General features: G+C 38.9%; 3 protein-coding genes and 2 long non-coding RNA genes across 7 annotated transcripts; 2 read left to right on the forward strand and 3 right to left on the reverse strand.

The window, feature by feature from the left end:
* The first annotated feature begins 18,566 nt into the window (after positions 1 to 18,566).
* On the forward strand, positions 18,567 to 21,098 carry LOC309478606. The gene is made up of 2 exons (XR_014199056.1): positions 18,567 to 20,309; positions 20,550 to 21,098. It is a non-coding gene; the product is annotated as an uncharacterized lncRNA (long non-coding RNA).
* A 948-nt stretch (positions 21,099 to 22,046) lies between these two features.
* qkia (QKI, KH domain containing, RNA binding a) lies at positions 22,047 to 93,206 on the reverse strand. Of its 3 annotated transcripts, none has more exons than XM_082142210.1 (8): positions 92,807 to 93,206; positions 70,276 to 70,418; positions 54,216 to 54,332; positions 46,879 to 47,022; positions 31,543 to 31,630; positions 29,564 to 29,962; positions 26,721 to 26,795; positions 22,047 to 25,727 (listed from the first exon to the last, which is right to left on the reverse strand). In XM_082142210.1, exons 1-8 carry the CDS (start codon positions 92,949 to 92,951, stop codon positions 25,711 to 25,713), a joined length of 1,128 nt encoding a protein of 375 aa, XP_081998336.1. In that variant the 5' UTR covers positions 92,952 to 93,206; the 3' UTR covers positions 22,047 to 25,710. The 3 variants fall into 3 exon arrangements, with proteins under 3 accessions (XP_081998336.1, XP_081998335.1, XP_081998337.1); XM_082142209.1 differs by having other exon boundaries at positions 29,564 to 29,986; positions 92,807 to 93,205; XM_082142211.1 differs by having other exon boundaries at positions 29,687 to 29,986; positions 92,807 to 93,204.
* LOC309478607 lies at positions 73,332 to 75,438 on the forward strand. Its single transcript, XR_014199057.1, has 2 exons — positions 73,332 to 74,315; positions 74,670 to 75,438. It is a non-coding gene; the product is annotated as an uncharacterized lncRNA (long non-coding RNA).
* Positions 93,207 to 99,850: 6,644 nt separating the features above from the next.
* pacrg (PARK2 co-regulated) lies at positions 99,851 to 218,919 on the reverse strand. The gene is made up of 5 exons (XM_082142545.1): positions 218,698 to 218,919; positions 189,570 to 189,704; positions 142,827 to 142,998; positions 139,769 to 139,918; positions 99,851 to 100,396 (listed from the first exon to the last, which is right to left on the reverse strand). The coding sequence occupies exons 1-5, from the start codon at positions 218,788 to 218,790 to the stop codon at positions 100,236 to 100,238; spliced, it is 711 nt and encodes a 236-aa protein (XP_081998671.1). The 5' UTR covers positions 218,791 to 218,919; the 3' UTR covers positions 99,851 to 100,235.
* Positions 218,920 to 282,499: 63,580 nt separating this feature from the next.
* Positions 282,500 to 286,841, reverse strand: ctsl.1 (cathepsin L.1). Its single transcript, XM_082142793.1, has 9 exons — positions 286,703 to 286,841; positions 286,427 to 286,527; positions 284,691 to 284,833; positions 284,394 to 284,591; positions 283,540 to 283,731; positions 283,276 to 283,441; positions 283,051 to 283,156; positions 282,846 to 282,948; positions 282,500 to 282,697 (listed from the first exon to the last, which is right to left on the reverse strand). The coding sequence occupies exons 2-8, from the start codon at positions 286,524 to 286,526 to the stop codon at positions 282,849 to 282,851; spliced, it is 1,005 nt and encodes a 334-aa protein (XP_081998919.1). The 5' UTR covers position 286,527; positions 286,703 to 286,841; the 3' UTR covers positions 282,500 to 282,697; positions 282,846 to 282,848.
* Positions 286,842 to 288,358: the final 1,517 nt, after the last annotated feature.

Here is a 288,358-nt window from a genome sequence, read left to right on the forward strand (position 1 = left end):
AATGGGAACCTGAGGATAAAAACTCCATCGGGCACTACTGCTTTTAATAGTGTAACAGACACGCATGGAAAAATTGGGGCAAGAAAAGTTCCTAAATTAGAGGAAATGTTTATTCACTGATTGTCCTCTGAAAATTCACCCTATTTTATAAATGCATGTTTTTGATCTTATTGATCCATGCGTGTTTCATTTAAAAAAAATTTTTTTTACCTCTATTAATTTTTCATCAAATTGATCAAACTCAACCCTTTCTTACAATCAACTGAAGTTCACACTCAGATCTGCCTCCATCCAATCAACAACAGATTCATTGAACCATTCATTGATGGATGTCCATCACAATCCAGAAGAAAGCATCTGTCACTACTTCTGTTACATCGTGACTTTTAAAATGACATGTCAGCATCATTGATGCCAAAACGGCATTGATTTTCTGTGTGTAGCAACCATCTGCAAAGCACCATTTTGAACACGGATGTAGGCTAGAGGGACAAGGTATCAGTGAATTACGACTTGCAGTAAATTTTATTCACCAAATGTATGGCTTCAAAAGACTTGGAAAATAAAGCATGATGTATAAAGCAACATTTTCTTTGCATTTTCTAGTGCTAATTTTGGGAAGACATTTGTGGAATGGATTTCAGTTCTAATTTCAGTTCAATTTTAGTTCACCCAAAAATGAAAATTCTGCCATCAGTTACTCACCCTCCTCCTGTTGTTCCCAAAATTGTTGGACTTTATTTCTTCAGTGAAACAAAAATATAGATGTTTTTTATTTGTTTTGTTTTGTTTTTTCGGTCAGTGAACACAATGGTACTCAATGGGCTCCAATGCTGTTAGGTTACCAACATCCTTTAAAATATTATTTTATGTTCCGCAAAAAAACACAGAAAAGCCATAAATGTTTGAAGCAAAATGAGGGTGAGTGGTTGATGGTTAATCAAACAAAAGAGAAAATAACTTACTGAATATCTTTACTAAATATGATCAGTGATCTGCATACTTGATCAAAATACTGCATATCTTCACTGTATGAATTAGATATACATTTCTTTTACAATTTGTGTACTATTTCTAACTACGTTAAATAGGCTTCATCTATTGTACCTAAAAAACTTAATTAGAATTTTTGTTATATTGTATTTGTCTTAATTGTTTTTAATTTGCTTCTTTGTTCTTATTTTTAATAACAAAAATCAAATAAAAATATATATCGTTATCGTGAAATAAAATTGTTCATAGCATGAAATTAGATTTTGGTCATATCACCTATATCTATGCAGATCTACAAATACAATTATGAAAATTAAATTTTAAAAAAACTACATTTGTGTTCCACTGTTTGGAATGGCAGGAGAGGGAATATTAACAAAACAGAATATACATTTTCTGGTGAACTATTTATTTAAATAACAGTCACAACTTCTATTATTTCCTCATCCACAAGTAAAACAATGACTGCATCAGAGACGGTTTGTCTATCAATATTTAATTAAGCATATTTCAATCTTTACTTTGCCAGTCCATAACTCTGCTTAATTATTAAGATGAATCAGAGAAGAGCGGGTATATTTTAGTACACACAACACTGGAGCGCTGGTTGTTTTTTCTTTCAGCTGAGACCAAAACTCATTTCCTCCTCCTCAGAGTGAGCGTCACTGACTCTTTCCTCCAGACTGATGTCATGACACTGTATTGATCATGTTCCACCCACTCTGCTTTTCTATTCCCACTTTTCATTAATATTTTTGCAGAAACAATCTGCTTCTTTTCTTCTCACTTCTCTCCCTCTCGCTCTCTTCACCTGTTCCATTGATATTTCTCACTGATACAGTTTTCTTTTTCTACATTCTCTCTTTTTCCTGGAGCCTGAGGGCACTGGCAGCAATTAGCTGGAGTTCTGTTGTTCTGGGTGAAAGCTTCCCTCATAGGCAAACAGATTTTCTCAAGACACTAAAACGAAAAAAGCCAAAGTGGAAAAACACACCAGCACTCACAGATGGAAACGCGCTACATAATGTACGGTTGATGATGGTTGTTTCTAAGTGCATAAGCATATGTGTGTGTTTGAGACTGCAGTCACTGAGTGCATCTTGGATCTGGATGCTTCAACTCTGTGAAGTAAAAAAAAAAGGATATACCGTGAAAAATGAGATTCCCCTTTGGTGCTGTACTGGCAGGAAACCAGTGTTGAATTCCAGTATCACGTTAACAAGCTCAGTGTCAACACCGGTCAGCAGTATGAATGGTAGTACTATGGATCATGTGCTGATAGTGAATATAAAAAAAAATAAAATAGAATTTCGATCATGGAGGACAGTCATTTGCTAATTCTTTATGAAATCTATAGTACAGCTGTAGGAAAAAGTACACTACTGTTTAAACATTTGGGTTCAGTAGGATTTTTTTAAAGGCCCACTGAAGTACCTTGAAAGGCGCAGCATTATTCAATGTTTTGACAATTTCAGCTGAAACAGGAAGACAGGGCTGGACATATCGAGCAGCTACCCCTTTTTTTTTTAAATAGCCAATAGCGTTTAGTTTATATCACAGCCCGGCCAGAGCCGTTGAGCTTGGTGAAGCCGCAGTGTCCTCCTAATCTCTAACCATTTCTCATCCTAATCTCTTCCATATCGCTTTAAAATGTAGCATTCTGTGCAGAATTCAACTGGGTCCGATATGTTTTCTGGTATGATCTACTCTGTGCTATCGTGTCTCTGGACTGGAGCAGACTGTGTGTGCACTGTGATTCCCTATCCCCTATATGGTGCACTATGTGCCATTCACCATGTAGAAAATTGTAATTGTGTGAACAAGTGACCGATTTCAGCCGCAGCTTCAGTGTCTATTTATAATGTAGGGGCGGGGCTTCAGATTCTACAGAGCATTTGATTGGACATAAAATCTAATGAGATGCTGAAGTGCAGACTGATGTCAAAAGAATCCTTGATCCATGTTGGCAGAAGAGAGAGATTTTAAGTTATGAATGCTTATATCTTCTAAATGTGAATTTTGTCTTTGTTTTGGAGCACACTAGCTTATAGATAACAGTAAGGCTAACATATTCATGCTAATAGCAACAAAACTTCAATTTTGATTTCATGCCAGTTTTTTTTTATACTCACCAAGGCTGCATTTATTTGACCAAAAATACAATAAAAATACATTTCAAAATTTCTGCAGTTTATTGTAATTGAATGTAATCTATGGCAAAGCTGAATTCTCAGCAGCCATTCCACTCCAGTCTTCAGTGATCCTTTCAAAATCCTTCAAATATGCTGATTTTGTGCTCAAGAAACATTTCTTATTATCATCAATGTTGAATGTATCATCAACAGTTGAGCTGCTTGACATTTTTGTGAAAACCATGATACATTTTGTCCTTGTTTCCTTGATTAATAGACACGTTAACACTTGTTATAGTATTATAAAAAACGTTAACACTTTACAATAAGGTTTCATTTGTTAACGTTAGTTATCTGCATTATTTCTTTTATTAAAAACTAGTGTGTCATCCTGGAATGGCCTATTTGGTATAGGGTATAAACAATCTGGTCCCATCGGTTTGAAAAGTGATAACCTTCTTCTCCCAACATTGGGGCTAAAACACATTGCTCACATCATATAATGATTTAACTAATTCTAACAAAAGAGACCTGATTGTAAAGTGTTACCAAAACATCTTCCTGACCCCAAACTTTTTAACTTGTGTATGTGAACCCTTGGATTTACCAAGATGTCTGCATAAATGTGTTGTTATATAATATTTAATCTGTTCTTTAATTATATCACAAAATAGATAAATAAAGTCAGCTTAAATAAATAACACAATCAGTGATACAATTTTGCTATTCACAAGAAACATTGCCTAATGTGAACCGTGCCTTAAACAAAAAGGACAGGGCAGTGTTAAAGTATTTCTGAAAGTCTTGATGTTCATTGGTCCATTTTAAGACAAATTGTCAGTAAATACAGTTCAGCACTGTTGCTTCTGTCCCTAAGAGTGGGCGTCCTGCAAACATGACTGCAAGAGCACAGCACAGAATGCTCAATGAATGCCAAGTGAAACTCAACTGAAGTCGGGTGAAGCAACAAGACAACGAACAAAGCATAGAAGTAATTCAATAACAGAACACCTTCAAACCGTTTCAGATGCTTCGGCATGACATTGAGAAAGCAATTCAGGTCAGACGTCGCCAGAATATTGACAGCAATGAAAGAGGAATGGTGCAAAATTTCCCCATTTCACAGTGTTGGTGCTCAAGTATAATTTTGATACATTTTTTTCCAGGATACTTTGATGGATATAAAGTTAAAAAGAACAGCATTTATTTGAAATAGAAATCTTTTGTAACACTTAAATGTATTTACCGTCACTTTTGATTAGTGTAATGCATCCTTGCTGAATAAAATAATTAATTTCATAACAAAACTCTTACTTTCTCTCATTTGCTGTCCAGGGCTGCATTTCTCAAAAGCACTGAAAGCCTAAGTAGACCGAACCATTGCCACCAATGGTCTCTACAATCAACTTAGCTCACAATGCTTTTGAGAAACGCAGCCCAGATAATTAATTGTATACTCAGAGATAATTCAGTGCTATCCAAAATGTGGCTGACCCATCAGGATTTGGCCAGAGTGATAGATGACTGAAGTCCAGTCATCAGCACATTTGCATTTAAAGACATTAATAATCAGCAAAAGTTTGAGCAGTTCATTCTCTGACTCTGAGTGACTAAAACACAACGCCCATGTGGAACATTAGCAGAATCTGTTTCCATACTGACAAATTCTTCTCTCTACTTCACACATAGCTCAGTTTTTGAGCAATTTTTTATCACTCCTACAGCATGCAGTGTATGTTGCACTAACGCGACATGTCGCAGCACAAAGCAGTCAGGCTTTGTATGAAGATGGAGGACTGAAGCGAAATACAAAAAAAAATTATAATATCATTTTATAGCAGTTTCAATGGTGTGCAGTGAGTTTTTATGGAAACATGTGCTTGTGTGGCATGAAATAACATGGCATTTCCGCTCGACTGACAAATTTTATTAAGAGTCTTTATATCTGGGGCCTTAAGCTGCCCTGATCAGCATAATCCCTGTCCAAACAACAGATAATGAATCTGCCTCTGAAACAGCAGGCGGCTGCAGGAAAACCCACTTCTGATCTGTAGAAGATGAGCACAAATTATTGGATTTAAACCAGCAGGAGAATTTCTAATGGGTTTGTGGTAAGACTCCCAATGTTCATCAAAAGTGTCCTCTAGTTCAGGACAGACAGAGAGAGAGAAGATTTTCATTTCACTGACACACAGATATGCACAAACTCAAGTGATTTATAGGTCACGAATAGCCAAAACACAACCAAAGGCTGACTTGAAATAACATTGCGGTTTACAAGTGGCAGAGAAAAGACTCGTCTACATTAAAATGTCTCTCTAGGATTAGGAAAACAATAGGGTGATACAACCAAATGCAAATCGTTCCGCCTAATGTTTCAGATTTCTTTTAACAATTTAATGTCTTTTATGATATCTCTACATGATATATGGTTATTTCTTCTCCTCAAATGCACAATCTGTCCTCTGTTATGCAGGGAAGCTTTCCCTGGTCTTTCTGGCTGACACACACAGCTCAATTCAAATCATTGCAGTCTGCTTTGGCCCAAACTGATCCAGTCAAACATGACACGGGCCATTGCAGCAACAGAGTAGAATGAATGAGGACAGCAGTTCATCTCTCTCCCTCTCTCCCTCTCTCTCTCCATCTCTTGGCATGCTCTGGTGGATCGCTTTTGAGATGGGGAAATGAATGCTTGTTGATGTAGAGACAGAGAGAGAGAGGCTGTCTTTCTGAAGTCTCTAAACATTTGCGATTTTGCGTGAGATCAGTTAAAGCAATTTTTATTTTATTTTTTAAGATAGTTTCAAATGTAATTTCTGATTAGAGGTTCCAATGGTCGTGTCGGGCCATCTTTTGCAGCACATGACACGGCGTTCTAAAAATGTAGCCCGTAAAAAGTTAAATGAAATTCCACTTTTAAAAAACACGCCTCTATAACTTGCGTTTTCTTCCACACGATTCCGTTCACAAACTATTCAGTTATTAACGAGAGTAACAACCGCATTTTATAACCGAAAAACCCTTCAATTTTCAAAATTCACAAACACATTTTCGGTAAACCTGCGGTGTATGAACAGAAGGTAAACTACTTGTCTCAAGAATGTTTCGTGTTTGGTTTCGGTAACTCACAGAGACGGACATAAATGCTGTGTGTAATCCGAAGATTTTAGATCCAGCTGTCTTCCACAGGAGCTTTGTAGTTAGAGTTTTATAGCCCGAGAGCAACCCAAATTCTGCGCTCCACAACAATACAAACATATTAACCCACATTGAAACTATTATTTTGAAATGCTGATAACTGGTTAAAATGGTATTATTCTGTTTCTAATCATTATTCATGAAACAAACAAAAAAAGTTGCTAACATGCTAGAGCTAGTGGCAATACATCAGGTGCATTTGAAATGCCATCCCTTCAAACCATGTGGTAAAAACACGTTTTAGTGTTCCATAGACGACACTTCTGTCTGAGTAGGTACATTTGAATTCTTAGGCTATGTTCACACTTAGCGTCTTTTTTCAAACTGCCAGCGTCTGTTCTACATTATAACCCTATGGAGTAAACCGTTTTTTCAAAAAAGTCCTGAGCGCTTTTTTAGACGCCACCGCCGGCGTCTTTTTCTGCAGCTCAGAGCGTCTTTTTAAGTTGAAAAAAGTTCAACTTTTCTGAAAAGAACGCCCTACGTCAAGCGCCTTTTTGACAGCTGACCAATGACAAGTGAGTAGCGAGACCTGTCGTTTCCATAACAACAAGAACAACTGTCTGTCGTGCACCCACAAACGTCTTTGTGAACCGACATTCTCCTCCCCGGTAACTTCAAAAGCCAACGCAAGAGCCAACTTTCTCTTTCTCGACATTTTTTGCATCACACAGCACTAGGCTACTGTTGCAGCTGTTGTTATAGCAGCAAAAGACGCGCTCGGCTGCTATTTGTAACCGAACGCTGCCAGCGTTTTTTTTTGCTAAAAAAACGCCGTTGTCAACTTTTTCTTGTCAAAAAAGATGCTAAGTGTGAACATAGCCTTACTTGTACTATATAGTGTATGAGTATGAGTAGTATGAATGAAATTCGGAAGTACACTCACCATGTTGCACCCAAGCGGCAACATTCTAATCTGAAAAATGAAGCCTACCCGGAAGTGCGAAAAACTGCAATACATCGAAAATCCGCTAGGGGGAGGTCCCAAAAGGGAGCAAATGTCCATAGACCCCCATGTTAAAATGTCCGTTTTCACAGCATAAATTCATGTTTTTACAGGTTGGTCCCATGGACTTTTATTGTATTTTTCGATAGGTTCGGAGTGCCTGACAACTGTGAGGGGGGTGAATTTTTTTCTAACTCGTTAGTTTAGATCGTATTTAGATATAAAATGTATGACAAATAAGGGCATATAAGGGCGATTGACAGCTTGATTGACAGCTGATAACGAGCATTGGCTGCGCCGAGTGGAATTCCTGAAATTTGACGTCTCGGCCATGATCTGACACAACACATCATACCACCTCTGTATCCTTTCTGAACATTTGTATTGAAATATCGTACAAGATGGCGCCGCCCATACCCCCCATAAACGGCCTCAAAACCGTTCTTCAGAAAGTCTATGGGTGACGTCACAGACGCTTTGTCCATATTTTTTACAGTCTCTGGTTGCGCCTCCCTTTGCCTCATGGTAAAGTGTTCATTGTATGCACACTTCAGAATCTCGCCAGAAGTAGTTGGTCATCCGGGTACTTTTCACCCAGGGCCGGCGCGTGCACTTCTGCCGCTCTAGGCGAAAAACATTTGTGCCGCCCCTAGGGCTGGTCCGAATACCATTTTTTGAGCTTCGAAGCTGCGGTAGTAATGAACATCGAATATTCAAAGCTTCGAGAGGGGGCTGAACATATTCTTCTCTCTAATAAAGGCAGGAATCTCTATGTGTCTGTATGTCCGTTTGCATTTTGATTATTTCGAGAACCGTTCATCCAATCAACTTCACAGGGGAGTGCAGTGTAACATTTGGTGGTGCAATATAGATGGACACGCGAGACACGACACGTTCAGAATTAATAAACTTTTAGTAAACTACAGAACACCGCAAGCGGGAAGGCGCACCTCAGGCGGGCAGGGCTTATATAGGCTACTTGACGCACGCTGCACTAGCAATATAAAACGCACACACACATGTCTGTTAAATTAAGCAATACTTTAAGGTAGTCTATATTTTTCTGACTAACAAATTACTGACACAGTAAAGGGTAGATTTAAATTAAGAAAAACTAAATTTCAATAAAGAAAAACAAAATTTAAATAAAGACAAAAACTAAATGTAAAATTTAAATAAAGAAAAAACGAAATTTAAATAAAGAAAAAAAAACATTTAAATAAAGAAAAAACAAAATTTAAAATTTAAATAAAGAAAAAACGAAATTTAAATAAAGAAAAACGAAATTTACATAAAGAAAAACGAAATTAAGTTAAATTAAAATCGAGATTAATTTAGATTGATAATAATGGGTAAAAAGGCTAATAGCCTATATTTTGTTTCTATTGTTATATTTTCCACAATGTCAAAGCAACGCAGCTTAACCCAAAACACAAGCTCAGGCATGCACTTCTGTCCATACAAACTCCGCTGTTCTGCACTCTAGCCAGAGAACACTCCCGTTGCAGGAACACTTTAGGCCAAGAGGAAGCAAATATATACATTTACTATATGCGTAGGTGGATGTGATCGGGGATTTTGGCTGTGTAACATTTAAAGCCACTTAAATTAACGAAATGACTCAAATAAAGATTCGTTCATTTTTATGAACGAGATCGAACAAGAGAGTCAGTAAAATTATCCGAACTTCCCATCACTCAGTCATGAGTCATGACTCGTGAGAGCAGGGGGCGGCGCAGGGCGGCGCAGCGGCAGCTCAGCAAATCATATAGCCTATTTTGTGAATTGTTCATTCCCGATTGGCACACATTTTGCCGCCCTTACAAAAGTGCCGCTCTAGGCAATTGCCTAGTTCGCCTATATGGACGCGCCGGCCCTGTTTTCACCTACTGTCTTTCGAAAACTATAGATTGAGACATAGCCTACAACTCTGCTGGCGTATTGTTTTTCGCATACTATAGTAAAGAAGTATTCGATTTCAAATGCAGCATAAAAGTACTCTGTCAAAAGGAAACTTATTTTTAATGCAAGAACTGGCGCTGCCATTTTTAACTTAGGCTTCATATCAGCCACTAGTTATTTTAGCTGTATAAAAATAATCCGTTATGCTACTTGTTATTAGAAACGGGTATTTGTTATTCATATTATAAATATCTTATTTTATTTTAATTTTTTATTTTAATTTTAAATCACAAACACATTGGTTCGTAGCACAAATATCATTTACTGCACTTAACTATAGCAGCTAATGAATCATGTTGAAAAATAAGGTGGATAAGTGCTCAAAGTTTAGTACATAATTTTGGACGTAACTCTAATAACCTACTGACTCCACTGACTGTGCCAGATTCTGTACCTGGAAGGATACGATGTGATAAGATGTGTCTAGAAAAACATCATTATTATTCTTTCAATTTTGTCAAATTAGTTGCGTTAAGTGCTGAGTGCATGCGTGTGTTTAATGATGTAGCTGACCATAGAACAGTGCAGTCTCAGCTTGTCTTCTGACCATCAAATCCAGAATCTACTCCATTATTACTGCCATGCGGTGCTGCTGTCTCAGCTCCTCATTAAGCTGATTGATATGAGGATGGAGGCGAAGATTATTCCGCGCACAATAAAATGACCATGACCATTTTATTTCTGTATTTTAGCATTTATTTGGAGCTTTGAATGTGGAGGCCTGCGGAGTGACAGCTGAAATAGAAAAACAAACAGAGTCAGTCTGAGTCCTCAGGCTAAAATGACTCAATGCACCCGCTGCTTTTATACTGTTACACAGAGCCATTAAAACCTGCAGGTCTACTGAAGCAGGACTCAAAGGGAGAGGAAAGATGGAAAGAGACAAAGACAGAAAGAAAAGAAAAGCGGGTCGGCAGGAAGAATAGGGGAAGAAAGGGAGAGGGGAAGAGAGAAAGAGAAAATCTGCCGCGTCCGACAAGAACCGACATGTACAAGCCCCACAGTGACTTCAGTGCTTGACTGGAATAACCCTTACCTTCAGCACACCGGCATGATAGCACTCTTACTCTCTCTCTCTCTCTCTCTCTCTCTCTCTCTCTCTCTCTCTCTCTCTCTCTCTCTCTACGCACACACACATTGTGCCTCAGGCTGGACTGGGTCAGAATCTCGGATAGAGAGTCTCTCCTGTACATTCTGACTCAGTTTGTTGAAGGTAGACGGGTATTTCTCTGCACGTTTCAAAAGGTCAAGTGGAAAACAAAGGCAGTAGTATTCACAGATGCTGCACTGTAGTTATGTAATAATGCAGTCAAATGAAGTCATAGAACAACATTTCTTGAACCAACCAAATTATAACATTAGAACAGTGTAATACCCACACATCATGACGGAATTTTATGATTATTCTGACATGATGTGAGCTCCATGTTATTAATGCTTGTTCAGACCGAGGACGATAACTAAAACAACAGCTATATTGGCGTTCACAACAATAGAACATAATGTTCTGGGCTGCATTTTCCGAAACCTTCTTAACGCTACGTCGTTCTTAAGTTACACCTTAAGCTGTACCTTATCGATAATAAGTGTTTCCCGAAACATTCTTAGTTAAGTACACCTTTTGTAAGTCATACGTTTGGAAGGTTGGTCTGGACCACTCTTAGCTTTACCTTATCACTGTTGCAGGTCTATACGAATATAATGTAGTATAGACAGTGTAGGCTAATTCAAGTGTTTTCATGCGAAGAATACAATTGTCATTGATTATTGTTAGATTTTTAATTAATTATTATATACATTATATTATTAATTTAATTAAAGAGCGCTTTTAAAGGCCAGTGAAAGCATAGGCTATTGTCAGTTAAGTCCTATTCGGACGCTAATTGTTTCTCATGGGCTCGTTTTTTAAACATTTACATGGGTAAGTCGATGATTTTAGTGCCGTCCGAATCCATAATATCAGTGTTTTTTCTCACCCAACCCGCGTAAAAATCCCTGGCCAAATTAGTACCTACTGTTTTTTGACAAACAGGTCGTGTGGTAATTTAATTGCGGCCTGAATCCACATCTCTGAGTTTACAAGAATAAATTCAAAACCCACTGTTTAAATCCTTTTTGATCACTGCCGAGCACCGTACGTAAGATGTACACTTTAATTACTGAAATGCAGTGAAGTATTTACAAGAACAATATTTCATCGCAGCTCCACCTCAGCGAACAAAAATGGGAAAGAGAAGAAAGCACGTAAAACATTGAAATGGTTATCATGGCAGTAATATATGCTACAATTTTAAAATATGTAGGCTAGGCTATTATTTTCTATTTTAGTTTGGATTATTTTTTATAATATCCCATGAGTCCTAATAAATGCAATTTCAACTATTTATAAAGTACTTCTTTTATAAAGAACACCGCTTTCTCACATAATGCAGTGAAACAGCCCCTGCACGAGAGAATAATTGATTATTATATTATAATATAATGACGTCGGCATTGATGATTGTCGGCAACATTTTTTTGATCATATTCAGTGAAATCGACACTATAATGCGACATAACTACATAAATAAGGTGGTTTTAGAAAAAAACCTGAGCTTCTAACTCCACCTGGAGCATGTTATTTGTTTTGCAAAAATCCACCGCTCCCGGATCATCGGGTCCAATCAGCGCAGGGGGGTGTGAGATCTGACTGTCAATCACAGGTCGTGCACACGCCACAGATCCCACTCCCCCCTCGCGCACGTTACAATCACATGCACACGCACGCCTGAAGTTCGCGCAGTAACGAAGAGTGATGGCAGAAAAGATTCCAATTCCTCGGTTAACCTCAAGAGCTAGGAGGTCAAAAACAACCCAGGAAAAGAGAACACCTGTTGAAAAGAAAGAAGTAAAGAAAGAAAGCGACCGTGCCCGTAATAAAACCAGGATCAACATCGGATCGGCATTTGAAAGGTGGAGAGATTTAACTGGGTTCAAGATGGATGCAGAGCTTGCAACATTTCTTCTCGACAGGTAATTGTGCTTTATCAACCATTTACTTTATTTCTTAGTGTTATGTTAGTAATCTAAGTATGTTTGCCCAAATGTGTACTCCATGGTGTTGATCGATGCTGATGAGACGGGCGCATTCACAGAAAATCTGGTGCACACGCACTGACGAGCACGAACTCGATGGGAGGGTATTCCTTGATAGTGGGGGAGGGGCATGAGAGTTGTAAACACAAAAAAATTTGGCTAAGTCCACTCAATCTTCCAGGGTTGCCGACGGCAGCTTTAAGACTTCCTAAGGTATGGTTCAGGAAACACGCCTAGAAATTGTATACCTTTAGTTAAGTTGTACCTTATAAGCAGTGCATTTATGTTGCCTGTCACTTTAAATGCTTGAGGTCTTTTAAGTCCTGTGGATTCTTATTGGATGTCAATGTTTAATTAGCCAAAAAAAATTTTTTATTTTATTTTAAAGTGATCAAAACAATATTGTTTTTATATGTTGTTATAGTTATAGCTGTGGTGTGGACTTCCTTATTAGTTATTGGCATTATTATAATTTTCATCATTGGTGTTAAACGGCCTTTAACTACACTTAACTCAAATAAAATACATGTTTCATTGCTCCAAAATCAATTAAATGGAAAATGGCCACAAAATTAGTTGAGTTGTAGTTTTGAATCATCATGACATACCTTGATACCAATAACCTAATTGCAATACCAATAGACTGTGCAAAGAAATGTAAAACCGTTAAACATTTTTAAATGATATCAGTTAGCACATTATCTTTGGAAGCCCTAAAATATAAAATAAATACATAAAATGAAACTAGTAAAGAGAAACTTTCTAAAAACTACTCCTAAAAGCAACTAATGCTCTGATTCTTTCTACAGTAATTAGTACTGGTCATTAAGATTTCATAATGTCCTCTACAATCAATTTAAATTGTGATGTCACAAAGTCCTCCTGAAATCAAATCAAGTGGGGAAAAATCATTTATCTGTGTAATTATTTCCCAATCATCTTTCCTCACTATCTCGGTGCTTTCAATCACGAGGAGGATGTGAGGCATACATTTGATGATTAGCTGGATGCCTTTCGTGCTGTTTGCTTTGTGTAGGTCACGGCTCACCTGTGGAGAGTAGCATGTAATCTGGACCGAAGCGCTACAGTGATTCTGGCTGAGAAATAGATGTGCCTGTCACATCGAATTAAATTTTCGAAGAGCTGGCCTGGACCTTGATGAAAAGGAGAGGCTTCTCTACACCAGAAAACAGAAAGAGAGGGAGGGAGGTGGAGTAGCCTACTGGAAAAAGAATGAAGGAAAAAGACAAGGTATGAAGGACAAACACACAGCATATCAACAGGTTAAAAAACAGTCTCACAGTCTGCCTCATAAATGGCATTAGTAGTGTTTTATCTGACTCGACAGCACACTAAATGCAGCAATGGTCCCTCTGGAGTAATTGGGCGGTCAGATGAGTGTCTTTGCTCAAGGGCACAGTGGCGATAGCGGATCTGTGTAACTCTCCAGTTCATAGGTCAATGTCATCTTGGTTTAAAACCATGAGCTTGTCAAGGCTTTTTCAAAACTAACCACACTCTTAAAAAAGGTTCCAAAAGTTTTTTTTTGTTTTTGTAATAGAGGAACCATTGTGGGGTATTCTACTGTATCTCTAAAAAGATACATTTTGTAAAAAGAATATAGCCTATTGATAATCTGAAGAACCTTTCCACTAGGCCTATGAAAAACATTTTGTGCAAAGGAAAGGTTCCATTGATGATAAAGGTTCTTTCATGGAGTGAGGCAACATGCGATTTCAATCCAGTCAGAAACATGTATGTGCGTGTGCATATGTGACCCTGGACCACAACAGTCACATGGGTATATTTGTGGCAATAGCCAACATTGTATGGGTCAAAATTATCGATTTTTCTTTTATGCCAAAAATCATTAGGATTTTAAGTAAAGATAATTTATCATCAAGATATTTTGTAAATTTCCCACCGTAAATACATAAAACATTTATTTTTGTTAGTGAATGCAGCACAGTCGTGAACATAAATGGACAACTTTTAAAGGCGATTTTCTCAATGTTTCGATTTTTTTGCACCCTCAGATTCCAGATTTTCAAATAGTTGTATCTCGGCTTTCGGATGATGTATAAATCTCGATTTCAAAAAATTGACCCATGTGACTGGTTTTGTGGTCCAGGGTCACATATATGGTTTCGTCATCATCTGTAATAACATCAGCGTGTACCTGTGTTTTCTGCATATCTCAACTAACACAGCGTGAGCCATGATGGCCGACTCTCAAGAAAATGACTCTATACTGAACCGGTTCATTTTAATGAGTCAGTGGAATAGAATCACGAAATAGCATCGAACCCATCCATTAGTTCGTTTTAGCTAACTTTAGATATATAATTGTGAGTGTTGCAAGCAGTTTTTGAGATTTCAGGATTCCTCCATTATAGTAGATGGACTTGGGCTGCGTCCAAAATCACATACTCTCTTGAATAGGTACTTATTTTGAATAAGTAATTACTTCACGACAGCTAAAAAAGTATGTTCCATATAGTATGAATGTGTGAAGTACGAATGTAATTTGGATGTACTACATCCGCCATGCTGTCCTACTGACCTACCAGTATCAGTTGCGTCGCTTCACTGCGTTTCTCAAATCCTCTCCCGTGGCCTCATGGGGTGGTAAAGTCAAGTCAAGTCAAGTCAAGTTTATTTGTATAGCGCTTTTCACAATACAGATTGTATCAAAGCAGCTTCACAGTATTAAAATAATACAACAAAGTTTGTTTCAAGAGGAATTTATTGATTGATAAAATTTAATTAAATATCCCCAAAATATCCCCAACTGAGCAAGCCAAAGGCAACAGTGTCCATCGTATGCACACTTCAGAATCTTGCCGGAAGTAGGTCATCCGGGTGCTTTTTACCTACTCTTTTATGAGTACTGTGAATTCGACATACATCTTTTGACACATACTGTTTTTTGCCCAATATATAGAAAGGGAAGTATGCGATTTCGGATGCAGCCTTGATCTTGGATGCCCGAAAAAGCTGCCAGGTGTAGCAAATATGGCTGGCGAGTGAACAGACTTTCCTATAAAGAAACTTTGTCGTTAGACTACTGAGTTTTTAGTTTGTGTCCGATTGTTTTTTACATTACAATATCCAAAAATATATAGCACAATGTTATATATTTTGTTATATATTTCCAAATATTTCCAACAATGTTTAAATCCAGAGAAATTCGCAGTTTTAACCAGTATGATTGTTTTGACCAAGTAAAACGGCTCTCCACAATTTTATTTCATCAAATTAAGTGACCTGTATGAGTAGTAATTCAGCACTCGAGGCTATTTTCATTAGAATGTTATAAAATAATGTACATTTAGGTGATCAAATGTAACTGTAAAATGTTAAACAGCAAATGTTAAACGTAACTTTAATTGCAATAGACATAAACAACATAACGAAAGGAGAGGCAGTGGCCAACTACGGCATAGGCATAATACAAAACAGCAACGTAAAATGTCCCAGGCCTGGTTCTCTCTCGCCATTTCTTTGAAATGGGATATTTCTGTATTACAAATGTAAGTAGTATTACTAGAGTGCATGACATCAATTTGGAGTAAATTTATTCTTAATACAACTAGTAGCATGATTTGGTTAAAAAGAATTAACATTTATGAGTTATCAGTTGCAATTAGTTTTATTTGAAGATTTTAAATGTTATTTAGAATCAGCTCTTTTGGAGATTTTGGTCTTTCCCATTCAAGTAGCTACTTACATAGAAAATAGCTACCCGGGATTTTACGCATGAGTGCCACATTTTTAAGATGCCATTACTCCATCTAGCAGCTCTCTTTTTTTCTTTCTTTTTTTTTTTATACAAGAGCGTGTCTTGTATGAATGGTCCTTTTGAACATCTAAGACCTTGTCTGCCCTCTGGGAACACTTTCTCTCCAGAACTCTCTGTACAGAAGCATCTTTGACAAGAGAGATTAATCTAAGATAGAGGAGTATGGAGTTTAATGTTTACACCCACCAAACAGATTAATTAGAGGAATAGAGGAAGCACACAGTCAGGGACAAAATGCTCATTTATCATGAAGGGAAATGATGGAGAGCGAGCGAGATGGAGGAAGAGAGAGGAGCAGATGTTAATGCGCAGTCCGTCTGCTTTACAGAGAGGAAGTCGACGTAGTGTGAATTGTAGCGAATCATATTACAGGCTTCTCAACCTCTGAAAACGAACACCATTCGGACCCTGAAAAATGACCGTTTGTAATTCACTTCTTCCCTGTGTGAAAAATTTGGCTTTTGACTTTGAATCCTCCCACAACAGCTTCTGTCAATCATTCAGTCATACTCTTCACAGACTGCTTCAAAAAGTCAATGTTAGCGAACATGTCGCTATAGTCAGCGAGTAGCCTATGTGAAAATGCTATACGAGCAGTAAGTTGTTGTTTTTTTGGTCAATATTTTGATTAATATGCACGAAATGATCAATTATGTGTGTGTGTGTAGGCTTATAGGTATAAAGGCCTCTGATGAATGAGTCAATTCTGTTTAAATTCCCTGTTATTTTATTAAAGCAAAATGAAGTGGAACCAGAACATGGAGCAAATTTATTAACCAAAAATGAAAGAAAAATTAAAATGCCGCCATTTACTCACCCAAACCTGCAACTTTCTCTCTTCAGTAGAACATAAAAGAAGATATTTAAAAGAATGTTGGTAAACAAACGTTTTTTGGTAAAGTTTTGTGTGAATCCAGCCCATGGCCTACAGAGAAACAAATGTAACAGTCCATATAAGATCAATGTTATTTTAGTATTATTTATATACTGATTTATATATGGATTTATTAATATAAATTTTCCCATTGTTTCATTTGACCGTGTTTTTGTAATTTTTATTAGGTTATTATTTCTTTTTAGCTTTAATTTATTTTTCAGTTTTAGTCTGAGCAATTTTAATTAAACTTATTTTATTTCAGTTCGCTGCCATGCCAAAACATCTAATTTCCATTTTAGTTTGTAATCTTTAAATGAACAAAAACAGTTTTAATAGTTTTAGTTGATATCTACACCGCGTCAGGTCACTGACAATAATTATCATGAATTCTCCAATAACCCCTCTAATCATTCTATTTAGAATATTTTGACCATTCCGATTCTGACAGACTATTATGAGGTGATCAGTGCATTAATGAAAATGCAGCAAAAGCTAATAGTACGTTCTTTCTCTCGATAAACAGGATTTTGGAATGGTAGAAAGTTTTTACACACCAGCTGGTCATTGAGACCTGAAGCACAAGACACTATTCATCAACCTCCAAGAGATGCCAAAAACACATAGAACAGAGTATCTCTCTCCTTCACACACAGAAATACACACACCACACACAGCTGTGTCCTGATGAATGCTCCTGATTTATTCTGCAGGAACTGGGGACATTTGTTACTTGCGACACCTCCCTCTCTTCCTCTTTGTTTCTTACTTTGATAAAGCTGCCAGCTGCTCCAGTTACAAACACTCTTTTGATCTCTCGACTTCTGCTGGCCAAAACGGACTTCCGTCTCCAAAAAAAAAAAAACTCTCACCCAGAGCAAGAGACAATGGGGTGCCAGAGCAGAGCCTATATAAGCCAATGGATTGAGAGAGACGTACTGTAGTGAGTAAGAAAGATAGTTTAAACTTCATTCTAATCTAAAGACCCATTTTTAATCATTCATGTGCCGTTACAGTAGGTCAGATCAGTGTGAAGCAAGGTTAAATTCTCTAGGGAGATATATTACATGAGGTGAATAAACCCAAAAGGTGCAAAAGTGTCATGTGAACAAAAACTTGAATGTCTAACATCTTATCAGTATATATAGAGTATAATAGACAGTTTTTCTCCAAAACACATTGGCCACAATTATAGCCACCCCTAGACATTATTATGATTAAAGTATCTCTGAAGTATTCCCATTCATATTTAAAAAATAATAATTTAGCACACCAGGCGGACTAGGAACATGAAATTGTCTAGCCATGATGTCTTGTTTCACAGAAATATAAATATGAGGAAACACAAAAGCCAAATTCCTTTAATCAACCATCACAATGAGTAAAACCAACGAATATAGTTCTGATGTGCAGAAAAATATTGTTGAGCTTTACAAAATAGAAAGTGGCTTAAGAAAATAGCTTAAGTATTGAAAATTAACATTTCCACCATTAGTGCAATAATTAAAAAGTTTAAATCAACTACAGATATTACGAATCTGCCTGGAAGAGGACGTGTGTCTATATCGTCCTAATGCTGGAGAATTGCAGAAAATAGTTGAGTCTTGGGGTCAGAAAGCCTAAACCCCAAGAGCACATTCATCACCACATGTTGTTTGAGAGGGTTTCCAAAAAAATCCTGTGCTCTCATCCAAAAACAAACTCCAGTATATTCAGTTGTCAGACACGACTGGACCTTCAAACAGGACTGGATTCTGTGGTCAGATTAAAAAAAAAGAAGAAAAGAAAATAGCTTTTTGGCAGCAAACCCACCTGATGGGTTTGGTGCACACAGAGATCAAAAGTACCCGTGCCCACGGTTAAATGTGCAGCTGGATCTTTAATGTTGTGGGCCTACTTTTTGTTCAGATACATGGTATCATGGATTCTATCAAATATCAACAGATAAAAAAAAAAAAAACTGGACAGCCTCTGCTAGAAATCTTATAATGGGCCATGGTTGGATCTTCCATCAGGACAATGATCCAAAACAAACATCAAAATCAACACAAAATGGGTCACTGAGCACAAAATTAAGGTTCTGCCATGGCCACCCCTGTCCCCAGGCCTGATAGAAGACTAAAGAGGAGAGTATAACAGTATATCAACATGGATCTGGAGAGATTCTGTATGGAGGAACGGTCTCTGATCTCTTGTCAGGTGTTCTCCAAACTCATCAGGCATTATAGGAGAAGACTCCGAGATGTTGTCTTGGCAAAAAGTATTGAATAAAAGTTTGTCATTTATTGTGGCAAAAGTGTATAAGAGAAAACATTTCATGTGATTTCACCCCATTTCCAATTGTTTGACTTCAATGAAAGGTTGGATTTTTTTAAAATAAAAGGTCAAAAAGATTAACAATGCAGATTTGCACATGCTTCTTTGTTCATATTTACCAAGGCAAGGGTGCCAATAATCCTGACCTGGACTGTAGATCATATTTAGATTGCATTTTAGAGTCTGCATCAAGTTCACAGTAAGCGCAAATAACATCCATCTGTTTCTGCCCTACAGGTCCGACTTCACAGAATCTGCTTCATTACACGGTACAGCAAATAATCCTGTGACATTTAAACTGGCTGCCGTTTCTTTAATTGAATGTAACTTACCTGAGCACAAGGCTACAAACTCAAAACTGCAGTGAGCTTGCTCTGATGTCCTCAGTGAAGAATGGTCGAAATAAAACTCATCTTACCAGCAATCAAACTGTACCATACGGGAAACAGCCCTTTATTTCACATATTACATGAAAAAAACAGGTTGTCTTCGGTTTCATCTCGTACTGTTTTTATACACAATGTAAAAACTATATGAATTTATGAAAATGTATATGAAAATTTGATACAATTTGATATATACTCATTGTTCATATTTCTGAAAAATACATTATAATTATCAATTCAATATATTCAATATATATTTATTATACACGCACGTTAGCAAAATGGACAAAAGTATTACTGAATAGCATTTCAGAAATAAATATCTGACAAACCATTTTGGAAAACCCGAATATCAAACAAACTGGAAACGTACTGTTTTTATACACAATGTAAAAACTATATGAATTTATGAAAACGTATATGAAAATTTGATACAATTTGATATATACTCATTGTTCATATTTCTGAAAAATACATTATAATTATCAATTCAATATATTCAATATATATTTATTATACACGCACGTTAGCAAAATGGACAAAAGTATTACTGAATAGCATTTCAGAAATAAATATCTGACAAACCATTTTGGAAAACCCGAATATCAAACAAACTGGAAACGTACTGTTTTTATACACAATGTAAAAACTATATGAATTTATGAAAACGTATATGAAAATTTGATACAATTTGATATATACTCATTGTTCATATTTCTGAAAAATACATTATAATTATCAATTCAATATATTCAATATATATTTATTATACACGCACGTTAGCAAAATGGACAAAAGTATTACTGAATAGCATTTCTGACAAACCATTTTGGAAAACCGGAATATCAAACAAACTGGAAAGTTTGCTGGGACATTTCAGCAATAAGTCTCTTTAAAAACAAAAGCAAACACTCTTGCACTGAAGATTTTTTTATTCATAAGGTTTTACTGCTAACAGGCCATTGAGAAACGTGCTACAGCACAGAAATCTCTACACAAACTCTTGTATATGCTCCTATAAACTACAAATACTTCAAATATCATCATTCAGTTTGTCTTAAAGTACAGGTGCAACAAAATCAGATGAATTATTAAAATAATTGTGTAATTAACCAATTAGAAGCTGGTGATTGTGACCTGTGAGGAAAAAGTCCCTGAGGGCATTTTTTTTTTTTTTTTTTGCTTGAGAAACCTTCCCTTTATTAATATAATAGTAAGGCTTAGTTGATTGCTCTTCAAAATGAAGATTAATACAAATTCAGTCAGTCAACATATAAAGCATGTTTTCCATTCTGAAGCTTCACTCAGTGGGATAAAAATGGTCTAAAAACACACTATTTATTTGTGCAGTTGAAATGCATTTCAAATAAGTAAAAAATTTAGGATGAGGACAAAAAAAAATAAAAAATAATCACATTAGTACATATTGTGCTTGGTTGTTTACAAAACATTTCCCAATAGAAAATGATGTATAAATAAAAAGAAAATTGAATTTCACTTTTCCTAAATATCCTTCAGTGAGGACAAGACCCAAGCAGTTCCTACAAGGGTTAGTACTTTTGTCCGCTTAGGTGTGAAAGCAAACAGCCAGCAGCCCCTCCAGACACAAGCTCACGCCTCCTCTGAGGTCAAACGACCTTCCAAAAACTCCATATGACCCGTTACACATGAAGTCTGATGGCCGAATGAGGGATCAGGATGTCGAGATAAGGTGCACTGACGGACATTAATTTGCACTGACATGGGAGCATTAGAAGTCACTCTAAAACAATACATTCGACAAGCGGCAGTAAATGCACTGATTCCTGATGCTCGCCACTGGACATTTACTTTTTCAAAAGAAAAACTAGTTCAGAGCCTACAAAACCAAATACTTCCAGTTATTGTCGGGTTTCGTAACAAAATTATCTGTTTTAACTTTACATAGATCTAAATCCCAATTACATCCAGTTCTGTTGAAAGCAGCATTTTTTTTTTCCCAAACAAAACAAAAAAAGGAAACACCAGTAGCACCAATAAACTGCGTGAACAGTGAGGCAGACAAGCTTGGGAAGATTTCTACAGCAACAAAGATGAGAGTGCAGGAGCGGAGTGAAGGACGGACTGCCTCGTGCACATTTACCTGTTAGACTGCGTGAAAGTGAGTGTGAGTGTGTGTGAACTGTAAATGTGTATGGACCTCTGAAAAATGCATTTGTTTGAGTGAGTGAGTGAGTTGTGTGTGTGAATATATGTGAGAAACTGTGAGGGTGTTCACACACCAGATTTAATCGTGTTAGTCCGTGAACCAGACCAAGGTAGTAGATTCATTAAACTGGTTAAAAAAAGAACACAACACAAAATAATATCAGCAAGTTAGTAAAATTCTTACTAAGAATGTTTTATTAAAATAAATGCCAAGGAGGTTAATAAGAAAAAAATAACAGCATACACCATAAAAACTAAATGCAAGCATGTAAAAATACCTATGACAAGAGGAACTAATAAGTTGCTAATGAGTTAAACAAGCTAAAGAATCAGCAAGAAAACAAAAATAACTGTAGGAAAAGGCAACGCTCCCAATGAGAGACATATCTGAGTAGAGTGGGCCGAGAGGGAGGGCAGAGGAGAAGAGAGGACATGAAAAAACAAACAAAAAACGTGTAGTGGGTTTCATCACAAAAGGAGATCAGAAAAAAATGACTTGTACATAGAAAATGAAGTTAGAAAAATACATTAGAAACCTGTAACAATGGCTGTAATTTACATTATTACACATGTAGTAGGCAGGCGGAAGAGAACACAAGAGATTTCTCCATACACCTGATGGACTAACCCAAGTCCAAAACATTAACAGCACGTAGTAACATGGCAGAGGGGATTTGTTTAATACTGTCCATTTCTCTGTAGTCATCTCTGCTCCTCTCTAAATATTGCATTTCATTATTTTAATGTTTAAAAAACATGTATCTAACACTGAGAAGAGAGAGCGAGAAAAAAAAGACATTGACCTTTTTTGTGTAACAAAAGTGAAGAACAAGACTAAACCAGAGCCTGCCAGGGTTACAGGACACAAAGTTGAGCGTGATCTTATTCAATCTGAGGAACACCTCCGGTTGTTTCAACGATTGAAAACTGCACAGGGGAGATTTGATCTTTAGATTGTGATTTGATACTGTGGCTCTTGTGTGACTGTTCACGGGTTTGGCACGAATGCGGCAGCAGACGGATATCCTTGTGACCTTCTCACAAATACTTTTAATAAATTGCTATATTTTCTCTCACCCTGCATTATTTCTTTTTCTCAAATCAGTGCACTGTAAAGCTACATATTTCAGTTGTGGAACACCCAAAAAGGCCATTCCAAAAGTGAGCTAAATACTTCTGTCCCTCTGCCCTTCTCTCTCCCGGTCTTTGAAAACAAAAAGCAAAAAAATTACTTCCTTGGCATAAAAATAAGTATATTTTGGCAAACATGATTGGGAAAAAAAGTTGAGGCAATGATTGAAAGTTTTCAGTTTGCAAGTCTTGAAACAAGAGGAGGTTTCAGGTGAAGTCCAATTAAATGATTTCTTTTAGAAATCTCCCTTCTAAAACCCCTGGCAGACTTCCACATCATGATTGGCAGTTGTTCTCGACAAAAATCACAGTAACCAAATACATAGACAGCATTGCTGATTTTGTCCTCATAATATAAGAATAATAATGCAATAAAATAAAGAGAAAAATAAAACACTTTGTTCAAATGGGGATTAAAGGGAAAACAACCAGACTTCAAACTTAATTTTGGGAAGACGAATCATGGCACATAGTTAGCTGGTCAAATGACTGCTATTCCTTTGCATAGAATAGATTCAGTGGCACAACACTGCAACAGCCTTGTGGTTTAACTCTTGGGGTGCTTCCTCTTCACAAACCCTCCCTCGCTCTGCGCTCTCCTAGTTGGTGCTGGATATTATTGAACAGAATGTAACACTCGGAAAAAGAAACGACCGTCGGTTAAGGCACTTATCTCTCTAACTGTACTCTTCTCCTCTCACGTCATGCAATTCCTCCAACATTCCAAGGTTTGACTATTTTGGTCTGCTTTTTTTCCCCCCTGGCCAATAGTATCCAAAGTCACACAACAATTCTTTACCACCTTTCGCTGTACTATTCTACAAACGTTTTTATATATATTTATTTTTGTATTACGTTTCATATTTTGTAACTGCAAGTTAAGTATAAAAAGCTAAAATTGCCAAAAATATATATTTCTCCAGCACCCTGTAAAAGTATCTAATTTTGATCTTTCTGTATTTTAATATGCAATGACATATCTACATTTGTATACATTTTATATATATATCATGTATGTATAAAGCAATTCGAACAGGCAGACATGGCTTTCACATCCTATGTTTTTTTTAAGGGGGTGTATAGAAATGAGAGAATGGGCTCAGTAAGCTGGGGTTGTGCAGGACACATTGCGGATGGGCTATCTGATACGGGCGTTTGAAACTAAATCGAAATAACTCAGTTGCTTCTCCTTCGTGAATTTAAGTTAATAAGGGCATTAACAAGAATACTTGCATTTTGTTTCAGCTCAGCTGACTAATTTTTGGAAGGTGGGAGTTTTTTTTTTCTATAGAATAAATCAGCAGAAACAAAAGAAAGAAAAGTGTGTACACACAGCAGTGAGGTAATGCCCTCCCCCGTTCTATCTACCTCATTCATCTTCCTTAGTGTTTTTTTTTGTACATCCTCAAGGAAATTAGCGTCTTGTGGTACAATTCATCACCATTTCATCCATTTTTGATTCATTATTATAACATAGATACAGGCATGGCACCAAACCTTTTCAAACCCTAGACTAGCATGACAGAACCCTTGGCGGTTAGATACATACTTGTGTGTATAATATATATATATATATATATATATATATATATATATATATATATGAAATTCATTAAATGGAAACCCTTTGGCTAAATGCGCACACGTAATACTTTGTGTTTTTTTTTTTGTCTTTTTTTTTGTCTTTTATCTCACAGCTCATTCAAAGAAAGATTTGTAGAAAGTTCAGGCACTGTATGTAAGGAGGGGTTGAGAGTTTTTGGGATGGCATAGTTCGGTAAACTGATTCCGGTTCATATCCCAGCTGTCCAACCCTGAATATCCTAGATTTAAAGACTCCAAAAACACTTCACCCCAATCTCTCCTGCTATTGCCCTGCCTGACTCTGCCTACTGCCTCCTACTGAGCTGGCACAGATACTGCAATGAGCAGCACATATAAATCTGCAAGTATTGCCAAACGCTAATAAGATACATGGAAACATAAGAAATAAAATAGGGAGAAGTAACAGAACAAAGAAATCAAAACAAGCTTTTTGCAATCTGTCATTGTAGCCATGCTCTAAGTCAGCTGGACAGGCACACCCAGAATGTGTCAGCACAGTAAAACTAATCAAATGAAAAACACAGGATTACATCAGAGAAGGACAGGAAATACACAAGTTGGTGTGAGTGCAGATTTCTTTCCTTCTTTTTCTTTTGTTGATTTATAGTGACAGTTTAAATGGGTGGGGTAGCGTATAGACATAATCTGGATCCTGACGCCCCGTTTAGCGTTATAACTGATAAAACTGGGGTCGTCATCATTTTATTTATTTTTTAACTGGAGTTTTGTGAGTATAAATGCATTTAAGGGCTGAATTAGCAGAAGACGCTTCTTTATTGCTTTTAAACTTCAGTGCAGATTTTTGGGTAACGCAACATCCCTGTTAACATCCACCCAGTCATTTGAGGTTTAAAAAGAAAAAGAAAGAAATAAAAAAACAACAAAATAATAAAGTATCATAGTTGTTATCGCTACACAACGTGTTGGTATGGAGGGTTGTTGTGTTTTATGTTGGTTTGTGTTAGGATCACTGCTCGGACAGGTGCCTCTCTCTCTGCGTCCACCAGGCTAGCAAAAGGCAATTACCAGTTAATCTGATCAGCAGGCAGGCTTGGGCGGCTCATCATTGGGTGAAGAGTTCAGAGTTCAGAGGTCATTTGTTAGTTGCCGGTGCCGGCTAGGTGGTTAGGAACAAAAACAACAAAAAGAAAAAAAAAAAAGGTAGAAAAGATATTAGTTAGCAAGAAGAGACCGGAATGACATCATTTTAACAGCAAAATGAATGCAATCTTTGTTTAACCCCCAAATCCATGGCCAAGAGACAAACACAGGCTAAACCTCGTTATGATCATGACACACTAACGGCATGATCAGAGTTCAATCAGAACGTTATTACATGTAATCAAAGCGCTAAAATGCCCCATGTTCCCACAAACAAAAGCAGAGAGGTATAACGTAGACAAACGAGAAACACAAAAAAACCCAAAAAAAACTAGTAACATTTTAGTGTCGAGTCGAAATGCGTGTTACGAACAGTGTAATTAGTTGTGAGGGGGAATCAGAGAGCTAGTGCTACGTTACGCAAATAAACAGATAAAGGTCGCAAAATATCACTGGATTTTTCTCTTTATTTTCAGTAAACGTAAACACAGGATTCAAAAATACATCTGCTATAAAAAAATACTCAAGAAATAGTACCTTTAGTAAAACTAAAAGATAACTGGGTGTGAAGTACATTTTACACTTAAAGAGATGAACAAACAAAATCTGATGAGATTAACCTGAGACATAAAAAAAAAATAGTGAGGTAATAACTTAAGCACTTAGACAATGGCTTTGCTGGCAACGGAAACTTATTCCAGTCCCTTCTTTGTATTTTAAAACGATTTAAACAAATCAGAAAAACAAAGCAACACAAAACAAATAATAAAATCTATTTTTTGGATCTAGATGTAGTTAAGGAACGCACTGATATATAAAACTTAAACAAATGACATTTAATTCAGTTACAGTCATGTTTCCATAAACCTGAGTGTTTCCAGAGGCATTTCATATGTAAACACATTTCCACAGTAAATATACGCAGTGTATATAAACGTATACAATCCCCCGTTCAGAGATAATGCAATACAAAGAATAAAAAAGGTAGAAGTATCTTTTTCTAACTAACCTCTGTCTGCGGTCACTATCCTTTGGTAAGGATGGACCCGTGAATCATGTCTCCGCACTTTAGTAGCCATTGCACCTAGATTACAACAGGTCCATAAGGTTAGAAATGTTTCAGCCCAGAAGAAAAACAGACATGTAAAGCCTGGGAGCACAGCTAGACCATGCAACCAGCCTCAAACGCTGCAGCAGAACTGTACAAACCAGAGAAATACAGAGCATTTTGACCTTTTATTTAAGAGATCCATTCAAAAAGAGGCTCAATTTGAGCAGGCTAGCTGTGAAACAGGCTTTACATGAATTCTCATCTATATTTAAATTTAAATTGTTTCTACATAGAATACATATTCACAATATGAACACATTGGGTAGACAATTCATAAAAAAATACAAGTGTACTAAATGCATACCAAAAAACCCCAGAATTTAATCAATGTATAACTTACAACTTAAAATTACATAGTAATTGGTTTAACTCGTAAGATTTGAGACGGGTGGGCAATGGGGAAAAAAACAAGGTGTGTTTTAGTAAAAAACTAATTACTACAGTGGAAGCAGCGTCATTTGATAGCAAATTGTAATCAAGTTTTGACACCCTGTGATTACTGTGTGACAGCACCTGGTTTTCTACATTTCAGCAAACCGGCTAAAATACAAACTGCTCTGCTCACAAGACTACATATGTAAAAAGACAAGATGACCAGTGAAAACCAAAATAGACGGAAAATTCTAAGCACGTTGATTATAAAATTAATTAATTTATATTATCTCCTTGTTCAATCTCAAAGGTAATGCACAGAACAAATCGATTTGAAACAACTGTTGATAGTGGAGTAGTAATTGCTTCCATGGTGAAGGTCAAAATTCTCTATAAATTGTGAAAAAGTGAAAATGCATTTTCACATATGAATGAAGTTGTTTTCCTTTACGTCATATGTTACTTGCTCTCTATAGTCAATCAATTATATATATATATATATATATATATATATATATAGATTTTTTTTTTTAAATTGTGCTTGGAATGGAATACCAGATAGATATGGAGCTGGCAGTTGTAAATATTGTTGGTCTCAGACTCAAAAGAACATAATATAAACACAGTGGTAACAGACAAAATGGACTTATTTCTAATACCTCAGTTATTATTATACTGTGCTATATTCCTATATCAATGCACAAAATGGAATAAAGCTTGCATTATCACCCGTATTATCTATTATCAGCTTTTAGAATGCAACCCAACTGATAAAACAAAATTCACTTAACGCGGTGTGACAATTTACAGGTTATTTAGTTATAAATTGAAAGGGTTGATGGGTTGTATTTTGCATTAAAGCAAGGGAATTTTGTAAAATCAGATGCGTTGATGTGACATTAAATTACCACAGTTTTGATTTGTTTCACTCTTGGCATGCACAGACATTGAGACAGATTGGTGAAGGAAGCTTTTTCAGTCTTATGATTATTGAGTGAGACCAGGAGAGGAATGACTGTCTGAAAGAATCTATTCACTGACTAGCCAAAGATTTAAAACTACAATAGGAAACTGTAGACTTATGTTTCCCTCATATCTTTTTTGGGGGGAAATCTTCATTATTGATTTAAGCATTAGTAATCCTGTATGACTCTGTGGATCTCCATGAGGTGTGATGACTACCAAATCACATCATGACATCACAGAATAGTTGCTAAGGACAAATGCTTTTAATTCTGGAAGCGCTATAATTTCCCTCGAACTGTGTGTATATACACCCACATGCTACAGCAGATGTCCAGCAAATCACTTCTGATTGCACAGAAGCCCAGAGAGAGAGAGAAGAGAGAGAAGAGAGAGAAGAGAGAGAGAGAGAGAGAGAGAGAGAGAGAGAGAGAGAGAGAGAGAGAGAGAGAGAGAGAGAGAGAGAGAGAGAGAGAGGGGGGTCTGGTTTGATGCTGGATCGATACTATAAGTAAATAAAAGGCTGCTAAGCTTGAAAGAGTTTAAGTTTAAAAGTGGAAACCCCGGCACTGTCAGAACAGCAGAAGACCCAAATGTGCCAACTGTACAACATCCAGTAAACTGAACTCAGAAAGCCCTCCATCGGATCAAAGAGGAAAACAAACCGAAGCTTTTCAAGCGTAACATTCAGTTGCTGGCACACGTGACTTCATCATGCTATTGATTGTCATGTCCACTTAAACAATTGATTTGTTAATGTTTACATTGCTTTGATGCATAGTGTCGAGTCTGAAAAAGAGGTTGTGATGTCGTAGTTATTATCTATCTTCTTTGCGAGTGCTTGCAGAAGCCCCTCGCTAGGCAGGGGAGTATGGGTAATTCTCTCTGAATAGGGTCGAGCACTCAAGTTCACAAGGGTAAAAATAAGACAATTGGATACAGTGAGAATAGTGGAAGAATTTAATGAACATCCCCAACGGGACTCTAGGCTCTTTCTCTCTCTCTGCCGCTCGGCACCGGTACCAAGGCCTGCTACAGCAGGGAAGAGAGAAATGATTTCAAAAGCCAGGAGAAATCCAAGGGGATCCACCAGTAGCCTGCCTGACAAAGCCTCCGGCAAGAAAGAGAGACGAAAAAAAAGATGTGTGCAAGCAAGCATGTCGCCACTGTCTGCGATAGCGAGTGTGTGCATGTGTCCTGAGAAAAGACTTCTTACACAGCAGCAAAAAAAATAAATAAATACAATTTGGAAAGAGGAACACACCTTGTTTTAGACACATTTAAGTGATCCCTTTCCCTGCCCGTCTCAGTGACATAAAATGTTTATTTTTGTGCCTAGGAAGCTATGTCTTTAAATCACCTGAATTACCCAGCCCGCTAGCATGAGCTAGTCATTACATATTTACCTTTGAGTGAGTCCTGAACGGGGCCGGGAGACGCCCCATCGAACATGCCCCCGTAAAACACCCCAGCAAAGCCCTCTTGCGGGGCACCAAAGGGTGAAGTGCCAAGCCCCCACGCCCGCTTACCTAGGACTCCGCTGTGCTCGATGGGATATTCCAGCAGAGACGTGGGTGCCAAGGCATAAGGGTAATCGTAGGGCGTGGTGTAGATAATGCCCCCGTCAGGCGTCGGGGGCACCAATGTAGGGGTGCCGTTGGGTAGCACGGTGGCCATCTGAGTGGGCCGAATGATGTTCATAATGGGGGTCCCTGCTGGAGTGGGGGGTCTGAGGGCAGACTGGGAGAGGACCTGACCCGAAGGGGATGCAATCAAACGCTGGCCTTGAGCAGCCGCTGCCGCTGCTGCAAGAGAGAACGCAAGGGTGGCTGCCGTAAACGAAAGAGTGAAAGACAGAAAGAGTGAAAAGAGTGAAAGAGACAGGATGACAGAGAAAAGTAATGGGAGAGATAGAGCCGTAGAAGGAGGTTTGGTGTGTGAACGTGTGTAAAATTTTCAGAGCAGAAGGGGGAAAAATAGAAATGGACAGAAGGCACAAAAACAGATGTGAGAAAAGCACAGGCAGGGAAAGGAAAACAGAAGTACATGAAAAGAGGAAAAAAGAGGGTGGGGGGAAAAATAAAGGAAAATTAGTCCATGCGATGGTCAATGAACAACAACAAAAAAGTCACATACTAAAGCAAACTAAAACAAACCCCACAACCAAAATCATTACAGAAAATTAAATCAAAACTAAAACACAAGGAGAAACTGATGATTGATCATAACAGGGCAAACCGATCATCAAAACACAGGCACTAATACACAACAGAGTAACTGATTTAAAGCAGCACATCTGAACTTACTGTCCTGTGTGGCATGCAGAGGAAGCACCACTTCATGAGCTAAAACATGATGCTATTTCTTAGGGTTGTAACTCTACAGTGGACTTTCTAGAATTGATTCAACTAACTTGCCATAAGCTTTCCCACATGAATCAAAAACCTCCACATGCCACTGGGACATTTAGTGCAGATGTTGAGAGGAAATAACCACAACAGGGCTGAACATTTAAATGCTTCTAAGCATTCTGCATTGAAGCCAAACAGAATCAAACAGGTGTGCTTCTTCCAAAGAAATGTCCCTGTCATATATATCCAAATATGCATGCACACAATCATAAAAACATATACCATATATAACAATCATGCAAATGTTACTTTAGAGAGCAGTATATACAAGCCCGAATCTCTCTATGTCAATGTGGATATGCATTGCAGTAATGGATATGTATGACATGGGCGGAGTTGTATGCAAATACCTTTGAGCAATAATACACATTTATGACTTGAAGACAACCTAAAAATCACAATCATGCAGCAAAATGATTCTGTACGCCACACCAAGATTACACAGGCTGTGATTGCATTTGGAACAGCTTTGAAAGGAAGTGGGAGAAAGAGAGAGGGAGGAAGAGAGAGGGAGGAAGAGAAAAAGAGAGAGAGACAGAGGCAGGGATAAAGAGAGACAGAAATACTAGACTGTGGGCAGATGATTAGATGTTTTCATGAGGAGTCTGCAGTGGTAAGGATTCTTTCTTGAATTAACACGAGCATCTTGTCTGATGAACTCTAAAGTGCTGTGCATTTTTAATGGCTCATTTATGGTCAGAATAAGACAGCACAAAAAAAAGTCTTCTATATGTCACTGCATGTGTGTGTTTGTGTGTTCATTTACACATGGATTAAGGATGGATATAAGAGATGGATTATGGCTAACACATTCAGGTGTGATTTTGCGTGTGTAAGTGTATTTGGTCACTGTGAACACAATCACAGCTGTTGTCTTCTGGGTGTGCTGATGTTTAAGTCATTTTATTCAGGAGTGTGTGTTTATACAAAGCTCCTTTAGTGTCTAAGCTGTTGGTGTAAATGTCTCTCCTTACGCGTTTTTATGTTGGTGTCTCTGTACGTTCCGTTCAGAATGGCCAGCTCCATCAGCTGCATCTTCTTTAGATTATCTTCTCCTTCCGCCTAAGAAAAGAAACAGACTCTCATTACTCACAATCAATCACCAACTAGCAATAATGCAAAATCAGGTTGGTATTTAAAGTGACAGTGAATATATAACAAAAGTGAAAATTATTCATAAAAAGCTAATAATAATGATAAATTATGTATAACTGTATAAAATTATATATATGTCCAAAATTCCTAGAATTTAAATGAACACACACTAACTAACTTACTAACTAAACGTTGGAGTAGAACGAAGTAAACATATCTACTCTCAGCAGGAACTAAAAGTCTAGTGCTTCTAGACAGTGAAGGATGCACACTTTTGGATACTAAGAAAGAGTAAAGAGTAAACCAAAAAAAGATCTCTCAACACAGAGCTACTAAAATTCCCCCAAAAATGCAAAGGGACTTGTATTTCCAACTGCAGAGAAGAGGAGGAGAAGAGAGAGAGAAAGACGGAGGAGCAACCAGCTGAATTCAGATTTACATATCAAGCTACAGACACACTGGAGGACTGGGATACCTTTAACTTTTCATGGTGTTTCAGAGTTAACTTAGGAGAGCACACATCAAAGGCCAAACTACTTTGACAGACACCATATTGGAGTGGTATTGTGAGAGTTGCCCTTAAGGGACTTTTGACTGCAGAAATAACTACTATAGATTAGTCAAAATCTACACATCCACATGACTCAAAGCTGAGAGAGACCCTGAGTAATTTCCTCAATCAGAGAGAAAAATAAAAACTGCACTGAAGCTACGGAATGCCCCCGCATGAATGACTCACCCATTCCTATGCACTTCAGTAATTCAACAGAGACACATTCTCTTATAGAAAGTGAAGCTTTTGTTTGAACCCTTCACAACCGAGGAGCTTATGGATAGCCATGTCACTCATGTGAAGACAGAACAAAGAAAACAGACCCAGGTTAAATCGAACATAGCGCAGAAAAGAAAGGAAAAATCTTAATTTTTCCACTTGACTACTTCTGAGCCAGACAAAACACTGATAAAAACAGTGTTCAGTGCCGTCCTTCACACATTTCACCTAGGATTAGTCCTGTAAATTTTGTGAGACCAGATCAAATCCTCCACCACGAGCCTATCATACACAGTGAAAATGAACAGACATGCACACATTGAAAGTTTCCAATGACCGAGCAGCATTCCTGTCACACATCCTTCCTCCGTCTTACAAATGATGTCTTTTCGCTCTTACACTGGCCAGCAGATCTCAGTTTCGGCACAGCTGCTCTAATACTGTCTGAACTGACAAAGAGTCTGCCATTCAACAAGGGCAAAGATCTGCTCCAGGGTTTCCTGTTCAAGCATACACACTGGTCCACAGCCAATGAGGGTGAACCACCACTACAGAGCCACACCGATAGATACGATAAGCGCCAAAAGTGTGTCATTTACTTGCCCTCATGTCATTCTAGACTTTCCACAAAAGAAGTTAATAGGCAGAATATCTAGGCTACTCTTTTTTCATTCAAAGTGAATGGACGATCACAATTTTTCAGTTTGAAGCTGACTTTAATGAGAAACCATCGCTATATAAACTATATACTATACTGAAAAAAATACTATAATGAAGGTAAAAAAAAAAAAAAACTCTTTGTATTATAATAGATTAAAGCAATGGGTCAGTGCAAAGAGGAAAATCAGGGTCTGGGGCAGCCGGGCCTATTTATCCCTCTAAGAGGGGTGAGGAAGAGAATAAACGAGTCAAAAAAGCCACAAAACACCATAAACAATCACGCTCTCATTTCTGCTGAAGCAGGACTTTGTGTTGTTGGCTCAGCTCTAAATCCAAATAACAACATCTCAGTGCTGACCGTAAAAGAAGATTGAGTCGATTTTCTCTCGTCCCACAAACTAAGACTTTGTTTCTGGCTCATTCTGCAGCGTATTTAATGAGACTGCAGTGCCTCTGGTCAGTAAGAGTAACTCCCCACAGGTCTGCGATGACAGGGGTTAGTGGAGCAGAGACTTCCTTCAAGGGCCAATGACGCAGTTCCTCAGAGTCACTGTAGAGTGGACATTTCTGTTTGAGGTCAGGTCAGATTTTTTCCTTCATTCTTTTTTATACCACCCTGTTTCTCTGATTCTTCCTCTCGAGATATAGGCATTCACAGGATGTTTGTAAAAAAAAGAAAAGAAAAAAAAAAGAAATGATTGCAGGCAAGAGAGAGGAGGGAGGAAGTAAAATAAAGGAAGTGTGCGTTCCAGAGAGCTGTGTGTCATCAGACGGGGGGAGGCTCTGGGGAGACATCCCTCTGATTTAAGCAACAAAAGCTGACACAGAGAGAACGTTTCCACACACACTCTGGGTGTGAGACATCAGGGAAGGGCACTCAATAATCCTGCTCTATCCACAGGAATCAGATTCAATCAATGGGGTCTATTTGTAAGGGCAGCGGAGTGAAGCGGCTCTCATTGGCTGTGGGGGAGGACAGGGAACGGTAGACTGTGAAAGCAGAGGTTGTGAGCACATCAATTTTGCTACACGCACAGAACTACAGCATTTCCTCTACATAATAAATCGTTTACAGCCATTTCTGAGGCCATTTGCTTTTTCACTGAGATTCAGTAGATCTGTGGTGTCCACCAGCAAGTGCTTACGTCCAGCAGAAAATCATGCATGCTTAAATTATATTGGAATGAAACTACGTATACAGAGCCAAGTCAGGTTTTTACGAGTGTTTCCTTTCAAGTTGCAATACAATTCAAGATCATCTTTTACTAAAACACAGACAACCAGATAAGAAAAGTGGACCAGAGAAACATTTAAGATAAAAAAAAATTGAGAAAACTCTAGGATTTTTAGCATTACCTTTGTCACTTCCAGCACTATCAAAGTTCCCTTTAATACAAAAATATCTTTCAACTCCACCCTCACCACCAAATATCCAACAATCTACATGATTCAGACAGTTTTATCCACCTCAGAAATAATTTCAAAAATCCTGACTGTGTTGTGAAAGCTTCAGCATGAGCTTCAGTATGAACTTCAGCAATCACCCAGTCAGTGAAGAGAGATTACTGTGCATGACAAGCAGTTACACCACCCTTCTGCTGTCAACTGCATGGAGGTAATGCCCTGCATACGCTCAGACAGTTAGTTTGAGTGGAACTAAACCTGAGCTCAAGACATTTTCAGAGTAAAACTACTAATGTTTTCCTTTTAGTTTGTTAATGGAACAGAGGGTTTCAAGTTTGGAAGAGTAAAGCACAGAAGTGTTCCTCGTTTGTAATGGTAATTGAACGGACTTCATTGGGAACTTTCACTGAAAAGCTAATAATCTATATCCTAAATGTACAGTGACAAAAAGTAAAATACATTTATAAATTATTTAAATATATAAATAAACAAAAATAAAAACTAAGGCTTTAATGCCTTTACTTTTATTCAGTGATCAATAATGCCTTATTCAGGAATTCAGATCCACACACACACAAGCAATGGATGGTGATTAAAATGCGAGGATTAAACAAACAAGCATTCTCACAGTGAACCTAATTGTATTACATATAGTCAGTTAAATATCTAGGCTGAAAATGCAAAAGGTTGCAAGTTTGATCTCTGAGCAGTCTTCCCCTAAAGCAAGACGCACATTGCTTTGAATATAAAGGTCTGTGAAATGACCACCATATGAAAATGTAGGCCAGGTTGGAGCGTGATAGCTGTATTTAAAATGCTGCACAGATGTTTACATGCACTGGACAAAGGCACCCATACGGGATTACGCTGGATTTCGCCAGAGAGGGCTGTGAGGAAAGAGATCAGAGTGAGCGAACAAACAAAATAAAGCACAACAGAAGATGAGGAGGGAGGGGTGCAAAAACAGAGGGAACATTAAAGTGATCCATGATTTCCATTGGTGCAACACATTGTAAAACCTTCAGCTGGCTCGCCCTCTCTCTCGCTTTCTAATTTTCCCTCCCCTCTTCCTATTTCTCTCTCACTCTCTCTCTCTCGCTGCCAGACGATGTTTTGTTCTGCTCCTATGATCCTTTAATGCCACCCAATCGAGCCGAGAATATCTTGAAAGGATTTGGGAAGGCTGATCTGGAGGTTTAAATACTGCCGGATTTGCATCAGATTCTGAGATTTGAGAGTCAAAGCTGATCCGCGTGCTCTGTGCCGCCTGGGCTGTCAGCTCTGGACTGTGACCCAACCTTGCCCGCTTTACAACCCCCTTAACCTTGTGTTCATCGGGGGCAAATGGGAGGAATGAATCAGCGGGGGGAAAAAGGCCTGAATAAATAAATCTGCAAATCCCAATAAAAGCAGCACTCGTATGACAGCCCCTTGAACATGCAGTGTGGACTGATGGACCATATTGAGGCTAATTTGAAAACAGTGCTTCCCCGACGTCCCAGAAGAGGTTACTTCACAGTCAAGGATAGCAGCTGCAAAGCGAATACACAATATTAAAAAGTGTTGGCCAGCGCAGTCAAGGTCTCAACTGTGATAGCCAAACTGCTCTGTGGGTCAGGGCCAATATATTAGCAAGCAGAAGGCACAGAGCCTAATATATCAATGCATGCTGCGTGAAAAGATGTTTTGCTTGAGCAAAATTGGAAAACATATTGCATTTGAAAGTAACTGAATCCACACACAATCTTGATGACGTGTTTCTGCTGACTTCAGGAGACACTGTGCACTGGCAATGGGGGATTACAAACGAAGAGTAATGGAGACATATTGGGCCAAATTGCAACCAAAAGCTTCTGGAGTAGGTCAGGATAAAAATAATAATAATAATAAAATAAAATAAATCTAAAACCAGACAAGCTACTTGTCCTGTGACCAAAGATAGGAGGGACAAAATGCTCAACATGAAACCAAATTTTGGTATTGTCTACAACTGCTAAAGTATGCCCCAACACAATCCTATTCGCCCCCCGAAAACAGTATGAGAAGATGAAAGGAATCATTCCTGGCTCTCTCCGTGACATTGGTTTGAGAGGATTCTCTAGATGCCAGGACTGATCCTACTGGTCCCTGGCCTCTTCTGACTCTGAATGAGCAGATAATTAGCCCAGACACCATGTAACAAGGGTGGGAGTGCAGATAGCCAAAGGGGGCACAAAAACATCCCCGTAACTAGGCTAGAGCGCAAACACTGGCATTTCAGTCTGCAGCTATTCTCCCCAAAGTAAAAGGATTAGTAGCTTGTTCAAAGGAAATGCAGTTGGACTGATATCCACAGGGGGTCTTTTATGGGAACCAGAAGAGATTACAGCCAACTGTTTTCAGAAGAGTCAGGGGCTGGACTAACCTCAAGAGGTGGGCTGCAAACTAAGAGGTTTATGTTATTTATCCAGATAGCTTGTTACAGGAAGGAGAGCTTGGGGATGGACTCCAACTTTTCAAAGTCACAAGCTGACTTTGGGCCTCTTTCTGGAACAAGTTATGGTTGCAACCAATACCCATCCAGATTCTTTGTCCAGGGTCATCTTAAGTTATCATCTCAGCAACCAACTAAAACAAATGCAGATGTCGTCAAACCTACAGCTCTTTATTGCTGAAATATCATCCTTCACTGTCAGAGGTCTGTCACACTGTATGGAAATGAAGACTATGACTGAAAAGGGTTGAGATGGCAGCATTAGGCTAATTAGGGATGCACCAATAACAAAATAAATTAACTTCTGACTCCAATAAGGCCATCCTTAAAAATATTCTTGTTTGCCGTAACCCGACCGACCGTCAATTTAGTACCGACCCAATTATTATAATTTTTTTCCTTTTAGTCCGACCGACTTGTCGGTTGTAAACTTGCGTTAAGACCGACCGATTTTTTTTAAACTCTTCAAACAACTAATACAAATGCAATAAAATCATATTAGTTATTAAGTATTGTGAATATAAATTGCCTAGACCTACATACAAACATAAGCTACGTTCTTTCTTTTAAATAAAAACCTGTGGCGCGTCATCTATGATTATACCATTGGTTTACGCATGTCACACTACGGCCTGTAGGCTAAGTTCGCTTTGTTTCATTCACTGTCAATGGTTCGTGCTTGGTAATGATGGCTGCGGCTTTACTCTAAAGATTATTTCATTTTTATATGTTGTTGAATATGGTTTATTAAAAAATAAACATGTGAGAGCGTGTTATAGGCTATATGTCATGTTTTAGTCAGATATGAAGACGCTACTGCAACACGCATCACCGCAGATGAGAAGCTGAGCATCAACGTGCTATCGCAAATCAAAGTGAAAGTAAGTCGCAGACGCTTAACACACAATCATCTTCATTAAATGTAAAGAAACGAAATGATCTTACCAGGGCTGTTTCCGCTTTCTCTTATTGCGGGCTTTGATTCAGACATTTTAGCTGATGATCAATAAAATAATATAGGCTATCTCATAACTGTTGCTTTCGGTGACGTGCACTCCATTAAATCTGCATATAGCGGGAATTGAAGATCGGATTTATATCCAAAAAAAAAAAAAAAACACATTTAGCTTATGTAACCAGGTGTATCAATCGTTTTGATAAATCAGATTGCAATCCGATCTGAGAAAACGCATGAAGTGGCCTGGTGTAAACAGCCCCTATACATCGGTGAAAAAATATATACTTTTTAATATATTTTTTTTATAGAAAAAGATATATAGACCTACCTACCGACCCTTATTTTCTTCTTTTTTTTGCTGTTACTGCAAACCAAAATATTTTTAAGGATGGCCTAAGCTGATAATTTTATTTCACATTATTGCTGACAACCGATAAAGGGTTGATATTAAAATTATATTATATATTGTATAAATATTAAAACTGCTGTAGAAAAACCTTTGCCTAACCATTCACAAGGGGTTGTACAAAAAAATAATTATCAGCATTTCTTCCTTTGCTCTGTATTTTGTCTCTTGGGCCTATTGTTTTTTTTGTTTTTTTCGGGGGAGGTACAGCTAATTTTCGGATGGAGTATTCAGACAGGCTAAAGGACTAGGTCATGCTAGCTGAAACCGAGTTGTTTGGTTCAGTATTTGCTTTGATGCAAATAGACTGAACTTTTTCTTTTAATCTAAATTTCCTTCTTAACTAAACCTGGGAGAACACTGAAAACTGTAGCACCACTTATCCCAGCTAAATTATGCGGTTGCACACTGCTATGCAGCACAGTGTACTCTGAAATGCATAGTTAGCCGATAACTGGGAGGCCCTCAGGGTCACTGTTGGAGCACTTTACAGGGCCATAGCAGTCTGTGAAGAGTGGGCAATTGAAATCCCAGAGAGAACAACAACTTAACGAGACCGCATGTTCACTAGCCGAGATAAGTGGCATTAACCCAAAAGCACAAAATGATGCCTGTCTTTGTAAATTATGCATCAGTATCATAAAAAGACGCTCTAATAGAACAGTCAAAAAACAGTTAAATAAAACGCTCCCTGCAGCATCAGTTTATCATTTCCACTTCAGAAAGGCGATTAACATTAGACTATTTTTCAACCACAAAACAGCTCAGCAGCAGACGAGAGCATCTAAAATAATGTGATGTGAAATGGGATTTTTTTTTTTTTTTTGACAGGAAATAAACGGCAGTATTCTTTCTATGCAACTACGGTCTCATTTGTAGTGACACTTGTTAAGCCAGGAAAATCACTTTAAAGCTGAAAATTAAAAGACAAATCCCATTGCACTGTGTGAAGTGGTTCACTTCGCACATCGCTGCTTGAATTTGTGCCTTTAAAATGGCAGGTGCTCAGGTGAAAATAGGCACACAGTAAATCCCAGTCTATTCTGGGTCTCCTGTTTTCCATTCTGTTCAGTGAGTCTGACGAACTGCCAGTCCAACGGAGCGTTTGAAAATGCTGCCAGCAAAGGACGGATTAGCATACAGACCCCAAGAGAAGCATTTTCCTGTTGCGGTTCTGGTGGTCAGTAAGCCCAGGGTGCAAACCATGGCTCCAACCAAGACCACGACACATAGAAGAGGACAGCTACTTTAGGGAAGAAGATAAAGAGGGAGTGCATACTATAAAGCAGGACTAGCACAGAAAGATAATCTCAACCTCTTGGGCCTCTAGTTGTGAAACGGTCCACACTGCCAGGACCAGCTACCATATCGACACCATCAGATATTGTAAAATTAAAAGTTTGCCAGCACTCCAAGAAAAAAAGGCTCTCGGGAATGTCCCATTTGGCTATATTCTCAAAATAACTAAGGACTAACACATGGTCAGTTATAAGAGGACACTGTAGTTTGCAAAGTGTACACTAAAAATAATATGACAATCTGGCCAAAGCAGATTACAATACTGATGTCATATAGTGATATACTGTAGATATAGTGTGATTTTTTCATTTCATGGCCAGTAAAATAGCTAAATAAATAACTCTACAAGTGAATTTAGAAAAATAAAACATAAGAAAAATAATAACCAAATAAATAAGAAAAATAAACGTTCGTTTTGAGATTTGGTAAATATGACATTTTACAGTTTTAAATCAAATGATTAGTGTTTTAAAGGTTAACTTTAAGTGATTGTTAGATGACCCAACTACAATCTGAATGTGAAAAAATAGCTAAATTAGCATACCCAATTACATATCCAATATCGGTCGATATATATCCAATATTGACCAACACAATTTTGACTAATACGATAAAATATAATTTCTAATAACAATGAAATAACTATTTTGTGAATCCCTAATTAAGAAGTTTATTCTACCCTTCTAAACTTCTCTGCATATGCAAAATACAACACTGTGCTTTGAGCATGTCTACAGTATCAAGTCCCTTGACCCTTTGTTCTGCTTGTAACAACACTTATGCAAGGAGAAGCAACGAGTGCTGATGTCTCTCCAGCTATCTACAAGCCACGTCACAGAGGCGGCGCACGGGGCTTTTACAAGCTCACGGCTGAGGATGTTCCCATTACCCATGATCCTACACTCTAGACCCTGGAGCTGGGGCATGAGACTGATCGGATGCGACACATGCTCTGAAAACAGGGACACAAGAGCACTCTCGGACGGGTTGCACTGACCTGCAGGGCAACTTGCACACATTTCGGGAGGCTGTCGTCACAGGTGGTTGCATTCACTATGATTTTTTCCTGTCTTTTGTACTCCAAGATCTTCAATGATCTCGGCCAAGGAAACCCAAGCCGTATTGAATCCAGTACAGTATGGTTACATTCCAGCCATTCTAAAGTCAAAAATGCAGCTGCATGCCTAAAGCGATAGTTCTCTCCAAAAAATTGGACCCCACTGACAAAGTCATACAGGTTTGGAACAACATGTAAATAAGGAAATTATCTTTTTTTTAGGGTATCTTTTTCTTATCCTTTACATTCAATGAAATCAGCACACCACTGCCATTATCAGATGCTCAAAAAACAGAGCAAAAATAAATTAATTTGAAATAAAAATGATCAGTAAATGAACATGCAATCTCACCACACATGCCAAAACCATGGCAAGCAGCCAGATTGCATTTTGTACTGGGTTGTCACATGGGTCTGATTGGAGGTGAGAGTGATTATGCATGCTCAGGAAAAGGTGTTTATTGATCACAAAGAGCTGGCTGCCCAGAACAGTTGTCGTGTCAGGCAGCGTACCACAAGATACGCAGCCCGCGAGCTGACGGCAAGAATTTGGCTGACGAGGACGTTACGCCCCACAGACCACGGCGCCTGTCGTATATTATACACCATCTGTCTCTCCCTCGCCTTTCCTCTGAGCCTAAGAGTGAGTGAGAGGTCTATAACCAGGTGTATGGTGTGAAATTAACTGCGTTCCTGAATTGGGAAAAGATTACAAATGCAAAGCACCCATGACAACTCAGAGAGGCTTGAAACCTCTCTAGATCAGGACTCATTGTGCTTGGCAGAGGCACTGAATGCTATGGTTATTGGAGTACACGGGATGAAAGATGTGCCAAGAGAGAGAGTGTGAGAGAGAGTGGTGTGTGTGTGTGTGAGAAAGGAAGAGACAAGAGAAGGGAACAGGGCTCCAGGCTACAGTGCAAACACTGCTAACCCAGTCACTTTGTTACAGGCAAGGACGAGACCATTCACAGAATGATGCTGGGAGCGTTGTGTGAGCAAAGCTCCCCATTCCTCTTCTCTCTCACCTCCCTCCCCCTTCCTTTGTGGCTTTTTAAGATATTGGAAGCATCATGGAGGACACGGGGAGCAGCAAGTTGGTTCTCTAGTCGATTTCTGCCTACAAGCGCAAGTAGAGTTAAAACGAAATGTTAAAAAAAGGAAAGTTATAAGAAAGGAAGGAATAAAGGAAAGGGCCAGACTGTTGGGCTACATCTACTACACACACCCACATAAAGTTTCAAAGCCACTGAGCTCTGGAGGCAAAACTGTTACTACAGATGTCACAATCTAGCAGGAAGTTCCTCCCTGACAAACACCGAACACAAAGAGATGCTACATGTTCCTTATAGCCAGGGGCAGCCATAAAATAAACTATTAGTAAACATTCACTTAGACGTATTTGAGAATTAGAATATCAGGAAGTTGATGACATGGCTTACAAGTTTCAAAATATTTTTAATAAAAAAAGGAAAAAACAAAAAAGCGATACAGCGCTATTGTGGCTGCGGGGTCCCATGACAAGGATTACGCGTTGCCATGGAAATAATAAGATGAGCCGTTCTTTAAAAAAAAAAAAGAAAAAAAAAATATTTTTAACTAAATGTCCGCTAGAGTATTTTAAATTTACGTGTGAAAGGGTTAAAACTTTAAACTTTTGCTCGCTCTTGTCGACCCAGCACGCTGACGCTAAAATAACCCAGAAAAATATTTTGACATGCCACTTTAATTAGCTGAGGCAAAGGGAATGGACACATAGTGGCCTAGATTCTTAATGAGATGTCATAGGTGTGAGCTTCTATTTCCCATCATTCCCTAGTGCACCAATACCAACTGGGAGCAGACATGCTAAAGAACGGTTCTGTGTATATAGCGCACGGTTCGCTGCGAGGGGCTATTTAGGGTGAATATCTCAGGCTAGCATTTTCCCAGAAGGTCTTTCACTGTTTTTTTTGAGCAGGATTAACACTGACCTTAAATACCAACACCGCTATTGTCAATGATAAGTGACTTTCTGCTGTCTGTTAGACAGATTCTCTCTCAAACACACACCTTGAGGGGAAATGAGCAATGTCACCTTGTAGGACAGAATCTCTCATGGTAACTTTGACACATTGCATCTTCTAAAAAGCTAAATCCACAACACCCATCACGGGCGGCTGCTCTCCTGGGTTTAGCACCCCTAAAGAGAAAACCAATTTGTCAGGATTTTAACACATTTGAGAGGCTAATTACTTCGTAGGAAGGAATCACACCATTTTATTCTCTCCGATCATCTCCAAATGGGCTGAAGTATAAACCAGTAAATTCAATTAACAGGGATCTGATATGTAGACATGTCCCTGGACTACAACGCATCTCTGTTTGTGGCATCTGCTCGTCATTGAATCTGCTCGAAATTAGAGCTGCTTTGCAAGCGCAGTTTCTATAATCCGTGCAGCTTTGCAAACTGGGAAAGTAAGCACCCAAGTCTGCAAATTTAGAGACAAACGATGACAAAAGACAAATTGGCATACAGGAAAGGGTGATGTTGCCTTATCTTGTTGGATACAAGTACATTAAAAGTACACACATGATAAGATCTACTCATACAACCAACACATTTAAATGGAAATTAGCAAAAGCAATTTGAGAGATAAGATCACTGATTCATTTTTAATCAATGCCATTCTCAGTTCCTTGTGGATTTAGCAAAGACATGGAGGTTGCACATTCTAACAGTAAATAAGTAATTAATTTGAGCATTTCATAATACTGTTTTAAGTCATATTTAATGCATGACCATAACAAGGATGTGCAAACGGTATTTTTACAATTGATTTTAATTGATCTTAAGGAAACTTTGAATAATTATAACAGACGTGTTTTTTAGGGACGTTCACATAGGAAATGAACTTGTTCAAAAATAGTTGGACAGAGAACAATGTAAAGGAACAAAACACAAAAAACACGATTTGAAACATGCAACTTAACTGAGGGGTTTACCTTACAAGCTACAGCTATCAGTGTTTAATCAGTGTCCATACTCCACACCTGCATTCGTCTCCACGTCCTCTATTTATGTTTAGAGTAGGGTACTAGCATCACTTAGCTTGCAGAGAGTGATTTGTTCCACGATTCTCACATCATAAATTTGAACAGTCATCTTAGAAAGAATCATCAGCCCTCCTACTCCTTGTGCTCTCATGTGAACCGCTTGTCTTCTAAAGTTAGATCATTTCCTGAGCTGTAAATGTACAAAACCGGATGAAACTGAATGTGTGAAGCGCTAAATCTTAAATTTTATGCTCCAAGTCAAACTCAAAAAGATTTGGATTTGTAGACCTATATTGCCCTGAATGTTTCATAGGTCACAGTTTTACAAGTCAACGTGTGTGTCAGCAGTTTCATGAACAAAGACAGGGTGTCCCTGTCAGAGGACAGTGGGTGTGAGAAATCGAGAGGGAGAGAAAAACTGTTTGACCCGCATCTGGTAACCCTTTTCAACCAATATGATGCTGATGTACCTAGATTTGCAAGCATAATTCGATAACAAAAATAAACTTCATTGCATTACAAGCGGATTTTGATGCAACAGTCATATATATTTCAATAAATAAATTATATAAATAAATGTGTACACAAGAATTAGAGATATTCAAATTCTGACTAATAACCACTAAATGACAGATATTCATTTAAAAAATATTGACAAAAATATTCTAAAATAAAAATACTAAAATAAAAAGAATTAAATAAAACACTAAACTACTATTAAATAATTTAAAATGTTGATAATACCAATATAAATATATAAAAAAAGAATAATAAAAAAAAGGACATTAACTGATATGGATAGCAACATATTGTGCACCCCTATGAATAAGATCCATCAATTTACAATATGATATATGTGGGAAGCGATCCGGATATAAAAGTGGCACAATCCTTATCTTTTTCCTTCCATTACGTTCCTGCCTTAATCCTCTCACTCGCTACTACCTTCATTATCAGCCCACCTTCGACTCAAATCTCTCTGTGTCTCTCCCTTCCTCTGTCTCTCGCTGGGAGTTGAAAAGTTCACAGGGCCTTTGAGCCGAATCTCTCAATCACCCCCCTTCTAACCCTGGCCTCTGAGGCTGTGTACGCGCATACCCGCCGTTCATTCACTCTCTCAGAGTCTGACGATCATTCAAATGCTGTGAGGAACTGATTCTTTAAGCAAGGCTGAAAATTTCAATTTGGGTCTCTGCGAGCAGGAACCGTTCGGCTGTGGCAACTCTTCAGGGCTCAAGCCAGGATTACAAATTCATGTGGTAATGTGCTAGCTGCCTCTCAAGGTAGGTAAAAATCAATATAGCAGATGTTTATAAAGCAGAGAGCCTCTCTATGAGAGCTCTGAAATGCTACTGCCCCCATTCTCTCTGCTCTAACCAATCAAATCATTTCCAAAATGACAAAACGAAGAGAGTCGAGGGGAAACAGACTGTGACCCAGTATGTTTTATGATGTATTTAATAAGGCAATTTCATGCCTCTAAATGAGCCAAAGATATCCTTCATTAAGACTGCATGGGCTGAGATGGACGGTTTGTCATTTAATCCAGTTTAGCTTGCCATGATAAAGGGCAATAGTCAATCTGCCACACAGAGAACCAGCAGAAAAAGCATGTTTAAGAAGAGCTTTATCTGTATGGACTGACAGATCACCCAAAAAATGAAAATTCTTCCATCATTTGCTTACCTTCATTACATGATCACATGGTCGTGACTACTGCAAGTCACGGTCATAATGCAGCAGGAAGTGTGTCACTTACAAAGACTAAAAATCATCATCTTACATTTACGCAAACTGCTTCAAACTTGTTTTACACTTCAAGACACAGCTGATGTAAAATTGCAAAAAGTATTCTTGATATCGTAAATGGTGTTGCCATGGTAACATCAAATTTTAACACTTATTTTGAGTATTTTTGAGGCTTTTAGAATTCATTAAAATTTAGCACACACATTCATAAAAAAGATATTTAGAATAATGTTCAAATGTTTTTGTTCACACAATTGAAGTCAGTGGGGCTCAAAACACTACTAAACCACATTGACTCATATGGTCAAAAAAGAGAAAAAAGTCCTACATGTATAGAACAACATGAGGGTGAGTAGTGATGACATTTCTCAGTTTTGGTTAGACTACCGCTTAAATTTTTTTAAAGATGAACAAATACAAATATGTACAGTATGTTAGATCTATGCTATAAAAATCTGTTCTAAAAGAAAAGATATTAGTTTTGTATAAAATACCAAGTGTTGTGTAACATTGAATGAAATACAGGAGTAGAGCAAATACAGTCCTCCAGAGACCCTGAGCATGGTTTGTGTGTGTTTATGGCAAAAGAGGGGTATAGACAGTGAAGATGACTTTGATCTCAGGGGTTCATAGGGTCGGTGCGAAAATTTGGAGAGCATGTTGCCATTTACTCATATCCCACCCACACACAGTACAGAATGACTCATACACATTCAGCCAGTCGTGTATGTTTGTTTTCTTCCCGACTAGCGTGTGTGTGTGAACTCATGTGCATGTGTGTGGAAGGTTTAAGGCCTCCCCGCTCAAACGGAACAAAAGAGATGAGGATAAAGGAGGAAAAAAATCCCCAAACAAGGGGCAAAATGTGGGGTTTCTGGCCAAGAGAGAGATGGAAGAAAAACCTGCAAAAAGAAACAGGAGACAGAGTGCCTGAGAGCAGTCAGAGAACGTCTAGGACTCTGTGTCCCGCTCTGAAATGAAGTGAGAAGCACATGGCTGGGTGGAACAGCACATGGCTTCTGGCCGTGTTTCAGCGGGTCAAAGCCTTTCCACCATGTTGCCTGATAGGGAACAGGCTCTTGCAGCTGTCCAGCCATTCTGTTCACTGCAGGCAAAACAGCCTGGAGCCAGAGACCCTGACTTAAGCACCCCCACCCCCTGCCGCAACCGTTGGAGGAGCGGAGAATAGAAAGGTGGAATGGGGCGGAAATATGTGGGAAGCAGGTTGCAGCGAGCCATTTGTTCTCTGTTGGGAGCCTGAGATAAAAATATCAAATCTAGCAGAAGAATGAAGCCAGGGTCAAGGGTGGGATAAAAATCCATCCCATATGCACAAAGGCGTCACACCCAGAACAGGAAGCACAAGTACGATCGGGAAGTATAAACGTGTTTGCAACTTACTGCAGGCACCAGTAGCTTCTTGACCTCTTCGACCGCTCTTCTCATCTTGATCTCGGCACGAGTCTGCGTGTCCTCCACTGTGATCAGCACATGCAGCTCTTCATTTAGGTGCTCCCAGTTCGGCTTCCCTCTGTTCTGCTCCTCCTGAGAGAGAGAGAGATAGAGAGAGAGAGAGATGTTAGCAGTAGTGATGACAGGATTTTTTTCTTTACAGGACATCAAACTGAGTCAGTGTGTGAGAGTGTGACACTTTCTTGCCATAGATGACAGCACGCACTCTAATGCAGCCTCACAGCGAGTTAGCTATTACCCCAGAGCACATTAACACGAGTTGGGAATCTGAGTAGAATATTTACCACCACATTCACAATTAGTCAGTTAACTGCCACATGCAATTTCACCAGAAAAATGACTGTAAAAATTCTGGTACCTAGTAGTCTTTCTACAAATTTTTAGTATGGTCATACGTTGTTCAGAACACACTAAGTTTTGTGGGCAGCGAAAAAAAAAACGCCTATTAAAATGTTCATTGTAAAATGTATATTTGTTGTGCTTATTTGATTCGCAATTAAAACAATATATAGCATTACTGTTGATTTCATCTGTGATATTACTTACCTGAAAAAAACAAACCAAAAAAACACTGACATTCAACAGAGAGCTTAATTATTATTTAAACAAAGCTTGAATGATCAGGATCGGCCAATCAATCCATAATCGTTATCGGCTGCAAAAACTCTGATCGGAGCATCCCTAAAGAATATGAATTAATCTCTGCATATCAGCCAAATTCAGTCTCTAAAATGTACAGGGTATACATAAAAAGCTAGTTTTTTTTGATCAGTGTAAGTCCATGCAGACTAACGCACTGATCTAAGTGGAGACCAAAAATATTTCAATTTTAAGCAGAATGGGCAAAGCAATGAGGCTCTTTGAGCACAATTCTCTCGGTGATCATTTACAATGGTCTGCAGTTGGTGTGCATGACCATTTGATTGGCCTGGGTTAACAGCTGCCTCAAAAGAAAGCCATTATGCTACAGTAGAGCTGTCTGAACAGTTGGAGGTGCTAAACTGTTCTAAAAAAAAACAAAAAAAAAACTTTAGGCTCTTGAGGGTGGCCCTATGTCAAAGCCAACAATTACCCAACACCCAAGCTTTCAACACCTCTCAAGAGCCTGACTGTTCATTTCAAAACAGTTGCACTGTTTTTGAACCTGGTCAAAATGATAAGCCCTCTTTTGAGGATTTTTTTTGAAAGAAATTGGGTAATATGGGACACCAAGCTATGGTATACATTTCAATCTTCATATCAAGCAAATCTACAGTAACATTACTGTAACATAGCAAAAACATATCTAAATAAATAAAATAAAAATATCCACTATAAAAAGTCAGATGGAGCAATGCTAAAAAAAAAAATATTTTAAAACCATATCCACTTCCCATTGCACACTTCTTATTCATGAAACGATCAGTAATACAAAGACAGAATTCCAAGGGAAGTCGTTTAAAGACCACTTGACCGGCCCTAAACGGCTCGTTCACATTGATTACAAGTACATTGTCGGCATCTGTCCCTCCCCCAATGTTTCCAATGATGCTTTCAGATCATTGCTCAGTCAGACACCTCAATTAGCATGCCCGCTTCACAAACGACCACGAGTGGTGGATCTCAGCGGGGAGGAGAAGGGTCCACCTGACACGCTTACTAATACACCGACTGAGACCCAGTCGAGTGCCTATGACACCGCTTTACCAGGCACTGCCATGGATACTGTTGCTATGGCAATGATCAATGTACAATACACTGTGAATGTGTGCATTAGGGCTGTCACAATATAAAAGTTTTACTACACAATTATCATGGCCAAAAGAATTCATGATAAAGATATTATTGAAATAAATATAAATATATTTATAGCAGCAATTATCGAGGTTCAACCGGTTTAAGGCCTTTATTACATGGGTGCTGATGGGATCAAGGCTGACTCAAAATTGAGGGATGTTTTTTGAGATAGGCCAATGTCATCATAGACAATCATGGCTTGGACCAAAACACTGGATGGAAATTGTCAAGTCAATCAGACTAATGGTTGCGTAGTTATAGCTGTTTTCATGTTGTTGTTTTTTCGTGTTATCAGGGCGATTGGGCACTTGGTGGCACTATATCGATTGAGCCCATACATGTGTACTGAGTTTGGTGAAAATATCTCATTCCGTTCAAGAGTTGTAGCCCTTTTAGTAAAAGTAGATGGTTAGCACATCGAACGGTTTGGCACCCCTTAGCGGCCGTGAATTTAAATTAGTACTCTTAAAGGGTAACTCAACCCCTGGTCAGAGCCTGACTCCACCCACTGGCAATATTAGAAAAATGCTGGAAAAGTGGGCAGAGCCCAGCGGAGTTAGAGGGGACGAACAGAGGGCGGGGCTCAGCGGGGGGGGCATGCACCTCTTCAATAGTGTGCGGTCTCTGTAGGCATGTTCACATAAGCAGATGAGTTGCCATGAGAACGACTGACATCTCTATCTTTTCATACAGATTACATAAACAGAATATTTGTTTTCATTTTGAATTAGATAATTGAACAGCAGAGACTTAAATGTTTATAAAGATATATTGCTCATGCCTGGGTGAATAGTATTCGCTGAGTTTTGTTTAAGTTTAGAGACGTGCTCCAGTTCACGGAGACAGAGAGGCAGAAAGCATACCCTGATTATTTTCTTTATTTTACAAAAGCAGAATGTATTGTTTTGATTGTAAGTGGACACATAAAAAAACTTGACATTTAACAGTTTATTTTTTCATATTTCTTAAGTCTGTATGACCATAAATGACAGAGTATTTGAAGTCTATTTTGCTGCTATGTGAAAAAATCCAGGAAACCGTGCCGGCGCGTTTGTCGACTCCAGAGGATTAACTTTAGTCTAATAGGAAAAAACAAATTGTGACTAAAAATATATGCTCACTCACATCAGGACGCCGCTGCAGTGATGGAGTCCATGCAGGAGCAGCAGCGTTTGGCACTGTGTCCCTTTTCAGCGCGAGCAGTGCTGTTGCAACTAACACCACAACACCTACGTCCCATCCTAACCACTGTACTAAATACAGATAACGCTAATGCTACAAATCAAAGCTAACTTGAAGCTATCCTAACTGATGCAATACTATGCTACAAACTAACTATGCTTCTAACAATACTACACTAACTGCGAATTAACTACCTAGGCTACATGAAATAATCGAAATAACTAAATAAATGCTATGCTAACTAGATGCATAGCATCTATATACGCTATCCTGATTGTTTTCAATACTCGGTACCTGCTTACGTCACAGGGTACCACAACTGCCAATAAGAAATTTCAACTGCAGTAGCCACCGTTCAACCTGGAGAGGGCAGCACTCAGACATTTTTACACCATATATTGTAGAATTAAAATCTACATCAATGAACAGCACTAATAAAGCCCCAGTCTTACAAATCATTAACTAAAAAAAAAAGTTGTTTTAGGGTTTAGTTACCCTTTAAAAGCAAAAGTTACTGCACTATTCTCAAAGTGAACACAAAATGCTTTGGGATCCATGTATGGAGATAGACCTTCAGCTCGGAGCAGAGCAAAGGCATGCCATGGACTGTAAACTACCCACCCACCCCCGCCCATCAGGGAGCAAGGTCAATACCATGTCCTCTAAAGGTGGGTGAGGGGCGGGTAGCGCAGGACAAGTAGAACAACCCGAAAGCCTCTGAAGAGATTCTGTTTACCGACATACGAAACCAGGGGAGGGGTGATACATGTGATAGGACACACATGTGATGACAGACCTATAAAAGTACAAGAATGAATCCAGAAACAGCTCGTCAGGAGATGCGAGTGGGTTTGTGAACCTTTAGCATGTGCATATGGTCCGAACTGTCACTCTGACTGTATGTGCATCAAAAACAAGAGAGCAAAATAAATTTCACCCTGCAAAGGCACTGGTTCGATTCCACTAGCAGTCGGTTGGCCTGGCTGGAAATAATCCCAGGACCCTATAAATACTGTTCATATCAACCAGAGCAGAACTCAAGCTACAGTCTTGAACAGCTGTCCCGGGAGGAGTAGTTTACAGGCACCTGTTCAACAGGAGTGGAAAATTGACTGGAAAAAAAAGCTCAAACTACCAACATGGGCAGGAGAGTGGCTCAAGAAATATCTTTTGAATGAACATGAGGAAGATTCTAACATTGTTCACATTAATTTTCTTGGCACATGCCGTTAGTGAAACAACTAAACTAACACAAGATATTCCTAAGAAATGGTTCTTCAGACAAATGCACACACACTAAAAGAAAATGCCAAAAGCCAAGTTTTTTTGGGGCAAATAAAAGGTTTAGTGCATCAAATGTTAATTATTAATAAAGTTTCGTTTTCGTTTAACTTTATCACATTAATGTAAATGCTTTAAATGTCACAAAACTTTGAAAACTTCTAAAAAAGTTGGCACGAAATAAATTCCGCCACATTATTTTCAAAATCCATCTTATTGTAAACAATTCATTCATGGATGCTTCATTTTTAATGAGCTCACAATTTTTAAATCAAAAGTTCTCAGATCATTTAGTTCGCATTAACCTCACAGATCTGCCTCAATACAATCAACACCCACAGGATAGAACTACATCTTTTTTGATAAACCGTTTAACAGATCTGCAAGTCATAATATTAAAAAAAAGAAGAAAAAAAAGGCTACTTTCGCGACTGTCACAATATTGCGACTTTAAGGAACTTATTTCCTATTATAAATTTGTGCTGTGATTCAGGTGTAAAAAAATAAAAAGAAATGAGACTCAATTTAACGAAGTTCAAAGAGTAAAAACTAAAAAGAGAGGAAGGACAGAGGAGGAAAAAAAAGCTTTAGAGAGACTATTTTGTTTCTCTGGAGAGGTTCTGTGATGCTCCGGTGAGGGTGGCTGTCTGTTACATTTGATCTATGCTGTGGTTTCTGAGAGTCCTCAATTTGAACAGCGTTTGATCAGAGGACAAGGCTACACAGAGGGACAGGTTATTATCCAGAGTTTGTCTGTCCTGTCCTCACCCATTACATCTGCTTGAGCTCAGCTTCAGTACGCACACACAACAAGCGCGAGGACGTAGTGTCTCTTGAGGCTGTGTGAACCGGTGTGTACGCAGTTCTTGAGAGGGTAAATGGGGTTAAACCACCTTTGGGGAGCTGCTAAATAAAATGTCAGTCTGATTTAAGGTTAACGAAGCGTTTTCTCCTGAGACTTCAGGTGATCCATGCCTTTACTTTTCAGAGCAAACATTAAACACATCACTAACAAACAACTCATTGCACTGTCGCATCCCCACAAATGATTTGGAACCAAACCTTGTGTTATGAGAAAGACTCCCACTGCACCTCTTCTCTGAATAAGTCACTCCTTTCTCTTTCCATCCATTTCTCTACATCTCCATTGCTCTTCTCTGTCCCCAGAGGCAGCAGCACTTAAATTATTGAGAGCACAAAAACAGCTTTTCTAATGGACGCTAAATAAACAACCCCCTCAGCCCAGACTTGTCTCCCTCTCAAGTCTCTCTTTAGATAAGTCCAACTATACTCGCAATTGTCAGTTCCGGTGTGCGTGTCTCTCGTTCACTACTGAAACATTAAAGCATGAAAACATACACAGGACAATAGCTGAAAAATGGCGATGATAGATCATATTTTTAGAACAGTATTTCTCTCTTCACCATCAAGGTTTATTTGACTATCTGGCCACTAAAACCGCAAAAGGTTGTTGAATTAAATTATTCTGGATGTTAAAGTTGTGATGAAATGGAACCAGCGACAGACCTTTTCTTCTGTATTGTGATCTACATCTTGATAAAAAAAAAAAAAAAAATGTAGGGCAGGACTTAGCAACCACTGATTGTTGAGTGTATAGAGGCAGATCTAAATGAGAGCTTGCAGTTGACTAAGGAAGGGATGATTGGAGGAGATTCACAGGTACCCCAGCCAAGAATAAGCATTACTTTGGTGGAAAAGGATATGACAGTCAGGGGACTATTCTGAGAAACTCTGGAAGGAAGCAGGAGAGCTCAATCTCTGTGTTGATTAGTCATCCAGACAACAGCATTCAGCAGGGCAAATAAAGACATAACCACTACAGAAATACTATAATAGAGGAGAAATACTATAATAGAGGAAATATAACTTCTTTCTAGGATTAAACCTTTTCTGCATCAAGCCCTTTAGTTCACACATGGCTTCTCCAGAGGGGAGCACAGCTGGGGCCCAGGTGTGTGTGTGTGTGTGGTAATGCTAATGTACAGTGATGGGGATTTCCTGATAAAACAGCTCCACTGGGACGCTGACAGGGATACAAAGAGAAAGACTAGACCAGACAAATGTTGCTGATTCCTGGCAAAAAGGTCTCTGTGGGTTGTTCAAGACTTTAGAATTAAATCAGCACAGTTGCTTACTACAGAATCAGCCATTTCTTCTGATTTCAGCATGTAGTGCTGAGCAGATACACGTACAAATTTTGCCCAACCCCTTGAAAAAGTCTCTAGAGCTGACAGGGCAGTACTGTTATGTCTCTGTGCAACATAACTCACACCTGAAGCCATAATTTTCCATCATTCAGGCTTTAGCTCTTCCTCTGCTGATCACACAGTGGGTCTCTTCTGAGACTGTAGGGGAAGATCTAGGTCCTACTTTCTAGTGTGTCTACTATGTGCTTTTGTTCTCTCTGACACCCACACCACAGCCAGGCCTGAAATAGAACTGGGCCTCAGCCGGAGTGCTGTGAGCTAACCATGAGTGTGTGTTGGAGAGAGAAAAAAAGACATTGGACAGAACAAATGAGCGAATTGGCTCATTAAGGACAAACTGGTTCCAAATGGCAAACGTCAGCAGAACGCTGTCTGTGAAGGAGGAAGAGGTGGTTGAGGAAGCTCCAAATTGTGACTAAGTGGTCACATTTGTCCATGCTTGTTCAACATGTCCTACTGGTGTGTCAATTTTGTCATGCTGGTGCCCCACCTTTTTGATTATGTGGTTATCTCAGAATGGCACAACCAAACTGAACCATGCAGCATGGAAAATGGCCCAATGGACAGTGCAGTTCAGAACAACATGCAACACAGGCAAATTTGAACAGTGCTGGTTGCTGCTGTGGGAACCACCTTGAAGCATCGGTCGATTCGTTTAAATTAGGGCACAGTACTATTTAAATGGGCCCAGTATAAATTAGGTGTTAGTTCACTTTTTACAGAAGTTCTTCTTGATAATATCAGTAAATGTACATCTGTATCTCATCTCAAAATCAAATGTTCTTATGTACATCTCACCTTCTTTCTGTCTCTCATGGAGCTCCTCCCTCTCACCATGATCTTGCAGCCAGTCTCTGCCTCCAGTTGCTTTGCCGTGAGTCCACGAGGACCAAGTATTCTCCCAACAAAATTGTACTGGAAAAACAAGAGTAAGAGAGAGAGATTACAATGCATTCAGAAACGTAGAATTTTTTTTTTTTTGAAAACAATGTTGCACATACACACGTATTGCTGCTAAAGTCACTAAGAGGAGGTTCACACTTTAAAGAAGTGGTTCATCTATAAATAAATTTGTCAGCATTTAATCACCTTTCGGTAGTTTCAAACCTGTATAACTTTAATTGGAACCTAAAAGGAGTCATTATTTACTTTAAACTGCAACTATTCTATATAATGAAAGGAAATTGTGACTAAAACTGTCCTTCTGCCTAATTTTGTCATACAGGTTAGGAACGACATGACGGTGCAGCAGCAGCCCTGACCACACACACACACACACACACACAATCACAGCAGAATCATCAGAACAGCAGAGGCATTAATAATTACAGAAAGTTGTACTGGAACGATAATTCAATTAGCTGCACAATAAAATCCTCAGAATCCTCCATCAGACACTGTGAGCACAGTATGTAATTATGTATTTCAAGAAATAAACAAAAAAGGCTTCTCTCTCCCACACTAATAATTCAATTAGCTCCAATGTAGCTTTTTGACCAGCAAACGTCAAGACACTAATTTGTGGGGACATTAAAATAATTTTTTTTTTTTTACAAAAAAAAAAAAACCTGAATACCTCAACTGACCAGGCGGCTAATCACTCTTCCTCCTCTGGCAGCCACTTATGAGCTACGGCCTCAGTGAATCAGGAAGCCATATAGAAAAACGAGCGCTTGAAAACATCTTCAAGCTCATGTTTGCCAAACAGAATGCTAAGCAGCGCTGCAAAGCCTCTTTCTTGCTTTTCCACCTTCCTGCTCTTCATTTTTTATGTCCTTCATAATTCTTTCTTTCAGTTATCGTGCTCCGAGGCATGGAAAAGGGAAAAGCTGGCTGTATGTAATGTAAATAAGAAATGAAACAACGGGAGAGAATTAAAGTAGGGGATGGGTCTTATCGTGGCCCTTGTCCCTGACGCTGTGCTTCAGGGCTTTGTATGAGAGCACGCTTTATTTACCTCAGTAATCCTACCAGCTTTACAGCGCCTCTGACAGCACAGCTCCAACTTAAAATAATAAAATAAAATCCACTCTTTTTCAATCTCTATCAGTTCACTTCTCTGACTCAGGGTAAAGACAGAGTCAGTCGTCCTGTACGAGCTTAATCCTGTCCTGTACGAATACAGGCCACATACACACTTGCAGCTTAATTCAGTTGACGCTCCTCTTCTGAGTGCTTAATCTAGTTCTGCACGCAGACAGTTTGGTTATTTTAGTTTATGAGAGTTAAAACCATATTCTTATCCCTCCTAAAAAGTTCAGCTAGTGACAACCAAATAAATAAAATAAACATTTGCAGTGTGCATTCAGAACTGAAATAACTTGTATTAATTAAATTCTTTATTTCACCTAAACGTACCAATAGTTTAAAAAAAAATGCAATTTTATAATAGGACTCAATAACATACTTGTTAAAATTAGAGCTGTCATGTGGGCATGAGCCAGAACAATATTATGAATTAAGCAATAACAGACGATTTAAACATACCATACTATCACATCTATATGTGATAACCTACACTACTGTTCAAAAGTTTGGGGTCTGTAAGATTTCTTTACTGTGTGTGAAAGAAAACTTGTGTTCACCAAGGCTGCATTTATTTAACCTTAAATACAGTAAAAATAGTAATATTGTGAAAAATTACTACAATTTAAAATAAATGCTTTCTATTTTAGTATCTTTTAAAAATATAATTTATTCCTGTGATGGCAAAGCTGAACTTTTCTGGAGCCATTAACAGTCTTTAGTGTCACATGATCCTTCAAATCATTCTAATATGTTGATTTGGTGCTCAATAAATACTTACCAATGTTAAAAAACGGTTGTGTTTTTCTTATATATTTGTGGAAACCTTCAGAAACCCAAACATAAAAATATATATTTTGAATATCATAAATGTCTTCACTGTCACTTCTGCTAAATTTAATTCTTCCTCCTTGCTGTATGAAAGAACTAAGAAACAAAAAGTTATAATCCCAAACTTTTGAAAGGTAGTGTATATCTGCATTATGAGAGGCTTTACATGCTTGTTTTGTGGAGCTCTGTGCAGGAATTGCTCTGGTTATGTGAAAATGTTTAAATGGCTTATGTAGAGAAATCATTAACAACTCCTAAACTGAACACTAAATTTCATTCACAAAAGCAACCCATGGGATTAAATAGATTTTAAAGAACAAAAATGGACAACTTGTCACCAGTTGCTATTGTTAGCTTGGTAATCTAACAGCTAACACAGGTTAAACTTTTGATAATACAAGCCATAGATGCCAAAATGTCAACCACCAGGAGTGATTCCTATATGCCGTACAGGATTCAATACCCACAATTAATCACAGCCGTCGCTCCTACAATTCTGCAGTGTGAATTATAAATCAAAAGAAAGCGAACTCAAAAGACTGACTCACGATTAGTCAAACTCAAAGAACAGGCGGCATGACCTGCCTAAATAAATTGGAAAACAATGCTGTTTCTCTCTAACGGCTTATTGTTCCAACACAGATGACACGGCGTAATCCGACAGCTCCGACTGTGTAGGTGGATCAGATACGCTGGAGCTCTTCACATACATTCCAAATGCTCTCTCATGAGACGCTGAGAGTGCCGCACACCACATCACATTACATCACCTTCATGAGACAGCCAGAAGTGACAATGCCTTAGGTGAACATGTGCGCTGGCTGTCCGTCACCATCACGCAACTGTAAACAAACCAGACGGTGATAAAACAGCAGCAAAAATACATATGCAACACCACCGCACACAGAGCAATGTCAGGATGATCAGATATCATCAGAAGTTCATCAATCCCTCTCTTCCACAGGAGCGCACCTGCACAATCTCTCTCTCCATGCAGATGAGAGAGGATTTTCCTCTGTGAGTATGTGTGTTGATGTTGATTGGACATGGCAGAGAGCAGCGGCCTGATGCGGTGGGGGAAATTGCTCACTTTGAATACTGGAACCAGACAGTAATTACAGCCTGGAGGAGATGCCACCATTTTACTTCCTGTAGAGGGAGGAAGGGAGGCACGAGGGGAATGATAGAGGAGAAAGAGAGAAGTACTATCGTTTTAAGACGACAGGATGAGAAAATGTTTTGACTTTATGGTTGCATATCGTGTTTGTGAGAGAGTCTGAGAGGGGAAGAGATCAACCACAAAAAAGCCTGGAAAATTCCACCCTACCACCACACAAACATCCGACATTAAAAAAACAGGGCTCTCTGTGTGTGTGAGTCACATCTGCTCATTTAGTGATCTCACCAACAAGGAAAATAAAATAAAATCTAGACACAAGACAGAACGAAAACAACAATTGGACCGCCGCAGTTATTTATACAAGTTAAATGAAATAACTCATAGCAACCAGTCCACATATGATCGCTCAATTAAAAAAAAAAAAAAAAAAAAAAAAAGTACTTTACAGGAATAGCTGTGCCACCTCAAAAAAAAGAAAAGAAAATGTGAATTGTCACACTCCTCTTTCTAAACAAAGCATTTATTTAATCAAGCTCCACAAACAGCTCATTTGGATATTGGGGGACTTGTGACGTCACATGCTAATACATTTGAATATGATTGCCTCCTGAGCGAGACATCAACGAATTTTACATCATTGCACAATAACCCCCTCCCACTGGCATTCAGTCGTTTAATGGCTGACACTTGCATTCGTTGAGAGAGTCACATCAACAGCAAATAAAATCACTGAGGTTGTCTACACTGGATACAGTATACAGATCAGATGCCCATTCACTTCACTCCAAGCGCTTGAGTCTGCCGACAAGAGAACAAATGGAAGAGTAAATGGAATAGTAACGGAATGTTCGTTTAACCTGCTTGTTTACGTCTCTGTACAGACTTCAGAGGGATACCAGCGTCTAAAAACCAAGTGGATGGTTTATTTTTAATGGCGTCCTGGACCATGTCAGGGGGGTTATATGTTTGTTCTGAGAATTTGACTTCAGATTGTTTTGTAAACGAGGCACCATGTAAAAGAGTTTGCAAAGAAACTTTTGTTGATAAATGAAGCAGTCAGCTGTATTGGATCTGAGAGCAGCTGCATCTCAAACAAAACAAAACGATTTCATAATGTTTTGTCTGTAAATGATGGTTTTACATGGATAATGTTTTCAAAACACTGCAATAGCGAGAGGGCGTTGATACAATTTCCTATGCAATGACTTTAGCAATGAGTGGCCGTTTACTGACCAGCCTTGAAGGAGCCGCCCCTTAAAAACATTTCAGATAGAGGGTCAGTATGATGGTTGAAAATAATTGTTTTTCCACATATAGCCTATGTTTGGGTTTTTTTGTGTAAAAAACTACCATTATAAGTGAACCTCAAGGGACATATTAAAATTATAAATGTCATATTTTTAAGACACCCCTTTAAATATTAATAACAAATTATTAATAGAGCGTAATTACTTGTAATTAATAATCACCAAATTAGACTAATTATTATTATTAAATAATATTGGCTAATCAGTGTCTTTTAACATAATAGATGATGATGATGATGATGATAATAACGTTTTGTTTTTATTATGCTAAAAAACACTGATTAGCCAATATTTTTATTAATAATAATAATAATCACTAATTATCGATTATTAGGCTATTATTATTATTACTACAACAACATTGTTAAAACTTGAATACCCACCATCATATCAGACGTAACTAATTGGAATGATTCTAAATGACTTTGAATGATTTGATGAACAGGGGTCCTAATAGAGGGTAAAGAGAGAATCAATGCCTTTCGTGAATCGTGCACGGGAGTGTGTGCGCAAGGTTGTCAGTGTTAAGCTGTAGGGATGTATAACAGAACAGCCTAAATGTGAGAGCAAGCGGAGAGTTGAGCAGTTCAGGGACGCAGCCAAGAGACCTGACAGAGACAAACGAGCAGCAACGATAACGCAACATTATACCTCCTACCCACCCGCTCCCTTCTCTCTTCTCTTACCTCGCTGTCCTCCATCACAATCACTCCACCCTGCTCCTAAGGTCACGACTCTTCATTGCTGAGCATTTAACACGTACTGGTAACGGCATTATCAACACACATATGTCCTTCAGAAATTTGCTGAGAAAAATAATAACGACATGGAGGAAAATGAGAATATCAGAAAGTCTGTCACTTATCTGGGATGGGAAAAGAGTGGTGTGAGGGAGGGACAGAGGGGAAACTGTAAAATTAAGATATGTGAAGGTCAAAGATTAAAAGCTCAAGTGCTGAAGATCACAGAGGGGAATTCAGAATAAAACGTACACCTGCGATCAGTTTGTCTAGTTTAACCGTAGGCTGTGCCTCGTCTGGAGTCGGTTTCTAAATTAGGCCGTGTCTTTTGATAGGGTGCATTCAGACACTCTCTCAGCTTCTCCACAGCCAATCAAAATACAGCAGTCAGCATTCATGCCAATTCAGACTGCACCTGTCAGCATTTATTCAAATCAACCAGTAGATGTTGACATTACAAATCAACACACAAGGCCATAAGGTCAAACAACGTAGCAAATAAGCTGCATAGTCTTAGATGTTAAGCTCCATGCTGACCACTCATTTCACTCCATTTCATCTTAAAAGTTCAAAGGAAAAAAGACCAATGTTTCTACTATAGCATTTTGAACAGACGTTTAATACCCCAAGCTGATTTGACCCACACACACACAAACTGAGGGAATACAGAGACATTAAAATAAGCATGAAAAGGAAATTCATTCTTTTTTCAAAATGTATATTATATTATATTAAATGATCAATCCATGCATGTTTCAATTCTTTTTTTTCACACTTTGGTTTCACTCAAATGTATATCGCATTACATTAGACCTTCAGCTAATACTGTAAATCACACAGGGACCTTCTAACTTGGTGGATTACGAAAATATGAATTAAAAAATTTGACAAGGACCAAACCATGCAGCTGAGTAAGTTACTTCAGTAGAACTCAGAAAATCAGCCGTATTTGCTTACATCAATTTATCAGCTGAAGGCAGACAGAAATAAAAAAGTGAGAAAAGTGCAGTACTGCATTAAACGTACTAGTAGAGTTTCTGATCAGTTGTGGACAGCCCAAGAGAAACAGAGGAGAGAGCTCACGTGTAGAGCGGAGCAAGAGTGCTGAAAACAGCTAATCCAGCAAATTGGAAAATAAATTCTGAGGTAATGCATCCAACTGTGGCCTCCCAGTGGAGTGATACAAGACACACTCTTCACACACACCGAAATAACAATCTGCTCGCCACAGTGTAAGCACATCTGTCACCATTGTGAAGAAAAACATCAGAAAACAGTCTTCTCTCTCACCACATCACTTCTGTATTCTGCTCTGTCCTTCGTTTTTCAGCTCGTTCTCTAAACAGGTGTCGACACAGCGTCACCTCTGCCGCACCTCCCTCCCTCCGCAGCTTTACACATCCTCTATTCAGCACTTCATTTCTTACCTTAGTCATCCTTGTACACCTCCTCACTCTCTTTCTCTGCCCCATATATGCATTATGTCTTACTCTCTGCATCACATTTAGTTCAATCCTCCAGAGGGGAGAAGGAAAACATTACAACCCATGATCAGTCTGCTGCTGTCTCTGCTTGGTTTGCTGTATTATTTCATCATAAAAATGATATCTCAAAAGTTTCAGTATATCATTCAATTAATCTATATGCCATATATCTAAAAGAGAAACTGAGTGCAAGAGAGTGAGGGGGAGAGAGAGAAGCAGAGATAACCTATCGGACGCCCTTGCTAATTACTAATTAACCTGTGTTAAGCGAGCGTGTGGTGTGGCAGAGCTGAGAAACAGTTTAATCTCCATTGGCAGCTGTGGATCTGAGTGGGGTTAGGAATCAAGATCCAGTTCTTTTTCAGAATTTATTTATTTATATTTATATTTATTTATATATATATATATATATATATATATATATATATATATATATATATAGATAAAATGCCAGAACTGACATTTATGACTATTAAATCAGCTGGAGTTGTGAGCTTCCAGTCTGAATTTAATGTTATGATAATACAAAGACGATAAATACACAACTTATCTTACAAACTAGCTGTCCTCACTGACTGCCCACAACAAACACACAACCATTGTAGTCTGATACACAAACAAATTACTTTTTTCCATGAATTGTTCAAACTAATAAGGCTGGAATATACTACTTGACTTTTCAAATCTCAACAGATTTTAAGGCATGGTACTTGAGCTGAATTTATAAATGACTACAGAGAAAAACTGAACACCATACACTAAACAACTGAGGATCACACACTACCAGAAAAGTTGTTCGAACAAATTCACGCAGAAACATGCACCTTGTTGCTAGACGACTAATGATGATGTGTGTTCTAATAATAATGTGTGTTCTAAAAATAGTTTGACATGCCCTAAAGCTTAAAAAAAAAAATAGTCTGAATGTCATACACTACGCAAGCACTGTGATTGGTCTGCTAGAACCCCTCCCTCGGGTTTCAAATGCTCCCTCTGCATGTGTAATTGCACGTCAACGCGGACAACGACGCAGAAGTATAAATTAAAACCGACTTGTAGTAAACAAATATGGCGGATGACCGGCAGGAAGAAATGGCACATATAGTCTATGGACTGGTTTTTCCCAAAAAAATTTTTAGATGAAGTCGTGGAGACTGTGTGAACATGGACTTTACACGTTACAGAGCGAGCTGTTGGTGAGTCTTCCGTCAGCTCGCTTTCTGATTAGGTATTGTTTGGTTTCATATGATAATCTCCAGAGTTTGCGCATGTTTGTCCACAGGGTTTCCCCGACACAACACAATTTCTGTTCATAAATATTTAACATGTTGAATGAATACAATTCGAGATTGGGGCGGCAAGCGTCACACCACAGGAAAATCTGATAAAATAATCTGTAGAACCATCAAGATAATCGGGACTTTACCTAGGATCGTCAGAAAGGGGAGAAATCGGTCCAAAATCACCCCGAATATCTTGTAGTGTATGGCAGGCTTTACACATTTATACACACCAAAAGAAATGCACTCTCAAATTCAAAATTCTCATCCAACAACACATAAAAGTCACAAAACGACAGTCCACCAGTCCAAACCTTGAATAGCTGGTCCAAATTAGACTTCTATTCTCCACTCTTCTACATCCCTCACTCTCCTTCTCTATACGCATGTGTGTATGTAATAATTTGGAGGGCAGAAAATCCAATCTGAAAGATTATGACACAAGTCCTTTGAGAGCAAAGTAATTACTCTCTCTAAAGAGAATGCGAGATGGATGGATATATATATGAGAGAGAGAGAGAGAGAGGGAGAGAGAGAGAGAGAGAGAGAGAGAGAGAGAGAGAGAGAGAGAGAGAGAGAGAGAGACAGAGAGAGAGAGAGAGAGAGAGAGAGAGAGAGAGAGAGAGAGAGAGAGAGAGAGAGAGAGAGAGAGAGAGCGCGAGCGAGCGAGAGAGAGAGAGAGAGACAGAGAGAGAGAGAGAGACAGAGAGAGAGACAGAGAGAGAGACAGAGAGAGAGACAGAGAGAGAGAGAGCGACCGTTATCCCTAATATAAATCATCTTTGTTCATCTAGTTACCTCTCTCTTGTTTAATCCTTTCTAAACACCAGGAGCAAAATCAATCTTTGTAAGCTCCAAGCATTTAGTTCTGACACACAATAACAAAATATAAGCAAACAAAAGCCACATGAGCACAGGGGTGGTGTGGTAAACAGGTGGTTTAACAGATGACTAGAGTTACTAAAAGCTACAGTTCCATTAACAGTTAAATCATTTAGCAGAGACTTTTATCCAAAGCGACTTACAAATGAGGAAAAGCATAAGCGATTTATCATTCGAGAGTCAACAATATTGTAGTACCGCAATATTGAATATAAAGAGCAAGTACAGACAACTATTACAAAACAGAGCAGAAGTGTAATTTTGGAAAAGTATGTTTTAATTAAATTGTTTATTAAATACTAAATCCAAACCATTTTCATCTAAATATCCAGATAAGGAACAACAGGTGAATACTATTGTTATTGTTAATAGGAAGTGCCTTATCGATATGGATTCTTGATTTGAGAAGAACCAGAGGATGAAACCTGTCACTTTTTACTTTGCCTGTCAGTCCTGCCCTCTTTCTCTCTGAGCCAAATGTAATTTGTGTCTGAATTAACACGAGCATGCTGAACAGGGCATAGGAGGCAGAGACGGCGTAATCTCTCCCTCTCTCTCGCTCCGAGTCAGCCCACTGCACTGGACACACACACAATTTCATATGCATCCCTGTAGATGCTGTTGGCTTCTAGTCCACCTGCCAAGACTGTCTGCAGAGGCCCCCAATTACAGTCTCTGAAATTCATCAGCGGTTCATTCACAGTGGTAAAAAAATGCAATTAAAGTGAAAGCACACTTTTGATGGACAAACTAAAAATGATTTTGCACAAAAAGTGCTCAAAATGCACAGAATAAGTATGTCTGGTGTGTTTTAACAAGAACTGGAGTATGTCAGAAAAGAAAACGAAGACTCAAAAATATTTGTAGAAGATTTACCTATTTAAACTTGTTTTCATTATTCAGTTTCGGTACCACCGGTACTTAATAAAAGCTGGTACCGTAACGGTTAATTTTTTTTAGTACCGACTTGGTATCAAAGTACCGGGTCTTTTGACAACACTACTATAGACAGTGTTTTTGGGCATCACGGGCATATCTGAACACACCCATGGAGGCCAAATCTGCCATCTTGGCACTAGACACAGCGACTAGTCAAACAATTTGGTAAGTTGAATTCTAATCATTATTTTTATAGCTTGTTTTAACTATTACGTTAGGTTTAAAACGCAGTTTTTAAGACCTAAGCTGTGACATCACCATGTCGCTTTTCCGACAATTGTAGAACATTTTCCCTCTCCCGAATTCTGCAGAACAATTGACATTAATGTTCCAAATGAGCATCGCCGCTATAATTTTTTCAACTGCACTTCTGAGAGCACGCAGAAAATATGAACCATCTGCATGTACAAATGGCAATTAAGAACCAGCGTCAGGGAAATGAAAAGGCGCGCATCTACAGAAAAGCATAAGTGGTAAATGAGGGGTCTGTGTGCGGGCGGGCCTCCTCTGATGAATCAGTGAGCTTTTCAGAAACAGCTCGATGTCATTTGCGAGGCTCGATTGGAGTCCTTTGGCTTCAAAAGCCCCAGTAATAACCTGCAAATTAAAACTGGGGGCTTTAGTATGATCTCCAACCTACCAAACCTTCATATTGCCTCGCATAAACACAGCTTTCCATCCCCCAATGAGCCCATCAGACAGGGAAGAAAATCACTATGAAAAACCTTCAATAACAATCCCAGCATTAGACAGGAGACCCATCCGTTCTCAGTTCAAGGATGACTCTATTAATAGCTTGTTGCTTCGGTGAGCTGATTGCAGCAGAACAGCCGTGTCTCTGCAGTTAAGCGAGCCAGAACTCAGAGGTGACCACTTCCTGAATCTCAGAGAAGAGATCAGATGGTTCAACCACACACATATGGGCCTGAATAATGCCGTTATGCACCCATGGAAAGGAACTGCCGGATCCCAGCACAATTTATGTGATGCAGATGTGTCTGTGTGCACTCATACAGGTGTTTGTATGGCATGTGAATGAAATTTCAATGTAACCAGCTAAATGAATCAGAATTATTCACAGAGCCCTGTGGCCACATACTCTACACCACAGACATACATATTCATAACAGTGTGTTTTGGCCTGCAACACACACACACACACCGCAATGTTACAGCAGAAAGCAGTTTGTAGACGACAGGTGAAGTAATAGGATTTTGTCCAAGGAGAGAGGGAGCTAAACGTCTTGCTGAAACTCACTGGCAGCACTAGAGGAAAGACAAAGATAGAGCGAGAGAGGGGGAGGAAAACTGTCACTTCCATATAGACCTGGTCTGTCAGCCACCTTTTTTTCTCCCAAACATACCAGTCAGTCTATTCCATCTGAAAAGCTCAGGAGAGAGACTGTTACTGTATATAGACAGAGGTTTATAAACAAGGCTACTACTAGAACGTTTAGAGATGCTTTGAAGGTCATGGCTTGACCCCGATGTTTGATCTAAGGTTAGATTCTTTAGAATGGCCGCACAACTGAGCACAAGTTCACAGATACACACTTGTAAACCAACAGTCACGTTCACAGGACAGGCTATTTTTATGAAATGGACATTCTGTGCTAAAGACAAAAGAACCAAGACCTAATTACCAATAAGTGTGTGTTAGAATCCTGTTGAGAATAATAACATAAATAAATAATAAAAAATATATAATATAATATATTTATATATATATATATATATATATATATATATATGTGTGTGTGTGTGTGTGTGTGTGTGTGTGTGTATGTGTGCTGGTCAAAGATTAATTGCATCCAAAATAAAAGTTTATGTTTGCATAATATATGTGTGTACTGTGTATAATTATTTTGTATATATATATATATATATACACACAGTATGCATGTATATATTTAAGTTTTTTTTTTATATATAAATTATTTATATTTATATATAATATAAATGATGTATAAATGTATATACATGCAAATATTTCTTAAATAAATACATGCATATGTGTGTATTTATATATACAAAATAATTATACACAGTACACACACATTATGCAAACACAAACTTTTATTTTGGATGCGATTAATCTCGATTAATCTATGCCCAGCACTAATATAAATATATATAGGAGGACATTTGGCCGTCACAAGTATAGCCAAACCTGGAGACACACACACACACAGAAAAGACCAGGACTGGGTCAGTTTTACTCTAAAAGCAGAGTCTGTTTTCTGTTTATTCTTAAAGCAGTAAAGCGCGAACAGACGTTTAGTCTGGAATGAGGGGTCTGACCTAGGCAAATGAGCCCACGTGTGGCTCTTCCTAGCGTGCTTTTACCGCTCTAGCCCCATAGACTTCACTTTAAAATAACCTATAACAATATAAGTGCTAGAATCGTGAATTGAGCTCAAAATGTAAAGCAAGCTCCCTTTCTTCCTGAACTGTAACTAGATCAGGTGTTAAACCACAGTGTGTTTAATATTCAGCAAGTTTACATTATAAAACACCAATAAAATTATTTCCATCCAACTGAGAAAGCATTATTTAAATAACACCTCCGAATCACCAATCATGGACACTTTATTCTCAATCAAGCTGCAGATTGGATGACCGAGCCAACTCTCCTGTCTAAAAGACCAAATCAGAGAGACTGTGACTGAAGTGCATGCTAGCATTGCCCCGCTCAAACTAGTAACGGCTATAATTATTCTTCCTTTTCCTGCATGGTTGGAACATTCGGGTGAAAACGTCTATTTGTGTGTGTTTTGAAACAATGACTCATGCTAACCACCAGGGGGAAGAATAATGAGGCGAGACTTGCAGGGAACACAGTGAGAGAGAAACAGTTTTGAGGGGGTCAGCTGGGGATTCTAATGTACACTGGTGTGTGTGTGTGTGTGTGTGTGTGTGTGTGTGTGTGTGTGTGTGTGTGTGTGTGTGTGTGTGTGTGTGTGTGTGTGTGTGTGTGTGTGTGTGTGTGTGTGTGTGTGTCCCCTCCCACTTGCATTGCTCGAAACACACAAACAGTTACTCTCTATTTTCCATGGCATGATGGAGCTGTGGTGTTCATTCTATACTGGTCAGCCGTGTTTCCCAGTAGCTGTTCCTGCTATTCTGAGACGGAAGGTCACAAGAACACACTCCTAAGGTAGGGACACACCAAACCGACGCCAAAGACTTAGTGCTGATGAAAGCCAACTGCGTTGTGGCCTCGTGTCACCTGCGTCGGGGAAGAAAAATCTACTTGAACACATGATAAGACTACAGCCAACTATCAGCTAACACGCGTGTTCTGCGCCTGCGTGTAAATGAGAAAACTGTCTATTTAAGCAGATATATTTGTCTATTTTCGTCATTCAAAAAGGGAATGCGAAACTAAGACATTTATTTTCCTTTGGTGGAACAGCCTACACAGACATGCACAATAAAAAAAAAAATGCCTTCTACATTTTTGTTTTGCTTTTCCCTCCATTGTACCGAACTTGTACCGAACCGTGATGTCTGAACCGAGGTATGAACCGAACCGTGACTTCTGTGTACCGTTCCACCCCTAATATATATATATATATATATATATATATATATATATATATATATATATATATATATATATATATATATATATATATATATATATTAGGGCTGTGTATTGGCAAGAATCTGGCGATACGATACGTATCACGATACATGGGTCACGATTCAATATATTGCAATATATTTCTATACTGTGCATAAGGCGATATATTGGGATTTTTTTTGAAGTAAAATATATTTAAAAAAGACACGATGTGCATAAAAGTACACAGAAAATCAAACTGCCAGTTTGGGATTGTGGTTCACAGGTTCTTAGTGAGCAAATTTTTATATGCTCAAAAGAAAATAGGTAGCCTACATAGCCCCTGTCACAATACAAAACAACAACGTGAACTGGACGAAAATGAATGAAAGTGGATGAAAGTGAACAAAATGAATGTGTCATATATTGAAATCAAGTTTTATGTGATAAAAGATTTTAAAAGAACTGGACGCGCGAATGAGGCCGCGCTAAATGACTCATTCGTGCTGCAAGACCTCCAGACGCGTGTAAACGCGTCTTTGCATTGACTTAACATTGAAATCACTCGCGCCAGACGCTCTATTCGCGTTTGGTGTGAACGATGCACGCGATTACATTTAGAAATAGACAAGCTTTGTTTCCAAATGCACCAAGCAAAGATATCCTTTCAATTGTATAAACTTTTAGAAAACCAGCCAATATAATCACGATAAACACATCCAAAATGAAATATTTAACATATATATAACAACTGCACAACGTCTAATTTGTAAACAAAATGATTTACGCACTAAATCCAGCATAAACTCTGGCACAATCTGCATATGTTTAAACTCTCAAGACAGACGTCACATCCCGAACCTCACAGCAATTGGCTGCCGACTGCGTTTTTCGCTTGATATTTGTATAAAGTCGAGAACTGCCCAACTTTTTGACGCTCTCGGTCGCTCTCAAATCTTTCTCCGGTCCGCTGTCAATCCTAAAATGTCCAGTGGACACGCACCGTTATAGGCGAGCCTGGCGAGGACACTAGTGGTGCGTCTCAGCATAGCTATCTAGTGGTAGGGATTTAAACAACATAAACGTGAACCACTGTCTTACGGTCTTACCATGAATATTTTTGGACGTAAAAAAAAATAAAAAAAATCGATATTGCGTTTTTGAAAATCGATACAGTATTGCAAAATAAAATATCGCGATACTCAAGTGTATCGATTTTTTCTTACACCCCTAATATATATATATATATATACACCACCCTGCCTGCTCTAAGATATTGGCATCGGCCACCAAAAAAAAACTATATCAGTCGACCACTAACGATAATCCTTTATACACCGAGCTTTCCGGGTCATCCAGAGGTGAATATATTTCTCAAGTAAAGCAGCAATCATTACACAAAGTGCTTAAAAGTAAAAGCCAATTTAAAAAAGTAACATTCTGCACAAAATAAAGATAAGCAGAGCAGTAGTCTCCATCATAATTAACTCTGCTTCAAACTCTGAGAAACCTGGGGTTACGTACGTGTGTGTGTGTGTGTGTGTGGGGGGGGGGGATTGGTCCGCTGGGACGGATGGGGTGGCCTTTATCGGGCCGTCAGAGGGAAAACGCATTTCATGCTCTGCTGACCCCCCTTTTCTCTCTCTTCCCCTCTCCCTTGTCCACCTAGCAGAAGAATTAGGCAGCAAAATTGCTCCCTGTGTGACATGGCCACCAATGTGTGTGTTTGTGTCTGAGAATATGAGAGAAATGTCAAACAAGACCATCTAAACGTCAAGCTACATTATGTGCGCAGGTGGAAACACTTCTCTTAAACTTCTCAAACGCACAACACAAGCTAAAAAGATCCTACTCTACTACTAGAGCATGGCCTGTGGCATTCCGGCACCATTCCCAGCTCCCTACAGGGGACTAATACTGGAAAAACTACCATTGCTGAACTAGCTTATGACAGGGAGTCCTTATTTACTCCCAAACGTCATGTTTTCACCAGGAGTAAACCTTCTCACTTATAGATTATCAGTCACTTAACTGTCAATCACCCGTCACTATAGCAACAGTCAATCACTGTGCTTGATTCTAAAAGGATGGGTAACATCTAGAGTTGTCAAAGTACCGACTTCAGTACTGAAATTTAAAAATGTGACGATTTAGCATTTTAAGTGCTGTTGAACAATCTTAAACACCTCTGATTGTTCATTGTGTTCACGCACTCAACATATATGTCTGTGATTGGCAACAATGATCAACTCTTCAAAAATATGTTGTCTCTGACGTTCTTCACCGAGCGCTTACATAGATACACACAAGAGCGTTTAAAAGCAGGCGTCTATCAGCGGATCCCTAATAGATGATAAACCGCTGATAAACGGATCCGCTGATAGACGTCATTTTCAAACGCTCCTGTTTGTATCGGTGTAACGGCAAAGACAACATGTTTTTGAAGAGTTGATCAGAGCGCGTCAACGCAGCGGCCAATCAGAGACATATGTTGAGCGTGACAACACAACGGCCAATCAGAGTTGTTTTTAAGAATCTGTTCAACAGCGCTCAAAATGCTAGAGGGAAATGCTGGTATCGTCACATTTTTTTCATTTCAGTACCGACTTGGTACCGAAGTCAGTAATTTTAATTTACTACTCTAGTAAAATCATTTGACAGAAAAAATTACAAAGTGAGACTCACATCCGGGTACTCTTTGACCGGTACAAAGAGTTTCTCCTGCAGATGTACGATGGGTCCCACTGGCTCTGGTAACTCCAGTGGGTGCTTGTCCACCAGACCGTTCACTGTGTCGTTATACATGTCTTTCCTCACTCTGGTTATCTCTGCAGGTAGACAAAAAAAAAGACAAACAGATCAGAAACGGCTGAATGAGAGAGTGGGGGGGGGGGGAAGACAAAAAGGCATGAAATGCAACCCTCCCTTCATTAACATGAGATTCCAGCGCATATCCCCCTAAATTCAGTTGCCAAATTGCATGGAAAAATTTACAAATTTTTAATTTCACAGTAACAGGAATTTACATGCACATATTGATATCTTTTAAACAGAGACTCTTTCAAAGCTGCCAGCCTCAGATGAGGTTAAACTGCTGCTGCCAAAACATGATTAAGCTCAGGATGTCCATTCCTGTCACGCACACACACAACCTCCCCTCATGATCATTCCCCTTCGTCACACACACAGAGGCTGTGTTTTAAAAACTAGTGAGCTAAATGAGCTGATAGTTAGGGTTTGAATTCCAGATGGTGAAGCAAACACACCTGCCGGATAGAGAATTAAAAAGCTAAAAAGAAAAAAATCTGATACCTGGAAAAGTGATGGAATGATTGTGACCTTTTGAAATGGATTGAGTATCAGGCATGTAAAATACAATACTAGGTTTAGTCATGGTTGTTCAAAAACGTAAAATGAACTGTGTGCTATATTCCTAGTGTTTTGAAGTTATATGATAGCCTTGATTGATGAGCATGCAGGAATTCAAGTCTGCTGCTCTCAAATGTCATTCACCACTCTGCAAACTACAGTTCAAAAGTTTGGGGTCAGTAAGATTTTTTTTTTGAATATGCTCAAGGCTGCATTTTAAAAAATCTAAAATACAGTAATATTGTAAAATATATTAATTTAAAATAACCGTTTTCTATTTGTAATTTAATTCTTCAGTCACCAGCGTCCCATGATCCTTCAAAGATGATTATAATATGTTGATTTGGTGCTCAAGAAACATTTCTTATTAACAATAACGCTGAAAACAGTTGAATATTTGTTTGTGGAAACATTGATACATTTTTAGGATTCAGGACAGGTTTGAAAGATCAGCCTTTATTTGAAATATAATTTTGTTGTAAACATGTAAGAGTCTGTCACTTTTGATCAATGTAATGCATCCTTGCTGAATAAAAGTTCATTTCTCTCAAAAGAAAAGAAAATTAGCATTTGCTCACACCTAGGGAAGACAATTAAATCGCATTACAATTGAAATAATTAAAATGGCAAAAGTCTCAAATATATAGTCTTCTGTATGTGCTGCAATTAGTCATGTTTGTGACTACACATACTTCAGCACTGACACATGTAGTCAGCTGTCTCAAAGCAATATCATGAAAAAAAAGTGGGATCACAGCATCAATAGCGCTTACACACACTCTGACAAGATTGTTCAACAGCTAGGAAAGTGTAAGATCCATAAAATCCAGCAAAAATCCAGCAAATTGGATTTAATAAAAAAAAACTGCAAACTCACTGAAATTCTCATTGGTTGATGGTTTACCTAAGAGTGTGTTAAAAGTTTTGGTCACATATCTACTGTTGCAAACCCTTGCATTTTTACCTCTGTGGCAGTCCTTATTGAATTCAATGGATTTGCAGCATTCTCTGATAAAGTGCAAACGAGTGTGTGTAGGTGCCTTGAAGGTGCCTGGAGAACTGACTTGAGGAGGCCTATAACACTGAAACTGCGTGTGTTTGTGGGTTTCATGGGGCCCCAGAATCCTGGAAGGGGGTTGAAGGGTGACGCAACACCCAGATCAGAACAACAGCAGCTCTTGGGCCATGTAAGGGTGAAACCTTTACCACAACGGATCTTGTCTCACACATGCAATGAGTCCCAGAGGTGGTGACACAATCGCTGCAAGTATATTAGTCACATTTACAGAATTCAATCCATCTTTCTCTCTCGACCCGAGAGCAACCTCATACTCCTCCACCCTTCTCTTTTTCCATCCCTCGGTCTCACCCTGTCTCTCTTCCTCCACCTTTCTCACACTAAAGGAGGAAGGATTTATCTCTGGTTCTCTGAAGTAAAAGTGCTGCATGTCTGCATGTTTAATATTCTTGGACTGCAAGAGAGTAGGTTAGAGTAAAAGCAGGAATTAAAAAATTTAAATATCCTCGACTGAACTAGAAATGTGTCATGAACAAGAACATGTTCATTTAAATCTTCTCCCAGGCTCACACAGTATACATCCCTGACCATGGGACCTTTCAATATACATCAGAAATAAACACAGTGTAAATGATAATCTACAGTGCACATTACTTCATTTGCAACATTTTATTTTTGCCAGTCTTCGTCTCACAGACATAGACACACACACACACTCAAACCTCATCTAAAAGCCCTCTTTTAGTGTGCACTTAAAAAAAAAAAGCCAATGAAAAATAGAAACTAAAGTGTTTCTGTCCTTTGGCTGAACGAGAGAGGCACAGTGAAATGCCACATTACCATAAAGTAGCAGCAAGAGAGCAAGCGAGCGATAGAGCACATGCCATTAACAGGCACAAACTCTGAGGTGAGACCTAATTTCAATGTCCAGGACGCTGGTAGCCTAATGGTTAAGTACCTTGTTTGCCAGCACAAAGGTCGCAGTTTAAACTCCACTAAGGGGTGAGGCAGGAATGTGGAGAAGTGGTGAGATCAGATCCGGGTCTATTAAGCAGGACACTGACCCCCACAATCGCTCAGTGTTCAGGCTGCTGGTCTGGGGGTGCAATCATTTACTTATTTGATTATTACTTTACTCCTTTATTTGTTTATTTAAGTGGTCCAACGGATCACAAAACTTACAGTTTTTGAGTCACAGACCGGATAGGCAAGAAAAAAAAAAAAAAAGTCTGGGGTAACTTTGCTTTCCATTTATTACTTAAAGGGCACAATAAGTACTGCGATACCACAGCAAAAACTTCTTGCCTAACTAATAAAGCTCAAACATTAAAGGCAAGTGAACAGTCAGTAAAAAATTAAAGCTGCCGTCGGCAAGTCTGGCAGATTGGGTCGATTAGCCAAAATTTTGAATGTTTACAATTCTCATGCCCCTCCCCACTACCAGCGAGCACCCTCCCATCGAGGTTGTGCTCGTCAGTGCGTCACTGTGCGTTTGTACCTGATTTTCTGTGAACGCGTCCGTCTCTTCAGCATCTATCAACACCATGGACTCGGAGGTAGGCTGCCCTGGCTAATCTATCCATAGATAGCAATAACCGAGGAATTGGAAGCTTGTTAGTAGATTTTCTCTCCGCCATCACGCTTCATGCAATCTCCAGGCGAACTTCAGGCGTGGCGTGTGCATGTGATATTAACGTGCGCGAGTGAGGGGGGATCTGTGGCGTGTGCACGACCTGTGATTGACAGTCAGATCACACACCCCCCTGCACTGATTGGACCTGATGAAGCGGGAGAGCTGGATTTTTGCAAAACAAATAACACGCTCCAGGTGGAGTTAGAAGCTCGGGTTTTTTTCTAAAACCACCTTATTTATGTTGTTCTGTCGGATTATAGTGTCGATTACACTGAATATGATCAAAAAAATGTTGCCGACGGCAGCTTTAAGAACAAATATACTGATTACAAGCATAGATAAATACAATAAAATAAACTTAAAGTTACAAATAAAGATTAGCAGCATCTGCTAATGCTGTAAGACTAGCCTACATATGGAGCCAAACAGAGCCCAAACTATCAGCCTAAATTCAGTTGCTATTCATTTTTAGATATAATAATCAACACTCAAATAACAAATTGTATGCAAACATGTAAACTGCACACAAGCACATTTAAAGGAATTTATTGTTTTAATTTCGTGATAAAATTGACAATTTGAGTTTCAGTTTGGTTTGAATATCGTTACACCCTTAAAAATAACACTATAGTGAACATATAAATATAAATGAATCTGTTAAAGCTGATGATTTGTTGTTTGATTAACATTGACAACCAACAGCAGGTTTTTATAGGCTGCTGTCACTTTAAGACCTATTGCACAGATCCAATTTAATGATACACATCTAAAGACGTTCACTTAAGACATAACCGACTGTGTTTACAAGAATATTTTCCGAGATGGGGATTTTGACAATATTGTGTGTATGTCAAGGAGACGCGAAAGAGGAATCAATTTAGAGTCTTCGGAATCTAAAACGCACCTCTGTGTGTGTGCGGCAGCTGCGGCTGTGTGGTGATGAAGAAAAATGTCACGTCACATAGAAATATTTCAACCAAAAGGCGAGCCTGTGGATATCACACATGCAATTTACAAACTTTGCATGAGAGTTATGCCGTTGAAGGAGTCTCAAACCAGTCAATTATTCACCGAAAGTGAAAGCAAAAACAGACTGAGCTTTTGGCATCTAACTATTAATTCTCTCAGAGACAAGAGCTGAATTAACCTCAATGCTGATAACGGTATATCAATTATCTTAATTTATTGGCTTAATATTTCTCTTGTGAGAATGATAGTGATTACATGATCGTGAAAAAATGAGAATCCCTATTTCTTGTTAAACTAACTTTGTGTTTGAAGCTGCTTTTGATTTTCATTGATGACTGATTTTTATGCTGTGTTATATTAGGCCTATATCATTTTAGTAATATTATTAATATTAAGAATAATTTGTAATTATATTGTTTTGTAAATGTGCTATAGAAACAAAACGCTGACGAACAACAATGCAGTTAAAAAAAAACAACAACAAAAACCGAAGAATGTGACAATTTGTGAATAGATCATCTTGCAATAACAAGAACAAAAGAGAACATTCAGAGAACATTCGCTGAACAAAAAGAACAAAGAGAACATTCGCTGATCTAACACTGCACAATATTAGAAAGCAAGGAGAGACAGGCTTTAAAAAACAAAACAATCCTTGTCAAAACTGGTGAGAAGGTAAACAATGTTAAACATTCCGAGACCATAAAATGGAGAAATATCAGAACAGGCTATTCTCTTTTTCTCTCCTCTCTCCAGCCCTTTTCACTGCCAATCCATCCATCAAAAGAACATTGAACATTGTCACCATTTACTCATCCTCATGTAATTTCAAGCTACTTTCTCCAGATGAACAAGATATTTTGATTATATTATATATATATATATATATTTTTATATATATATATATATATATATATATATATATATATATATATATATATATATATATATATATATATATATATATATATATATATATATATATATATTTTATATACAACTTTCTTTATAGTGTAATGTTGCTGTTTGAGCATGAAAAATGTCAAATCACAAAGTCCACCCCAAAAGGGAGTTATCAGTAAGCACTTTCATGAACTCTCCGAAATGAATTTTCTAGGAATGTAAACGTCACAATATTCCTCATTTAAATAATTTAAAGGTGCCGCAATATTTAAAATATGAGAAGTGTTTTTTGAACATTCAAACCTATTCTAGTAGACCCCAAAAACAAATTCAAGACTTTGTAAAAGAGCATAATATTCCCAGCATTATGAAGAAAGGGAGAATGAAGCAGAGCGAACAGTGAGAGTTTAAAGAAACGGTGAGTTCACTGGAACTTTAGTAGATGCTATACAAAAGGATGGTGAGCACTCAAAGCTCTTTAAGATTAAAATAAAAGAGAGGTGCTTGAGATGAGAGTCTGCTGATGTACAAGTTTTTCCACTTTGAAGCAATGCACTTTAGCAATCATAAAGCACAGCTAGCCTCTGCAGCCACAAGATTCCTGCTTAATGCATTTGCAGCTTTATTCAACCTGCAAACGACTATCTCAACAGACAATATAGTTCTGCACTTAAAACTTTCAGACAGTGAAACAAGAGGATTCTTTTGGGGGGAGAAGAAAACAGTATGCTCGAGATAGGGCCTTCAGTCTTATCAAATATCCACACCTTTTTTTAAGTGTAAAATCCTTTGCAATTCAGTATATTTCACTGCTGACGGCCAGCAACTAAAAGTTCTTTTAGAAATGTTTGCTTCATGCATGAATTCTGTGAACTCAGCACTGCATTTCATGTTTTGGAGAGGAGAATATTTTCTTGCAGCATTAATATGGCTCTTCCAGAGAAATACGCTGTGGAGTTTAAACGAGATGCAACAGCTTGTCAAAAATCAGGTGATGGGAGCTTGTTTGCAAACGTACATGCAAGAGATTCTGAATTTCCTTGAAGCAAATCCAAGTTTCCCATGTCATAAATAAAGAATTAAACACTTGATAGGGCAAAAACATCATTAAGGAAATATGATATACAAAGCAATTTGGACAGTGAATAAAAATATAAAATATAACGGATAATTAGATAATAAGAATATAGTATATAAACAACAAGGTTCTGTATGTATGTGTCCATTCCTACAAGGAAATAACTGGAGAGAGAAAAAACATGATAGAATCGAGTAATATTCATTATAATCTTAGCAGGGGCAAGAGAAGTAGTAAAAAGTAAACTACTAATCAAATATTACCAGCATTGACTGGTCTCGGGGGAATTAACAGATTTTTCTTTTTTTGGTTTGTTTTATTGCAGCTTTGACTAGAGGCCTAAAGTAAAAACTACTCAGAGCATCACATTTTCGCAGAGACTGTCCTCGTAAATATTAGAGCCGAGTTTCATAAATAAACATTCATTATTTTGGGCAGTGCCTCAGCTCCCTGTCAGGAGACAAAAATAAGAAAACAGGAATTCAGCTTCTGAGAAAGAGTAAGGGAGAGGTGAAAAAGTCAAACAGAGAATAAAAATAAATAAATCTCTCTAATTCAGAGCTTACATGGTTGGTGCCACCAAGCCAAATGTAATCAATGAGCAGAGACCAAACTACAACACTCCCACTGAATCCTACAAAATTTATTGAAATTAATTTAACAATTCTGGTTCCAGTTCCACTAAGATTTGTTTCATATTTTTCACTGATTCAAATCAATAACTCATGAGTTTGACAATGATTGCAATAAATCTTAAAGAGACAATTAATAAAAAAATGGAAATTCTGTCATATTCTGCCCTCGTGTCGTACCAAACCTGCATGACTTTTTTCTTCTGTGGAACACAAAAGTAGATATTTTGAAAAATGTTGGTAAAGTTTTGGTTGCCTTTGACTTCAATAAAAAATAAATAAAAAATAAATGAGATAAAAAAAAAATATTGTTTTACATTAACCAGAAGAAAGATAGTAATACAGATTTTGAATGACATGAGGTTGTTGAGTAGATAACAGTATTTTCATTTTTGGGTGAACTCTCCCTTTAAGATTTTATATTAGATATTTAAGTGAACCGAACATCATAATCAGTTAGATTAGTTTATACTGAATAAGATCCCGTTCTAAATTCCCAATCCTAATGTGACCCTTGCAGCCAGTGCCCGATTTGGAACTGTGCAGGGTAATGTCTGCAACGTGTCACATTGTAATTGTTCAGCTCAATTCTGTGGAAATGCAGGCCGATTCTGAGAGATCCCCAGGATGAGCACCAGTATCAGTTCAGTGTAAGTAAAGGCGGTGGTGGGGGCTCTCAAATAAGCACACATTTACTGAACACTATACAATGCATAAGAGGCTGGTTAGTAAAGTTTAAACACACACACAATTCATTAAGTAAAAGACCCTTAAACACTAAGATTCAAAAGCAGACACTACAAAACTCAAGTCCCACAGTCGCAATTTGATGTGGAAATTTAGACCTTCAGTTTAGGCCAGATATTGCATGGAAACAGAGATGGATCCAAGTGTGTCTACCGTCCTCACCAGCCATGAGGAAACACATCAAATGTATTAGAAACTGCAACACGTCATCAGATGGAGAGGAAGGAAGGAAAAAAGTCATTCCAAAGGCAGAAGATAATTTCAGAGAGCACCAACATGTCCAACAACCAACAGGTCACAAAGTGTAGAGATCCCTGCCAACAAAAACAGGTGTTTCTCAGTTATATTATATCAGAAAGGCTGAGGATTAAAAGATTAGAATGCTGGACATTTGTACTAGAATGAACCTGATCCCTGACCAGGGATGGAAATTAACTTTTTTGTCCACCGGCCACTGTGGCTGGTGGATTTCAAAATCTACCAGCCACTCAATGTTTTTACCAGCCACTTTCTTGTTTTTAACCGACAATGTGTAACTGCATGTGAAAATTAATACTACAAGATCTACAATACTTAAGCAGTTTATTTAATCTCAAGTCTCAATGAAATACTGACATTTTCTCTTTCTCTCTTATATATATTTCTCTTTTTTACCTGGATGTGGCATTTGAATGATTCGTGGTCTTTTATGGCTTCCAGTTTTAGGTTTTTAGTCCCAACAATGAAACTAGGGCTGGGCGATATGGACCAAAAGTCATATCCCGATTATTTAGGCTGAATATCGATATACGATATAGCCTATATCCCGATATTTTTTCCGCAAAGTGAGAGCAAATGTTCAGTCAAAGTCAAAGCCAAATATGACATGTCACAAGTAGTTTTATTGAAACCGGCTATTTCCACACACACAAGTACTGTCCCCCTTTACTTAACATAAATTGTAAGAATATGACTAATAGTAAAGACTAGTAGGCTACTAATAAATAAACATTAGGCCTATGCTAAAGCTATTAAATAGCAGTTCCAAACTAGTTTTTGTTAATACAACGTTGGTATGAGCCAGAGTCATTTAAAAATATAAAAAATAACACAAAGAAAAATAAAGTGGCATTTTGGGGTTAATATGGAAACGACAGTTACCATGGTGAATACACAATATTAACAATAACTGTTAATGAACCATGGAAACTGCTCCTGGTGAATAGTATGAAAATCATCCCTGCATTACTATTATTTTGTGTAATTTACAACGTAACGGCGTTGCATGCTTGTAGTTTATTTTGCACTTTATATACAGTGAGGCGATACACAGCGCGCGCCGCCACATTTGCGCGTGCATTTGAAGAGTGTTCGCTATGAGAACAGAATAACGGCTGACGTGACAGGACAAGAAAGTCCGTTTTTCTGAGGTGAAAGACTTTATTTCAGCGTACACTTATGTCCTCTAAAAGTGTCCGCCGTCTGTGTGAAACAGTATATTTTTATTTACCCGCCACGGTGGCCGGTAGGTGAAGCGAATTTACCCGCCACAACACAAAATCACCCGCATTTGGCTGGTGGCGGGTGCTAATTTCCATCCCTGTCCCTGACCAACACACACTCCGATCTCTCTATCTTCTCCCTGCGCATTCCCAGATTGTCCTGCTGCAGTCCGGGTTTCCGCAGAGCCATTATGAGGAGCTAAATTTAGCAGGGAGGCTTGTCACACTTGATGATATGGTGCAGGGTTATAGAGTAGAGCTGTTAGGGAGGGGGTGGGTTTGGGTTATCATTCAGGACGAGAGCACAACAGTTACTGCGGTGGTTTAATGGCTGCCCAGCAGGGCGCAGGGTCTAACCACAGCCTGTAGATTACTCTTATACCCAGCCCACATGCTATACAGGGAATCCAACAGCGTCAAGAAGCCTCTGGTCACAAGAAGAGGCTGGTTACAGCTGGTCTGTTCAGAGGCAGGTGAGTTTGGGACACTGGGGAACAAAAGAACTGACACAGCGCAGCCGATCCAGCCAAATACACATGAATGCACAAGTGTTTCCTGTATTGCTACTCAGCCACAGTGCTGCTATTAAATCTCCACAGCAAAAAAAATATTTTGAGAATTGAGTTTCTAGTCTAAACCGAATGTGATTAAATAGACTGAATGAGTATCATGAAATAACACCAAAAATATAAATAAACAACACGCCTATCTATTGCATTATGTTTAGTGGATGCATGACCAACAAATATTCACCGTGAACACTGCAGTCTGATTTATGAACAAATAACTCTTATGGGTTTGTTTGAATCTGTAAAAAAATGTTTAACTAAAAAAAAAAAAAAAAAAAAAAAAAAAAAAACTGTGCTCTCCAGGGCTTTTCAGCAGTGTCAAAATAACTCAAATTCCAAATAACGGCAAATATATATGGCAAGTAAATATTGGTCGACCAACACAAAATAGTATTGTTTAGTTTAGCATGTAGTTGAGAATAAACATGCAGGACGTGTAAAAACAGTAGGGAACCTTGATGCAGGAGAACACAATTTCAACAAAATCGGCAACAACAACAACCAACCTACTAAATTACAACAACTTTAACATCCAAGAACTGCAAGTAAACTTCAGCCAACAGACAAACCAAGACACTTTAATCTCTCCCTCTCGCTCTCTCACACACACATAGGCAGAGCAGATGTTTCTGGAATTAAACAGGTTGCAGTAGTGAGATAAGAAAAACTGATTATACTATTTACAAATTTACAGACAATTCACTCCATTTGCCATATGACTTGTTGACTGTACTCCATCTGTGAGCACACACACCAACACATGCATAACCAAACAACGACGCTTCAGTAGGATGTGGATCGGAGGAATAACAGGAAGTAAACGGAGGATTCTGAACTTGTGCAGAAAGGAAAAGCCATCAATGTTTTTTAACAGACCATCAACAGTGCGCAAGACTCCCTGAGAGTGTGTGACTGCTCAGAAAAGAGGATCCTGTGACATCTGTATGAGATGCATACCATCTCAGATCAGCCACAGGTTACATGTGAAACATTTACTCACATTTTTTTTGTTTTGTTTTTTGCAGATGATCAAGTTGGGCATTAATTATCGATTAATTTCTCAAGAATAGTTTCACTGGCCACACACACACACACACACACACAGAGAGAGAGAGAAAATGCAGTAAACTTGCTGAACAATGACAGGAAGAACTGAATGCTGAAGCAGGAAGGAAGGAACCAGTCAGTAAATGTGCTAAGAGCAGATAACTAAACACCTCCTTCCTCCTGGACAGGACACCCGCCCTATCCTCCTGAAACATGGTAACAAACTTGCTTAGTACGACAAACCAAAAACAAGAACAAACTGAACATCTTTGTTCCCTTCTCCATTTAACCAAACTTATTCAAAGTCTCTTTAAAATAACTTGCTGTGGTGTCAAAAACACCAATATTAGCACTAATCACCAGTGGTGTGAAGAAGGGCAGAACTGATCTAATTCTGTGGTTTCGTCTCTGATGTGAGTGGACAAAAGCTAGCACTGGCGAAAACCGCCGGCTTGTGCGTCTGCATTGAACTACTCTTCCTTTTCATCATCTCTTCTTTTTTCCTGTCCTCTATTAGCACGAGATGGAGTGGCAGAGCTGCATTCCTCTGCTTTTAATTAGCAGGAAATGAGGGCAGCCAATGACAAGGACCATTTACACCAGTGAACGAGGGAGAAGAGAGAGTGAGTGAGATCTCAAGGTGCTAGTTTTACTATGTAACCGATCTCATAAGAGATGCCTGGGGACACAGGATGGCAGACAACATGAAGTGCCATCCTTCACGGGAGTAGTAATGACAGCAAAGCACTCTGGTTAACAGCACCACAACAACAACAGAAGCTTCCAGACAAGCCTGAGCACAACCGTGTACGACAGGAAGGAGACTGTCTGCCAGTCTTGAAGACATGTTACTTATGTTAAATCACATGTTAAGTGATTTAAGAGGTTAAGAGGACTATATTATAGAACTTATTTCTCACTCTGTCACTCTTGTGGTTCATTTTAATATTTAGGTATCCTGGGCCACCCATATCACAAGACGAAACCTGTAATAAAAGCGATACGTTATATTTATCAAGAAACTTTCCATTCATGCAGTGCAGATCAGCAGATGTGTAAAACCAGTTCATTGGCATTCTGAAGTGAAACTCTGCTTCAAAATCCAAGGACCAATCAGAAAGCAGAGCTACCTGGAGGTTCAGTCATTAAAATTAGGTTGCCTACGGCAACTAGGGTAAAACAAATATTTGCAGAAATTCTGTGCATGTGTGGGAGAGGGAGTGAGGAGATTAAAACTCCAGCGTTAGATGGACAACAGTAAGATGTGATTCTGCTCTTCACACACATTCATATATGTGAAAAAAAAGCGCACAAGAAAAAATGATTAAAATAGATTCACAATGTCACGACCCAACAGCTGTCACAATGAGTTTTGTCCACCACAAGCTTTCAGCTGATGGTCTTAAGGACAGGAACTGAAAGATGCAGATGGAATGGAAAGAAAGTTTAACATAGTAAAACAGCGTCCGCATGGGACTCTTGACTAATGCAAACAGACAGACTCTCTTATAGACTTTAAATGTGAGCAACAGTCTTTAGTTAAAGAGAGGAGATGCAGGCCTCTGGCAAAGAAAGAGAGAAAAGGAGGGAGAAACAGAAAAGACACCTGGTAGAGATCTGTCTGTGACGCATAGGAACTGCGACTAGGGCTCAAAATATTCTACGCAACTCTAGACCCAAAAATGGGTTGCATGGTTGTTTATGATAGAGTTGTGGACAGAAGTGAAAACATTGCTAAATGAAAATTAAAATGCAACTAACCACATGATGTTAAAGTAAAATGCATGCAGGTAACTTTTAAATTGGAGTTAACTTGTTGACCCGAATTGGTGACAAGTGGCTCAACCAAGTTTATCAAGCGCCAAGAATACTTTTTGTGCGCAAAAACACAACAAAAATAATGACGTTTCAACTATTCATTTTATTCTGCGTGGGCCTCTGATGCGAGTTCACGTAGTCTAACAGCGCAGCGCTTCTGGGTTGTACATCAGCACATAGGCTCACTATTGGCCGACGCTGGTCGTGTGTGATGTTGGCTGCAATTACACTACGTGAACTCACTCAGAGGCCCACACAGAATAAAATGAATAGGTCAATAATGTCGTTATTATTATTTTTATTTTTTTCGCACAAAGTATTCTCATCGCTTATTAAACTTATGGTTGAGCCACTGCAGTCACTTGGACTATTTTAAACATTGCCGGCAAGTTTCGATCCCATAGAAGCCTATGGAGTGATCCAGCTCTCAGATTTAATAAAAAATATCTTAATTTTTGTTCCGAAGATGAACGAAAGTCTTACGGGTTGGAATGACATGAGTAATTACTGATAGAATTTTCATTTTTGGGTGAACAAACCCTTTAATCAAAAATTATCACACATCCAACCAGACTGCAAATTCATCTGTTACTTTGTAGAAGCTAGGCAAATTATGTGGATGCCAACATGGACATGTCCATCATCCTCAAACCATAAACAAAATTACACATTAAGATTTTAAAAAAGAAAAGAAAAAAAAAGGGCAAATCAGACTACATCAAATAGATATTAACAAATCACACTTCTGCTGTTTTGCATCCATTTATAAAATTGTATGTTTTTCAAAGTGTTGGCTCAATGGCCCCATGTAAACGACTGTTCAAACGTTTGGGGGGTCGGTTTTTGAAAGAAGCTTCTTATGCTCAACAAGGCTACATTTATTTGATCAAAAATACAGAAAAAAAAAAAGAAAAGATGAAAAGCTGAAGTTTCAGCAGCCATTACTTCAGTCTTCAGTGCCACATGATCCTTCAGAAATATTCTAATATTCTGAAAATGTTGCTTTGGTGCTCATGAAACATTTATTATTATGATCAATATCAATGTTGAAAACTCTGCTTAATATTTTTGTGGAAACCGTGACATTTCTTTACTACAAAATTTTGATGGATAGAAAGGTCAAAAGAACAGCATTTATTTGAAGCAGAAATCTCTCTTTACATTATAAATGTCACTTTCTTTACATTAGTCACTTTTGATCAAAATGACGCATCCAAGCATTTCTTTAAAAAAAATGTTGGGAATGATAGTGTACTACACGGCACTATTAATATTATATGAATCAATTTAATTTCATAGTAATTTTTGTGTAATTTCATACTGTATTCACTTCAGACACTTCACATTCAATGTGAAACCTGGATCCTGAAGCAAAACCATTTTGCAAGGTTCACCTTTAGGAAACAATCAACAGTTTAAACCAAATGTTTTCAAACTTTTTAATGCCAAGGACATACAAATACTGACCACATTGTGAGGGATTTCCTTCCTAAATATCAAGGGAGCCACATATTTTTACGTAGACAGACCCATTTACATTGTATAAAAAGAGCGAATGCTAATTTAAATTCTCAAATCAAATGTATTTTATAGAACTCTTCATGATATAATACTGGAACTTATTTTTTTTGTGTGTCAAATTTTTCACCACCCCCAGGCCCAAGTCTGAAAACCCCAACAAAAACAGTTTAAAGAGAATCTTGCACAGTTAGTTGGCTAAACTGTAGCAGTGTTTATTGTTAGCTACCTGAACAAAATCCATTAATTTGTTCAGTCAACTGAAGGTCTGTGGTCTGTTAACTATATCAGGATGGCTAAGAATGCAATTGTGTCCGTATACACGTGTAGAATGCGTTTATGGCTTCCTTTTACTGCAACAGGCTTATCTAAACCACTTCAATCATAAAGCCAAATTCATTTATGATCTCGATCAATGCTTTGTGTGGCTACTGTTGTGAAGCTTTCTGAACGTTTAAAGAGTGAAAGAATGCAATGCTTCACACAATCAGCATTGTGCTGGTCACACCGGGTGCAAAAAAGGCTCAAACAGGAAACTGTAACCGAGGTCACATCCCGTATGCCAAAGCAGTGATGTCATGTGTGTATGAGAGGGTTATGTTGAACGCATAATGCTTCATTGTTCGACTGCAGACGTGTCTGTGAGCCCACCCCGCTCCATGCAGGCTGACCTCATTCACAACATACCATTTGTCTTTCCATGTCTCTTTCTCGCCATTTTCTGCCACCCGGTTCTGTTCGACCCTGCCATCGCTCTCTCTGTGCACACAATCAATCTGTTGACCCCACTAGCATGCTAAACCTTCTCACAAAGTGCAGTCATGACATGGTCTCTTTTTTTTTTTACACATTTAAGAGATAATTGAGCACAAATGCAGCAGTGTAACGAGGAGCTAGCAGAAAAAGACAAAGCTTTGTGCAGCACGAGGGGACGACAGTGGCTTCGCTGTTGCGTTTGACAGCGGGATTGATGGAGGCAGATATAACATCCACAGTGAAACTGAAATCTCCCTCACACACACACACAGTTGGCTGTAGTGGAATGCTAAAATTACAACAGGTGACTAAGCTTCAGTGAATGCTTTCAGTTTAGCCTTTAGAACACATACAGACAAAACTACAAAAGCTTACACAAACACACACACGTAGAGTCATCTGCCCAGAGTAAAACAGCTGTTTGTGTATGTTAAGTGCTTTATAAATAGTCAATGGTTTGTTCTAGAATGTTGGTCTTGGTTTCACAATGTCAACCAGATTTTCAGAACAAACAAAAGGTGAAGAATTAGGAATTTCCCTTGCAGTGATTTTAAGTGTCTCATCGCGATACGATTGCCTTTTTTTATTTATTCTTTTACGTTAGGCTTTTATTCACATATAAACATTCATGTTTGTTTGACGTGCGAGAACCAAATGGGTTCATTCTCGTGTTATGCAGCACGTTTGAGCTTTCGCAAGAACCAATGAGGTTTGTTCTCGCTCGTCAAGCAGGTTCGGTTGAGCTTCTGTATGTTTGCTGATCAAAGATTAATTTGTGTCAATAGAAACTTAAATTTAATCATCATATAAAGCGATCGTGTCTCTTCAGAAAATTTGGACAAAACCGCTCAATTTATCTGGATTAGTTTTATGATGTTTTTATCAACTTTTTGAAGCATCAAAGTGGTAGTTGCGTAGCTGTCAATGGAGAGTACAGAACTGGCGCATATTTCATTAAAAAAAATCTTCATTTGAGTTCTGAAGATGAACGAAAGTCTTGCGGGTTTGGAACACCACAAGGGTGAGTAAACTAAAAAAAAATTGGGTGAACTAATTCTTTAAACAGAGCTAAATAAACGGGCCAGAAAAAAGAAAAGGAAAGTAGACATGGGATCCTAATACATAACTATTGCAACAAACGAGGACATAATCAGTAACCAATGAAACTGAAGCTAAACAGACCAGAGAAACAGGGACTAAAGGAAACAGAACAAAATGTCAAAATAAGGGTCCACATAACAGAAAAATAAGCTTGTTGGGCTATTGTTATATGTATAACAGTTAGTTTCCGATCCTCGAATCGGACTGGACTAAAGGCTAATAGTAAAGGACAATAGTATCCAGCATCAGCACTGCTTCTCCCTGCGTGTTCACAGTCAGTACAGGTTACATTGTTACACCACTCGGTGGCGGCAAAGGACTGTCTTTGAGTGAGTCATTAAACCGTTCATTCAACTAATATGTTCAAAAACGCTGATTCATTCTTTAATAAAAACACGGTGTTGAAATTATTCTAACTTTGAGCTCCACATTACAAGGCTCAACCGACCAGCAATGCATTGCCGGGGTAACACTGGAGGCCATGTTTCACTGCATTGAGACCATTCCATTGATTCAATGCATTGACCAGCGCTGACGCTATTCATAGGAAATACCCTTAAACTTTAAATGACAAAGATCGCTTTCCTCTTTGGACATGGCAATTAGCAAACGTTTTTTTTTCACGAATATATTCTTGACCTGAAGGACAGGCGCAGGTAATCGCAAACGCTCAGTTGATCGCTCATCACTCAATCTCTCTCACTCTGTGTTTACTAGGCTTGTTTAGTACAAATCTACAGAGCCTCTGTACAAAATTACACAGAATCTGAATTAAAAAAAGAGCCAAAAAAGAAACTATTACATTCTTCACTGTTGTTATCGTTATCATTATCAACTTGTTTAACATTCAATACACATGTATGAAGTGTAAAACAAGAAGGATTGAGCCTTATGAAAAAATAAAAATACTGGCGGTTGGCTTGTCAGTATCAGGTGTTCTGGAATGCTACTGCGTGTTCAGAGGAATTATGCGGTCCTAACCTTGCACAACAAGATTCCAACAGCAAGCAGTTTGTCCGTCCGCAAAGAACGATGAGACACAATCACACTTGCAATGCACTGTGTAAAACATTCAAATTTGATGACTGCAGAGATGACACTGTTTGGGGTCAGTATTTATAAAAAAAAATTGTTGTTGAAATAAATGAATACTAAATTGATCAAAAGGTGCAAGAACCCTTCTTGCGAAAGTGAAAGAGAGAAACATTCTATTAGCAAGTGAGAATTGTGTCAAAAATGCAACTACAGATGATGTTCTGAAAAGAATCAGTCTGACATCATTTAATGTAGAAAATACAGACAAATAACCAACTTATATCACAATGACATCTGTGCTCTCCCACGAGGCCTGGTGCATGGTACGCTCTGATTGGCTCTCTATTAGGCAACACTCAAAACAGACAGAAACACATAGGTTTGGAGACACCTATTTCTGCAGTGAAAAAAACCCTGCAGTGTTGCCTATCTGCTGCTGAGAGCGAATCGGAGGTGAAGAGTTGAAATCGCAGGGTGAGACAGTCAAACAGAACCACCTCCGGCCGAGGCCACGGTCCATGTGGATCAATTCAAGGACCATTTTCCAGCCCAAACAAAATAAGAGTGATCATAATTATGCCTAATTATAGCATTTAAGGAAACAGAACAAACATTAGATGGATTCAATTGCTTAATAAATGTGTAGATGAGCACAAAGGAATACTGCTGTCTGATTTAGACAAACAATTCCTCTGTTGCTCAATTAGGGAGAGTGAGAACTCAAGGAAAACGCAACACGGTGTCGCCAAGCTGCTGGTTTTAAAACAGAAAAACAGCAGAGAAATGGCATGAAAGAGGAGTGTGAAGGGGTGTGGAGATATTTCAGGCAGTTGTGGAATGTAAAAGGGTGGAGCCCTTCCCCCATTCCGGAGAGAGAGGATAAACACCAACCGCTCCTGGATAGATTCTCCAGACCACATTAGAACTACTCACAGTTAAACTACAGACACACACACACACATTGCCTCGTGCTATAAAATCATGACTTTTAGTTGAGAAACTGTTTTTGGTTCTTATGAAAAGGACTCCTCCCCTTCCAAAAACACTGAATCAGCCTCTTCCTGTGCAAGCTGGCCCATGAAAGCCCTGCTGTTCTCCTACAGGGAGCACATGAGCATGAGTGTAGCTAGGAATTTAGTCACCGTGTCTGAAACATTGCACCAGTTTTAGCCTATCAGGATCCCAGCTACAGTGGCAAGAAGAGAAGTTTTAATCTGGCTCAACGAGAGCAAAAACGTTGCAGCTGTACCATCTAAATAAATTCTTCACTGTATGGAAAAGTTGTTGAAGTGTGTGTGCCAGTGGCTATGGGGCGTCAGGCGGACAGCGGTACTGGCAGGGCCGAGTCTGATAAGAAACCCCTGCACTCGTAAGAGAGACCCCCTGATAACAGGGCACAGCCTGACGCACACAGACATGACTTTATCAGGGGCCACACAAGGGCCGAGTCAGGGGCCAGTCCACACACACACCGCCACTGGGGGGGGGATGAGCGAGACTCCTCTGTTCCCAACGCTAACCCTGTCAACCTCTTCCTGCTATCCAATTTATCACCGCCCAGCAGGACACAGAAAAATAGAGAGAAACAAAGATAGAGAGAATAAAATTATCTGCACACTCACTCTACTGAACCCTGGCTTGAGCCGAGCACCTGAGCTAATGGATCCAGCTAGCTAATTAAACTAGATGCTGTAAAGGGGTCCCACGGGTCCAAACCTATAAGAATCACTTCCTGTTAACACCTGGAATGACCTCAAACACGCTGCATCTATATTAGTGTACTTTCAGTATACTGAATCTAAAGAAGAAATCAATTCCTGATCGCTGATGAAGAAGGAAATTTGTTACTTACAGTATACAGCTTATGCACCGACCAATCAGAATCAAGTTTCTTACAGGATTATATTTATTCCAGAGAACTAATTAATATAGCTACACACTACCATTGAAAAGTTTGGGGTCATTAACATTTATTGAGGAAGGATGCATTAAATTGGTCAAAAGTGACAGTTAAGACTAAGATTTCTATTTCAAATGCTGTTCTTTTGAACTTCATATTCATCAAAAAATCCTTAAATGTATCATGGTTTCAACAAAAATATCAAGCAGCACAACCCTTTTCAACATTGATAATAAATGTTTATTGAGCACCAAACCAACCTATTAGAATGATTTCTGAATGACCATGTGACTGAAAACTGGGAGTAATGATGCTGAAAATAGTTTTGCCTTCACTGGAAAAAATATATATTTGAAAACATTCAAATAGAAAAGTTATTTTTAATCAAATCAATACAGGCTTGGTGAGCATAAGAGACTTTTCAAACAACATTCTGATGACCCCAAACTTTTGAACGGTGGTAACCGCATTTCTAAGAGCCACAGAAAACACAAACAACTTCCAGATAGAATAATTTCCTAACAACCTGTGTGAGCTTGAGAAATCAAGCTATTTAACCTTGACTCGTTCCTTCCATGTCTGTGTCCATTTCTGAACACCCAAGCATTGAGCTCTGGCACTGGACTCAGCTGCCACTGACTTATCAAAGACAGCTCTAAAAACACCCGCAGGGTCACCTCTGAAGATCACAAGCATTCTGCAAACCTGTCTCTCTCTCGTCAGCCTGACACACACTTGCGCAGTGCAGGGAGAGGGAGGGAGAGCAGTTGTCTTGTGCAGGGAACAGAGAGGGTGACGAGGGAGATGTAAGGGTGTTGGTTTTCCTTTGCCATGACAACAGCTGCAAACACACAATCCATTTGAGTTATGAGCGTTTGTGCGCAGCTGTCACGAGAACTCTTACAAGGAGACAACTCCGAGAGCGTTCCCACATTTCACCTCCAAACCCCCACATGCCGTCTCTTTCATACAGCAGAAAAGTGTGAAGCTGCAATGAAAATGTTTCAAGTCTGTGCTTTATTTACACATTAAACCCTCCACAATAACAACAGCAGTGCTTAATGAAATACCTGAGATACTACCATCTGTCTAACCTTCTCAGATCAGTTTTTTTGCTGAAAAACAACAACCTACTGCCTTTTTCAACTGATCTGCAGCGTACCTCATCCTGTGATAGCACAGATCTGGAGTGAAACCTGATCTTGCATCAGTCAAGATGGAGCACACGGCCCCCCTAAAACTCGTGACAGACCAACACATCAGCCAATTTTTCCATTTTGCGATTATTCACATCAATAACTGTGTCCAGTAAACAGAAGAAATCATTCCGTCTAGTGTGTCAGCTCAATAATATACCGCCAGCTTTGCCAATCAATATTGCACATTCAATTTCATCAATTCAGATTTTAATAAATGTTTATTTAATAAATGTTTAAAATGGCATTATATCACCAGTATCAGCCATTTAAAACCCCATTTCTGTCTGATGTAAAGCAGAGGTCAGGAGAGATAGCAGACGCTGTGTGTAGCGGTACAAATTTTCCTCCCCACGCATTAAGTCTGAGTATTTACCGTTACAAATACATGAGTGGCCCACATCACCCTGAGCTGCTCATTTGCATAGCCAAATCAGTGTGCAAATACAGCAGAGATTTTACACCTAGTCCAATTCATGTGTGTCACGGGGGGGGTTGGATGAAGTTGTCCTCTGCGGTTTCAGCATTTTTGAGTGGATTGAGGAGAACAGATTACAGCAAGAGAGGACCAAAGTTCAGGTAAATAGAGCAGAATGAGAGCAGATACACAAACATGAGGCTGAATCACTGCAGGAGAAACTAACACCTCGCTGTTTGGTGTCAGAGCACACAGCTCCATGAGAAATCTCTCAAGGAGACACTAAGGGAACAAAGTAGAAGACTTCTTAAGAAAACACATCTGTGCCATTTACGTATAGAGACAGAGAGAGAAGAAAAAGTCCTACTGAAGATGTAAAAACTTTTGTAGTTTGATAGCTCACCACTGTCCACATACTTTTGTTAACATTGCGATGTTAAAGGAACAGTTCACCCAAAAATGAAAATGTCGTTTTCTCACATGTGTCATCCCAAACCTATTCTAGATTTTCTTCTATGAAAAAAAGACATTTTGAAAAATGCAGGTTTTTTGGTCCATATATAATGGAAGTCAATGGGCTCCAAAACAGTTTGGTCTCCAAAGTTCTTCCAAATATATTATTGATGAGTAAATTATGACAGATTTTATTTTTGTGGAATTATACCTTTAAAGCATGTTTACTCGTACAGTAAAAAATAAATAAATAAATAAATAAATAAATGTCAATTCGTATTGAACATTTAAAAAAAATGTATTATCTGAGGACAAGTCCCGTCATGAACTCGGCATTAGCTCAAGCAGAAAAAGTTTTAGCGGTGCGAATGAACAAAGTCAAAATCAAACAACCAATCTGAAGTGTGGTTTCTGGGGTTGTGTCGGTATGTGGAGTTGTGATCAGTCAAAAAAACAAACTAGTTTATCCAGTGACGCACAGGGTGATTTTGCAACACGCCGAGAGAATACTAGCGCAAACATAGCTGATATTGCGGCAGATTTTGCGGCTGCTCGTTCCTCTTTGTTACAAGACAAACAGAGCCGCGTGTTTGCACGTCAATAGAGCAAGCTTTTGAGCACTTCATGAAACTAATGCAGACGGATAACGTGTGTGTGTTGGAATTCAAACCTCTCCGCATCGGAACAGAAGGAGATTAAAGCCTGACTATAAACTACATGTTATCCAGACACAAACAGCGCGTGTAAATAAACGTGTTAAGTGAATGAGTGACGATGCAGATACACAAGCTGCATATCACTGCCACGGAAAAGTCTTTCACCCTCCCAGATTGCATGGTAAAAAGCTTTACAAGCTATGTCAATGTCTAGAATAAACAGTCGTTTATATTGTGCTATTGACACAGATGTGTCTAGGCATTTAGACATGCTGCACAGTGCCTCTCTCGCTCTCTCCATAGGGCGCATTCATGCAAAACTCATCTGAATGCCTCGGGGGGGAAATCTTAATCTGCAAACAAACACCTAATTGTTCTGATTAAATCCTTTGTGTTCCGTTCAGATATGAATATTTGAGTATGCCTGGGTAAATAAACACTCAAACATTAATTCGAAAGAATAAACGATAAGTTTATTGTGCGCAGCTAACGTTACCAACTTAGGCTAACCTCACTCACACCCTAAAATAAGTTAGGAACCGTTCAAACGCATGGCGATGTGTCACTTACAACACGAGACAAACACTTAGAAGAATAAACTCTTAAAATATCTTAAAGTTAATAAAGAAGTGAAAATTAGCGAATATGACGACATGTAGAAGTTGTTGATTTAGCAGACTGCTAACAGCGCTAGCGCCCCACACACGAAATGAAGGGGGTGGGGGAATACTTTTCAAATTCTAACTGTTAAAAACTGTCCAAAGCTGTTTAAACGTTTAAAATTAGACATGAAAAGTAAGTCTACTAAAAAAAAATAAACCCCAACCGTCGGTTTGAGTCATCTTCGCTGAAGACAAATAGTTTGTGAAGTTGTGAAACACCACATACACACTCGTGGTTCAAGTTTACACACACGTACCTTCGTCCAAGAGTCTTTCCAGGTGTGTGAAGATGCCGCACAGGTTCGGTAAACTCGTCATGAGCTTCTTCTCGTTTAATAACTGCATGAGATAGTCGGGACTCGGCCTCGGTCTCTCCTTCACCTCCATCTCCCCGACCATCATCTTTGCACACAAACGCTCACAATCCTTCCCCCAGAAAAGAAAAAAAAAGAAAACACAAAAGGAAAAAAATAACGGTGCTGATCAAATCCCTCGTTCCCCCTCCAGGCTGCGGCAACCCTCTCCAAATATAATGTCTGATTTTAAGGTGCAGTCTCTCTCTCGCTTTCTTGCTTTCTCTCCCTTCGATAGAGTCGCGCGATGTGGACTCGTCGGGTTCTCTTCGTTGAACTGAGCAAGCGCTACTGCTCCGGACTGCCACCAGTGCGCGTTCGCTGAGGAACCTCCGAGAGAGCGCCCGACCCGCCTCGCTCCCATTGGTTGCGTGCACGACGCGGACGCGCGGGGTGGCCAATCAGCGCATAGTTTTGAAGAGGCGGGACTAGTGCCTTAACCACATGAATCAGTGCCGGAGATGATGGACAGAGATCAGAGCCAATAGTCAGAAGTCACGGCCAGCGGGGATGATATATTGTGAAACGTTGTGACAACATGTCTGTGAAACAACAAGTTTTTGGCATTTGTGTTTTGATTGGGTGTGGTATTATTACGTGGTGTTTTGCTTTTATAACTACACTGTGTTATGTGTGTTTTTGATTTGCAGTCAGTTTTGTGCCATTTAATGTGATTCTCTGTTTAAGGCAGGAAGGCACTTCACGCAAGAACTCGAACGTATGTTGCGTTCCAAAATGTGTCGGAGCGCAACTCATAAACGAACTATGTTTCTGGCCTTAAAATGTAGGTAACTTTTTTTAAATATCAGTCTTTTTGGTGTTATTCAATATACAATAGTCCTTCTGAAAATACGATGAAATACACTAAAGAACACATAAACATGCCAAGCTATAAAAATAAAAATAAAGTTTAAAAAAAAGTGTCAGTTTACTCACCCTAATGTTATTCCAACCCTATACGTTTTATTTTCTTCTGTGAAAGACACAAGGAAAACACGTTTTCCTCACGGATTCATTCATTTTTATTATGGTAGCCTATTTTTTGTTCACTAAATAGATCAATCCAGTAGGAAGGTCATGTGGTATGGACATTAACCTTCAGCAGTTGTTTTTAGACCATAGCTTGGTTCTTTTGACCAATCTTGACCATTTATCAAGCATCTCATTATAAAAAAAAAATTAAAAATGGATATCAGATCAGTTTCACATTCAACAGTAAGTGAGACACATGTGAACAGACGCTATATCAGGTTGTGACTTCATGCTTAGCTGACCTTCTCCAGCTCCTCTGTTATCCACATGGAAGATAACAGGTCACATTCCTTTAACTATTGACAACACAGCAGCTAATAGTATCAGATTTCTAGGCCTACTACCAGAAAAGAACATTATCATGATGACGCTTTCCTGTGGTTCCAAAGAGATTGGCTCCAAATACTGTCCAGAACTGGATGCACATGAGCAAAAAATAGCTTTTTTGAGATGAATAGGAATGATCCACTTTTTATAGACCTCCTCATTTGTTGCCACAAACAAATATATCCATATGATTCACTATGCATCCTCCTATTCACTTGACTCATCCTTTCTTCATTTAATCTCATTTTTCAGCTCAGTCACCTATGTAACAGACTGAAAAAAAATCACCAATTTCTCAAAGCACCACAAAAGATTTAGCATTTATCTCAGATAAGAATCCTTATCAACACTGGCACATACATTTTCATTTTACTAGGCACCACGTCTAAGACAGGCCACACGTGTGTGTGTGTGTGTGTGTGTGTGTGTGTGTTGTAGTGCAAGATATTAATCCCCACCTAAACCCTGTATTTTCCTCTTCTGTTAATAACACGGGTTTCATTCTACAATTAATCCAATTAATAACACTCTAGATAAAAACTGAATATGAAATCAGATGGTTGTGAAGCGGCAGGGAGCAGAGAGACGTGAGCTTCAGAGGGGGTATCAGTCATGATCCCGTGGTCAGTTCGAACGGCAGATGATTAGAAAAGCAGTAGGTGGCATGACTGTGTCTGGAATATAACGTGAGCTCCCTTAAAGCACACACTCTCTTGTGTTATTTTGTTTGAAGACAGCTCGAATGCTTTAAATATTAAAATAAAAAATACAAAAGCATAAAACAAGAGAGATTATGTGTAGGTGCAGGAACACCAGAGAGTGAAATCTGGGTCAATTGTGATTTCTAAAGAGAGAGAAATCACACACTGCTGAGGTGAAGTGAAGAGTGGCAAGGGAGCGTGTGCGTGAGTGTCATTGAGTATTTATGGGAGTGAGAGAAAAAAGAACGTATAAACCTAAACTAAAAGAAAACAAGAAATGGCTTTCTCTTGCTTAGTACGTGCATGGTCAGATATTGGGCAGTGACAGCACTGATGGATCCTGTTCTCTCCACCCAGTTCGGTATAATCTCACCGTGGACCGCCACGTCATTCATGGCTCTATGGCTCCCCAGGGGTCTGCAGTGAAGATTACGGCAAACACACCGTCCTTCATCCCTCACACAGGGACCACGGTCTTCACACCACACAATTTCTCCAAGACATACTTGAGTCAATGACATATAAGACTGTATAAAACGCATGTAAACACAAGTTCTTAGAAATGTACTTTTTGTATTCATGTTGGTTTTATCAAGTTTTGAAAAGAATTGTACCATTTTCAAGAAAAGTTCAATTTAATGATTAAGTAATAAAAATGTCATGTGACGTAACCATCAAGTAAAAGTAAATCATTATATATATTTATTAAAAAAAATCAACCTATATTTTTCAAGGTAGTTTTTTGTTTTTGTTTTACAAATGTCATATATTAATAATTCATAAATAATGTTTTTTTTTATTTTTTATACTCAACACACCCTCATGGGAATTGGTAACTATTTTACGTTTTGATTCGTTGATGCAGAATTGTATTTTGAGTTCGAGGTAGTGATTGATTTAAGTAATAAAATGGAATTAAATTCAAAGGACTTTGTAGAACTGCTGTACACGAAGTTTTAAAAAAAATTCCAGGTGAATGTGTACGTTTATCTGTGTGTGATTGGTTCTCACGGTGGTCCAAAGGATAAGGACAGTGGTTGTACAGGCATTTGTGTGTGTGCAGAGTAACAGCAGATGTGTTTGAGTCTGATAAGAGCGTCTGGCTGAGGAAGAGGAGGAGCGAGGATCAGACAGGAGAACCCCACCGATCTGCAGCATGAGAGAGAAGAAGATCTCTCCAGATTCCTGCCGAAAAACCATCGGCCCCCTGTGAGCCTTCTTCAAAACACACCACGCTACACACCAGCACTACTTTAAAGACACACCGTTTTCAAAGAGTCCGATATTAGAAAAGACTGCTCAACGAAACAGCTCAATTGGGCTGCTTGGAGAAAGGCAAGATGTTACAGAATTTTAGAATTGCTAAAATGCACTGACGTCAAGTTAAAACGGCATACACAACCCATTTTCCTGCAATAATCTGATGTATGTCTGAGTGAAACAGGATTTCAACTGAGACAAAAATAGAGTAGGACTTGATTTAGTCCACTACGAATTGATTGGATTGTGAAAAGTGGGCTGTATGTACCAGAATGGATCCAGGTGGTTGTTTTTGTTTCAAGTTATTACATTTGAATAAAAGACAACTTTTTATTTGGAATAACGAGCAAAATAAGACCAGGAATGCTATGTACATTTTTATACCCTTAGCCAGCATGAAACAGAAGATGGAAAATTATTGTAAATATATATATATATATATACACACACTTTTTTTTTACCTTCTTTACTACAGCTCTGAGGCCAAATCAATAACATTTTTAGGTGAAATTTTGGAATAAACATCAGAGCTCCTGTCCGTTCTGTGGAGTTGTGGTCTGGGGTTGAGAGGTGCGGGTGACACCTGAAGCATGAAGTCACTCTGAAATAAATCTCCATTGAGCTCAGGGCTTTGCACATGCTCACTGGCTGGCGTTGGGTTTCGTGCTGCCCCTGGCAGATGCGCTGAACAAGAAGAATAGGTCCCAGAGGGCTATTTATTCCTGCTGCTCCCTTCGTTTCCCTCCCTCCCCTCTGCACTGTTGCTCCTAACAATCTGGCATTCTTACAGTCTAATGTTTTTCCTTTCCTCTGCACTCACACCAACGTCTCCATCCCTGTTTTATACCGTATATGCCTGGATTTTTATACAATCGACTGAATAAGAATATAATTAGAAAGGAGCCAAATCAGGCAAATGAGAACAGACATAAAGGAATAGTTCACCCAAAAATTCTGTCAAAATGTATTCACCTTCATGCCATTACAAACCCTGTATGACTTACCTTATTCTGTGAAACTACATTTATGCATTTGGCAGACTCTTTTATCCAAAGCGACTTACATTGCATTCCAAGGTACACATTTTTTACATTCTTATCAGTTCTAGCTTTCCCTGGGAACCGAACCCATGACCTTGGCGTTGCAAGCGCAAACGCTCTACTGTTTGAGCTATAGGAAAGCCTGTTGCAAAATACACTAAGCGTCTCGGTGAATTTTGTCCATTCAATGAAAGTTGTTTTGGACCCTAATGGCTTTCACTGTATGGGAAAACAGTTGAAACACTTGTGATCCGCAGAAGAAAGTAAGTCATACAAGTTTGGGGGAATAAAAGTGAGTAAATGATTACTGAAGCTATTCCTCTCACCATCACAGTTACTAGGACTCAAGCTGGGACTCCAGGTCTCTTTATTGACCCCGGTTGTTGCAGTAAAACTAATTTGAGGGCAAATCCCACCTCAATTCCCCCTTGTGTCTGTTCAGAGCTGTAATTTACAGGCGGTGTGATCAAATCTAGTTCAAATGTTCCAGAAATCTCAGCTCACTGTAAACATCAGCTCATGGGACTCGCATTTAAAAAATACATACCAGCACAGATTTTGTCCTTGTTGCTGCTAAAGAAAATACTTTGGGAAAACAGTATACCAGTATACGTTTACTGTATATGGCGGCATGATACATTAGAGCCAGAAAGTAATATACATGTAGTGATTATGGGGGCCTGTTGTTCATAATTCCTGTAAAAGCATAAAGACTTAGAACATTATATGCTACAAAATCACTATTCAGTGAAAAAAATAAACCCAACACACACTTGAGGTGTCTGATTTCACAGAAAATATAGAGGTTGCTAAGCATGAGGGAAGCCCCCAACTGTGTGTGTGTGTGTGTGTGTGTGTGTGCATACTCTGATAAATGAGCGTTTCATTCAGTTCCATTCAGCTCTGGTTCATGGCTTTCAAAAGCACATAATGTTGCTATCTGAATACTTGCTATCTGTCATGTGTTATTCTGTGCACTCTCTATGTCCCTTCAGGTTCAAGTGTGCTCTTCGTCTGAATGTAGATATATGTGTGTATGTGTGTCAGGTTTCTGTGCTTTATGTTTTTTTTATTTTGAAATGTTCATGTTCTTTAGAAGTTTTGTTTTTGGTCTTTATAGTTCTTTTGTTATGATTGTCTTGTCTTTTGTGGATTATTGTTTCGTTGGAAGTAGCTGTGGTAATCGAAGTCTATATGTGTCATTTCATGTGTTTCATGCTCAAGTCATGGAATATGTTTCATGTTAGGAGCCATTATTTTATCTGCATCTAGATCCAGTCTCCTTGCTTCATTTCAAGGCTATGTTACAATGTGAGAGTGTTGTGCTTGAGAATCATCAAATTCATAGCTAAAACTCAGAGATTTTTGGATCATTTTGGCATAGTCTAAAATCACTTTAACATCTCCGCACACGTACTTAAAGGAGATAGTCAAATAAAATGATGGGAACAAGAACAAAGATTTAAAAACATTCAAATATAAAATATAAACACCCAACAAAGAGCTGACCGGAGGAGACAGAGATAAAAAAGGAGAACTAGATAAAGAAAGCCGGAAGCTGGAGTGTTGAAATGATCTGTTAGTGGAAGTTATAAGTGGGAAGGCGTATAAAAAGCTCAAAGTCTTTAAAATCCCAGTTACCACGGATACACTCATATGAGATAAAATTTGAAAGCATGATAACTAAACTAATGTCAGTCTCATTAACCCAGTAATGTCATGCTTATTAATTAGACCTAAAGTGTTGTTGGCTATGAATTTAAAAATGCATATTTTAAGCCAATATTACTTTTCTACTAGTATGTTTACTTTCTGTCAGCGGCTCAATGCATTAACCATGGTTTATGAATATGAATTAAGTGATGATCACCTGATTTGCTGAAAGATTAAAGTTAACTCCAGCCAAAGAGGAAATATGCACTATAGTTATTATGGGGCAAATGTATTCCCAATTACAATAGGTGGGAATAAATTGGTAGAAGAGATAATAAGAAAACAACAAAAACAAGTAAGAAGAAGAGAGACTTCAGGTGGTGAGTGTTGGAAGGTGAGTGAACAGCCAGAGGGGGAGTCTCGCTATTTTATTTATTTATTTTTTTCCCTAGAGGAACCGCTGAGAAAATTGGAAGAAAAAACAAGGAAATGTTCATTATATCAGGAAACTGAGCTACATTAGATCAGTGTCTTTCTGTGAAAACTAACAGTATGACTAGAAGAGATTCTATGGCAAGATTAAGCTTTTGAACACAATTAAAAGGTTCATATATGATGAAAATTATATGATCATATCAAATATTATAGTTGATTTTTAATATAATAATATAACATTTAATTGAATTTTTTATTGTATTATTTATAATAGTTATATATATTATAACAATATAAATTATAATACTTATATATAATGTAATGTAATGTTATTTTTGAAAAAAATTTGAATACATTTTTGTACATTTTTGTGAATATGTCAATTTTAGGCAGATAATTAAGTATATAGACTGATCTAGATAACAGCTTGCATTGGATGTGCGTGCATTTTCTACATTTCTCTTTGGATAATTCTTTACAGAATGAAAATTAAATGCAGGTTAGTTGCCACCAAGAGATTTATTGACCCCTGTGCTCCTTGTGTCTGTTTAGGAAGCTGTGTGTGTGGGTGTCTTCTCCAATAAAGACAGCTGTGGTGCACATACTCATAACATCTGCATTATGACTTTAATAAAGTCAGAAATTAGGAATGTAACATAAGGTGGGTGTTTTTACATGTTTGAATAAGAATGTGTGTGTCTGTCTGTCTGTGTGTGTGTGTGTGTGTGTGTGTGTGTGTGTGTGTGTGTGTGTGTGTGTGTGTGTGTGTGTGTGTGTGTGTGTGTGTGTGTGTGTGTGTGTGTGTGTGTGTGTGTGTGTGTGTGTGTGTGTGTGTGTGTGTGTGTGTGTGTGTGTGTGTGTTTGCGAGTGAGTTCTCCGCTCTTTTTAGTTGAGGAGGCAGGACTCGTAGGTGGGCACCATGTATTTGATGTTGATGAAGGCATCCTCGCCCCCGTAGCGTTCAAACACCTCAAGCGTCTCCTGGATCAGGTCTCCAATGTTCTCCCTTTTCTGCTGGCTGTAGTCAATACCGTCACCTGAGTTTCCTGCACACAACACACACACATTAGCATTAAATTAGCATTTGTGATGTCTAAAGGTCTAAAAGCCCTAATAAAGTGTATAAGACACACACACACACACACACTGATATTCTGAATGAAGCAGCTCTGATAACTGATCAGCAGGAGTGTGTGTACCTCAGATACACTGAACAAATCTGTAATGATTTATCAGGAGGAGGAATATGTGTGTTTGGCGGATGTTCTTGTACATATTTCTGCTGCTCTCTGATGTCACATTAGAGAAACCCATCAATCACTGGGTAACCTACAGCACACACACACAAACACACACACACACAAATCAATACATTCACACTCCGAGTCCTCCACCATCACACATACACAGACTCCTCATAAACACACAAGCCCTCCCGCTACCTACCAAACAAACTTTCTTCTGAGGTCACAGGCCCAATTACACCTGCACAAGAAGCCTGAACACACACACATACACCTTTCCGTCTCTCCTGCCTGCTCATTAAAGGAAAGGATGACAGGCACATGAAAAGAGAGCAGTTAAGTAGGGAGCTTCTCTCTTCTAGCGTGTGTGAGTGATTGTTGTCTGTCTAGAGTCTGTGTAACTGTATGTCTTCATCTGCTTTTCTTATTTACTGACTAGTGGATCATTTCCATCTACTCCGTACACCAACTCCTCTCACACAGGTCTCAAAACACACAGCCGTCAATAAAATATTAGTACAAAAGAAGAAAGTCTTGTGGTGTGTAAATATGCTCACCTGTACACAGACAGACCTGTTTAAGCAGCTCGGAAGTTCAGAGAGTTCAGAGAACATTCAAAAGCAACCCATAATGTTTCCTTAAAGGTCCCATGACATGCTACTTTTTGTAGGCTTTAATATAGGCCTTAGTGGTCCCTAGTACTGTATCTGAAATCTCTTTACAAAAATTCAGCCTCGGTGCAGAATTATAGCCACTACAAGCCAGTCCCAGAATGAGCTTCCTTCAGACGGGCCGTTTCGGTGTCTGTAGCTTTAAATACTGTGGAGGAGGAGAAAGGCGGCGCAAGGTGGAGGGTGGGTGTGGCCTTGACCATCTTGCGCAACAGTAAGGTGGCGTGCATGTTTACGTTGGATATAGCAATGGCACGAAGACACGCAGTCTTTTTCAAGCATTTCAGTTTGACCCAGAATCTGATCCAGATGGAGAAGCAACGGATGAAGAAGTTGCAACTCAGCGGCTCCAGCAGGACGTTTCCGAATGGTTAGTTTAAAATATTATGTCTGGATACGGTACTTTATTCGGATGGTTTACAGTTATTATCATGTAGCTAACGCTAACCTACTGTTGCCTTTTCATGAGAGATCTGTAACGTCTGTATTTATCTTATTACAATTACATCAAGCTCTGCGATCTTGAAATGCGGATATCGCGCGCTCCATATAACCAACAGGAAAACGGTTATCCAAATAACAAAGACGTGTACAACACTCGCGTTACAGTGTGTGTATTCACACACATAAACTGCATAGCTGCATAGCTAATGTTACAGCCACATTATACGTGTAAAATCTAGGTAACCATAAACAGTAAAGCAACACACTTATATATCATTAGTTGACTTACTTGTCCGAGGTGTGTAGCTGAGCCAAAGAGAGTGATCCAGACTTTAGTTTCAGACGTTCAGCAAGCCCAGCTCTGTATTGACCCTTCGGTGTTCATTTGTACATCCAATTATTGAGCAATTGTTATGCTTCGCTCGCTCAAAAGCCATGATATCTCTCGTGGACAAACTAAAATCGCGCACGCGCATTTTCTCATTGGCGGAAAATATTCTCTGGGCGGGCAAAGCAGAGACAGGGGAGGTAACATTTCCTCCTTATGACGTCATAAGGAGGAGATTCAAGATCAGCGCGTGTGAGCCTCCATTTTCTCAAAGGCAGAGAAAGATAGCAAAAGCTCGATTTACACCGATTGAAATTTTTAGAAACTTGGGGACCATATACAGGCTAGGGGAACTCATATTAATGTTAAAAAACCTCAGAAAGTGAAAATTTCATGTCATGGGACCTTTAACATTCGTATAACCAAGAGAAAAAAAACAAAAACATTTTAAAACATTTTAAAAACTGGATGTTTGTTTTCAGAAATAATTTTTCATAAGTTAACATGAAAACTAGCAAAACGTTCTTAGAACCTTGTTTTTGTTAGTTGAATGTTTACTAGGTTAGCACAGCTTCTGTCGAATTGAATGGGAAAAGATGGAAATCACATATGTGAAAGCTGTAAAATCTGATTTAATATTTTTGTATTTATAATTAGCTTCTTATCTAAAATCGGATAAAAACACAACAACACTGTAAGACAGTATTAATGTAAAATATTATAGCGTTTGTGATGAATAGAAAGTTCAAAAGAACAGCATTTATTTGAAACAGACATCTTTTGTAACCACTGAATGGGAGTATATTCATAATTAGGCATGTTGAGAGCCACAAAATAAAGGCTGTAAGGCTGCATGTGGTCCTCCTGTTGACTAGATATTCTCTATATATAGATAATCTGGATTGGATCCAAAAATAGATGCAACAGACCACCCTATGCTATCTGGACCCCAGACACTCATTTCAATGGTGTGACCGACCGTCTGCTGTGGATCTGTGCAGTCGTAACCAACAGGCTGCAAGTATCCTGCACTATCATGCTCATGGGCCACACCAGAGAAACCTGTCAGTCACACTGCGGGCCCTGCATCATTCGCACATCAGAAACACAGGAAAATAAAATCAGCTCTCTCCGGTAATCCTTCCTTCAGGCTTTCTTCGCTTTCTCTTCCTCATTCAGCATCCTTTCACCAGAGCAGGAGGAGAGAGAGAGAGAGAGAGAGAGAGAGAGAAAGTAGGGGGTTAGAATGAGCAGAGTTTTTAAAGCAAAGAGGTATATGGAGAATGCTTTGAAGAGGTAGGAGAGCTTCATTTGCCATCTGCGCATAAACCGCACAGATATGCTTCTGTTTGGAATCATGTGGAGTCCAGGCTCTGATCTATAGGGTTCAGGGGTTGTGTGAAGTTCAAGCAGGAAGGAGGATTCTGCATCTTTCAGAAACCCAAATCATACCAATAACCCCCCGGATAGAGGAAAACAAACAACACACACATAAATAAATACACCTATTTCTGTATCAGTTATTAAGATTATTCTCAGCCTCAGATGGCACATCCACAGATATGGACTGCTCAATAACCATCTGATATAGATTGTACACAAAATGGCAAAAGCTTTCTGAAAATAATTGCAATCTGATTCATGCGAATTCTGGGAATCAGAGTGCACAGATTTGTATTAGTCTGCCAGGAACCAAAGCTGTGTTTACAAGTTTCCATACAGTGAGCAATAATCAGTTGCTGGTTTTAAATTTTATACAAGGTTTATGGCATCCAAAAAATTTAGTTTGTAATTCCTCCACAAGATATCCATGATTTATCTTCTCCATATTCCATTTTGTTCTCTGTGTTATATAAATTTTTCCTAGACGCTTTTAACTGTTTTTTAGGATTCTTCTATGAACAGAAAGTAAAAAAAAAAAAAAACTTTTGAAATATTTGAAATAGAAATTGTTTGTAACATTATAAATGTCTTTTGAACAATTGAATGTGTCCTTAATTTATTACTGACTCCAAACTTTTAAATGGTATTGAAAAAGAAAATTGTGTGATAAAGATTAAAATAACAACTGAAGTCACACTGTGTGATATATATATCATCGCAATAATGATAAATAAAGCCTAAGGTGTGAGAAAGAATTTCCCCTTTGAGGTGGAAACAAGCTTCTATACATTTCAAGTTTACTCTCATACAAAAAAGAAAGGAACATTTTTGGCTTGTATTTTTCTTGGCTAGTTCACATTAAATGGTCAGACAGTCGGTCCCTGTGTAAGTGGGCAGCTCTTGGCCAGATTAAGTTGCAATATGGACCAAATGTTAGTCACAATCCGGCAAAGCAACTACATCCAAATTTTGAATCTGTGTGTATACGGAGGGATGTTATTTTGTCTTGAACAAATGTTTCTCTTTGATTTCTCCGTAAAATGTCAATCATAAGGAAACCCACTTCCATCTGTGTGAGTATATCTGTACTCTCTCTCTATCTGTTCATTGTAAATGTGAGATGAGTTTCAACAGCTGTCTTTTTCACCCCCCCCCTCCCCCTCCCCCCTCCCCCCTTCAACTCTTTATCCACACCTCTATTCTCACCCCTCGCACCATTCTTTCTCTCTTACTCTTCCCTTTTCGTTTCTAGACAGCCAGGTTGGCGTCAAGAGGGTTGTCATACCAGAGCAACTAATGCTTCTCTCTTTCTCAGTCTCTCTCTGGACATGTTCAGGGCTGGAGGTCTGCTCTAGGGCAGCAGCTGGAGAACTGATGGTTCTTGTATTTGGGTTTAACTGGACTGATTCACGCACAGACTGTTGATATTGGATTACACTCCCGCTAACGGCCGACAGGGTGTAAAGAGAGTACAAACAGTGCAGCACTGTGAGGCAAGACATTTGCCAAATGACCAAGTAAATCTGTCAAAATAAACACACGATTCGGATGACTGCTCATCACATATACATAAGAGAAAAGAACAAACTGTACTTCAAAAAATTCCAGTAAAATAAAAAAAAACGATATTGTTATGTTTTCTAGTAAAAAATCTAAACCTAAGACTTATTTTCAAAAATGTTATATTTTAAGCAATTTAACCCCATACATTTTTGTTAGGTTTAAGCTTAAAACAAAGCAACAATAAAAAAAAACATATCTTGAAAACACTTTTTTTTTTACTAGAAAACAAGAAAAAATGCTTATATAGATGATGATATTTGCAGAAAACCTAGTCTGAAATACGTAGCAGGAAAACAAGCAATTTTTTTTCTTTAGTACAAACCAAAGGCCTGAAGAAGAATTAAATTAAATGAGCAACCATTTTATGGCTGTGTGAGACTCTTACACACTCAAGCACACATCATCATCACTAACTCAGCACTGCATCATCTCTGTCTCTGCCATCTCTATCATTAGCACCTTATTAACAGATTATGTAGCTCACACATACATACATACATTCTAATAAACACTTGTTCTTTACATACACATGTACACTATAGCTAGCTCTGACGTACACATCACAAACCACTACATCATCCTGTACTCACACACACACACACCAGGTGAGAACAAAGATGTCAAATTAGCGGTTACTCTAAATAATACATAAAAATGTTCTTATTTTTTTTTCTTTAAACATTCTCAGCGGTTCCTCTCACAGGTCCTGACCTTGCGTGAGCTCTGCTAATGGTGGTAGCATTAATATTCATGTCCAACAGCTTGATGAAATGTACCTTTGCACCGTGAACAGGTGTGCATGTGTGAATAGCTCATTTACACCTCATAATGGTGTGGACAATTGTTCATGCAAAAGAAAAGTTGTGATTCATCTCAGGTTTCATCCACTAGTTGGTTTGGTTCATAGTTTAGAATTCTTTGTGTGTAGAATTTAGTAACACTATACAATAAGGTTTCATTTGTTAACATTAGTTACCAACATTAGCTAAGATGACCTAACAAAGAACAATACCTCTACAGCATCTGTTAATCTTAGTTAGTATAAATTTCTACATTTACAATATCTTTTTAAAATTAAAAGTTGTATATGCTAACATGACAATGCACTGTAAACTAACCATGAACAATTTAATTTGTATTAACTAACTTTAACAAAGGTTAATATAAGCTAAACTTATATTGCTTATAATTCATGTTCTTGGATTTACTAATGTTAACGAATGAGACCTTACAGTAAAGTGTTACCAATATTTTTTGGAAAGCCCTGAGGAGAAAAAAGGAGATATTAATGTTTGAATCATTACTCTTGAGGTGTTGAATTTACAGAGGGAATGAAACTTTAACCCAATTATTTTGATATTGAGCTACAAACGAAATGTAGAGCAAACATGTGGGCAAAAGAAAGAATGAAGCAATGGCCTGACACAGCAAAGAAATAGGGGGGGTGTATAAATATGGTGTCTGAGTAATCAGTGTTGTTAAGCTCCCTAGAAAAAGAGGCGTTAAGCTGAAATACACACAGGCACATACAGACAGAAACGGGGAAATGCTCCACATGTAACATGAGTGCTGAGAGATTCTCATGAGTTGCTGTTTGTGAAAGATGACCTGGGGGCCCAAGACAGCTGGGAATGAGATGAAGAGTTTTTACACCCAGACTTGACCCATCGTACTGGAGTGTTGGGGAAGAAGGAAGGTTATTTCAGTGTTATTTAGTCATTTGCCCAAGCAACAGCTTTAGCAGATGATACTTCAACTACAGACAACATCTTTGGGCATTTTCACACCTAGTTTGTTTAAGCACTCCAGGTGGTCTCGGGCCGATACAACATGCATATGAACAATCCAAATGATCTCACACCCCTTTTCCAGCAGAATGGTTTGCATTCTGGAGCCAAAGCCTGTCTTTGGCCAGGCGAATTGGAGAGCGTCACAAACCGGCCACGAATGGTGACGTAATGCTGTTATGTGTTGTTTATGCGACTATAACCAGACAGAAAAAAAACGGAAAAAAAAACGTTGCACATCCCATGTGTTGCATAGTTTATTAGGTTACAACCTTATTAGGTTACACATTTTTTTGGCCAGACTTGATCAGATTTTTCTAGCCCGGAACCCCCTTTTCGGCAGTGGAAATGCACAAATTTTTGTGTTGAGAAAGGACAAGGGCCAGAAACCCGCACCAGAACCGTGTTGGTGGAAAAGGGGTATCAGACCACCCAAAAAGGATGCTATAAAGTGTACTATATAGCCCCCTTTGCACTGGGAAGTTAGTTCTAGGAACTTAGTTATAGGAACTAGCCACCAGGGTTCCCCAAGGGCCATTTTCCTGGTTGCATTCGCACCACCATAGGAACTCTGTAGTGACGTGCTTATTATTGTGACTTCTATTTTGATGTCGCAGAGGACATTTATTTTGAAGGTGCTGAGAGAACGCCAGAGCCTGAGCACACATGCAGCGCCCCTCCCTTGTAGTGTTTCTGTTTTTAAAATGTTATTGAACATTTGATTTTATATTCTCATAATTCTACTCAGGTTGTGGTGACCTGTTCCAGTCAGATGTAAGATACTGTATAAGTAATATGGTGGTGCCATAGTATAGTGATGTTTATTGCGATTTGTTTCCAAGCAACATCCAGAAAAGGAATCAAACATTTACCTTAAAACATTTTCAAACACTGCTGCCGACAATCATATATCAGCATTTGTTCAGTTTAGCACCTTGGTCTATCCTAATAATTGAGGCATCACCTATGCCAGAATGCCACATTCAGAGTGGTTAGCCAATCATAAAAGAAGGTAGTCACATATACAACTTTTAAAGGTAGAGCAGCAAAACCATCCTGAGAAAAGGTCATATAAAAAGAGCCTACAACATTAAAGGGTGGTATAATGCCCTTTTCACAAGATGTAAAATATGTATTTGATGTCCCCAGAGTGTGTATGTGAAGTTTTAGCTCAAAATACCCCACAGATATTTGTATATAGCATGTTAAAGTTGTCACTTTTTGAGGGTGAGCAAAAACTCACCGTTTTGTGTCTGTTCCTTTGAATGCAAATGAGCTGCTGCTCCCGGCACAGAGGGCGGAGCTTCAACAGCTTGTGTCATTTTACCTCACACAGACATGCACTGAAAATTTCAAAAACTTTTAGCCTGTTATGTTCAAACCGGAGTCAGACAATGATGGAGAGACTCAAGAAGAAATGACAACATGTAGAATGCAACAGGACATTTCTGAATGGTTAGTTGATGAATTTATGTAGCTTATGTGTAGTTATCTTCTAGTCATTGATTAGCATATTTTGTCTTGATAATCTATAAATCATGTTCAGGGGGCGGGGTTTATGTACATTTTAGGGATAGTGATGTCACTAACCCGTGAGGAATGTCATGTAGTCCCTACCAGCCATTTGTTGTAGTCCTTAAAAAGCAATTTCTTTAATAGCAAATATCTCCCTTAGCTTTGAACTTTGAGCATTGTAACTTTGCAGATGTTGTTTATGCTCAAACAGCAACATTACTAACTAAAGTTAGAAAAGTGAAATCATAATCAACCACCCCTCTAAGACTAACATTACAAGTGAGCTTAAAAAAAAGTTACAGCCCTTTAAAGTTGACATGAAATCAAAATTGCCCCTATTTACTTTGTTAGTGCATATTACTAGTCTTGTGGTGAACAATTAATCCGTGCAAGTTAATACACAGAATTTTTTTTTGCCGTGGTAATCTTCAATCAAAATCTGAAAAGTTACTTCCGGTCTGGAATGGCTTTCCTTTTCTGATGACGTCAGTTTGATGGCTTGGGTTGAAAACGCTTACCCACAACCCTCAAACCGTTAGTCTGCAATGAGCAGAGATAGAGAGGAGGAGGGCTAAAGTACTGTAAAACCCTGCCTTCTGTTCAATATTCTGTTTCACTTGGAAATACATCACAACACTGGAGAAAAGTCGTTTGCAACTTCCGGTTCACAGGGACTTTAAGCCCATTAAGTACTTTCCTATTAAATTGTATCCTTCTGCTGAGATGTAATAAACACTAAAATGCCCATATTTCATTCTCCCTGTTTGCTGTGATTGGTATTTCCTTACAGTGATCAGTTAGCTGCATATCACGCTAATGAATTAATGGTCTGTAGTACTTATGAACCTCTCCTTGTATGTCCAAGAGTTAAAATGCTCTCTGCTCCTTCCATTAGTGGGATGAAGAGCCTTTAGACGGAGCGTCTGATCCGTCTCTCTACTCCTTTACCTCCCCCATAGGGCCTATTAGCATTCCAATCCATTCCACTCCAGGGATTTTCATTGGTGGAGGTTATTCATTTCTTTAATATGATTGGCTGTGGGGGAAAAGGGAGGGCGGGAAAGGAAACCATGGCCTGTCAGAGTGATTAAATGCATAACCCAACCATGACACCAGCACTCTGATAAGCTCTCACTTTCTTTGTCTTTCTTTAACTCCCTCTTACTAAAATCCAAAGCTATGTGACAAAAAATTCAGAGGGTTCATATTCTCTCTCTCAATATTACGAGAAGAGGTGCAGCTCTCCAGTAAATGAGCATTTTATGGGTCTTCAGGCAGGAGCTCAGTGTGTTTATGGACAACACACCTCCTTAACAGAGTTTAAGAACGCTATTTACATAAAGCCCAGTGTGTGTGTGTGTGTGTGTGTGTGTGTGTGTGTGTGTGTGTGTGTGTGTGTGTGTGTGTGTGTGTGTGTGTGTGTGTGTGTGTGTGTGTGTGTGTGTGGTTTGTGTATAAATGATAATTAGTGTTCTGTAAAAATGAGGCTTGGGGAGCAGCAGCTTTCAAGGACCACATAGGAAATCATGGGAATGAGGTAGCTTCTGAGAGCAAAACAACATACTGTATGACTCGAAGTCAAAACAAACCAGTTACACTGACAGCTGCCACATCATGATGATAGATCAGAGATAAGATGTTTTCGTTCTCATTCATGCGGACCAGATTCAGGAAACCATCAGGCTAAATTCCCAAAGCAAAAACTGCTAAAACAAATATCTTTCATTCTGTGCGAGCATGTTGGAGAGTTAGCGAACCATGTCAGAGTGTTAAGCGCATATGTTGGTTTATTGCTAGCAGATGCCCTTTATTTAAAAGGAAGAGGAAATTGAGGTTACTCACATTGTGGTTTTCTGTAAGCTAGAGTAGCACTAAGTCTGTACAGTTATCATAAATTTAGTTTAAGGAAACTTCATGTCATCATGTCTTTGCAAATCCATATGACTTTCTTCTGGGGAACACGAAAGTAGGCGTTTAGAAGAATGTTCACACATATTTAAAAAAGAATGTTCTCATATATATATATATTCTAAAGTATTCTATTCCATTTTTTCCAATCTTATTTGTGCTGCCATATATTTAAACTTGTTACGAGACACAAAAGCAATGCAGTTCAATGCAAAGTTTGACATCACTGACATCGCTGGCAAACATTTTGAACTAAAATACTGACTTTTAGTGCTTATTTGACAGTGTGACAAAAATCTCTGTTCTCTTGAGCCCAGAAAGGACATTGTGCTGAACCAATACTTTTCACTTCTACAACTCAGCTGAACATCATTACATAACAAATACATGCACATTAAATGAGTAAATTTTCTGAAATATTGCAAACCCAGAGTTAAAAATAAATATAGAGACGGAGAGAGACCACCAGCAAGACAACGAGAGTACGGTAAGACAAAGAGAGCTAGAAAGACAGGAAGGGAGAGAAAGACCTGCACCGGGATGTGCTTTTTCACTTCGTCCCACATGACTACCCTCCTCATCAGTGGTGTAGTGGTAAAGGAATAGCCTCTCCCTGCTCACCTCATTACCGTCTGTATACATGACACAGACTCACTTCTTCCTCTCTCTTCTCCCTCAGGGTGGATGCTTAAATGACAGCTATTAGCCAAACACAGGGCTATTTGTTTTCATATTTCCTGGGCCCGTGCTATCTGACATGATTCTATTTGTGCCTGCAGTTGTTACACTGCATGTGTGATGACTGATGGGGCGCCAGGCAGAGCTGGTTTTGCTTGGCTGCTAAACTGGGGCATTCGCGGAGGTGGGAGGGCACAAGACACTGATATACCTCATTCATCATATGGAAAGATGGCGAGAGAGACAATTTATACATTCCATTTTTAGGAAATATTGTGATTTGTATAGACAAACTAATAAAACTAATAAACATTTGATTTTGACTATAAGACAGAAAGAGATGCATCCTATAGCACCAAAAAGAGAGCCATAACATGGTAGACATCAACATCATTCTAAATATTCAGATAAGTGTTCTATTCATCAAAGAATCCTGAAAAAAGTGTATTATGGTTTCCAACTAAATATGAACACTTTCACCGCCAGTGTTTTACATTTTTATTTATTTTTTTAAGTAGCCAGCCACCGCGTTTTTGACCATTTTCACAAAAATGCCATGGCCCCCAGAATATTTTGTTGTATGAATATCTGGACATGCAATACATCAAAAGAAAGAATGTTTTTAAACAAAGAACCATTTTTTTTCTATCAACACTTGAAGGTGGTTAGGTTTAATAAAAATAAAAAAAAGTGAGAAAATCACACTTCACACAGGAACAAAACACACATGCATTTAAACATGAATGCATGCGTTTATGAACAGGTCCAGTAAAATGATCTAGTGTGCACTGAACTGCAGAGCTTCCCTGAGTGAACGCCTGAGCTCTGTAACTCTCTCAGGGGTCACATGACTAATGTTACCTGTCATTTCATGCTTTCTAAACTCTAATGTTTTTTCTTCCTGTATGTGCCTTATGAGTGTAATCAGAGCTGCAACATTAAACAGAAGCCTGAATAAGGAGCAGTCAAGTTTATTACATCAGTCAGAATGAGAGTGAGAGAGACAGATGGGCCACCAGAGGCTACCACACACTTCCTCTCTATCTCTCTCTCTATACTTACTCACCACTCTTATCCACTCCGTTTATGCTTTTTCTCTTACATCACATTCCTCCTTTGTCATGTAAGTGTGTGAGACCAAGTAGGTGTGTGTGCAGGTTAATGTGTGGGTGAGTAGCATGTGGGAGTTTCTTTAACTATGGGCACATTTATGTCACAGGGGTTGGTTTTTAAGAAAGCTAACAGATTTAGCCCATTTATACATTTTTTAGGTATATGAAAGTTACATTAAAATGGTCCTGGATACTTTTTAGCATGAAACAAATTACAACTGCACCACAATTGTGTCATTATCTCCACAAGTGACAAGTTAGTGTGTTAAATGTGATATCCCTGCTGAAAAATACAGAGCACAAACCAGAATTCCATGTTGGTTTCCATGTTGCATTCCAGCATAGTCGTTCTGTTCTCAAGCAAAACTGGTGTAGCTGGTCCAACAGCCGCTTCCAATGCTGGTTCCAGCATGCAAAACATTATGCTGATGACCAGCAGTGAAGAATTTTTCAGCAGAATTGTGAAAAAATCTAAGAAAATAGCACCTGTCAACTGAACCTCAAGCTGAAAGTATAACATTATGCAAAACTGTGAAAATGTTATTTAAATGTGCGCTTAAGATACATTAAGTGTTAGCGAATTAGGAATTAGAAAAAGGAATTTGACATTTTATTACGAAAATGTTTCAAATGTCATCATCATTGTTAGTGAATGTAATAGAGAATGGAAGCACTGATGTCTTTGGAAACGAAAAATGAATAAAGTAAATAAAGATAATAAGAAGATGAAACCTCACCGCTGTTCATAAACTGATCCTGTCCATCAACACAACCAGACAGTGAAGTGGAAAAATAGCAGAGAATGTAAGAGACAGAGAAGGAAAAAATGTTTTGACAGAAACGAGAGGATCAGAAAGAGGGCAGAAGAAAAGCACTGTTCTTGTGAGTAAACAACACACAATCAAACCCAATGACACAACATGCTCTACCGAACACACTTAAAAGCAATGTTTTTAAGCAACAGAACACAAAAAATATCCACTTCTATCTCACAGATCTACAACCCAGGCTTTAGCCATTTTTCTGCAAAATGATATTACGTTGCTTCTTGAATAATTCTTGACACTTTTAAATTGAAATGTCTAATGAGTGGATCTAAAAGCATGTCTAGTTTTATCGGAAACAAATAAATGTAAATCTGGCAACATTTTATTAAGTCGGTTGTTGTATGTATCATGGCTATTCAGAAATTAAATGTCTTGTGAGTATAGCTAAAAGGATAATGCTCTGTCGTGTTTGAACCGCATACTTAAACCTAACCAATAGTGTTAACAAAAGCAAACATGAGTTAAAAACGCATTTGTTGAAACAGCCATTCCATTTCAGCTTGCTTATACAAGTCTTTGAGCTGTTTTATCGTGACCCACGTTTTACAGGACTTCAAAGTATCGGTATCGTGTCAGCATCCCATGTTTGCGTTTGGTTTTGAGAGAGGAAGTTAGCGAAATGGATAACATCACTAAAAGCACCTTCAAGCAAGATAACAGCAGGTCAAACATGTTTGTACATGTGAGCATGTGACCACGTCAAGCTATCATGTAAAACAGCATAAAGTGACATAAACAGGTTTAAACCAAGACTTTTTTCGAGTCCGGGTCACCGGGTGTAAACCAAGACTTTTTCTTTCTTTTTTTACCACCATCAGTGAGTCAGTGTGAAACAGCATTTGACTCGCATGAATTATTGAACCCAACTGAAATTCAGTTTCATCACCCGTGAAACCAGTTTGAGAAGCTTTTGAAATCTGTGCCAATCTACATGTTCACACACACACACAATTGATGGGGAATGTTGATTAAAGAGCAAAGATAAACACACACTCGCTACTCACGCATCAGAGTCATTAGTATTCAGCTAACCATCTACTCCCTAGTGTATGTCTCAGCAATGGCTGCAGGTAACAGTTTTATGAAAGCGAAGGATGAGAGAGGTAGAGAGAGAGAGAGGTAGAGAGAGAGGGAGGTAGAGAGAGAGGGAGGGAGGGAGGGAGGGAGGGAGGGAGGGAGGGAGGGAGGGAGGGAGGGAAGGAGGTAGAGAGGGAAATGCTTGCCTCTTTTTCTCCAAGAGAGAGAGAGAACAGATTAATCCTGTGATTTCAGCTGCCTGTATCTGCTCAATAGGGGAAATTACGGCTGGCACAAGGCTCCATTTTCATTAAAGTCCAGACTACATATATATTCAGGCTCTAATTGAGGCCAGGGCCCTCCTGCTCTATAATCGGACCCTCCATAACTGTCTGTTTAGTTCTTTCTGCTCCTTTCCCTGCGTTTTAATGATTTCTGTGTGTAGCGGCCCATGGCTGTTTAACGGATCACTTCCTGCTCGGCTTGCTTGTTCGTTCCAAACAAAGTTCGGCGGAATGGAGACGATTCATCACTTTTGGATTCGCCTTTGAGAGATTGAAAAAAGAGAATGTGGATAGCTTGCACATCATCCGTATGCCAGATTTAATGAGTAATGTTTAGAGGAATGGGAGAGATGCATGCTGGGAGAATTTTCGAAAAGCATGTTTTTGTGCTTTCAAGACCGTGTGGATGTCAAAATGATTAGTTCTAGTTAAGCGAAAGACTCAACATACACAAAAAGCACACATCACATATACACACTGTACAGAAATACCAAGGAAAGAGCTGAAAACCAACCAAAGCTGACACAGACAGCTCAGGGACTCAAGAGAGGAAGTGTACCTTTGTAAAATGTGTACGTGTGTGTAGTGCAGTTTGAGCTGTGTGGACAGAGCTTGGGGGTCTGAGTGTGCCATACCACCAAAACCTCTGTGTTTTTTGTTGTTGTTGTTGTTGTTGTTTACCACATACTGAATATACAACTCAGTTCAAAAGATTATATAAGGTTTTTAAATGTTTTTGAAAGGAGGCTCTTGCACCAAGACTGCATTTATTTGGTCAAAAATACAGTAAAAACAGTAATATTGTAAAATATTATATTACGTTTGAAAATAAATGTTTTCTTTTGTCTATTTGTCTGTAATTTAGTTCTGTGATGGCAAAGCTGAAGTTTCAGCAGGCATTACTCCAATCTTCAGAATCACTATCCTTTAGAAATCATTCTAATATGTTGATTTGGTTTTATAATGTTGTAGATAAAGCGTTCACAGGCTTGCCTTGTTGTATTTCCTAGGCATCAAAATCAGGTACATGTAAATGTCAGGAAACCCGATTCCTGGCCTCATGTCAATGTCCATGGACCACTGGTTCTTTGGTAAGTTTTAAGGAACACTGTCGATTCCAACTGCCCTTAATTTAAGAAGATAATCGTTTGATTTACTCTAGATTTCACAGTTTCCCCTATTAACAGGCTCAGTCTGTTATGATCGGTCTTCCACTTAAAGGAACACTCCACCGTTTTTTCATATTAAACTATGTTATTCCCTTAAAGTCCCACTCCGATCATATTTTGATTTATTTTTAAACATTCTCAGTGGTCTTTAAATGATGATTATGCCGTTTTTAGCCAAAATCACAAAACCTGTGCCGTTTTCTGGGACTTCGCTTCAGCAGAGCGGCAGTAGCTCATTAGCAATTCGCCTCTGCGTTGTGGGCGGAGCCGTTGGCTGAAGCGAGATACATAGGCAGCAACAGCCTCTTTCTGTCTTTCTTTCTTTCTGTCAACACAGAAAACATTTCATCACTGGATAGTTTTTTTTCGTTTAATTAAAGTGTTGTTTTATGTCAGCTGAATGTCCGGAACGCTTTTCAGAGAAGATAAGGCAACTTTTTAAGCACAATTCACACCCAGCGGCAATTCAGAAAAAGAAAAAAAAATCTCCGAATGCTCCACATGAAACTTTGGTCTTCCGACCTTTTACCGCCGTGTCGATTTATTTTGATTAATATGTGCGAGGGAGAGAGAGCAAGACAGCGCTTAGTTTGGAGACGGTGAGGTCTTGTTTACATTTTCGCCTGGCTCCGAAGACAGAGAGTGCACGCGCGCGCGTCCGGGTCTCTCTCTCTGCTCGTTCTTTCAGTTATAAACATGTCCTGTCACAAGCGCAGCAGTTCATCTACATTACTCACCGATCAAATAAGACTTTGGCGGGACAAAAAATCACTTTGGCGGGCGCTAAAACAAGTTCAATGCAGGAAAATTCATGCGTGAATTTAACTGAGTAGTACATGACGATGCACTCGCACAAATGCGACCACATAAAATTTTAACTCGCACATTCTCAAAAAATGGTCGCAGTCTGGAACCCTGGAACGTAATCCATTCATCTCTCACAGCAACATGTTTTGGTAAAGCATGAAAGCTAATACCAATATCTCTCCTCTTAGCATTCCAACCCGCTACCGCACATAGGTATTGATCCGCCATCGTCTTCTCTACTCCTCAGAACCTGACCGACCGGGCGGGCCCCGCCCAGTGGAGTTACTACGTCACAACTCCAGTCTATTTTAGCCGGCATTTTAGCGTCTGCTACTGATTCACAGCCATTTGAATACAGAAATACTCAGAAATACAACTTTGAGCTTATTTTTCTCAAGAGATGTCCTCTAGCATAAGAAAAATGCCACAAGAACATGTTAACACCTAGAAAAACATGATTTTCATCGGAGTGGGTCTTTAACTAAGACGAGTTGATACATACCTCTCTCGTCTCAGTGCGTGCACTCAATCGCTCTGGCGCGCGGCGACACTTTGATAGCACTTAGCTTAGCCCAGTTCATTCATTAGGGACCAAACAGAGATGAAGTTAGAAGCGACCAAACACCTCCACGTTTTCCCTTTTTAAATACAGTTACACGAGTAGTTACACGACCAAGTATGGTGACACAAAATAAAACGTGGCGCTTTTCTAAGCGGGTAAAAAGGATAACTATAATGTATGGCGGAATAGCACTTGGGAGCACTTCGACTCGGCGCAGTAATATCATCACGCCTGAAAAATCCTCTCCCCCTCTCCCTCTCACTTCTGTCATTAGAACCAACGTGACTTTTTACTGCGCCGAGTCGAAGCACGTTATCTTCTCTTCCGCCTTAATAACACCAGTTACAGCGTGAAATAAACATGAATGAGCATCTGAAAGTATGTTAAAAGATAGAGTACAACTTATCGAAGTCCGTATCATGTCACATGGAATCGCTCAATCAGTGTTTCAACCATGGAAAGACATTAGTAAACAATGTCATGTAACGTCACATTTACCTCAGAAAAAACACATCCAGTGACCATAAACTCGTTAGTCAGCTAGAAAAATTTACTCTAGAGAGGAGCCTTTTGTTAAATATATGCACCATATTACATATTCATTATAATTTTTAATGTTCTTCAATATTTAATGCATGTTTGAATAAATTTGGAAAGTTTATGACAGCCACCATTTAAATGTTTATATAATTTCATTTAACTTTATTATTATTATAAAAATCAGTGGTAAGCTCAGTGGTAAGAGCATTGCGTTAACAACGCAAGGTTGTGGGTTCGATCCCAGGGGATTGCACATACCTATGTATAAATGTATAGGATAATGCAATGTAAGTCGCTTTGGATAAAAGCGTCTGCCAAATGCATAAATGTAAATGTAAAAAAATGTAGTAGGCTAATGAAACCCATAGGCTACAACTGACTCCCATAGTTTACAATAATAGTTAAGAGCAGAGCCGATCAGCCCTATACGCACACTACGCAAAGTGCGTAGGGCCCCGCAAATTACTCAAAGACCCGCCTCCCCCTCGTGTCAAAGCGCGTCAATCAATGTTTACAATATCGATGAGAAAATGAAGCCGAACTATCCTTCTGGTCACGAAAAGAGAGAGAAAAAACACCATAAGAGTTCATTGCAGGAACAGTTATCAGGTAGACTTGTGACTCTCCTCTCAAAGTTTGATGTCAGCAAAGAACAGTAGGCTAAAGTTAAGTTGATGTGAGTTGATTTATTATGTTTAATAAACGACAAAGGACAACGGTGTTTGTTTATAAACTGCAGCTCGGAAAAGATAACCGCGTCGCGCGTTAACATGCGATCATATGCGCGTGCATGAAATGAAACGCGCACTTTCCAGCAGAAACATCTGTTGTGAGTCGGGACCAGTACAATACGGGCGTGATGGCACTCCTCATTATAGTTTTAAAACAAGACGATGATTATCTAGTCGCTTAGTCAAGGTTTAGTTACAACTCTGCACTAATGCAATATGGAAAGCAATGTATTGACATTGACTATTGATAGGCTCCATTGAATTTAAAATGTTGATTGGCTGGAGATTCTGGTCAATATGGATGCACATCCCTCAGTAAATAATAACCATCAAGAATCAAGAGTATCAAGAATTACTTTTATCATTTAAAACACAGTGACATGCTATGGCGCCATTTTAGCTTTTATTCATTCACAGGATAATTATGCATTTTTGATATCAATAATTCAATTTGTACTATTTAAAATGTGAATTCTTGATATTAAGAATGAACTTTTTACTAGTAACAATGTCTTCTGATATCAGGAATTACATTTTCGCTACAACTAGTTAAAGGAGGGATTGTAGTGGGAACACTGGGGTGTCAGGTGTGACTGTGTGGCAATGGCAAATGGTTCATGGCTCACGGGTCAGGTATGAGGGCCCCTAAACAAAATTTTGCTTAGGGCCCCAGGGAGGTCAGGATCGGCTCTGGTTAAGAGATTTGTTTTCCTTGAGAAAATTTGCAATGTATTGTACCTGATATCCAAAATAATCAATATTGAATCGAATCGAATCGTAATCGAAATCTAATCGAATTGCAAGCTTGTGAATCGAAATCTAATCGAATTGTGAAATTTGTGTCAATACCCAGCCCTAGTTTTTTCACAACCTAATCCTATGTGGGTTTGTGCAAGAATAAGACTGGAATTACTGACAACTCGTTTCAAGAAGTTGCAATCATCCATTTTTTTGGGCGACGTTTTATCGTACACTTTGATCTTCGAAACTTTGCAGACCTTTTACATTCACTGATCACAAACAGCTACGTAACACTACATGAAACGTAATGTCATAAAAAGCATGGTAGGGGTCCTTAAAGTAAACTTACAATTTACCACTTATAATTAAGTGGATTGAAAGTGATTACATTAAGTTATAATCTAATGTAGTTTTAGCTCATTTCAATTAAGCAAACTGAACAAGCACAGAGGAAACCACTGAGAACCCATAAGAGGATTGTGGAAGATGTAGTTTTTGGGCTCAAGTGACGCGAGTGCTGAGCTGAAATAGGAAGGAAGAGAAAAGAACAGCAGCGTCTGCAGAGCAAAAAAGAAGAGGAGAAATGTGTCAAATAGTTTGAGGCTGTAACAGGTCCAATCTAGCCAAAGATGCAAACCATACACCAGCCTGTTCACAGTAGTGTGCGGCTTCACACGTGTGTGTGTGTGTGTGTGTGTGTGTGTGTGTGTGCGCAGACGGGAGGCTGAGGGATTGGTTGCCACGGAGATTCTGACACATTGGACCCCACTCCCTGCTGCCCTCAGTTTAGCCTTGACAAGGCAGAGAAAAAGCTTGGAGCCGGGTAGGCTAATTTACCATCCCTCTCTCCCTTTTGTCTCCGTCTCTGTTTTCCCCCCACCTTTCCCGTTTTGTTCTCTCTTTCTCTCACTCTTGCTGTGAGGTCTCGTTACAGAGTTAGAGGGTACTTGAGTAATTAATGTGGAATTCAAATGAGCTTATCAGGTCAAAAGCAGCTTTGCTCCTTTAGGATACTCTCCACTGAAAAACAGCTCTGACAAGCTTACAGTACAATACCACATTGTGAATACTGATGACAGCCCCAGATTCATTACAAAACAAAACTTACACACATTCTTTCTTCTTCTCAGGGAAAAGGGGATTAACCAGCTTAACTTTATAGTGTAACAAAAATGCATTATTAACTGACACGGGCAGAACATCAGCTGAAAATAACACCCGACAACTCTCGCACAAGCCTCTGGGACAACTTCAGGTTTATCATTTTATCGGGTTTGTTCCTTTGAAAGATTTATGGTATGACAGCAGGGATGGGCAAAATTCTCTTTCGATTCATGAGCTGGAATTTGAATTGGCTACACTACACAGGATGCTGAATTGAAATGAATAAAAGAATTGACAGAATTGCCACTTACAGACATTCAACAGTAACAAATCAGAGGAATTTTATTAATGCAATGCAAGCTGCAACAAACCACTGATGGATGCATATTTGGACTGATTAGCCTATTGATTCACTGAACATTTTTTACACATGGATATTTACACTAACATTCAAACGTTTGGGGTCAGAAAGAGTTTTTCATGTTTTTAATGAATACTTTTATGCTCACAAAGGCAAAACAGTAAAAATAAAATAGTAAAATGTTAAGTTTGTGAAATATCATTACAATTTAAAAGAACTCGTTTCTGTTTTAATATATTTTAAAAATGTAACTCATTCCTGTGATGCCAAAGCTGAATTTTCAGCATCATCACTCCATCATTACCTTCAGAAATCATTTTAATATGCTGATTTAAAATAATACATTCTTTAACCATAGATTTAAGTCCATTTATATATTTGTGTACAGATACACAAATTTGGTATATTATCAAATGATTATGGAATGTTTTGCCAGCAAAGATTTATGTATAAAAACATGTTTATGGGTAAATCATACTGAAAGATTATCATTACAAACTACATAACCTGCATCATATGTGTTACCTCAGTTCAAATGACAACTTTAATCTGAATTTAAAAGGCATTCTAAATTAAATTATTTTTCTAATTTCTAATTTCTAAGCCAGTGAAGGATATGGTAGAAGAGATGGTACAGACAAGGTATCTATACTAACTGTTTATCACACTAACTCTTGACAAAACTATTGGTTTGTCCATTCTGGGGAAGCTCAAGCTGTCCAGAAAATGCAACAGCTGCAGAAATAGGATATTTCATTACAGCATGAGAATGTGTGTAATAGTGAAAACCGGCGATGGGATGAGAGAGGAAAATGGAAGTTGTGAGGGAGGCAGAAAATGAGAGAATGACAGAGAGGGTGGGAGATAGACCCCTCAAACCCTCTGCTGCATGCATTTCATGTTTCATTGAAGCTTTCCATCTGTTTTACTGCTTCATTTGAAAAGCCGTCATACAACTTGATTTAAATCCAATCGGTTAGAGTGGCCTCGGTATGTGTGTGCGTGTGCGTGTGTGTGTGTGTGTGTATGTGTGTGTGTGTGCTGAGCTTTCCCAGGAAAACAAAACACATTTCAGACACATCATTTACTGTTATCCACAGATCCCAAAGAAAAACAGTAAGCCAATATTCCCTTTAGTCAGAAAACACACACACACACACACACACACACACACACACACACACGCACACACACACACACACACACACACACACACACACACACACACACACACACACACACACACACTCACAGACACTCACACACACACACACACACACACACACACACACACACACACACACACACACACACACACACACACACACACATAGGGATGGGTACCGAAACCCGGTATTAAACGGGCCCCGGTGCTGAATTTTGAAAGACCGCTGGATCGTTAAGCTCGGACGTTATCGGTTCTGCTGTCGGTACTGGAGAAATGATGAAAGTAGCCTACACGTGCTATTTATTATTGCTATTAAGAAATTATTATCTTGCGAATATATATTGAACCATTTGTCTGTGATGCATTTTTGCTAAAGAGAGAGAGAGAGAGTGTGTGTGTGTGTGTGTGTGTGTGTGTGTGTGTGTGTGTGTGTGTGTGAGTGAGAGAGAGAGCGAGAGCGAGCGATCTTTCACGCAAAGCCACGGCGCGCGCAACACAACAGCCCTGCTTAATGAGTGACGATGAGGACAGAACATTCAAAAGGTTACACTTTAGATCTTTGATATTAAACTAATTTTATTTTAGATTTAGATTTTGGCTTCCAATGATTATAAAAAAGAAGATATTTGAGGTGTAACCATTAAAAACTAATAACTAAGCCACATTCTCTTCAGCGCAACTTCCTTACCTTCACAGAGCGATGCGCTGTCATTTCTCCCTAAAACCCAAAAGTAACGTCAGAATCTGCACGATCGGTGATTGTTGTAAAATGTAGTCTATACTGTTGCTAAACTGCGGGACGCGTTTGATAATAAAAGGCTATTAAAAGTACCAAAATTGACGCAATAGACGCTGTTCCAAAATGCGGCGCACGCTCCGAAACACACCGCAACGAGACAAGCAACGTATATTTTGGGCTTCGTGTGCGCATCTAAACGATCAAATACACAAATATGTCAAAATGGCCGTCTTGGAGATTCACTTAAACAGTTTATTCACTTAAATACAGTTTATGTCTTAAATCGGCGTAAATAGTTGGGAGAAAATATGAGGCTTAATAATATTAGATCTGCATTTGGTCTTAAAGAGGCAGCAGTCTAATAATCCTGCTGACGATTGCTCCATTAATGTGAATCAAACAACAAAAGGCAAAGAGAAAATCAGTCACAGCTCTTGAATGATATAAGCTTTAATCTATCTATGATAAACTATGCAGTGTTATTTTACATCTGACTTTATTAGATGTCTTTTTAACCCATATTACTCCTGAACAGTAATGTCAGTAGACATTACTGAAATTAAAGCACTGGGTATATAATTTGTATATTTGTTTTATTGTATACTTTTTTTTTTGTTTGACCATGTGTTTGTACTTTGCTATAGATATTTATTTTACATTTCAAAATATAAAGCAATATTAATTATGTTCTAAATTATTTTCCCCCCTTTTTTTAATATAACAAAAAGAACCGATAAGAATACCGTTAAAGTACCGGATCGATAAGGAGTATCGGTAAGAGTAGTAATACCGTTAAAACCTTAACGATACCCATCCCTACACACACACACACACACACACACTCACAGACACTCACACACGTCTGGTTCGCTATCTTTGTGGGGACTCTCCATAGATGTAATGGGTTTTATACTCTCTCTCTCTCACTTCTGGGTACAAATTTGTCCCCAAAATTTATATAAAGATACACACACACACACAGAGAGAGAGAAAAAGAGAGAGAGAGAGAGAGATTCCTCAAGGCAAACACATACAGGGCACCTTTCACACAAAAATACAGTTTGCAAAACAGGAAGTTAGCCATGACCATCTTGGGATGAAATTTTGGGACTTGGATTCTTTCCCAACTGATCGAATTGCATTTTTCTCATTTCAGCTCCATTAACTGCTGGTGTCGTATCAGATGAGATCTGTTTACTCTAATCAGAGCTGAGGTTCAGCCCTATTACTCACCGAAATCAAATCAGCCAGTAAACACAGCAGTACAGTACCTCATAAATGGCAGTGTGTTTAATTACGTTACTTTGTTTGTGAATGTACAGATGCTGTCTCAACTTTCAAGCAGCCACATATGGCGTTGATTAATTAATCTCTCCCTCTCCCGTTTTCTGTAATTTCCTTGTTCTTCCTGTGCTTAACACCTGTCAAAAGAATCTGAACCCTCATCTGACAACCTCAATACAAGATGGCACACGGACACGGATGGCACCCTCAGCGAGCGCGGGCAAAGTTGGGCATGCACGCAAACAAACATATGTGCTTGCGTTCCCTGCCAGAAGCAGATTTTCTGGAGTACCCCGAAGTTTGAGTGCAGAAAGTGCAGAAAAAACGAAACTACAACAGATGTCCAGCGCAAGGAAAGACGGCCAGAACGGACCATCTTTCTAATTGATCCATTTATCATGAAAATAGTGGAAAGCTCAGATGGAAGTTGTCGGTGAAGCACACGCACCAGAAAGCACTGAGGGGGTGCGGCAGTTTGGCTGGTTACTAAGAGACATTAGAGTGTCTGAGACAGCAGGAGTTCCCCCTCCCTCCCTCCTTTGTTCCTCTCCCCACAAGGGTTTCCCGTCAAACTGAGATTGTGAGCCAGAGTAGTTTAACCAAATCTCCATTCATGTCCACATCTGGAATCAGGAGTAGTTCTGCATTTAATTTTCTCAATATCACCCCTAAAAAAAGTCTAATCTTTTTCTCTCTTGTATTACCAGACAAAAAATCTCTATTTTCCAAAATGTTGGTGACTTTTAAACATTCATTAGATGTCTGATTCTCGTTTGGCAATAAAAGTCCCATAGACTTGCTTTAAAAATGAGGCATAGGTCATATCTTGAGATCAGAATAGCAGAGTGACTGGGGGGTAAGCACTTTTTGGACCAATCCAATTGGACCAGCAAGCAACCACCTAGCAACCTCATAGCAAACTCAACACTTCGAACACATTAGCAACCACATATGAACACTCTGGCAACCAGCCAAGACAGCATTTTAGTTTTGCACAACAAACCTTACTTTACACACACACAATTTTTTTTTTTTATGAATTTAAATTCATAGGGCCCCTATCTTGCACCCAGCGCAATTGACTTTGTACACTGACGCATGTATCATTCCTATTTTGCACCTGCGCAAAGCGCGCTTTTCCCTCCACAGAAGCACGTCGCTAAACTAGGGAATGAACTTGCGCTCCCTGGGCGGTTCAGCGCAAAAAAAGGAGGCGTGTTCCAGCGCAAACATTCCTTCATGCTATTTTGATGGTTTAGAAAACAATTACGCCACTAACCAGGAAAAAATAGTTTAAAGTCAGTGGCACGTTGCGCATGTTATTCATATGCTATTTTAAGGGTGCATGCTTGGCCATAATCAATGTAGCGTGTGCACAACGCGCATACACTTTGCTCTTCTCATCTACACAGAAGCAGCAGTTTTCATTTTTGCAAATCATACATTATTACGATAGATAGATAGATAGATAGATAGATAGATAGATAGATAGATAGATAGATAGATAGATAGATAGATAGATAGATAGATAGATAGATAGATAGATAGATAGACAGACTAGACAATTTATTATAAAAGCATACATCTAGCTTACACATTTACCCAAATTATCATACGCCTGTTTAACCGAAATTAATTTGGGTGGGTTTCTCCATTTCAATGTAACTTCTCTCTTTTACGGCCGTGACGAGAGCGTTGCTCTCCTTGGCTGTCAACCGCTCCTGGCGCGCGTCTGGCAAATCCACCGTTATAATAGCAATCCGCTATGGAAAAAGCGCGTCTGCTCTTAAAGGGAATGTGAGATGACGCTCTGATTGGTTTATTTCACGTTACGCCCAAACCACACCTATGAATAATGAAGCTACTTCAGACCAACCCATTTTAGATTTGCGCCTGGCGCAAGAGTCATTTATCCCGCCGGGAAAATAGCAACAGCACCCAAGACCCGCCCACAAAGTTACTTGCGCTTTGCGCTTGACACTTGCGTTTCAGATCGTTAAAATAGGGCCCATAATGTTAAATTTATATTTTTAATATTTATAATTTAGACTTAATTTAATGTTTATGGGAGTCTCTTATGCTAATTTATTTGATCAGTAAAATACAGCAAAAACTGTAATATTGTGAAATATTATTACAATTTAAAATAACAATTTTTATATTTTAATATATTTTAAAAAACAATTTATTCCTGTGATGGCGAAGCTGAATTTTCAAAGCATCCATTACTCCAGTCTTCAGTGTCACATAATCCTTCTGAAATCACCTGATTTGATTCTTTTGAACAATATTGTATATTTAAAAATTATTTAAAATATATTGATTTTCAAAATCAAATGTTGCTAAAAACAATATGCAGTTATTATAATTATACAGGAAACTCAAAGAGCGCAATAAATTCCTGAACACATTTATAATGTTCAATCTATTCCTAATGCTACCTAGTAAGCATTAAAAAACAAAAAAACAGTGACAGTGTTCAGCTGTTAGATCATTTTAGCTGACACATTAAAAACGTTGACAAGCAGAATTCAGAACAATAGTTCTGTCAAGGTACTGTTACTGTAAACAGCATTATTATCAGTTCCCTGCTGATAATATTTACAGTAAAGTCATAAATGTCTCACAGTGCATCTTAACTGCACACCAGATGGTTCGCTACACCTTATTTCAGCACAAGAGCCTGTACATTAACGATAAACGCTCTCCCTCTCTCTTTCATAATTTGTCAATCCAGGTACATTTAATGAGTTCACATTAGTTTCTGATTACAAACATCTCCCGCATGTTCAAACCTCAACCATGCACTGAAGAGAGAGAGAAAAATAGTGTGTGTGATAACTTAATTTTTAATAGAATCATGATTGAAGAAATATCAAGTGAAAAAAATAAATCAATGGCGATATTCCCTGAAAGATGTGAGGCGGAGTGGGAAAATGTCACAGGCGACAGCTAATGAAGGGAAATAAGTTAGATAAATTATTTAAAGGTTGTCATTAAAATATGAAAGAACAGAGGGTTGATACTGGAAAGGTCAGCGTGATGAAGGAGAGATTCATTAACCTCCGTCCACCTCAACCATGCAATTATCACAGCGACTGATCTCTCTCTCTCTCCTTTTCTCTTTCTCTATGGTGTTATAGCAGAAAAATGCAAGCTGGATTGCTTCTCAAAGAGAAACCTCAACTATACTGTCCTCATCTCCAGTTTATTTATGTGATCATGAACAAACCAGCCCTGACCTTTCCATATTGGTCTTTTCAACAGGGAGGTCCTCCATCTTGAGGTTCTCCGTCAAAACTGGCTGGTTTAGAATGAGGAAAGGGGGCGAGAGTATTTTATTTGCCCTTCAACCTGCTTTCTCTTTTTTTCTTTACTCTCAAGGGTTAGTCTTGCATGCATGTGAGAATGTTTTATGTCTGGATCAAATTGAAGAGCTTTGGGGAGGCGTTCCCAGTGCAGGAATGTTCTCTGGCATTCTCAGCCCATGGATTTTGGTTTGCAATTGCCAGGCCGTTCTGCTAATTCTTCATTTGTGGGTCAGGGGCCAGCTTTGGGCCTCGGGGCATTGAGCTCCGGTCAGCTCTCACCAAGCCAGACACACATTCCGAGGAAATGCTTGTTTTTATCATGTTATTATTCTTTGCCCAGTCTCTCTTTCACTCTCTCTCTCTTTCTCAGGGAAAACAGGAAATGAAAGTGAAACACAGGAAGGGTGGGCAATGGTACTCGTTTGAGTCATGTTTGTACTATTTTTGTTCAAATATGGCTCCAGTCTTAAACAGAACATTACCAGAATTTTTTTTGACTGCATTTTCCCTTAAAATCCTTCATTCTTTATTTCTCTATTCTCTATTAAGTTTCGATGTAGTGTGTTTTGTGACAAAATGAGTGCATTTCTATTGCCAAAGTACAAACAAAAGAAAATGAAACAAAATAAAAGAAAAATAAAAACTCCACAAAAAAAAACTGCAATGTGTAAACAAGGCTTAAAGGGATAGTTGAAATACCCAAAAATGAAAATTAGTTTTACTCACCCTCAAGTCATCCTAGGTGTATATGACATTCTTCTTTCAGACGAATACAATCGGAGTTATATAAAAAAAAGTACATAAAAGTTACGCAACTTGTGACGTACTGCTGATATTTACGCTGCGCCATGACGCACTACGCTACTTCCGACGTCATAAATTGTGCATTAGGCGCAAGTAAACTGCGTATTGCCGTTTGGCCAAGAAGCTAGAATTTTACTTTGTAACGTGTTAAATATGAATATTTTTCATACACAAACTCATTGCTTCGCTTCAGAAGGCCTTTATTAACCCTCTGGAGCCGTGTGGAGTTTTTTTATGATGGATGGATGCACTTTTTTGAGCTTCAAACTGATGGTTGCAATCCACTGCCATTATAAAGCTCGGAAGCGTCAGGGTGTTTATTAATATAACTCCGATTGTATTCGTTTGAAAGAAGAATGTCATATACATGACTTGATGACTTGAGGGTTAGTAAATCATGAGCTAATTTTCATTTTTGGGTGAACTATCCCTTTAAGTTTAGTAACAGAGATATAGACATGGCAGATCTCTCAACTTCCCATACTGTATGAAGGAAGATTAATACTCAACCACAAGCCAAATTTGCCAAATTTTTCTGCTTTTATGCCACGTGAGTCAGAACTCTTGATTCAAACCACACTGCTGTGTGACAGATGAAGGAACCATGCTGATTTTAAACGAGATCTTTCACGGCTCCGCCAGAGGCCTGGTCATCAAAGCACACTCTGAGACTCAGTCTTCTGAACACTATCCTTACCATACACACTCAGATTAAAAACTCATCTTGATGTATTTAGGTCAGATTCCTGTGGGAGTGGCACAAAGGTGAGAGATTAATTGGCTGTAATCTGTGTGATTGAGGATACAAGATGAGAACAAAAACACTGGAGTGAAGCAGTGCTTTATTAACATTAAACTGCTCTGGTATAATCTCCTCTGTTCCAAAAACCTACAAAGGCAGCATTTTGAGGCATTCCTGACATCAAGGCTGTTCTAAATCAGCGACACCTCATTTTGACCAAATCATTACAGCGCTGCAAATATCCTTCACGTAGGGATTGCCCTGCATGCACTGCAATAAGCACGAAAAAAAAAAAAAAAACGTTATTATTCTTTATTCTAGACCAAGTGAGAGAAATATCAACTATGTATTCAGTACTGACAAGTAAATAAATAAATTGGGGGGAAATCCTTCATGGGGGAATCCTAGAATGCACTGGGGATGAGCTCACTGAAAAAAATAAATCCGATATGCCAGACAAAGTATAGATAATAAAAAAAAAAGCAAGATATATTTTTAGATATGTATTGTGAAATGTGATATCCAGATCATCAACATACTGTAGCATAGTGATGTACACTGTATGTAGTCTCAGTGTATTATTAACATTTTTGCTAGGAATATTTGGAAACGTACAGTTCCTACTGGCACATTAATGCAAAAGATATGCATAAGCATCTTATAGCAAATGCTTTTTTGAAGCATCAAATATGCCTAAGACTTTTGCACAGTACTAAATACACCAGATTTAAACAGTGATCTGTCTCAGCTGTCCATTTGCTATGGGATTTTAATAGGTGTGAACAGGGCCTATCTTCTCCAGTCACTATTACAGAGTCAAGCTCAGCTCTCAGCGAGGGTCTTGCATTCAGCAGGGGTGGCGAGAGATCGGTAGTCTATTAAACCAAACTCTGCTCAACTCAGAAACAGAAACCACGGCATGAAGAAGTCAATCCAGCCGATTAAAAGAGTCCCTGCTGCAGAGTACAGCTAGACGGAAAACTCACAAATCTAATCTACAGACCTCAACCCTGTGGATGAGATGCTATTTGCATTGAAATAGAACCATCTTCAGCTGCCTGGTGTCAGGGGTGTGTGTGTGTCTGGGTCTCAGGTGGTAGTGAATAAGGAAGCATTCGACTGGAGGGCTAACACTGAATTAAGGATACACACAGGTGCTGTAGAGTGGAAATGAAGTCTGGATGGTAGCCGCACAGATTTAAGAGCTTTGTCACACAAGACACAGCATGTGTGTGTGTGTGTGTGTGTGTGTGTGTGTGTGTGTGTGTGTGTGTGTGTGTGTGTGTGTGTGTGTGTGTGTGTGTGTGTGTGTGTGTGTGTGTATGTGTGTGTGTGTGTGTGGTTTGTGTGATTGTGTACATATGATAGCATAGGCACAGATGGAGTTGTCAGTGGTGACCGATGAGTTCACTAGCTAAACAGCAAGAACAGCAGTCGTCTATCATGAAGTACATGTGTTTCTGTCTGGTTGTGTGTGTTTGTGTGTTTAATTCTCAAGTGTGCTCATGCATATGCTGCATCATGAGACTTAACATAAGTCTTTAGTAAAGACACTATAGGGATTTGCTCTACACACCTAAACACTACACATTAACTACTGCACCAGACAGGAAGGAAATACTCATGTAAGTAAATCATGTGACAATGACATTTGATGCTTCATATGGGGTTTATAAAATGAAATATTTCTTCAGCATATTAATCATATTAGATTTCTAAAGGATCATGTGACCCTAAAGCCTGGAGTAAATGACTGCTGAAAATTCAGCTTTGTCATAACAAGAATAAATTACATTTCACAGTTATTTTATATCGTATTCATATGAAGGCAGGTCTGGTCAGGTGTCTATGCTTGCTCAGAGGTGGACAGTAACGAAGTACATTTACTTGAGTACACTTTTTGAGTATCTGTACTTTACTCGAGTATAATTTTTTTCTGGAAACTTTTTACTTTAACTTCACTACATTTGAAAGACAAATATTTTACTTTTTACTCCACTACATTTCTGTCAAGGTCCTTGAGTAGAAAGTAGTAACGTCAGTCAGGGGATGATTCTTTTTTTCATCTCTTTTCTTTTGTGCTTTTTACTGGTAGCAAACAGTGTTGCATTACCGTGTGTGCCCCCTTCTGGATTGGAGTGTGGATCGCCTGTGGCTGACTGTATTCGTTGTGTGACTGCATGCACCGAACCGTGATGTCTGTCCCATACTGTTCGGGACGAAAACATGTACCGTTTCACACTAAAGGTCCTTTCACACTGGACGCGATTTTGACGCACAAATAATTCGCGCAATGGTTTTATTTTTTGATCAGCTGTTTGTGTAATGAGTGCTTCCACACCGAACGCGAATGTGCTGTGGTGAAAAAACGACTTTTATTTTTTCCGCTTCGATGTCGATTTTTTAAAACTTTTGCGGCGACAGAAAAGGCTTCAGCCAATCACATACTACATGGACAACGATTTGAAAGACAATGTGTGGCGTAGCATTGCCAACCAACTCGGTTATCACGACAGTGAGTATGTTGTGTGATAGTTTTAGTCATTGTATAGTCCTGTGCTGTGTAGGCTAGCAGGCTAAACTACATTTGGGATAGAAAGCTAACACTATTATCGTCAAAGATAGAGATAGAGACCGTGTTTATTTTGAACATGTAACAAAATGTAGTGAGACTATTTAGGGCTGCTTTTAGTATACATTCTTTGTGTGATATCTACAGTTTCTAGTCGAATGATTTTAACTTGTTACTTCGTGTGTTACATGTAATGTGTATTGACATTACAAAACGCACTGTGTTTAGTTGAAGACGCAAAAAAACTGTGGAAAAACCTCAGGGACAACTATGTGAGAAAAAGGAGAGAGGAAAAGGAAACTAAAAGTGGACATTAGCATACTCCCCTTCAGACTCTCTGTTCTTTAAGATTGGGTGCACCCAAAACCTTCTTTTCTGTCTTTTAAAGAAAATGAAAAGCTCGTCTTCACTGGATGATGATGATGAAGTGTCCATGTTTTCTCAGCTGTCGGCGCGAAAGTTTTGGAATGTTGAAGCTCTGAACGTCACAGACGTCGCAAATTCGTGTCGCAGCTGATGTGAATGGTTTTGACGCGAACTATTCGCACACGAACTGTTCGCTTTTTCATTTTGCTTTTTCGTTACGCATCCGGTGTGAAAGGGCCTTAATGATTATACATATGAATTAAATTACATCACAATAAAAAACTGTTTTTAATAAATAATGTTATCCAGAGGCCATAAATTGTTGTTTTCCTAAGGTTCTTTCTCTTTCTCTCAAAAAGAAAAAAAAGAAGAAAATCCCAAGATTATAGAGATAGACAAGACTTTAAATAATAGTAGTGCATGGCCTCTGTAGGCCTCCATATGTGCCATTATGAACTTTAAGTCTTTGTACTTTTAGTATGTGGTCTTTATATTGCAAATGTATCAGCCCTGTTTCCACACAACATTTCTCACAGCCTTAGATCCGTACTAAAAATCAATGGACATGCAAATAGACTCCAGTTAAAATACTGCGCATTTATTTCACTCTAATTCATGAAAGCACTTTCTATTTCCCCACATATATTTGAGTCTAAATGGGAGCTACATCAGAAGTACGTGGTCATGCATATGCGCAGCTTAGATGGAGCACTAAAGAAGAGGTGTGAGTAAAATGAAAAAAAAAAAGAGAAGACTTTTGATTTATCTGTGAGAAGATCAGATAAAGGCATAAGGAGCAGTGTTGATCTACTGAATAAGGAAGCCTAGCTCAAGAGGAGCCTAAAAAAGAGCTGCTACAAACATTAGGGTTAAAGCACATCAGTTGATGGCAGATCACTGTTTCTACTGATTAATACACAGACAGATCACAAGTCATAAAGACTGGAGCGATCAATAGAGAGAGCGAGAGAAAGTGAATTAGGCCATCTGTCATTTCAAAGATCGCAGAATTTAAGTCTGTGTTTAAAAGTCTATTACAGAGAATGTTTAATGCACACACTCAGTCCTGTAACTAATTGTCCAGATCCAGACATAATGCCTGTCAGAACATTGGACAACTGAGAGCCCTGAAGTCGCACTCAAGAATAATTGTAGATTAATATCAACTAGAATGGATTTAACTTAGGCCTATGTATTATGCCAGCAACGCTGACTTAGAGAGAGAGCAGTTAGCACTAGATATTAGCACAATTAATTTAAAGATGTGCCGATATTAAAATCATTACAACATTACATTTTGTGAAAAATTTTGTGAAAAATGGTAAAGATCACATTTTACAGTTTTATTAAATCATTAGTGTTATTACTGGAAGTGAACTTTAGATGACAGAAAGGGTCATCTAAATGTAAAACATCGAGAAAATATGCATGAACAATAAAATATACAATTCCAGTCAATATATATCCAATATGATACAACACATTTATATATAATATGTATATCCCTAATTGAAAAACATTTAGGCTATTAGTTACATGCCAAAAACTATGATCACTGTGTGACCTCTACTGTGCCTTTGCTGTCCTTTGAAAAACACTCTTTACAAAAACTTTCATGGACAATGTCTTACAAAAGAGAGAGAAATAATAAAAAAGAAAATAGGTAAATTCAGAGAGGCCATGCAGACACAAAAAGGATAGTCTGGAGGAGAGAGAGAATAGAAATACAGGTGCATGAGGTTATCCGTGTGTATGTGAGTGATAGCCAGACGTATGGAGAGAGAGACAGGTGGGAGAATGTCTTAGAGTATTCATGAGCCTGGGCCGTTATCAGTTGACCTTTAAATTGGAGCCGCTGCTCGGCAGGAAACCCAAGGGGCCCGTCTCAAATTTGACTGATTTGGAGCCTCCAACCTGCTGATGATAAACATTGCGGAAGCCGGCAGGCAAATACACATACTGCCCAGCCAAAAAACTTGCTGTTTGGATTTAAATAGGCAAATGGTCTATTTTCTTAAAAGTTGCTTAAAGCTGCATTCTGTAACTTTTTTGGGTTAAAAATTATCCAAAATAATTTTTTGAGCAAGTACATAACCAGCCAGTGTTCAAAATCATCTGCTTGCCTTAGCTCGTTTCAAAACGGTAAGCTTGTAATAATGTTTTTAATTCCAGTAGCACTGGTGGATTTCCGCGGGAAATTCAAGCATGTCTTTGCGTCATTACGTCACATCTATACACATGAAGAATAGTAGGCTATATTGCGTGTGAGGATGTTGGCGGTGGAGATTTATGGCCTTTTCTCACAGCACTTGATATAATTAAACTTATCAAGTTGATGGCGGATCCAGAAAGGTTCAAACGACAATCACCAGGGACAACTGGAGATTCACCCGTTGTAAAATGCAAAGGAAGGGCAAATATCGGAAGGGCATTAAATGTAGTCACGCGATACTGATGTTGTTAACATTAACAATTTGAGAACAAAGTATAATTTGAACGGTTTGATGTGACATGATAAGCGATCGTTAGATTTAATCAGCGTGATTTACTGCAATGCTTTTTTCCCCGTAGTTGGTCAGAACAAAAGTGGATGTTACTTTTCCAGTGAAAATCTTATGGTCATACTTCCAAAAAGTAGAATCTGTGATTCCGAATGACAGTATCCACACCGGCGCGGTGACTGACAGCCGCACATTCTCCTCAAAACATTGGATTCATCTGCGCTGTGCCATGCCGAGGCACAACTCACGTAAAGTTGATAATTTCACGAATAACAGCAATTGCAGATTTCGAACAGAGATGGCGACAAAGAGGAAAAACAACGGACTGTAGCTTTAAGAAATAAAAAGCTACACACTCCCTCAATTAGGCTTAGAAGAACTGTTGCCAAACATATAACAAGCAAGAAACATAATAATCACTGCAAAAATGGCAATAATTTGCCTATTTAAATGCAAACATCCAAACTTTTTTGGCCGGGGAGTGTACACACACACAATACAATACAAATTGTCTGTCTGTGTGAAAGCAGTGTCATTAAGTGCATATTAAGGATGTTGAGGCAGGACAGGGGGGCACAGAGAGAGCTGTTTGTACAATGGTGGGCTTCGCAGAGCTTTTCTCTTCTCTCTGGGGGCAGCAGTGGCTGAGGTGATGAATTCATCACTGCTTTAAGAGTCCTGCAGGAGGCCAGATTGGCTCAAATCCCCCATGAGAGGAAGGCGTGTGACATCGACAGGAAAATGACAAGCCTATAGGGAGCAGGGTATGAAACTTATATTGCGTTGCATTGTGTTTGTGCGAGCATGTTCTTATGAATGTAGTTTTACAGGACAAGAGGGTCTCGTATCAGCAGTGGTAAACCAGAATTTATTAAGAAATCTCACAAAAACATGGACTAGCACAAAGATACTGTATTATTATGAGCATATTTTCTCTAGTGTATAAGTTTATGCATACTGTACACACAAGCGAGTGGTTGGGGGGAGGCTACAGCAGGAAAAACTAAGGCCCTAAATAAAAATTTAAAAATCCTTCACTTATTCACAATACATGTTCTTAAGATTCTTAAGACTGGTCAGAAATTGTGAGATTAATCAAACATTTTTATTTTTTAATTTACAGTCATAGTTTTAGTGTCAGTGTAATAGAATGTAAATATTTTCCAGATAGTATTTCACAAATATTTATAATATTTTTAAAAGTATAAATGTCTTTTAATACTTTCAAATATATAGCTTTTATCGCAAGTGGATCTTTGAGTCTGTGGCATTAAAAACCCTTTATTTTTAATTGTTTGTCACATTTTTTGAGTATGTGTCTGATTAACATGTTCACCTTTTTATATAAAAGTGTTGGTGTTTATTCCACATGAGTATTGTGCCTGATTAAGACCTGATGGTCGAAACGTTGCGCTATCAATAAAATTAGTTTGGAGCAGCTATTTTCAGTGTGCAGACTTCATGCTTCTTTTTTCTAAACCCCTGATTTAACCATATAAATTTCATTCCTAAGCCATGGCAGTTTAAGCAACACTCCTGTACATTACCCATACACATCCCATTCTACACTTCCCTTGTCCCTTTTGTGTTTGTTTATTAAATATTTTGGCTAATTTGAATACACTATTAGCTTGCAAGAAAATTCTGTCCGGACCTGCTTATCACTTACTGTATGAATATGTGACATATGGCCACGTCCACACAGCAGCAGAATACTGTTGTCAGTCCTCCATTTGAGTCCTTAATGTGGTTACGCTCACAGTTCACACACAGTACGGATATTTACTAGAGTGATAACACATTCTATAACCGAACTCATACCCAGAAATGTACAACCACATTCTGAGGGGTTTCCATGTGTGGTTTTGATAACTTACGGAGAAATGAGCTGTGTGTCATCTGAAGGTTTTTAGATACAGTCCTTGTTCTCCACAAGAGGTGCTCCCATCAGTTTTGTGTTTTACGTGCGAGCGGCATGACTCAATTGCTCCCTCCACCCAGATATAAACGCTTTTCAGTTTAATGGACATTGCCATCTTTGATATTACTTTGGTCATTGTTGCTATGGTTAGAATATAGGCCCCATTGCACGTTGATACAGACAGTATTCAAGACGCTACTGTAAGTTGCTGTGTTAATGGGACATTTCGACAGTGTGAACGTAGCCTTATAAAGTCCACGTTGCTGTGTGTCATTCATTGTTGCCCTCCAGAGCCGATCGCACAATAGGAGGAGACACTAAGTGGAGGTACAAAGCACAACTGGCAACGTGATAAGGAACAACTGAGGCTAATAGCACCTCTGCCATGGACACACAAGGAACAACATAGCCAGATCGCCACGACAATACCACCTGACCCTGCAGAACTAGCATTCCACGGACACAAATCGTTTTTTTTTTTTTTCAAATAAAATGCTTTAAAAATTCCTCCATCTGCCTTCGGGTATATTTGTTTCTGTGTGGGTGTGTCAGCGCTTAGAGTTGTCGGCGTTCCCATCAGGAAGATTCAAAGGACCAAACGGAGTGTATCACAGCAGGTCGGGTGCAGATTAATGTGGAAAGCAGACTAACAGCACAAAGATAATGCAGGCCAATAAAAAGACTCGCAGGCGCACGCGGAGCACAGGAGTGAAGCAGGGGCTAACGGCAGAACAGCTCGGGGTCGTTAAGCATCATTAGCGGGACATTTGTTCACACACATTTGTCAGGAAGCGTCCTGCTAAGCAGGGAGTGTGTTCTCCTCAAGGAGTGTGTACTGGACAGAGGCAAGCAGGCAGGAAATGAAGTTACTGCCACGTGTGTGTGTAATCTACTGCATGACGGAGCAGATCCGTTCCTCGTATGAGACGTCACCGTGTTTGATTAACAACAGGACTCATCCCAGCCGGAAAACAAGAGAAGCGTGTAAACTGCATCTGTGATTCGCATGCATTTACAGTTCCAGCATATTCAGTAGTTTCAAGTACAGGAGCACACAAACACACTCACACAAGTGCACACACAAGCGAAAATGCAGCACGGCTACAATCAGGAAAAAGTTTATCTGAAGCTCAAGAGACCACAAAAGCCAAAGAAAGTGGGAAAAAGCAGTGCTACATATTGATTGAATTATGAGAGGTTAAACCTCCTTACTTTTAATGATTTAAACAGACTGAAATTACATTGGGGAAACTGCACACTGAAGCAGTTCATTTATGACTAGTCCAGGGTTAAAGAGTTCTGTCTAGAACACATTTACCACTAATTTTATATTTAAAGGAATAGTCTACTCAAAAATGTTAAAGTTTATATAGCCTAGCTCAGAATGCCAAGATCATTTGGTTTGATTCACAGGGAACACAAACTGATCAAATGTATACTTTAAATTTACTGTAAGACACTTTGGAAGAAAGCATCTTTGAATGAGAAAAGTGTTTGCACCAGCTCTTCAATTCACCGGCATCATGTCAACAGATGAGATCATTAAAAACACACTGTTTTGTTATTTTCCCGGCAACAAACGTCCCGAGTCCTTCAAATAAAAATCAGTCTACAGGCTTTTATAAACAACCCAGGAAGTCGGGGAATGTCTAGTTTTTTTAAGTTTCATTACAAGCTGGTCACACATTGGCAATACAAAAAGCGATTAATACATGTAAATTCTTGCATGTAGCTCCTCTAAGAAACATTTCTTATGACTTTTCATGATTCATTGATCAATAGACAGTTCAATAGAACAGAATTTCTTTTAAAATAGAAAAGTAATATAAAAGCCATTACTTTGATCAATTTAATGCATCCTTGCTAAATAAAAATATTAATGCATTTGAAAAAGGAAGAAAACTTACTGACCCCAAACTTTTAAACAGAATATTAGGCTATTTAACAGCAACAAATGTGGACAAATGTGACCTTGTGAAAAAAAAAAAAAGATTTGAAAAGCACAGAAAGCAGGACGAATCACACGGACACACAACACCACAAGCGCCAACAGCTGCATCCTGGGGAACAAAAGACCACTATGTAGACACAAATTCCCTCTGGCCACACTGCCACAAGGCATAAAAACACATACACACATGGCCCATGACATACTCTTAGAGTGATCCGGTTCAGGATATTCACAATCAGCATCTACCCCCAGAGGAATCCAAAAGAAAAAGTCAGATCCTTTTAAGCCCTACGTCAGTTAACTACAGGTCTCCAAATATATCTCTCTCTCATACAATCAGACTATTTAAAGGGATAGTTTAGTCACCCAAAAATGAAAATTCAGTCATCATTAACTCACCCTCAAGTTGTTCCAAACATTTATGAATTTATCTCTTCGGCTGAGCACAAAATACGTTATTTTGAAGAATGTCGGAAACCAAACCGTTCATGGACCCCACTGACTTCCATAGTATTTTTTTTTCATTCTATGGAAGGCAATGGGGTCCATGAACTGTTTGGTTACCCATGTTCTTCAAAATATCTTCTTTTTGAAGAAAGAAATTCAAACAGGTTTGGAACAACTTGAGGGTGAGTAAATAATGACAGAACTTTTGGTGAACCATCCCTTTACGCTTTAACTATGAAGACTAAAATAGCAGCTGCTCATTTCTCAAGTTGACAAGATGCACAATGATTTCTGACACTGATATTTGGATCTAACCAGTCCTGACCTGAGCCTGTAAACCAGGCCTTAAACACTTAAGAGTCTTTACCTATCGGTAATTCACAGAGGAGATTAGCATGGAGCCTGAAGCTAATGAGAGGAGCTTTCTCTGTTCCTCCAGTGCTCCTTCTTTTGCTCAAACAAAACATTAGCACATAATGTAACGGAATTAAGAAGACAAAAGATTCAAATTGGATATTGATCAGAGGAGTGAGGTGGCAGCATTTCGGCTGGTTAAGCCTGTGATGAGGTGATTGATCCACAATGCTTGTCCTCACGCCTGAAGATGTCTGGCAGGCCTATAGTCTGCCTGACAAAGGCGGTGAAAAGAACCGTGAATTTGTCCGACACCAGGACACAATGAATACAGAACGGTCATGTCAGTCCGCAGAAACATATTTGAAAGGATGGCAGACATCAGATGACAAAGAGAGACAAATAAAACGACACAATCAATGGAAATACAGGCACCAGTAGACTTGTATTGGCATTGGCATGTAAAAAGTCGGCATAAGCATTCAGTAATGATGTAGAATGTTCAATAAGAGTGACTCAGAGCAGTGCCGATGCCTGCTGATCTGAGAACAGCTTTAAAGATCAGAGCTGAAGGCTTGGATCCTAAAAGACAAGCACTGATCTCTAGCAAGACAAGGGCCGCAGGGATCAATGTAAAATCAATGTTAATTGCCAGTGTTTTTCTATGTGGCCAGATCAGAGATACAAAAAACGGTTAAATGTGTAAAACCGAAGCAGCAGAAAAAGTAAAGAATGTAGTCATTAAAAAACATACTATAAGTTTCGACAGTTTCGACATCAGTTTGAATGAGCCATATTCAAAACTGGCAATACACATACCTGTAACCGCACAGCTGAAATCTATACCACTCATGGTGCATTCATGTAGTGTTGGAATTATCTTAGTAATGTATTTCAGAAACATTTACTGTACTTCAGAAAGCTCTGTTGTGACATCATGTGAAAATAAATTATTTTCGTACAAAAGATCGGGGTCTGTACGTTTTTTTATTTTTATGTATATATTTCTGATAAGTCACCAAGGCGTTTATTTGATCAAAAATACAGAAAAAATATATTTGGAAATATTATTACAATTTAAAATAACTGTTTTCTATTTTCATATATTTTAAAAAGTAATTTAAAAGTAAAAAAACATGTGATGGCAAAGCTACATTTTCTGCAGTCATTACTCCAGTCTTCAGTGTCACATAATGGCACAACTGCATAATATTTTTATGGAATATTTGTGATATAACCTTTTTTTTTCCCAGGGTTATCTAATTAATAGAAATTTCGAAAACAGCATTTATTTAAAATAGAAAAATCTTTTGGAACGTTATACATATCGAAATCAATGTATTCTTGCAGAATAAAAGTATTAATTTCTTTTTTTTTAAAGAAAAGAAATCGTACAGACCCCAAACTTTAGAATGGTGTATATATTTTACATAATGTTTTATAACAACCCACAGTTGTTGTAGATGTGTATGAGTTGCTTACTGTTCATGTTCTTGAAGATGTTCAGGATGGGGAGGATCTGTCTGTAGTACGGGACCAGCGCCTCACCCACCATCTCTGCTGAAACAACCAGGTGCTGCAGAACCTTCAGCGTGGTGCAGATGACCTGCCTGCACCTCGTGTTGAGGGCATCTGTAGACAAACACAGACAGATGTAGAGATAGAAAGAGAAAAGTCCAAAAACACTTTGAGGTCATGAATATTTTGACAATGTGTGAACATTTTTGCCATTTGTTTCAACCCTTACTGGGGTGTTATATTTGCACTTTTTTGCTCTCAGACTATGTCCAAAACCTGAAAAATGCTTTCTTCACGGGCTCTAAATGGAAGGTGTCCATTCAATTCTTCAAAAAAGCCTTAATTTGCATCATTTGATTGAGAAATCAAAACTTTGGACATAGAAGAGGTTATTCTCATTAATATTCCTAACATTAAGAAAGCGTGGATGAAGTTCCAGTCAGATCGTGTCAGTAGGACACTGTTAGTTTGTTCGCTTCATTGTACCGCGGATTCGTTTTAAACAAGACACATTTGACACAGGCCTTTCAGAGGGACTGAAAATAAAAGCTGATGCAGTTTTGACTATATTGGATCTGACAGTAATGTGACAACACACAAGTGTGAGTAACAATGTTTTTACCATGTCTCACTATTGCTTTGTCTGTTACAGATCATTTGAGTAGTTATACTAGTGCTGCAGTCAAACTTATTAGTTGTGATTTGCTGTTCTTTCCTTTTCCTTTTGCTGAAGAAAGCACGTAGGGAATGCAGCTTTTGTTATTGTTTTGATCTAAGCCATTCACTGTAATCCTGAAAAAGCTTCAGTGAGCAACATCTTCGGTTTTATCATCAGTAAGACAAACCATTACATCACGTTTCATTTTATTTAAAACACGACACTGCACATGACAATGTAAATGTTTTTCATTTTATCGAAAAGGATGAACGGTGAAAAGCCTATAAGAACGACAGTGCGACCAACGATGGTTCATCATAATTCCGTTTACACAAAACATTGTAAGTCATCCTTTGTCAATAATAACTGTGGTAACTGCAAGAACTTGAACTTTCTTTGCCACAACCAAGACTTATAAAGTAATAAATGTTTCATATTGTTGGCAAATGTTTCAACTATGTAATAAGATATTTTTCAACAACGGAAGTTTATAAAATGTAATAGAGGGGCAGTTGAAAATTATTTTTATATGCAAAACTGTTACCCAAATATAGCAGTAGGCATTTACTTCCAAGTCTTGAATGCCACACGCCCATCAAACAGTGTGTTTTAAAGAGAAGGTAAAAAATAGGATATGAAAATAGCCTATTACATCTAAATTAGGATGTCCTGATAACATTATAAGTGGACCACAGAGAACATTATAAAATAATACATTATTAGACATGACGTTATGATGTATCTCAAGCCTGTCTGAACAAGGTTTTTATGAGGTATCTTCATAATAAAAAACTATCTGTTAAAAGGGACACTTCGCCCAAAAATGAATTTATTTACACAACCTCACGTCATTTCAAGCCAAGCCTGTATGACTTTCTTCCTTCTGTGGAACATAAAAAAAAAAAAAAAAGACTTTGTGTTTCGCAGAATAAAGACATTTATTTTGAGTGGCAGCTGTGTGCTGTACTTTAACAATCATTTCCGTTTACTTCCTGCTCTCCTATATCTGAACAGCACACGATGAAATTCTAATTACCAAACAAACACGGCAAACTGTTTTCCAGCGGTGTGACATTTGCACCGAAGGAGTGTTCAATAATGCATGATGTGTGACGCGTCTGGAGGAGTGAAGATCTGTTTCTAAATCTCTCTAAATAAAGGAACCATTAATTCCTTCTTCATATTAGGCTCTAAAAATGAATGACCTCATATACCTTTTCCTTCTCTAAATACCACAGGATCATGACATTTAGACTCTTCAGTAATTGCATTAGTTTAACTCCTGATACAAACATATCTGCAGTCATTCCTGTGAGAGAGGGGAGAAACTGTTCTCATTTATCTATCTATCCATCTATCTATCCATCTATCTAATCTAGTTCAAACTTCAATCAAGCAGGAGGAGGATTGTTTTATTTAATCATCCTATAAGAGCTCATTTATTTTTTTATTCTGGGCTTTGATCGGGCCAGTGCAGAACATCGACCTTCTGGTTTTCACTCTCTTCAGAGTGACCTTTGCTGTATGTGTATGGTCAGTTTTTGTTTTGAAAATTAGCTTAATTCATTATTTTTTTCTATCCATGACCTTCTAGTGTATCCAAAGTTTCCACAGTCTATTGCAAAGAAAAGCGTATTTTATTATTGTACTGTGTTATTTTGTCTTATTTTGCTGTGCTGACAATAGGGCCAGTTGTGCTCTTAAAATGCGTTATATAATACAATATATTAAGTAATACCATTTTTATGAACAGGAAGACAAGCAAAAATTAACCATAAAAAAAAAAAAACATACAAAATGACAAATGTTTTAAAATTCTGTATTACATTAACTTAAAAGGGGTCCTTTAGCTTTGTTGCAAAAATATGTATGTTTCTTTTACAGTAAATAAAAAAAATAACAGTAAGTTTTATTCCATAATAGTAACAGCTTCACAACAACCCTTGGCTAACAATAAAGCATCAATGGTAAATATTGCTCTCATCATACTGTTTTCTCCTTTAAATTGTCATTTCCTTCACATGACTTGTGGTACACATGAGCTATGGTATATTTTCAGCATTTCAAGGTTTGCTTCTTACCACCATTCCATAAACCAGATTTATTTAGTGTGTATATATAAATTATATATATAAATTATTATCATTTTTAATGTTATTTTTATTAAATTTTTTCTCGCTTCAGAATGCTTCTTATATTCTTCTTCCAAGCTGTTTGGTTTCTTACGCAGATGAAGTGCATACTATGTACCAGAGACAGATTGACCTCCACTGAATGATTTTGTGACTAACAACAAAAAGAAGAGTTACTTTGGACAGGAATTAGCACTAGACAGGGAGTAGGTGTCATCTTAATGCCACTCACTCTTGATGGGTATGATGAGCTGTGGAATAACAGGCAGGACCTTACTGCCACCGTGCTCCAGCATGTCATGGATGCCCTGTCGAGCGAAGAACTCATAGGGGTGAACTATCTCACACAGACCATCAAAGAACAGGGGGAGGTAGTGATGGTAGTCCAGTTTTTCAATCTCCACCTGTTTAAAACACACAAACACACATGCAGGGTCAGTGTTATTCTAAGCTATGGAAGGCCAAAGGGTTTGTGTGTTTCTAAATAACCCCTCTTTGCGTCTGTCCTTATATTAGCCTCAACAAATACTCACAGGCTTCAAGCCACATAAAGACCAGCCCCCGTTTTAGTGCCCCCAAGCATGCCGACACACATTCTGGAGGGAAGACTGGGGGGACAGCTGTTCAGGGGCTTTAGAACACTCAAACATGTGACTTCCTGTTGGATCACACGTTCGCACCTGTTCTCCTTGGGTTATGAGCATGGAAACAGACGTGAATAGACCAGGACTGTTTCCTGTCCTTGAGTATTGGACATAAAGTCACACACTGCTGTCTTTTTCTTTCTTTTCTTCTTTCTGTCACAAGTCTCTGTCAAGAAGGTGTCATGATGTTGTGTTCACACTGAAACAAAATTTTAAATCACTATTTAGTCAAAATTCCTAAAAATATATATATAATAATTTATCTTTATCTATTATAATAGGGGCTGTTTACACCTGGCCACTTCATGCGTTTTCTGTGATCGGATAGCTATCCGATCGTGAAAAGACCAGGTGTAAATGCCGTCCGAAACACATTCGAGACGGGTTTGAATCCGATCACTCAAACCACATCAGGAGGAGGTCTGGACCGCATTCCAGACGAAACTGGACAAGTGTAAATGCATCTGGTTGTTGAAACCACATATGTAAATTTTACTCCTCCCAACAATGCTAAAAAATAAACGTGTGAGAGAGTGTTATAGGCTATATGTAATGTTATAGCCAGATATGACGGCGCTACTGCAACACGCATCACCGCAGATGAGAAGCTGAGCATCTATTCATCAAGCCAACGTGCAAAATGTCGCGAATCAGTCGTCACCTTCATTTATATAGCGCTTTTAACAATATGGATTGTTTCAAAGTAGCTTCACAGTGATAATAGGACATTACCGTAACAGATTGTTTAGGCTTTACAGCAGCTCTAGGATAAAGTTATTGTCCAGCTAAAGTTAGTTTTGATTGATTGATTCACTTCCGTTGCGAAGATCATTAGTTATTAACTTAGGGGCCGCTAACACAACACCGTTCTAACAGGAAAACCCTTAACGCGGTCCGGCCGCTCATCCGCACAAAACAGTGCCTGGTGTCTCGAGAACGCACTCCCTGAAATAGGTTCGAATGTGCAAACGATTATCCGATTATCCGCAAACCTCAAAAATGCAAACCCACGAAACCGCAGACGTCGTGCACATGCGCATAACGTGTTCAGTCCAAAGGTATGCAAGTTTGAATATATATGTATACGCAGGCGTGTAGTCCTGAAATTAGCTGATGATCAGTAAAATGCAGCTCATATATGTTGCTTTCGGTGACGTGAACTCCGATATAAATATCTGCATATAGCGTGGGAATTGAAGATTGCGAAAACACATTTATGTAACCAGGTGTAAATGGAATCGTTTTGATAAATCAGATAGCTATCTGATCAGTAAAAACGCATGAAGTGACCAGGTGTAAACCGGCCCTAAGAGAAGTATAGATTAAAGAGAATATATCTTGAATTCATTTAATTTTCCATACTTTTGGCATATTATATTTCCTTTTTTAAGCATAAATTCACTAAATATGTTAGATTTCTGTTTTAAACATAAAAAAATAATAGAAAAATTGACTACAGGGTAAAAAGAAATCTAATTCTTAAAAATACATTTTAAAATTGTTTAAATATTTTATTGGGGGAAAATATATATTGATTAAGAACCTAATACATATATTTTTTCCAATGCATTGTGGGGTTGTTTATTATGTTTTTCTTCTATTGATTGATTTAATGATGTGATAGTTGGTGAAGTGTGTGTGTGTGTGTGTGTGTGTGTGTGTGTGTGTGTGTGTGTGTGTGTGTGTGTGTGTGTGTGTGTGTGTGTGTGTGTGTGTGTGTGTGTGTGTGTGTGTGTGTGTGTGTCACATGACTCTTTTACAACTGTTCTTTGTAGTCATAGTGTCACTGATACCAGGAGCTGTTAGGTTATTATGTTTTTCTTCTATTGATTGATTTAATGATGTGATAGTTGGTGAAGTGTGTGTGTGTGTGTGTGTGTGTGTGTGTGTGTGTGTGTGTGTGTGTGTGTGTGTGTGTGTGTGTGTGTGTGTGTGTGTGTGTGTGTGTGTGTGTGTGTGTGTGTGTGTGTCACATGACTCTTTTACAACTGTTCTTTGTAGTCATAGTGTCACTGATACCAGGAGCTGTTAGGTTGAAAGTGGCCAGACTCATCAAACCCCTCCTCAGACATCAAAGCACACAGAGAGAGAGAGAGAGAGAGAGAGAGAGAGAGAGAGAGAGAGAGAGAGAGAGAGAGAGAGAGAGAGAGAGAGAGAGAGAGAGAGAGAGAGAGAGAGAGAGAGAGAGAGAGAGAGAGAGAGAGAGAGAGAGAGAGCATCATAAGCTTAGCACGAGGGCGGATTGCTTAGAGCCAATTTACTGGCTAACCTTGACCTTTTCTGACTTGGTCAAGATCATCTTTGTGAGTCATACAGCAAAACTCAAATACAAAAGCAAATATGTGCAGTGCGCTGGTAAGAGAGATGATACTCACACAAACACACACACAGAGAGCCATAGTGATTCAAAACATGAAAAGCAAGAGGAGACTCATGCAGCTAACCACAGACAGATGTCTCGCATCACTGGGGTGATGTCTGTGGGACACAATCTCTGCCTGTAGCATTAATCACTGGAACACTGCGAGTGTATGAGTGGGTGGATCAGCTTTTGCCTACATTGTGAGGAATAAGTGTCCCAACATGTATATTCAACATCAACATTGTGGAAATCAGGCAACAACAATGGCTTTACTAAATTGTGTAATGAAAATCTGAACATGTAAAAGCGTTACTGTGAGGGTTAGGTTTAAGATTAGTGCATATAATTAACTCAGCATGAAGACAATAGCAGTCAATACAAAGTCTCTAACATGATAGAAAAACAGAAATGCATGTTTGAGCAGATCTCCAAGGAAGTTTATAAGGCCGTGTTGAACATGAATGCACATACACCAGATGTGGGTCCTGAAGGGATATTATTATTAGTTATTTGTGAATTCAGTGCCAACACATATACTGATTATAGCACAGTGTGCTGAGTCATCTTTACAAAACGTACACCCCTGGAGAGAAAGACAAACAGCCCTGCTAGAATACATTTTATGTGTCAGCGTCACTTGAAACTTAGAATTATTTTCATACAGATGTATAAAATATTAAGCCACAATTGCAAAGTTGTACCTTATTTTATCACCATTTTATATTTGTTCATGATTTAATTCAACATTTTTGTATTGAACACTAGCGTTTACAATTTTGGGGTTGGTCTCTAATGCTCACCAGGGCTGCATTTATTATACAATTTTTTTTTTAAATGAAATAAAAAATGAATTGTTGTGAAATATTATTCCAATTTAAAATAACTGTTTTCTATTTTAATATATATTTTAAAATGCAATTTATTCTCCTGTAATGGCAAAGATGAATTTTCAGAGTCACGTGATCCTTCAGAAAAATCATTCTAACACAGGAATTTGGTGATAAGAAACATTTCTTGTTATTATTAATGTCAAAAGAACAGCATTGATTTGAAATAGAATTTTTTTAATATTTAAATAATTTTGAAATAAAGCCAAATGACAATTATTTTATTTTATCACCATTTAATTAAGTATATTATAAAACATTTTGGAAAATTAATACATCAAGTTATAAAAATAGAATATACTTCCTGTCACTCAATCTGAGTGTTTTCATTTTACCGCACATACTAAAACATCACAGTATTCACACATCTGTTCACCAATTCAATAAATTCCACTTGCTGTAATTCATTTTGCTTTTCAATATCCTGTGGGGTGTGGCAAATTGAATTCAATTGAACTGAAAGAGAGACAATTCAAACATTTTGAACTGTGCTCGTTCCTGGTGTGTGAGCGCTTGTCCTTCAGAAAGATGTTGATAGCTTACGTCTGTCAAACTATTTGTGTAACAAATTGATTAAGGGCTGCCTGAGATGTTAAAGGGAAGACAAATGATTTGTCACCGGTGCAAAAACAAGGAAATATGAGAAGTGTCGCGACATAAACCACAGACGGTAGAATGGCTCAGAAGAGACACCATTGTGTGTTTCTAATGCAATCTGTAAGATTTATTTCTAACCCATTCTTTACTATTTACACGTTATTTCACTTGCTGTCTGTTCAAAAGACATGAGTGAAATGTCAAGTGGGATTTGAAGAGAGCGAGTCTGATCATAATGGGTCAGCCAGACAGAGGCCAGAGTCATATAGCAGTCACTACGACGACAGTAAAGATTTCAGTGGCAAATAAGTGAGCACTGAAACTACAGGTGCAGGGAAATAGTCAAACATGGGAGTCAGTGAAATGTGTAAAGTGCTGGTCTCACTGAAAGAGTTTCTGTTGAATGGTTGCAATTATGATCCTTTTGGAAGCCATTTAAACTATATCTGCCCATGAGCAGGGCTGTTGAAAGCTCTTAATGCCTGACAGATTGGGCAGAAAGACAGGCAGGTGTAGTTTGAGCTTGTATGGCTGCAGTGGAACGGAGGAGGCAGAGCTGAAACTAACTGTCGGCAGTCCAGACACGCTCTGGCATTGAGGTGAGACATAAGGCTTGATGTGAGCGCCAGCAGCACATTTCTCCCAGCGTGCCGAGCACAAAGACACCTGTAGGGGGGAATGGCCAACCCGTGGTGTCTATCATGAAGATGAATGACCAAACTGGCCACTTGAGTTTATACCATCACAGGCACTCACTGTAGACAGGAGGAACTCAAGGACACTTTCTGAGTACCTGAGGACGTGTGAGATTGTAGTGAACGCAATATAGACATGAACTATACAAGAAATACTACACAAATTTCAAGTTGGACCGTCAGCCTGACACACATTATGACAGTTTGAAATTTGCCCTCCATGTGAGAGGAGGTAAATGCTCAAAGCAATGTCCTGGCTATGAGAGTGTGACCTGTGCAATTGAAATATGTCATTGCATTTCAGAGGGAGGAAAATAACTTGACATTCTCTCTTTCCCAGACTGTGGCTGTAAGATAGAGGAGTGTTTTTTTCAAGCATGAGAGGAGGGGGGTGTATACATTTAGAGGCTCATTCTGAAAGGAAATCAGAATGTTTTTTTGTTTTTGTTTTCAGTTTTTCTGAGATGGTTGTGATGAAATCACCAGCTGAAATGCAGGGCATATGGAAGGACAATGGAAGGGCTGTGTCAGTCACTTTGTCAGTACTGTTTACATATGCTATATGTAATGGATTATCCAAGGCTAGCTGTGCACTAAATGATTTTAATGCATGATGATTGCCTCCTCGTAATAATAATAATAATAATGGTTAATTATTACCTTGAATAATGATTTTCATTTAAATTGCTTTATAATAAAATAATATGTATACACACATACATTCTGTATAAAGTAATGTAATGTAATGTAATATAATATATAAAAAGTTTCTCTACCTTACTACAAAAGCTATATTCGCTGAGCAAACATGAGCAGAACAATAAACCATTAGGACATATAGGAACGAGAAAATCGTATTACATAGAAGAGGCAAGCTTTTCTGCTTCTCTGGTCACCTAATGTAAAGAAATCCAAAGCCTGTGATAATGTGCGTAACGTACAGTTGGCCTGGATAACTGTAATTCTGTGTGACTCACCCTCCCCTCCATCACCAAACAAAAACACTTCTTCATGTACTTAAGCTAATGTCAAGAGAGACCATCGGCACACATCTCTCTCTGAAGAGCTCTAGGATGGTGATGGCTTGTAACGGCAGCGCTCCAGAGCAAACAGGCTGGAGTTGCAGCCATGAGGCTGTGAGAGGTAGGAGAGAGTTGACAGGTATTGTCAGGAAACTCAGTGAGCGGCCAGCAGACGGAGACGAGTTTGTCTCTGACGGGTTTATTGAAAAAGCTGCAGGCGCAAACAGCTTGAGCCAACACGGCTCTACAACACACATACTCACGATACATAGACATTCTTATTTCTCATTCTGTTTCTAAGTCACATTTTTCCTCTCATGTTTTTAGGCACTAAATGCATTCAGAAGGGGGAAGAGAGCATACACACACACAGAGAGAGAGAGAGAAAGAAATATAAAAAAAAAACATGTAAATATTGACAGAGCTATCTATGGTCTATTGGTTAGTAGTACATGTGCTCCGCCTCCAACCTATTGAACTGGTCAATAAAGGTCCTGACTCATATAGTGTCCTAAATCAGATATTAGGAACGCTGATAAAAATTGCCATAAAAAAGAAATTGCTGGTAAATTTGAAAAATAACTACAAAGAATCTGCAAATAACATTGAATTAAAAGGGAACATAAATGTTTTTTTAGAGACGTACTCCAGTAATTTTTTTATTATTTAAAAATGCAAAAAATCTTTTTTTAATTTGTATCCCCTACCTAGAAGAAACAATTACCTATGTACTGTACACCTAAAACAAAACAAAAATACTAAATTAAATGAACTTTGAAAGAAAAAAAATAAGAATTCAAGTTTCAAACATGCAGTAATACAATTAAATACAGTTACATTAATTTATATAAAAAGTGTCTGTAATAAAAGTCTTGAGTTCAGATCTCAGAGGAATATACTTTTTTAATAAAGCAAGTAAATTCAAAACTTTCAACGAGAGGGACAGGCAGAACGGAGAGCGTGAAACTGCTGTGGATGAGTGATAGAGAAGTGAAGTGCATTTTTGAGAGCTGTGTGTGGAACACCGCTGCCCTAGGCAACTGCCAATATTACCTATGCCAGGATCCAGCTCTTGAACTAGTACTCATATGGGCCATGTGAGTTTAAATATGGCTTAACATTTCTCAGCCCCGTTCCTCCTCTTTCTCCATCATTTCCTGTCACTTCTTTGTGTCTGTCTTCATAAGTGGAGTTTCTCTAGCTGAATTGTTCACTGAAACACGGTTAGCAATGATTGGTAAAACCAAAACCAAAACTTTTTCTCTTCTAGTAACTTAGAACAGTGCCAATCCTGTCTATAGTCAGGAGGAAGATAAAGAGAATAAGGAGGGTGCGGAGAGAGGTGGAAGTGGAATTCACTTTTGGGCTTTGCTAATCACTTTTGGGCTTAGGGAAAGATTGGCAGAAATGGAAAAGGAGTGAGTTAATGAGAAAATATGAGGATTCTTGTGAGGCGTTTGAATGAAATATGGCTGATATTCTCTCTGTGTGCGGTGGAGACAGGGCTGTCTGTCATTAGCACACTGAGGGCAGAGAATCTAGGCTAAGTGTTCAGGCCATTTCTGTTGCCTTTCCAACCGACTGCGTAGATATGAGGATTTCACAGCCTATTACACATGATAATTGGAGAACATATTGAATTGGAGGCAATTTTCTCTTCTTCTTTGTATGCATAAATGTTTACAGTATTCACAGTAAAGCCTTTTCTGGAAGCATGTGACAGAGCATGCTATATGACGGATCCAGTCACGTATCCAATATTTGTTTCTATAAATGCGCTTGCCACTCTGTCAAATGATAAATAATAAATTAAAAAACAGCATTATAGAGAAGGCTATTTAAATGACTAATGTTTTGTTTACACGGTTTATTAGTAATTCCCGGCACGTAGGGATATTCAATAACAACACTTTACTAAAAGCCTACCTTTATCTCATTTCATTGTAGAAACTTCTCTGAAATCAATCAAGAGAATGCTTGTATTGGCTGACATAAAAGTGCAGTTACATTAGCGAAATTTTGCAGGAAAAAGGGTCTATTGTCATTAGTGTATGATGTATAATGCATGAAGCATAACTCACAAAGATGTCACTTCAAAACCAAGTAGCTTTCTGTAGGCCAACACAGTGATATCTGAGGAAATATTTTGTCCTTATTGCGAAATCCCCTATCACATGAATACCTATTAAAATGACCTGCCAAAATCCGCTGAACAATGTTAAATGTGACCGCATATTAATACAAGCAACTAGACCTTTCTGTATCTACTTCTAAGTTTAACGCTTCTCCGTGCTGAACACGGTACATCCCTCGGATTAAGGGCTCTAAATCAGTGTCCAGTACAGACGGGGGAGAACTGATCCCTGGCTGAGGTGGCATAGTCATAAAACAGAAGAAATAAAAAGAAAGATGGGAAGACATGAAAGAGTGTATAAAATATTAAGTGCTGACTAAATGTCATCATCACATCCATCTGTCATCATTATAATCAGATGTAATCACAGTTGTCAGTCGGCTGACACACAAATCCGGACAACTGACAGCACTCTGATCACATCTAAGGAGTCTTGATATAAGAGAGACAGACAGGGAGACCAAAGACACATAAACTTGGTTACCAAAAGATTTAAAGCATTGAGATTTCACCAGCACAGAAGCTATCTCCTTTTAACGTGACTTGAATAGTGAGCTAACTGCTAATGTAAATCATACAAACAAATTTCAAATCCTAGTAAGCTTGCTGCCTATATATGCAGCATTATAACCATTATAACTAAGTAGGATGTGATCGATTTGGAACACTGTACATAATCAAACGCTACACAAATAATGTTCTGCACGGGAGACTTGACCCATAATTAATTTCAATAGTTTGTTGTTAGCATGATGCTAAGCTAAAAGTGAGTACCAGTAAATAACCATGCCAAACTATTTTGCTCTTCAGTGTTGAGTTAAATATTAATATTAATAATCAACATTTTTCTCTCCTCATCTGCCATCTAGGATTTGAAACAAATATATGCTCTTTTAGTTGCCATCATGGTTGCTAAAGCAAGCAACTGCCCCATGTATAAATGTAAATGCAATTATCACTTCATTCCTGATTAGGTCTGAGTTCATTAGCAACACTCTCTTTAACAAAAAAAAAAAGCTTTTCCCTGAGCATTAGCAATGAGGAGCGTTAAGAGGTCTAGACTTGATTCCCTCAGTGGCTGGTTTAATGCTTAGAGGCAAATAGGTATACTGAGTTATCAGTTCTGTTCTCTCCCTGTGAGGATGTTTTTAATAAGTACCGGACCAGGAACGCCCGGAGACTCTAGCCAAACCCATTACACATGCTGATTTGATTGCCTTCATTTATTATTAAATCAAAATGCTGTGTGGCCTTCATGTCGGCCACTTTATGAGACTTTAAAATTTAAACACTTGGAAACTGACTGGTAATTTTTACTAAACCATCCAGTAAAAGGAGCAGGAAGTGCTACGCCCATTCCACTCCCAGATGCTATTGGTGATGCTAACACTTCAAACACAAACTGCTCCAGTCAACAAAAGCTCAGAGACTAATTAAACTGAGCATGATGCTGACCAATTATACACAAGCTCATTAGAGATCTGTATGCCTGTTTTATTAATAACCCCATTTATTTCCATAATTAGCTCACTTTTATCTGTAAACATCAAAGAGATAAACTGTGACATCTCTAATGGAATATCTATCTATCTATCTATCTATCTATCTATCTATCTATCTATCTATCTATCTATCTATCTATCTATCTATGTATCTATCATAGAGATAGACAGACAGACAGACAGACAGACCAATAGATAGGTGAATGTGTGTGTAATGTGTGAATTATGTCTGACCTCAATGTGTTTCCCAACTGTCCACCACAGTGACCCTTATTATTGTGTGTGTGTGTGTGTGTGTGTGTGTGTGTGTGTGTGTGTGTGTGTGTGTGTGTGTGTGTGTGTGTGTGTGTGTGTGTGTGTGTGTGTGTGTGTGTGTGTGTGTGTGTGTGTGTGTGTGTGTGTGTGTGTGTGTGTGTGTGTGTGTGTGTACATGTTCTAATTTGTTACACTGTATATTTAAATTCAAGTTATGGTATACAATTTTCTTTGGATGGATGGATGGATGGATGGATGGATGGATGGATGGATGGATGATCTCACTGTAAATGAATGACTTCCTATTTCTTTCCAGCTGCAAATCAGTATGACCACCCTTTAAGTCTGGCCACTTTAAATAGGCCTCAATTATGTGTAGCAGTGTTAATGAGCAGATGAGTGAGAGTGCAGCTGCAGGCAGAGCCTCAGAGAGACCAGCTCTCCACCACTCCAGATTGGGCAGACGGTGACCACTGCTGTGCCCGGGGCTCAATCTGCACACTCAGCTGCTCTTAATACCGCTTTATTAGGCTCTCCCTTTCAGTCTGTCTGTCTGTCTGTCTCTATCCCTCCTCCTAATCTCTCCAAGCTCTTTTGCAATGTTTTAATTAAATCATAATCAGAGGAGAAGTTTTCTGACAGATGTTTGTGCTAATGTGTAAGAACAGCTGGCTGAGGTATTGCACTGAGGTCACACTTCAGCTGCTCGCATACATCCTAAAAGCACAACGGTTTCTCAACATGACTGATTCAAAGAATATCTAATTCTGCAGAAATGTATAGCACACATTGTATTATGAAAGCTACTGTATCATTTTTATAATGCTATATAAAAACTGAAATGACAGCATGGAGAGCAACATTGTGCTTATTTTTTCACAGTCTGTGAATCCGTTAGAGATCTGTGCTCTCTTCTTCCATGCAACATAAAGCCCTCATTGTTCCTACAGGCACCCGGCGGCACATGATGTCATTACTCCATCATTTCCCCTCTCTATATCTTTGTCCCAGTTATTTATTGCATTTTATGGCACACGTAAAACAACAAAAAGAATCAAGGTGATAGATGTGAATCAGGTCTATATACTGTACTGTCATGTATCAGATGTGTAAAAGAGACCTGAGGTCATCTACTCATCATCATCTGGTATAAGAAACATATGTCACCAGTCAGTATTTACATTGGGAAAGACTAGAAAATAATAATGAATTATAATACATTATTACAAGGCTTGGTTGAATTCTAATGTAGAATGCGGTCTGTTATTTCTTGATAACAGACCGCTGCTAAGTATAACACACCGTTGCCATGAAAAACAGAGCGTTGTTAAGGACGCAGGATTCTAACCGTAGGGACGGAACAGACTATTTTCTTTAGCGGAAGCAATACAATCGTTTTTAAATCAATAAACTCCTTTTTAAATAATATTTTGTCAAATTATTGATTTATTTGGTAGGTAGCCATGTAATAAGCGGGAAAATGTAGTACGAGGCGGTTGTTATAGCGAATACAACCCCTTCAGACTGATCAGGACCCTGATGCGAAGCTCTACATTATCCCTTACATATCACCCCCTCACAAAAGAATGACATCATTGATTTAATACTGATTAAAATTCAAGTTGGAGACAGTATGGTTGTTTTGGCTGTCGGGAATATTTATGCATTTAAAGCAAAAGCAATCCGTTTGACTAACTTATATTGATCAGCTGAGCTGAAAACTCAGATATTTCAATGATTATGATTTGATCTGATTGAAGATTACGAGGAGGCACATGAATTAAAAAAAATATGTGCACGGATAAATCATTATTAATAAATACTACAATATTCCATAAAAATAATTATAATATTCTTTTTAAATGAGCATATACTGTACATATACAATAAATTAATAAATATTTTTTTCAATCATTTCATAAAAAGAATTTGACAATTACATTTCTCAATCTTTACTTGTTTTTCTTAATGTTTTCACTAATGGGAACAACCAATACATTTTTGACTTTCAAATTTTAAGACACACTCCCTTTCAAAAGCACAATGCAGATCTGATTACAGTTTTTCTCAGTCGCTTTGGTGCATTTCTCACATCACTATTTACATTTGCACAACAGTTAATGCAGTTCTCAAAACAATTAGTACAAACTGCAAAACCTAGTTGATAACCTGCAAAAGCGTGTCACCTGCTCAAAATGGATAGCTCATTCCTCAAAAGCAAGTATTCATGTCAATGAAAGTGTCAGTGTCATCAAGATGAAAAGTCCTGACACCATTGTTTATGAACAAGATAGTCAAATGGCTTTGTCATGTTTTCATTATGACAGTTTACTCTGTAAATGTTTTCCAATGCAAAAAAGTCAGATCTTGGTGACATACCTGAGAATGCTCAAGACAGCACTATATACTATTTGCACAGCCATTTGAAGAATACAGTAAAGTTACACATTACTGTATTTAGTGAGGTAACAGTGAGTACAAGACACTGAATATGTATGTTTCACATTTTTACTGCATATGCTCTTTGCAATTCTAATTTGTTCACAGAATTGTGCAAAAGAAAAAATACACCCTTATTTACAACAGACATAAACTCCCTTTGGGTAGAGCTGTGCACAACTGGAAACAATATTGCAGTACATATTGGAACTGAACATACAACATACATAGTACTGTAATCATTCATGCACATCCAGACGTTCCTCTCTGTCTGGTATTGTTCAATTTAGGAGACATTTTCAGGAAAAAAAAGATTTAAAAAAATGTGTAAAATTTGCTTGACAGATTTTGCCAACTAGTTAAACATTTTTGTATGTAATGACTCAAGCAATGAAATGAGGACTATAAGTTTTATATGGAATGACTATTCAGCATTCACAAGTATAGTTAATTTTGACTGACATGACATAAGCAAATGATAATGTTATAAAACAGCAGAGAGTTGTATGAAAGCAATTGATGCATGTCCAAAAGCATTTGCAATTTGTTGGAAGGAATGAGAAACTGCTACTATGATGTGCACAAATGACTAAATGTTGTGGAGGTTGAACTAACTGTTGTGCAAATGTAAATAGTGATGTGAGAAATGCACCAAAGCGACTGAGAAAAACTGTAATTAGAATTAATTTAATTAATTAATTAGACTCTTAAGGCCTGTTCACACCAAGAACGATAACTATAATGATAATTATATTAGCGTCCACACCAATGGACGATAACATTCAATTTATTCTAAGCGCGCATTGCAGTTGTCATCTGCCACTTTAAATGTTCAAGGGTATTCTGATTGGCTGTCAATTTGGCTGTTTTTATTGTTATTATCAGTTGGAAAAAATTGCTCTGAAAGTGATTCCAATGATATTGTTCCTCTGTGTCGTTATCATTATAGTTGTGATGTGGACCTCCCAATTCTCACACAATTAGAACGATTGTTAAAACTTTATAGTTATTGTTATAGTTACCTTATCATTCTTATGAGCAAGCATTTACATTTCTGATGTATCAGCAGCTCAATTAAAAAAATGATGGCTGTGGCCCATACAAAGAGAACTATATTACAAGTCAGACATGCCATACATGCATTCATTTATTACCTCTTATTGTTGGTTTATTCTCTGACAGGGGGGCAGGGAACACTGAACACACATGAACGAGCCGTGATGGATCCAAATAGCTCTACAGCACAAGATGTGAAGATCATTCCTCATAAAATCGCTGTGTGTGTATGCTGCAGTGATCCACAGATAGCTTTGATTGTAAAAGACTACCATTCCACACTGCCAGTTTACTAATGGCTGCCACAGCCTTGATTCATTATTATCAAAGATTTGTTTCCAGAGTGCTGGTAGGGAAAAATTATGACTTAAAAGTGCAAACAATTCCGAACGCTGAGAGAATGTCAGAGACATCTGGGAGACAACGGCTTCAACACGAATAAAACAACAGCAATGGATGTGTGAAATGATTAGTAAGTTTATGCAAATAGAGAGAATGTGAAGGATAAACGCACAGTTTGAGATGCCACATGCAGTACTGCCAAGAAAGAGCAATAACTAAGCAACATTGCCTACATCACACGCGTGCTAAAATGCCGGTGCGCAAAAACACACAACAGGGAGCAATTCCTGCGTCTTCAACCATAAAATGGTGGTTTTGATAAGCTGCACGGTCAGGCAAGCTTTGATGATTTGGTCATGATTAGTCCACTATCAGCAATAAACAAGCTAAAACCACACAGCTGACGGCAGCAGAGTCGTAAAAACAACTTGACGGGAAGACATTACGATTTAAATGCTTTTGTATCCTCGTAAATCTGAGCCTGTTCAATCCAGAGCATAGGACGCACATAAAAACATGCACCTGCACACTAAACACACATACTGCAGACTTCTATTGTTTTAAATAAAGTTATAACTACAAGTACAGAAACCTTAAAGGGATAGTTCACCCAAAAACAAAAATGGTATCATCATTTACTCACCCTCATGCTAATTCTAAACATGTAGGCTATGGCTTTTTTTCTTCTGTGGAACAGAATACTTCCCTAGTATATATTGCCTAGTATGTGAAAAACAGTACGCCAACAAAGTAGTATGTCCGAATATGTAACCTTCAAAAAACAGTAGGGGATACCTGGATGACCTGCTACTTTCATTGAGAGTCTGAAGTGTGCATTCGATGGAATTGTGAATGTCAGTGAAGCGAGACAACTGACGCTGTAGTAGGTCACATGACAGGGACAATATGGCGGATGTCCAAATTTCATTCATACAACTCACATTCATACAATGCAGAACATATGTTTTTAACAGTGATTGTCACTCGTGTGAACGAGCACAGATTTGCCTATGATTTCGGCCATTTGTCGGCAATATCCCAAAACCTGTCAACGAGCGAAAATCTGGCCTAAAATCGTTCAGTGTGAACTCAGCATAAAATGCTGACTATGTCAACTCACTACATTTTGGAACTGGGCAACTGTTGTGGCTTGGGAGTTTGTAGTCTTTTTACAGTGACACACTCCTCAGGGCCTTGGCTAGGAGGCATGCTGTGGCAGGCAGTTCTCCAGTCCAGTGGTTGGAAAGGCAATGCAGATAGCACTTTAGCACATGGACAGACAAAAAAAAGAAAAAAGAAAAAAAACCTTTGTTTGAAGGGAAGACCCAGATCAGCCGTCAAAAATCTGTATTTCTATAGGAAGTAAGAGGAAGGACTCTTAAGTTTGCATCTCACTCCAGGTGAAGCTCATCTTCTCTCATGTACAGCTCTCACATGAAAGTATTAGCAGGTAGCCTGAGGCCATACATGCTGGGCTGGCTCTGAAACCTTAATGTACTCACAAACTCCTCTCCTACAGCGTCCTTATCATCTTCATTTTCTTGCACACCCTCTCTCCCTCTCTCTCTCCCTCTCTCTCTCTCTCTCTAAGACATACAGAGAGTTATCTTTGTAGTGATTTGTAATGGTGATGCTATATTGCTCACAGGGAGTCATACACATTTAAAGTTATTACGGCTGCTGATGATGGTGTGTGTGTGTGTGTGTGTGTGTGTGTGTGTGTGTGTGTGTGTGTGTGTGTGTGTGTGTGTGTGTGTGTGTGTGTGTGTGTGTGTGTGTGTGTGTGTGTGTGTGTGTGTAAATGCCCACACCTCATTTCACAGGAGAGTTTGACTCTTTCACCCCTCCAGCAGATATGAGGCGTTTCATGTTCTAAGAGGCTGTTTGAGGACAGAGAGTGGTTTGTACCCTTGAGATTCAAACCCTGAGTTTTCATTATATTGCCTTCTGTCTCACACACATACTTGTTAAACTGATCTTGCACATGTAATCGGTTCTGTTTTGTTTCACAGTGAGAATATGTACATGTACACTACAAAGTTCAAACTTCAAAAGTTTGAGGTCGGTATGATTTTAAAATGTTTTTGAAGGAAGTCTCATTCTCACCAAGGCTGTATTTATTCGATCAAAAATGCAGTAAAACAGTAATATAATTAAATATTATTACAATTTAAAATAACTGTTTTCTATTTTAATATATTTTAAAAATGTAAATGACTCCTGTGATAGAAAAGCTGAATTTTCAGCCGCCATTGCTCCAGTCGTGTCACATGATCCTTCAGAAATCATTCTAACATGCTGATTAGATTTGGAAAATTTCTTATGATTATCAGTTCTTAATATTTTTGTGGAAACTGTGATACATTTTTCCAGGTTTGTTGGATAAATAGAAAGTTCAAAAGAACAGCATTTATTTGAAATAGAAATCTTTTGTAACATGTCCGAAAACATGTAAAGAACATTGAAAGAGGAGCACAATGCATAAATATGGGATTTATGTCAATAAGAAACTACATAAAACACCCTAGCAACTGCTTAGCAAGAGCTAAAAACCACACAAAACACCTTAGCAACTGCTTCGTAACACCTTGAAAACCATCTACAATATTGTGGCAGGGAGTTTTGTATAGTCAAATGCCACAACAACTCTAATTTGGCTTGCAAAACTTGCTATATTGACAGCTTTGCATAATCATTGCATAATTTCCTCCCATCTCTGTCTTTCTCTCTCAATCTCACAACATCCAACGACATAGCAAGAGAGCCATCCATGTTCAGCGGTCAATGTGATGCATGTGCGTTTGTGATGCCTCTGACCGCATTCAGAGATCCAGCGACAGTATAGTTTGCACGTTTGCATTAGTACTAACTGTCGTTTGAGGACTTAAAAGTGGCAGAAAATATTACAGCCATTTGTGGAGCCTTGACGCTGTGTGGAGAGGGGTGAAGTTTAGTTTACAAAGCTTTTCAGTATGAAATAGGGCTGACAGCCCAAAAGCATGAAATTAAAAACGTCCTCAGCAATAACAAACGCAGCTTATGAGCAGACTCACAGCTTGCAGTTTACAGTACACTCACATCTAAAGGAGCTGCACACATGAATATTTTATGAAGCATTGTTAAAGTCATGACTCTTTACACTCAGACGTGTGAATGACAAATACAGAAATGATTATCTCACCAGGGTGTGTTAAAGGCAGACTATGTAATTTTTCGCCGCTAGAGGTCGCTTATTAAAATAAAATAAAAAGGTGTAGCTTGATGACTCCGTGATTTCATAATATTAGAGCAGTCAAGCTTTTATTATGCCGCAGACGTGTGTTGTGTGCGTGTGTTGAAAGTTATATTATAATGCTACTCTGTGCGTTCGCTACTATGTGGCTACTAGACACTTGTTACACACTGCAGTGGGCTAGATTGATATTAGGTATGGTAAAACATGATACTCGCGGTAAATCAAGAAAACAAGATTTAAACAATAAGACTGTGTTTAGCTATATAACAATGATTATTTTTCTGTCAATAAAGGTATCCCAACAGTTGCTCACCTGTCTAATAAAACACATCATATATTAAAGCATCTTTGGTGTTTCCATGGTTTCTACAGAATAAAACCGTAAATCGAGGGTAACGCGGGTATGATGTCATTGACAGGCGACGCATGGACATGGTCCGTGTCCTGGTTAAAATTGCTTATTTCTCTGGATTTAAACATTCTTGGAAACATTTGAGATAATGTAAGTACACAAGTAAACAAAATATATAACATTGTTCTAGTGGTTTTTTGGATATTTTAATCCAAAAATCTTACATATTGTGCCTTTAAACTGTCAAAAGCGTCCAGACAGACAACAATATCAATAAGAACAGCAATAAAGACACCAATAATGTAACAGTCTGCATTCAGGGAAATCGCTCCAAGGGTTAATAAACCACCTGGATACGGGGTCCAAAATTGGGAGGTTTTGCAAAAAGTTAATTTTGGATGTATTCGTCCAGAAATACTGTATGTCTGAAAGCACTAAAGGTCATCTAATCCAGCTCTGGGCTTCCTGATTTCCTTAAGTACATTCCTCTCATGCAGGCTGCTGCCTCTGAGGGAAAGGTTATCCTCGTTAGCCAGATTAAACCTTTAAATGCCCTGTCATGGGCTTAATCGATGGGCCACTTCATTGCTGTGCTGTATCGATCCATGTCGTCAGGGGGTCGGCCTCAGCGCGGGGTTATAACACAGCAGGCAGGGATGCTGTCAGGCCCCTCTGGAGACCAAACACCCACACATCTACACGGGACGCAGGATCTGGCCGAGCTCTCCAGCCAAGAGAGAGAGGCCGAGAATGTAAAGAGACTGAGTGAGAGAGAAGAGAAAACCAAACTCAGCAGAAACCTCTCACCTTTGGCCAGAATGTTGGATGCTGAAATCTCTGCCAGCATAGCTGATAAATCACAGAAACGAACTACCTTAAAGCAGACAGTACTATAGATGCGGATTCGGACTGTCTTGTATGTTTTTAAACACAAGAAAAATCCAATAATACAGTTTGTAATCTAAAACAACAAATGTCAAAAATATCAGCATCTCAGTGGGGGCCTGTACACCCTTTTCTCTCTGCTGCAAGAGATTTGAAAGGTCCAGAAAAACATTCTCGATTCTTATTCACTGTCATAGCTTATCTAGTTACCTATTGCATCCTCCATCCAGTACCTATAAAACATTTGGAAAAATTTAAATTTTTCATGTTTTTGAAAGAAGTCTCTTATGCTCACCATGCTACATTTATTTAATCAAAAATACAGTAAAAACAGTAATATTGTAAATTATTCTTACAATTTAAAATCATTGTTTTCTATTTTAATAAATATAAAAAATTTAATTTATTCCTGTGATGACAAAGCTGAATTTTCAGCATCATTACTCCAGTCTTCAGTGTCACATGATCCTTCAGAAATCATTCTAATATGCTGATTTGGTTCTCAAGAAACATTTATTATTATTATTATCAATGATGAAAACAGTTTTTGCTGCTTAACATTTTGTGGAAACAATGACACCATTCAAACATTTGTGGAAAGATAAAAAAAAAAGAGAGAATTTTATACTTTTATTCTTCAAGGATGCATTAAATTGGTCAAACGTGACAGCAAGACATTTATAATGGTACAAAAAGATGTCAATCTAATAAATGCTTTAATCAATGTAATGAATAAATTTAATAAATGCAAATAAATTATGTTCATTGAAATTCATCAAGGTTTCCACACAAATTTCCTTTCTTAAAGGGCACCTATTATGCAAAATTCACTTTTACATGGTGTTTGAACATAAATGTGTGTTGGCAGTGTGTGAGCAAAACCACCCTAGAATGATAAAAATCCACCCAGTGGTTTTTTTACAATCTCAATAAATCATAAGCACTGTCTCAGAATGAGCTGTTCTAAGATTCAGCGCAATGTGACGTAGAATTGTGCAGGGCCCTCCCACGACTGTTGAGTGACACTTCAGTTTGAGCATAGACCCGCCCTGAGTGAGCTGGACACAGTCCGCCATTGTTCGACACTTGAGCAGCTGTAGACATGAATGTCTCCTAAGCGATTGAGGTGTTTTGTTGTTGGATGTCAGAATGAACATATCAGTCTTCATTTACTCTCGTTCTTACTCGAGGATGGATCTGTACCAACTGTTCGTGATCCAGATTACACTCTCTGGAGCGACAGGACTAACGTTACTGACCACGGCAGAAATGAAAGTGAGAGCGCACACTTTATGACAGCTCATCGAATAGTTTTACGGATTTACAGTGTACCAGTTTATTAAGCACAGACTGAAAAGGTGTGTATATATTTGTTTGCTGTTAGTTGTAACGAGTGTTTTGTGTTCTTCGCTGTGTATGTTCCATGATAATGAAAGGGTTTATGGATAAGACTTTAATGCTCACATCTTATACTGTGTTTATTTAGCTGTTCTTACAGTGATTCTCTGGAGTAAAACTAACGCTTCATCTTTTGTGTGATGTACAATAAACTTCATTGAACTCATCAGTATATTTTGGTCATCATTCGGACGAGGTCTGCTACAGCAGGCTTGTATTAATAGTGGATAAAAGCAGATGACAAATAAGTTATAACCATAATTAAGCTAAACTATACCTGTTTAATCTCCATACGGTATATATTCTCTGGCGCTGTGGGCATTATTGTCCGACTCCGAGTCAAAATGAACACGCTACTGAGAGTTTCTGTTTTGATATTATCAGATGAGATTGTCCTGACTGAAGCGCGAGCTCGTGAGGCTCCGCCCCCTGGGCCGGCAGCAGCAGTTAATTTGCATTTAAAGGGATACACACTAAAACAGCGCGTTTTTCTGAGCTCCAAAAAATGACAATTTAAACATGCTGTAAAAAAATATCTGTTGGGTATTTTGAGCTAAAACTTCACATACATACTCTGGGGACATCAGAGACTTATTTTACATCTTGTGAAAAGGGTCATAATAGGTGCCCTTTAATAATAATAATAAATGTTTCTAGAGCAGCAAATTAAAATGATTACTGAAGGATCATGTGACACTGAAGACAGGAGTAATTATGCTGAAAATAAAGCTTTGACATCACAGGAAGAAATTACATTTTAAAAATACATTAAAAAAGAAAACAGTTCTTTTCATTTGTAATAATATTTCATGATATTACTGCTTTTACTGTATTTTTGATTGCAGCCTTTGTGTGCACTTCTTTCAAAAACATTAGAACATTTTAATGTTTCCAAACTTTTGACAAGTACTGTATCTAGAATGGTCCCTTCATGCATTTAGATAAAATATAGGCAGCCTCGGTGAGCATAAGAGACTTCTTTAAAAAACATAAAAAATATTTTGAACAGTAGTGAACTATATATATATATTTATTTTATTTTATTTTATTTAATGTGTATGCATGTACAAAAATGTGCCAGAATCAATCAATTTCAGGGGCAATAACACACACAAAGCTCAGATCATTGAACAAATGCATTTCCTCTAGACCGCATCTAACCGCAGCTGAGCTCTTTACACAGCCAGACCCAGACTAGAGGGGCAATGCAGTGAAGAGGAACCATGCGCTGAAGAAAAAAACTCCACTGATGTGTCATTTTGCTCTTAATCAGAATATAAATGAGGAGGAGGAAGAAAAGGCTCCTGTGTGTGTCTGCTCCAGACACCTGCTCGGCTCTTGAGGAGAAAGGGATTGTGGAGGAAGTGTAAAGGAATGTGAGCACATTAAATGCTGTGAATGGAGCACTTTTCCTCCCTGAATGGACTAAAAAGCTCACTTGTGCTATTTTCCTCTCTCTCTCGATCACTCATTCAACATCTCTCTCACCTCTGATAAAAGAACTGCAATATCATAGAACTAATGCAGGAATTCATTTACAAAGCTCCAAAATTTGACCTCAAGCATATCTGGCAGTACCCAGCATAGCATTTAGTTTATTTTAACCTCTCTTGTATTAGGAGAATGAACAGCAATCAGTGAGCCTGCGCAAACACACACACACACACACAAAGACACGGGGTGTACATGTCCTTGCGATCAAGAAAAAAAAAAAAATCACAAATCACTGATCTTATCAGATTACTTATATTTGTTTCAGAAAAACAAAATCATTTTGACTTTAAGGAATGGCTTTTTGATAGACTTTTTAAGGAATAACTGTAAACATGTTGTTGTTCCAAACACGTATGGAGATATTTATGGAACACACAGGAAGAATATGTATTCAGTTCTTTTCCATACTACAACAAAAAAAATTGCTTAGATTAAAACATAAAAAAATATGAAAAATCAGCCAATAACTGATATGGTGCTGAAATAAAAATATACTACATAAATATTTTGCAAACAAATTCTCAATATTCCCAAAAATAAAACACACAAAGGTGAGTAAATAATGACAGAATTTCATGTGGATGTGCCAGCTCTCACATTAATCAAGCATAATTGTCCTTAAATTTCAAGGTTCTGTTGAGAAAAACAGCCTCGTGTTCAAGTGCATAAGCCCTAACTGCTAGCAACAAATAAAAACATCTCAACGTGTAGCAGCGCACACTATTTACCGTCAGAAATCAGTACAAAATTTATCAGGAGCTGTAATTGATTTGACTGAAGCTGATATGTTCAGTCTATTTGTGGGACGCTTTCCACCTTTTCTTTATTACTTCAATTTGCATTTGTCCTCGTCATGCCCTCTGATGGTAAATGAGCTGAGCCATGTCCTCAGCCCCAGTGCCTTTAATAAAATCACATCTGCATGGAAACATGAGGAGGGGACGAAAGACACGACCGTCAGGTGGACAGGCTGTCAGAGTCGGCCGTGAGAAGGGTCAACCTATCTTCATTTAGACTCAAAATAATACAGCACTTCATCTCACCTCTAACTGTCAGGGGAGGGAATGGGAAAAAGATGCTAAGCAGAATGGCGGAACCACCATGGCTCAGGACCAGAACATTTCTGTCCACTTAGGAAGTGATTTAGCGTTGCTTGAGCACTGGAGCTGCCGCAGACCCCAGCCTTTGGGGGAGGATGGGTAACAACAAGCGTCCTCACGTGAGACTCAAACCCTGCAATGCGTACTCTTGTCTGGGCCAAGGGTCATTTATTGTGAAAGCCATTATGGTTATTAAAGTGCTCAGACAGGAAGATGAAAGGGCTGCTTGTGACTCAGAGGTGGCACAGGAGATGCTGGACTATGGCACTGGCGTTCATTGAGACAGAGGGGTAGACTATAAGATGGTAAACACACTCAATCCTCTACCAACCAATCAAATGCAGCTCTGATTGCCCACCACTTCCAATAAACATCTTTATACAGCCCTACTCAATTCCATCCTACTTTGATTCTCTCTAAAATGCACCATTTGGCTCCAGCTTAATTTCATTAAAGCTCAAATTTACTCATAGGTTGTTTTTATTGCTATTATTTCGAGACGGAAAGCTACAATGTTTCTCATAATGGAGTCTCCCTTAGTGTGCCCATTTCTTATAAACGCCATCACCTCCCAGACTGACAGATTGCATTGAATTTTGTCATAAATAAAAGCCCTGACAAAGAGCCATTATGAAAGGTCATTAAGACTGTGGAAAATGGAGGCCATTTCTCCAAGCGGGGGAGAGGGCGGGCCGGCTCTGAGGACTGAATGAATACTTTGCTTCTAATTTTCCTCCAACAAATTCGAGCTCCAGGGTTTCCTGTCATCCCATCAGAGACCAGAGAGAGTGAAAAATTATTTTGTCTGGGCTCTGAAGCCCTTGCGCATCTGAAAAGTAAACCGAATCATGGTGTGACATCAAGTAACTGCTCTTTAACTAGTCACCCCTGCTCTAAAGGGCCTGATCAAAGATGAAGAAATCGAGGATGACCAACGGATGTGTTCGAGCACTTCAAAGTCTCGGATGCAACATCAAAGTGCTTGCTTCACAAAGAGACACAATTTTACATATATACACGGAACTAAAAAAGTCTGGCTAAAAAATGCTGAGAGTTCACAGCAGGGGCTTGTAGATTCAAATAAATAGTTGAAAAACGAAGGGAAAACGTGGAGTGCAGAATGGTTAATAATGAAGCTTAACTACGGTGTGTAAAGCCTTGCGGGTTGTCGGATGCCACGAGGCCCCCTTGAACGCGACCGTGGCAGCGAGCCGGTGGGAAACATTTGTAGTCCTGATGAATTGAAGTCGTCAGACAAAGCATCAAGGATGTGCAGTCATCAAAAAAGGTCATTTCTTATGGATCAATCTAGCATTTCGCTTCACAGATGGTTCACAATAGCTGTACGTTCGCAAAATCACAAAAAGTGATTTTTCAACAAAACAATCTAAACCCCGGTGTCTTTGCAGAGAGACATCAGATATCTGAAATAAGTAATTTGCCTAACAAGCAACATAAACGGAAGGTACAGGTGTTAACTGCAGCATTGCAGGAAATGAGAGTAAATGTACATTTTTACATTTTTTATTTATTATCATTTATTAAATTTATGTTGAATTTATCTCATCCGTTGTATTCACATCTATGACTGCCCCTTTAATATTCTCCTTATATGAAAAATCAATCTTAAGCAGATAGCTGTGTTTTAGAAATGTTTTTGCTTGTTTAAACTGGTTTTTAGCTGGCCCAAGCTAGCCATTAGTAGGTACAAGCTGGTAGACCATCTAAGACTGACAAAAAAACACACATTGATCAGCCAAATGGTCAGCTAGACAGCAAAATAATGACAAGCTCAGAAACCATCTGTTTCTAAAGGCGGCCGCACACCGGACGCGCAGCTCAGCGCTGCGCCGCGCCACGTCTAGGACAACTCTCACCTGAAAATCCGATAACATCAGCAATTTTTTGATTTCTGTAAATAAATATAAAACTAAATGTATATTGCAGCAAAGGGTGAAGTCCGTATATACATTAACTACGATTTGAGACACACACATGTACATTTAATATAAAACTATGTAAATGGCGCTCTGTGGCGCGGCAGGATTTTGAACACGGTCCTGAGCCGCCGCGGACAGACGCCGAAAGGCGCCGCCGGTGTGTGTACTCTCATAGAGAATAGTGTGTTCGAATTTAAAAGACGTGGCACTGCGCGGCGCGGCGCCGAGCTGTGCGTCCGGTGTGCGACCCCCTTTAGTGTGTATGTTTGTGAACGTTAGTGTGCATTTGTGCTTCATTCCCAATTTTTCGAATATCCATGGTCCTTTTTTTCAACTTTCAACTTTAAGCTCTGTTCCAAAACCTAGTGAGCTACGTATTTAAAGGCATCAAAGTCTGTTCCAAAACAATTATGCAAAAATACCTTGTTTTGAGCATTTTCTAAGGTAGAATAACATAACATGCTCAGTGTTTTCATCCACCTATTTTTTTGCGCATTTTGGGATGCGCCAAGACATGCATAAGTTCTAAAAATGCACTCAATTAAGGTGGATACATTTTTTTATCCGATAAGAAGACATGCGCATAAATTACAATGGAAACACATTTACCGAATAAATCCCTCGATGCACAAAAAAGAACTCGCGTGATTTTGTCTCAACAGTGGTTGTGATTGGATAACTGAGTCTAACCAGCAGACCTTTTTCATTGCACAACATATCAACTGCTGTTTTGGTCATTCTGAAATGCCTGAGCCAAAGTCTATCATCAGAATGACTTGGTATGATGACCTCCCAGAAGTGTCTCGCATGATTGCATTCCCTAACACCAGGCATCCGAAAGCAAGATAACATGACAGCGTTTATTGTGTTCTGCCTGTGCGCTATGAGATGCAAGTCATTTATGATATAGGGGGAAAAAGGCACAGTTTCTTCCCCGATTGCAGCGACTTCCGTTTTTATTACAGATATTTTGAGCCAATTTGAACACATGGGATGGAAACGCTGCTTTATGTTTTATGCGATTTTCCAATTTTGCGCAAAAGTTAAATTTTCTACTTTGGATGGAAGCATAGCTAGTGAAATAAATCCAAGACGGAGAAATGCTAGCATCAACACAAAATTTCAATGTAATGAAAAATGAATGAATTTAAAAGCAACATGCTAGTTAACGGCAATATCTATTAAATCAACTGCGAGTCAGTTTTTTCTGAGTTCCTGTAGAGGATTTCATATCAGTCACTAATGAGTTTCCATATCAGTTATGATGCTGCCTACTGTAGGTAGACAACAAGGCATTTCACTAGGCTTTGGAACAGAGCTTGGTACTTGGTGCAGAGATAATGGAAACCCACACAGAGGCTGTTCAAACCTCCTGTGAACAGGTCTGTGGGGGGTCTGTGTCTCTCACACATGCCGGTTTAAGGGGGGTCTTACACACACACGTAAAAGTAAACAGTGTGTGGGGTGGGAGGAGGGGGGGTCTGTGTCTCAGAGGACCTCTGTGACAAAGAGAAAAATATGCTGATATGTGGAATTTAAGGGAGGAGACAAATACAACAGCTCAGCACTTTTAGGAACCTGGCTACTTCTCTGCCTCATGCTAGTGACAACAAAACACACACACCCCTACATTATGAGACACAAAACAAACACTTACTGTACAGCCACACATCGCAATACAAACTCACATACGCTGGCCGTAGTCAGAGGTGCTCTGGGGCTGTAATAAGATTTAGTCACAGTGCTGGGTCAGTTCTCAGCCATATTGGGGTCAGAGATGTGGTTGTCACCTTGCCCCCTCATAAATAATGCAGCGTTTTAATAAAGCGCCACCTCCTCTGCCCCACTCTTGCGGGCTTACAAGCCACCATTCGCGTCTCTCCCTCTGTTTTTTCCTCAACCTTGCTTTCCTTTTGTTTTGCCCTTTTTTTCTGTGACACAGACTGACAGTAGCTGTCCGTTTGTTGAGAGCAGTTGGTGTGAAAGGAGGTGTTTGATACAGCCGGCAGGACGTCACGTCATTCTCTGGCCTACCCAGTCGTTCTGCCTTTTATGCACGGCGAGAACAAAGCAAGGTGACACTTTGACAACATAGCTCGCTGTCTCCTCCATCACTCTCGCATTATCACAAAAGAAAGGAAAAGAAAGACGAACGCAGTCAGCAACTCCTCCCCTCTCTCTTCTCCATCCCCTCTCTATATTCATCTCTATTTCTCCTCTATCCTGCATCTTTGTGTGTGTTAGGTGGGGAGATAAGGACTCAGGGGCAGGATCATCAGTTCTGATGTAGTGACTCAAAGCCACATCCATCAGGACACAAAGGCAGTCAGACCCCATAATGGAAGAAAGTGTGACAAATTCGCTAATGAGCTTTACAATGTGACCTAGACACAAATTCAGTGGCATCCACTCAGGATGAGACAGATCTATACAGCTGCTAATGTAGGTAATCATGGGTAGGGTGATGCAGTGGACAAATCTGGGCTGGAAAGCAAAAGGTTGAAGGTTCATGTTGATCCCTGTGCTTCTAATCATCTAGAACAAATTCAAATGAGCTGTAATCATGATCAAGCACATAGTAATTGACTACAATGCTTATTTCTAATGTGAAATAGGTTATAAGTCACACACACACACACACACACACACACACACACACAAATGTTATTTAAAAGGATTGTTAACCCAAAAATTACAATTCAGTCATCATTTACTTAGCCACACCTGCATGGATTTCTGTCTTCTGCAAAACACAAAAGAAGATATTTTGAAGAATGTTTCAACACACACAATAAAGGCATCTTGTCAAAACATCAGGATCGGGCATGCCTCAATGCCTTCCACCTCTGTGCATTCCGTTTGCCATTTTTCAGGTTTCAGCATTTTTCAGGTTCCCTTTCAAGGGAACTCCCGTTGCGTCGAAAAGCTGACGCTATGGGAACGCTTTGCGTGATGACGTCTTGAAGCACATGTAAAATCAGTCCAATGGTGTGGCGGAACGTCAGAGGCGGGTGACGTCACGTACCAGGAAGCTATAAAAGCCGGCCCGAAACAGAAAACGAAAGCTTTCTGAGTCTTCAGTTGCGCTCTGTGTTGAATCTGTCCTTGTTATTTGGTGTTGTCTGTCTATATTATATATATATATATTCAGTATGGCGAGCAAGCAGCAGTTTAGAGTGTGTGTCCATCCCTGCCCGCGTTATTTAACGGGAGGTGATACTCACACTCTTTGTGTTGTTTGTTTGGGTGAGGAGCATGCCCAGTCAGCACTCGAGGGTGGTGACTGTGTGCATTGCGACGCGCTTCCATTGCGCACGCTCCGATCCCGCTTGGCTCGGTTCAATCCCGATCGCGTTCCCCAGGGCTCGGGTCCCGCCGCGGCTGAGGCTCGGCGGCGATCTCAGACCTGGGGTTCGCAAATGGATCTGTCAGTGGATGTTGAGACGGGCTCTGCCTTATTAGATTAGATTAGATTAGATTCAACTTTATTGTCATTACACAAGTACAGGTACAAGGCAACGAAATGCAGTTTAGGTCTAACCAGAAGTGCAATAGCAGCAAGTGCAGGATATACAGTGGTTCCATAAGTGCAGAACATGGATATGTACTGAATAAATATAGAGTTGAATACTATTATAAACAAAAATGTACAGATAGATTTGTCCTATGAATATAATATACAGATAACTATTACTGTGAACAGAATTTACAGCTAGATATGTACTGAATATAATATACAGATGGCTATTACTATAAACAGAATTTTTACAGATAGATATGTACTGAATATATATACAGATGGGTGTTACTATAAACAGAATGTGAGCATAATATACAGATGGCTATTACTATAAACAGAATTTTACAGATAGATATGTACTATGAATATATATATACAGATGGGTGTTACTATAAACAGAATGTGAGCATAATATACAGATGGCTATTACTATAAACAGAATTTTACAAATAGATATATGTATAGTTAGGCTAAAATGAGCAGTATAACAATGGATTTAAAGTAGTGCAAATAAAGTTTGGACAGAAGCTATCCGAGTGAAAGTGCAGTGGAAGTAATTGCATATTACAGTTAAAGTACGGTATTGCAAATGTATATGTAAACAGTCGGTACTGTAAATAAACAGTCGGCAGTGCAAATTGAGCATATTCCAGTCAAGGTAGTAGTGCAAGATGCATATGTAAACAGTTGTTTCTGTAATAACAGTCAGCAGTGCAAATGAACATTATAGTATTGCAAATAACAAAATGGAGGCAGGTGTGAGGAGGGAGAGGAGAGTCAATCAGTATATGAGGGGAGTGGGATCAATGAGGGTTAGAGTTTAATAAAGAGACAGCTCTGGGGAAAAAACTGTTCTTTAGTCTGCTGGTCCTGGTCCGGAGGCACCTGAAACGCCTGCCGGAGGGCAGGAGAGAAAACAGTCTGTGGGCTGGGTGAGAGGAGTCCTTAAGGATGCTGCGAGCTCGATGCAGACAGCGTTTCCTCTGGATGTGCTCGATGGCAGGTAGTGGAGTCCCAGTGATGCGCTGGGCGGTTTTCACCACCCGCTGCAGTGCCTTGCGCTCTGCAACAGAACAGCTCCCATACCACACTGTAGCACAGTTGGTCAGGATGCTTTCTATTGCACAGCGATAGAAGTTCACCAGGATAGTGGAGGAAAGCTGATTCTTCCTCAGTGTCCTCAGGAAGAAAAGGCGCTGGTGAGCCTTCTTGACCAGGCTGGAGGTGTTGGTTGTCCAGGTCATGTCCGCCGAGATGTGGGTCCCCAGGAACTTGAAACTGGAGACACGCTCAACAGCCATTCCATTGATGTGGATGGTGTCGTGTGTGCCTCTTGACACTTTCCTGAAGTCCACGATGAGCTCCTTCGTTTTGGTGGTGTTGAGGAGCTGGTTATTTTCAGTGCACCATGTGGCCAGGTGCTTGATCTCCTCCCTATAGGCAGTCTCATCGTTGTTGCTGATGAGACCAATCACCGTAGTGTCGTCCGCAAACTTGACGATGGAATTAGATCCGTACACAGGCTTGCAGTCGGAGGTGAAGAGGGAGTAGAGAAACGGGCTTAGCACACAGCCCTGTGGTACACCAGTGTTGAGTGTGATGGACGAGGAGCAGTTGGAGCCTGATCGAACATTCTGGGGTCTGTTGGTCAAAAAGTCCAAAATCCAGTTGCACATGGAGGTGTTGATGCCCAGGTCTCCAAGTTTGGCTATTAACTTATCTCAGCATCAATCTGACAGATCCAGTGCCTCTCATCAGGGTGTGGAAGCACGCATTGCGGTTTCTTCCCCCCCGATAGAGGCACCAATACTGCAACTGTCCAGCTCTGAGGAGTTGGATGTTGTGAGTATTGAAGCTGAGTCTGAGGATTCGCCACCTCAGTCTCATGCGTTTGAGGAACTGCTCGATGTTATTACTAGAGCAGTTGACAGACTATCTATTGAGTGGCCAGAGGATAGGCAGGACGTTCGTTCGAAAAGTAAGCTCGACGAACGCTTCCTGCCATCTCGTACACAGCCTCAGCGAAGAAGCCTTCCGTTTTTCCCCGATCTCCACACCGAGGTGTCGAAATCGTGGGGAAAACCGGTTTCATACAGAGTGTATGCACCACAAACATCCCACTATTCTTCCATTCACAAATATAAAGAATATGGTTATGGGGAGATGCCGAAGGTGGAGGAGACGCTTGCGAGCTATCTCTCTCCCGCAACGGCATCTTCCCTGAAAGCTCCTTCACTTCCCTCTAAGCCAGTAAAATTCACATCATCTCTGGTTCATAAATCGTATGCAGCCGCTGGTCAAGCTGCAGCGTGTCTGCATACGATGTCTATTATGCAAGCCTATCAGGCAGAATTATTGGGGGATTTAGAGGAGGGCGGAGGAATTGGTCCTGACACAGTGGCTGAACTACGCAGAGCCACAGATCTGTCTCTCAGGGCCACCAAGGAGACCGCTAAATCAATCGGGCGGTCTATGGCAGCCCTGGTGGCCACTGAGAGGCATCTGTGGCTCAATTTGAGCGATATAAAAGAGAAAGGAAAAGCACGTTCTCTTAGATGCTCCGGTTTCCACTGTTGGTTTATTTGGTGATGCAGTAAACAGTGCGGTAGCTAAATCTCAGGAAGCTGCTAAACAGGCAGCTGCATTACAAAAATTTCTCCCCCGCCGTTCTTTCATTGAGGCTGCTGAGCGGGAGCAGCCTCACTCCTCTAAAAAGAGCGCTGAACATCGTGCCACTCAAAAACAGAGTGTGTCCTCTCGTGCTCCCCCACAAAAATCTCGGGGACACGGAGGGCGCTCTCAAACCCAGCAGTCTTCGAGGGGTAAAACGGATCTGCGGACCGTTATTACCGCCAAGAAGGCTGCTGGGAAAAAGTCCTGATGTCTGAGGGCTCAGGACAAATGAGGGTAGTCCCCCCGAAGCAGAGCGGTTAACACCTCTTTTCACGGTGCCCGTCTCTCTTCGGTGCCCTCAGGGGACCGTTCTGCCAACCCTGCCACCTCTGGTGTTACAGGGCGCAGCGGTCTCCGGCGAGCACATATCTCAAGGTCCACCCGGAAACGTAGTGGCCTCGGGATGCCCGCCCCCTCTGAGGAGGGTGCTAGAGCAGTCTGTTTGGTCGTTCCCTGCCGGTGCGCCGTTACAGGGTGACGAACCGACTACTCAACAGCAGGAGAAAAATACGGTGCCGTCTCTCTTCGGTGCCCTCAGGGGACCGTTCTGCCAACCCTGCCGCCTCCGGTGTTACAGGGCGCAGCGGTCTCCGGCGAGCACATATCTCAAGGTCCACCCGGAAACGTAGTGGCCTCGGGATGCCCGCCCCCTCTGAGGAGGGTGCTGGAGCAGTCTGTTTGGTCGTTCCCTGCCGGTGCGCCGTTACAGGGCGACGAACCGACTACTCAACAGCAACAAAATCCAGAAACCAGTCTCGAGAGACTGGTACCTCTAGTAGAATCTTTGACAGCGTGGAAGCTACTGTCAAATGTTTCTCGTTGGGTCCTGCAGACCGTGGAAAAAGGGTATTAGATACAATTCTATTAACGCCCACCGCGGTTTATGGGGGTCCTGCCCACAGTGGTGGGCCCCGAGCAGGTTCTGGTTATGGAACAGGAAGTAAACACTCTGTTAGAGAAAGGGGCCATAGAATATGTACCCCCCTCCAACAGGGAAACCGGGTTTTACAACCGGTACTTCATAGTTCCAAAAAAGGACGGGGGATTGCGTCCCATTTTAGATCTTCGAGTTCTGTACGAGTACATGCAGCTCAAGTTCAAAATGTTAACCTTGAGACAAATCGTGCCACAGATCAGGTCCGAGGACTGGTTTGTCACGATAGACCTCAAGGACGCATATTTCCATCCGTCCGTGTCATTGGAAGTTCCTGAGGTTTGCTTTCGGGGGCAAAGCATACCAATATCGAGTTCTTCCATTCGGCCTAGCTTTATCACCCCGCACTTTCACCAAATGCGTGGATGCAGCTCTGGCGCCTCTGCGCCTCCGGGGTATTCGCATCACGAACTACATCGACGATTGGTTGATTTTAGCTCAGTCGCATTAGATGGCGGTTCAACATCGAGATGTTGTTCTCGCCCATATGAAAGAGTTGGGGTTACGGCTGAACGCCAAGAAGAGTGTGCTTTCTCCATTTTAGAGGACCACTTTTTTAGGCGTGGTTTGGGATTCAGTGTCGATGCAGGCGCGCCTGTCATCGCCATGCTTCGATTCCATCCTGGCAGCTGTGAGAAGTGTAAAGCTAGGCCAGCTACTCACTGTCAAACAGTTCCAGAGACTGTTGGGTCTCATGGCAGCAGCTTCCAACGGGATACCTTTTGGACTGCTGCACATGAGGCCCCTGCAGTGGTGGCTCAGGACCAGAGGGTTTTTCCCCGAGGGGCAACCCATTTCGCACAATCAAGGTCACGCGGTGATGCCTACGTGCCTTGGTTATGTGGAAGAAACCTTGGTTCCTGTCCCAGGGCCCAGTGCTGGGAGCTCCTTGTCGTCGCAAACTGCTAACGACGGATGCTTCCCTCACGGGTTGGGGAGCGATCCTGAGGGTCGCTCATCTCAAGGTCTGTGGGAAGACCATCATCGTTCCTGGCATTCTATAGCCTAGAGATGTTAGCTGTCTTCCGGGCTCTGAGGAGCTTTATCACAGGTCTCAGGGGACACCATGTGTAGTACATACGGACAACACGTCGGTAGTCGCCTATATCAAGGGGGTTTGCGCTGGCATGCTATATCCTCTTGTGGTCCCAGGGGAAGTTGCTGTCACTCAAGGCAGCCTACATCCCCGGGGTCCAGAATATAGGAGCAGACACTCTGTCGAGACAGGGGCCGAGGCCCGGGGAATGGTGGCTCCACCCCCGAGGTGGTGGAGCTGATATGGAAATTATAAGTGGATCTGTTTGCGTCTCGAGAGACGTCTCACTGTCCACTTTGGTTCTCCTTCACGCATCCAGCTCCTCTGGGACTGGATGCTATGGTACAGACGTGGCCGAGGCTACGTCTGTACGCCTTTCCCCCAGTTGCTCTGCTCCCGGGAGTTCTGGAAAGAGTTCGCAGGGACCGGGTTTGCCTGCTTTTTATAGCCCCGCGCTGGCCGGGCAGAGTATGGTTTCCCGATCTTGTGTCCCTCCTCGACGGGCATCCTCTGGAGTTACCCGTCAGGAGGGACCTTCTGTCCCAGGCAGAGGGCTCGATATTTCACCCTCGGCCAGAACTGTGGAACCTGTGGGCTTGGCCTCTGAGGGGGCCCAGCTCATAGAGTCAGGTCTCTCAACCGAGGTTGTTGAGACCATTCTACAGTCCAGAGCTCCCTCCACGAGGAAACTTTATGCCCTGAAGTGGAGAGTATTCACTTCTTGGTGTAGTGACCGTCGGTTGGACCCAGTCCACTGCCCAATTGGTACAGTGCTGGAGTTCCTGCAGGAACGGTTCACTGCAGGTCTGACCCCGTCCACTTTAAAGGTCTATGTGGCGGCCATAGGTGCTTACCACAGTCCTTTGGGTGGAATGTCTGTGGGGAAAGACCCCTTGGTATCTTGTTTCCTTCGTGGCACTTGGAGGTCCTCCTCCCTTTCGAAATCGGACCAGGAGGCGAATAATTTGCTTTGCCCTGTTCGGGCGTTAGACGCGTATGTCCACAGAGCTGCCCTGTGGCGTAAAAGTGACTTTTGCTCCCCTAACAAGGGAGGTCCAGTGTCTAAGCAAAGGATGAGCAAGTGGGTGGTTGAGACTATCTCACTGGCTTATGAGGCGGCTGGACAGCCTTCTCCTTTGGCTGTCCGGTCGCTCTCTACTAGGAGTATGGCGGCCTCTAAGGCCCTTATATCAGGAGTATCGTTACAGGACGTCTGTGATGCGGCAGGCTGGTCCTCACCGCACACCTTCGTCAGGTTCTACTCTCTGGATTTAGACTCTACTCTAGGGTCTCATGTTTTGTCTTCTTAGTGCTGCTCACATGATTACACACAGGACAGACATTTGTAGCTATGGAGGCGTTGGTATAGACGTTCCCATAGCGTCAGCTTTTCGACGCAACGGGAGTTCCCTTGAAAGGGAACGCCTCGGTTACGACTGTAACCTCGGTTCCCTGAAGAGGGAACGAGCGTTGCGTCGCCTTGCCATATCTCCTTCATGCCTGTCAGCGCGACTTCAGACTTTACGAAGCTTTCGTTTTCTGTTTCGGGCCGGCTTTTATAGCTTCCTGGTACGTGACGTCACCCGCCTCTGACGTTCCGCCACACCATTGGACTGATTTTACATGTGCTTCAAGACGTCATCACGCAAAGCGTTCCCATAGCGTCAGCTTTTCGACGCAACGCTCGTTCCCTCTTCAGGGAACCGAGGTTACAGTCGTAACCGAGGCGTTTCTCAGTCTGAACCAACCATACAATCACATCACACAAACAATAGCTAAACTGACTGAAGATCAGTCACTGTTCTGCAAATGTCTGGGGGTTCTCAGAACACCCCAGAGCACCAGAAATAGGTGATTGTGCCTAATCTCATCTACCTTAAAATGTCATTTGAGTCACAGAAAGAAAGAAAGAAAGAAAGAAAGAAAGAAAGAAAGAAAGAAAGAAAGAAAGAAAGAAAGAAAGAAAGAAAGAAAGAAAGAAAGAAAGAAAGAAAGAAAGAGATAGTGGTGAGGCTACAACCTACCTCCTCACACTGCCATCAGAAATTAATGTCATGTGGGAGAGGGACCTACTAAGCCTGGAAAGATAAAATTATATTTCACTTTTCATTCAGCATGTGGTGTTGCCGTAGCTTTAGTTATCTTCATAAATAAATTCACAGAACAAAAACAAAACAAAAATGTATCTATAATCACAAACTGATGTGGTACATACTGTAGCATCCGATATAGTCCATAAGGGTTTACACTGGATGGATGGATGGATGGATGGATGGATGGATGGATGGATGGATGGATGGATGGATGGATGGATGGATGGATGGATGGATGGATGGATGGATGGATGGATGGATGGATGGATGGATGGATGGATGGATGGATGGATGGATGGATGGATGGATGGGTGGGTGGATACTCCAGCAGATAGACAGGCAGATGGATGGATGGATGGATGGATGGATGGATGGATGGATGGATGGATGGATGGATGGATGGATGGATGGATGGATACAGATTAATGGACATAGACGGATGGATGGATGGATGGATGGATGGATGGATGGATGGATGGATGGATGGATGGATGGATGGATGGATGGATGGATGGATGGATGGATGGATGGATGGATGGACGGATGGATGGACCGATGGATGGACCGATGGATGGACAGAACGACAGATGGGGGAATGGAGACAGGCAGGCAGTTGGATGGATGGATAGATGGAGACATGCAGGTACAGATATACAGGCAGGCAGATAGACAGATGGATGATGAAGACAGAGAGGAAATGGATGGCTGAATGAACGCAGACCGGCAGGTAGATAGGCCGACAAACAAACAGGCGGATCGACGGACGGATGGATGGATGGATGGAAAAATATAGAAACTGTCAGACTGACAGACCAACAGTACAGTATTTTTAGTTCAGTTTGAGATGGAACAGCGAGTAGAGGGTGAATGTGAGGACAGAGTCCAAGGCAGTTACAGAGAGAAAAAGACAATCAGAGAGACTGTAGACAGAGAAAACAGCTGTAAGGTGACTGCAGAGCAGTAGGAAGACCGCCGGAGAGACAGTCAGTGAGACAGGCAGTCATCATCTGAGCAGCTGCAGGGAGAGAGAAGGTCAGATCAGTCGCAGAAAGTTACAGAGCAGCCATTTGGGAGACAGACAGGGAAAGAAGCCAGATAGAGTTGCGCCCAGGGAAGAGGTGTCGCTACACCTGGGAGACATGAACAGCCCTGTGGGTGTCTGGATTTGAATATGAATGTCTCTCCTGATTCACAACAAGGGCAGTGACAGGGGCACTTTCATCTGCGGCAAGCGCATATGTGCCTCCGCACCCTACAGTGCATTAATCACAGGGACGCCAATCCAAACACACCGACCTTGAGGTTACAAGAAAGACATTAGGACCGTCTATCCTCTCAAAAGAGGGGGGAGAAAAAGCTTTCAAGGTAATGAAATTCTGCCATAAGTTAAATAAAACACTTGTGGGCACAGGCCAGGGCTAAAATATATTTTAAAAAAATTGATTAAATTGGATTTCTTTCTCTCCTCCACCCCCCACCCATCCTTTCTTTTAAATTAGGCTTAAGTGCGTGTGTGGCGTATTTCTTCTTTCTCAGGATAACAGCATTACGTTCCAGAATGAATAGAATCATTTCCAAACCAATTAACCTCTGACAGAACGGATGAGTGGACAGGAATGAGAGCAAGAGGGGGGAGAGAGAGTGCGGTGGAGAAAGAGGCTGATATCTTTTAGAAAAAAAGAAGAAAAAGGGGAAAAGCTCTGCGCAAGGGGACGGAGTGAGTGACAGGGGTCTAAGATAGTGACGAGACCAGCATGACAGCGACAGTTAGACTGCGGAGTGAGTCAGACGGAGGAAGAACATCAAATGTCTGACTCCCCCCAGTCCGTTTCCCCTCCGCCAGCCCCGGTGTGCTGCTAGCATTAGTATTTGACATTAGTGTGTGCCCTGCTCATTCTCTATGCTGAGGAGTGTTTGGCATCCAGCTGCTTTGGCTCCATTTAGTTAATTAAAAGCTCCATTTAGATCTGCAGCCTGCTGGCTATGAGCATGTCAATCAATTGCAGCTCTGTGGCTCAATGTGGGGCAGAACGACTGATCCGACATCCACCCATCCCCGGTGTAACTCGCTCCTTCGGCCAAAGTCTGGGCTCTCAAAGGCACCCATATTTAAGTTCAGATACATCAAAGACTGCAACTCACTGCAACTTCTAAATTTCTCCTTATAGTGAACAGACTCTCTTTATTCAGGGCTGAAAAACACGAGAGTGCTGGAAAGAGTATCATTAGTGATTCAGAAAATCCAATTTTAAACTTCCCAGCATTTCACATTCTTTTGCCTTTGCTTTAAACCCCAGTAGATCTGGACAATGTTGCCATACAAACATTGTATCAGTTTGAAGTTTCAGACATCCAAATCTTAAATTGCCACAATGACTTTCTGGAGTTAATCCAGGCCATTACATTAAGTAGGGCTACGAGCAAATGTACAGTAGTTGATCGATAAAACACATTTCTAGTAGCAGCCCATAAGTAAAATTAATTAAGCACTTACTCTCCATTCTCGAGAGAGTGGTCTTTCATTTTCATTCCTCTCTTTTTATTTTTTGCCCTCTCTGCTGATTGCAGTTGGGTTATGTGATTAGTTACAGGCTATGGTCTTAAGCAAGGGGGGGTCAAGGTTTGGCTGGTTAGCATGGGTAGTTAGCCCCTGCACGCAGATGCCGAAATGACATCATTTTGTGGGCAAAAAGCATCTTTCTCCTCTGAAGGCCATTCAAAAGTAGTTAAAATATTATAATATTAATTATAAAATATACAGCACCAACATAAAACATTATTTAAAAAAAAAAAATTATTCACTGTCATAAAAAAAAGTGGCAGTGATGCCCCTTTCACATATACAGTCTTTACTGCTATTCCCCGTAAGAGATTATGTGTGAACAGGAACTTAAAAAAAATACCGGTAAATTGGTTCCGGCAATTTACCAGTAAAGGAAGTTGTAACATTATCTGTGAATTTGTATTTTACAGTAAAATAAAATTACATAAAATGCAATGTTAAACCATGTGCAGTTTTTCACCATACATTTAGGTTTTCACTGTCTAATTTGTAAAAAATAAAAATAAAATCATCCTGTAAAAATGGCATGTTTTACGAAAACCAAAGAAAAAATTCTTCTTTTGTATTCTGCAGAAGAAAGACATTCTTACAGGTTTGGAATAACATAAGAGTGAGTAAATGAGGACTATATTCCCTTTCATGCTTCCTTTGACGTCACACAGCCCAGGACAGTCAAAGTGCTGCCATCAACTAATCAAAATGTCATTTTCGTGCAGAGTGATTAATGGCATGGCATTTATGGCTCAGGTGATTGACTCAAAACAGTGTCAAAACCTAGTGCCCATGCCAAAGATGGCATTAGCATTTGAAAACGACACTGGAAATATGCTTTCACCTTTTTCCATATCAACTCAATATCTCCCTTTGAAGGGCAAGAGGTTGTTATTGGACTGCCTGATCTGTACAAAAATCTGTGCAGGCAACCATTGACAGGGTGTTTTTGCAAAATGATTGAAGGCATCCGGAAGGAGCAGGTCTTCTCTTCTCTCTGTATTTAAACAGGTGTACACCCTGCCAGGTCTATAATGAGGCTGCTCTCGGATTCCAAAGTGGACCGTGGGATTAACTCCTGAGAGTAATGCTTCTCCTCTGACGGGTCATATAGCTGTCAGGAGAGGGTCTGTGCTCACATAAGGTACCGCCCATTAAAATGCTAATGTGCAGATGGAGATAAAATAGAAGGGAAATAAAAACACCCCACCTCAGCAATGTGTCTGCAGTGCTACACACACTAATACACTTACGCATACAGTTCTTCTCCTCCCCCTCCTCATGGCATAATTCAATCAGGGGATTGAATGGATGAGATCGCTAACCCTCTCCATTTCCTAAAGCACTTGATCAGATTAATTGATTCCCAGTCCCCGGCCCCCCTGCCACCCACTCCACTCCACTCCCCCTCCCCAGTCAGTAGCAATGAAATGTTTCTATAAAAAATAGAACACAGAGATGGATGGATGGATGGATGGATGGATGGATGGATGGATGGATGGATGGATGGATGGATGGATGGATGGATGGATGGATGGATGGATGGATGGATGGGTTAATCAATGGATGGAGAACCTGTTCTTAGTCAGAAGAGTCTGTGGTTTGAATCATGAATCAAAAGACTCTTCTGAGCTAGTTTATTTTAATGAACCTCTTACAAAGGCTCAAATACTCAAATGTATGATTTAAAGGGATACTCCACTTTTTTTGGAAATAGGCTCATTTTACAAGTCCCCCAGAGTTAAACAGTTGAGTTTTACCGTTTTCGAATCCATTCAGCCGATCTCCGGGTCTGGCGGAACAACTTTTAGCATAGCTTAGCATAGATCATTGAATTGGACAACAAGACCATTAGGATCTCTCTCAAAAAAATTACCAAAGAGTTTCGATATTTTTCCTATTTAAAACTTGACTCTTCTGTAGTTACATCGTGTACTAAGACCGACGGAAAATGAAAAGTTGCGATTTTCTAGGCTGATATGGCCAGGAACTATACTCTCATTCCTGCGTAATAATCAAGAAACTTTGCTGCCGTACCATGGTTCCAGCAGGCGTAATGATATGACGCAGCGCCTGAAAATAGTCGACCCTATAGTCTACCGAGGACTGGGGACTATTTTCAGGCGCGGCGAAAATCGCAACTTTTCATTTTCCGTCGGTCTTAGTACACGATGTAACTACAGAAGAATCAAGTTTTAAATAGGAAAAATATCGAAACTCTTTGGTCATTTTTTTTGAGAGAGATGCTAATGGTCTTGTCCGATTCAATGATCTATGCTAAGCTATGCTAAAAGTGGTACCGCCAGACCCGGAGTTCGGCTGAATGGATTCGAAAATGGTAAAACTCAACTGTTTAACTCTGGGGGAGTTGTAAAATGAGCCTATTTCCAAAAAAAGTGGAGTATCCCTTTAAGGATTCGCATCAGTATAATGACTCAGTCACTGACTGGTGCTGCGTTCCAGTCCACTTTTAGACACGCACTTGCGAACTTCCCTAAGCACTTCCCCTTGGGGGAATCCCTGGCGCCATTTTGAAGTGCGTTCCACTTCGTGAAGTGGACGAGGGAAGTTTATATGGACAGACCCTCGTTCCCTCGATTTTGACCGAGGGAGCGAGTCTGCTTCAGATGTACACTTCAGGCACCTATATGTCCCACAATGCAGTACGATTGTGACATCACCACATATCTCGTCTAATCACCACCACACAGACAACTCTATGATATATTAATTATAATGTTTTAAATTTAAAACAACCCAAACACACCTATAAACATTTGGATGCTGCATTAAACAAATTATTAAAGGGAAAAAAATTTAAATAATAAATCAACTCCACAGCTGATTCCAAGTGATCAAGGGCTTAGGACGTTCCAGTTCAGCCCATTGCAGTTTCCGCCAGTAGTGGGCACTCGCAATGACGTACATCCGAGTGAACGAGACGAAGGGAAGTTAGCGAGTGAAGGGCATGACAATTTTGGACTGGAACGCAGCATGGATCAGTTCTTGACTTGTACACTGAGCCACGAGTCATTCAAAAAACAAATCAATAAATTCCTCAAAAGCCTGTTTAGAACAACACACATGTTTGGCACAAAAAAATCTGTCAATTCAGTCACAAATCCTATTGGTTGGCCAGTATTTATCACAAGTTCAATGGCACAGAGATTAGAACACCTCTTTGTAAAAGAATTGTCACATTCAGAGCAAATTTTCATGTCGGTCTGAACAGATGCATTAACAGCATTAACATTCATTCAAATTAAAATGTATTGGACCGAATTTTAACACTGAATATTCGTCTTAGTGTGAAACAGGCATTAGCCTAAAGCTAGTTCACAATGCCCCAACCAACACCAAAATCCAGTGATTGCTAGCTGTTTTTAAATCAGTATGTTAATTGTCTTGCCTTTTATTGCAGTCTGTTATAACATGTTCAATTGTTGTTTGTTGAGTTTTGGGAAGTTTGAGAAGTCTGGTGTAATTTTCCAAAAAGGCTGAGGTAATCTGACTTCATTGCTAATCATTGCCATGGCAATGAGGTAAGCGTCATTGACTCCATAGAAACAAATGAATAGAAGTTCATACTCAGCTAATTTATTTTATTTTATTATTTTTTTGTGAATGTTTTTGTAGTGAATGGATTCAAGCATTTAGTTTTTTTTTTAAGTACAGAAAACAAAATATGGGCTCATGTATTTAGCATTAAACATATTTGATCACTAAAGCGCTTAATCTATAATCTCTTACTTTGCAGTTGGCATTTAGATGCGAACAGCATATAGAAACACTTTTTTGGGGGAGGACTGGCCAGATTATCATCCCTATCAGTGACCAGGTCATCAGATCTGTCTCTCCTCCTTCTCTCTCTCTCTCTCTCTCTCTCTCTCTCTCTCTCAATGGAGATCCCTAAAAAAAACACTTTGGAGCACCATAAAATTGATGGACTGTTCTGATAGCAACAGGGCCAAATGCGAGAGATGCACAAACACACAGAGAGAGAAAAAGAGTGTGAGAGAGAAAGAGAGAGACCTCCTGCTTACTGTTATCAGTCTACCGCACATGTTCTTAACACACCACATGTCAAAGCTTTAACTGCGGAGACAGCACGAGAGAATTGTGAGGACTCTAAAAATATCAGTTCTCTACTTCACATCCCTGTGCATTTAAACGCATGCCCTTGACATTTAAACAGCAGGGTCTGTCCTCATACATCAACACATACACATACATCTCTTGCCTGAATACACACATCTGAAGGCTCACACATGAGCAAAAGTTTCAAACTCAATGTTTAAAGATGCAAACGCACACAGTAATAACCAACTCGAAGGGGCCTTCTAAAGGACCATGTTTACCATGAAGCATTAAGACAGGGAGGTACATATAGAGTAGAAGGGGAAACACTTTAAAACGCCTGCAGGAATGCACTGCTGCTCCCTGCTGCACAGAGAGGGGGATACACACTCAACAGAGGACATGAGACGAGATGAGATGACACGAGATACAGATACAGATGTTAAAAGGCATTGGATACATCATCTTTGGCCATCACAAAGGTCAATTCTTACAAATTCATTCACTCTTTTTCACTTGTTGGTTTTGAAAAACTTTTATACAATTTTAAAGAAAAGTTTAAAGTTAATAACTCTAATTGTCATTTGGTGTAACCATAAAGAAATGTAAAATTTTCAAACTCTGAAAACATTTGAGAGCACATATCTTAACTATTTTTTAAATACATTTAAATATAGTTTCCAAGGTAAAATGTTTGGTTTTTTTTCACATATCATGAATTATTAATTCATAAACATCGTTATTTAAATATCCAGATTTTGAAGTCACACCACATGACATATTACATCTTAAACATACCTTGCTTTGTCAAAAGTCCAATTATCTGATACTTTAAGACATTTTTTGACACACTGTCTTGAGGGTCTGCAGGGGTCCCATGTAGGCTATCATAATTAAATGTTTTATTATTATTATTTGCATGTTGGTTTTTTTATACTTTTTTTCTTAACTATGATATCAGGACAATTAATTCTGACATGTATGAAAATATCAAACTAAATTTTAATTCAGAAATTAAACACATGCTCATATAGAATCAGGTGTATTCAAGCCGAATTCAGGGCTTGACATTAACGATTGTCCGCTTGTCTGTTTTGTTCTGTTTCAGCAGCGAAAATAGTTCCAAACAAAAATCACAGCAGAACCACAGTGCATCTCACAGGAACACTCAACCGTGTTTTCATTACTGAATGATTCAGCATTTTAAACAAATCGGTTGAGTCAAAGATTCAATGACCCATTCATAAACATCTGTCTCATTCTTGAATGAATCAGCCGTTTAAACGAATCGTTTGAATGAATCAATGACTCACTCATTAAGACGGTCGCATGCCGCCACCTACTAGCGCTTTAGTGTTATGTGTGAACGTAGTATCATTCTTTCCAACGTTTCTTATTTGTATATTTAAAACAATTTCATATCATTATTCAATGCAATTAAAATTTAGGAATTTAAAATGAAAGATGAAGCATACATTTAATAAGATTGGGGGAGGGGATGCCCTTTAAAGGTGCAGATATTACAATATGCAGATTTAAATATATCAAAGCCGATTGAACACTGATGAAAATATTGCTTCAGAATAAATTATATTTAACACACACACAAAAAATTAAATCAGGACAAGCAACTTTTTTACTCGGACAAGTGAATGGCAGATTTATTTGTCCGAAGGACAAGCACATGAAAAGGCTTAATGTCGAGCCCTGCAAATTGCATTTTTTTGTGTATTTTTTTAATAAATGAATTCCGGAGTGTCATATCACTGACCCAATGACAGATATCTGCAGCGTGTTGGTCTGACATCACATGATTAAACCAGCTAGACGAAAACAAGACTCTATTACTGCTTTCTCTCCCTCTATTTTAGACAGATTGATCTGGTCACCTCATCTTGAACTATTGCCCCAAGGGTTCCTCTGTGCTAACACTTCACGTAATAAACCAGCCTTTCATACGCACATGTGCTGCTACCACTTACACTAACCTAAACCTAATGAAACACTAACAAATGCTCTCAGCATGACCTCTAGGTGACCTGTTACCCCTTATATCACAGGGGTCGATGGGGGCATGATTTTACTCATGGATACGTGTTTTATATTTATGGAGCGAAGGCGTGTAAATACTGCGTGTGAAAAGCAGAATCAAATCAACGGCAGCATGAGAAGGAAAATCAATAAGCATTACAGATGCATTAGATGTGACAGCTACAATTTCATACACCACTTCCTGTCGGCTCCCAGCAATTTCATAACAACACAAAGAAAAAGAGACATTATTTTTTCAAAACGTAGGAAAATTCACTTTGAAACTTGCTTTTAATAATTCATGCTGAGGCTTTTCAACCTGGAAAAGGAGAAATACTCATGAAGGAGAGAGAGGTGAACGTCTGTTTTTTGTAAGTTGTGCTTGTCGGGCTGTTCTGATCCCTCTGAATTAGAGCGAACACAGCAGGTTAACACTGATAAACACAATGTCTAACCTGCAGGCACACACAGACTAGTAACAGTCCACTATTAGGTCAACCAGCCACAAGCTGTAAGACTGCAGTACAGTCGGGAAAATGAACATCTCTCTGATTGATCAGAGCTCTTTCACATTTGTTTTCCTATCAAAATGGGGATCGTTCAAAAAGTTTGGGGTCAGTTAGATTTTTTTATGCTTTTGAATGCTCTAATGCTTGCCATGCATTTAAAGGAACACTCCACCGTTTTTTGAAATAGGGCTAATTCACCGTCTTTCCTACATTTAGGTGGGCAAACGCATTTTTGTCTCAGTGCATGCATTGTTTTAGTTTGGCAGCGCTGCCGCTAGCTTAGCTTAGCATAATGAATGGAATCCTTTGTTGCCAGCTAGCATGTCGTGAGTAAAAGTGATTTAAAAAAAAAACCGAATTACTTCTTGTGGCCTGCATATTCACAACTAGGGCTGCAACAAACGATTATTTTGATAATCGATTAATCTAACGATTATTAGAACGATCAATCGACTAATCATCGATTATTTCGCAGACTAATCAGTAAGTTTGGAACGATTATTCAGCTTTTTCAATTAGTTAAAACACTGAGTTATACATATTCTAACTATAATATAAAAAAAGAAAATCACTTCAGCTTTTGAAATGGTTGTTTTAATGAACTTTGAGCCAACTAAACAGGTCATTCTCTTTAAGTTCTCAGATTTCTGTCCAACTCAAATAACACACAACTGCTCTCTAAGCATTGTTTACATATTCTGTTCTCTTTCAATAGAAAAAATAAACAAAAATTAATCAGCTGCATTACAGACAAACTTAATCTGCAAACAATTATTATAAGAATAAAATAAAAATAAAAATTGACATGACAATTGAGCTGACAGAGACATTCTCATTCACCTTTTAATTTACAGCATGAAAAAGTAACTGACATGATATTCTTCATAACATCTCCTTTTGTAAGTCTTCATGAATATGGAACAAAATACAGGCAAGTGATAAGACTGTAATACCTAATAGTGTTACAATAATAAAAACAGCCCTGACTCCTAAGCTCGATCAAGCTTTATTCTATGCAAAAATAAATCATCACATTACTGTAATTATATTATTATTGTTAATATTATTGCTATTATTAGTAGTATTGCATTCTCTAATAAAGAGATTTACTGCTAGTTATTTAGCTCATTCACCTCTCACCGGCTCCTCTAGTTTCCTCTTTAAGTGCTTTAACATGCATGTTGTGCTCCCGTGAAAAGCAAGTTCTGCCTTGCACACGACAGCATTCTTGGTTTGAAGTTTTGTGAAACTTTCACACACTTAGCTAGTTCGGATTCGTTTGCACTCCGTCATAATTCGCGCTGTGTTTTCTTCTACCGCAATAGCATTTGTAACGGCTGCATTACACTCTAGCGCTAAAGGTGTAGCGGTCAAATCGCGATATTGCAGGCCCTTACATTAGGTCACGTGAGATCAAACGACTACTCGACAACAAGATATTTTGTCGTATTTGTTTTATTGTCGACAATGTCGACTAATCGTTTCAGCCCTATTCACAACGAGTACAAACAGCAATGCAGATTAAGACTAGGCGATTTCCTAGGCAGGTATTGACTTGGGACTATATTGGGGTGAAGCACAGGCGAAGCACTGCTACTTGGGCGCAGAGATATCACGCAACATCTGAAATCCCCCCACGCTGAGCCTGGTCATCGATGGCAGTACCTTGTCCCACTCGCCACAGCACAGACACTCTATTTCAGTCGGCATAGGCTGGCATATTCCCCCACACTCACACCACCAGTTCGTGTTGGCTCTCATCCTCACGTCCTCAGGCTGTTGAGCGATCGCAACCTCCTTCTCCTGTCGTTCTATTTCCAAAGCACGCAGCTCCTCTTCTGAAAACTCTGGTTCATAGAGGTTTGGTTCTGGATCTTGACTATCTGAGAAGTCACCCTCTTCGTCTCTCACAAAATCCGCCATGTTCATCGCCATTCACTATGTCTACTGTAGGAAAAATAGCCAGCTAGCTACTATTCACGTCGGTATGTTGATGTTGCGTGATATCTCTAGCAGTGCTTCGCTGTGCTTCACCCCAATATAGTCCCATGTCAATATCTGCTTAGGAAATCGCCTAGTCTTAATCTGCATCGCTATTTGTACTCGTTGTGAATACGCAGGCCACAAGAAGTAGGCTAAATCGGGTTTTTTTCCCGTTTTTTCACTTTTGCTCACGACATGCTAGCTGGCAACAAAAGATTCCATTCATTAAGCTAAGCTAAGCTAGCAGCGGCGCTGCCAAACTAAAACAATGCATGCACTGAGACAAAAATGCGTTTGCCCACCTATCTAAATGTAGGATAGACGGTGAATAAGCCCTATTTCAAAAACCGGTGGAGTGTTCCTTTAATGGATGAAAAAAAGTAAAAAATAAAACTGAAATATTATTTCTAGTGCTGAACAATTGATTAATCGCATCTAACATAAAAGTTTTTGTTTTGTGTGGGTATGTGTACGTCTACAGTATATATACACAGCTATGCTCACACACACACAGACAAGTAATATACATGGGAAATGCTAACTTTAGCCTGCTAGCATTGAAAACATGATCCTACAGACCAGAAGCGAGACGACCAGAGACAGAGGAAAGAATGCACTGTATTTCAGCTTCAGTCATATGTGATTTCAGGACATAGCGGCAACACAGTCGAATCTCACTGAATTATCTGCATAGGGCATAGTCAGCAGTGCATAAAACTGCAATTCATCCATAAAGTGTTATGACTTGAAAACAAAATCATAATTATAAAATTATGAATTACTAATTGAATTAGTGAAAAGAAATCAATTTTTCATTGTCATTTGCTAAAAAATATTTTCACAAAACTGCTTATTCATATTTTACTTCTACAAAATCAAGGGCCAAGCAGCACAACTATTTATTATGATTCAATGTTCTCATAGAGAGGATCCTCTCATGACTGTGTCTCAAGGTAAATTAGTCAAGGCAAGTTCAGTTAATGTAGTAAAAAGAGCACTAGTCATATTTGACAGTTTGTTGCTTTAGTACAATAGGCTATGTATTGAGAAAAGTGATATTTAAGTCAAATGTAACTGAATCATTCAAGAAAGTGGCATCTAAAAGAAGAAATCAGCTACAGGTTGTTTAATGTGCATGTGAATTTAAGAAGGTGTGTCTGAACATCTGAATAGAGATAAATAACATACTAGAAAGACAACAGAAGCACAAGTCATGTTTTATCTACCTTCCATCCAATGCGGTTGCCTTTAGAATCATGTTCCAGGGCGACGGGAAAGTCTCCACGCTCGTAGAACTTACGGAAGGCTGTGGGTTTAGCTGGCCTCTCTCTGAAAGCCCCTGCCGCCGGAGGGCCCACCACCTATAGAACGCACAGAGAGAGAAAGCCTGTCAGATACTGTGTCATCAGAGGGAATGGCAGTCCTAAAACCATCACAGAAAATGAAATGTGTTTGATCCTCTTTCATCCCAATGTAAATCTGCTTTCTTTCTGATGTTGGAGGAATCATTTATCTGTTTTATAGCGACACACAACAAACCATAAATTATTCACGATGCCTGCCTCATAAAATACAATCTACCAGATCACACAAAGTATGTATTAGCAGCATAAATAAACTGATGCATTCGGCACAACATATGGGATACTGAGTATGTGACAAGCTAAAGAAAATGAAATAAGAGATGTTTATTCAGGAAAACAGTTGAACTCATGAAGGCCCCTGCAGTGAGAATGTGGCAGCCTGGGGCTTTGCTCCAGGCCTTGGCGTTAAACTCTGACTTCATCTGAATAAATTCATGCAGCAAGTCACACACTGGTGCTGTTTTGCTTAATTGCAATGGTTGTTCAAATTTAAATTAATGTATAAAGCATTTGGTTAACAATGCAACTATGCTAATGTGTTTATATGAGAATCATGCTCTTGGCACATTCATGCATATCTCTGTGGCCACAAACAAACTTTTGCAGGATGGAATCGAGCCGGCTGAATGAATTATATCCTGAATTTGTGATTGATATATTCTTGCTCTAAACATGAATTACAAATGTCAGCTATTTAACCATTAGCTGGTTGAGCTCATTGAACTTGAAGTTGAACTTGAAAAAAGTCCAGTTTGTGAACAAATCATTTAAGAAAATTTTGGCAAGCAAAAACTTTCACACGCAAAAAATGTCAATTGTCAATAGTGTAGTAGACTCTAGATATATATGAAGCACAGCACACAACTTTTGAAAGTTGTAAATATAGGCTAACAAAGATTATTGGAGTACGTTTTACAAGAAAACAACTTTTCTTTCTACTTCAAAATTTCACTTTTAATTTAATGTGGTACTTGCCGTTTCTTTGTAATATTGTGAAAAAATATTCTACTTCAATTGTTTTTTCAGTGCAGAACTCACTTTCCAAGAACCAAGTAGGTCAAGTAGGAGGAGGTCTTTTGCTTATGCAAAATCCCAGATTAAAGGAACTCTAATTGAAATGACTGGATTTCTCCCGCAAAAATTTAGCAAACGACAGTAACTGACTGCACATTTAGGGGGGCATTCACACAGGACGGATTTTTCCATTTCCACTGCGCTGATTTTACATAGCTTTTCTATGTAAACATCTTACATAAAAGCAAAAACATGTTCTTTGCAAATTTTATCAAGTGATTCGTTGAAGAGATCAGATAACGATTAATTTACTGTACTTCTCTCAGGAACTTTCATGAACACATCGAGATTGCATGGATTTCTAATGAAATGACTGGATTTCAGCTGTGAAAATTCAGTGATCACCAGTAAATATGACTACCCATATTTGACCATTGCGCTTGTGTCCCACATCTCGCTTCTTTTGCAGCATCTCACACATGATATTCTAAAGAAACATGTCTCTTTTTTCATTCCCCTACCATGCAGGAACTTTAATGAACGCTCCAAAAACAATAAGGGCAGATGTCAACATTTTCAACAAATTTTCAGAAGACTGAATAATAACAGAATATTCATTATTGGGCAAACTATTTCATTAGAGAAAAAATCTCAAAATGAATACATAGCTGCACCAATGCCTGTGAGAAGATTCAATCTAATGCACGAGACTCACTAGTACACAATTAAAATAATTTATTTAGATGGCAGCTGAATTTTAACAGATGGCATTCAGCCTGTGATGACCAGGCAGGAAGTAAATGTTCTCCGCACAGGGTCAAGTGAGCACTTCCTGTAAGTAAAGGAAGATGATGACAGCACAGTCCATTCTATCTGCCGTTGACCTGAGAACACACACACACACACTCATCTGGGAAGTGAGTTGTGAGTCCTCAGCCATCTCTTTCTATGAAAGCTGTGTTTCAATCACTGAAAACCGCTCTACCTCAGGGAGAGAGAGCAGCTCATTAATCCTCGGGCTGACGTCGCATTGGAGAAGGTGTAATTCCGCGAAGGTGATCAATCACCTGCCCAAGCTGAGGCCACATCTCTCTAGCTCTCTCTGGGCTCCTAAACTGCTTCTGAGAGCATCTGATGGATGCTTGGTGAGCGGCTGCAGCTCTCCGCTTGGGCAGGTGAAACCCGCATTAACATTTCCACTGCTCTCTCTCGCCTCCTTCTCTCATAGGACACATTCCCCTGACAATATCATTCAATTTCTGATAACGTGTGTGTGTGTGTGTGGCTGGTGACTCACCAGGTTTAGCAGAAAAAACAGAGGCTGCTCTGATAAGGTCAGACTGCACACAACTGCTGCAGGCAACTAAATTACCTCCCTTTATTCATGGAGCATTCACCTCCACACTTCACACACATACTCACCGGTCCACCCACTAATACACATGCAGTCATACACACACACACACAATCTAAACGGAAGGTCCCCAGAAAAGTCACCCTAATTGTTGATTTCAACTTGTCTGTCTAATCTGGAATGAGTGCAATTCATTGTAGAAGCAAATGGGGAAATATTAGTGTCAGCTGTTTGATATGGTGTTAATGTCCATAAAACCATAGAGGATTTAATCTTATTTTACAACTTTCCTAAATAATGATCCAATTTATACAAGACAGACAGACATTATATAACATTTACACTGCAAGTGTGAGATTTTAAGTGAGTATAACAGCCTTCTGTGATGGTGATACAACTCTGAAATATCAATGGTTTGTTCGGATAGGACGTCTGCTTTCGACTTTCTTCTGTGACATGCTAAACATACACAACCAAATGATTTTTTTAAATAAATAAATACTTTTATTCAGCAATGACGTGCTAAATTGATTAAAAGTGACAGTAAAGATATTTAGGCCTATAATGTTACAAACGATTTTGATTTCAAATAAGTGCAGTTCATTTGAACTTTCTATTTATCAAAGAATCCTTAAAAAAATCTATCACGGTTTCCACAAAAATATTAAGCAGCACAACTGTTTTCAATATTGATAATGATAAGAAATTGTTCTTGAGCACCAAATCAGAACGATTCCTGAAGGATATGTGACACTAAAGACTGGTGCATGATGCTGGAAAAACAACTTTGAGGAATTAATTACATTTTACATTATATTCCACAATATAGGCCTAATTGTTATTACTGTTTTTTTTTATCAAATAAATGCAGTCAAGGTGAGCTTAAGAGACTTCTCATACCCACCCCAAACTTTTAAATAGCCTAAGTATATAAAAATCTAATACATTTACATTTGTTGTTTGTTAACTGTTTGTTGCAATTAATACAGAAATGTGTTAATCACTTTTAGCCCATCTATTATCAAGTTTGTGTAAGCAAAATCTGACATTTGAGATTTCCTTCTCTGGGTAGAATTCGAAATATGCAAATAAGAGAAATGGAATTCTTTGCCATCAGGGGAACTGGAGCCTAAAGTCATGTTTAGAGCTTGATTTAACATTCCTCCCTGCTGGTAGCCTGCTGCATTCTAGACAGAGCTCAACTGAGTCACTCCTGATTCTGAGGAAAAATGACAACATGCAGGTAATAACGCCAACGCTCGCTGTGGAGAACAAAAGACAACAAGAGATGAAACAAACATCATGATTTCAATTATGAAAAAGAGTCAAGAGTTAAAAGGTTGAAAATGGTTACTTAATGCTGATTTTCTTTAGACTGTAGCTCTACTCTTGCACAAAACCTAAATAAATGCATTTGGACTTCAAAACGGTTCAAGAAGGCAACCAGCTTTCAGCCTGATCCTAAAGTGCATAAAGAAAAGATAACAAAAATTTCCACAGCTCTACAAAAACACAAATACAACAAAGCTGAGTCAGAGTAAAAGAAATATAAAAATAAAAAAAAATCCTCCTTTGACAACCCTCATCTGCATTTTTCAGCTTTCCCAGTAAAACTCTCTTCCATAACCTTATAATTCTATAAGCATCACATTCACTCAGTTATGGCACAAAAGTTTGCTGAGAATGATGTTGTTGTTTATTGTTTAATAGTTTTAATCTAAACCTGGATGAGCAATGTGCTGTTGGAAAAGAGATCAAATTTGCATTTTAAAAATCTGTCTGTCATTCCAATTTGTATCAGAGAGAGTATTTTCTGTCCATACACTTACCATGTAAACATGAGAAACTAAAAAGTATTCAAGGCAAAAATGTTAAGTGATAATATTTCCCCAGACATTTCAAATCAGGGAGTAAAAATTGCGCAATATTTATCTATTATCTGATCATTTATATATTTTATAATATTCTAGCATTTCACAGACAGGGATTAGATTAAGCCAGGATTAGGCCTTAGTTCAATTAGGACATTTAAGTAGCGTTTATAAATGTGCCTTAGAAAAAAAAGAAAAAAAACGTTACTAACTTGAGACAACACAATAGCACTGACATATTTTAAGTCTGGGGCTATGCTTTAATGCTTAAAGGGATAGTAAAAATGAAAATTAGCCCACGATTTACTCACCCTCAAGTTATCCTAGGTGTATATGAAATTCTTCTTTCAGACTAATACAATCGGAGTTATATTAAAAAATGTCCTGGCTCTTCCAAGCTTTATAATGGCAGGGATCGGCTGTATATTTTTTGAAGTCCATCAAAGTGCATCCATCCATGATAAAAGTGCTGCACACTCCATAAAGTTTTAAATATGAATATTTTTCTTACACGAAAGCATCGCTTCACTTCAGAAGGCCTTTATTAACCCCCCAGAGCCGTGTGGAGCACTTTATCATGAATGGATGCACTTTGATGGACTCGATGGATCACTGCCATTATAAAGCTTGGAAGAGCCAGGCCATTTTTTAATATAACTCCGATTGTATTCGTCTGAAAGAAGAATGTCATACACCTAGGATGACTTGAGGGTGAGTAAATCATGGGCTAATTTTCATTTTTGGGTGAACTAGCCTATCCCTTTAAGCCTTGTCTGAGAAACCAGAGGTAAATTAATTAGAGGACATACTGTAGTGTTTCACACTCTAAAAGCAGTGCTAGTATGTGGATAAAGAACGTCTTGTAGCTTTTTGCATCACACACACGCATCTGGTCACCAGTGCTGATTTTTGCTGAGCCAGCTCAATGAATCAAGCACATTGATCAGTCTTGCCAGGCTTTGCATTTACTGCCATGACCAGTAATCAGCCTGCATCTATTCAGTCCTGTGCAAACCAATTTAACAGCACTCCAAAGAATAACACCCATGGCCATGAACATCGGACATGTTCCATCAGCACACTCTCTGCAATCTACAAAGGCATCTGGACACATTTAAGAGTGTGTATCCATCCAGATGTGTGAAAGCTGAGAGATTTTGACTCTTGGTTAGCAGCTGTTCAGATTGTTGTTGCATTATATGCTGTCAAGAGGCAGACTTTGAGTCCCATGCTATGCTGCCAGCATTTACTCTAGACTACTTTGTAATGGTTCATGATTCCGGTTATGCTTCTAGTTCCTTTGGAAGAAAATGTTCTTAACACCATGAGATTATCAAGCTACAGCTGCATTCATAATCACAATAAGCTCATAAAATTAGTCATCTTCAGCAAAGATGACAAGATAGTATGTCTTTTGGCTGACAAACACTTAGACAACATCCCATTGCTTTCAATCTTGACAGACACCACAATATTGTCTATAAGCATACACAAGTTTCAACAGCACAGGCTTAGACAAAATTATGGCAGAGAGATAGATAAGATAAAACAGGTAGGATTATTATTAGTTAATCAGCAGGAAACTCAAGTCTTTCAACTGGTAATATGATCAATAGAGAGATACATGAATTGCATTAGCCTATGGCTTGATAGTAACAATGGGTTTGTCTTACAGATTTCCAGAGCATACACACACAAGGGATCAGACGAAGAGACAATGGACAACTGGATGACAACTTGAATGAGCTAATGCTTGTAAGGTATAACATCTAACAGGTATCATGGTTAGAGAGTCTGTAGAATAAGGGGCTGTTTACACGACACCGTTTTCAACTAAAAACGTAAAACTTTTATGCGTTTTGGCCAGGGATGGAAATTAACTTTTTTGTCCACCGGCCACTGTGGCTGGTGGATTTCAAAATCTACCAGCCACTCAATGTTTTTACCAGCCACTTTCTTGTTTTTAACCGACAATGTGTAACTGCATGTGAAAATTAATACTACAAGATCTACAATACTTAAGCAGTTTATTTAATCTCAAGTCTCAATGAAATACTGACATTTTCTCTTTCTCTCTTATATATATTTCTCTTTTTTACCTGGATGTGGCATTTGAATGATTCGTGGTCTTTTATGGCTTCCAGTTTTAGGATTTTAGTCCCAACAATGAAACTAGGGCTGGGCGATATGGACCAAAAGTCATATCCCGATTATTTAGGCTGAATATCGATATACGATATATATCCCGATATTTTTTCCGCAAAGTGAGAGCAAATGTTCAGTCAAAGTCAAAGCCAAATATGACATGTCACAAGTAGTTTTATTGAAACCGGCTATTTCCACACACACAAGTACTGTCCCCCTTTACTTAACATAAATTGTAAGAATATGACTAATAGTAAAGACTAGTACTAATAAATAAACATTAGGCCTATGCTAAAGCTATTAAATAGCAGTTCCAAACTAGTTTTTGTTAATACAATGTTGGTGGTATGAGCCACTAGAGTCATTTAAAAATATAAAAAATAACACAAAGAAAAATAAAGTGGCATTTTGGGGTTAATATGGAAACGACAGTTACCATGGTGAATACACAATATTAACAATAACTGTTAATGAACCATGGAAACTGCTTCTGGTGAATAGTATGAAAATCATCCCTGCATTACTTTTATTTTGTGTAATTTACAACGTAACGGCGTTGCATGCTCGTAGTTTATTTTGCACTTTATATACAGTGAGGCGATACACAGCGCGCGCCGCCACATTTGCGCGTGCATTTGAAGAGTGTTCGCTATGAGAACAGGATAACGGCTGACGTGACAGGACAAGAAAGTCCGTTTTTCTGAGGTGAAAGACTTTATTTCAGCGTACACGTATGTCCTCTAAAAGTGTCCGCCGTCTGTGTGAAACAGTATATTTTTATTTACCCGCCACGGTGGCCGGTAGGTGAAGCGAATTTACCCGCCACAACACAAAATCACCCGCATTTGGCTGGTGGCGGGTGCTAATTTCCATCCCTGGTTTTGGCCGTTCCTTTACACGACAACGTCTTTTTTGCGTGCTTGGAAACGCAAACTTTTGAAAACGGGTTTCCATGTAAACAACAAAAACGCGAATCTTTGAAGACAATGACGTCATTTTTCACGTTACATCGCCATCTAATGGCCTGGCAGCAGAATACAGCGTTTTTAGTCTTTTTCCGCGAAAACGACAAATAATGCTGTATTATGCATGCTAGACAAGTAGTTGGCAATGTCACTTTGTAAAGAAAGACTATGCGCCGTTGTCAGGCGTAGCAGTATATGACTACTCGACGCAGGAAAACACAATACAAAAATACTTTAATTCAAGGGAAAACTGAGGGGAAACAGATATTCCTATATACTATTAAACATCAACGGCACGGAACAAAACAGGAAGTATATATACACAGGTTAACAGAGGGAACTAAACAGGAGCAGCTGAACCGAATTACAGTATAGGTATTGTGTAGCTATAGGAACTAACAAGAACTCATGCAGACACGACAGGAACTAAACAAAACAGAACATGACCATGACAATCGTGAGCTAAGTTGATCGTAGGGACACATTTTATTTCAGAAAATGTCAAAACCTTTGAACACAAAGGCTTCAGAAACATGTATCATCCTTGAGTCTGTTGTAAGGAACCTATTTTCATGATGACAAAATGTTATAGCCTATTGTGTTGATTTGTGTAGGCCTAATAACCACTGTGATAATGTCCCTATAGAAAACCACTGCCTTGTCTGCCATACCCGGCACATGTGATAAAACATCTGGAACATTTATCACACACACACACACACACACACACACACACACACACACACCTGGAAGCTCTTGCTGAGAACCAGGGCATATCTAAAATAGCTGAGGGGGAGTTAATTTACTAAAACATAAAATAATAAATGAAAAGGACAATGTACTTTTTGACATTTAGGTGTAGAAAATCAGAAATTGACATGCAATTACAGTAGTCTTTTAGTCAGGCTTGAATATAAATTTGTCACCACAATCTGGTAATCTATAATTACAAGAAAAGATGATAATATTATTTAGACAATTGTTTCACATCATTAAAAAAGAGATAACAAGTATGTTCATTATTTCATTAAGCTATCTAAATGCTCTATTGCTAATTCCATTGAATCGCTGATCTGTGGTTTTTGCTTGAGTAATCAGAACAATTAATTGCCGAGGACCAACATCTGAAAAAGCCTAATCATCAAATCCACTGTATCTGCAATTGTTTTAGAGCTGCCAGCCTTTGTGATCATGGGTGTTTTTCACAGGAGAGAATTGAAGCAGTGCCTCTTAAAAAAAAAATATATATATATCATATAAAATATATTTTCATGCATCATATTTCACTAAAGTAACAGTGACATCACCAGGGCTGCGTTTCTCAAAAGAACCGTTGTCAGACGTAGCAGTATATGACTACACGACACAGGAAAACACAATACAAAAATACTTTAATTCAAGGGAAAACTATATTCCTATATACTATTAAACATCGACGGCACGGAACAAAACAGGAAGTATATATACACAGGTTAACAGAGGGAACTAAACAGGAGCAGCTGAACCAAATTACAGTATAGGTATTGTAGCTATAGGAACTAAAAAGAACTCATGCAGACACAACAGGAACTAAACAAAACAGAACATGACAATCGTGAGCTAAGTTGATCGTAGCAAAGATTGGTGGCAATGGTTCTACGATCTATTTAGGCTTACAATGCTTTTGGGAAACGCAGCCCAGATAAATGCAGGGAGATAAAAGAAAACCATAAAAAGGATGTGACTAAACTAAACTGATCTCACTCTCCTCAAACTGAGGACTAACTACTGCCTTTGGCACAATTAGTCTCTGCAGAAGAAAGAAAACTGGGGAAAGAAAGGAAGACATATAAAGTACAGGTTTTAAAGGCAACCCTCCAAACACTTAGGCCTAGGCCTAATAGAGTTTGCAAAAGAAGAAGAAGAAAAAATAAATAAATAAAATTCCTAATCAAAGTAGACAAATATTACAAGAAAGGAGTGGGACATTTCCTAAGAAATCCACACAAAGACTGCTCTTCAGAAGAGAAAGCCTGCACTGCAGTGGTGTTCAAAGTCTGAAAGATAATACACATGTAGATTCAAGATTCAAAGAAATAAAAACATTAAGTAAAAGCCAGGTAAGAAATAAAAACATTTATTCAAAGAAGAGATAAAGCAATAGAAGTTTTGGCTGCCTTGTGGTTTCCACTGATTTAAGTTACTTTCAAATGTGAAGTTTCAAAAGTTTGGGGACAGTAAGATTTTTTTTAACGAAATTAACACTTTACTTTTATTCAGAAACGAAGCATTAATTTAATCAAAATTGACAGTAAAACATTTATAATGTTACAGAAGATTTCTATTTCAAATAAAGTAGTCAACATTTGAAGTGGATCAAAACCTTTCATCAAAGTATAGGCTACATGAATTTTGAACAATACCCGTTCTTGTCTTAGGACAACTTTGATTAACTTTTTTGATCCACTTCAAATGTTGACTACTGTAAATGCTGTTCTTTTTAACTTTAGTCATCAAAGAATCCAGATTTTTTTTTAGCATGGATGGTTTCTTTCCACAAAAATATTAAGCAGCAAAACTCTTTCAACATTGATAATAAGAAGAAATGTTCTGTACAAAATACAGATCCGAAAACTTCCTATTGGTACTCAACTACCTACAGTTGTTACAGTTGGCTGGAAAGCAAAGAGTCTGAACCCCACACAAAGTGATCCATGAGCCAGTGCACCCTTGAGCATAACACTTAGCCTCAGGTTGCTCCACAATGACTGTCCCTGTAATAAGTGTACCATAATCAATTTGGATGTACGTGTCTGTCACAAGCGCCAGCTAAAGGAGGGAAACAGGCTTATTTGGAATAATCGCAATGCATCCAATTCATTCAGGACTTCCAATAGCCCTCCCATTCCAAAAGGTCAGGTCAACATAATGGCAGTGTACTTCTTATGGATTATTAAAGAAGAATGTCGGAGAAAGGACATTGTACAGCATATTGGCATGATGTGACTTTTCCAGAGTGTAGGCCTATTGATTTCTCGTGTCTCCTCATGTGCTAACAGCATGTAGGTGGTCACAAGGCCTTGAGCTAAATAACAGTCCATGACACTTGGTTCATCCTTTGGCTGTGACCCTGAACCAAGGATACTCCCTGTCATCTCAAAGCGATTTCACGTCTACTAAATCCTCACGTATCCATCTTCAGCAACAGGCTCATCTCATTTTAACTCTGCATTTCCTTTTGCTCATTATTGTTTTATTAGCCTTTTACTCGTAGTTCTACTTCCAATTTTTTTCCCTCTAGGATCCCATTAGCTGTCAAACCCAAAACAAATTGGTTAGTTTTATTTTTTCAACTGAGAATTTATTTTCTAATTTTTATTCTGAAAAGCTGATATTGATGTTTTCCCTTCCTGCCAAATGGTTGTAAGTCGTCTTATCTCAAGAACGGCTAGCATATGTTACGTATTGATTGTCTTTTGTCTGCCTTGCGCTAACCGATATTGACAAACACATCCAATCATACTTTCCTAAGCCTGCTGTCCATAAAGACACAGAATCGAACCCCAATCATGGGTCACAGATGCTATCTAGGCCTAACAGCTTTATCTGAGTCGTGCTCTAACTGTCACCATTCCCTTTCTATGCTGCTGTCACTCATGTCGGCCTCATCTTGGTTTTCACCATCAAACTCACTGAGACACCTAACCTGTTGAAAACCTGTTTCAATGATTGTGAGGAATGTCCCAGTCACTCTTTCCCACACAATGGCAGTGTGGGTATTGTCCTTTAAGGGCCAAAAAAGCTTAATATATCATAAAAGAATGAGAACAAGAGGAGACCAATAATGGACAGCAAGGTTTTTGCTGAATATTTATTTAAATTTAAGGTTGCAATGTAACGGAAGTGGTGTAATTGTCATGTATACCTGAGTTTACCCGATAATCCGGATTACTGAAAAATAAAAAAATGCTAAATCCATTGGATGTTGATTGAACGGAGGCAGATCTGAATGTGAGATTGCAGTCAATTATAAGAAAGGGCCAGAATTTAAGCAGACTAAATGATTGGAGAAGTCCGACATACGCCACCAAAGCGAAGTCGATTCATAGGAAGATTGAGACATTTTGATTTAAAAAAAAGAAAAAAAGAAAAGAAACATTAGAAATGCATGGATGATTTGTTCAAAATCAGATCAATAAATGCATTTAGGAAATAGATAGGATACATTTTCATTCCATGTGGACTTGGAATGTCTCTAAGTTATGTCTCTTATGTTTCTCACCCAAACCTATTGTATGGCTTAAAAAAATGTGTCACACCGACTACTTTTATGATATTGAAAAAAATGTAAGACAATAGCCATTCACCAAATGGGAAAATATGACCTGTACATTCATAAAAATTTCTCCTTATAATCCACAGAAGAATGATTTACAGTAAAGTAAAATTAAATATGTGATAAAGCTGACTATAATATCAGCCATTAGGCCTACATCCTGAATTTCAATCCTGTACATTTATATGCCTAGACGTCATTTTAACAGAGAACCTAATTTAAAAGGGCAACTGTCTTCCAAAGTTCCACTTTTTCTCAACACCACGGAAAAGGTCAAAGAGAGCCCGTGAGTGACACACGCAAACATTCTTCTGAGTTCTACCCATTATCCATTCATCTTTAAAGCAGCTTTTTCATAACAAGGCGCTTTTGCAGATAAACTATAAAGTGCAGAAGAATCCACAGTTATCTAATTTTAAAGAAAGAGAGCATTTAGAAGTTTGCGTGCATATGCAGCCTCTAAAGTCCTAATCCACAGTTTCATGTTGCTGTTTGAAATGTGAAATGCACAAGAAAAGTGCCCAGGGAAAGGGGAGAAAGGTGAAAAATTATGCAGGCAATAACATTTCCAGATGCTATGTGTTCAGTCAAGGACCTTCAGAGCAGAGAGTTTGTTTGATCAATAGAGAGCCAGTGCTGAAATGCAGCACTGCCACTCACACTCTGTCTCCCATATCCATTTCTCCATCAGGCATGACAAGCAGACGTAAGTATAGATGGACAGAGATAGACGGATGGATGGATGGATGGATGGATGGATGGATGGATGGATGGATGGATGGATGGATGGATAGATAGATGGAGACAGTTTATGGGATTGATGAATGGAAACAGGTTGATGGATGGATGGATGGATGGATGGATGGATGGATGGATGGATGGATGGATGGATGGATGGATGGATGGATGGATGGAGAAACTAGAAGAGAGACACTGTGGCGCAGGTGGCGCTCATTAACATTTGCACCACCAGTATCGCTCCACTTCCACGGCTCTCGGCCTCACCCAGCTTCACACCACAGCAAACAAAGTCAGAAAAGCTTGCAGTTCCGTCTCCATGTTATTGTTATTGTTTGTCGTGTTCTGGTAGCGTAATGGTTCAAACTAAAAAAGGGTCTGCAGCGTTTTCAAAATTCTCTGTTTGCGAGGGTCAAAAACTTAAAAGTAGTGTGGACGCCAGACGTAACCGTAGCCAAAGTTATGCATTTTAAAACAAAAATATACTAGTGTAAACAGGGCCTTATCCCCAAATGTAAGATGTTTAATGAATTTATTGGGTTGTTTCAAATAATAGCATTAGCATTAGTCTACAACATAACACTAGATACATATAATATATGTAGTGATGCACCGATGTGAAAATTGTGGCCGATACCGATAACCGATATTAATATTGCTGTTATGGCCGATACCGATATTTACCGATGTCGATATCTCTGTATAGAAAACAAATTTTAATGATTATCAAATAAAAAGCTATTTTCCAAAACACTTTTTTTTTTTTTTTTACTTTAGAAATGACTGATATTGGGCACCTTTACCTGTGTGCAAAATATGTCACATACGACACACATGCATTATACTGCATTGCATACAGTAATGTGTGCTGGTCAACTTGTCTAAAATTAAGAAACCCTTAGAAAACAGTAAAAAACAAACAAAAAAAACCAGGAACATTGTGTAAAATTAAGATAGGCTACTTTATTTATTATTCCAATATCCAAATACTAAAAAATACCACAGGGAAAAGGGCTTCTATTTCGTGCTGTCTTTGCGTTTGAACATTGCACATTTTAAACAGGACACTCATTAACTGAATAAATGTTAGCCAATACAAACATATTTATAGAAAACAGTTGACAATGAATAGACAGGAGTCCAATAATAGCATAACGAATCATTCTAAAAATAATAACAAGTAGCCTAGGCTATAAGACGAATCCGACATGGGCTGTGTTAACAGTAAAACGTCCGTCATTTAACGAATTTTAAAAACACGGATGGATAATACAAAATACTTTCTGATATTTTGACAGAAAAAAAACAAGCAAGAACAAAATTTAAACTTAAATTTATCTTCTCTCTCTGTGTGTGCGCGTCCGTGTTTGTGAGAGAGAGAGCTCGCGCAGCACTGATACAACAGTAGCCTACTTTTTAATCCATAAGTAACGAACGTGCTAGTTTTCATACAAAATAAATATAACATAATTAGGTAGGCTACTTTAGTTATTATTAATACAATAACGTAACACATGAAGGCTATGTTTTTCAACACTGAGAATGAATCAATAAATGCCTGTTTCTCCACTCGCGCTTATCAGTAATCCACAAATCACACGTGCTGTCACTTTTGAGAAAAATCTAATTAGAACGGGTATCAAATATCAAGCAATATATTCAAATATCTACGAGTCAAAAAACGATCAGTCAAAAATGTGTCATGAAGAGGAAAAAAACATAAGTCGCACTGGACTGCGTTAACAATGTTACGGACGGGACAGTTGACGTGAGCGCTCTGAAAGCGCCAGTGACTGCTTTAAAACTTTCACAGAGACCTCAAACAGAAAGCACAAAAAGCCTGTCTTTAAATTTAATTTCGTTTTGTATTAATTGTATCTTAATTTTGATAAATGTTTCATCAACCAATTGCCTGGATAAGAAGTAAATATAGTAGAAAATATTTAATCAGGACACGGAGGCGACGGCGCGTGAACCTGGAGCGTGTCTCATAAATGAACCGAAATCTATCTGCCTCACAGACCGGAGACATACAGTATATAGAAAGCTTGAAATGTCTATTTTTAAACAGAACAATTCAAAACGAAAGAAAACAGACTGTTCTCTGCTTATGTCATCTGTATGAAATGTGTATTTCTCTCAGGCACGTTCACTACTGCTAAGATCGCGAGTCAGCATCATCAACTTCATCTTTAACTTCACATGTCAAATATCGGCCTGTTCACATCGGCCATATTTTGACATCGGAACGATACCGATGTGTAAAAAAATGACCATATCGGCCGATATTATATCGGCGGCCGATATATCGTGCACCACTAAATATATGGAAAGTGGACAAGTACTCTGAAGTGACACTGATTGAGAGTGGACATGATGCGTTCATGCTAGCTTCAACTAGTGAGCACAGATGCAGGACCCATTCACTCTAGAGCAGGGTGCAAAACTCAATTCCTGGAAGGCCACAGCCCTGCAGAGTTTAGTTCCGACACTGCTCTAATACACATACCTGTAGTTTTCAAATAAGCCTGAAGGACTTGATGTGCTGGATAAGGTGTGTTTAATTAGGGCTGAAGCTAAACCAAAGACTATAGAAAGACTCTATAGGTTGACTCTTACAACTTATGAATGGGAGAAATTGCAACGTGCAAAATGGCGGAATACGTCCCGCCTTCTAAGTAAAAGAGGCACACCGTAGGCATGTTAAATAAAGTTATAAAACATGCTATATAAAAATAAATATGGCTATATAAAAAATATGCCCACCAGATATAGCCAATCGAACTTTCATCTTTGGGGCAATAGCTCCGTATGAGGGAGCCTCAGAGCTCTTGGCCAGTAGCGTTCTGACAGAGTCGAGGAGACCTCTCATCCCCCCCAAGTTTAAAGCTCAGGGTCAGTCTCCCCACCACTGATATATAAGCGGGACTCCCCCCACAAGCTCTCCAGCGGACGGCTAAAGGTGGGGTGTAGGGTAGGGTTAGGGGTTAGTATTTGTTGTAGCATTGTGTAGGAAATCAGCACTGTGATTGACATGACCAATGATATATTTGGGGGAGGGAAAATCATGCATGCATGTCATGTGTTTGTCTGTCAATCGGAAAAAGCCACGCAGAGTTTTGGAGTTCCCACCCTCATTTAGAGACCTCCTGGCGGCAGCTATGCCCTTCTCCAAAAAGACGGGCCTTTTCATTCAGCGAGTCTACAGCAATAACCGCCTTTCAATCAAATAACACCAAAGCCTGCATTTCTTCTTAATGTTCTTAAGAAAATATTTGAGAACTTAAGAGTTTTTCAAGAATTGCACTTAGTAACATTCTTACGAACATCTTAGAATGTATCTTAAGAAATTTAGATTTTCGTGAATCCGGCCCCTGGCCTCTCCAGTTCTGGAATGAATGGCAAACAAAAAACTTGTCAATGAATGGACCTTTACTCCTCCCCTCTAGAGATTTTTAGTGTGTTTCTTTCCCTTCCGTCCCCCAGAAACATCTTCACGCTGTCTGCCCCCAGGCATGGAAAGGATGATGCGTTTCCCACTCTAAAGGGAGGTGAAGACCATGTGAAAATATAAAATGCTCTTCCACTCATTGTCTGTGGCACGATAAATGGGAGAGAAGAGGGTGATGTGAGGACTTGTATTGATTCAGTTTCTATGGCCACAAATATCTGGCAGCATAATAAGCCTGTGTGCTTCAAGATTCACAGCTTTTAAGGCATCAAATGGCCTTGCTGTTATCAGCAAATCATGCTGCTCACCACACAGGCTGGCTATACATCAGCGACCGCATGAAAAGACCAGAGAGAGAGGTAGATATTAATAGTTTTAGAGGCAGATCTCAGGTCAGTGGTGTGTTGAAGCGATGCTAAATGTCCAGGAATGTAAGTAGATGGGTTATGGAGGGCCCTTTTTATAGGGGCTTTGTTTATGACCTGTAGAAAGTAATGAAGTCACTGGCTGTGTCCACGAGCGAAGGCACCTGCCTTGCTGCCCAGTCAGTCAATGATTTAAAAGACAGCATTTTTATATGAAAGAATTTTCAGACAGGATTCCAAGACACCTAATGATGTCATGTAAAATGATCTAATGCCTATAGTAATTCATTAATTGATTAATCAATATTAATATTAAATGCAACATACTGGGCCAAAACAATTATTAGCATTAAGTTTAATAATACTTGGTTATCCTGATGACAGCATGCAAAGATATGGGAAACATTTTCTCTACCCGTTTAAAATAAATGTTGATAAGCCCATTTTTTCATCCTAATAATGTGATTATATGGCTAGCTGCATTTTATAATTTCATTGCACTGTTTTTCCCTTCTGTCTGTGACCCTATCCAAGTGGATACAGGTTCAGCCCGGAGATCTCCAAGAGTAGAGCAGGAACTCAAAAAGGCAGGACAATAGGTTAGGCACCCTTTTAGAGCATCCGGCTGCAGTTATGTCCCTCTCATCCTATCAGAACACATCTGTGACAGGATTTTCGGTCACAACCTACCAGTTGAGAACCACTTCACATGATCTAACAAACAAGGTTCTTGAAATAAACGTAGGTTACACTTGTAAATTTATGCTCTCCTCTTTGAGCCCCACAGAACGTACTCTTGACTGTACAGTAAACCTCATGCCTACCAACAAGCAAAATACCAAAAAGCACTCCTCTACCAAACCCTCCCATTCAAAACAATCATCAAAGCAAACACTCCCTGGCTGTATCAGTCATTAAAGGGATAACGGCCGTCTGCCGGAAGCTAGTTAATTGTACTTTAATAACCTAGAATACTGTCTAACACTTGATGGCTGCTCTGTCAAGTCCTTGTCGTCGGTTAGGAACCTGAGTGTGCTCTTTGATACCAATCTTTCATTTGAAAGACACGTGTCTAGTATCTGTAAAACCAAATTTTTTCATCTTAAAAATATAGCTAAATTACGTCATATGCTCTTGATGCTCTAAGTTCATGCGTTCATGACATCAAGGCTAGATTATTGTAATGCTATTATGGGTGGTTGCCCTGGACGCTTAATAAACAAACTACAGCTGGTCCAAAATGCAGCAGCTAGAGTTCTTACCAGAACCGGGAAGTATGACCATATTAGCCCGGTTCTGTCAACACAGCATTCCTATTAAACATCATACAAATTTTAAAATATTGCTGATTACTTACAAAGCACTAAATGGTTTAGCTCCCCAGTACTTGAGCGAGCTCTTAACACATTATAGTCCTTCACGTCTATTGCAATCTCAAAATTCCGGCCAGTTGATGATACCCAGTGGTTAGAGAACAATCGGGACACGGCCGTGTTCTTGTTCAGCTGCTTAATCTCGTTGTCAGTCGACCATGATCGTGCACCGCTCGCGCATGCCATGCGCATCTAGATAGGCTACTTCTCAGAACTCCGACACGGATAAATGTACGCAGCAATAATGAATGTTCCTGGGAGATCCGTAGTTGCGCGGGATGTGGAAGCGCGCAAAAGTTCCAGAACCTTCTACTGCCTAAAAAAAAAAAACAAAAAAAAAAACCCACGAGCTGCTGGCCGCCGCTGCAGCAGATCAATTTTGTCAAGTTCAGCATAACGTTGGTTGTACAAAAAGTGCCCTGCCTTGAATGACAAGGTAAGGAAAATATATTTGGCACATTGTATGGGTCACTATATCATAACAAGGTAATACAATGTGTAATCAAGCGTTTTATATATTTAATATGAGGGAAATAGGCTACACATGCCGTGGACGTGACACAAAAAATCTTTAACTTTTAGGTGGCGAAATAATTTTTTGTAATTCTTTGAATTACACTGCAAACCAAAGTAATACTACCCTCCGGATGAAGAAGGGTTGGCTCTCCACAGAACATAACATAACATATTCATTTTATTTTATTTTTCATGTTCGCACTTCGCATATGAGGAAAAAACAATGTTACGGACGGGACCGCTCTGAAAGCGGCACTAAAAGACTGTTTAAAACTTTCACTGAGACCTCAAACAGAAAGCACAAAGCCTTTCTTTAAAATGAATTTCGTTTTGTATTAATTGTATCTTAATTGTAATAAATTTTTCATCAACCAATTGCCTGGATTTAATAAATAAGACGTAAATATAGTATATAAACAATTTAGATAATCACGACACGGACGCGCCGGCGAGTGAACTGGGCTGCATTTCCCAAAAGCATCGTAAGCCTAAGTAGTTCGTAAAAACGATCGTACGACTGATCTTAATATTATGGTCTGTTTCCCAAAAGCATCTTAACTTAAGTAGCACTTAAAAATCATCGTAGATCTACGAGTGCTCTGGAGTAATCGTAAATCCCCAAGTGCATCGTAAGAAGACAGATTTATGAGGTCACCTGCAGGACAAACGCCAGATTACACTTTTATCTAGATTTAACAGATTACACTGCAAAGTGAGTACAAATATAAGGTTTTGATTGTACTTTTTTTTTAATTGTACACTTTATTGTACTTGTTTTTTGTTTAAATGAATGTATAAATTAAATTTAAAAAAAGGGAAGAAAAAATACACACTTCCTAACTTTGTCCGGGAAGCAGACACACTCTGTCAGTTCAAATCTAGACATCTCTTTGGCCTAGCAGACACATAACACATTATAGACTTCTATAATTCAATGTTAGGCTGCATAGATTAGGTCAGACGGAACCGGGAACACTCCCCATAAATCCTGATGTACTTGTTACATCATAAGAAGGATGGCGTCTACGCTAATATTCGTCTCTCTGTTTATCCGAGATTTACCGCAGTCCACCGGATCCAGGCCGTATCCAGATCTGATGAAGGACCTGCGCCTGGACACGATGACAACACAGTCCTGAAGTGTCAACCAGTCCATCCCCTGTGAAGGCCTCCTTCCCTTCCCTTTACCTCAGTACAGATAAAATGTTGTCGAGATAATTCCGGTTTGCGTGTCTACGCAGACGCGACAAAGATTTCTGTATTATACATTTTAAGGCCAGACAAGTAGTTTATTGAGGGTTGATTTGTAAAGAAGGACTATACGCCTACGCACATATACATTCAAACGCGCATACCTTCGGACTGAACACGTAATGCTCATGTGCTCAATGTCTGCGTTTTCGCGGGTTTGCGTTTTTGAGTTTTGCGCAGAGATAACAGATAATCGTTTACACCTTCAAACCTATTTCAGGGAGTGCGTTCTCGAGACACCAGGCACTGTTTTGTGCGGATGAGCGGCCGGAGCGCGTTAAGGATTTTTCCTTTTAGAACGGTGTTGTGTTAGCGGCCCCTAAGTTAATAACTAATGATCTTCGCAATGGAAGTGAATCAATCAGTCAAAACTAACTTTAGCTGGAATGATTTTATTCTAGAGCTGCTGTAAAGCCTAAACAATCTGTTACGGTAATTTCCTATTACCACTGTAAAGCTGCTTTGAAACAATCCATATTGTTAAAAGCGCTATATACATGAAGGTGACTTGACTTGACTAGTCAATAAAGTGTTACACCTAGGATGGCTTGAGAGTGAGTAAATCATGGGGTAATTTTCATTTTTGGGTGAACTATCCCTTTAATTTACACAGCGAACAAACATAAAAATGAAGGAGAATACAGAATGACATGGAAAAAAAATGTTCTCCCTCTCTTCTTCTCTTTCTGGTGCTACTGAAAAGCATTGTGTTATCGAAAAGACAACACTTGAAGATTAACTGCTGGTGAATTTGACAGGAGACGTACGTGTATTGAGAATCTGTGTGTACATGGAAGTGCACGCGGCACAGACTGGGTGACACGCTTTGTTGTATAACGAACTTAGCAGAGCGTTCCCCCGCCTTGCATTTCTAAGCACACAGAGTGGTATGGGAGATATTAATCGTCTCCCGGTGATGAGCTTGCCATCAGAGAGAGGATGTGACTGTTGGATGAATCAGCCAGTGACTCTTCTACCTCTTACACACATAATGAGCAACACACCTCTAAATGTTTAATGCAGCCAGTAGGATATGTGGGCTGCTGTTTCAATATGATGTAGACTGAAAGCAGAACCGTGTCGATGTGCAGATGACGATAATCTTCGCACAATTTACAGACAGCAAGTTATTTCTGCCATGTCCCACATTCCACAAACAGAGTTGGTCCACTCAGCCATCCAATTTGAACAGATTTATAATCTAGAATCTTTGCAAAAGTATAAAGGGAATCATGGTGTTATCATTTGGGGGCCATTCACACAAATCGTATTTTTGCATTTTAAAAATGTGATATACGTTTAAGTTGAACTATTTTTAACTTGATTGTTGTTTCTTTAGAATATGTCATGCACAAGATGCTCCTTCACTAATGGAACTTCTAATGGTACGCCATGTTCCACATTCGTTAAACAGAGCTGGTCCAATCAGACAATGTATTTATCCAATTAGAACAGATTTAAAATCTTTGTAAAAGAATTCTTAGTACAAAGAAAAAGTTTGGCACAAAAAAAATTATGTCATCATTTAGGGGCCATTTATACAAAATGTGTTTTTGCATTTAAAAAAACATGAAACATAGGGAAGTGGAATGAAAAAATTCAAGGTCTAGAGACACGTCGGTGAACTACTTTTAACTTGAGTGCTGCATATTTAGAATTGTCAAAGACATCAATCTAGCATGTTTACATAGAAAAACTATTAAAAAAAAATGTATGCATAGGAATACAAATATGCAGTCTGTGTTAACTCTGCAATCTTATTCACCCTCATGTCATTCCAAATCCACAGTATCTTGTTCCATGGAACACAATATGACATTTTGAAGAGTGCACTGGATGAGATTTCCCAATTAAAATGAATGGGGAGCTTTCATGCTTCAAAAAGGATGCAAAGGGACCATAAAATATCTTAAATATATCAGAAAAGTCTTTAGAAGTGGAAAAGGAATAGTTTGGCCAAAAAAATTCTATCATCGTGTATTTCCTCAGAACAGAAAACACAAGTCATGTGACCTACTTTTATGATTCTTTTATGTTGTTTTTTTGGGTTGAGTTTCTTTAAAAAGCCACTGGTCACTATCTAAAGGCCAATACTGGTAACATTTAAAGGCCAATTCACACTGCACCGACAGATAGCAACAGGCACCTTTTTTTTTGTTTTTTTTCCGGATCAGCATGTTGTTACCTCTGTCTATGTCTGTTGCCTGACACAGTCTGTTGCAGTCTCTAACTCTGTGCACTTAGAGATGAAGTTTTAGGAAAACTGTATGGTCCGAAATATATCTGCATATTCTGAGCAGAACAATAAGGAAACAAAACAGCTGTTTGGCTCCAGGAAAGACTTAAACTTAGTTGGTTGTCATACTGATGTGAGTTGATGGCTATAATGAAGAACAGTCATAAATTAATAGACATGCCTTCAACAACACAGCATCTCCTGTGAGAGACCACACTTTAGATCACAACCTTAATTAGCACATGGGGGAAATTTAGGTCAGTTTAAGCACAGGAGCGAGGGTTTAGCCATGGGTTAAGGAGGGTAATTAATTAGTCACATACAGATGCTAAACAGGCTCATTAGTGAAAAGTGACTGTTGGCTAAATGACATGTGTGTGTCTGTGCATGTGTTAATAGCTGTGAACATAAAAACAGATAATAAATGAACACAATCCATGTTGTGAAATAGTTAATTTCATGGTGTGTGGCTGTAACAAATGCAGCTCTGGTATAGACCTTATGTAGCCCCGCCCCTTTTCAGCGCTGCGCTTGTTGTCTTTTGACTTCCGGTATTTTCACAGTGATATTGCGTATTTATGAATTAACGGCTCATTTTAAAATCTTCCCGGTCTACTGACATCTGTTAAGACATCTGCTTTAAACATTACAATCCTCATGATATCTTTCGTTAACTTTACATTAAGTAAATCCACTTAAAAAGCTAATTACTCCTGGACAGCAATGCCATAGGAATATACAGAGCGAATGCAAAAACGGAAGTTCAAAGACAATATTCTAAAGATGGTGGCGCCCTCGTTTCTCTGGCGCATAAGGTCTATAGGACACAAAACTGAGGCCTCCATGAATGTAATTTTTTATAATCTGTCAGATTATATCTATAATCTACGGTGGCCCAGTAGTGCACAACACAACGAAATTTAAAAAGCAAACATAAATTCACAACACAACGAAATTAAGCCACAACAACACAACAGAATGAATCCACAACACAAAGAAAAATGTACAACACAACGGAAATAAGCCACAACACAATGGATATAAGCCACAACACAACGGAAATAAGACACAACACAACAAAATAAAGCCACAAAACAACAAAATAAAGCCGCAACACAACGGAAATGCTCCTGACCACCAGAGGGCTCTCAGTAAAGTTAGTTTTCCATGCCACTGTTCTATAGAGTCGGCAGTCTTAAGATATCAATACCAGGATTAGTTTTAACATAACCATTGTATATCGACATAAAATATTACTTCAAAATCACCTACATGAATTATAGCTGCGTATATTGATACTCGAGAATGCTTTGACCTGCTTCCACAGTGCATGATCCCTAAGGGAACGTCTGGCAATTCCACCAAGTAGTTCCACCAAATTATACGTTTTAACCACTTGGAGGAATTGGCAGACGTTCCCTTGGCATCATGCACTGTGGAAGCGTGTCAAAGCATTCTAGAGTATAAATATGCAGCTATAACGCTCGTAGGTGATTTTGAATTAGGCTAATAAATGTAGATATACAATGGTTAGCTACATACTGTTAAAATCGTGGTGTTGATATATTTTTTAGACTGCTGACTCTATAGAACAGTGGCATGGAAAACTAACTTTACCGCGCTCCAAGAGCCCTCTGGTGGCGGGAGAATTTCCGTTGTTGCAGCTCTATTTTGTTGTGTTGCTGCTTTATTTTGTTGTGTTGTGGCTTATTTCCGTTGTGTTGTACATTTTCCGTTGTGTTGTGGCTCATTTCCATTGTGTTGTGGATTTATTTTGTTGTGTCGTGGCTTAATTTCGTTGTGTTGTGAACTTATATTTGCTTTTTAAATTTCGTTGTGTTGTGCACATGGCCGGACTTACCATTGGGCTTGACTGGGCTGCAACCCATGGGTCCCGCCCAGTAGGGGGCCCCCTCCCTTACCCGTTTTCGTTCGTTTGTTTTGTTCGGTTAACTTGTATACCAGATATCCAGAAATTATTAGCCGTATTTCCACTGTCTGGCCATGTGCGAGCGAGGGCTATAATCAGCCCAAAGTAGTGACTTGAGCGCTTGAAAACAAAATCCAATACACCAGGGTTTTCAAAGTCTAAGACAGTGGGCCTCCCTTTTGACACAACTTACCCAATAGCAAGAGTAAGAGTCAGACTCTTAATTCCTCACTTTTATCATTGTTTGTGTTAACATGAAAAGTGCAGGCCTCGTTTACACTGTCAGTGAAATGTGACCCAATTCCGATGATTTGCTCATATGCAGAGATGGGGGACTCGAGTCACATGACTTGACTCGAGTCAGACTCGAGTCGCAAATTTAAGGACTTGAGACTTGCTTGACTAAATTAAGAAAATTACTCGACTTGATTTTGACTTGAGATCCAATGACTCGAGACTTGACTTGACTTGAACTGTATGACTCGAGAATGACTTGATATACAGAAATTGACCATATTCATACAAGAAGATTTGCTGTACGCATAATAACTGGCAAGGGATATCGGACGACCATCACAACCTCGAACAGTCGAACTTGTTTAACCTGTTTGTTATAGTTATTTTGACTATCTTTAAATCTAGAGAGAATATTGGTCAAAACAGCATGCCTCTTAATACACAATTATGTTTTCAAATGTAGCTTAATGTTGTCAATATTCAAATGATATAATTAATGATGGCATGTTGTGTATAATATTTGCCACATTTCTTTCAAATCATGCTTTAAAGCCAAATATGTCGTTCTTTCCAATGACAAAAAACAACATAGAAAACTGTTAATGTTTTGTCGTGTTTTAAGCTTCTCTTAAAGCAGGGTTAGATGTTATCAGGGGGTTGGGGGCAAAATGCCAGCAGAATTAATATGCACCCAAAATTCAAAATGTGGTGGAAAAATTGCCCTAATATGAGTTATTTTTATAATTATAACTTAAGATATTAAAAAATATTTCCAGAATATTGGCGCGATTGCAAATGTGATAATGATTTTATAAAACAGTTCAGTAAACAAAGAGTGAATATTGTGATGTGACATTTTAGACATAATATTCCAAATATTCTCTGTTTTTGCTCTATTTCTCCAATGACAATAGTTCCAAACAAGCCACAGAAAGAGTTACGGTATGCGTATTTGTGATTCAGTGACCTAGTTGCTTAGTTCCAGAACGAATCTGCCGTTTTGAACGAATCAGTTGAATGAACACTTCTATGACTCGTACATAAGACGGTGATTTGGTGCCACCTATTGGCGGTTTTAACTTCATAATTAAAAATATATAACTTATATAAAGGGGATGCCAGTTTGAAGAATGCCATTTGGTGGCATAGGAACCATTATACTTGAATTGTGAATTGTTTAATACCTTTTAATGGTCTTCTGCAATGTTTGAGGCATATTTATTTTTTCACGCTTTAATGTTGGCCTAATTTCAGTTACATTTACATTTTAGGCTATGTAGTTTGAATTTTTTTTTTTTTTTTTTTATATTTTTTTTTATTGTAGTAACCACCACTACATTGTGGAAATGCATATTTTAAAAAAAAATTGCAAATAAAACCATAGTCCACAACTTCTGTAGTTTTAACTTATTTTAATATATAAATTCAGTGAAATCATCAAATGTTTGTATGACTTGCCAGTGACTTGTGACCCAAGCTACGACTTGGCTTGACTTGCTTGACATAAAGCAGTGACTTGACTTGACTTGACTTGACTTGACTTGCTTTTCACAAAATTGACTTGGACTTGCTTGAGACTCGAAGGTTAAGACTTGAGACTTGCTTGTGACTTGCACATGTGTGACTTACTCCCACCTCTGCTCATATGTGACACAGATCGGATGTGTTCTATGAACGTGTAAACAGGAAAAAAACATTCAGATATTTCGAGATCGGTTTCAGGCCTCATTCATATGTGGAAATAAATCAGATATAAATCAGATATGTGCCAATGCTACTGTCATTTAAACAGGCAGATTGGATTTTCTGAGGCATTAGGCAACGTCTCCGCGGTGTAATGACGAGAGAAATCCCGATGTGCATCTGCAAAGGGACGGATGGCCCGATGAAACGTTGTGTCGTCGTAAGAGAGGAATGTGGACAAACGTTGACACAACATATCAAAGGTTGGCTTGCTCATCCTAAAATTTCAGACCCACTGCTCCTCGTTAAAGCCAATATTTAAACACAATATGCTCCCACCAGTCCTGAGATCTCACTCGCACACAATAACTGAAGCATATGCGCAGGCTGCAACCTTTGCATTTATAGCAGAGCTAGCATCAAGCATATTTCGCGTTCGTCCATCTGTGCAAGAGAATGTAACCCTTTAAGCATGTGCGATGTAGTATGGAAAGTGTAAACGCATGAATCGGATATGGGTCACAGTTGAAAGAACGTGTAAAGATCAAAAAATCGGATAAAGGTAACAAATCAGAAATGGGCATCAAGACCTGCAGAACCTTATTTTCAGAATAATAACAATTAAACTTTTTTAATTTATTAATTGAAACTAATTATTAGGCTATAATTGTTACCACTCTCCACGCTTCCCCTGGCATGCTCTGGCACCCCCCTTGGGGAGGCGCGCCCCACACTTTGAAAACCCCTGCAATACACTATAGTGCGTGCTCACGGAGTAGTTTGAAAGGCCAAGACGGAGGGGATCACGGAATAAAATACCCGGGCCTTAATATCCTCCGACTGAGAGCTTTGAGGCCATAATCAAATGGCGCAACCTGATATTTATCTTTATTTCACAAAGAATAGCACGCGTGTTGATCCGTCCACTGCCATCACAATATAGGAATAGGCATGTCATCAAAATGATAAAAACCAACAAAAAAAACATTTAGGCCTAACGAGTTCCCGTTTTATATATTTATAACACGAGCCTATGATATGTGAGTTATCACACCAGCAAGACAGACTGACAGAAAGTAAAAATAAACGTGAATTTAGGCTACTTTAGTTTTGTACACATTTATCATGTTAATTATAATCAAATACATTTTGTTTGATTGACTACAATATTATCATTGATATTAGTTTGAGAAGGGTACTTTTGATTAATTTTTGAAAAAGGGCAGGGGCTCGAGCACCCAAAGCCCCCCTTCCTTCCAAAGACTTCCTTTTATCTGGTCATAATAGCCATACACCGTGTATTTGCATTCTGATTGAATTTGTTGATTAAATGTAAGAATCTGACATTAGAGGACCGATAGCTATGACAATGAATTTAAAAATATTGTTTTCTCTTGGCTTTATTATTAGAGTTTTGATCTCTCAAACGAGAGAGCACATCCTGCATTATATTGTATTATAATAATGACTAAGCTATTTAATATTAGCCTACCACTAAACTTTGACTATAGGTCAATATAGGACTATGCATGTTGCATATTAATTGTTCTAGGAACCTCAAAGCATATTTTAATTTGTGTGTAATTTGTGCTACTCCATAAAGATGTTTGTAGCGTAAGTAGGGCCCAAACATAAACTCAAACCCAGGGGCCCCCAGCCCCCTAAGTCCTGCCCTGGTTGTGCACTACTGGGCCACTGTAATAATCCATCTTTATGTCCTTATTTCTGAAAATGCTTCTCTCAACTAATGCACAGATTCAGTCTAAAATAAGAAAATACTATTTTTCAACAGGGCGATAAGAGCTGCCAGTTTAAACTGATGGGCTTTTATACTTGTTACGGGCATCTAATACATCTTCATCTCTGGCCAACAAGTAGACGCTATCAAGAGATGAGCCCATTTTAGGCAATTATACCCCAGCCTGCACTGATGGGGGTGATGTCGTGGGGCATGAGAATGATGGGTAACTGTCAGTTCAGCTGTCTAGTGAAAAATGGGATCCACATTGTGATGAAATATGCGTTAAGCAAGCAGAAACTCCATTTTGAAGTGACTGTTTGTTTGTGGATGATAGAAGGCTATATGAGTGAAAAGAAAAGAAAAGAAAAGAAAAGAAAAGAAAAGAAAAGAAAAAAAGAAAAACAGAAGAATGTAGCACATCCAGGACAATGCTACAAATCATGGCCAACCTGGTCAAGTTAGCAAATGTCCTTTTTGTTTTTACCACTCAGGCTAGACTATAGAATACAAAAATAAAATTGTTGCATAGGAATGCCATCACCTATACTCTCTGATTAGGCTTAGATTGTTTTAATGAAATCTGAGAGCTATGCAACTGAAACTTCAAAAAGTTCAGATCGTAAAACTAATCCACATGAATTGAGCGGTTTAGTCAAAAATTTCTGAAGAGACGATGAACAGATTGAATTTAGGCTTTTATTCACATATAAACGTTGATCAGAGAACATAAACAAACGCTCAACCGAACCTGCTTGCGCGATAACAAAACTCTTGTGGAAGCTCAAAAGCGCTGCGTAACACAAGAATGAACCTCACTAGTTCTCGCACGTCAAGCGAACATGCTTAAGCTTCTGTTGGTTTACCACAAGTTGATGAATGTTTACATGAATAAAAGCCTAAATTCAAACTGTTCAGCATATAAAGCGATCGAGTCTCTTCAGAAATTTTGCACTAAACTGTTCAATTCATATGGATTACTTTTACGATCTCTTTAAGTACTTTGTGAAGCGTCAAAGTTTCAGTTGCGTAGCTGTCTGGAGGGACAGAGAGCTCTCAGATTTAATCAAAAAGATCTACATTTGTGTTCCGAAAATGAACGAAAGTCTTACGGATTTGGAATGACATGAGGTGAGTAATTAATGATCATTTTTGGGTGAATTAACCTTTAAAGCTAAATGTCTTGATACCCAGTCTGAGGGATATTCATTATGAATTTAAATATTTTTTTTGCCCATTATCTGTCTAACAATTAAATACTGCTGGCAATAGCATCCCACAATTCCCACCTGACTCTAAAGAGAATCAGTGTGGAAATTCTGATCACAAACTGCTCGGAATTAATGAAGTAACGTTAGACAGGATAATTCTTCATTTAATAATATGATTGATGCTAAAATGATATATCACACAAACATCTGAATCATTTAATTAAATGACCTCTGACTGCAGCTTCATCCGAATGCGGTTTTAAAGTCAGAGAGTAGGACATTAACCCAGTCACAAACTCATTAAAACAGGCACCATTAAAACCATTAACACAGATTTGTAGTCACATTTGTAGAAGCAGAAGAATACAGAACATTAGTGCTAGGGCCATTATCACAACGAATCATTTAAAATGGTTAGGCCTAACGTTACATGCGCAAACATCCCACCCTGAAAAAAAAAAAAAAAAAAAAAAAAAAAACGAATTTCTAGGAGATGGCACATGACGTCTGTCTAACGTTAGTGTAAATACATTTTTAAAAACAAGTCACTAAATAAAATTGCTCAAAACAATAATAACAAATCAACCATAAACTTACCACTGAATTCTTCATGGTGGACTTCACCGTAAATCCCTCAGTTTTCTGTTCTTTTTTAGCCAAAGGTTCAAAAGATCTCATTTTCGTACACATCGCTAATTAATCAGTTTCAGTTTAAAAAGACCGATACAAATTCATAGGATAAAACCGCACGGAGAACGCCAGCTAACTCATTGGTGTCGCATTTGTGCTCGTCTGTTTGGGTTGCCAAGGACTCACTTGGAGACGCGCTGCGGTTGCTATGGATGGTTTAAAAAAACCGGATGTTCATCTTGTTATGGAAACAACACGCACTCCGTTGTCGTTTATCAAACGTCATTTACAAATAAAAGGGAAATGGGAAATTATAGTGTAGCAAAATGATAATCAATACCGGAAAGTGTGATTATGTTCCAGTGATATATGTGCGTGCATAAGGCATGGATTTTCTCAGCACATCTATCTTTTATTCAGTCTAATTAGATTTTTGTTTTTCCAATAATTATTTTAGGGTTTTTGGTTTGGCTCTCCTTTGTATTATTAAAAGTAAACATGTGAGACCAGTTGCAAGTAACATCCTTAGGATCATTTTTAAAGGTCTAATGAGTTGGCTATTCTGCAGTGGTTCTCAACCTTTTTGACAATAAGTTTTGTCATTTAATTTAAATATAAAATGCAGTCACCCATATGTTTTGAAATGTAATTTATAGCTCTTAAAGTAGGAAATTAAATCTACAGTAAAAATTATTGTATGTTATGTTCTTTTTTAAATTATATTAGAAAATTAATAAACCGCATTTTGTACACTATAGCCTAATAAAGCCTTAAAAGTTTGAAAACTTATTTTTTAATAAATAAATGCAGCATTCAAAAACATAAAAAATGATGTCTCCAAACTCTTGACAGATATACATTTTTAAATAATTTTATATTGATTGATCTCACTCCCCTGAGGTTGAGAACCACTGTTGCAGTTCACCTTGGGGCCTCCGCCTTCCTCATCACAGTGCCTGAAGGAAAGATTCCCAGTTGCCCTGCTTTGATGATGGCACCGTGTCCATCCTGCATCACGAGCTTAAGCACTGATGCTGTATCCTCAGGTTTACTAGCACATTGTCTGTTAAATCTAGAGAGAATTCCACTGTACTAAATCATTCTACTATAAGAGTTTGGCACTTTTAATCTCTGGTGTGTCTTTGCCTCTGGACTCTTCGCAACAGTAGGCTACAGTAATTAATCTTCAGTGTGGTGTGCAAGCAGTTTCTCTGAAAACTCCTATTTGGTTTTTATGACTCTGCCGAGGAAGGAAATGCCGTGTGTGTGTGTGTGTGTTGTTTTTTGGAGGGGACAATTTTGCAATGTTATGCTACTATTAGAGCCATGCATTTGTGATCATTTTAATGCATAAAAAAATATTTTACAACACAAAAACGTTAAAAGTCCCTAGTAACCAAATCAACTAGCCATGGTTTTTATATTGTCTGCCATCTTGGTTTGCCTGTCCAATCGAAACGACACATAGTGGATAGTTTCACATATTTTTACTGTTATCATGCTGTTTTTCCATATGACATTGCTCAAAGAATTGCCCCCAGACACAAACCATTAGATGCTGAGTGCGTGGGCCTCATTTATGCCATTCTCATGGCACTAATGATGTGTATGTGAGTGAGCCCCATTTTGATGTGCCAAGGACTCAGTCCCACTGCTTCCGCCGCACACACATGATATGTAATGAGTAAACAGCCGACCTTCATCTTCATCATCACGGCCTCCGCTCGTGTTTGATGTGTGTCTCATTTGGCCGCTTCTCTCGAGGCTGATGCAGCATCCCACTGACACAGGCAGCAATTAGACAGCGATCACCAGAAAGTTTGGTGCTGCAGGACCATTAACAGAGGAAAATGCACGCCTCAGACTAACAGAAGCAGGAGCTGGGCTGGACACAGAGAAAACAACCGACAGGGACTAGTCGGATGTGCCAATCAGCATCCCCCAAACGGCCCATTAGGGCTGCGGGTTCGAGTTTCTCTGCAGGACAGCCACAGCCTACGACACATAAGCATCTTGACTGTCAGGAAGTGAAAATGTGCGACTGTAACGAAGAGAAAACGGAATAGTAAACAAAGCATCTGAAAGCACATTTTTGTACAGCATCACGAAAATTCATCAGCACAAGAGTTTACTTCAGATTCACAGAGCACGTAGCAATATTCTCTCAAGTTCGGTTTCATTGTTTACTTGTCTTTTCCCTTCCGCCACTTGCATTTGCTGTTTTGTGAGAGTATGCTAATAATTCAGAAGCTCAAAAGCAGATGCAGCCACCTTACGCATCATATTCTGGTGAATATCTGCACTAGTGCAAGATCAAATGCCACAGAGTTAAAAGTAAATATATGTGTGCATATATTACACACACACCACCTTTGGAAAGTTTGGGTTATGTAATCTGTAAGATTTTTTAATGTTTTGGAGAGAAGTCTCTTATCCTCACTAAGATTACTAGCAGCTTGCGCCAGCTCAAACCCTCTTTTGGCATTAGAAAACTACTGTCAAGATTTACTAAAGACACTCAGTGAAAAATTTGCGCTGAAAAAGCGGCTGTTTTGCGGTTGCCTTTTGCATATACATTTATAGAGTTTCCCTTTCAAATGCAAAATTTAAGGGAGGAGATTATTTAAATGAATCATGCAAGGTGATTCACTAAGGTGTTGTGTAAACGGACCCTAAATTGACATAAAATCTTTCTGAATTATAAAAGCTGTTTTAAGTCAGTCTTCTCTTAAAGGCAGTGAAAAAACAACACACTCTTTAGATAATATTCCAAAGATCAGATCCATACAGCAATCAATACACTGCAGGGACATATTAAGGCCTTGTAATTTGTTTTGTTTTCTGTTGTTGTCATCCATGGTTGGCCTGTTTTAATCTTTTCTGGTGATTATTTGCTCATTCTTTCCAAATCCAGTCTCTGATCCGACTGACTACCCCTTTTGACTTTTTTTTTTTTATTTGCCTGAGAATTATTAACTGAGCTTAATCTAAATGCTGTAGAATAAAACACCAATTTAGTCAGGATTTTTAATCAGATGGGGCTACTTTCTTTAACCAGTGAATCCCACGGAAAAACTGCTTTTAACAGCACATGAAATCTACTATTTTAGTCTATGCAATTTCATTATTTTATTGCCTTTTTCTATAGTCAACATGAATGAAACTCATTTTTCTTTCATAATGTAATGAATGAAAGAAACAGGTTATTCAATTAAAAATAAAGTTGGATGGGACTTTATGTTATCCATCTGAAATTAATTAGGTGGTGAAATGTGTTACCAGAATTTGCCAAAATGATGACTAAGCAGCTATCCAAATGCCTGCATGGCATAAGTGATTTCAGCAAATAAAGTTGATTCAGATGAAGAAGGAGTTTTTGTGATGAACATTTTTATGAAAATTATGAAGACAAACATTTTTGTCTTAAGAATTACATTCACTAACAAATCATTCACAATAAGACCAGGAATATATATATTTTAAAAAAAAAAGTAAATGTGGGCTATTATCAATTTTGATTCGTATTGACTTTAAAGAGTGATATTACCTGGTGAATTTAATTCTGTGACAGTTTGAGATATTCTGTGGGGTCCACTATATTATTTCATTAATCTCCATGGTGACTGGCACATGTGTGCTCCAGGTTAATCTTCAGGAGATCAAACGGGTCTCCACACATGTTCCCTTGCGTGACACCTGAAAGTTCAATAGCAACAGACTGGACTTTATACACTTCAGTAGTACCTGCGTTTACTCTCCTAGAACACTGTGGGAACTTTGCTGTTGTGAAAAAAACCCACTCATATTTTCGAAACAACTAGCTTTAAATTAAGACAAAAATGTGATGCAAATCTTTCAGACACTTACATGTACAGTAAGTTTTACCATTAGAATAATGTATGGCTGAAGACAGGTGTAGTATATTCTCTCTCTCTCTCTCTCTCTCTCTCTCTCTCTCTCTCTCTCTCTCATTCTTTTCTTGCTGTCTTTTTCTCCTCCCTCTCTCTCCACCTCAGCAGTCTGAGCAGACAGCATTTAAGTAAAATATTATTAGCACCTCCTTGCAATCACACACAGCAGCAGACTCTATTTGCCCAGCGCACAGGTGAGAATGGTTAACAAAATGAAATCAAAGACTTACACAAGCTGAGGCTGCTCATCGCGGCGCTTTCAAGCAGTTCACTTTCGATAGCCTACGGTTTACTTGTACTGCGTTGCTAGACGCAATGGGAAAACTCCTTTTTCTAAGATTGCTGGAGATTATAGAATAATGCAATGAAAGCGAAAGCAAAGCCGGAAGTCAAGCCATGCGTCTGCCCAGCCAAAACGCTACCCATTTCATCTCAATGATACAACAGGTGCTATTCTCCCGCCTAAGCGTGAGACGCAGCCTATAATACTTCAACCATTTGACACTGGATTTTGGGGACAATCAAATGAGGTTACTCGCTTTATTTCGCTTGCAGGTCCCCTGCTTCAGGGGCATGGTCTCCACCTTGGTCAGGAGCAGCGTGGCTCACGTTCTCCACACCGAGGCATCTAAATCGCACCCTTATGAAACAGACATTCAAGATGTTAACATTGAAACAAATCCTCTTGCAGGTGTGCCAGGTGATTGTTTTTTCTCAGTGGATCTGAAAGATGCCTACTTTCATATCCAAATAGCCCCCCATCACAGACCATTCTTCTGAATCGCGTTCAAGGGGGTGACTTACCAATGTATGGTCCTCCATTTGGACTGTCTCTAGCTCTGTAACGAAGTGCATGGATGTGGCTCTCTCCCCTCTGAGACAGAAGTGAGTATGTGTCCTGAATTTTCTCTACGACTGGCTCATACTGGCCATGTCGGAGATCGAGCTGGACGCTCACAGATCCTTGCTCCTCAGCCATTTGAAATGCCTGGACTCAGGATCAACATTGCCAAGAGCTCACTGTCTTCCAGCCAATGGATCTCGTTCCTGGGAGTGGTCCTCGATTCAGCCCAAATACGGGCCTCACTCACGCCAGAGCAAGCCTTGATGATTCAACAGCTCACGGCGTCTTTCAGGATTGGGGTCTCAGCCCCCTTCAGAACGTTTCGGAGGATACTGGGCCTCATGGCCTCTGCGTCACCAGTACTTCAGCTGGTTCTGCTTCACATGCGGCCCCCTACAGTACTACAGTCTCTGACGCCTCCACATCAGGGTGGATCACGGCTGCTTTATGGTTCTGACCCCTTAAAAGTACCTTCGTTGGTTCCAATCCAATCCGTTGGATCTGGGAATGGTCCCCAGAAGGAAGGTGGTCTTGAAAGATGCTTCCAACATGGTTTGGGGAGCTCTGTGCAAGGGCAGGCTGACTTCCGGCTCCTGGTCGAGCGCGGAAAAAAGGCTTCATATCGACTGCCTGGAAATGCTGGCAGTCTTTCTGGCCCTCAGAACCTTCCTGCCAGATCTGAAAGGACACCATATCTTAGTCCGGTCGGACAACATGGCAGTGGTGTCCTACATAAACCACACAAGGTGGACTCAGATCGAGGCCTCTGTACAAACTGGTGAGACGCCTCCTCTTATAGGCCCACCCAACCTGCGCTCACTGAGAGTGGCGCATGTGCCGGGCAGATTGAACCAAGGGGCAGACATGCTGTCCTGGGGCAACGTGTCCTCGGAAGAGTGGACACTTCACCCCCAGATAGTTTGTATGATCTGGAGTATCTTCGGGAAGGCAGAGTTCGACCTCTTCGCCTCAGAAGACAACTCTCACTGCCCAATCAATTTCTCGAGGGACAGGGATGTGCTGGCCCACGAAATGGCCCAGTCTTCCCCTGTGCGCCATCCCTCCAGTTGAGCTGCTCCCTCAGGTCATCAGACGGATCAGGAAGGCCCCCCTGGTTGATTCTGGTGGCCCCCCTCTGGCGGAACCAACCATGGTTCCCAGAGTTGACACAGCTGCTCTCAGCAGCCCCGTGGCCAATTCCTCTGAGGAAGGACCTCCTTTCCCAAGTGAAAGGAACAATCTGGCACCCCCAACCAGAGTTGTGGGCCCTTTACCCCTGGCCCCTCAACGGGAGCCGATGAACCTCTGTCCTGAACACTATTTCTAAGGCTAGAGCCCCGTCCACAAGATGCCTCTACGCCCTTAAATGGTATGTTCTCTACAGCTGGTGCACCGTTTAGAGTGAAGACCCGACGTCCTGTGACATTTCACTGGTACTGTCATTCTTTCAGGAGCTGCTGGAGGGTCGCACCCCTTCCACGCTCAAAGTCTTTGTGGCAGCCATAGCAGCTTTCCGTACTCCTGTGGCCAGCCAGTCCGTAGGCAAGAACAGCCTGGTTGTTCGTTTTATGAAGGGGTCTAGGAGGCTAAACCCGCCCAGCCCTATCAAGGTTCCTACATGGGACCTGTCTATGGTCCACAGGGCCCTCAAGGGCCCTCCCTTCAAAGGCACTCAGCTGGTCGAATTACGGCCCCTTTCGCTAAAGACCGCCCTCCTGCTAGCCTTAGCATCGGTCAAGCAAGTGAGTGACTAAATTTGTAATACTTTTTTAAGAATTAATACTTCTATTGACGAATGCATTAAATTGATCAAAAGTGAAAGCAAAGACTATAAATTGTTACAAATATATATATATATAAATAAATGCTCTTCTTTTGAATTTTCTATCCATCAAAGTACCCTGAAAAACATGTTCCACAGAAACATTAAGCATCAGAACCATTTTCAGCTGTGATAATAAGAAATGTTTCTTGAGCACCAAATCAACATATTATAATGATTTCTGAAGGACTATGCGGGTCTGAAGACTGGAGTAATGGCTGCTTTGCCATCACAGGGATAAATTGCATTTAAAAAAATATTAAAAATAGAAAACGGTTATTCTAAATTGCAATAATATTTCACAATATTACTGTTTTTACTGTAGTTTTGATCAAATAAATGCAGCCTTTGTGAGCTTAAGAGAGCTTAAAAAACATTGAAAACTCGTGCTGACCCCAAACTTTTAAACAGAATTGAATGTTTTGGTTAATTTATAAGCAAGACGAGTACATACTTCATAATGGAGTTAGCTACAGCACTGCATGATTAACAAAAATATATCAGAAGAATACTAGCCATGAAATGTTGTAGTGATTTTGTTAATAAACACCAGCTGCTTTGTAATGCACAACCTCATAATCATGTCTCAGTCAAACTGTTTAGAGACCAAAGTCCTTGCTTGTGACTGAATTAATGTTCACAATCTACTAATTCACATAGGGAACTAGGGAGCAGAATGACTCCCAGCCAAAGAGATGGAGAGGGACAGCAGATGAATATGAAGAGAGAGGGTGGAGTGAGAAAGGAAAAAATGGGCTGTGTTACATTCTGAGCTGATATTTCAGCATGTCAGTGTGGGTGTGGGAGACAAACACATGAAGAGAGAAAGAAAAATCTTTAATATAAAGGGAATAAAGTAATACTCTTGTAGGTCACATCCAGACTGTACAGAATCTCCCACTATTCTGACATTTGACCTTCACTCTCCTATCTCATCTGGATAAAGAAAGCATTTAAACTTTGTTCTCCACGTGAAACCACCAGACCAAAAAAAAAAAACATATATGACCTCTAGTGTCTCCTCGAACTCCATATCTCAGCAAACACACAGAGGAAATGAGATCATTAAAAAAACAAGGCATGACTTTGGCACGGTACACATACAAAATACAGATACACATACAGTAGGGCATTACTAGGCTGAATATTTGCAGTGAGTGCAACAGAGTCATGAAATAAAATAGTGCAGCCCCTCACACAATCCCCAAGAGAATCTCCATTGAAAGACAAAGTATGTTTCAGTCGTTTTTATGACAAAACCTCATAGAGCCAAGAGCCTGCGTCAGATCACACTGGGATTTTCATTTCAATCCTAGGCAGGAGAAATAAAGAGGAAGAGTGTTTCAGGATTCATGCACTGTATCAGCTTTCCCAGTATAAAGTGCTTAGAGGGGAAACGATGTTACCCTGGAAACCACAGGAGAAAATATTTTTTCTCTGTTTTATTTTTTCCCCACACTGTTTACCATAGCGACATAGAGGTCTCACTCTTGATCTGTCTTATCTTTGGCCAAGAGGTCACAGGGTCAAGTTCATAATGGAAGTCATACTCATAGCTTGTGTGTGGAACAAAATGCTCTGTGCATGTCTGGGTGTTTATGTGTGTGTCAGGCTGCTGTGTGTGTTTTAGCTGTTGTTCCTGGGCTTTCAGCCAGCTCACTCTGAGATACCTCCCCTGGCACAGTCTTTCTCCCGGGAGAATGTGTCTTTCTGTCCCTCTTTGCAGGATGGACAGTTTGCTACTATATACTCACATAGTAGAAATCTGTCATTTGTGTTTTTTTCCTCCCTTTTGCGGCAAGACAAGCTGTAATAAGAAGCATAGCTGATAATTAGGGGGATTTCTATTGTCTGAACAATGGAAAACAGATAGGGGCAGGTCAGCAAGACTGTATGGGAAACTATAAACATTAGATGAAAAACGTAAAATACATGTACTTCTAAATTTCAAGGACTTCTAAGACAGGCTGTGAATCTGTTTTTTACTGGGACACACTAGATGATTTTCAAATCTTAACCGATTTTAAAACTGTGGGATACAGGCAGTTTCAACCGATTTATAGCATTATAATCCTCCAAATGCACACACTAGAAGAATCGTCCGGACCGTGAGACCACACAATGTCGATTGTAGTAACATTTTCGCTTGAGATGAAAAACAAATGGAGGGCAATCAACTGGAAGACTGGAGAAACTGGAAGAACTGGAAGAGAGATAACTCTCTGAGAAAACAAAGGAAATTAACATTTAAACTCTCTTGCTATATTACCATCCCCATTCGAGACACGATCACACTTGAGTTGATCACCTCCCAATTTACACATCATTCCCTTCACCCATCCCTATACCTGAATTCACCCAAAAATCTATATGGTTTAATATGAACAATTATCATATAGTATTGTACATGTTTGGTGTCATTTGATATGTCTCAGTGCGACTGGAACAAATGTCTCATTCGCAAAGAAGTAAACCAAAAGGTAAAAAAGTTCTTAAGAGTTTAGAGATAACTTGCACACAGAGGAGTGTGTGTCTTCCAGGGAAATGGTATCCTGCCCAAAAGGTGTAAACTCTGAATGCAAATTCCCATTGTTAGCAAATGTTTCCATGTGAAAGAAGTTTCTGTCTATATAAAGAAATGCAACAAGAGGCTCAGGGCGATTTGTAGCTCAAATTAGCCTGTGATGCGGAGTGTGTGCAAGACACAATCATGTGTTTTCTAATGTCAGGTTCGCATCTTTTCTCTTTATTCCAGAGCATTTGATGTTTTGTATTTATTATCTTTGAACTGATTATGAAATTGGCATACATTTACCTGACATAATAAATTGTTACATTTGATTTTATTCTGACTGACTCTGAAATTGTTTTCCCAAGTAGATTAAACCGATTCGTATGTTACCGCAAGACTAATTCAAGTGTACTTGGTTCGTAAAGACAAGAAGTGAATTTCCATTTAGGGCAGCAAAAATACTGCTTGACCAACCTAAATTCGGGTGTGTCTTACCTCTGTTTTAATTTAATGTTACTTTAGATCAGTGTACGTGGCTATCGCGGGTATCACGTCAGAGGCCCGATCAAGAGTCGTAAACATCAAACATGTTTTAAATGATTTTTCAGTGAATTTTGCTGCAAGTTACATCTCATAATGTATGCCTCAAACTTGTTTTTAGCGACAAGAACAACCCTCTGTAGGCTAAATCGTCTCATTTAACAACGCTTGTTCTGTAATTCATGACTTTCTAAGGTGTAGCCTTTAAAGTCTGCGTACTTCGAAGGATGCATCCTCTAAATTGGGACTCAGCTATTGAGTAGACTTGCTCCCTCTGTCAAAATCGAGGGGTAGAGGGTCAGTCCAAATAAACTTCCCTCGCTCCCTTGACGAAGTTGAATGAATTTCAAAATGGCGTGCGGGATTCCCCAGAGAGGAAGTGCTTAGGGAAGTTCACGAGTGTATGAGTTAAGTTGAGTTATTACACCTAGCTGTGTCTAATTTCAAAGGCTGCACCCATTTGTCAGCCGCATATGTCATAAAGGATATCACATTTAAAGGGATAGTTCACTTTGAAATTAAATTTTGGTATGTTTTAGCTTACCTCAAGGGCATCCAAGATGTAGGTGTCTTTTTTTCCGCAGTAGTTTCAATTTTGATATTTTTAGGTCAAACCGTTCTTGTCTGTCAGTCATATAATGCAGGTCGATGGTCACTGTCTCAAAGAGCATGCACAGAGTCCAAATTAAAACAATTCCCCATCGTCCAAATTACACAATTCCCCATCGTAAGTTCACATTGATGGCCCAAGACACGAAACGAGCGGTTTGTGTGAGAAAGCTAACAGTATTTTTATCGTTTTTACCTCTTGAACACAGCTGCGTCCAAATGATCTGAGAGCGTGGGCGGGTATAGATATATACACTAGATGTCGCATTGGCTACTGCGAAACCGTAGCCAATGCGACATCTAGTGTATATATCTATACCCGCCCGCGCTCTCAGATCATTTGGACGTTATAAAAATAAACTAAAAAAAATTAAATAAACAATCTATTTGTCAGAAAATTGGCTGTGATTGCTTGCTGTAAATGTGCTCGTTTAACAAATTAATTCTTGCTCTATTTGTTTTCCCTGTATGAATATTCATCTGTAATAGTTACTAAACAACAAATGCCAAGAATTCACTGACAGCCTGGATCAGGGTGCATAAGACCAAATAATGGATCCCGACAGGATTTTCTCCAGCAAACTGCATAAGAAGACAGAGGAAGAGAGTGAGGTAGAGAGAGAGTGAGCGCCTTGCAGATTTGTCTGCCTTCTTACTGAATGCTTGAATGATAACTGGCATTACCCTCACCAGTGAGGATAAACAGACTGTATTAGACTTGTGCTAAAAACACCCACACACAACCATATTCAGTGCCTGCCTCAGTCTCAGACGGTATGTTTTGTCTAAGATCTGGCTATACAAGACTATGGATTAGACCGTTTTTAAGTAAAGTGGTCAGGGAAATAGAGAAAAACAACCTGAAAAAAACAAATTGAATGAATCAGACAGGATAGCTGCAATCTGTCTCTGAGCAGGGGTCCACTAAAAACTAAAATTGTGGAATTTGGTTGTGCACAGGCTTTCCTGTAGCTCAAACAGTAGAGCGTTGGTGCTTGCAATGCTAAGGTCATAGGTTCAATTCCCAGGGAAAGTAAGAACTGATCCGAATGTAAATGTGTACCTTGAAATGCAATGTATGTTTCTTTAGATTAAAGCAATGTAATTGTAATGGAAATACACTTTTCGCTGGAGAAAGCAGACACTGCTCTCCTCAAGTGATGCATTCAACAACGCCATTATAGACTTGGCTGCAACATGACAACAGGCAGACTGAACATATAATAGGTAAACACATGGTATGACCAGTAGCGGAGTGGCAATCGGGAGAGTGGGGACTTTTCCCGGTGGGCCGGTAGTGTTTTGAGGCCGCGAGGGCCGGTCTGATAGTTATACATTGCGAGTTATATTAGCAACACCATCTGGCGGCCTGATGTGCGGCCGCTTCCCGCTGGTCAAACTGTGCAGCCTCTCTGCTCTACACAGTATATAAAAGTGCTCAACCCGTTCGGCAGGTCCAACCATGTCTAGGATTTTCAAAAACATAGGGGGATCAGTGAGCGGCCCCTCCCCAAATGGCATAGCCTGTCGGGCCGGCCTTTGATGAGAGGCATCCAGCTGCAGCCCCGCAGACTCACTTCTTGCTAGACACCAGTGGCTGGACACCAGTGGATGGACAGCAGACGTCATTTCCTTATCGTCATTCACATTTCAAATTGACGTCATTTCCGTATCGTCATTCACTTTTCAAATTTGACGTGCCATGCAGATGTCAGCGGTAAGAAAAAATAATAAACTGTCGATGATTTATAGGTCATGTCAGAATTCAAATGCACAAACTAGCTAGTTAAAAAAAATCGTCTTGTTTTCAAGGTACTGTGTCGTGTTTTTTAAAGGGATTAGTGAACTCTGGTGTGCCTCAATTCTAGAGCTAGGTTGCTACAATAGATTTTCCAATTAAATCGTTCTTTGAGGGATATGATTTAATGTTGTAAATACGTTTTTTTTCACTTGGATGTGTGAAGATTGTACCCAGTTAACGAGATCTCATAGAACAGTCTTGGCAGAGAATAGTCTAAAATGCTAGGTTGTCTATGCACAAATATGCTACGTTTTTAATCAATTTTTCATTTCTTTATTGGTCTTGAATCAACACTTGTACTCTAATATAGTTAAATATAAACATGCTCATTCTAATCATATTGTACATCTGTTCTTGCTTTAGGTGTGGTGAATGTCAAAAAACTGCCCCAGGCTGTAAGAGACATGTGTGTCCCTTTTAAAATTGTACAATGCAGAAATTGCAGATGTTTTTTCAAAGACTGTGGAAACGGAAGACGTGGAGACCTGCGAGGGTTTTATACAGACCCTGAATTTCCTGAGCATTGCCCAGACTGCCAGTTTTAGGGGGCAGGAATGAGGTGTGGTGTGCACAGTGTGCAATAGTTTATTTGGAACTGTTCATGTTTTATTTTCTCTTGAAATAGGGACTTCCCCCAGAACCTTACGGGCCTGACTGTGGCATCTTCATTCTGATGGTCAGATTTGACTAATTTTACTAATTAGATTGTGTAATTTCCAATAAATATTGCAAAACCATGAAGTGTTAATTTGATCTGGATTGTATTAATATAATATTAAGTATATTATTGAGAATTGTTTTATGTAAAGAGATATGATAAAGATCATATTTCAATTTGCACACAGCTTTTATATTATATAGGCTATTTTAAGTCATAAAAGTAAAATGACAATACGGAAAAGACGTGTGCAATTAAGCCTGCAAAGAATGCTGTTTATCCACTGGTGAAAACAGAAAATAAATATGCTGTCTATCCATAGGTGAAAATATAAAATAAATATATGTCAATCCAGAGGTGAAAATATAAAATAAATAAATGTCTATCCAGAGGTGAAAATATAAAATAAATATACTGTCCATCCAGAGGTGAGAACTAAATATGCTGTCTATCCAGAGGTGAAAATATAAAATAAATATTCTGTCCATCCAGAGGTGAGAACTAAATATGCTGTCTATCCAGAGGTGAAAATATAAAATAAAGAATGCTGTCTATCCATAGGTGAAAATATAAAATAAATATACTGTCCATCCAGAGGTGAGAACTAAATTGTCTATCCAGAGGTGAAAATATAAAATAAATATATGTCAATCCAGAGGTGAAAATAGGAAATAAAATTGCTGTCCATCCAGCGGTGAAAACGGAAATTAGCGGCGAAACGGAAATGACGGAGAAAATGGAAATGACGTAGGCTGTCTATCCACTGGTGTCCAGCCAGTGGTGTCTAGCCGGAGGTGAGTCTGCGGGGCTGCAGCTGGATGCTATTGTAAAAAGCCGCCGAACACCTCATTTTCCTCGTCACGTTTTGGAAGTCTAATGTCCGTGTGAGTGAGTTAAATGATAGAAAGGCAAAAAAGAAAACTGAAAGGTGGCGCTGAGAAGGTTCAAGACTCAAAAGGAAAAAAAATATGGAGGAGGCAGTGAAATGCTCCAAAATAACAGACATGTTCCGGGCATCAACGAGCAAAGATACTACAGGTGAAATAAACTGAAGCACATGTCGTCAAAGCTAGGCACAGATAGGAATTAGCACCAGCTACCAGCCAGCCAGCCAAAAGCTTGTGAAATTTGAAAGTAACGTTAGCTGTGGTAAATATGAGACAAATTAATAGTTTACTATTGAATGACTCTTGAATTTGTCCTTCAGTGGTTGGCAGATTTCCTAAAGTTTTAAAACGAGTTTCTTCCCTTGGCTGCTGCTGCTATGTTAAGTGTATACGGATTATGTTAACACTAGCATAAGCTAACGAGCAAGGTGTCGTGTCACCGTGAAAATGGTCCCTTTTCAACAGGGTGATAATGACGCGTTTTAACGGTCATCATCAGCATAAATCCTGGAAAGTTTTTTATATTTAAAAAAAAAAAAAAAAAAAATTTACATTTATAAAACTATACTTTATATTATATATCCTTTTTTATAAAATTACCAAAAACGAGTTAATGCTGCGGTGAGGGTTTCTAATACGTAGTTCCCACAGGCCAATTAATGTCACGTGACCTCCGCCATCTTTGAGGGCATAAGCTGCTGTGTTTACAAAGTTTTAACATAGACAGTATAGAGTTTTACAAGCAAATTTCGAATATTTCTTTCTATTTATAATGTTACGAAAATCACGAAGAGACAAAGTGACAGATTATAAAGAGACTCTATTAACACAAGACAGAGAGAGGTGCAATGCGAAAATTTCAGTCATAAATGGTGTGGATCCGTATGCGCTAAACTGAGCACTGATTTTGCAGCTTTGCCTCAGATACAGTATTATCCATGTGTACCATTATCTGGTATTGGCTAGGAGTTTTAACACATGTGAGCAATTCCGAGCCTGGAAATATGTGCATGAATATGAATATACACGGCATGAAAATAAATAAAACTCACGTGCAAATTAATTAATGTAACGGTTAATGCGGAACTACTTTATACGCGGGTTCTTTAGGGACATAATCTGAGATTGCAAGGCTGGAATGTCTGTGTGTGCGTCAGTCTCTCTGTGTGTGTGTGTGTGTGTGTGTGTGTGTGTGTGTGTGTGTGTGTGTGTGTGTGTGTGTGTGTGTGTGTGTGTGTGTGTGTGTGTGTGTGTGTGTGTGTGTGTGTGTGTGGCAGAGTGATAGAGAGAGTCGCGGGCGCGATCGAACAGTGGAAACAATGTCATTTTGTTTTCATTCAAACAATGTACCTCGTCATTTTGTATACAGGACATCATTCAAACTGCAAAGTGTTAACTTATATTTGTGTACACTCGCAATAAAACACAACAAATTCTTGCGTGTTTTGAGGGAGTTTCTTTCCTGTTTATCCTCGCCAGCCATAACCTCCATCGTTGTTCTGACGCTTAACGTTAGTCTTCTCACATTCATGAAGTCTAATGACGGGTATACTGTAAAATCCAAATTTAACTGAACCTCCGGCACGATTTGAACATCCCTTGACCCAGCAGGAGATGACCATTTTCACTTTTTATCACGAAATTAACTCGTTTCAGCTTCTTCTTCTAATGTTCTGCCCACAGCATGCCCACAGAAATGGCGCCGGGTCGGAAAATGCCCGTATGTTGTGACGTCATGTAGGAACTATGTATACAGCGTCTGTTGGAGTGATGACAAATTGACATATATTTCTCTCTTCTGAGTTCTGACTGCCGTTATCCATCTCTCGCAATTTTTTTCCTCTTTTTGAAAGTTGTGAAAAAAACTATAGAGTAGTTTTTCTTTTGCTATTTGAGCAAATGGGAACAAAAAACATTTGTTTTTGTCTTTGTTTTTTTTACCACCGGTGGCCGGTGGTCTACGAAATTTCCCGGTAGATTTTTTGGTCCCACTCCGCCCCTGGCTATGACTATTTATCTCATAATTGTGAGCTGTGTATCCATTTGCAGGCAAATTCCATTTGCATCATTTGAATGAGCTTTTAATCATCTAAATTATACAAGTCATATAGGCTACTAAATATATACAGTAGGCCTATATCTAAACATATCTAATGGTTCATGAATTTTTACCCTGTCTATTTTTAAGATTTTTTTTTAACAATAACAAAAATCAGTTTAGCAGATTTGAACACTTTTAAACAAGCCAAAAATACTGATGACTCATCCTGTACAAGATTTTTGACCAATCAAATCCAATTTTGCCAGTTCATGGAGTCTTTTAAGCTCATCTTTCTTTTTAGCAGCCCAGCACAAACCCTCAGACATCTGCCTGTGACTCATAACCTCCCAGTGTTTACATATTAAAAACCAATGTGCTTATAACTTCACATTTTCCTCTCTGCACCCTCTATTATAGAGCCCAAAGACTAAACCTTTGTGACGCCCAACGGACTAGTGCTTTTATTGTGTTTTCCTTATAAAATGAAACTGCTGACAGGGATTTAAAAACGTGGCTCTTATTGTTCTCGCTTGAGATGCACAGCTTTAATGTTTGTCCTCCAGCAGGTTTTAGAGGCTGCAGAATGAGCTAAATAATATTTATTCTCTTTAAATGAGGAGAATGTCAGCATGCACGAGTCAAGGTCAGAATGACTTCTCTGAACAAAACATGTTCAGTGTTTAGATGGAGAAATATGGTTTGTTTCTTTTTCTGTCATGTTTCAAAATTTCACCACAGTCTCAGAAACTGCAGCCAAAAAGGTTTTAGGCGAAAACTCACTCCAGCAAACCTTGATGATATTTCTAACTTTCTTATGGACATGGACATGGTCGTAGTGCTCCTTAGGCAGTTTCAAATTATCTGGGGATGTTGTTAGTTTGCAGTGCTGGTCTAACAATTCTGGGTTTGCTGACCATAACTTCACCCGTGGGAGCCAAAACTAATCTGAGAAACTTCTTGAAGTAGTAACAACACTGTTCACAACGACAGCGAGAATGATTCTCTCTTTCATCTTTACGCTGTGTACACAAAATACACCTGCCAGGACCGTCGTGATGTACACTCTGTTTGATTTAAGTTCTACTGAACCCACATCAGAGCAGTTTAATATTTTCATTCAGCAATTTCCCAGTAAACAGCATTTTAATAAATCTTGCCGAGATCAGCTGTTATGAAGAGTCAGCTAGGTTTGCCTCAGGGGGATAAATTGTCTGAGAGCATCACAGAGCTCTTATTCAGTCAAAGTCCAAGCAGGAGAACTCAAATCGAGACTGTTTCTGCACTGCCTGTGGAATCATTATCTCTGTCAAAGATCATTTCTACTCTCTATTCATAAGGTACACAATGTTTTCTCAACATTTACTCAACCCTCAGACCTGCTTAAGATTCACTCATGACAGGACAATCTACAAGTCCACCATTTAAAATCATCTTAATTATTAAGTGCACTGATGTTTTTCACAGTTTGAGCAGAATTTTAAATGTGGATTTCATGGTCAACACTGTGGTTTAGGAAGCAGCCTTTGAGTTTGCATGGATGCAGGTAGACTAGTGGTTTTGTGCAATGTTTGTAAGAAGATTTTGCAGTTTTCATCATCAGATTTAATTCAATATGAATTTTTAATATTACATTGTAGTCACATTTGTCATTATATCATTGTCACAATCTCCAGTCACCAGCCCAGTCACCACAGCACTACATTTCCCAGCATCCCTCCTGGCTCCCACCTGCACACACTCAATCATCACCCGCACCTGCCATCAATCACCCTCATCAGCACCACCACATTTAAAGGACAATTCCGGTGAAAAATGAACCTAGGGGTAATTAACACATGGTTACCGAGTCGATCGTTCCCTGGGATGCGTTTTCATGAAAATCGAATGTAAAGAGTTTTATCTTAAAAAACAGATTATCTTATAACACTAGTATATGGGGCACAGAGTAAGTAAAAGTAAATCGCTAGTTAATACCACTAACAAGGCTCAAAATAGCCTCACACTATTTATAATGAGCATAATGAGGGTCCCTACATGCAAACCGAAGCATTGAGAACTTTGTAAGTGTACAGACAGTTTAATAAGAAGATACTTTATAAAGACAGTACATTACGCGTTTACAGAGAGGATCCATCTTGGAAAACAGTCGCGACTAATCGAGTCACGAACGCCGTGCTAAGTGAGCTGGTCGATAGGAATTACATTTGTGAAATCTAACGTAGCACGGCGTTCGTGACTCGATTAGTCGAGACTGTTTTCCAAGATGGATCCTCTCTGTAAACGCGTAATGTACTGTGTTAGTGTGAGGCTATTTTGAGCCTTGTTAGTGGTATTAACTAGCGATTTACTTTTACTTACTCTGTGCCCCATATACTAGCGTTATAAGAATCTGTTTTTTAAGATAAAACTCTTTACATTCGATTTTCATGAAAACGCATCCCAGGGAACGATCGACTCGGTAACCATGTGTTAATTACCCCTAGGTTCATTTTTCACCGGAATTGTCCTTTAAGCACGCCATCCACACTTTGGTCTTGCCACTCTCTACCTGGTGTATGGATGTACCTATCTGCATACCTGCCTTGTAAATACTTACCCTTTCTGGTCATCTTCTTCATTGCATTGGCAACAACCTTTATTCTCCTCTTCTGATTGGTGACAATCATAAAGGTGTATATGCCACTAATTGTCAATATTTAATTGGAGATAAAATGCAAATATGAAGTTTGTGAAGATACTGAAAGTGAAAGATTCATTCAAAACACTTTTGATAAAGTTTGACTGCATTGGGCTACCCAAGGCACTTATCCACTGAAGCAAAGCCATGAAGAGTGTGCACACTTCATAATGAAAATGATTATTAAAACTTTAAACAGTTCCCCTCAGGTGGTTGTATTTCAAAATTGAACAGCTAAACCCTGCAGCTGTTCTTTAAAATTGGAAGGTTAATTGCTCCCTTTGGAGCTCTCTTCTTAAAGAGATTTGTTAAATTTGTCCATTTGTTGAAGCTTTGTACAAACCATGTTTGCGTCTTCATCGCTTCACTCAGTAAAAATCCTTCACGAGCGATTACACAGATAAAAGGGCTCAAATTAATAAACACTCACTTTTCATTCGGCTGCTTTTTCTTCGCCTTGGCATGAACTCAACGCAGTGTTTCCTGTGTTCTCTCTTTCTCTTTCAATTCCTACCCAATCCCAGAATGCTCCACTTCCTCTGTTCTTTATTTATTTACTTCTCTCTGCATCATGAAGCCTTTAAAATATTAATTATCATTTCCACAAAAGACTTTTGGGAGGCTGGGACTGACTCCATTATAATAGCTTATTTGCTGAGATAGAACCTCTTGTGTCTAGACGCATAAAATTTAGAAAGTTCAGCACACTTTCTATTGAGTAAAATGATAAATGTTTGTTTTGTTGAAAAGACAATCATAAAAGACAATAAAAAAAATGGAATATGTTATACAATGCTGTGAGAAATATGACATAACCCGTACTGACCATTTTACTTTTTTTCATTAGTAAAATAGTTTACATACATTTCGTGCATTTGATTTGTTTGTTATATAAGGTAAGGCTTTATATTTATAATTAAACAACAGTTTGTACAGGTCCTCGAATTTGATGACTGTCTTGACTATGAGTGAGTCCTTCAATAATTCACTCAAACGATTGCTTGTTCAAAATTACTATTCTCGAATACTAATGGATAGGATGAGAGACGCAGGACTGTCTTTGTGAACGAGTCATTGAATCATTCACTCAAACTGATTGGTTGAAAGACTGATTCATTCAGAAACTAAACTGTGCTTGTTGCTCGGAGGCGCACAGCGGCTCTATGGCATCGTTTGGAAATATTTCCTGGGGAAAGCACAAATACAAGAAATGCAAATACTGTTTATAAAATGTAAGTAACTCAATATTAACAACTAGTTTTTTAAACTGTAAAAGCAGTCCTTTCCTCTCTTGTGAACAATGAGATTTCATTAGCCGTGGTGAGAGGCTGTAACCACACCTGTTTTATTCAGAACATCTGTTAAATAATTAGCAGTCAGACTTCAGGCTTATTCACTTTAGTCAGTAAATGATAATGGGTCACACCCATTTGAGACTTGTTAGAACTGCTGGATGGGATTGCTATTCCAATCACATACCCTTTTATTGTCATGTTTTCCTTTGATTTCATTTGGTGGATCTATCATAAGACACCATTAAAAACATCTTTCTGCTGTTGGCTAGCCTTTTACTGCAGCAAACATTTTAATTGTTCGATTTAATGGATGCATTTTGATTAACGTTGTGGGTATCTCCGCCGTTTTTGTTATGCTCGTTTCATTTATTTGCTTTTGTTTAAAGGAACACGCCACTGTTTTTTGAAATAGGGGTTGTTCACCATCTCCCCTACATTTAGATAGGTGGGCAAATGCATTTTTGTCTCAGTGCATGCATTGTCTTAGTCTGGCAGCGCCGCCGCTAGCTTAGCTTAGCATAATGAATGGAATCCTTTGTTGCCGGATAGTATGTCGTGAGTAAAACTGATCCAAAATAACAAACAAAAAAATTTATTACTTCTTGTGGCCTGCGTATTCACAACGAGTACAAATAGTAATGCAGATTATGACTAGGCAGACTGATCTCATGAAATGGCGTATTTATGACACGCCAATTCGTATTTCCATTTTTGGCGTGCTATCAACTCGCATAATCGCTTTTCAGCGTGTTTATCAACGCCGTTGACTTAACGTTACATTACTGTATATATGACCTACCCCAACTCCGTCCCTAAACCTACCCGTCACTGGGGTTAATACCATTTATGAGTGTTCCCCTACCATCCTAGGAAAAAAAATATCGCTCCCCAGATGTAGATATACATTTTGCTCCGTTTCGCTCGGACATTTAACGGCGTACACATACACGCGAAATCACTCTGACATTTAACGGCGTAGACATACACGCGGAAGATGACGGTTCGTTTCGGCGTGAACATACACGCGGATAGCTCAAAATGCGTATAGATAACACACCACTTGACTTGAAAGTGGCGTGTATGTTTACGCAAAGTCATGATGTCATGTTGGACTAGGTGATTTCCTAGGCAGATGTTGACATGGGACTATATTGGGGTGAAGCACAGGCGAAGCACTGCTACTTGAGTGCAGAGATATCAGATATCTTGGGTGCAGAGATAGCGGATTTCAGGTGTTGCGTGATATCTTTGCGCCCAAGTAAAAGTCTAAATTATATAGATAATATAATAATTTGTTGTTAAATTGTACATTTAATAGTTTTACTGTAAAATCACATGGTTCGATCTATTACAGTTTTTGGTTACACTTTATTTTAAGGTGTCATTGTTACAGTGTAATTATATATTTAAGTACTTAATAATATTAAGCAACTACATGTACTTACTATAGGGTTAGGGTAGGATTAGGATTTGGTTGAGAGTAAGTTGCATGTAATTATGCATAATTTACTGTTATTACTATGGTAAGTACATGTATGTAACAAGGACACTGTAAAATAAAGTGTTACCCAGTTTTATTTATTAGTAATGAAACTTACTGTAGCATTTTTACAGTCTTTTCCAGTTCAATTCAAAAAGCATTTTTACATTGCACACAGAAATGGCTGGAAGTCCAACTTACATTTTTTATTTTTTATTTTTTCAGTCCTTCAACTATACCCTTATGTCTAACTCTTAGGTTTCCAGTAGCTATTGTGGATTGGTCTCTGATCTACACCTCACGGGGCTCAGGGCCACGGGCCTGATAAGACAGCATCCTACCTGCTGCTCTTGTTTTTTTCTGTTCCAGGTTCCTCCAACCCAATGCCACTCCCAGCGATTAATCTCCTTTCTCTGCTTTGTTTACAGCGGCCCGTAAGTCAGACCACCGCCTGACAGGGTCATCCCTCTCCTTCTACGAGATAAAACTTTTACAGGGCTGCAAAGATAACAAACTGCAGCTACTGCCATGGGAGGACAGAGTGAGCGAGAGAGGGAGAGAAGGATAGAAAAGGATAAATAGCTGCTTGTAAATTTGTCCTGGCAGCCTGTCTTCTTAGTTCCAGCTAGCTCGAAGCTAACTGTGCTGAATATGTTTCAGTTATATGAAATGCTGCATAGGCTTAATAGTTTTATAAAAAAGTAATAAGCATATGTTTGTTTTTCTACTGTATCATGGTGCATATACTTTCCATTGACATCTTTTGTTTTAAAAACTGAACTAATGCCTTTTTCTATCGCCTGACCTAAATGTAACCTCACAGAAACCTTTTTGCATTTTTATGAACTAATTATTTAATGTTTAAGCCATTCCTCTACAACATTTATAATTTGAGGCTTTGCTATCTTTGTGCAGACACAATAAGCAAAACACACTTCATCCCTTTGAGATTACTCACATCAGTAAAGTGCATTAATATGCAAAGTAATGAGTGGTTTTGGGTTGCTCTAAAATCAGACATTTGGGGGTGATTATTTTTTTCATGGCCCAATAAAAGCTTCTGCATTCCGGTGCTGCTTGTTTCCATCTGCTAAAATGGCATCTCAAATCTTCAGCACTGCGTAGTACTAAAATAAAGCTCAATAAATACCCATAAAGCTTGTTTTGCCCCCCGACACTCACACTAAATGTGTACCCACAAGGCAAAATACAAAAACAACAGCTGAGCTTGTGTTGTAATTAAAATGTATTATCATAACCGCACCTTTATGATGTTTGTTCGAAGGAGTTTTGGGAGTTTGTTCTCAATCTCTTTGTACTTTCTGTCTTTTAGACCGTTCATTGGTGCCACTATGCAAAGAAATTAATGTTGACTGATGTGCCAAAACATTATAAACACCTGCCTAATATGCTGTTGGTCCTCCACGTGCTGCCAGAACAGTGCCGATCCGCAGAGGCATGGACTCTACAAGACCCCCAAAGGTGTCCTGTGGTATCTGGCACCAAGACATTAGCAGCAGATCCTTCAAGTCATGTAGACTGCGAGGTGGAGCCGCCGTGGATCGAACTTGTTGGTCCAGCACATCACACAGAGGCTCATCCCTCTTGAGATCTGGGGAAATTGGAGGCCAGGGTAACACCTCAAACTCTTCATCTTATTCCTCAATCCATTCCTGAAAAACACTTGCAATGTGGCAGGGTGCATTATCCTGCTGAAAGAGGCCACTTCCAGCAGGGAACACAATTTTCTTGAAGGCCTTGAAGGTCAGCAACAATGTTAAGGTAGGTGGCACATGTCAAATTTACATCCACATGAATGGCCGGCCCCAGGGTTTCCCAGCAGAACATTTCCAAGAGCATCACACTCCCTCCACGGGCTTGTCGTCATCTCACAGTGCATCCTGGTGCCATCACTTCCCTGGGTAAATGGCACATATACAAGGCCGTCCACGTGATATAAAAGAAAATGGGACTCATCGGACCAGGCAATATATTCTTCAACTGCCCCAAGGTCCAATTCCGACGCTCGCGTACCCATTGTAGGCGCTTTCGACGGTGAACGGGGCTCATTATAGGCCCACTACTTGATCTGCAGCTACACTGCAGTACCAGATGGGATAGCCTTCATTGCCTTTGTGCATCAATGAGCCTTGGGCACCCAACACCCTGTCGGCAGTTTGTGGTTTGTCCCGCTTTGGGCCACCGTTGGTAAATTCCCACCACTGCAGACCGGAAGTGACCCACAAGCCTTGCTGTTTCAGAAATACTCTGACCCAGTCACCTTGCCATAACAATTTGGCCCTTGTCAAAGTAGCTCAGATTTTTATTCCTACCCATTTCTCCTGCATCCAACACATTGTTTATGAGAACTGATTGTTTGCTTACCATCTAATCTACCCAGACCTTAATATGTGGCCTTGTTAGGAGATGATCAATGATATTCGCTTCACCGGTGACTGGTCATAATGCTCATCAGTGTATAGAGGGGGTCATGTGACCTCCTCTGTAGCAGAGGCTGCAGGAATGCAGAAAGCATTGCAAGCCATTGGCACCAATGGTCTCTACAATCAAATTGGCTCACAATGCTTTTGAGAAACGCAGCCCTAGATGATTTAGGGGCTGTTTACACAACACCGTTTTCAACTAAAAACATGAAACTTTTTATGTGTTTTAGCCTTTCATTTACACGACAACAGCGTTTTGGGTGCCTGAAAACGCAAAATTTTGAAAGTGGGTTTCAAAGTGCAAGTTTTTAAAAATGGTCGTGTAAACAACAAAATCGCGAATCTCTGAAGACGATGAAGTCATGCACATGCGTATTACGTGTTCAGTCTATAGTGTTTCATCGCCATCTAATGGCCTGGCAGCAGAATACAGCGTTTTTAGACGTTTTCGCGGATCCGTGTGAATGGGGATCGTTTTGACAATGGTGTTGTCTGTACACCGAAAACTCAAAGGAAAAACTTCTCAGTTTTAAGCATATAGTTGTCGTGTAAACGTACCCTTAGACAGATACTGTAATATATCTGTTCTCTGAGGAAGTGCATGGCGACTGGTTATGCGAGTGTGTGAGTGTAAAAATGGTCTGTTTGGTCCCACTCCACACATGAACAACACAGGTCACATTCAGTGTGACAACAAAATGTTACAGCCCTCTCTCTCATCCACTTATCCACCTTACCCCCTAACACCCTCTTTTCTCAATCTTTTATTTGTATTTATTTATTTATTAATATTTTATTAATTTTACATTTATTTATTTTAGCGGTAAGTATTCCAAGATGTCCAATTGTTTGGTCCAGGGAAATCATATTTTCCCCCTCTCCACTTTCCTTTAGCAAATTAAATTTGCTCCTAACTGTCCCACTGCAGTTAATTAACTGCCTGTGGTACCAAATTGCAAATTTACATTTTTATAGTTTTTCAAGTTAATTAGCCTGCTCACTCAGCCAGACACATCCTGTTTATGTGTCTTCCGTTTTGGACCGCCTGTTTCGAAACTATTCTGACAAAACAATGTCTCTTGGTGACAAATCTGCGACAAACCCTCAGCATTTACAAAATTCCTCAAAGTGATGTCATGAATGATATAATAACATAAAACGAAGCTTTTCAAGTACGTTGATTAATGAATGGATTTTTAACAAACTCATTTATTTACAGACCCTGATGGATTGGCAAGGTGACACGGCTCACTCTACTAAATGCCTGTTTAGTAGAGTCAAGCACACCTGTTGGTCAGCAGGATAAAACTATTGGGGAGAGTTTAAGGGAAACCTTGATGTTGGTTAAAAGTTGAATATATGCCTATTCTGCAAGTCAGAATATACAGATAGCACCAAATACCAAACAGAATCACAAAATTATTGTTTTGAACTTCTCAAACCAATAGAATAATGTGAGATCACCCCTCTGTGGCCCCATTGCAAAAGACAGAATGTGTCTGTTTATCACAAAGGAAAGAGAAAAATCCCTCTGCTGAGTCACATGACCTGTCAACCCAGAGCAATGTGCTTTAGCAAGATACCTCTGGGTGACAGATACTTCACACTCATTTCATCTGTTTTACAGTGCTGTCATTATTTATTAAACATTCAGATTGAATTGACAATGTGTTTTTATGTCCTATATTTATTGTTTTTTGATCTATGGATTGTTTAATATACAGTAGTGGCCAAAATGATGTTCGGCCTAGGAAAATTGACAACATCACCCTTTTATTAATAATTTGTTAAAGACATATTGCGTAGTTGTGCTTGAAGGGAATTGTGTGGTTTGTGATATGATAATGCATTGAAACATGGCAAATTGTGAGGGCATGCTCAGGCTTTCATTAAGAAATGAACACATGCAAAAACAAGAGAGAGCCAACAAAACATTAATAATTGGCTGTAGTTGGTACTTTTTCCTGAGTTTTTTTTTTTTTTTACTTTTTTTTTTCATTAGTAAAATTAAACCTGTAATCTGCCTTTTTTGCCAAATAATTTTGTCTGAAAAATACCAAGTTTAGTGTTATGTTCTTCCGTCAAGAGCATGACGAAGAAGATAAAGAATCAAAATAGACTTTATTAGTTAATCCACAAGCAAACTCAGACGAAAGCAGGCAAAATAACACAACCACAATACATAGACGACACCGGACCAGTCACAAATGAAACACAGGGACTTAAATACAAGGAACAAAGAAAGGGTACAAATTAGGAAACAGCTGAACAGAATGACTAATTAAATGAGTAACCAAGGTAACTAACAACAAACTCAGTTCAGAAAACTAACTGAACTGAGCATATACGTGTGTGTGTGTGTGTGTGTGTGTGTGTGTGTGTGTGTGTGTGTGTGTGTGTGTGTGTGTGTGTGTGTGTGTGTGTGTGTGTGTGTGTGTGTGTGTGTGTGTGTGTGTGTGTGTGTGTGTGTGTGTGTAATTAGCCTACATATATATAAACAAAATGTTTATCACTGTAAAGCTCAGTGCATATGTCTAATGCATCCCTCCTGATCTCACACGGGCCTTGCTATGTCTGTCTCGGACCTGCTGTTACCCTCATCTCCCCTTCTCTTAGTTAGCGGCATTCACAAGCCAGCTGTTTATAATTAAATTTATACGCAATGGTGAATAGCCAGATAAAGGGAGCAAATAGTTCTGTGTGCTCTAACTACAATGCAGAAAGTAGACAAGCATATGTGCATTGTGCAATACTACTAATTAAAATGGTTGTTATAGGAAGGAAAGGGCAAGCTTTAGGTGATCCTCCTGTGATGTAAAGCCTATAGGTTGTACTCTTACTTCTCATTTTTGCTGCATCCTTACTTTATTATACAATATTCATATGTGTGCGTGTGTGTGTTTCTCAGAGCTTTTGTAAAATTATCCGAAACCCCTAGAGAGGATCTGGCCAGATTGAACAAGCTTGTTTTTTGGTGTATACTTTTATTATTTTGTTTGGCTCTTTGCCTCGTTTTGAGAGTATGAAAGATAGAGAGAGTACATTTTCCCTGCTGTTGCTGTAAGCTCCCTTTCCAGTATGGGGGTAATGATTTCTCAGTGGGTAAACAAATATGAAATATTCCTTTTTAAAATGTAGAGCAAGAAAAAACGAATTTACTTGCTACACAGATAATTACAGTTAATTAAAAATAAGAATATCATTCAAATTAAAATCATCCTGTCAACATATTCATATCAACAAAGATTCGACCAAGTGCAAATCAGCGAAAGTGAGCGAGCAATTGTGGATTGATAAACTAATAAAAGACACACAGCACAATAACATCCTATATGTCTGATAGTTATATTTATATGATTTTCTTTTTCCTCACAAAGTCATACATTTCGAAATGGATCAGTTCGTTATTGAGCGTGCAACTGAATCACAGAATTGCTGTGAACTAATGCTTTATCTCTGAGGACAGAGATCAGCAAAAATAAACATCAACGGATTGCCATTGCTACCTTGGGGATGGTCCTCCATATGGTTTGATCACACTATGGCGTATTCAAGCAGAAATATACTTAATAACAGCTTTAATTAAACTCTGAATGACAGATTGAGACTTAACCATATATAGTGGCCCTAAAATCTGAGCACTTTTAAAATGAATATAATTGCATTAATTATAAAATATTAAATCAAGTGCCATCTGCAAACAAATTGTACCCTTTTTATAACTTTTTTATAACTTTTCTGAAACATTTTTGCAATGACTTTTGCCCATCTGTTGTCAAGGTGTATTAAGCTACTTCAAGTGCAAAGCTAGTTGAATAATCACATGTGTAGTTCAACACTATAGAAGCTTGTTTCCGACGTGAATAAAAAAAGGAAATTGTGACTTTTTATCTCACCATTCTGACTTTATTTCTTGCTATTGCGAGTTAATAACTTGCAATTTGGACTTATTTTCTCAGAATTGTGAGATATAAACTCGCAATTGAGAGTAATGTAATATGGATATGGAAGTCCAATTCTGAGGAAAGAATTGCGTGATGTAAACACTCAATTATGAGAAAAGTATTCAGAATAGTGAGTTATATAAAGTCCAATTCTGAGTTTAATTCTCACAATTCTGACTTTATAACTCGCAATTGTAAATGTAAACTCGCAATTGCCTGAAAAAAAAGTTATTCTGTGGCGGAAACAATCTTCTATACATCACAATGTTCCACTAAAATTTGACAATCAAAAACTCGTTTGACTTGATTTAAAAAAATAGGCTATCAATTATTTTAAAATATGAAAACTTCTTTTAGCGAAATAATTTTTTGCTTTATTTCTTTGAAACAATATACGTCTAGTCACAATGTGCTGCGATGCAGATGTGAAGTCACTGCTGTGAAGACACGAAATGAGAATCTGGCACGGTCACGTTTTTCTCTGCTTGTTACTCATCAGCCACAGATGTCAGCACTCCTTTTGTCCTTGTAGTTGATGAGCGTCGAGAGACTGCAGCTGTGATTGGTTGACATCCAGCCAGCCAAGTTGCTTAACTGTGGTGCTGTCCATGGTGCTGCAGCACAAGAGACAAGAACCAAGGGCTTAGGGATTTTATTTCTCTTTTGCTAATCTGGTCATATCTGCAATGATTGCAGTTTTTATTGGATGAATACAATATCAAACATCCTTTTATCAATCATCCTGTTCTACTTACTGTTTAAATAAAGTCCTCAACAAAAATGTTCTGGGGATGAGTCTACTGTCCAATAATCCCTGTGGGTATTAATAAAGTTGCATTGTTTTGTATTGTATCACAAGCATTTTATATATTTAAAAATATACCTCTCTTTATAGAAAACAAAAATCAACATGTTCATTCTAATTCACCTGTCAATCTCTATCTGCCAAACATACAAATCAGAGTGCAAGACATCCTTTAAAGTACGAACACCGAACGGCTTCTGCTCATATCCTTCACGACTGATTTCCCGACAGCTGTTATTTGCAAGAGACCAATGCCAAAATATTATGATAAATTCACTGTAAAAAAAAAAACTTAACATTTATCAAATATAAACAAATCTGGTGATTCAGTACTTTACTGTTTTTCACAAAAATACTGTAGATATGCAGTACCCGTCCAAAGTTTGGAAACATTACTATTTTTAATGTTTTTGAAAGAAGTCTCTTCAATGTTCATCAAGGCTGCATATATTTTTTATTAAAAATATATAGAAAAAACAGTAATATTGTAAAATATTACAATTTAAATAAATGGTTTTCTATTTTAATATACTTTAAATTATAATTTATTTCTGTGATGCAAAGCTGAATTTTCATCAGCCATTACTCCAGTCTTTTGTGTCACATGATCCTTCAGAAATCATTCTAATATGCTGATTTCATACTTTGTATCATTGTTGGAAACATGCTGCTCAATAGGAGGGGAAAAAACTAAAATAATTCTGTCAGTTTCGCCCAATCCTCTGAAGCAAAACTAGCTAAACTACAGGTAAGAAAACGGTTGCCATAGTGATTTTTTTATTTTTTATAATGATGAATAGGCAAAAGTTTTTAAGACAAATTCCTCCAGAAATCATTCTCATATGCTCATTTGGTGCTCAAGAAACATTTGTTATTATTATCAATGTTGAGAATGACTGTGCTGCTTAGTGTTTTTTGTGAAAACCGTGATGCATGTTTTTCAGGATTCTTTGATGAATAGAAAGTTCAAAAGAACAGCATTAATTTGAAATAGAAATCTTCTGTGACATTATGGATGTCTTTAATGTCAATTTTGATCAATTAAACGCATCCTTGCTGAAGAAAGGTTTTAATTGTTCTTACTGCAAACTTTTGAATGGTGGTGCACATATAATAAATGTTTTACCTTATGGTAAGGTAACTAACACTAAATCCATTTTTTGTGTGTGTGCTGTATCATTTTTACATTCTTTTTCCGTTAAAATTAAGAAAATTTTTACAGTGTATATTTATATGTGTTTTGCTATAAAGGTCTGTGAGGGGAAGATAGACAGACTCCTCCCCTTCCACAGACTAATAACAGCACACAGAAGAGGAGATTTTGGACCAGATTTAATAAACAGGGCAAATTATCGTTAAAGCGATGGGAGTGGTAAGTTCTGAGCGTGATCTCCTGACGATATGCAAATTGATGAACCCAGAAGCAGCCGGATCATTTCCATAATGACCAACACAATCTACTAAGAGCAGTGCAAATTAGCGTCTAGTTTAAGACAGTTTAAGGTAGTTTAAGGGCAGTAAATAATGGAGCAAATACCAGTAAATTGACTAGCGCAAACCTTAGTAAATCGCCTTGAATTATTCATTTCAATACTCTCCTCCCATAATTTTTGCATCTGAAATGGAAACTCCTACAAATGCATATGCAATAAGGTCAGCCTCAAAAATAACTGTGCCCACACCTTTTCAGCGCTAATTTTTCACTATGCCAAAATAGTTTTTATTTATTTAATTTTTTTATCTCGCCATAAAAAAATCCCATTTAAAAGGCTAATGTGCAGGAATGTGATCTGCCTCCTTAAGACCTGTTGACTGATGGCAGTTTCAGACACTGTGTGTCAATACTCATTGTAAGTAACAAACTGATGAACTATCATACAGTACACACACGCCACACCAGTGAAACCTCAAAAGTAAAGCACACCAGTTAACATACAGTAGTGGCCAAAAGTTATGTCCGGCCAAGGAAATATTAATATTTAAATATTAATAAAAATTGTTAAAGATTTTGTAAGCATATTGCGTAGTTATGCTTGGAGTCTTGCAGGGACATTAAACCCAAATATCCCTTCAAGACATAACTTTTGGCCACTACTGTATATATTCACAGGAGAGGAATTGTATGGGGAACAATCGAACAATCAAACAAGCATTTGTGATGTCAAAGACAGAACAAACATAACTGAATGAGAACCTGTCAATTACATCATTTGAGATCTAAATTTGCATGTATATTGCATATTGATAGACATAGACTGAAGCGCTGACCAGCAGGAGTGGCCGTGTAACTGGAGTGGCCCCCAGGTTACTGTTTGAACTGCTTATAAATTCATTGGACTTCACCCCATCTGATAGAACAAACAGAGCCAGACCTATAAGCTGAGCTTATGGGCCCATTAACTCCTCTCCAGGTCCATGTTTATCACAATACTGGTAGTGCAGGATAGTCCCTACGGACACAAAACAGCAGCATAAATCCACTCTGGCAAACCTCTGCGATCATTTACAGCTCATTCTCATGCACTAAACAGCTTTCAAATGGGCGTGTAGGAATTAGTGCACTGGTGAATGGGACACCCCCACAGCCCCCCACGGTATAGAGCAGTCTCAACCCATCTCAAAATATGAGGCAATTACATAATGGTTAATTTGCCTATTTAGAGCAATTTTACTTCACATAGATGGCACATTAAAGCGACAAATATACAGGAATCCCAGTCACGGAAAACAATGTCTAACGTGCCTGAAAGCTCATTATTGATTGGAGCACAGCTACTTTTTGAGAACTATCTTTAGGACAATTCAGCTACTGCTGTGTCAGTCACACCCAAAGTGTTTTGGTGTTGACCCGTTGTTTTTCAGGTGCTTTCCTAGATGAGCTTGCGCTAGATGGATGTCTTTGACAATTAACTTTTTGCCGTTTTCGGATTTAAAACGCATCCTGAGCACCTTCGTTCTGCTTAGGTGTACCATTGCTCTCACATGATCATTCGGTCTAAATAAAAGAGTCTTATAGAAGTGCATAATGGGTGTTATGCTCAACAAACTTCCGTATTCTGTAAAACAGGTTGTATCGCTTTCTGTTCAGGTCTTTTGTATGTGCTTCATTAAATATAAGGCTGTTTTACTTAAGATACCTTCAAAGGAGCTACCAAAGATTAGCATAACTGATGTCCATCGCATATACAGATTGATATCTAAAAGTAACTCAATAACATTCAAGGTGTTTAAAGGTGCTCTAAGCGATTTTTTAGGCAGAATTTTTTTTTGTCACATACAGCAAACATCTCCTCACTATCCGCTAGCTGCCTGTCCCCTGAACACTGTAAAAAAACGCGGTCTCTGTAGACAGCCCAGGCTCCACAAACGGCAACAAAAACAAATTGGCCCAACCTGGAACACGAAACATAACAAACAGTGTTCCAGCCAATAACCGACAAGAATGATTTGGGGGTGGGGGTGGGGGTTGGGGTGTTAGTGCGCGTGCACATGAAGGGGGGTGTCGGGAGTGGAGGAGAGAGAACCATGAAGAGGGAAGTTAGCTAGAGGAGAGATGTCCTAGACAACGACAACGACTAACGTTAGAATTATATTCTCTTGAATTTTGATATGGCTGACACACGACCAAAGAGACGACGTTTCGATGAACAAATAGCAAAGAAGGGGGAAAAGGAGAAGGAACGCGCAAAGTCACAAATTTACATTGGAAAAGCCTGTTTCAGGAAGCACGGAAGAGAGGGGGAGGGGACAGGATGAGGAGGAGGGAGGGTCGAGCTAGCCTCCGTTTTGTTTGACAATACTTCGAACGTCAACAAGAAGTGACATCACCCAACATCGCTTAGAGCACCTTTAAAGGGGTGGTTGATTATGAACTACATTTTCTAACTTTAGTTAGTGTGTAATGTTGCTGTTTGAGCATAAACAACATCTGCAAAGTTACAACGCTCAAAGTTCAAAGCAAAGGGAGATATTTTCTTTTATAGAAATCGCTTTTTAAGGACTACAACAAACGATTGATAAGGACTAAACAAGCTTCCCCCACCGGGTTAGTGACATCACAAACCCTAAAATGTACATAAACCCTGCTCCCGGGAACATGCAACAAAGGGGGTGAGTTCATGAGAAGAGGAAGAGTTGTTGTAGTAGAGCACATTTGTGAGTCTGCTCAAGCTGTCGCATCCGTCTTTTCACATTTGTTGCAATACAGTAACAAATGCAATATCATGTCACTCTGAAGGCATCTTACAATAGTTCCAACACAAGTGATTTATTAGATTATCATGACAGAATATGCTAATCAATGACTTGAAGATTGTTAACTCCACATCAGCTACATAAATTCATCAACTAACCATTCAGAAATGTCCTGTTGCATTCTACATTTTGACACTTCTTCTTGAGTCATCATTGTCCGACTCCAGGTTGAACATAAAAGGCAGAACAGTTTCTGACATTTTAGTGCGTGTCTGCAAGCTGCTAAGGACACTCCTGTTGTAGCTCCGCCCTCTTCTTGAAATGGGGCCGGGAGCAGCAGCTCATTTGCATTTAAAGGAACACACACAAAACGACGTGTTTTTGTTCAACCTCAAAAAGGGACAATTTTAACATGCTATAACAAATTATCTGTGGGATATTTCCTAGCTAAAATTTCACACACACACTCTGGGGACATCAGAAACTTATTCTACATCTTGTTAAAGGGGGCATTATACCACCCCTTTAAAATCAAATAAAACTGCAACAATAAAAATAACTAGCTTGGTCAGCTGATTACCTTAAAAATCCATAGATATCAGCTTATGTTCATACTGCCATTAACACTTTCTCCAATCGGACAAGTGGATGTGATTAGACCTTTTTTCCTGTTTGTCCATGCAACATTCGACAAAGCCTATAGTTAGCCTAGACACACTCAGGTTTTTAACATAAGCATTAGGGCTTGGTAAAAAATATTGATTTCTTGATTTGAATCGATTCTCATTTTTACGAACCGATATCGCTTCTTAAATCCCAAGAATCGATTAGTCATCCTGTTTTCAGTTGATGAATGAATGTAACATTGTAGCGTGCATCCCATCCAATAAATCACAATAATCTTTTGAAACTATTGATATGAAGCAAGGTCTCAGATTTCAAATTACGTCCATTTTCTTACGAAATTCAAAAACATAAATACCGTTTTGGCGCTGTGGCGTGAGATCGCTCTGGCGCATCTCAGCTCAAGAGCAGCAGCAGCGCGGAGCGCACATGATCTTCTCTTCCGCCTTAATACCAGTTACCACGCGAAATAAACATGAATGAGCATCTGAAAGTGTGTTAAAAGGTAGAGTACAACTTATCGAAATCAGTGTTTCAACCGTGGAAAGACGTCCGTAAATCAGCTTGTAAACAATATCATGTATGCATGTTTGAATAAATCTGGCAGGTTTTTATGACAGCCACCATTTAAATGTTTATATTTCATATAACTTTATTATTATAAAAATAAATAAAAGTTTAATTTAAGTGTTTGTATACAAATCAGTAAATTTTTACCTTCAATATTATAGTAGGCTAATGAAGCCTAGTAGGCTACCACTGACTCCCATAGTTTACAGCATTAGTTAAGAGATTTGTTTTCCTTGAGAAAATGTGCCATATTGTACCTGATATCCAAAATAATCAATATTGAATCGAATCGAATTGCAAGCTTGTGAATTGAAATTGAATCGAATTGTGAAATTTGTGTCAATAACCAGCCCTAATAATTTATAAAATAAATTCCTGCAGGAACTCATGATTCATGTTGTACGTCATATTAAAAATAAATTGTGAGCATTTGACTTACTGTCTGTACACATCTCATTTGTGATTTAATTTCTAAAGGAACATGCCCTCAATCTTACACAATCATATCAAGCATTCACACTCCCTTCTTGTGCATTTAAATGACACAAGACAGTTAAAAATTCTCATTTCCTGTCAGTTATCAACGCACACAAGCTGCAGTGTCACAGGTGGAACTCTGCTGGTGGGTTGAAGTGCTAATGTGGGTGAGTTATTTGAGCCTCTGTGTGTGTGTGTGTGTGTGTGTGTGTGTGTGTGTGTGTGTGTGTGTGTGTGTGTGTGTGTGTGTGTGTGTGTGTGTGTGTGTGTGTGTGTGTGTGTGTGTGTGTGTGTGTGTGTGTGTGTGTGTGTGTGTGTGTGTGTGTGTGTGTGTGTGTGTGTGTGTGTGTAGGGGATTTATATATCCTCACGTCTGGATTTTAATTTGGGAGAGAATAATAACAGATCAGATATGGGAGTTAATCACAGCTTTTCTTCTTTATATCACCCCTGAGAATTACACATTGCTCTCTCTCCGTTTCTGTCTCACTTTGTCTCTATCTCTTTCTCCTTCACCTTTTCTATTGTCATCTCTCCTTTTTTTTTTTTCTGTGTAAATGCCTCATAAATCAGGTTCATATAAAGCAGCCATCATATTGAGGCAGCTGTTGTCCCCCAGAAACTCATTAAGGAAAGAAGAGAAGCACTCTTCACTAATGAAAGTGAAGTGATGTCTAGGTCTTAACACACATTATTCTACAAGGGCTTATTGGGACAGAGAGAAGGAAGAGGACGAATATGATAAAGAGGCATGGAAAGGAGGAGAAGAAAGGAGAAGAGACAGATATTGACACAATAAAACAGATGGAATAATAAATAAAGCAACTTGTGTTGTGTGTTGAGGGACATATTAGCATGACTATTTTTGCTTTGTTTTGCTAGTCAGATGTTTAGGCCTTTTGTAGAATGAGCTTTATGTGCAGCTGTTTTTAATTGCTCCTTTGGGAAAGATTGTAGGACTGCACATGCACATTGGCTGGCCTAGCCTGAAGAATAAGCTTTTTAATGCTATTTGAGCATAAGCAACAACATTTATGGGACAGTTCATGTCAGATTTAGTTGCTGATTTGAAATAGGCCTATGTTATTTAAATGTGAGTTTGGCAAGCAGGTTTTGAGGTTTCAGGATTTCCCCATTCAAGTAGATAGGACTTGGTCTTGGATACCTGAAATATCTGCCTGTTGTTGCAAATACGGGCGGCGAGTGAACAGACTTTCCTTGAAAGGGAATTTGACTACAGATTATCTTTTATGCTAAGTTAACATGCTAAGTGCAGATGTTTAATTTAGCTTGATAAAAAAAAACTATTTTAAACACAAGCCAATTTCGGATGAATTTGTATAGGCTAAAGTGTTTTGTACAGAAATTTACATTTTTAGAAAAAAACCCCATAAGCATGAAGGAAGGTCTTCCTCTAACTCTATATGATGAACGAATGTTTCAACGCATTTCAAAATTTCTGAAAATGTCCCCAGAGGACTATAAAAAGACATCTAAACAAGGAAAAGACTTACAAGGGGCTAAATAATATATGAATTCATACCTAAATATATGCTATAAGTTACAATACTAATACTTTGTGTTTTTTGTGTCCATTTGTATCTGTGAGTGTATATATGTAAACGATTACGCTTCAAACTATTTTTGTTCTTGTTCATCTTGTGTAGCCGATATAAGTCATGGTCAGTGCTTTGAAAACCCTGTTATCAAGAGAGAAAGAGGTGTACTACTATCAATAGAAATGTTGTGTGTGTCAGTGAGAGAAAAAGAAATATGCGGTCTTGCGGCACAAATGTGTTAGACTCTTGAGTGATGCCCTGTCAGGCTGCTGTTTTGACACTTGTCAGCTCCACACCTCTGTGGATGTTTGTGTGTGTGTTTGTAAGTGTGCATGAGTGGGTCATTCTGACAGAGTCACTTGAGCCTCTATGGACCCTGTTGGAGATAAAGTGGCAGGCTGGTCAGCTGTGTGAGTGAGCTGAAACATTTAACCAAGCTGCCAGGTTAATCAAACTCAGATGACCAGGTAGAAGGAACATCCACCTCTGTCTCTTTCCCCTTCATTAACCTGGAACAATCACACTAAACGCTCTGGTTATAGAATTTGAGTTGGCAGTCTGTGAATGTGATGCCAAAACAAAACAATTACAACACAAGTTATATAGAGTTATTATAGTTAGCTAAAAGCAAAAACTACATTACTTAAACTTGTTTTATTTCAGTTAGTTGCCAAGGAAACATTTCTCATTTTCATTCTGTTTACTTGATGTACTAAAATAACTTTAGCAGAGAAAATGTAAAAAAAAAAAACATATTTAAAAAATAAACCCACTATTTTTATATATATTAATATAACTAATTCAAAATATGAATTAAAACTATGATAGAGAGCTGGTTCCTTATAATACATCACAAATTGTGCGACCTGATTCCCGAAATAAGTGAATCCAATGATCCAGTTCGTTAAATGAATAGCTCACTGTCTTTATAAATTCTTTGCTGAACTAAATCCAGCATAGTGGTTACTGAATCAACATCCAACTCACGATTTTAGTTCTGACTCTGATTCTGAACGAGTCAAATATAAAGTGGAATTGCTTTGCTGTTTTGGTTGTGCAGCGTGCGTGTTTTTAATAATTTGAATAAACCATTGTTTACTGAGTGGAAAATCACAGTGCATGAAGATATGAGAGAGAAATAATGAGGATACAGGTGGAGGGAAGAAGTAAAAGGCAGGGAAGGCTGGGAAATGAGCATGAGCCTGATGTACAGCACTCTAGAGGACTGAAATGTTTGAACACGCCGCTGGCATGCAAATATAGATAAAAAAGGTTTCCCATATTTAATACCAACTTAATTATCCATGTGAGCTTTATTAGTTATGCAAGACAGTTTGGATAACGTAAGAAAATTAGCACTCATTAATGGAAACAACGTGATGCTTTGTCAAACACACACACACACAGGAAGACAGTCACAAACTGAAATCTATAACCGATCTAACATTTGAAAGTTTGGGGTCAGTAAGATATTTAACAAAGACATTGTTACAAAAAAATCTGTTTCACAAATTCTTTCTTTCTATTCATCAAAGAAACTTGAAAAAATAAATATATATCTTGTTTTCAGCAAAACACTTTTCAAGAATGATACTAATAAACGTTTATTGAGCACCAAATCAGCATATTAGAATGATTTCTGATGGATCATGACACTGAAGTAATGATGCTGAAAATTAAGCTTTGCCAACACAGGAATAAATTGCATTTGAAAATATAATAAAATAGATAACAGTTACTCTAAATTGTATATTTCACAATATTACTGTTTTCACAAAATGAGGACTTTGCCTGATCAGCCTACCAGTAACTCATTGACATGCATCTGCTGTCGAGATACTGTAAGAGCATTGTGACACATCCACCCCTCTACACTCCTGTCTGTTGACACATCGGTTTATGATCTCATTACACAGTCCATTAATTAACAGTGAATTAGTAAGAGAGAGCAGCCAACAGTGAACACCTGTCCACACACACTCATGGGTCCTCTCCTCCTCTCTTTATTGTGGCATGTTTGCTCAGCTCATGTTTTACCCGTAGTGCCATTCTTTTCATTTAGCCGTCTGCCTGATGCCATGTATTTTGAGGGTCCTGTGCCATGCCATATAGTACCTCTGTGGGATGCTGAGCAGCTTTTTGCTCAGGCACTCAAGAGGCCACCTAATCACACTGGCAAGACAGCACAGCCTATCACTTAACTACCATGTCATTCATCACCATGTCGGTTAATTGACAGGTTCTGCTGTAACTGGAAGAGCTGTGTCAGCACAGATAAATGCAGGGCGGGCAGACAAATGAAAGCCGCTGTATCAGTTTAGATGTTTATCAATGCGAGGCGCAATAGAGGTCTATTTTACTGTAAATCGCTTTCGATATAAAATTATAGCGTGAGAGGGCCATGAGTCAGATGCAATATGGAGATTCAATAGCCAAAAATAGGATGCTGGCTGTCATTATCTGTACGTCAGAGACCCCAAAATAAAAATGCTCTAGTCATTTATTCACCCTCATGTCTTTAACCTGTAGGACCTATTTCTTCTGTGAAATACAAAAGGAGATATTTAAAGCAGATGCTTTTTCTATACAATGAAAGTGAATGGTACCACGGCTATCAAGCATGTTAAAGGATAACTGTCGCCAAAATGCAACCTAGGGTCTTTTTTTCACGTAGTAACCTAGAATACTGTCTAACACTTGATGGCTGCTCTGTTAAGTCTTCGTCGTCGGTTAGGAACCTGGGTGTGCTCTTTGATACCAATCTTTCATTTGAAAGTCACGTGTCTAGTATCTGTAAAACTCTGTCTAGTATGGTTTAGCTCCGCAGTACTTGAGCGAGCTCTTAACGCATTATAGTCCTTCACGTCTATTGCGATCTCAAAATTCCGGCCAGTTAATAATACCTAGAATATCAAAATCGACTGCTGGCGGTAGATCCTTCTCCTATTTAGCACCAAAACTTTGGAACAGTCTTCCTACCATTGTCCGGGAAGCAGACACACTCTGTCAGTTCAAAGCCAGATTAAAGACACATCTCTTTGACCTAGCATTCACATAATACATAATAGACTTCTATAATTCAATGTTAGGCTGCATAGATTAGGTCAGCCGGAACCGGGAACACTTCCCATAAATCCTGATGTACTCGTTACATCATGAGAAGAATGGCATCTACGCTAATTTTAGTGTCTGTGTTTATCTCGAGGTTTTCCCGCAGCCTCCCGGATCCAGGCCGTATCCAGATCTGATGAAGGACCTTCGCCTGGACCCGATGACAACGCAGTGCTGAAGTGCCAACTAGTCTCTCCCTATGGAGGATCCCTTTACCACTCTACAGATAAGGCGTTGTCTGGAAATTTCGTTTCACGTTCCTACCCGAAGTGACAAAATTAAATTAAATTCTCTATCAAAATTTATAAGGAAAGCCCAGTACTTTGTTTAGGCTTGGTCTGTAGGGAATTCCAAACCTGCGCACATATATTCAAACGCACATAACTATAGAACCAATTCTAAATACACATGTGAACGCCATCAGCGTTTCTCACAGGTTCGCGTTTAAAGTCTGTGTAGAGAGAATGGTGTCGTCTTAGCGGCCCCTAATTTAATAACAAATGATCGTTGCGACGGAAGCAAATCAATCAAAAATAACTTTAGCTTGAAAATAACTTTATTAAAGAACCGCTATAAAGCCAAAACAATCTCTGTTACCTTAAATTATACGCTTGTCTCTGTAAAGCTGCTTTGAAACAATCTACATTGTTAAAAGCGCTATATAAATGAAGATGACTTGACTTGACTTGACTTTGTTAATCTACCCGAGGCAAACTTTCGTTTAAAAGCATAATTAGAATGGAAACGCCACTTTTAAGTTTGACCGTATTTTCGTTTTCGGTCAAATTGCCTTTTGAATGGGAGTGCTTGGGGCACTTCTATGATAGCATCAAAAATCGCTATTTTTAAAACACTAAGAAGGCTCGACACAACATGAAACTTTGCTCGAAGTATCACCAGGGTCTGTACACATGAACTTGAGCATTGAGAACATTGTTTGTGTACACAGAGTTTACTAAAAAGAAAGATTTTGAACAACTCACTGTAGCTGTTGTTGTTTCCGTCCGCCAGCATTTTGACAGTCAAACATAGTCGATCTCCGAATGCAACGTAACAGGGAGGAGAGTAAAGATGGAAAGCTCCTAAAGTTCCATATAAATTCACGGATAATTTGTTGTTTTGTCATTAGTGAAAATCAATATTGACCCTGTATTTGAAAAAGGATGCTCATATAAGAAGCAATACTAAAATTCAGAGTCAGTTCATTCACATTCGGAGATCGACTATTTTTGACTGTCAAAATGTCGGCGGACACAGCTATAGTGAGTTGTTCAAAATCTTTCTTTCTTAGTAAATTCTGTGTACACAAACAATGTTCTCAATGCTCGAGTTCATGTGTAGAGACCCTGGTGATACTTTGAGCAAATATTCATGTTGTGTCGAGCCTTCTTAGTGTTTTAAAAATAGCGATTTTTGATGCTATCATAGAAGTGCCCCAAGCACTCCCATTCAAAAGGCAATTTGACCGAAAACGAAAATACGGTCAAACTTAAAAGTGGCGTTTCCATTCTAATTATGCTTTTAAACTAAAGTTTGCCTCGGGTAGATTAACAAAAAAGACCGTAGGTTGCATTTTGGCAAGAGTTATCCTTTAAGGCAAGATTTTCAGTGAATAAATTAAATTTCAAACAATCTCACACAAAGATAGTGTTTGACTTCAGAAGACATGCAATATACTGCAAAAAAACATATATATATGCTTTTACGGTGCTTTTTGGATCCTGACCGCCTCTGGTCCCCATCCACTTTCATTGTATTGAAGAGACAAATGTAATTATTCAACAAAACAGCTCATTTTGTGCTCCACATTGGAGAACTTATTACTTAAAACTAATATACTTAAGTGTAAACTGAATGTAATATTATTGGACAGAGGAGCTAACAAGATATAATCAAGGGAAACCAATCAACAAAAGAACTACAAAGGGACGACAAACAGACACAGGAAACTAAGGCATGAAACACAATAAAAGTCCTTAAACACAAAACACAGTCGTGACTATATTAACTTTAAATGTAACACACTACAGTTAAAATTCTAATCAAGTGCTATGTGTATGTGAGTATGTTAGTGTTAGTTAACACATCAAAATAAGTGTCTTTAAAGAACAACAGGGTTACATTGAGTATTTTTTTAACAGTCATGGAAGTGTCTCTTTAAGTGCACATAGAAAACAATCAAGCACACTTCTTTTTCACAAGGGTCCCAAAACTGTTTTGTTTTTCCTCCCAAAAGGGTCACCTCTAACATCATTTTTTTATTATTAAGAACAACTGTGTTACTCTAAACCAGGAGCTGAACTTGGCAGTGTGGTCAGGTTTTAAATTATTGCTTTCCAAAGGTCACTGAATCCAAGATGTGACTCGGATAGATTAGTCCCAATGTCAGATCAATAAGTGGTCAATAGCCGTACCTGCTGGAACAAACCTGGTGGGCTTGTCTGAGGATGAGACAGGCAGAGGTGACACAGAGACATCAGACACAGTGCAGGGCCGAGACCCTTCATTAGCAGCCAAAGGCCACAAGGTCAAGTCCTGCCTGAGGGAGCTATGTGACACAAGCCTCAAGAAACGAAGGGAGGATTTGGTGAAGCTTTCTGTCTGTTTGAAGCACAAAGGTCTGAATAAGAACAGGCGCCGAGGGAAAAGACAGAAAGAAAAAGAGACGGGTCAGAGCGGGTTCATGGAAGAGGGAGAGAACAGTGTACTCTGATTGTCTGGGTGAATTAGAAACAGTCGATATCTGCGTGCTTCTCTCACAGTGTCAGACACACTGAGAATACCAGTAACATCATTTCAAAACACTTACAAACAATTATGGCTCATGACAACAGCTAACAGACCTGATCACATTCACACGGCTCTCCTTAGACACTTCAACTGAAGGTCATGACGTGAAACATTCCTGAAAATGTTGAATGTGTGGGTTGCATTTAAATTTTTTAATTAGTAGCTTGTCCAATACTGTTACATATGAGGCACAAATCATTTGCATATAATAAGCAATTTCACTTCAGCCAGACTCTGTGTACCCTTTTCATCTCTTCCCTGTTAATAAGTTGAGCGTGCCGTGTGCTGAAGACCTCTTCCTCTCTAACTAAAAAGTCTTCTCTTTGTGCTCTCAGTAGTTAATTTCATTTAAGTGCTTTAATTAAATGCTGTTTTGACGAGGCTGGCATGGAGAGACATGCACCGAAAACGGATCAAAGCGTATTAAGGAATCTCCCCGCTTTTCGGGAGGTTAATATTTCATTTTCAGCCTAATTTGCACCAAATCAAAAAGACATCGGAAAGCCGGGCGAAAGCACGCGGCGGCTGTGAGCTTGGACAAGCGGCATGTCTCATTCCCTCTTATGTAGCAGAGGAAATTATATTTACCATCTATTTGAGGGGAAAATGACCATTGTCTGACCATGGCTATAGGTGAGTGGTGCACATTTGCTAGGTGTGTATTTAGCTATAAATATATATATATATTCAAATAAATATAATAAACTAAATGAAAATAAGAAAAATATAATTTTAATAACATAATGCAGTTAAGTTAATAAATACGCAAGCATTGCGGATTTGGAGCAGAGATGATTTTGCCTGGAGGTGTTTTGAAAGTCTGAGTGTCTGTATCTTCTGTCGCTCCTGGATTGTTTCTCTCATCAATGGAAAAACTCGATCAGATTTACAGTAGGCCTACAGAATTGCTGTCGCTCCAGTCCACACACATGCTTTGTTCCAGTCTGCATTACTTGGCAACACACAACATTTGATTATTTGGCTTCTTTTGGAACTATTTTTGTTGGCATAGAAGAAGATACACTTACTTACTGCCCAGATTTTATTTGAAACATAAGTTACTTGTTATTAACTTCTGTGTTATAAAGCGACACTGACAATACATCCAACATCCCTCCACCTCCCCAACTCCATCTCATTCACATTTACGCATTTGGCATTTTGGCAAACGCTTTACAGCGACTTGCACTGATTTCAAGGTATACAGCTAACCTCATGCATTCCCTGGAAATCAAACCCATGATATTGGCATTGCTTACTCCATGCTCTACTGTTTGCCATCTCTTTTTCTATTCATTTCTATTACAGATAAATATTTTAGTCTTCATGAATTCTGTAGTCCGTGAGAGTATTTAGCCCTAGACATTCACCTCACACACAAGTATTAAATAAAAATGTGAACTCATGAATAAGAGAAAAACAGCCCTCAAAAGAATTCTCAAGACCAAGAGACCAAGACCAGCCATTGAATTTAGCCTTTTAAGGCAAGTTGGTTTATTTTTATATTTGCTATTATTTCTATTCATGCAAGTACAGCTCTTATCTACTTGAATGGCGAAAGACCAAAATCTCTAAAACTCAAGACATTTTTAGCATTTTAAATCATAACATCTGACAACAATGACATCATAAATTGTGCATCACAATTTTTAAACTGTAAACTGATATTGCTATATAGTATTTACCAGCTGCCATATTTAGCATTATGATTTCTACACACACACATGCTTTATCCTCCTCTTAAAATGTCTCTAATCTTGTCTCGTTGTAAAATCATCCAAAACATCTGGTTTGTAGCACCCCCTAGAGGAGTGTGTGTGTTTGCGTGTGTATTTGAAAGAGGCAGATGATAGCATTCAGATTAAGACTCTTACATTACGTTGGGTAATCTGGATTAAATCCCGTAGGGACAGCATTAAACAACACTGGCTGAGAATCTTTATGTGTGTGTGGAAATGAGTATTAGTTTTGATTGGATTGAGCTGGGGATTTGTGTATTTAAACTGAGATTACCAATGCGATCCAGCCTTTGAGAGCTCTCTACACACACTGTCAGTGACACGGGAAAGAGAGGTCACTGTATCTGACCCTGTTCACTATAACCTTCTTTCTGAAGCGCGCTTGCTAGGATAATCTGCCCTGTGTCTCATATGTGCTCTGAAACGTGGCAGTTACAGAAGAGTGACATTTCAACAACCTGACAGCAGGGATGTGAATATGTGTGTGCGTTCATATGTGTGAATTTAAGCGTGTGAGAATGTCTGTCTGGTTTAAATGCCTGACTGATAGTGTTTTAACAGTGCCCTCTGCTGTCTGACATACCAACACACAACTCTCATTCACTCACTCCATTAACAGAATTTAATAGAAAAAATACAGGTGCTTCTCTGTGATTAGATTAAGCAACCAAAGAAATGAAGAAGTCCTTGAGAAATGTTGTGGTGTAGACCGGGAACTTCCGCACTCTGGTGAGTTCAGTATGCAGGATCAGCCAAGTGTGGTGGTTATACTCATTGATTATATGTCAGTCTGATCTCCTCAGAAGGCCCATTACAGTAGACAAAGCCAGATGAATGCACACACACAACCAAAAACACACACGTACCAGTTACATTGTTTGTTTTATTCATATTGTTCTGCTTGTGTGTGTGTGTGTGTGTGTGTGTGTGTGTGTGTGTGTGTGTGTGTGTGTGTGTGTGTGTGTGTGTGTGTGTGTGTGTGTGTGTGTGTGTGTGTGTGTGTGTGTGTGTGTGTGTTTCAGAATGCTTTACCAACTGATGTTATTTAGCATGCACAGAATCCTATGGTGTCATGACATGTTAAGGTTTTGCCACCTTCTCAAGGATACATTTATATAGCGTTGGGGATTAGTTAAATAAATGAGCAAAAACGCTAACTTTGGGCATAAATTCCAAGGTATACTTCAGTTTGAATGCATATATATCATAGTAAGTGCGTACTGAAGTATACTTTGGCCTTTAGCTATATGAATAGTTGAATATGCTATGTGAGTATGATGACAGTTAGCCTGGAGAATTAAAAGAGTAGAGAGGATGTATTTTCTTGGCTTTTGTTTTAATCCTTTTTGTTTAATATTTCAAAATAGATTGTAGCCTGACATCAACAACTAAATTAATCTGCATGCAATGCAAAAATGTTGGGTTAGCAATTGAACAGCAAAATGTTGGGTTTGTGTGTGTTATGTTGGAGTCTAGCTAACAGCTTGAAGGGAACTCTTTAGTTCAGCAAAATCTATTTTTACAAAATATTTAGAAATTATTTTAAATTCTATATTTTTTGTGAGTTTAGTATGCAACAAAACAAACTGGAAATCATATTAGCATGATAAAGGAGAATATATTCAAGTGCTTCCTGTCAATGTACTGTATATCCCACCATAAATTAAGTGAAATTAAATCTATTTTCTAATTGCATGTTATTGATCTTATTGTAAACAATTTGTCAATGCATTTTTCATTTTGTTCATATTTTTTACCTCATAATTTTTAATCAAAATGTCATAACTCGGTTTTCCACTGAAACAACAAACTTCTCTCTGGTGACGTATGCAGGACTTCTCCGATCATTTAGTCTGCTTAAATCTCTATCCAATCAACAACTGATGGATTGAACCAAGTGACTTTAAGATTCACTTTTCCATCTGAACTGATGCTGCGTATAAATTTGAGTTCTGACAGAGAATGACATCCTGACTGACACTTTTTTTGCCACTCAAGAAACATGCTGTGATGCTTTTGTTCGGATTGCCACATGCTCCATTGATCTTCATTCACTTCAGCGCTATTTGAGTACAATGCAAAGTCTTTGCTAAAGCAAATATAACTCAGTCTTTAGACATGTGGGCAGAAATTCACACGTGCCCAGTAATTAACCAAGTGGGTCGTCAGGCAACTCTGGCAATCTGTGGGCACAGCAGGGATGGGTCCTTTTCTGACTAACAGCTGGAGGCAGCTGTGTCGTGTGTGTGTGTGTGTGTGTGTGTGTGTGTGTGTGTGTGTGTGTGTGTGTGTGTGTGTGTGTGTGTGTGTGTGTGTGTGTGTGTGTGTGTGTGTGTGTGTGTGTGTGTGTGTGTGTGTGTGTGTGTGTGTGTGTGTGTGTGTGTGTGTGTGTGTGTGTGTGTGTGTGTGTTTGGAAAGAGGTATAATTTTTGTATTACAAGCTGTAATCAGGAGTCGTGCTGACTGCCCTAGTTTTTGCTGTTTATCTGATTCACTTACTGAGTGAAAGAGCCTCATGGTTTTAGTCTCATCCAAGATTACTCACTTCAGTGCCTTTTCTTCATTTATTTACATTTGATTTTTTTCACTGCAAACTCCAACTTTGTTGTGGGGACATAAGCCAACAATTCTGATTGGTCAATATGGCATTCACTGCTGTTGAGTGGAAAACTCTGGTTCCATAAGTAAAATCTTATTCATTCTCTCCATTGGGGTATTGATTTTGAATAACTTCTAAGACAGACCTTTAAAACATCTAAGCATAAACCTTTAAAGACAGACCTACAATGAGCTATGAGGTTTTTAATCAATGGTTTATGCTTTTGTTGAAGCTGTTGCTCTGGTTTACTTCAGCTTTTTCTTTTTAAATAATGAGTTCAGCAGTGTAATTCCTGGTGAAAAATTACATTACCGCCTACTCCCATGAAACACTACAAATGACGTAGAGTCAGCTTCATGGGATTATCGTTAAGTACACTGTTTTGTACCTTTGTCGTTTTGTCTGTTTTTCAAATACTTTTCAAATCAAAGATTGTAATGTTGTGATTCACCTCATAGCTGATTTGTTTTGTTCATGGCTTATAACTCTTAAATGGTTCTGAAATCACTATGGGGAAAAAAAACTTCCAGGACCAAGGCCACTGTTGTCTTTATAATCAGGGGTGCACATAACTGACGTGGTAAAAATACACGATGCACACCAGAAAATGTTAAGGGAAGCGCTTTTGAGTACCAACATTTTGGGGGACAGGGACAGGTTTACTTACTGGAGTAGGATTTTTCTCCAACTCTGGTAAGATGCAATCATGTTGACAAGTGCGTTCATGAATGATTAGGGGTGCGATGGATCGCAGTTGATCCGTTATCCGTACGGACCATGCCCCACGGTTCGGCATGCATGTGATTCGTGGATAAACTGCTAAGTTTAACCATCATAGAGTGAAAGTTTATCATTTGGCCGTGTTTTGTCTTGCCAATTTACACATTCAAACGATTTTACACGCGGAAGATGAGGCGAAAATCGGGACTCACGTGCTCTTATCTGTGCACAGCCTCACACACCCAAAGCGCATGCACAGAGAGAGAGGCGAGTTTCAGATAGCGTGCGAACAACTAATTGATTCCTCTTTCGCATTTACTTGTGCTTGAACGAACACATACTCACAAAATTATGTCAAAATACCCGTCTCAGCAAGTATTCTCTCGGTTATGTCATAAGTGAACAGTTGAGAAAGAAACCCAATGTGTGTCAGTATATTCGGTCCGTGCATTCGGTTTTAAAGTGACAGCAGCCTTATATTCCTGCTGATGTCTGTGTCATTAATGTTAAAGGGATATTCACCGAAAAATGAAAATTCTGTCATCACATACTCACCCTCATGTTGTTTCAAACCTGTATGAATTTCTTTCTTTTGCTGAACAGAAAGGAAGATATCTAGAAGAATGTCAGTAACCAGACAGTTTTATTGACTTCCATAGTATATTTTTTTCCTACTATGGAAGTCAATGGTATCTAAAACTGTCTGGTTACTCACATTCTTCTAGATATCTTCCTTTCTGTTCAGCAGAAGAAATTCATACAGGTTTGAAACAACATGAGGGTGAGTATATGATGACAGAATTTTCATTTTTCGGTGGAGTATCCCTTTAATAAAATTAAAATAAAACATCATCATCATCATTTACCATGTTAGAGAGAAAAGAAGATAGTGAGGAGAGCAGTCAGCAGGAAACCAATAACGAGAGCTGGTAGGATAAGTGTGCCGTGTAAAGTGTGAGTAACAAGCAGCTTCCCCAGGTGCTCCCTTGAGAACCAGACCAAAAAAAGTTATGTGCACCCGTTTATAATCACATGTAGTAGCGCCTACAGCTATATGGCTGTACACACTGTGCATAACATGAGAGGGCGCTAATTAATGCCATTTTTCTTTTTTACAGAATTTTGATAATTAATGATTAATCTGTGTACACTCGACATATTGAGAAAGCAAGGGAAAATAAGAATAAATAAAGGTCTGCGTTTGTGTGTTGTATGATTGAATAGTTTAGTTTTGTTTAATTGGAGCTTTTTACACACATGAAAAATTACATTACAGATAGTTAGTGTTTAAAACCAGGCTCAAAAAAGTAAACGTTCACTTGATTGAAACATTTGCAAAAAGGCCTTAACCTATTGGGCCCTATCTTGCACCCAGCGCAATTGACTTTGTACACCGACCTCTAGTATCATTCCTATTTTGCACCTGCGCAAAGCGGACTTTTCCCTCCACAGACGCACGTCGGTTAACTAAGAAATACACTTGCGCTCCCGGGGGCGGTTCAGCGCAAAGAGGCGGCGTGTTCCGGCGCAAACATTCCTTCATGCTATTTTGCAGGCTTAGAAAACAATTCCGCCACTAACCGAAAAAAAACTAGTTTAAAGTCAGTGGCGTGTTGCGCATGTTATTCATATGCTATTTTAAGGGCACATGCTTGGCCATAATCAATGTAGCATGTGCACAACGCACATACACTTTGATTCTCTCATCTACACAGAAGCAGCAGTTTTCATTTTTGCAAATCATACATTATTACGATAGATAGACAGACAGACAGACAGACAGACAGACAGACAGACAGACAGACAGACAGACAGACAGACAGATAGATAGATAGATAGATAGATAGATAGATAGATAGATAGATAGATAGATAGATAGATAGATAGATAGATAGATAGATAGATAGATAGTTTATTATAAAAGCATACAGCTTATACATTTACCCAAATTATCATACGCCTGTTTAACCGAAGCTAATTTGGGTGTGTTTCTCCATCCCCTCGTCACCCTGACGAGACCGTCGGTCTCCTCGGCTGTGAACCGCTGCCGGCGCGCGCCTGGCAAATCCGCCGTTATAATAGGAATCCGCTTTAGAACAAGCGCGCCTGCTCTTAAAGGGAATGTGAGATGATGCTCTGATTGGTTTATTTCACGTTACGCCCAAACCACACCTATGAATAATGAAGCTACTTCAGACCAACCCATTTTAGATTTGCGTCGGGCGCAAGAGTCATTTATCCCGCCGGTATAATAGCAACAGCGCCCAAGACCCGCCCACAAAGTTACTTGCGTTTCGCGCTTGATACTTGCGTTTCAGACCGTTAAAATAGGGCCCATTGAGTAGGGAATCGGGATGGAGAAATGAAGCCACTTAAATCTTTGACGCTTTTCCCTGATTGTTTCATGAAACAGTTATAACAATATTTGTATTTTATACATAGTATTATAATAATACCAACAGAGTTGTTTGAGGCAAGAAAATTATGCTCTAATTATTTTATGGTTTTTATATGGTTTATATGGCAGAATATATGCTAATGTATTATAGGCTTACATAAACATTTTATATATATATATGTAAATGTTATAAATTTCCCTGGGTGCTACAGTAAATGGCTGCCCACAGCTCCGGGTGTGTCCACGGTTTGCAGTGTGTGTGTGTGTGTGTGTGTGTGTGTGTGTGTGTGTGTGTGTGTGTGTGTGTGTGTGTGTGTGTGTGTGTGTGTGTGTGTGTGTGTGTGTGTGTGTGTGTGTGTGTGTGTGTGTGTGTGTGTGTGTGTGTGTGTGTGTGTGTGTGTGTGTGTGTGTGTGTGTGTGTGTGTGTGTGTGTGTGTGTGTTCACAACTCGCTACTCCTAATGCACTAACTTGGATGGGTTAAATGCAGAGGACAAACTCCAAGTATGGGTTACCATACTTGGCCTTCACCAGTCACTAGCGAGTACATGGACTTGAACTTCCATAAACCCGTAGAGTAGTGGTCTGGTTTCAAACATTCCAACACGCAAAATGAAACGTTCACGTGACAGGAAAAAAATAACGTTGACCACGTGTTTCTCTGAAAACAGACAATAGAAAATAGACAATGACGTGAGTGACACTGGAGTAACGTTAAAAAACAACAACAACAACAACAAAAAACACGTCACAAAGCATCTATCTACACAAGCACATCTGAGTGCTCAGCTACATCCATCAGATTTCCTAAGCGTGTGTACAGGAAACGAGGGGTCCTTGCCATCAAAAAATTTTGGCATCAAAAACTGCTAAACTACATAAAGCGAATAAGAGCACTTTCTTATATCTCAGTGTAGCTACAAGCACAGAAAACCCTTCCTGCCCACCAACATTAGTTTTGGTAATTAATCTTTTCTTCTTTCACTTGCCACAACTATCTATGTATAGGATATATAGGATATAACTATCCTAGTATGTTTGGAAGAGCAGAAAAAATCATTTTCATCACAACCACCACTGAAAATGAGAGCTGAGAGTCTCATTAACCAACAGCTGTGTGGTGATGATGAGATTCACAGAGAGGAAAAGAGGAAGGAAGGAAAGAGAAAATGATGGAGGATGAATAGAGTAAATCAATGCTGTGTAAACTATAACTATGTGCATGTGTTCATGATGCAAATTCTTCATCATTCAGAGATTTATTTAGCATTACAAGGGCTCACAACACTCCTAATCAACATGCTGCAGTTTCAATGCATTAGTTATTAAATGCCCAATAATTCTGTGATTTTTAAATTTAAACGAATAACATGCGTAGTTTAAAAGTAAATATCTGTGCTACACCAAATGTGCATGATGCAAATTAAGGCACGGTAATACAAATATGAAATAAGTACATATTATTTCTGCTAGCTGGTTGCTTATGCCATCCTTGCCGTCTCATTATCATTAGCTCAATATAAAACAAAAGAAGTCAATGGTGAGTCCCCACCATGGCAGAAAAACAAATGTATGTGTGTGTTTTTGATTCAAGAGTGAGTCAGTGGGTGTTAATCCCATATTAATCTTGGCTAGGATGCTGCAGCTTTTCATTCCCGCACAAATATTAATACCAGCCGTATGAGACTGAATGACTCTGAACTAGTAAATCAAGGAGAGCTGAATTACAGAAAGTTGTTTATTCTCTTCTATGATTCAATCCATCGCCGCCTCCTATGGTTATCAACAGGAGAGGGAGGATCATTATCATTATTATTGCATGTGACACTCTAACGAAACGCCCTCATCAATCTTGTAACTGCTTCTCAGTAGCTTGTTTATAGCATTCGAATGTTGTTTGTCAAATGTTGGACTAGATAATTATGGCAAAAGTCACTGCAAAAACAGATGTTTTACCTGGATAGAAATCCATCATTTCTTCCACTTAAAATCTTCCACAATAATAATGTGAAGGGACTTGTTTTCAAATCCTAAAAATGAAAACATGAGACTATACAGAAGCAAAAGCTCACCGTAACCCCACACAGTAGCATAGAAACTATTTAGCAACAGCACATTACAAAGGTCCTGCAAGTTTAGGACTGTCTCGCCATCCAGTGGTTAAAAGCACGAACTGCATTTCAGTTTTGTTTTGTTTTTTGGTTGAAGCACTTTTCTTTTCATCAATAATTTCAGAAATAAATAACATGTGACATAAAATAAACAAAACAAGACAATATGAAGGCAAAAATACAAAAAACAGAAACCCAATCTCTTCTTACTGTTTATGCTTTTGGGCCTTGAGTCGAGTGTACACTGATGAGCTAAAACATTATGACCACTTGCCTAATATGCTGTTGGTCCTCTGCGTGCTGGCAGAACAACACTGCCCCGCAGAGGCATGGACTCTACAAGACCCCTAAAGGTGTCCAGTGGTATCTGGCACCAAGACATTAGCAGCTGATCCTTCAAGTCCTGAAGGTTGCAAGAAGGAGCCGTTGTGGATTGAACTTGTTGGTCCAACACATCACACAGACGCTCAGTTGGATTTGGATCTGGGCAATTTGGAAGCCAGGGCAACATTTGGGCAACAATTCCCCCCTTCTATGTAAAGCGCTTTGAGTGCCGAGAAAAGCGCTATATAAATGTAATGAATTATTATCTGGGCAATTTGGAGGCCAGGGCAACACCTTGAACTCTTCATCATGTTCCTTAATCCATTCCTGAAAAATGTGTGCAGTGTGGCAGGGTTCATTATCCTGCTGAAAGAGGCCACTTCCACCAGGGAACAACATTGTCATGAAGGGGCGTACCTCGTCTGCAACAATGCTAGGTAGTACGTGTCAAAATTACATCCACAAATGACCGGACCCAGAGATTCCCAGCAGAACATTTCCCAGAGCATCACACTCCCTCCACGGGCTTGTCACCATCTCACAGTTCATCCTGGTGCCATCAAATGGCAAACACATACACGGCTGTTCAATTAATGCAAAAGAAAACAGGACTCATCAGACCAGGCGCCCTTCTTCCACTGCTCCAAGTTCCAGTTCTGATGCTCACGTGCCCATTGTAGGCGCTTTCGATGGTGGACAGGGGTCACCACTGGCACTCTGATTGGCATAGGCAGTAGAAAGTCGCCTTGTCAAAGTCACTCAGATCTTTATTCCTGCCCATTTCTCCTGCATCCAGCACGTTGATTACAAGAACTGGTTGTTTGCTTAAGGCTGGCCCACACAAAAATATTTTAAAAATCTTATCAGATTTTCACAATGTGTGAGACCACAAACATGACGATAAAAAAAAAATCAAAGATTTAACAGTTTTATTCCTCTATAGCAGGGGTCGGCAACCTTTTTGTCATAAAGTGCCATTTTTAAGTTTCCAAGTTCATCACTGTGCCACAACACACACATAGCCTATATATATATATATATATATATATATATATATATATATATATATATATATATATATATATACACTCATATAAATACACAAACATTTTACATTTTCATAATGGCTTACACAGAAATAGTACAGAAATTTAAATATTTCTCTTGAAATTTGTTTTAGATTTAGATAGACAATTTAATAATATTTATAACTCCTAACTAGAGATGCACCGATTACAATTTTCTAGGCCGATTCCGATTTTTCATTGAGTTTGACCTGCCGATACCTATTTTTTTAGCCGATTCCGATTAAATTTTTTCTAACTACTTTACAGCACACACACATATTTGTTTTCTATATATATATTTTATATATATAAAATACCATATCCTTTTACCCAAACTGAATAATAAAAACAAGTTTAAATGGGTAAATTTTATATAAATATTTTTGAGTCTTAATTTTCTTTTCTGACATAACCTAATCCAGTTCTTGTTAAAACACACTAGACATGCACATTCTGTGCATTTTGGGCACTTTTGTTTGGAATCATATTTATTTTGTCCATCAAAAGTGTGCTTTCACTTTAGCACCTTTCACACAGCGCTTTGAACCCAGCGCACAGCGCTTTGCCTTCTGTGTGAATGCAAACACGACCCGGGATTGATGCCGGGTTGGGGACCTAGTAACATTGCCGTGTTAAGTCCCGGAACGAAAAGAGTCCTGTGTGAACGAAAGCCGTAATAATGCCGTGTCGTAGTGATGACGCTGAAGCCGGGATCGTTCGCCAGCTGTGAAACGATACGTTATGCGCAAGTTTATGATCGAATCAGAGAGAGAAATCGCAGCTCTAGGCAAACTTAAGACATTTTAAGTTACATCGATGTCACGTGTCTTCACAGGATTTGTACGGCTTGTGTGAGAACGCACTCTCTGATTCCGGAAAATCACTGGCAGTGTGAATGAACCAAAATCAAACGAACCCGGGTCAAATAAATCTCGGGTCACTTTATCCGTGTATTTTCTGGAATCTCTGTGTGAAAGGGGGCTTTAAATTGAGCGTGAGCAGCGCAGACAAAATAGACTCGGCGGCGAAACCCCTGCTTCACTGCTGCTCACGCGACGCTCCTGTTGGGCGCTCGCGCGCTGCCCCTGCTCCCGGTGTGGATTAACATGTACGCCGAAAAAAATATGCGTGAAACGGCCGTAATTCACGAGGTTTCCTACATGTGCGTTCCGTGTGCACGTGTGATGCTGATGTTGCGCGATGTTAATCATGGGGAGCCCGAGTGCATGACCGGCATAAAACTAGACTACTTTATCTGAATGAAATACATACACTTCTCTCGCATTTGCTTGTGTGCCAGCGATTAACCCTCCGCGTGCCAGTGTTGGCACGCGTGCCTTAGGTTGCCTACCCCTGCTCTATAGTGTGTGGAGTGCCACGATGTGATCAAGAGTATGGCGGGTAGATCATGCCTTTTCTAAGTCTACCCTGAAGAAGGCGAAGGAGCAGTCTACCCTTCCGTCGCCGTCAGTCCGTGTCTATTTTTGAATGGGATTGATAGAGACGTCAGACGACAGACCGGCGGCGACGTCACGGCGGCGTCACAGTAGTAACGTATACCTTACGGCGACGTGGCGACGGCGTACGTGAGAAATGTATAAAAAATCATAACGTCTGAACCAGGCACGTCGCCTAATAAGACGCCTGATACACACGTCGTCCCTCAGTACGTCGCCTAATAAGACGCCTGATACACACGTCGTCCCAATATAATGTTATTTTTCCCATGTTGATAACGAAAAGTGAATAGCATGAGTAAGATTGGATTTGCAATAGGCTATAGCCTATCGGGAGACATGATTTTTGTTTTGTTTTGTAGGAAGCTTTTCTTTAAAGTGAATTTTTGTTTAATATTAAAGCCTATCTTAATTTTAAATTTGTCATCAAAAAAGAAGCGAATATTCCATAAACAGGCTCTAACTTGTTGGTCTTTCTACAGCAGTGTTTTTAAATAAATGGTCTATCTTTTCTAGACAGAAAAGTTAACAACAAAGTAATAAAAAATATTTTATTTGCAAAATCTATCCCTGCCTCCAGATACAAATGGTCCCCCTTGTATGAAAATATTAATTGGAGTAGAGCATGGAGTAACCCACATACATTTTTAATTACAAACAAAGTAAAAGAAATATCATTTAAAATTATTTACCATTATTACCCCTGTAACAAGATTATCTAAAAATGTATACCGTAGACGAAAAATGCAGCTTTTGCTTTATGGAAACGGAAACGTTAGACCATTCTATAATTGCTCACATAGCTCTTCTCTGTGGAATGATATAGCCAATGTTTCATTAATGGACAACATGGCTCAAACATAGCCTACATTTATCTAATTTTGATATCTTCTTTTAATTTTCTGACTCAAATTTCTCTGTAATATATAGTCAACTTAATAATTTTGCTTGGAAAATTCTTTATTCATAAATCGAAGTTAATGAAAAACTACGGTGACGCATTGCTGCCACATACATATAATTTTTTCCACTCAAGTGTGTAGTCATGTAGGCTACAAAATATGCCTTTATCCACATAAAATTGATAGCCAATCATGTCTTTATCATACGTTCAAAAAGCTGAAGAAATAACAGCCCCCAACGGACATTCATGTTAAATGATCAAATTCTGTACACACCTTATTAATAGCAGATGAGCCCAGAATACGAACATTGTGTTTAATTGCATATTAGGCTAAGCGTTTTCCTCCCATAGAAAACCCTTATAATAAAGAAAAAGCTTAATGTGGCTTAATAGGCTACTTCAGTGATAAAGATCAAATGCTATAGCCTACACACCTTATTAATAAACCATACTATCCTACAGAAAAGCAGATGAGCCCAGAATATGAACGCAATGCATTTAATTATGCGTTAAGCGTTTTCCGATAGAAACCCTTATTATAAAGAAAATAAAGGTGGCTCTTAACGTGGCTTTCTATGGGAGGATGGCATTGCGGTGCACAGCAAATCCTTTAAATGGTATTCAATGCAAAACAAAAATGAAAAATAAAAGTAGCCAATAAAATAAACAAATGATTGTGGCATTAATTAGCCCACAAACAATATTTATTTTAAAGACTAAACGAATTTGTTTAAAGAAAAACACCAGCGTTGGGCGTTTATCTGTATAGGCTAAAGCCCTCATTATGCTTCTGCGTCAACTCCACGGCGTAGCTACGCCGTCACTCCAACGGCGTCGTGACCGTTTTATGGTTCTGCGTCGGGTTGCGTTGCATCGCGGTGCATTTCACCGCCAGAACGCTAGGGGGGTGGTGTGGTTCGCGAATCTCTTTCCTAGTTTGTTTTGGTTCCATGCGCCGGTTCCGCTTTTTCATTTCCGACAATGGCGAGCGAAAGAGAGAGAGTGTTGTCGCAGCTGGAGCTAATCAACGTTGAACAACAAACGATTTTATTGCAAATGTTTAATCGTAGAAGAAAAAGAAGACGTCAGCGAAGGTGGTCTGTACGACCAGTGCACGAAGACAGGGGAAGGATTGGCGAATTTGTTACGGTTGTTCGACCGCTGAGGGACTTGGACGAAGAAATGCACTTTAAGTATTTTCGGATGTCGAAAGGTCGATTTGACGATCTTGTTCATCGTTTAAAGCCGTTAATACAGCATCAGACTACACACAGTATGCCTATTGACCTCGCTCAGAGACTGGCAGTGACTTTAAAGATTTTATCTTCGGGTGCAAACCAACAGATCACCGGGTTGGGCTACAAAATGGGTTCGACCACGGTGCCATGGCAGGATAATGTAGTGTCCCGTGGCAGACTTGGTTAATTACTTGATATCCATGATGTACCCGTGAACATTGTATTGTAAATAAACAACAAACTTTTTTCCAAAACAAACATTGATTTGATTGATTGAAGTTTATTTCTAGCAACAACAAAAAAAGAAAAGAATATATATAAATATATACATATACACTACCGGTCAAAAGTTTTAGATCGGTAAGATTTTTAATGTTTTTAAAAGAAGTCTCTTCTGCTCACCAAGGCTGTGTTTAGTATATAAAAAACAATAAAACAAAACATATTTTATGACAATTTAAAATGACTGTTTTCTATTTTAATATATTTTATTCCGGAAATGATGTATAATCTGACCAATCACAGCCCCTGCGGTCTGCGTCACCGCGACGCGTAGTTACAATTTTTTGGAGGTGCACGTCAAGCTACGGCGGAGGGGTCGCGTCGAGGTTCGCGTCGACGCAGAGGGGTCCGCGGGGGTACGCCGTCGATTCGACGCAGAAGCATAAAACAGGCTGTTTCAGTCGTCGATCCTTTTCAAACTGGCGCAATAAAATAAAACAGAATTTGATTTGTTAAACATGAAGAAGACTTATCAGTCTGGCATGGCCGCTCGCTCTAACGTTAACCTAGATAAATGTTCGCTATTATTAAGCGCATATCGTGTTTGTGCGGAGTGTGGAGCGCGGAGTGTGGAGCGCGCACTGCATGACATGGACGCGCCGGTGCCATCACTCGCATTTTCCTATCAACAGTGGAAACAACTGAAATACTCCATAATTTCTGGTCATACAGAAAAGAATAATACATCCGTCGCAACTACTTTTATTTGTGTAAACTTTCAACAACAAGAAAACGTTGTGCTTTTGTAAAATAAAATAAAACGAACAGGGCGCGCTTTCATGATCTCTGTGAATTCGAGCGCGTCTCAAAAACGAACCGAAAAACAGTGTATAGACAAGCCTCACAGACATGAGAAATATAACTATCTATATAAAGTTTATAAAAAAATAAAAAATGTTATCCACCAACGAAAAAAAATCCAATCGAAAGCAAATAGCCTACGGTATACCATCTGATTATGTAATCCTGTCCGTATGAAAGGCGCATCTCTAGAGGCTAAATTACAGCGGGATGTAGATATGTTTGCAGGCAGCCTACACTGATTTAGAAAAGACTAGTCATTAATAAACAATTAAAATGCTTCATTATTTTTTTCAGACACATTTATTATATCATTAGCCTACTTTTGCCGGTGCTTTGCGGCAAGTTTTATGCGCTTGAGCGCGGAATAGCCATATATACACCCAGGATTGAATTTAAACGTGAGATTAGTCCTAATTGCTTAAATAAATTACTACTAGTTTAGAAAAATCCTTCAGTCTATGGCAACTCTAATCAATAGCCTACATTTAATATTTGACATTATTTAATTAGTAATTAGTATCCAGCTCTTTACATTAAATTAGTTGAGTTAGCATAATTAGTTAATGAACAAATAAAATAATAAAATAAAGTTTAAATTATACTACCGGTAACCATATATTTCTATATAGCATTGATTATTCCACCACACAAAGGACTGTTTATAAGGTGATAATCCGTTATACATGTGAAGATTGTAGCCTATATGGCTGTATCTTGAAGATTTTTGTATTGTATCTTCTGTTATAAAGATGAAGATTGACATTTCGTTAATTAAACAAAATAAGAACACAATGTTGTAAAAAATAAACAACTTAGGCTACGTTCTGTTAGATGTGTTTTGACTACTTTTTGTTTAATTATATCTCTAGGTAATGAAGATATAGCCTATTAACAAAAATAAATCTTAGGCTATATATAATATAAAAAAAAAACTTATAGGCCTATATAAAATATATTTTAAAAAAGGGCCTCATTGATTAATTTTGCCTGATTGGGGGCTGTTACTATTTGCTTAAGCTTTTTGAACGTAGAAGTGTGATAAAGGCGCTATAGGCTGTCAATTTTATGTGGATAAAGGCATATTTTGTACATGACTACACATGTCCTTATAAAGGCAAAAAAAAGATGTCGTTTTTAACGACATCTCGTTATTACGAGAAAAATATGTCGTTTTAACGACATAAGATCACGTTATTACGACAAAAGATGACGTTAAAACGACACAAGATCTCGTTATTACAACATAATTGAGGGGAAAAAATAATATGTATGTGGCAGCAGCTATGCGTCACCGTAGTACTGCTCTTGATGTAAAGTGTAACAATTATCGTCAGCCCTCTTGCGCCCTCTGTTGGCATTTGTACATAATATACATATGTTCATTGTTTATATATTTCTTCATGCATTTTAATAGTGTTGTTAAATAAAATAAAATAATTAATTACTTTTAATACCCTACTTTATTTGAACCAATTATATTGCCTCATTTGTAATATGTATTTAAGTCATAAAGGCTATTGTTCACTTCAGATCTATCTTTATGACCAAAAAATATATAAATAAAATAGTCGACACTGACAGCCCTAGTTTTGAACATTTGAACATGAACCTACATTGTTTTGCATTTTGTGACTAAAAGACTATTTCCCTGTCTTATATTTTTTTCATTGTTGATTTCTTGTAAATAATATAGGCTATTAAAATACTTTCTTGTCACCTTCTCCTGTAAACAATATCGTGAATAGTTTCATATTGTGTATTCGCCCATTATGGTCAACTGTGTAAATTAAAATTATTACCACCTTCAAAAGTAAAAACTCAGAATGACACATTCCAGAATATTATGTTTATAGATTACAATTAATGAATTTATCTGTTCAACTTTAAGTTGTTGTTAATAATTGTGCAAAAAGTTGTGACTTTGATGGTGTATAATTTGCATAGTCCTCATATCCAGTAGAAAGTGAGTGAATTATTTAAAAAAAAAAAATACTATGTTTGTAAACCATTCAGAGATGACATTAATGACATACACAACTTAGTATACAATACAAAATTTGTATCAGTGATATTTTCAATGTCATCAGAATACAAGAAAAGAATGATTGATTAGAAAGATAACAAAGGAAAGATAAGAAAAGCTAGGGGGAAAAATAGATATTATTTTATTGTGATGCGACGTTGGAGTCACACGTTGGTGTCACGCGTCTGTGGTGCGGCGTGCTGTGGTGCGACGTTGGAGTCACGCGTTGGTGTCACGCGTCTGTGGTGCGGCGTACCCCTTCTGTCACGTAAAAGTACACGACTGTCGACTTCGGTAAGTTATCCGTGGCACTATCCACTCCTCATACAAGAGAGCACACATATTAACAGATTCCATTCACAAACAACCAGAGTCCTGACAGCGAAAATGGGAAACTTCGCAAAATCTAGCTTTGAAAGCATGAGATCCCACCCTCCCTTCACAGCTCTCCAAAGCAACTCCTCCTCAAAAGCAACTCCTCCTCCAAAACACATGAATGCGCACAGCCAGAGCAGATTCAGCAAAGCGTCATAAGAGACAGCATTAAATGACCTCATGTCTCAAAGCACATAAAATTACAATAATAATGATCGTAAAGAACTTACAGAGCTCTTACTTGTACCACCTGACTGCAGTGCTGCAGATTCATTTCGGTGTTGATAGTGTTGACATCCGATTCTGAGGACGTGAACAGCTCTGGGAAGAACGACACGGGTTGCCATCTCGTAATTACGGTTATGACATGGCGTGAACACAGCATAAGCTCATTGTTTTGGTTCAAGAGGAACTGTAAAAGGCGGCTACTGTTTGTTTTTGGTGTTTGGTGATCGTGAATGTCTGTCTACAACTCTGCATAGCCTTATAGTATGGAACATGCTGATGACGTGTGGTGTCTGCGCCAGCAGGGTGCGCTGAGGAGGTATGGAAATATGACAGGCCAACGCATGGAATGATTGGACGAACATTTTTTGGTCTGGAGACTTCAACAGAGGACATGTCCTTTTTTATTATTATTATTTATACTACTTCTATTATTGATTGCTATCAGGATGTGAAGAGAGTTTTAGCCAGAATAACAAAAAGTGTGTATTAAAAAAATGGCCTACCTCAAATTGAACAAGAGGAATAAAAAAGTATTTTTCCTTAAAGATAATTAAGCCTGTTTTAGTAGCTACCAAACATGTTGTCATGTCATGAGAATCTAATGAGATGAATGCAAAGTATTTTTTTTAGGTCAAATGTGACCAGGAAATTGTAATATGTTTTTTTTTCACTCAGTTTGCACATACTGCTGATAGATGTACACCTATAGATCTGTGGCAATATGCGTGGAATGCAGGAAAATGTGCCACGTCATTTTCTGTAAAGTAATTTTGACCATATGTATGGAATCAGGAAATCACACAACCAAAAACAAACTGTTCAAAACTGTTATATTAAACGAATTATTTTTAACAGGCCGCAATCCGTACTAAAAGGTACTCTAAGCGATGTCAAGCGTTTTTTTAGGCCAAAACATTTTTTGTCACATAAAGCAAACATCTCCTCACTATCCGCTAGCTGCCTGTCCCCTGAACACACTGTAAAAAAAATGCGGTCTCTGTAGACAGCCCAGGCTCCACAAACGGCAAGAAAAACAAACTGGCCCAGCCTGGACCACGAAACATAACAAACAGTGTTTCAGCCAATAACCGACAAGAATGATTGGAGGGGGAGGGAGGGTCAAGCTAGCCTCCGTTATATTTGACAATACTTTGAACATCAACAAGAAGTGACATCACCCAACATCGCTTAGAGCACCTTTAATGCCATCAAAATAAATATTAAAGTCAAGCAAGACAAGTCATGTAATAAAATTATCCACAAATAAGTCTGTTTTTAACTGTGTGAAATAAAGATACACACATATGAACAAACTCTCTCATAAAGTCTGTGAGGTATGCAGTCTAAATAAAAGCACCTAGGCCTACTGTTTAAAGGGGGTGTAGGAGCATTAATGGGTTAATGTAATTATATTTCACACCACTAGAGGGCACATAATGTATTTATGTTGTCAAGTTTGACACAGAAGTGTGTGCACGAAGAAGGTCAAATAAACTTTTTGATCCTGATGGACTTGAATGAATTGTTTTGATGAAATGGAAGATTCCTTTATTTATTTTTAATTTGGAAAGAAATTGGCAATCAAGGGATTGGAATATCTAACTTTGTTTTCAAAGGTATGGACATTGCATTTTATTTTAATCTGTTCAAGAAACAATCGTCAAAACCAATGATCTAAAGAAATAGGACAAACGCGCGTCTACAGGGGGGAAATTAACTCAGTATAGGTGGTAGCCTATTTGTGAGAGCATAAACTGATGTACCGAAAAGAGCCACTGATGTGTATTTGAAAATTAGATTATGAATGAACAGACTTAATGTTTGAGGTAGCATAAAAGCCACTAATAATAACAATAAATAGTGAATATACAGGAACCCGTTTGAAGTCGTATCACTGGCAGTGGTTAAAGTGGGATTTGGCAGGTGGGGGAAAACCCTCAAATTTTGTGTAGGTGCAACAGGGAAAAATTACTCACCGTGGGACAACATATTGAATTTTGTGGTATAGCAATACTTTTTGGGACAAGAGTGTCACTGTGGCACCAAGTATCACAATACTTATTTACTTGATATTTTAATGGTTTTATTTTGGTCCATCTACATCTACACTGACTGATATGATGACGATACTATGTTAAAATTGCTGAACACCACAATATGGAACACAACCTTGTGTTTCACAATGTAAATTCAAACATAAAAATGGCCGAAGACAACTATAACATGAATAAATCACAACCACAATTATGTTAATTTGACATTAGCCTACTTCACCTTTGACTTTTAACTCCACCGCAACATCCACTTGCTCTGGCTAGAACAGCAACTTTCAGGGGCGGACTGGGACATAAATTCAGCCCTGGCACATAGCCACACCAGCCCACATTTATATGTTTTATGAATCATTTTCTTAAAGTTAATTTACTCAAGGCTACCAGGAAAGCTGTAGCCTAAGTCAGTATTGCCAATAGGAACCTTCTACAAGCTTTGGAGACGGTGGTGTCCGTGCCAGAGATGTTGGTGTCCGTGCCGGAGATGGCGGTGTCCGTGCACTTGTCCATGCCGGAGACGGTGGTATCAGTGCCAGAGTCGTTGGTGTCCCTCCCGGAGAGGTTGGTGTCCTTGCCGGAGACGGTGGTGTCCATTCCAGAGACGTTGGTTTCCGTGCCGGACACAGTGGTGTCCATGCCGGTGTCTGTGCCGGAGACCTTGGTGTCTGTGCCGGAGAAGTTGGTGTTCGTGCCGGAGACGGTGGTGTCCGTTCCAGAGATGTTGGTGTCCGTGCCAGGATGGAGACGGTGGTGTCCGTGCACTTGTCTGTGCCGGAGACGGCGGTGTCCGTGCACTTGTCCATGCCGGAGACGGTGGTATCAGTGCCGGAGTCGTTGGTGTCCCTCCCGGAGAGGTTGGTGTCCTTGCCGGAGACGGTGGTGTCCGTTCCAGAGACGTTGGTTTCCGTGCCGGACACAGTGGTGTCCGTGCCTGAGTCGTTGGTGTCTGTTCTGGAGACATTGGTGTCCGTGCCGGAGTCGTTGGTGTCCGTCCCGGAGAGGTTGTTGTCCTTGCCAGAGACGGTGGTGTCCGTTCCAGAGACAGTGGTGTCCGTTCCGGAGAAGGTGGTGTCCGTCCGGAGACATTGGTGTCTGTGCCGGAGATGGTGGTGTCCTTTCCGGAGACAGTGGTGTCCGTGCAGGAGACGTTGGTGTCCGTGCCGGAGACGATGATGTCCGTGCCGGAGACTTCGGTGTCCGTTCCGGAGACTGTGGTGTCCGTGCCGGAGACAGTGGTTTCCGTGCCGGAGACGGCAGTGTCCGTGCACTTGTCCGTGCCGGAGTCGTTGGTTATCTGTAATTATATTTTCACTTCACAGGGTCCATTTTAAAACTGTTCATTTCAATAAAAATTTAAAAACTGCATCTGTTCCCTCCAAAAATACCTGGCTGGAGAGACTTTCTTGTGAATGAAACTTTACTGAAACACCCCCTCGGGACCTTAAGCTCTTCTAAACTGTAGTAATGTTTAACTTTTAGTTATTTTCATGAATTCTTTGTCACTGACAGATGGGAAAGAACAGATGTGACATTCTCACTCTTGAAAGTAAAAGTGTATATGTGTCCCAATTATTTCAAGCTTTAAGTAGAAGCTTCCAGCAGATTCAGAGGCATAACACAATGATTTCATGATTTTTATGGAGGAAAAAAAGGCTTATTCCTGACTGTTTTAAAGAACTGTTAAAATAAAAACAAGCCAAACACTTTGTTAACTCATTGGCATGTAGTGTTTTTTAAAAGATACTGTACCGGGTGTACATTGTGCTTGATTGTGAATTATGAAGAGGAAATAAAGGAAACTAAACCCCAAGGATGAGAGTTTTAATGCTTGATAATAAAATATACCCCACACAGATGTGTTCATGTTTTTTTATTCCCTATTTTGTGTTAACATAGTGTTTCCCTATAGTCAGAGGGTTTGAAAATAAAAACAATGGCTAAAATCATTTTTTTTAATGAATGAATTTTCATTCAAATAAAAGTACAATTATGAGGTATTATTGTAGAATCGGTTCACATTTAATTTTCTCCCATCTGCTCCAGTTCCCCTTTCCTGCGGAACATAAGAAAATTATTTTATTCATGTAAACTATGGAATTTATCTAAAAAAGTAAGCCTATGTCTTAAAAATTTCATACAAAACTTGCCCCAATTCTGTGAACTGACTAAAGCCATAAAAGCATATTAGCATAAAACCTCACCCATTAGACCAGAGGATAACTGGCTGCAGTAGCAATGCCGCATTGGTTGTTCTTGTTCCTGGTCATCATGATGTAGCCGTTGACACCCCATTCCAGCCCCCAGCTAAAATCACAGCAGTTTGTTTGAGTGTTATTTCTCTTCAGTCGCGTGCTATAATTTTGTTAATTCATTCTTGTTTCATTGTCTTGTGCTTTTTTTCTTAACCTGTTCTTAACAAGCCAATAGTCCGCTCCAGTCTTAGTTCCATAACCAACAGCCAGAACGCCATGATCTAAATCAGAGCTGCTGCAATCGGGCTCGTCGTAGACACCTAGAAACAATAATCAGTTAATTACCGTGTCAATTAATTAGCCAGCAAATTTTGAATTAAAAGATGAATAAATAGTGTTCAAAAAACCTAACACCTAAAAAATAGGTGATGACAGTTACCAGATTCATAGAGCTGAAAGCTGCTGTGTCCAGCATCGATGGCAACAGATACAGGGCCGATTGTAGCAACAGCCTCCTGTAGTGCACTTTCATCCCCACTGGCAACATCGACGTATCCTGTGCAAGTGGCACCGACAGTGCTCGGCTTAAAACGGCACTGACCATCCTGTGTGGAGAATATTGATGAGCAAAAATGATTAAAAAAAAACCTCAGCTGAAGCTTTACGGTTGAGATTTTTTCTCACTAACATTGTTAGGACTCACCTCAGCCTCATACGGGTAGGACTCCTCTGTATCCAGACCTTTATTGGCTTCGATGTACTGGAAGGCCTGGTCCATTAGTCCCCCATCACAGCCCATGTTCCCATAAGCACCAGAACAGTCCACCAGCTGCTGCTCACTCAAGGACACCAGTTTTCCTGTCTTCTTGAATGTCTGACCCTCCAGGGAACCAGTCTGAGAGACAAAAGAGGGATGAATAGCAGCAGAGGCAGAAAAATAAGAATGCTGAACTGGTATGGCAAGCCGTTTTAGCTTCAAATGTTCCCAGCATTACTTGTCGTAATTGCATTTTAAGAATTAAGTTTGAGAGCTCTACAGTTAAATTCTTACTAGTAACAATTCCAATATAGAGAGATGTCTAATTTAATTTTTACTAGTAAGAATTCCAGTTAGAGAGCTCTCTAATTCATTTACAGAGCTCTGCAATTAAACATCTTTAATGTTTTTTTTAATAGCAAAATTTTAATTCGATAGCTCTGTAATTGCATTTTGCTAGTAATTATTGAATTAGAGAGCTCTGTAATTGAAATTCGTACTAGTAAAACAATTATTAGCTCTCTATCTGGAATTCTTACTAGTAAAAATTCGATTGTAGAGCCCTCTAATTGTAAATGTAACTAGTAATAATTGAATTAGAGAGCTCTGTAATTGTAATTATTAGTAATAATTGAATTAGAGAGCTCTCTAATCATAATTGTTACTAGTAAAAATGCAATAACAATGAGTAACTCTGAGAAAATTTTAAGCTAAAACGGCTTGCCACTAAACTGGACTATGGACTGTTTAAGCATTTGCCATATAAGATCTGTTTGTAACGGCAAAAATGTGGGTCTTACTGCACTGAAGGCCCAGCATGATCCGCACTGCTTCTGGTCTTTAACATCGGTGACATAGCCCTTTTCCCTCCAGTCAACGCTATCAGGCAGCACAGCGCCATCTCTCAGCCGGAAGAATGTAGAGCCACCACGGGCCTTAGTGTTATTCATTGAGCCCAGGCATCCATGGAACACCACCTGTCTGTATTCCTCATTGGTCTGAGAGAGGATAGATGGAAGAAATATGATGAATTCTGAACTTTTGAGTAAAATTTTAAATATTGAATAAATATATTTGATTATATTTTAATTTCTTACCATGTCAGCAAAGTATGTCATGCCAAGCCTGTAGGATTTGATGCCCTGATCTGCCATCATGTTGTGGACCAAAACCAGTTTGCGATTGGACATCCAGGTCATCCTACGGTGAGATTCTTCCTCAGTTGAACGGTAGCTCTTACCTGAGGCACATGAGAAAAGTTGATGAGGCATTGTTTTAAACAGCGTTAACTTGTAGTTTCTGCAAAGGTTTTGCTAGTTTCAATGTTTAAATAGACATTTGTTAGTAAAAAGAAATTAATTTAGAAATAAATGTGTATAATGTGTAAAGTAAGTCAAATTTAAATAATTTGTTAGTAAAAAAAAGTAATAATTTAGAAATAAATTAAATGTGTATAAAGTAAATCAAACATTTCGCAAAAAGGCAAGTGATTTTTGACAGACAATTTAGTTTTGATTTAAATGAATTTAGTTTGATCGTAGTCATCTTTTAAATTAAAAAATATAATTTATATAATATAAGTCAAGTCAAGTCAAGTATATTTGTATAGCGCTTTTCACAATACAGATTGTATCAAAGCAGCTTCACAGTATTAAATTAAAATAATACAACAAGGTTTGTTTCAAGTGGAATTTATTGATTGATAAAATTAAATTAAATATCCCCAAAATATCCCCAACTGAGCAAGCCAAAGGCAACAGTGGCAAGGAACCGAAAAACTCCATCAAGTGACCTAATGGTGTCCTAAAACTCCATCAGGTGACCTAATGGAGAAAAAAAACCTGGGGAGAACCAGTCGGGGGCCAGTTCTCCTCTGGCATTTATGAGCTAAAGACCAGATTGTATTTTGAACTGTAAGATTACAAATATTATATGAATGCCTGGCTGAAGAGATGCGACTTTAATCTAGTTTTAAACTGGGAGAGCGAGTCTGAGCAACGAACAGTATCAGGAAGACTATTCCAGAGTTTTGGAGCCAAATGTGAAAATGCTCTTCCTCCTTTGGTGGTTCTGGATATCCTAGGTATGACCAAAAGCCTTGAATTTAGTGATCTTAAAGAGCGCGATGGATTATAGGGCGATAGAAGATCCGTTAAATAGACTGGAGCTAAGCCGTTTAGGGCTTTATAAGTCAGTAACAATACCTTGTAATTAATACGTAACTTTCTAACTTTATAGGTAACCAATGCAGTGATGATAAAATCGGTGTTATATGATCATATTTTCTTGATCTCGTAAGAACTCTAGCGGCGGCATTTTGGACTAACTGTAGCTTGTTTATTGAGGATGCAGGACAACCAGCTAATAAAGCATTACAGTAATCCAGTCTCGAGGTCATGAATGCATGAACTAACTTTTCTGCATCAGAAACTGATAGCATATTACGTAGCTTAGCAATGTTTCTAAGGTGGAAAAAGGCAGTTTTTGTAACATATGAAATATGATTTTCAATGCATATAGCTTTTTATTTAGAAATGTCATGTGGAAAAACATTTTTTACATCAATATTACATTTACAAGCACCTTCACAGTGTTCCATAAGCAACCTGTTTGACTACTGATAACCATAATCCTGGAGTTACAAAAATTACTCTTAAAAATAAACTTTTTTATTTATTGTTGCCATTTTTGGCACTTCTATCTTTGCTCACTGTCTGAGTCTGAATGGCTTCAGTGTTTGTCTGTTTTGTCTAGTTTGTTCATTCAGTCAACGAGGAGAACCTTATGAATCTCTTTCCCAATTTAATAAAACTAAAGAAGGAGACTCTCTTACCAAATTTCATTTTCCATGCGTAGAACTCCATGTCCTCCAGAGAAAGACTGGCAGCACTGGCAACAGCCAGAAAAGCAGCAGCAACGACCAAAAGCCTCATTCTGCACAAAGGAAGAGATGTGACAAGTGTGAGGTTGGATTGAGGTGCACAAGTTAAAACAGAACTGAGTGGCTCATGTCACTGTTTCCTTTCTTCTATAACACTCCCACACATTTTTCTGTACAGTTCCAGTATAGTTCCATAGGACTGAAATGTGGTTAAACCTGAGTACTTACTTGTGCTGGAATGTATAGATTTCCTTGATGTCAGTCACCTTCGTGTCAGTGTTTGTGAGAATGAAGATCTGAGTTTTTATAGGAGTCTTTAGTGTCTTTGATCAGGTGCCTCTCATAAACCCATAAAAAACAGTGATGCTGAGTGTAGAGAAAAATAGAGGGGAAATTACGTAACAACAATTGGTGTAATACTGGGGAAAATGCTGCGTAGAGGGAACTTTCCTGTCGTCGTCGATCGGTGAATCTTTTATTCTTTCTTTTATTTTTTACAGTTTGTTTTGTTTGTTTTTTGTTTTTGTTTTGTTTTTTACATTGTTTTTTTTCTTTTTCAGTGCAGCGGTATAAGAGTTAAGTTGTTTCCTGCATATGAAAAAAACTGTCAGCTTTCATGACAGTGACAACACCCTGGGTAAATCATAATTTTTTTTTGTTGAAGTTGCAAATTTTACTACGCTTCCAGTAACAAACAGCATGTGACATTCTTTCAGAGCCGGTATGCGTGCGTGTGTGTGTGTGTGTGTGTGTGTGTGTGTGTGTGTGTGTGTGTGTGTGTGTGTGTGTGTGTGTGTGTGTGTGTGTGTGTGTGTGTGTGTGTGTGTGTGTGTGTGTGTGTGTGTGTGTGTGTGTGTGTGTGTGCTATAGCTATAGTTCCTACAGAAAACATTCAGGCTTAATCTGAAAACACCATGAAACATCATAATTTGTTCAAAACAACATATATATAAATAAAATAATAATTTTGTGTTTTCATCTAAAAATGTTAGGTTTTCTCCATAAAGTCACCATAAAATCAAAATTGATCATTCTTATTTTTTATGAAATATTGCATTATTTATGATAAATGATTTATCCATGCAAATAATGTGCCCTCCTAATATTTAAAAAGGAAGTTGCAATAGTCTTTTCTTCCCTCACTGTAAAAATGAAAAGATCCTGGAGGAACCTTTTGGGGTTCTTCTGGGACACACCGGCGGAACCCTCTATAGAACCTCTAGGCACCCTTTCAAAAGGGGTGGTTCTCTGAGAAACTCTTATATGCATCTATCTATCTATCTATCTATCTATCTATCTATCTATCTATCTATCTATCTATCTATCTATCTATCTATCTATCTATCTATCTATCTGTCTATCTATCTATCTATCTATCTATCTATCTATCTATCTATCTATCTATCTATCTGTCTATCTATCTATCTATCTATCTATCTATCTATCTATCTATCTATCTATCTATCTATCTATCTATCTATCTATCTATCTATCTATCTATCTATCTATGTTTTGGATTCTTCACTTTAAAACATTTATGTGTCTCAATCCACTTGCTGATGTCATTGTTTCCGGGTTCAAAAGCTCCCAGGTACCAAAAGACAAACAACAATATGTTAGAAATATTTAGATTTTATTTCCTGTTCAAACTTGTATTTCAGCACACCCATATGCAAGTACAAAATTTTACTGTAAATTAATGAAAATAAAAATAATTTCCTCATCCCATAGCTTTTTGCAATACAAAAATACTTTAATTAATATTAAAGTAAAGTAAATAAAATACTTAAAAAACACGAATAATTTTACCCTCTGACAGAGATGTCTTTTATTCTAATACAAATTATTAAGGTATATAAGAAAAAAATGCTATTGAGCATCACG

Source organism: Leuciscus leuciscus (assembly GCF_965113295.1).
Source record: "Leuciscus leuciscus genome assembly, chromosome: 17".
In the NCBI taxonomy this organism is placed as follows: Eukaryota; Metazoa; Chordata; class Actinopteri; order Cypriniformes; family Leuciscidae; genus Leuciscus; species Leuciscus leuciscus.

Coding starts and splice junctions, on each gene's coding strand:
- qkia (XM_082142209.1), bottom strand. CDS start 92,951: ATGATGGTCGGGGAGATGGAGGTGAAGGAGAGACCGAGGCCGAGTCCC. Junction 70,419..92,806: donor GGAAAGACTCTTGGACGAAG/GTACGTGTGTGT, acceptor GTCTACCTGCAG/AGATAACCAGAGTGAGGAAA. Junction 47,023..54,215: donor CCATGAGAGACAGAAAGAAG/GTGAGATGTACA, acceptor TCTCTCTCTCAG/GAGGAGCAGAACAGAGGGAA.
- pacrg (XM_082142545.1), bottom strand. CDS start 218,790: ATGTGTACGAAAATGAGATCTTTTGAACCTTTGGCTAAAAAAGAACAG. Junction 142,999..189,569: donor GCAACCGCATTGGATGGAAG/GTAGATAAAACA, acceptor TGTTTTAAACAG/GTGGAGATTGAAAAACTGGA. Junction 100,397..139,768: donor CATCTTCAAGAACATGAACA/GTAAGCAACTCA, acceptor TGTTGTGTGCAG/GAAACTCAGGTGACGGTATT.
- ctsl.1 (XM_082142793.1), bottom strand. CDS start 286,526: ATGAGGCTTTTGGTCGTTGCTGCTGCTTTTCTGGCTGTTGCCAGTGCT. Junction 283,732..284,393: donor CATGCTGGGCCTTCAGTGCA/GTAAGACCCACA, acceptor TTTGTCTCTCAG/ACTGGTTCCCTGGAGGGTCA. Junction 282,949..283,050: donor TATTGGCTTGTTAAGAACAG/GTTAAGAAAAAA, acceptor CTGTGATTTTAG/CTGGGGGCTGGAATGGGGTG.